We start from the raw sequence: 268365 nt of genomic DNA on the forward strand, positions 1-268365 counted from the left end.
GGCTGTACCAGTTGCCACCTTACTACTAGTAGTTTGTCATTTATCTATATTTTGTCCTTTTCTGGGTAATACAGAAAAGTTGGAGACACTTCAGGGTATCCTGTTGTTAAGAATAAATGAGTTAAATACGTAAATAATGATTAAAAAATCATGCTTAGAAATTAAAGCATTAGAAATTAAAAATAATTTTCATTCAATATGGAATAAAATTATGGAAATGAACATTTAGATGAATTCCAGTTACAGAAACTCAGCTCCTGACGAGACTAAGTGAATCAAAATTCAATTATATCTCAAAGGCCTTCTCATGCTGAACAAGTACATGACAACTGGTTGTGAATTGTGCCTGACTTCTGTCATTTAAAGCTGTGATTTTGCTTTAACTTCAGATGAGCGTAAGGGCTGAAGTTCTGTTGGTTATCAGCCCCGGCAGCAGAGAGGTCAGGGTATGTGTGTCACTGGTGTGAACTGGTGCTTTACGTGCCATAAAATGGTGACAACGGTACAGAAGGTAAGCATCAAACCATTGTGTTTAACAGGATGAGAATGGCAGTTGTGTTTAGCCACTGCTTTTTGCAATGGACAGCCGACTTCCAGCAGCAACACCTTGTGCCTTCTTTTCTTTCTGGCAGGTGACTTTTATTTTCCTTCTCCTATGCAAAACAAACACATAACTTTTTGAGAATGAGAAAAATCAGTTTGTACTACAAACATCAGCATACTTTGAACAGTAATCTTCTGAAGTTCTTGAGGATACACAGCTTTTGAAGACTTAAAACAGCCAAACATGTGTGAAAGAAATCTTAATGACAGACTTGCTGTGAGACATTTGGATTCACCAGAGCTCCCAATGTCTATTTTACAGATCAGTCATTTTTTTTAGATTGGTTTTATTTAAAGCCTTCTTGAAGGATGTTGCAGTTAAACTATCTTTGAACTTCACAATTAGAAAATGGCTCCTTTAGAAGTCTCCAGACTACAACTATTAAGTAGAATATATGAATGCTTGAGGTTTTTGCCAATGCCGGTAACCCTGCAGCACAGTGTATGTTCACTGCTACACAGAGCCCACAAATGAAGTTGCCATCATTTAAAAATGTCTGTTTGGGAGAAGAAGCAGCTGATTTCTTTCTCTGTGCATCATGTGCTCAGTAGCTTACTGGCACATTACATTAATACATGCAATGTATATTATTCTTTCCAAACACTAACTTCTGTCGAAAAAATCCACCTTAATTTAGAACACTTTTGCTCCCTTTTCCACAAAATACATGTTTTTAACAGATTTAATTAAGAAATAGAAAATGTAGTAATTTATTTGTCTTTTCCCCTGATGTGTGTTTCTAAAATTCCTTTTCCTATGCAGTCCCAAGTGCTGTATTTAATCCGATAGCCATATGTAAGGTATCTCTAGCAGTCACAGTAGGACCCGTGAGTGACTGTGTTCTGGCTGAGACAGGAAGAAAAGCTCTGGGTGAGAGTTACCTTCCTCCCATATTGGTTACAGTTCTGCAGCTTGAGCCTAAGAGTTACCACAGGGAAGGGAAAGGGAAAGGGAAAGGGAAAGGGAAAGGGAAAGGGAAAGGGAAAGGGAAAGGGAAAAGGAAAGGGAAAGGGAGGAGAGGGAAAGGGAGAGGGAGGAGAGGGAAAGGGAGAGGGAGGAGAGGGAAAGGGAGAGGGAGGAGAGGGAAGGGAAAGGGAAAGGGAAAGGGAAAGGGAAAAGGAAAGGGAAAGGGAGGAGAGGGAAAGGGAAAGGGAGGAGAGGGAAAGGGAAAGGGAGGAGAGGGAAAGGGAAAGGGAAAGGGAAAGGGAAAGGGAAAGGGAAAGGGAAAGGGAAAGGGAGGAGAGGGAAAGGGAAAGGGAGGAGAGGGAAAGGGAAAGGGAGGAGAGGGAAAGGGAAAGGGAGGAGAGGGAAAGGGAGGAGAGGGAAAGGGAAAGGGAAAGGGAAAGGGAAAGGGAAAGGGAAAGGGAAAGGGAAAGGGAAAGGGAAAGGGAGGAGAGGGAAAGGGAAGGAAAAAGGGAAGGGGAGGGGAGGGGAGGGGAGGGGAGGGGAGGGGAGGGGAGGGGAGGGGAGGGGAGGGGAGGGGAGGGGAGGGGAGGGGAGGGGAGGGGAGGGGAGGGGAGGGGAGGGGAGGGGAGGGGAGGGGAGGGGAGGGGAGGGGATCTCCCCCTTCTCCTGCGGGTCAGCAGGGTAACTGTTGAGAACTGCAGCAGAATGCTGGGCTCTGTGACACAGGTTTCCATCTGATGTCACACTGCAGCAGCTGACCAAGAGCTGACCACATCAAAGCACCAACTCAAATATGCCTTAATCCCTCAGATGACAATTTGCTGTAATACGGCACGGTCTGCATTCCAGCTGTCTAATTTAAACAACATGGGTAACTGTAAAGTAGTAAAACATAAACAGGACAACAAATATTTCATCCTAGAACAAATCACGTGTGTGTTCTACAGCCTGCCAAGGTCATGGGAGGCCAAGTAGTTGGCTCAGTCCTTGACAACACACAAGCATTCTGGCAGCCGGGCGTCACTGCCTCATCACCTCCTTGGTACAGGCAGGAGATTAGAAGAAAGATTAAGAGAAAGTAAAGCTAAACAGCACTAATAGTCAGAAGAAAAAGTACACGTATGAAGTAATTAATCCAGCTTGGTGAGTAGTCTAAGCATAAAGAAATGTAAAATCATTAAACAAACCAAACGTTAAGCTAAGCAAACCTAATCCCTGCCTGGGAGTGCAGACATGAATCCTTTCTGCAAGAGGAGGGAGGAGAGGATCTGTATGTAGTCTGCCTAACCCTATCGGACCATAAGATAGTTATTTCAAACACAGAGTGAACAAATATTGGAAGAAAACAATAAAAACATTTTTTAATAAACACATTTTTAAAAGTTCTGCACTTTCAAGGTGCTTTCTGGAAAACTCTTAGAATATATTGTCTTTTAGAAACTGATGACAAGTAAAGCTGTGTGACAGTGACATACTTCAGCCACCAGGAGTAGACCATCTGTCTAGAGAACCTTTTGACATTTAAGAAAAAAGGAAGAAGAGAAAAGAAAGAAGAGAAAAGAAACAAGGAAAAAGAAAGAAGGAAAAAGAAAGAAGAAGAAGAAAAAAAAAAAAAAGAAGAAGAAACAAAACCTATCGTACTGTTGCAAGTTTTCAGCTTCAGGTTGCAGAGAGAGAAGTGTTTCAAGAAAGGTTTGGAACCAGAGAAGTGAAAGGACAAGGCACTATTCATGGTGTAACAGTTACAGATGAGCAGGTCACAAAGAAGAATCATACAAGATTCATTAATATAATAGAGAAAAACAAACAAACAAACAAACCTAGAGAGGAAGAAGTGGTAGAAACAATATGATAGAGCACAACTTCCACATCTTTAACTGCCATTACCTCCACTTATTCCTCTATTTTGTTTTTTATGTAAACAGGAAACAGATCATTCATACATATTTCTGATACTCTATTTACTAAACAGTGACCAATCCCTCAGCTATAGTATCTGTGGGGGAAAAAAACAGACTTTAAACAGAATCCACTTAACAGTTCAATTAATTAATTACTTAATTAAATCCATTTAACGTTCAATTGCCTGTATGTTCCATGCTGTGCCACACACAAAAGTTGCGAAGGACACAATCCAAACCTTAGCAAGGAGAAGTTCAGGGGTTCAAAATGCCTCATGTACTGACAACCTCCAGTTCTTTACCAAGTCAACAGATCAAATTATTTATCTGCATCAAAGCCAAGAGATCTCCTACCTCTGGAAGTCAATAGGAGCTTTATGATGAGGTTCAACAGTCTGAAATTCAACACTCAATCAACAGACTGGAGGTCTCACCAGATGCTAAGTTCCTTGTGCATGTTCTCCCAGAACATCTCATGTTATTAGATTAGGTGTTTTGGAAGGCTGGTTCTGGCACAATCTCTGCAGGCCTCAAGACTAGCTGAAGGAGAAGTTATTTCCAAGAATTACGGGAATGTTACAGAAATGCTTTTTAAAATTTCTTTCTTTTTTAAAGTACATATGGGGACATTTAATTTGTTTTGTCTCCAACCTTTTCAACAGCTGATGACAGCTTGTAGAGAATTATTTTCTCCAGGTGCTACAGGGGCAAACGGAAAGCAGTTAAAGACAAATTCAGCAGAACCACACACCATGAGAGTGTTTCTTATTCCAGTCAATGCAGTCATCAAGAGAGCAGGTTTTAAGTGGTACCACAATGACAACAGGCACGTGACTGTACTGAGCTGACTTAGCCTGTGTTTTCTTCACTATTGCCAAGGTCTACGCACCTCCAGAAATGACCTCACTGCACTGCATTGCTGATAAGCCTTTGGGAAGTAACACTGTTGTAACAGATGGATAAATCAGATAGATACACAAACACAGCCACAGCCGCAGATTTTAGATTAACGTCCTTTTTTGATGAATACTATAGGCTGCCCATGTTAGCTGTGCAGGAGTCTTTCCTTTCAGTACCACCATCTGGTTGTTGCTCATGCCGTGACCTCTTGGGACTTTCTGGAGGGTTCAGCGGATAGGATTCCTTTGTCTTGGTCCTCAGACACCCTAAACAAGTTAAACAAGAGTCTCGCATCTTGGCAAAGTTCTGGTAAGTGCTTTCACTGGAAAAACAGTACAATACTGGATCAGCAACACAGTTAAAAGTAGTCAGCAGGAGAGAAACATGGTAAATATTAAATATTTTCTCAGCAAATGAGCAGTTGTTCTCCAACAAGCTGCGGATCACAAGTAGGATGTGGTATGGTCCAAAGCAAACCAAAAAAATTAAAACAGTGCTTGAAACCAGTCGTTTAATTTGGATTTTCTTCTTCTTTTGAGTTCCATGACTCTTGTGGACAACTCGTAAAATCCCACAGTAAGAAAAGGCCAGCAGAAAGAAGGGGAAAAGGAAGCCAGCAGAGAAGCGGTAGTAATTGACATTGTGCTCCCATTTTTTGATGGGGTAATGCTCAAAACACACCACATGGCTGTCAGCATCCATACTGACCTCCGCGTGTCTAAAAACAAAGCAGCATGTAATTATTTCTTTGGTCCAGATAACGATGCTTACAATCACAGCAGCCTTCATAGTCCGAAAGCACTGGAACCGAAAAGGGTGCACTACTGCGAGATAGCGGTCAATGGAGATGCAGCAGAGGAAGCCCACACTGATATAGATGTTCTCATACAAGAGGATGCCACAAATTTTGCACAGCAGCTCATCGTAGGTCCAATTGTCATGCTGTAAAACATACTGAAGCCAAAAAGGCAAAGAAAATATGTAGAGCAGGTCTGCTACAGTCAAATTGCAAAGGTAGATACCCAATTCATTTTTAGCTTTGATCTGTAAATACCCATAGTACAGTGACAGGCAGTTAGCTGGCAAGCCTAATATAAATACAAATATGTATATCACGGGGGATAATGTCTGGTGGATATCATGATTAATATTGCACTTCTCAGTTGCATTCTCTGTGAAATTGACCATCTTCTACCTCCCCCTGTGTATCACTCATCAGGGTCCCGAATGAATAGCTGTAGAATTTAATTTCATCCAGTTTCATGCATTGCTTATTTCTTCCACAGTCCTTCAGGCTGAAGTGATGATTTGCTGCAGGATGTTAATAACCTGAAGGTAAAACACAGGTAAATCTTCAGAGTGGATATGATTGTCAAATATATAGTACAGTTTTCAGTAAGCTACCTTTTCCTAGCCCTAAATTTTCTTATAGTCTTTCATAGAAGATAAAACCTGTCTGGGAAATCATGATTCATGTGAATAACTCCTAGTACTTACCAGAAAAGTACCAGAAAATTGTGTGTTCAAAAACCTCAAAACAAATTACAAACAGTCATTACTTAACTTTGCAAGTATCTAGAAGGTGAAGAAATATCAGTTCTGTTTTGCAGATCAGGCACAAAAGCAGTAATCTGATTTATGCACAATGGAAAAAAAAGTCTCTGGCTAATCAGCAACCCTCTCAGACTTCCTTAGAAGATGAAGGGGACACACAATCCATTGGTATTTAATCTCCATTTCTTAAATTCCCCTTTAGATACAAGATACCATGGAATACACAGTTCAACTCATCAGGATGAAGAAAATGGAATTTTTAGCAGTATCTCTCAGAGTTACTTGTAAATACCACCCTGAAGGCCAGCTGCCTTTCTCTGTCAGAAGGAGACTATAAAAATCAGGTACAGCGTATCCACGTGGTCTCAGTTCTGCAGATCATGCTATCACAGGTTCCTTATTTGCCATCGACTCTCAAAACCACTCATTTACTGGTACTATATATATATTTTTATCTTTCCTTTCCATCTTCATTGAATATGAATATAAGGAGACAGCACCATCCAGGGACAAAGATGAGGCCTTGTTGATTTTTCCTGTTTACTATCTAGTTTGTATTTTTGTCATAATCTTCTGTCCTGTCTAGGAACATATAAATTTTTCCAAGGCAATCCTGATAAAAGCATGATGACACCACAGTAAAATTACTGTCAGCTGCACGACTTTAGGATGTTACGGTCACTTTTTTTTTTTTAAACTGTGGTGGGCTCTACTCCTATAGAAATTGAAAAGAAAACCAACCTCCTTTGGGCCAGAAAAGAATTGCCTGGCTGAAATAAGTGACCAAAGCTGCAAAGACTTTTAGTTCAAACTGAAGGACACATGTGAATGTTTTAAAATTAGAACATGATTTTCATTCCTTTGATTTTCCTCTTTCGCATCAACAGACACAACAAACATCATCCTCAGTTTCAGGGAAAGTGTTGTTGGAAATCTCAGAGACAGTCAGTCGTGAAACAACAGGTGAACGTAAATTCATCTCTGGCAAATCCTCTAACTTCATTGTCCAACGCAACTTGTGTGGAGGAGTGGTCAGGTCTAGGACAGCGCTAGCTCTGCTCTCCTCCTCTTGCTCTCTCAGAGCTCCTTTGGGGACTGAGAGACTCACCCCTTCCACTGTGGGTGGCACAATAGTTACTACAGGTAAATCAAGCACAGCAGGAGAAACGCTGCACAGGGACCTGGTCAGAGATACCAATGGTTCAGTTTTGCACCAAGAGACTGTAGTAACCTTCCCACAGAGTAATGATGATAACGTCAACAGTGCAGACATGTACAAAAGAAATTATTTGCTAAAGTTATGTACTGACTTCCTAAAGGACTATTACTTAGGGGTTGTTAGCTCCCTTGTAACAGCACCCAGTGCACTCTGCATTTCTCAGTGGCTTCAGAACCATCACACAGCTTTTCTGTCTACAGGACACCTGTCTCCACACCCACAAGGACTGTGCACAGAATCTTTGCTGAGGCAGGGTTGATAACCTGCTTACCCCACCTCACTTTTTCCAATCCAGAGATACAGGCCAAGTACAATTGTATTTGAGCTTGTGTTTGGTACCATTTCAGTTTTGTATAATAATTTGGTGACTTTTACATGTAAGAGTTCGCCTGCTCAGGATGATTGGTACACCTACTTATAGCCTCAAATGACTAAAACTCTAGGATCCGCCATCCAATCTACCAACTAAAAGTGTCCAGTCAATGTCCAGCTCCTGTTGATGAGGTCAAATAGTAATGTGAAAGCTGAAGACAATTTTGAGAAGTCAGAATTGTCTTTATATGTCTAGCATAGCTCAACAGCACTTTGTTCAGTGTTAGCTGCTGAGTCAATATGCATCACAGTATGAGAAAAAGAAGATGTACCCTACAGTTGCCCTGATTTTGAAAATGCTTCTTTTCCTATAAGAACTAAAATGGTTGTATTAAATTACGTTTATGTCATGGAGAACATTATTGTAAAAATAGTTTCTCTTTAGCATAGAAGTCTTGTCAAGAACAGCAAAAGTCTTATTGATATGACATTATGCTAATACAATATACACTTACGGTTACAGCAACATTTCCTGCTCCTGGAGGAAGGTCTGGAGTGGGCTGTTTCAGACAGCAGAAAGAGAAGGCTGGCTGCTAGGGGTCTGTTTGCCCTGTGCTGACAAACATTCCCCAGTTTCAAAGATGGGGATGAAAAACAAAGATCCAGAGTTCTGCTTGTGCAATAGTTTTCTTACACTGCTCTTCTGGGCAGCAGCAGCTGTGAGCCAGGAACTCCTTCCCTCATTCCGGCCTCCTCAGCACATGGGCTCTGGGACAAGTTTGTGCCTTTGAGCCCTTGTGCCCAACTAGTGACAGGCTCAGGAGCCAAAGTTCACCTTTCCCCCAGCACCAAGTAGTACTAAACCTAGTTCTGCACCAGCCAGGAAGGGAAACTCTGCTTTTTCAACAGAACTGACATCAAAGTACTGCAATGGCAGTGTTAAACAGATGGGTGCAGAAGAGCCCACCCTGTTATTAAGAACATAATACATGACAACTTACAAGCTGTCTGGAAAAGTGGAAGCTGAAGGAAAGGTGATGCAAGGTACAAGAGAGAAAAGACAAATAGCTCCCCCATTGCTTACTGACCTTGTCTGCATAGGAAGGAGAGAAAAATGGAAAAAATTGCTGTATTAAAAACATCTGGGGTGCAGATAATCATAAAGCTGAAAGCAGTTATGAATGGGAACACACAGGCATTCCTTTTAGGCAGCTCTAATATGGAAATAGTGCAGCTGTGTAATTTTTTAGAACATAGTTTATCTAACACCTTCAGTATCACAAGTCAGCAGATATTTCCAGGCAATATTTCTTTCTCATATGTGCCCACATCTTTCAGATTATACCCTTCTAAGCCCAAGTCTTGGAAACAAACTAGAAGACTCTTGCCATCTACACAAGGTCTAAACAATTCTCTTGTCCCTGGATGAAAAATGAAGCCAAGAATCACAGAGGTTCAGAGTGCTTCATTTTTTCTTGGTTTAAATGAGCCAATTTTCATTATTCACTGGACAGTTCAACAACAGGTTCTTTCTTTCCAAACTTCTTTGTGCCTTAAACATTGACAAAAACGTGATGTCCCCCTCACACCATGAACCATGGAGCAGCTCAGGTGCAAAGCGCTGTCTGCTGGTGTCAGCATGGGAAATATCTCAGAGCCACTTACAGTCTCTTCAGCTCCAATCAAGTACTGGCACAGACCATGGGTGGTTTTTTAGCTTCAGTGAACATTGTTACAATTTTCCTCATAAGAAATCTGTCTGCAATTAGACCTATGTATTTTTAGCAGAGACAAATGGGACTACGCCAAAAGACTCCCTTGTAGGCCTTTGCAAAAGTTGTACACAGCTTGTCTCATCTGCAAAGCACTCGTTTCCATGAACAGGGAGAATAACCTGGTCATGCACCATTATGTGACAGTAGTTCTCTTGCTGTTTAATCTGTCCCTGCACTGGTCACACAATGCAGACAGGCCTGAGCCATTTGGCTGTCATAGCAGGACTTGGACTGGGCTGCATATCTTGGAATCAGAAACCTGGGGTTGTTTCAGTTTAGGATTTGGTTCAGATCATTACCTACACAAACACCAGCCCTTAAATTTACACACTAAATTTCCCCAGATAGTCAAGGGTTCGTCAGCTTGGTTTGATCTTGATTCACAAAGCCTGGAAAAATAAGTCAGGTAAAGAGGCTGGGAAGCAATGACCAGCAGCATAGACTCGGGACCAGTCAGACAATATAAAATAGGTAGAAACTGGCTAATATCCTTAGAGCAAGTTTTTGGGGGTTTTGTTGGTTGTGGGTTTTGGCTTTTGTTTTTGTTTGTGGTGTATGTTTAGTTCGGTTTGGTTGGTTTAAGTAGAAGAAAGTGGAAGTTGGGCTGTGTGACTGAGTACAAGGAAATGGCACAATCATGTTTGGATTCAATTGGAAGAAGTATGATTTAAAAGCAGGAATTGTTGAAGCAGGTCCAGAGAAGGGCCATAAAAATGATCAGAGGAATGGAACACCTCTCCTATGAGAGCAGGCTGAGAGAGTTGGGGTTGCTGAGCCTGGAGAAGAGAAGACTTCATGGAGACCTTATTGTGGCCTTTCAGTGCTTAAATGGGCCTTATAAGAAAGATGAGGATGGACTTCTTGGTAGGGCCTGTTGCAACAAGATAAGGGGTAACAGTCTCAGACTAAAAGAGACTAGATGTAAGGAAGACATTCTTTACAATGAGGATGGTGAAACACTGGCACAGGTTGACCAGGGAGGTGGTAGATGCCCCATCTCTGGAGTCATTCAGGGCCAGGCTGGATGGGGCTCTGAGGAACCTGATCTAGTTGAAGATGTCCCTGCTCATTGCAGGGGGGTTGGACTACATGATCTTTGAAGGCCACTTTCAACCCAAAATATTATATGGTTCTATGAATTCTAAAAGGGTTACAAGTAGAAGGCAATGAAGGATGATTCTATTAACACACACACATGAAAAGGAAGGGTAAAGAAAGACAAGTACATATGAGGCACAAGCACATATTTTAGATCAAAACATAGCTGAAATATTTGCTGTTATTTTTTATTTGAGTCTTTAGAACTAAACCTGTGAACCAGAATCTAACAAAATTGTTTTTAACAGTAGGATGGGGGCATAGGAAAAATAGATAAGCAGAGGCTAACAGATATTTTGAAAGTCTATGTGTACTCTGGGGGAATTAGCTAAAGCAGTTTGTGAGCTACTGCTGATGATGTTTCAGAAATTGGTGTAAAACAGGCATAACACTTGTCTTGTGAAAAGAGTAGTTGGATAATTATCTACCAGTCAGCCTAGCTTCAACCAGAACCAGCCATCAGACAATCAATACACATATTACGCATCTACAGAAGTGACTCACAGCTGCAGAGACTGACCCTGAGTGAGCACTGCTGTACCTCAGGAGAAGATGAAGTTCAGCTGGGGTTGGCAGTTGCACTTCACGCCATGTCTCAGAAAGATGGTGTCCTAGTTTTCTTAAAAACAAAACCAGTTTTCTCTTTTAGTGATTTTTCCTCTCAGCTAAGTGCCTGTATATTTTTCTTGGATGCTGTACTTGGTGATGATAACAGGACCAATGGTAACCAAGGTTAACTGATAACGGGACATATTTGGAAGGAAGGGTGGGTAGAACAGGTGACTAAAACTGACCAACTGAGTATTCCATCCCATAATCGGCATACCCCCTATATAAAAGGGTGATCACGAGGGTCAAGTCCTCTCTGACCACGGCCAGAATCTAGATAGGACCCTTTCTGCATTCCTCTGATACTAGGCCTGAGGCCCTGCAATCCCTGCAACCAGTTTCCCGTTTGCTGCGAAGTCCCACCCATGGCATCTGGGTACCTGTCCTACAGCTGCTGGAGCCACGCCAGCTCCGCCCACCCAGCTCTGCCACCACTGGAATGACGACAGTTCCATGTCGAGCATTCAAGATTAGTTTTGTATATTTTGTATATAGTCGCTATTTAGTAGTAGCATTAGTAAAACCCTTTAAAACCTTCCAACTTGAAGTCTAAGTCTCCCTTCCTCCTTATCTTCCTTATCATCTTTCTGATCTAAAGGAGAGGGTGGAGGGAGGGTAAAAGGGATAACAGAGCGTCTGCCATAGTTTATTGCCACCTTGCCTTAAACCCTGACAGATGGCAGAAGCTCTGGCCTCAGTCCTACCTGCTTGCTGTTGGAGGTCCAGTGCAAGCATGGATGGGCCCTCTTTTCCCTGCAACATGTAGCCTTACCAGGCTGCAGATCCTGTAGATGCTCCAGTGAGCAGAAAGCAAAGGAGAGTTGGAAGGGATAAAGGACTCCAGTGGAAGCTGCTCTCGTCTTCCCTGATTACTTCATGAACCTGTTGCCTCCCCTCCCTGCCAGTGGTCAGTCCCACCCCACACAGCATCACACCTGAATATCATCCCAGTCATATCAGTGCCCCAGGTCCCAGAAGCTACCTGCCACAGCTCAGAGCCACCCCTGTCCTCATAACCTCTTCAGCCTGATTTCAGACATGACAGCCTCCTTCTCAACAGCTTTCACTCCCATGATACCCAAACAATTCCTTTCTCATGCAGCCTTCACACACCAGGGCTGTTGATGCACAGGGGGAAGGCAGAACTTGAGTGGGAAAGGGAGTCAGCAGCTGCATCTCAGGGCTTGTGAAAGTCAGGGAGGGAACAGGGAAGAGAAGACAGAGGCAGCAAGGGCAACCAGCACTGCAGCCAAACAGCTTGGAAGGCTGCTTTAGAGATGCTCCTGCAATAAGAGACACATAATTCAACAAAAACCAAGAGGGTCAGACCAATCTCATCCCCATCTTTGACAACCTATGTGGCTGAAGAGCTAGACAAGCAGCAACAAGTGTAATACATCTTAGTTTTATGAAGACTTTTGACACATCCTGTTGTACATTCTCATTAACACCTGGGAAATTGTAAAGGCATTATGTACTGCCAGATGTGTTGCACAATCATGCTCAAAAGCAGCCACATGCAGTCCACTTGATCTAGAATTATGAACTCAGTTGATTGTGCAATAACCTGCCCTTTCCAGGATGTTAGTCAGTATTTTCATCTATTCATAATTTCATAATTTCCATCCCATTCAGAGAGGCATAGAAAATGTACTTACTAAACCAGCAAATGATACTGACTTGGGAAGGAGTATATAAAATCAGTGGGATTTACGATGATCTTGGTCTGAAAACAAAACAAAATCTGTTGAGGGCAAATGCAGAACTACTGTGCTTGGAAAAAAAATCAGATTGTCAGTATGTAACAGGGAATATCTGGGTATGCAGCAGGATGGATAACAATGCACTTACATTAATGCTTTTTCTGATGAGAAGAATTACCATGGGATGTAGTCCTTAAAGGGCACAAACTCAGCTATCGTCTCTACTCACTGCTGGTAAAACCTCTCTGGAACATTTTGCAATCTAAGAGATACACAGGTAAATTAGAAAAAGTACAAATATTTTTGGCAACCAAACTATATGATCCTTATTTCTCTGTCTTCAGAAATTCAAAATTATATTCCCGTACAGAGAGGAGTTTCCTGGAGGTAAGTTGATAGTGTTCCTGAAGCACTCAAATGTCCTACACCAGTGACTGCTGCAGATAACACAAATGGACAACAGGCACATTTATTAGAGGTGGAAACAATTCTAGTCAATAAGATACTTTATCCTTGTTCATCACTTGGGATAAGGCAACATATTACAAGGCTACTCTTAGGGGCACAATACAAAGCCGTGGAGATATACTCAAGCTGGCACTGATCATGATTTCAAGGACCAGAAAGAGCAAAGCTGCAGCAGTGTGATACTTGGCCTGGTAGATCAAAGAAAAGGGGTGCAGCAAGAAAACCAAGGTAGTTCTAGTCTCATGCATTATGTTTCTACAAGAAAGGTGCCCAGATTTGGCTTAAGCATCTCAGTAGGGCCTAGGTTTTGTTAAGCTCAGAGTTGGCATGGCTCATATTGAGACGAAAGTCCAGCAGAAATAATGATTCTATTCATTAAAGATCATAGCCTGGTTTAAATCTGCAAGTGGGTTAAAAATTACGTTGCACTGGAGACCTTGAGATTTCTAATTCCTGACCCCAGTGTACTTCACATAGATGCTCACCTCTCCTTAGTGCAGCTCACTTTATGTGCACCATCAATGTTTCTTTACAGGGCGTGGGATTAATTCCTCTACTGACCATACCATGTATTTTTTAATTGGATCAGTTTCTAAGCCATTATCAGTAAATCTAACCACTTTAAAAAACAGATACATGGCCCCTAAGAGTATAAACACTACAACAGCAAGTGTGCAGAAATACTGATTTTGTCAAACCCCTCTGTGAATAGCAGTTGGCTGCAAGGAGTTTTGTTTCTGTCTTCTGCTGGTTCTGTTTGTAAATCAGAAAGGCTGCTTCTCCACTACACTTTCCTTTTTCTCTCTGTGTTTTTTTATTAGAAGAACAAACTCTGTATGTCCTACTCTTTGCAAGAGCGTTGCACTGGAGGCATGCAGCAGAAAAGGGCTGTGTCTTTTTAAACCTCTGAAATCATCTTACATGAATGGGGAAAAAAAAAAGGCAAAAACTGCATCCTTCCTTAAATTGAATTCCCTTCTAAAGTTAATTTAGGTCTGTACACAATCCATTCAGTGTTTGTTAACTTGCAAGTGGCCTTCTCTAACACAAACCTTTATGGCAAATAGTTATTACTCTGTGTATCTGTTTCAGTTGGAGGAAACCATAAAAGTATTCTGTGAATTACAAATCACTTTTGTCATTATTGTATGACTCCATTTATAAACCTATTGTCAAAGAAGGAAACCAGCAACATTTTTTCAGAACCCACATAAACAAAAGACTAATTAGTCACCAACATCCAATTTTCCCTAACACAGACATGTAATTGTTCACAGCATTGGGTAAATCACTCCGTTTGCTCCAACTTTGATATCCTGGGAATTTGTTCCAATTTCTTAATTTCTGCTTGCCACATTTCTCTGAAGTAAGCTAGTTACATTAAATATTTAATCACTAAAACTTCAGATGCCATCTGGCCCCACAGTGGTGGGGTAGTTGAGGGTTTCATGCCTTCAGCTTGTAAATTTGTCATTAGGAATTCATTGTGTGGATTTGAGTAGCAGGTTCACACTAAAATATTTGAATCATGAATCTTTTTTTTTCCTCATAGTGAATTCAATGCCTGTTGAAAGCACTGGTTTGCACATCACCATAAGCTGAGAAATTTGACCTGTGCAGCCTGCTATAAACAGTGTTGGCTGATGATTGCAGTGCAGCTAGAAGCCAATGAAGATAGCCCACGTATATTACACACGTAATTAATTCAAATAATTTAAAGACCTCTAAATGGAGTTCAAATCCTCAGCAAGTACATGGTAATGTAGTTTAATCTTACAAGTGCCCTGACCCGCAGATCATGAAGCTCTGTAAGGAACAGTTGAATCAGTATCGATCTCAAACCTGTATGTTCTACATTCAACTCACTTTGTAAGTCAAACAAACTCACTCTCAATGAGGCAGGAAGCCACCTAGAAAGCAAGCAGCTGGGAACATCTGAATGGTCTTAAGACAGCTAAGGTACCACACACCAGTAGGCTATGCTGAGAGAGGTCAGAGGGAGGACTTGTTGAAACACAAAAGTTACATTCCTGGTAAATGTCAATATATATATAAAAAAATCCTGAATAACCCAGGAGATTATTATCCTGGGCTCACATTTGTCAGTTTAATTAGAGCACCAAGTATCCAGCTTCTTTGTTACCTGATGTGCAAACTGCTGTATACAACATATTATGCATTCCATATGATACAAGAAGTCAGTAATAAACCGTATCCTATTTTACAGTAGAATGACCGAAGGATGTGAAGGTTCCAGGGGTCACATACTGAAGTCAACAACACCCTTTGTTGTGAACACAAGGACTCCCCCCGTATCACACTGGGATGTCTCAGCTGGCTGTAGGTACTACCCCTCCATCCTGTGCATCTCTGTAAGGCTTTCCAGAAGTGAGCAGATCCTCTGGGATCCACTGACTGGTCAGGAGAAGCACAGGGGAAAGGTCAGAGATCTAGCAAAGCTGCAGACCGCAGGAGTTGGGCTTGTTTAGTCTAAAGAAGCCCAAATGGAGGGCAAACACAGCAACAACCATCAAACATATTAAAGATTGCTGCAAAGGTGAGAGAAACCGCGTTAAACACCACCAAAGGCTTTCCACTAACAAAGGCAAGTGGAGCACTGGGACAGATGCTGCATGGGATGTTGGACTGAAATCACGGAAGGTCCTGAAGTTTGGCAAACATCTTGAGAACAGTCCAGTTGACGCCCCTTGAAGGCAAAGAAATGTTTGGAGAGCTCTCAGGACCTTCCCATTCCATTCTCGACTGTTGTTTGCCAGGTGACATGACGTAACACATCCCTTTTAGTGACATGCAATAGCATGGAAACAAATTGTATAAATCTAACATGAAATAAAACAGCTTCCATAAAGGATTCTTGTTTTTAAACAAATCATTTTCCAATTATTTTTTTTAATGATGTTTTTCAGTTTGAAAGTTGTTGTTTTGTTTTTCCTAGAAATGAAATCTGTGACTTCACATGAACAAAAACTAATACAAAAAACCCCATGTTCTGCTTCTGCACCATTTAATGTTTTTTACGTCTTTGGTCTTCTTAGGTGAAGCTTGCACATGTGTGAAGGACAACTTGAGATAAAGGATAAGGAAGGCAGATAGGATAATAAGCACAGTTAGCCCAATATCTCAGACTTCTTCTTATTCTTTATCTAGGATTGAGGTGTTTTTTCTTTTTTTATCAAGTGCAAGGTCTGAACAACTGGCTGAGCACAGGAAAGTGCTGAAAAGAAACTACACTCTGGAAAATCCCTATTTATGGTAATAAGAAGTTCATACAATGTGTAATTTCAGGCAAGCAATCCAAGTGGTATCAGGGAGGTGAATCACATAACAGGAATTAGTCACATCATTGTTGCCTCAAAGCTTTTTAAAATGAGTCTCATCTGCCCCCTCCTTTCTGCTGTTAAAGATCAGCCAGGTAGACAACATGACCCTCCAAGTATTTCAGTGCTGAGCTGTTGTGACCAGCTCCTACTCACAGGGGACACCTCCCAGAGGCTTCGTAGATTATTTCCTTGAGTACAGGACAGTGGGTGGAGGAAAACATATCACAACACTTTCTGCAGAAAACTTAAATTTCTGTGTTCCTCAGAGAACAACTCCAAATTTACCTTTTTCCTCAACTAGAAAGAACCTCAGCCAACTCAACTTCCCTCTCCCTCCCAACCCTCCTTGGCACAGAAACCAAGGCACTGTCTTGTCTCTATTGCACAAGAAGCAGGTGAGTAACAATCAATCATAGGCAACAAAACTGCTTGTAATGCCCAATCTCCTGATCCTCATTTAAAATGACAATACAAGAAAAGCCAAGATTACGCAGGTGTTACTGATTAGAAGCCACATAAGCCATGATCAACATACAATATTACCAGTAAGGAACAAGGACTGGAACAACTGTGTTGTAGCCTAGGACTGAGAAACAGGAACTTCGACCTCTGAACTAGAGGAGTTCTGACTCATTTTATCATCTACAGCTCTGGGGAAAATCACTCTTCTGATCCATTTTTCCAAACTCTGTATTACTGCCTGTTCTGATGTTGCAGCCTGCTCTGACACCAGCACGGTGCTCCATCAGGCAACACCAGATGTCTTGCATAGAAATCAGTGACTTAAGGTTTAGGTCACATCTAAACTATGTCTCAATGATTTTTGCCTTCCTTGGTTTGTCAGCGTGCTCCTCTACCTCCAGGACAGCCATACAGCCCCTGCTCCACAGAGTGACTGCCCAGAGGGAGCTGTGGCCCCATGGGAGCCACCGCACTGACATCTCAGCACCCTGAGCATGGGCTACTCAGTTGCAGCAGGTGGGGCTCAGACACTGCTGGCATCCCATACCACTCAGCACACACCAAGGCCGGGCTGAGCCAGCCAGGTGTTAGTCTGGATCTTTGCCCAGTACTTATGGCACTATACAGACATAGCAGTTGTGAATATTGAGAATAACTTGCCCTGTACCCATTTGCGCTCACAGAAATGGGATGCCCACAACATGCAAGGTAGTCTCTTCTGTTGAGCCTCCCCAGCGTCACTTACTGGTTAAAAGCGAAAACTTTTGTTTGAAAACATAACAAGTTGGACACCAAATCAAGGATCAAATCTTCTTTCTGCTTGCATCTTTTATAATGCCACTGCCTCCAATCACAACAAGGTATAATTAAACCCAAGTTACAGCACATCATGCCCTCTAAACAGAACTATCTCATTAACCAAAACTAGTTTGGAAAGCAACCAAACATCCATCTGTACAATTTTTTCTTCCTCCTTTACTGATAGTTCAGTGAATATAACCAATTTTGCAGTGCTGGTGACAAGCAGTAGCTTGGGACATCAGTAATCAGTGTTTGACTAATAACGTCTGACAAATAGCAAAGGCTGTGTGAGAGAAAAATTTTGCTTGCTAGGTCTAACTGAAATGTGGTTGAAATTCTGCCATGTCTAAAAAGATTGAGCACATCTCCTGTTCAAGAAAAATGTTGAGATTTTCATTAGTCCATGCATCAGCAAATAATGATACACTCAATAAAGTCATCCCTCTTTTAAATGCTATTTTCTGTACATATGATTCAGTACATGATTCATTTTATACAGCAAAAATTTGAAGACACGGTAAAGTGAAAAGCTGTTTACAACATTTGGAGAGTTTTCCCTTCTTTGTCTCATTTTTCTTTGACTTCATTCTTTTTTTTTTCTGTTTGGATTTATTTTAATCAAAGAGACAAAATTTGTCATAGGATAAGAGCCTGTTCAACTGCAGCACCAAACATGGCGTGCACTGTCACCATTTAACACAGGAATAATTCTTCTGTGCCTTCGTACCACGTTTGTGTTTCCAGCTCACACTGATCCCTATTGTGTGTTTCAAACGTGTTTCTATTCTAGATCCAACTCTGTCTAGTCTAGCACACTGGCTGCCCTTCCACATGCTGCTGTTTAGCTGTGTTAATTTCCTTTCAGACTTGGTTGAGTCTTTTTTTGTTCCGTATTCTGTGATTCTGTATTTCTTCCTTGGATACAGCACTGGAGGAGGAGATGTGTCCAGGCATTTGTGCGTCTTCAAATTTCCAGTTTCCCTTTTGGAGATGAACCAAGTTTCCTGTAGATCTAAGTCAATATTCACATGTAAGGTGTGTTCTCTGATGTTGTCTCTCAGACTTCTCACGAATGTGTAGAAGTAGCACGCCTTGAAGGAGGTTTTCCTCTGTGCTCTTTCCCTTGTTGTTGCTCTCAGTCACTAGATGACTATTGAAAACTTTGGTCCTCTCTTTCTCTTTTCTCTTGAGGATCCAGGACTCCAACAACCAAGTTGCCAATGGATATAACATTCCAAACAAAGTGTTAGCATATCTCTCTGAAGGCTTGCTTGCATTTTCATCTCCTGAATTTTCATTTCCTCAATTCCCTCAATTTTAATTTTAAAATTCTCTTAGCACTCATGATTTTTAGTACTAGTGTCTTGCTTTCATTAAGATTTAAACAAAGTCTGGGTTTCCATTACGCCCAAGTTCCTTCATTTCCCAATGTATACGAGCTTGTCATCCCCCCACCCTTTTCTTTGTCATACCTTGAAACAGCCTCTCTCTCTCTACCTCTGTCTGGCCTTGCATATGCTATGAGAAGCTTTCCTTAGCACCGTGCTGCTGAATTCCTGCACTTCAGTGTCCTGTCTAAGGGCCTAAATGTTCTTTCCAGCTCCTGTCCGGTCCACTCTTGGATGACACTGGAATCCACACCAGTGACTGACCACTTCTCCTGTGTCAGTGCTCTTTCAGGTTTGCCACCTCTCTTCTGGAAGACAAATCCCAGTATCCTGTCTGGAGGCACAAACTCATCCATCCATGTGCTTGAAAACTGACTGGTCCTTCTCTAGATTTCTTTTAAAGAAAATTGGAAGGAACAACCAGCCCACCATAAAGGTATTAATCAAGATAAAAGAGGTTCAACACAAAAATTGCAAACATAGTTGGAGAACCACAACCTTACAGAAATGAAAAAGCCTTTTATAGTATCAGAGAAGCAACTCACAGCAAAAGCAACAACCTTTCTGTAAACCAGTCACGCTTCCCACCATGCATCTGGCTAGAGAAAAGGGAGAGAATCAAATACACATTACAGGGGAGTTCTGACAAGCTCTTGGGTGGAAGATGGAAAAGTCAGCACAGGAGATGTGGGATTCCAAACTTGGGAGCTGTTCAGAATTCCTGGTCCTGCTCTGAGGTGGAGGTGTAAGATTATCTCTGAAATTTGGACACAAGTTCAAATTCCAAATAATAACATCCTGACATGGTAAGTTAAGGGATCTCAGTCTAATACTCTTCTTACTTTTAAAGACAATTCTTATTTCAAAAGCTATGTCTGATCACTTCTTGAATATGGAGCATAAAACAGATACATCCTCTAATTAGATATGTGCATAGATGCTGAATCATTATCCATCACCGAGTAAAAATTCTCCTTCTTCCATCGGCAGATGGAAGACACAGTGTTTCCAGATCGAATTCTAATTGTTACTAAAATATTGAGTTACAAAAAAGTCAAACCAAGAGATCTCTGTAATAACATTTCCATCCTTCCCTACTGGTTGCCCATTTAATAATTTTATTCAGGTGTTATTAATGTAACTTAAGTTTGATAGTTTGCTTGCATTTGTTTTTGTAATGCATTCATTTTTGATCTCCCCTTCCTCTGTCAGCTATCTAATCTATCTTCAAAGCTCTGCGTCTTTGCTGTCAACTCATAGCAAAGAATGTGAGAGAAAGGAAGACTGAAAGCTTGTGGAAGAAAGCAACAATGTTGAGAAATGAGAGACTCAGCTCATCCTAGCAGCAATCACTGTCCCTAGCAATTTTTGAGTGGAGAATGTCAGGAGAACATCTCTCATGGAGCAAATGTAACAGCAACAGCAGCAGTGTGTCCTCTCCGTTATCTGTAGACCACATCAGTTTTGCATTTCTGTTTGCTTCTGGCATGGTGACAGATCTGAGCCTAAGCAACCCCAGATCAAATACCAAGACAACCCAGCTGAAAACAAATTCGTCACCACAGAAACAATTTCTGGCAAGGGGACTCCATGGAGAGGAACAGAGCATACCTTCAGGTGAGTCTGTTTCTCAAATTCCCTCTAACAGTGTTTGAAACCTATTCTTTAGTCTTTTTTTTTCTTTTTTGGACAGATTAGCTACAGCTTCTGGATGAAGTTCTCCCCTTGCTACACGCTAGGTTAACAGTTCAGAGTGTGGTTTCTAGTGGAGAAAAAGGAAGTACAGGAGATGCACCCCTCAGAGAATAAACTGCAATCTTGTTTTTAGCTGCTGCTAATTACTAATACCTTTACTTGAAATGACTGGCCAGTTTCTTCTAAACATTAAAGCTGTTCTTTGCTTTTTTGAAACCAACTGCTATCAGCTGTCAGGGACAGCAGCTCTGCAAATGCTTCAGCTGGCATAGTAATTCATAACAAGCATTAAAAGCCACTCAGAATAAGCTTTACAGGAAAAACAAACCTCTTAGAGGAGATACTCAGCTAATTATAAGGTAATGAGCCTCACAAGGCCACCACATCTGGAGTTCACTCTCCAGAATTCTTCTTACAGTTCACTTAAAAATAATTAGCAAGTTGTGTAAATGTCCTCCCAAGTTTGAAATAACTTTTTCTCTGGTTATCACCACACTGGCACAAGAATAGTCAAGTGGGAGTGAAGCCCCAAGGCAACACAAATGCACTCTCAGGTCAGGTCTAGAAAAACTGGCAGAGAAAAAATGTTCTACTCCGTGCACTGTTCAATGGGATGCCAAGTTACAGGATCAGCTGGTTAGGGGAGGAAAACTTACATTGATGCCCACATCCTTATACGCTTGTCCCTGTGCAACTGTGCTCAGCCACAAATAAGAAGTTTCCAGTCTGTCTAACCTCAGGAACCAGCCATCCCCCAGGGTCATCCTATTTGATGACATCTAGTATGATGGCACCTATGTACACCTGGTTCGGCTGGGATTAACTTTCCTCCCTTCTCTCCCCTTTGCTACATCTCCCTTCTCTCTTTTCCCACTGTCTAGGATTGCTTACACTCCTCAGGTCCTAGAACAAAAAAAATCAGATTTTGTCCACCAGCCACAAAATGAGATAAAAACATCTCACTGCAGATGTCAAGTGAGATGAGATTTTTTTTAATGAGATATAGGAACTGTCACATCCTTCTTCATTTAAAACTGTGATATTCAAATCACAATGCTGTGAAGTAGGCATTGTCAACCTCCTGAGCTGTGCCTTGCTATCACAGAATGACATTTTCTCATGGTGTACTCACCAGACCCTGGAAAGACTCCTAAAAGTTTGCATGTGTACAGTGTATGTTATCACCTAAATTACTGCTGTATAGCACCAAGCATAAAATGAGCTGAAGCAGCTACTTTCTGCCTCATGTAGCAGAAAGACCTTATAACTACCATGTGAAGAAGCAGCATGATATGGGGGAACAACAACGTACTGGCAATATGATGAGGAGGCAGGAAGGATAAAGGTGAGGACAGTAAAAGATTTATGTTCTAAGAAAAGGAATGAAGGCACTTTTACTGGCTTCTTGACTGAAGCAAACTTGAAAGAAGAAGTGGTCAGACATCATACTCCTCTGCAGCCAGTGTGAGCATAGGGTGCTAATGTGGAAAAAGTCACAGAGGGAGCTGATTAACAGATTGCTCAGAAAGTCCCTTAACGTTCACAATGACAGTGACATGTCTTATGAGCCTACATGTAGCCATTTTTCCCTGCCTCAGTGTTAAGTTTCCTTAAATATTTATTAATAAATGTCTGCATGTGTTCTGAACAGAAAAGAACATAACAAGGTTGTTTCATTCTTCTAAACTCTATTTCTCTGCTCCCCCTGCACACATGGAGCTGATCACTCACTGTTTTACTTTTCTTGTTGCTTTACAAAGACTCCCAAGAACCAGAAAAATGTACTTGTAACACAGGCAACCTACAATAATAAACAAAGGTTTTTAATCCTATTAAAAAGAAAGAGAAAAAATAATAGATACATTTCTAACAAAATGAATTTCACTAAACAAACCTTCACATTTCAAGTTTCCCAAGTCAGGTTCTGAAGAGCAGCAAGAAAAGTGGCTTACTGTTTGGAAAATATAGTAATGGCATACTTTTGAGATACAAAGACAAATCTACATATGTGTACACAGAGTACACATGTAGGTGTAACTTTTGGCTTGTGTTCTCAGGGGAATTAAGTATTTAAATCACTTATTAGTCATTTAAAGTAGCCTATATCTAGTTAACTTAGACAGTCCTACTAAGTTTTCTGAAAATGACTACTGGAATTCACCTACTGGCTATTGCTCTGGTGCCCTGCTGCAAACATGAAACAGTTTCCCAGTTTATCCTAACAATTCCCTTTCATCAACACAGCTTCAACATTCAGATCTCTTTGCACCTAAGTGGAGCCCAGAAAGTTTTTTCAGAAGAACTTTCATTCAAAGTTCTGACTAATCACAGAATCACAGAATGTTAGGGATTGGAAGGGACCTCAAAAGATCATCTAGTCCAATCCCAAACTCCCCAATGGGAACTTGTCAAAGAAATTAATTTTGAAGTTGTGAATTTTTTGTGACATGTTGCTCTGGTTGAGTGCTTGGACTGCCTGGTTGTTTTGCTTTGACAACCTAGCCAAAATCCTGTCCTCCCACCTTTCCAGGGGTCATAACCTTGTATAACCTGGCTCAATGACAGAAAATTAACTTGCTTTTAAGAATGAATTGATAAAAAATTAGACTCACCTGTGAGCAGAGTTTATGCAAAGAGGTTTTCCTTGCAGTGTGAACAGCACAAAACTTCCCTTTTCCCAGCTCCTGCTCGGGCTGCTGGCGAGGCTGTCCTCCTCCCAGCTGTGAGAGAGCTGTCGCTGAAACAGCGCGGGGAAGGAGGAGGAGATTGCGTTTCAGCTCCTGTGCTCTTTATGGTTTAACAGCAAAGGAGCCAGCCCAGCCCAGCCCTCTCCTCCCTCACCCACTCATTCATAAATGAAACAGACGAGAGTGCCAAAAGCAGACACTGGATACAGAGATGGCAATGCACACAGAGCGGTGTTCACGCCTGTACCTACCGTCACAGACACAAACCGGCAGACAACTGCACTATGATCACAGCAGCTGGTGCAAAGCACAAATACAGATTATCTAAGCACACACAGATGTTGCCTCGTGCAAAGTATACAGAGTGTTGTTATTAGTAGTATTTACAGTAAGTTGCTCCTCGGGCTTGCTGAGATAAGATCTTCATTATGTCTAAACACAGCAGAAGCTGATTTCTGCACACAGGAACATCTCTGAGGGCTGTGAGGCGAGGTTCCTTCCTCTCTCACACCAAGACAGACTGAGGCATAAACAGATCAAAAGGCTTGTTCAAGGTCATTCAGGAAGACTGTAGTAGATGTAAAATCTGACCTCCTGCTAACTCACATCACTACTCCTGTTTCCACAGGAGAGAAAATTGCACCATGGGGCATGTATTAAAGTGTCTGTCATTCAAACTGAAATGCACTACACTTAAAAATAACAGAAAGGTACGAATTACATCACTGAAGCTGGAAATGAAAGCTGTTACCAGTTCAGAGTCTGAACTGGGATGTAACCCACCTGAAGTAGCGCTCTGCCGTGCTGCTGTAGGGACAGCGGTGACTCTGTGTGCCCAATATATCAACCTAATGAGAGTTCCCCTCTGCTCACTGCAATGGGCCAACAGTGCTCCAAGGGTGGCCAGAGATGGTAAGTCTGAAAATAGGAGTCTTGTGCAAGGTACTCCGAGACATGTTCTCCATTTCCAACCTGGTGAAGAGCAACACAACATAAACACAAAATCAAAATAGAAAAACAAAAAACAAACAACAAAAACAACAACAATAAGAGACAGGGAGAGGCTACAATGACATTTACAAAACCTGGAAATACTCCAGGAGCACCCATGGCTAACGTCAGAATCAGCATCAAAAATAACTCCTCATTCCAGACGCAGGCAAAGGGCTCTTCAGGTATGACAGGCTACCAGATGGCAGAGCCCTTCCTCTGCCAGGGCCTCTGACAGATCAGAGATCTAAAATTATCTACAAGGGTAATGATCCTCTCTGAGTTTCTGAGAAGGGATGCAGCAGGAGAAATAGGAAATTATTGAATATGGACAGTAAAGGGCTGCAAAAAGCACAGAACGGCCCTTTGCAGGCTCACCATGCTGCTCTGGGGATGGCAGAGATGCAGCCAGGGGAACAGCCAGGGTTGTACACCTCATGCAGAAGAATAAAGAATATGAAGGGTTAGTATCCAATTTATCAGAGCTACTTGGAATGCTCCCCGTCTCTGTGTTTTCTCTGTTTTTTTGTTTGTGTGTTTTTTCAGTACTCATTTAGTATTTATATGTATTTTTATATACATATATAAGAACACATATATCAAGAAAAATCTCACAGACTGGGATCTTTCAGGAAGCAAAGTAGAACATTTGTTCCAGTGCCTTTTAATTCACAATTATGTACCCTTAGATAATGAAGCTCTTTTGTTAGATTTAAAGAATTTATAAAAGATTATATTAAGAAAAGGAAGTGCAGTTGCTTCCTTAGTAATATGTGCACTACTCTTCAGTGAGGAGTACTATTATATTGGGCTGCTTGCCTTCACCAAGACCCTGCCACAGGCACATGTCACTCTGGTATCCCGGTCTCATTGGTGGCTGTAGGCAAAGCATTTCCACCTCTCACAGGGCCCAGGCTGCAGTCCTGAGAAGACCCACAGACAGTGATTGCCCCCATGGGTGCCAGGGAAAGCAGAGACACCGGTGGAAGTAATGTCATGGGCAGCATCTCTTCCCTACTTCCCAACTTGGCTGCAATTCTCTGCCACACTGAACTGTGAACATGGTCAAAGGTGTGTTAACCAGATGTTAGATACAGGTGATCAGAATACCCAGAAAGCAGAGCCGGGGTCATAAAACAGTATATGTCTATCAGAGTACACTAAAAAGGCAGAACTTGATGAGTACAACTGGTAAATCAGGCCTGGCAGGTGAGGCAGAAACAGTCACTTTCGCAAACCTCCCTTTCCAAATATTAACAGAGCAAAATAAACTCCAGAAAAATCTTTTCTTGCTTTTCTTTCATCCAGCCATTATATTTTGCTTGTCTCAGCATGCGAATGCTGTAAAGCCGGTAACTGAAGGGTTTTGGTGGCTTGGGTCAGCCCTGCTTCACCACTTCGAAAGGCGCAGAACAGTGTCTATTGCAGACCAGACTCCGTCATACACACAGCAACTGCATGTTGGGACATATTTAAAACTCTAAAAATGAAAAGAAATGACAGCTTTTATAGCCTTTTATCTCCATGAATTATACAGCAGCTATTAAAGCTGACAAACATCTATCATTCAGTGCAAGTGGCAATTCTTGCTTTTCACTCGCTCTGGTCAAATCATTTTGAAGTGTGTGATGATTAAGTAACTCCACTGAATTGAATAGCTCCTGGGTTGCATGTGTCACAACGAGAAAGAACAAGCTTCAAAAAGAATGGAGCTAAACTGGTACTATAAATGTCACAGCTGCCACAGAAATGCAGCAGGAAGGAGGTCACCTGGACCACCTCCTTACCCTGAGGCCTAGTAAGGAAAACTAGACTACCTCCCCCAGAGCTTTAGCTTGTTCTCCTAAATTGCTGTTGAGGAAGATTCTGCCTCTCCTCTGGCAATGTCTCCGTCCTTTGGCTAGGTTTTTTCTTAAAAATCTTCTAGTAACATAAAAATCTTATCCTCCATGTTCCTAATTAATTTTATTTTTTCTTTTCCCTTTATGAATGGATATAAAAACCAGTCCATTGCTGCATTTCTTAATATCAGTCATTTAAATGTCTGAGGATTAATCACCCTGTGCCTCTCAGATGTTTCTACTGTAGACCAAACTACCCAATTTTTTCAGTCATCTTCACAGACCATGCTTTCCAGGGCTCTGCTCACTCATTGCCAGCCATCAGCATTCCTAGCTAAGTGTATTCCAGCAGAGGTCCTTTCTGGCAGTGTTGGCTCCATCTAAGTCCAATTACCTGATCTATGCTTTGCCTATAACGGTCAAATTTCCTATAGAAGTTTGATTTAAATCCTTTCAAGCACCCACTTTTGTGAGGACAGGAAGAAAATAAATAACTTCTCTGACTCTTTTGCAGTTATAGTCCGCACAAACATTCCCCTTCTCTGTAGCTGAGAAACAAAGACTTACTACTGCTCTTCCTTCTGTCCTGATACCATCTCTGTAGCCTTTGCAGGTCCAGCTCCTCCATGACACTGAGGGGTGGCTGTGCAACGCAAGGCTTCACTTGATTCAGCTGCCAGTGCTAGAGGGAACACTGCTGCAGATTTCACTGCAGCCCAGGCATTTTGCTTTATTTATCTCTTCTCCTCCTATTTTCTCTTGTTTCTGTTCTTGTCCCAGTCTGCACTGTATCGTGTTATTTTTAATCTTTTCCACAGGTCTCAGTTTTCACTCTGCAGGGCACGTGCAGCCCTCACATCTGCACTCCTGGTGCTTTGGGGAGATGCATGGACCAATGTCTTAGAATTTATGCCCAGAACATGCCTCAAGTGGTAAGCTTGGACTCAAGAGTTTCCAGTGGAAAATGTTACTGCCTAACACACATCTCACAAATTACTCTATCACCCAGGCCACGCTTCTGCCTCCAGAAGAAACAGGCCTCTGCCCTCGCCACTGTGCTGGCAGCTCCCAGGTAAGACCCACTCTCATCTCAGTGGCTGACCACAAGGGTTTTCCCAGCTTCCCTTCAGAGCCTGCAGAGTTTCCACTCCCCCAGACTCAGCACAAGACCCCCAGCTCTGTCTTACAAGCCAACAGAAAAGCACTGTGCTTGTATTCCCAAGAAACAAAAGAAAGGAGAAGAGACAAAGTGCTCACTGAGCAGAGCATCATGTGTATCGTAAGAGGCCTCTGACAAAGCCAGTACCGATGGAAAGCACTGGCCTGGAGAAGTGCTGCTGATACCATGACAATATGAGAGACCTGTGGCTGGGGTCACCCTCAAACTGCACATTGATTATCCTCCTGAGTTCTGTCATGTGTGATGTTGGTTATTTGGGAGCTTCCATCCTTCAAATGGTGAATCTCCAAAGATGGACTAAATCCTTAACTACTTTAAAGATTTTCACTTCTGTTAGTAATGTCTGTTGACCAGACTTTTATCCCATTCACCATCACACTCCACAAAGGAAGAGACACGGTCAGGAAATGCAGACTCCACTGCCAGTGAGCAGCACCTTTCGGCTGACTCAGTGGGTTACTGCCTCAGCTCTCTCCCACATTGGCCAGGACAACACTGGCTGGGTATCAGTCAGGGCTAGAAATGCAGCCTGGGGCCAGGTAATTTAGCTTGGTGTAGTGATGCTTTCATAATTCAATTCATCCCTTTCCAGGGTTTGTCCTTTTGAAAGTATCTTTCAGCAGGTATAAACTCTCTCCTTGCTCAGACCTTACCAAACTGGCTCTCAGTTGGCACCTTCAGCAGTTACTTCCTGGAAGGTGGAAAAAAGACTGGCAACACCTTTGGGAACTCAGAAAAACTGAGGATCTTCTGCCACAAATTAAAGCTCAGCATGGTGACACAGACTTGAGACCATTTCAGCTGGTCACAGGAATGTGTCCATATCTTGTAACCAGCAGGGAATTCTCTCTGTTCAGGCTAGAATATCTCTGTTCTTGCTCTCTGCAGAACCGCAGACTGAATTCATCCTTGCCCCAGCTACTAAGTCACTAAAGAGACCTTGGCTTTGATGTGTGGCCTTGCAGTTATTGGTTGTGTGAAGGACCTGTGGATGATTGTGGATGTGTTGAGAGTATCCAGCTGGACCCACTAGGAATGCATCCAGGAACTTCCATCCGGATATGGAAAACAAGGTTGCTCACAGGTAAGTGGAGTTCTCCAAGATGGATAGCCATGTGGACTTGAACTTCTGTGATGCTGCTCTTCCCCTTATTTGCGTGGACCTGGGAATTTAGGAACTGTGGTCATAAGGTGATCCATGTGCCAGTGCCCCCACACAACAGGGAAGATGGGGCCTAAATGTCCTTGAACCAATACCTCAAGGGCAAAAACATCTTTGGTCTTCAGAAGCTACAGAAGGCAGCCAGTCAAGTATGAATGCGTTATCCAGATACTGGCATTTCCTACAAAACCTCACTACAAAGACATTGTGCTGAAAATAGACTGGAGTTACTAAGTTAGTTTACTTTTTGCTTTTCTTCTCACTTTCAGTTTTAGATTTGCTTGTAAGTATATTCTCATTTCCCAATAAACATTGTCTGTTAAACAGACATAACTTGTTAGAGTTTAAAACATGGAGGGAACTTGGATCCAATACAGTCTTGTTAGTATGTGTTTTCATTCATTTACCTGATTACATAAGACGAAAACAAGCACGTGTTCACATAGGACAGGGTGGGAGACTTAAGGGAATTCAGGATCTGCCAAGTGTGATGCTGTTACCATTGATATGGATGGTTAAATAAACAAGGAAAAGGATCTGTGTACACAGGGGGGGTAATAGGACTGGGCTTCAGGGACTGAAGTTTTTTTCAATTAAAGAAGCCAAAATAAGCAAGGAAGGAAATTCTAAAACAATGAAAATTATGTGGAAACTCATATTGTTAAAAATACTTGAGACTAAATAGAAACAATATTGCCTCAACATGCAAAAAGTGATATAGCCCTTCTTAAAAGCATCTATAACCTTCTTAGTGTTTTTAAGGGCTAATAAATTCTCACAGAACTTTAACCATCAAAGGTATCTGCTGGGCCTAAAATTTATAACAAGCAAGCTTAGAAATTGTTATAAGATCTTGCATTGAAAGGCTACTACAGATAGAAGAATTCTGTATTTATTGTGATGAATAAATGTTTGAAAGACATCTCAATAACTAGTAAGTAGATTTTGAAACTTGAAAACAAGACTGGCTCTAGACTTTATGCGAATGTGCATCTTCTGCACCACAGACAGCCATGGTGGTTTATAGTACATGGTGTATTTCCTTCCTCAAGCCTTGGTCATCACTTATCACAAATGCAGAGCAAAATGGAGCAATACAACTGAGCTAAAGGAGGATGTGGGGAAGAGACACGATGAGAAGATAGTGACTGCAGTGCACGCTATGGAGGAGTGTCAGGGAGCAAAGGCCCCTTGAACTCATGGCACTGGTGTATTTGGGCAAAATGCTCAAGCAGGATAGCAAGGATGAGGCAAGGGAGTGTGGGGAATGTTTGAGACAACAGCGGATGAAAAAGCAAGGAAGCATCAGGAAGCACTGAGAACAGTTACTGAGACCAGGACTACACGCTGGCCTCAAGACTTGAGAATGTGACTGCATAACAGTCTGGCAAGGTACAAACAGATGGCAACAGCAAGAAAAAATGGCAAAAAGTTCAGAGCTGGTTGATAAATAACCAAAACTTTTAGCAATGGGAGCAGGAATGGAAAGAGTGGACAAAGCTGGAACTAGATCTGGACAGAGACAGGGTAGAAAAAATGAACTCAGGGATAGGAAATAGTTAAAGGTAACACTCTGGGTTCAAGAACAGAAAGGTCTCTATTGCTGGAGAAGTCACGAAAGGAGGAAAGTTGCTGGAGATAAGGGGTGGGCTTGGCCAGACCGCAGTATCTGCTTGCACTATCTGAGCTGTAAGACAGGATTAGCAAAAAAGCTCCTTTGTTTGCCTATTTCATGCAAGGAATTTTCTGCTAACACAGCACGTGGTTGTTTTTGGAAGGAGTCACTTGAAGGACATATACAAACATTACAAATATATTGTTCCCCATCCAACATACATTACCCACCTCCTTTAAGCCTCAGCTCTTCAGGAACAAGATATTACTACATGGAAACACAAGTAAGAGGAAGTAGCGACAGCAAAAGAGATCTTTGCGTCAATGAAGGTACCAAAGCTGCATTCTCAAGTGTACATACTGGTGCCCTCATTGGATGGTGGTTAAAACCTTCTGTGCCCTAACTGATCAAAACTAGTCTAGATGGACAAACAACCTTACCAAGTATCTGGGAGGTCTAACAGAAACGGAGTACACAAGCTGTACAGTCGTCCTGCTCACAAAAGGCTGCTAATACAGCTCTCTAAAGCATTCTAGCCCTTTGTCTCCTTTGCTCATGGACCAAAAAAGCTGTAAGCTCAAAAGACTGAGGAAATGGAAGGTTACCCATCTTAGCTTGATTTTAGTTAAATCCCAACTAAATTGATACTAAGTCTATTCCACACAGCTTACGCCTGCCTGTTTTCTCCATTTGCCTTTTCTTAGAATATCTTGAGTTGGAAAGGACCCATTAGGATCATCAAATCCAACTCATGCTCCTTGCAGAACTAACAAACACTAAACCGTATGATGAAGAGCGTTGTCCAGATGGTCCTTGAACTCTGACAGGCTCTTGCACTGGTAGGAGCGAGCAATCCTTGTTCAGAGGATTGCAGTTCTAAAAAAAGTTCCCAAGATTTTGCCTTCAGAGACATTTCCCTGATTCTCAGTATTTCTTCTGCTTTCACTCACAAATAGCCAAAAGAGTCCTCTAGGAGCAGTCTCAAACTGATCGGGAGTTTTCCATTTCTGTAGATGGCTGAAATGCTGCAGCTGAACATCCCCCCGTGAGCAGCAGCTGTGAAATACATGCATCTGTGGATTAGGTATATTATGTGTTCACAGTGCACATACATGCATATTCCAAGATTTGGAAAATTAGAGAAAAAAAATCCTCTTGCAAATGTGCAGGGAAGCATTTTCCATGGGTTTAACAAGAATGGGATCATTTTGGTCAGGGAAATTTAAAGCAGCAAGGGAATGTACACTTCTGTATCCCATAACCTTCAAAATACCCTACCAAATGGTAAAACAATCAGACTAGAAGCACTACAAACTGCTCTCTTAGGTCCTTCACAGGCATACTTTCCTAGTTACTTCTTGCAGAAACCTCCCTCTTCCCTGCAGTGCAAGTCCCTAGAGATGTCTCACTCAGCTGTCCACTGGGGAGTTGTGCTTCTCCAGCTGGAATATCATTCTCAAACTCTCGTGTTCTTCCTCAGCAGTGTGTTTCCAAACACGAGCTGTGCCTTACTTGCCATTAATGTGTCTCCGACTTGCAGAGCATGCCAACCACTGAAGAAGTGAGATGCTCTTTGACTTGCAAATTTCAGTGATTTGCACATGGGGGTGCTACTGTTCCTGGTGTGGTAGCCCAGCTCCATCCAGAATGAGAAGGCAGCCAGCACCTGATGTTGGAGAGGAGGGGGAGCCTCTCATGTCTTACCTGATGATGTTTTCTTAAAGCAGAGGCTGTTTAGCTCTCCCATGAACTCATGATCTCAGACTAGAAATCAAAAGCATTAAAACGCTATGTTATATTAAGCTGATTCCAGAAGAGCCTGGTTCAATGAGTCTCACCAATAGCTTCCTTTTTTCCTTTCCAAGCACACTCTCCTTTAGCATCACTTTCGGATCACACCACAGGCTGTCACTCAAAGAGGGAGCTGGGCTCCTCCTGTTTTCCCTTGGTGCAATACATGCTTTTCAAAGGCTAACACCAATGCTTAGATCTAGTGCTCTTCCTCATTCTGGTATGCAACACACACATCGCATACTTTGGCACAGCCTCACCATTAGAGCTACAAAAACTCAGTTATAATTTTTGGTAAAATACTTTCAAGTATTTTAACTAAAGCTGATCAGAACAGCATCTGGGGATGACAGAGTTGACATTAGTTTCCATAGCATTCTAGGTTTTGTTTTGGACATGTTTTAGGTTCCTGGTTTCTGTGAAATGACCACATTTTCATTGTCCTGTTCATGTTCACAGTAAAATCCAATTTTGCTCCCCCAACACTACCCCCCCCCCCAAAAAAAAAAAAACCCACCAAACCAACCACAGTCAGTAAGTTGTCCCTTCGATGGCTTCAGCAGAGGTAGGCACAGGTACTCTGCCACTGGGCTCCCCATTCATCCATGTTACTCTTTAATGGGATTCTTCACAATCCTCCAAATCTGATCTAACCTCAACTTCATGTTACACTTCATCAACTCACACGTTGGGTCTTTAGGACCTTTCAAGGGTCTTTAGCCTTTCAAGGACTTTTCCAATTTAAGGAGCTCTCTGTTGTCTCCTGTTCTCTTCACACTTTTAAAGACATCCTTGTGACTGGAAAAACACCATTTAGTTTTGCAGAACTTACCATAGTTTCTCCCAGTCACCTTAAACTCCTGCCAGTACTCTCGAAATCATAACTTTATTTCACCACTTCCCAGCTGATGCCATTCTGTCTCAGTTCTTATGGCAGCCTCTAGTACTATAATAGCTTTAAAGATAGACCTTCACAGCACAGTTATTTCTCCAGTCTGTAACCCTTCATAATGACGACTTCATTCCTCATTTTTAGTAACTGAACTATTTCACTCTGCACTGTTAGGTCAGGTTAATTCTGTCTGGTACTAGGGATTTGTAAAAACATTCCTGTTTTCCACCTTGCCTTCAACATCTCCAGTACTACCAGGATCTGATATTCCATGACTGATGGGTAGAGAATCAACAGTTAGGATAATTTTTTTTGGTGAAGGTTACCACGAATGATTTGTTTTTTCCCCCCTCTTTCATCTAAAAAGGCAAAAGCACAATTCAAATGCTCTCAGCACAGCTGGGTTCATGTTTATCAAACAAACAAGCAAAAAGTATTAATACTTCTACATCCATTTAACATCCAGGCTGTAGTCATTTCACATGAATTCAAGATTTCTGGAGCATTTCTTCCATGTTCCGTCTTAAAGCCATTTACCTTTGGCTGAACTTCTAATATGCTCCCAAACATCTGGACAGTCAAAATAATTTCCAACCACATGGCATTCCTTGATGTGTCATTATTCTAATCTAAGTGCTGGTCATTTCTACAATGCATTTACACCTGAAACTTCCCTCACTACAGAAAGAAAAAATAGTAAATTCTGTTTTTAATTCTTCTTTGGAGATTTTATGTTCTGAACTCAATTAACTGAAATGAGAAAAGGTCTGTTCACTACACAATCAGCTCCCAAGTTTGAGGAACAGCTGAATCATATCTAATAGGAAAAAGTTTCCACGATACAGTGTCTCTGTAAAGGACCCAGGCTTCAGATTTCTTGGTAAGGAGATGCTCTGTCAATGTAGAGCACGCAACTCCCTAGTACCAATTTCCACAGTAGCGTTCTCTTTTACCTCAAGTAAATATCATCACGCAGTGCATGCAATTTTAAGCAAAATTTGTTTCCTCAGGTTAAACAGCTCTAATGACTTCAGACTTGGAGCACACTGCAAGGAGCGGGAGTTGCCAAAGGCACAGCCCCTGGGCTTTCTCAGAAGCCTACTGGCTACTCAGCTGTCTCTTGGGACGGGATTCCCTTCAAAAATTGGTTCTTTAACAGAAAGCATGATCTAGGGAACTGTAGAGGCACATACACCGAGACACTTCATTATTGAACATTACTTGAAGCGTTATGTCCAGAACCCTTCACGGCATTGTTTGGCACACATAATCAGCAACCTTCAGAGAGCACGTGCTTCCCTCATGTCAGGAAACACCAGCATCCCACAGCCATTCACCACGCAGAGCCGGGAAAAGCCCATGTGCTGAAGACCAGGGTTCCTTCAGGGCGGGGTCCCTAGTCCCTGGTGCTCCTCACGCACTGGGGCACGGACACAGCCGGCGGCTCCCTGGCTCGCTGCAGCACTCCCAGCTGCCAGCCTACACACCATGGGTCTCAGTAGCCTCCAAAGCTGTGCAAATTGAAACAGTCGCTATTTCATCACAGTTCCCCTTTTCTTCTTGGAAGGAATCGAGAAGCCTGAAATGGTCTGGCAGCTCTGTCTCCTCTACCTTTCCCCTCACAAAAACCTCTCCTGGCAGCTCCTGTCGCCTCACGAGAGCTGGCAGCTCTACCTGCTCAGCTCCACTGGCACAAAGGCGAGAGGACTTGATTACTTTCTCTAAACACAATTGACTTCTCTCCTGTGTTACGTCTGACACACACAAACACCTGTTTATCCCACTAACAACCGCTCTGGGCACCCCAGAAAGGTGAAGAGCAGCAGCACCTCAAGCTGCATGCAGGCCTTGTTCTTACCTGATGGCGTGCACCGACCTGGGAGCTTCCATGTCTGTCAAAGAATAGTTGAAAACGATTAATCGAGCAGGCTGCAAAACAACTGTACCTGTTGTGGCAGAACAGGTACCTATACCAAAATTCTCCTTAATGTTCTCAGGAGGGCCCAAGCACCATGGCACTGTGCGCTTCAATAGCTCTTGTAACATCTGTATTTAAAACTATCCCATAGCTGAAAGGTACTATACAAGTATTAAGTACATTTTTATTCTAACTCATGACAACTAAGTAATAAGTAGTAAATAACTCAGAAAATTACACTAAGGTGTAAGTTACTGGGAAGGTAGTTCTAGCAAAAGCAGATCTACAGTAACCAAAAAACTCACAGACGAGCTCCTCAACAGTCCAGCCCGCATTGCAGCCGAGCACATCCCTCCAAAAATGAGCTGAAACAAGGGAGAAACACCCAACTTTAGTGATCTGGCCAAGAATCAATGTAGAGATGGAACTTCTGGAAGAGGAATTTCCGTTTACCAAAACGACTCAGTATGTTCTAAAACTACTGTTTAGCACATGATTCTTAAATTGTTGAAAAACTATGATTTGCAAGTAAAACAGCACAGAATGCAGAAAGCTCCTTTTGTCATTCTCATTCAAAAACTAATAATTTCTCACTTTTGTAGGGCATCCTAAGAATTAAGCATGAAACATCGTACAAAATGCAACCTTGGTCAAAACTAAACAGCACGCTTGGCACTGTCTGAAATGGTCAGAGAAGCATAAAAATCCAATCGTCTGATTCTACAGTGACCTGGAAGTCACTTAATTTGTATGAACAATCCTCCTGAAGTCTCCAGTGAGAAGGTTATAATCAAATGGAAAGATGTCTGATACGCCTTTTGTGGCAACATCATAAAAACAAATGCTAGTCTGACACACAGAGATGCAAATCAATACTGAGGCTTACAAGCTATTGCAGATCCATCTCCAGCCAGCACCATGAATCATGTTTTCTTTTTCCCCGAGGAAAAAAAAAGTACAACATCCATCTATTTTATTTAAATCTTTATTATAAACAATTCTGTCATTTCCAGAATGGGATTACTACATACTAGATAACAAAAACATCCTCATCTGAATCAGTTTTAGCTTTTACTAGATTAAATCAGAACCAGCAAAACAAGTTTTTGTGTGTTTTTTTAAAGGATTTCGTCTATTGCAAGAAAAACAGCTTTACAAACATGAAATAGAATGAAAGATACGCATTTGATCATATATACATAAGCAGCTGATGACACTGGACAGAAACATACAAGGAACTTCTTTGCACATAAATAGATTTTTAAAAGTACATTTCTTTCACATGTATACAAAATTATTTTGCTTTCTATACTGAGCAAAGTTCTTGGAGACATAAACAAGGATTTCTAAGAGACAAAATCCCACAGATTGCTTAGGATGTGGGTTGTCATGCACACAAGGATGTAATAATACAATTTACACAGCATTCCTATACAACACTTGAGTTTCTTATATACATACAAGACACTTTTGTACATGAGATGCCATCTTTGCAATTAAAATGGCCTCTCCCCTGAAAGGCTGCATTAGTTCCAGTGTTTGTATAAAAGATAAAACAAGTTTCAAAATGCAGCACCACTTGGCTTGCAGAGTCAAGGATCCACTGAGCTGCAGCTGTAGTGAAGGCAGTGGGTAATCACACTGGCCTATGTGTTTACACAGTCCCCAGAGGGGAAGGCTGAGATGTGACCCTTGAAGTCTGTGTGTTACCTCTATAAAATGTGGCTGTGGTAATTGATTTTAGAAGATTCGTGGCTAAAAACCACACACTTTTGCTCTTTAGCTTTCCCTTTAAGCTACTTAAGGCAAATGGTTGGTTCTGGTTTTGGGGGAAAAGTTTGGCTTTCATGCGACCTTTTCAGCGTGGTTAAGTGACATGTCAACGGTGGGGCTGGGTTCAGCACACATGTGACCTGTGAAACTCTTCTTTAATGCAGGTAGGAGGGGTGCACAGTGCAGTATTGACAGGGGACCCTGCTAAGCCTCTCCTGGAGTGAAGAATTCTCAGCACCTGTGAGGATCAGGTGCCAAGACTGCTGTGGGATCAGGTCAGGCTTCCACTTCATTTTAGGCACAACAGTGTCAAAAAAAGGGTTGGGGTTTTGCTCCTTGTTTCTGTTGATCATACTTTGTCCAACTACAAAAGAGTACGCAGGGGACACTCAGATCAGCAGGCAGGTGATGTCTTTTAGGACCTGGCACAGTGTCTAGACAAATGCTACCCAGATGTCAGCAATGCCAAACACACATACTACCAGCTGCATCTGTGGGTTACACACACCCATACTCATACCAAACTGTCTGCTGATCCCCCTGGGGATCCGGAGACCCAGGAATGCTGTTGGAGCTGCTTCCTCTCATGGGTTCCTCCGCAGTCCCAGCGCTGCCTTCTGGCAGCTTACCCTGGCACTTGGTCAGTAGGGCATCACCCTGGCCTTGTCCCAGGGAAACACTTCCCTCAGTGCTGCTGGCAACAGCTCTGGTGGGGGCCACTGTGGCCACCTCCCCAGTACGAGGGGCTGGCTTGGGTTTGACTTTGGAGGAAGCGTGGGATGCAGGCGAGTAGTGCTGCCCAGGGCTTACACGCTCCTGTTGCTGCACGTTCAGATTGCTGCTGGATGCAGTGGGTGAGGCAGAGAACTGACGGCAGGAGAGGGGCCTCTCATCTTTTGGTGAGGCCAGGGAAAGGCGCCTTGCATCGAAATGCCGACAGCGGGAATCAACGCCTTGCAAGGAATCTGCTGCCTTTGCGGACTGTGGCCTCTCTCTCAAGGTTCCCTGGGCGCTCATTGGTGAAGAAACCTTAGCCGTCTGACTGACGGCATCCTTGCCCCCACGCAGGTCTGCTGCTGACTTCTGAGGGCTCTCCTGCCTGTAGTTCTCCGGGCCCGCGGCTCTGAGGAGATCTGCAGAGGCCAAGCTAAAGGCCCTGCTCAGCGACGTGCTCCTCCTGCTCGCAGTGCCAGGCTGCTGAGGCTGCGCCAGCTGCCGCGTCCCGCTGGCCGGCTGGTGCTGTGGCGTGTGAGAAGGCTTAAGGGACCCCTGGGAGCTTGACAGAGGCTCAGGTTCAACTTGTCGGAGGTTTGGCTTCATGTAATTTCCAGGCTTAGCCATTCTTCCTTCTTCATTGGCGATGGTCATGTTTACAGTTGAAGCAAGAAGACTAGTGGGCATCTTAGCAGTTTCCTTTCTGGACGGCTGAACCAGTATGTTCCCAGTATTTGAAGGCTCATTTGCTCTCCTAAAATAATCGCTGAGCAAATCATCTCTGTTACTGGAGGTGTCCTGGTGTGAGAAAATATGCACATACCACATTAATGACAGTACTTTTTGTTAAAGGAATCATGCAGAGCTTCATGTTCTTTCCCACTTATATTCAACCCAAATACAACTATACATTTTAAATTTAAAATGGGGAACAGAAGATAAAAATGTTTACTATGGGTATAAATCAAAATCAAGGAGTAACATGCTAATCATAATTAGATTATGACAGTCTTCTTTGCCAGATTAATTGCTTTAAATTAAAAAAAAAAATCATCTCGCTTCTGGGCAGCAGCTCTTTTACTTCCTTTCACATCAGCCACTGTCACAGTAACATCAGTATCATATTAATGACAGCCACTGATATCAGCAGATATCAACGATGGTCTGTCAGCTTACAGAGTACAGTTCATCTGGATAACACTGCTGTAAATTCAGGGATGTAACAGGAGAGAATACCCTGCGGAGAGGTGCTAGCAGTACAAAGTTTCATTGCTTCTCCACAGATTTCCCTCAGCTCTCCCAGTCAATATACTATATATGTTAAAAGCTGTATATACAATATAGTGAAATGTACAAAAAAATTGAGGAATTATTGCTTGCTCACAACCAACTAGCAAATTTCAAGTCAGACAATTAACCTGGCAGTAAAAGAAAATATGCAGTGAATATTTCTTTGGTATGGTCCACACAACCAAAAAATGGTGGTGTTTGATCAGCTGCCATCGGACTATTAGTACAAGGCACGCTCAGAATAGTTAAAGGACATGCTGTCTTCACAAAAAACATGCTGAAACAAGCTCATGAAATTTATTTATTTTCTCTAGGGAGTATGTTAAAGCTTAATATACTCATTTCACTAGTGTTCCAAACATTTCTTCCAGTCACAAAACTCATTTGTTGGAAGTGAACACCATCAGGGGTAAGAGGGTAGCTGGAAAACTTCTATGCTCAACTAAATCTTAAAGTGTTAGAGTTATTTTTAACTTCACTTTAAATTGCTGTTGCGCACATTACCATTACAGAATGGCTAGTCCTCAAAAACATGCACATTTATGAATAAGCACTGGAAATACTTTATAAGCAATTAATGCACGTGATCTGTCAGCCTTCAAAATAACAGCGAAGAGTTACAGTACAGTTCTATTGGTATTAATATGCTAAGCAAAAGCTTTGGTAAGTTGGGAGCTGTTGCCTTCATAGCAAGAACAATGGATACCCTGGGGACATAGAGTGAAGTGGATCTCATATTTCCCCTGCCTGTTCTGTGCCTCACGCTGTCGTGACATGAATGGCTGAGGACCAATTCGAGTGACTGTGAAGGTTCCTGATAGGGGGAAGGACATAGGGAGTAGCAAGAGGGACACGGTACATCAGCTTCTAACAGAAATTGGTGCAATGAAATGATTTCACTCTCATTTAAACTGCGCCGACGCTGAAAAGGAACAAGGATGACAGAAAGAATGAAAATGGAGACATGGTCAGGTAGTTACAGAGAAAAAAAAAATCCATCTAAATGATAAGAACTGTATTGAGGATAATGTGGGAATAGGAGGTATACTTAAATATTGCTCTGAAAAGTCAAGGAACAGAATTTACTGATGCCATAAAATAGTACAGCTCTGTTCATTTCAATACTGTTACCAAAGCATTCACGAAACAGAAACATCTGTTCCCTTCCACTATCAGTGAATTGCTCTTAAAATATTAACATGCTCAATAATGCACTGCCTCACTACTGTCTGAGCAGAAATGCCATCTAGAAAATAAACATCTGTTTTCTGACAAAGCACTTCAGCGTGCAGCAAATTCTTGCAGTCATTGAACCAACACCACTGTGCCAGTCAGCACCCAAGCACACAGCATGGTGAAAGCATCGAGAATTTCCTTCAGCAAGAAAAATATTTTCTCTCAAATGTACTGATGGTATTTTCAGATCAGCAGATTGTTCTAACAACTGCAGATTTTGTATTTCAACTGAAAAGTACTGTTAGGTTTCATTTCTAATAACAGATTTAGCAGCTCAAATTTATAAAGCAAACTTTTCAGTTCACAAATAAAAATACCTGGACCTAAGAACTGATTATATAGTAAGAAACTTTGACGTTAAATAAGAAACTTCGATATTAGAAAGTCCCAGCAGCCCAATACATCGTACTTGCAGTGAATTATCTGCCTGACTTGCCTTAGCTGATATGCCAAAATAAATTAGCAGAGTGCTGTGTGAAAGTTCATCTTGCCTTAGTTGTTGGAACTGTTTCATTCATCACACATAAGAAAAAGGACCTTTTTGTCTTTCCTTGTTTCCCTGTGCCCTCATCCCCCTGAATCAGCTTTGAATAGTTTTTTGACATCTGAGATGGGCTCTCTAGCTCTGTTTACTTACACTTGGTGGGGACAGCTGGTTGCTCTCTTCCAAGAACTCCTCCAAAGTTACCATCTCACTGCCAGGTGAGGCAGAGCGTTGCCTGCCTGTGTAGGACTGGGACGGAACACTCTTCAGAGGCGTGTCATAAGAGATCAAACCATTCCTGTGGGAGGACTCGTGCCTGCTGCTAGGGCTTAAGACGGCAGAAGCAGAGTGAATGGGGTAGGTGTCTCGGAGCAAGGCTGGTGCCTCTCTGATTGGCATCATATCTTCGCTGCTGAGGCTCTCAGTTCTACCATGGATGTGATCTAAGGAACCTGAGGAGAAGCATAAATATCATTAAAGAAAGACTTCTTCCCTCATTACAATAGATTTCTCACTGAGGCAGAAACTTTATTATCCAGGGCCACTCCCACACAGACTAGGTGGCATTTTTGACCTTACTTTCTTCCGCAGAACTCAAGGCAGTCACAATTTGGAAAATCAGTACTACTAAATGTCTTACAGTACACACTTTGGGCCCTTGTGTTAAACAAGCACAACTACGTGTCCCAAGAATGGGTATAACAGATAGCAAGGGGGCCTCTTTACCACTAGGAGATTTGCCAGTCTTGGCTGTGTGTGATCTGAGAGCCAGAACCTGCCAGTGGGAAAGCAGAGAGTGAATTTTTCCACAGTGCCAGGTCTCTCGCTGTCCTTCAAGGACACTCAGCTTCAGAAAAAGCAAATCTCCAGAGCACACTGATTCCATACACAAGCTGTGTACATATTACGAACAGCAGAGACCTGTTGTAAAAGGAGTCTAAGAGTGCCCTGATACTTCCCACAATTTGATGCCAGTCAGACTGAAGCAAAACCAGACTGCCTGCCTTAACAGCCACCCCTTGCCAGAAAATGTGGAAAGGCACCCTTGCCAGCAGTTTTGATTCCCAAGACAGCAATGTCCAGATTGCATAATCATTACTATTTCAGAACAACAGTCTTAAATTTAATTGAAAGGAAAACAGCATTTTAGACACAGTTTCATGGAATTTCACTTCCTTTTTCTCAGAACTCAGCCATAAAAGCTTTACCTTTCAAATTGAGAGGTGAACTACTGCTGGAAGCGTTTCTACTGCTCTCTAGACTGTTTGGCCTGGACACTGAAAAACACAAAACAAGCATTGAACAAACAGATCTTAAGTTCCTCTGATTCTCTAAAAGACTTGGCTACAGTCTGCCTTCTGAAAATAGGTCCTGTGCAACTAAGTCACTTTGAAAACATTAACAACATAATATACAGAGGATGCCAAAGTCTGCACAGAGCAGCAACCATTTACATTTTTCCAGTCAAGTTGTTCGGGATCAATCTTGTTTTTCTCGCTTATTTTTTGCACACAGAAATATGTTCTAAGTTTTGCTTCTACAGCAACTACAAACAAAGTAAATACTGAAGAAGTTCAACAATAAGTTGCCGTCTCTTTTTTAGTTTGTTTCTTTGGAAGGAGCTGGTAACTAGTCTGCAAATTAAGTCTTCCACAAAGCTCTAAACAAGCAGTGCTGCTGCTGCACCAGTCTTGTCACCGTGAACCCACATCCCCCACTCTGAATTTTTTTTTATTGCTGATCCACTCCCTTAAGGAAAGAATTGAACATTGTCTAGAAAAATTAACAACACATCTATAGGACTTGCATTAAAGGGTCTGTTGCTGGGGCAAGGCAACTCATCACAACGTCAACACTGTTTCTGAAAATTCATTTTAGGAAAATGTCCATTAAATCTTCTCAATAGAAAAATAGAAGTACTTAGACCCACATTTCCAAAATGGTGTTCTGTTAATACATCTAATTTTATCATTTAAGTAAAATGCACCACAACAGTTCACCTAGATGCAATGCAACCAGTCTTTATGTGGAGGTTTAGGAGCATTGATATATGCTACAAGCTTACCATGCTGCCTGGTGCTCACAAACTCCACCTCAGGTGACTGTTCACACAGATTATCTTCCGAATTATAGCCTGAAAAGAACAGAAAACTTAAAAGACAATGATAGACCCAGGAAGGTTAATCTTTCAGGTCAGTCTCCAACATGTTCTAGCAGTGCAGAAGACTGAGGTGATCAAAAGGGTTTTACAGAGCCAACACTAGAAGAGCAGCCATCTTCTAACTGCTGCTGTGAACCACTGGGCAGGGAACCACAGGAGAATCGACATTCAAATGTGGTCTGCCGAGCTGATGACGTTACAAGAATAAGGAAACCATGTATCTGATCAATTAAACCATTAAGCAGATAAAATAGGAGTGAAAAAAACAGTGCTCTGTTGTTGCACTTGGATGCCACTAGAAGCCATGTTTCACCCAAGCAAGAACTGTGGAGTCCCCTGACTGGTACTGACAGCTGGCATTTCAAACGCACCACGCACCTTTCGGTCTGCTCTGGAGCCTGGAGATGGGGGTGGAAGTGTGCAGGTGAATAGCTGAGCTGGAGCAAGTCCTGGCACCCAGCTCCACACAGCAGTGTTTTGTTGCAGAGTCTGCTGTGATTTCAACATTATCATTGCTGCCTCCGTGGTGGGAATTCCTCTTGTGCTTTAAGTCTGTTAGCACTGAGGGGGAGAGAAGTAAATAAATACAAGTCAAGGAAAAATAGCATTAGGAGATTTGTATTTATCTGCCCATACAAACATGACAAGCAGGCACAAAGAAACCGCACAACAGAGGCTCTAGTTTTGCAAGCTTTTCCATAAACAGTTCAGTATTGGATAGGAAATATCTGCCACCAGTTTTTCAATCGTGTGCTCTCTGTAAAGTGTGGGAGTGACAAGGGCTGCTTAGTGCCAGTGGGAGGGTTGATATTATACATGCAACAATTACCATGAAGGAAGGAAGAAAAGGAGCAAAGACATGAATGCAGAAAAGGTAAGTGAGGTGTGAAATTCCCATAACATTATTCCTTGCAGGTACATTTTTATGAGCACTTACTTCAGTAATAAAATAGCATATGGAAAGCGCGACAGAACTCGCACTCTTATTCGAAGAGAAATAAAGGTTGATTTGGAAATTATCTAGCATGATCTGCATACTAAGCTAATTGCTTTGAAGTTTAGATCTTTGCTGTGGTAAGAGCTCAGTCCCTACAAGGTTAAAACTCTGCTATTCTTATGATGCTCTGGTGTAATCATTCCTAAATGCAATTCCTGGAATCTTAGCATGAGAAAAACAAAAACTACCTGCTAAAATATTATTTAGATTCCGAAGGCTGGCGACATCTTTCCTAGTGATGATGTAGGTTAATTCATTTCTCGTAATGTGAATGTAACACTTTAAGGCACACATAAAATAGAAGAAAATTTAAAGTATTTACTGTAGGAAACACCTTTAATGAGATGCAAGATTCTAGTTTTCTATTTCTATGGATTACTTGCTTAACTAATAGTAAGTAAATAATGAAAACACAGCAGAGTGCAGTGGTCAAAATAAACAACTTGCAGACACAATGGACAGACAGTTAGTTCAAAGCGCACAGCAACAGCAAAGCTGTATTAGAGAAACTGGCCAAGCTACTGTTGTCTGAGATGACTCCTGGAAGCTGAATTCAGAAACAACGTTCTCTCCCACAGTCTGCGTGGGCTGTGCAGCGCAGGGCTGGCACTTTCTCTCAGAACTGAAGTTTATGGCATGCCTGCAGAGGCAACTACTGGTTAAAGCCTGCCATGCAAATCTGTATTTCTAATTGACTTTGTAGATGCACTTCACAGCTTCCACAAATGTCAGAATTATTAACTGCCCCAGAGACATACTTTCTCTACGGATCCCAAAAATGGGCAGCTGCTGTGCCTGTGTCCTTGGCTGTGCCAACGCGGGTCCCCTGCTCAGAGCGAGAAGAGGGATAAAAGCTTTTGGTCCCTCTGCTGAGCTCCCGCAGCATATTGCCCGTGCTGCACACATTTCCCTAATACAGAGAGGGAAGTGGAACCACGCGTTCATTTCAGAAGTGGCTATCAGGCAATAAGAATTCTGGGGAATGGATCCACGATGAAGGTTATTCCCAATCTTAAGAAAACAAACCTACTCTCTTATTCCAAAAAAAAAAAAAAAAAAAAAAGGAAGAAAAAGAATCTGTCAAAACAGAAGCTACAGAAACTGAAACTAGCTCAATTCAAAATGAATTTTCATAGCTGGAAGTGTGAAACCTTGCTAAACAGCAGGTTTGAATGCAAACGTCAAACCACTTTGCAGAGAATAATTTTCCCAGTAGCTTCCACTCTATATTCAAACCTAGACTACTTAAAAGCAGACAAAGATGTTAAAAAACCAGCCATTTTTAGCACTTAGTGGCACAGACTATTGCAAAAATCTCCAGGATTTGAGACTGGTTATATATTAGTATTTTAGCAGAGCTACAACATTGTAGAAAGCATAGCAACAGCAAATCAATTCAACACTTTAACTGGACACGATGCAAGTAGGTGATTGCAAGAAAATATCAAAGCGTATAGCAACTTCACTTACTTACAACATGCACCACAGCCAATATACATACGCAAACTGTATGCCATGAGGTCCCCTAAAATGTGCTGCATTGAAGAAATGATCCACAGTGTGCAATAGTGATTCATCTTCTACAGGAAAACTTAAGTCCACGTTCACTAATCTGTGCTTTTATTTAGAATATTGTAAAGACATGCTGAGTGTTTTTATTAAGGTCTGTGGTTTTTAAGGCACATAGGATTTTTTTGTTTGTTTAAAATATTTTCAGAAACAAATGGAAGGTAAATGCTAAAAAGAAGGTGTTAGAAATATCCCAATTCCGGGAAAGAAAGAGGTTCATTAGGAGAGGATGGGATGTCGGAAGAAGACCAGAACCGCAGCCGACTAGAGATAGACTGATGATTCGATGGAGACTTAGGAGACTTTTCTTTATCCTTGATTTTGCTTCTCAAAAAGGCAATCTTTTTGCGCTGCGCAGCTAAATTGTTATCACCCAGGTATACCAAAAAGAAGAAGAAAAAAAAAAAGTAAAAAACCCCTCGTAAATAAAATGTGTCTTAAACAGATTCAACTCTACACAACCAGTTAAAACAAAACAGGCTAAACAAACACTAACACATATTTGGAGGATTGATTAACAGGCAGTCAATCATAGTTAATCTGATTCAGATTAACACACAGATTAGATTAATGCATATACATAAAATATAAGCAAGTCCATCAGGAAATCACTGTTAGGTCTCCCAAAATTATTTCACTTAAGAAAAGGAATCAATTAAGAGTGCATGTTGCTTGGCAATAATATCGTGAAGTTTCCTACATGCCTTCTAGGCTTTAATACTGATACTCATCATCTCAACATAAGCATTTTTAACACAACATCACAAAGAATGAAGCCTCAGAGACTTTCTTTTATCACTGGCACTCCATGAGGGCCTTGTTCTGTGCACACCCAAGCCCAAACTCCCAGGTTGAGCGCTAGATGCAGGTTAAACACTTAACATCTCCTAGACTCACATGTTGAGACATGCACTTTTATTTTAAGAGAACCAACGACCTCAGAGAATTAGAATGGAAAAAGGGAAACGTAAAACCCAATCAAGACAAGAACTTCAGACAGACAGACACTTGCCATCGTTTATAACAATTCTACCGTCCTCAGCTGCTCCCCCTTCTGTTTCACACACTCCCCAGTGGGAAGACAGGAATGGTTATTTAAAGATTAATTTCAAAACTGCTTCTTGAAAAGTATTCCTGGAGGACAATGATCTATATGTAGACGCTGACAGAAGTGATCTCAATAGAATAAGTAAAGCTTGGGATATATATTACCTTTATTAAAGGTCACAGAATATTTATTTTGAGGAGCTTTCTTTTAAATTCCCCTTAATTAGGAACACTTGATCTATTGCCTGACCAACTAAATAGAAAAAGAAATAATTCTATCTTGCTTACATTCCCCTAGAGTGTTCACAAAAATCGTTTTGACATTTTACATTAAGAAATTCTTAGTTTGATTCAAAGTCAAAACATGGTGGTGTCCGCCAAATCGTTAGACCACAATAAATTAGCATTTTTCAAGTGATTTCTTTTGCATGTGCGCCATCTCCTGGCAATGGCTGCAAGACCAGCTGTTACCCAGTTGAATAGTTGTTAATGAACCATAATGTTATAAGGTCCAGCTTTAAACTGCTTCCTTGCAAAACTCCAGTAAATGAAGCATTTCCACCAGTTTATTCAGTAACATGCAATACATTCATGCAAACTAAAAAACTATATACAAAAGATGAAGGGAGAAGAAGTAGACAAAATGAAAAAAAAAAACAACCAAAACCAAAAACCAACAAACTAAACCTGGAACAACCACCCTCACACACCTATTAGTTTAGCTGAGCTTCTTAGCTTGGGTTTTGGTTTTTTTTTGCTTAGTAGAAATTTTACTTTACCAAAAAACTGATATAAAACACAATGTGATAGAGTTATTAATATATTCTGTAGATTAAATACTTGAAAAATATTTTCAAAAAATACTGTTCAGCTCCTGAATTTAGGCTGGGCATTCCTTACCTTTGTTTGAAGAACCCCCCGGGTTCTCTCTCTCTTCCATAGAGTTTGACCCTTGAGAGGTACTGTCCTGAGTCTCTTGTTGAAGTTTCAGTTTTTGGGATGCAGATGGAGAGTTTACAGCCTCTGGGGATTCAGAATGCCATGGAGGGCTTTCTGCTGCCGGTTTCAACCGCTCCCTTGTAGTTTCCTTCTTTGGCTTGATTAGTTTAACTAAGGCTCTGGCTCCAATCCAGTGGTTTTTCCTGATAAAGCAGGTTTTGTGAATGGGATTCATAAAACACTACAAGAAATACTCCAGAAAGAAGGTTACAGCTGTGCTAAAGCTATCACACCATCTTACCTTGTTATTCATTTACTGTCATGAATTGGTTGGAAAGAGGCAGCTTGAATTTCACAGAGCTTGAGATTCAATTGTGTCCCAAATTAAAAATTATTTTACAGAAATATTTATCCAGCATGTGAAAAGTGAGAAAGACTACCGTTCCCTCTGCTAGAAACCTAACCACACAGATGGACCCATATAAGACATTTTAACAGTGTGAAAAGTTATACTACAGGAACAGACTGAGAAGGAAAGCCCTCTCTTTGTTAAGTCCATCAGTCAGAACTAGTTGCGGTGGAATTAGCTTCGCTCTTTTTTGATGTTCTTAACGTAATTTTTTCAAGTCCTTTCTCCTTGATGGACTGCTTTTCCCTTTGAAAGAGCGGCTCCGGAAGCACCTACTACTGACTGCTTAGTCACCATAATGGGAGTCCCTCTCCCATACTACGGACAAGATGATATTCATCAGGGCAAAGCGGCTCTTTTTCAATTAATACTGTTTCAGATTTCAACATTAAAATAGAGGGTCCCACATGAGGTACTGTGCTCTATATTAACACAACCTCACTGCTTGCAGAGTGAGAGTGAAAAGTGGAGAAGACACTGTCCTTATTCCAGATGAAATTTATGTTATTTCCAGTTACGGAGAGCCCTTTCTCATTCTCACAAATCTATACAACAATAGCAGAACTAAACCCATATGGGACTTACTTTTTTGGAGTAGGATCATAAAACTTGTACTGATCCATTATCTTCTCTTCAAGTTTTTCTTTATGTCTCCTTAAGGCATTCAATTTGTCACTGTAAGAGGGGAAAAGCACATTCTGAACCATCTGTGTGAAATTAAAAAATTGAAGACTAAAAGCCATCAAGAGAGGAAGGAGACTGAAACATCTTCCTGTCACATAACCTTCAGAATCCTACTGAGCTCATTCACTGTTTAGGGAGGCAAATGCAAAAGCTTACCAGACTTGCTGATGGGTCATTTTTGTGCAGTAAGCATGAAATGTGAAAGAACAACAGTAGATTGGTGCTAGATTACTCACTAATAACTCAGGCAGAGTTTTTTTGGTGGGTGTTAAGATTAATCTTATTTTGTTATTTGAAAATTTGTTTGCTGATTCTTCAGTCTTTTTCACAGATCACTGACAATTAGTCAAGGGTTAAGATCCTTGCATAGTTTGAACTTCTTGTCTACATGATAACTGGGTATTTGTTTTCTGTTCTGGTTACTCTGTTGTAACTAGAGAAATAAATAATGTTTGATATTTTAAAGACTGCTTGGATCTCCTGTGAGCAGTGCCAAAGCACCGTCAGCAGTGCCACGTAATCTTACTGTTTCTCTACTCATTCTTTTATTAACCTGCGCAGTGGATGTTAGCAAATCTTTTTTAATTCAAGTAGTAGGTCTAACGTAATTCCACCACAGAACTGCCAGACACTTGGACAAATATGCTTAGAGGACATTTTAGCTATAATTCAGCCAATTTCAGAAAACAATTTCTAACACTTCAACCATATAATCCAGTACTGAAATAAAATACTGCCAGTAACTTCCACATCATCTCAAGGTACTCAGACTAAAATTCTTGGGATTAAGAATACTTTTTTTCCCTATTTCATACCAATAAATTTACTGCAGTAAGAATTAGGTATTTTGTAAATGTACCGTAAGTTTAAACAAGGTACCTTACTTAAGCGTGTCACCCTGGGCATGGGTGATTTATGCTGGCACTTGCATCCTCAAAAACAACATGAAAGTAGTATTTCTCCTAATGCAAATGACAAAAGCTAGAGGACTATGAGTATTTGCTATTCTTCAGGAATCTAAATATAAAATGGCTCTCACAAGACTTTCTGTTGCAACTCAGCTGTTTTCCAAGCTCTTCAGAAACCTTTGAGAAGTACCACTGGATTTAGCATTCCATCCTTTATAACCAAGGTTTCCACATGCGTTCATCAACATAATTTGAAAACAGCTGTGCTTGTCCAGGTGTCTCCTGAACCTCCCTTTGTGGTAAGACAACGTGAAGAGATTTTATAGCTCTTTACATGTATGTCCTCCTAAACACCCAATTTCCTAGCAAGATATCAAGTAGATCTATCATTCCCCTGTCTGCTCTCCTACTTCTGATGATTTGTGTTCTCTGTTTGTCTAGATGAGGTTTTTTTAGGTTTCACAATTCAAATCTCTAGTTTCTTACATGTATTGTTTCTGTTCTTCATGATACTGCTCCTTGTTCTCTATGTTCTGCTCCAGTAACATCTGATTCTGCTGGCTCAGGATCTGAATCTGACTCAGGAGATGATGATTTTCTTCTTCCAGATTTCCCTTTAGACGTGACAGCAGCTATTAAACAAGAAAGATTAATCTCTCTTCTGCACCCGGTTCCCTGGAAGCGCATCATAATCAAGCTAATACAACAGCATACCAACCTAGGATATGAATTGATAAAACCTGAAAGTATATGGCGGTATTATTATGACCACACCTTTTCTATATAGCGTGCCAAAATCTTCACATCAAATGTTGGCACATCAAAAGGAACACAGCTACTCACCTCACAGTGGTTATCCAGCTTGGTCAGAGAAATATCCATGGACTGGTGCTGTTCTTTCAGCTCATCATAGCGAGCCTGCCAGCGATTCAGCTCCAGCTGAGAGTTGTTCAAGGAAGTTTTCAGCTCTTTAGTGTGTGAATGCAGCCCTTCATACTCTGCCTTCAGCTGGCTGTGCAAGAAATTCACCCTAAACACGAAGAAGCCAGCAGGCTTATGAAGGACACTTCATAGAAAGTACCTCACATTCAAAGACCACAACAGCAGCATGCAGCTGTCACTAAATCAAACATTAAGTTCCAAAGACTGACTCCTAAAGACATTTTTATTCTATGCACATAATGAAAGTAGTAATAGCACTATAAATTGCTTCAAATCTACAGAAAAACTGAAAGGAAAATAGATGGAACATAAAACTGCTATTTCCTCAATGTGCAAGAACCACACCACAAATTTCTGAGGCACAATATATTTAAGAGCATTTGGATATAAAGGCAGCTCTATTTGGCACAAATAAAGAACAATCAAAGAATTTTCTTCCTGATGCATGAAATAGGAGCATCAAAGCGTCCTGAACTGTGAGACGTTGAAATGTTGCAAGATGATATCATGGCATTCTTTTATAGCTTTTGGTAAATCTAAAAATGTCTACAAATCATGAAGGCATAAAATTAAATAAATAGGTAAATAAAAAGATAAAGTTCTGCATCTGCTGACAGATCAAGCCTTGCTCTCTGCCAGCTTTTGCTATGAACATTTTGCAACATCTTCCTTTGTCCCCAGAGAAGCAGAGTAGAAAAGGGAAAGCTTGAGGAAACCTGCTTTGCAGAGCTCAGCAGTGTTCTCAAGTACATGACAAGTGGGACAGCAGATGAAACTTTCATGACTGAACTTAATGTGATTTTTCAATATGATTCAATCTGATATTGCTTTAACTTGATATGACCTTGGCCCCTTATTTGTACCAAACTATTTCTGAAAATGCCTTTTTAAGTATGAACAGTAGCACTGAACTGGTTTTAACAGAGAGAGCCCCAGTAGGGATGCAGGTTGTGGGGGATGGTATGATTTAGTGCTGCAGTACGTGAAGTTCAGATGCTAGCTCACACAAGAAGCTTTGACACGAGCTAACAGCTACCCAGCGATCATACGAATCAGTAGGTCCAGTCTTAATAACAAGAATCAAGTCTCTCTTGGGTATTAACACATGGCAGCTTTCTCCGAGCAGCAGAAAAGAAACAGCAATGGTAACTCCTAGAACTAAAACATATTGTGTAAACAAAACGGTAACGCGGTTCTCCTTGAAGGTAAAAACACCTGGGTAGGAACCATTTCATGGAACTCTAAATATTATTGGGGGTTTGGGGAATTTGTAGTTCTACTTAAAGATGAACACTTGGAAACAACTCAGTACAGAAACACTTGTGAACTGAACCACACATGGAAGCTTGTTTTGAATGAGCTAAAGTCCCAGGACCAGACCATGTTTGAAGCATCGAATAACAGTATTTGCTGACAGTGCCCATGAAGCTGATAATCTTAAATTAAACAAAATTACCAAATTAACAAGATAAAAATTGAGAAAAACTAACAGACGTTAATTAAGGTATTCTAGAGCTACAGTTAACACAGCACAGCAAAACAACTGTTTATGTTGCTGCATTGACTTTTTAATTATATATACAATAATTTATCAAGGTAACCATACCTGTCCAGTTCTTCCCTCAGCTTCTGATTTTCCCCCGTAGTTACCGCATTTGATCTCCTCTCTTGTTGCAGAGCCGCTCTCTCAGTTTTTAAAACTATTTCCAACTCTTCCAATTCTGCTTTGTGTTTCATTAAACTGTTGTATCTGCAAAAACAAGAGGAGCATATTCTCACAGCCTTCATTTGAACATTTTTCTTCCCCTAGTTTAAGATTTTCAAAAGGTAATACCACAATGACCAGGAAGGCGTGTTGTTTTTTTGTTTGTTTTTGTTTGTTGGTTGGTTGGTTTTTGTTGTTGTTGCCATTCTGGGGTTTTTTTGTTTGGTTTGGTTTTTTTTTTGCGGGGTGGGAGTAATTTTTTTCGTTTTGTGGATATTTTTCCCCTGTCTGCTTACTTTCATACACATTTGTGTGGCTGAACATCTAGCAAGGCTGAAGAATTCTGCACTATACAAAGAACTTCAGCTTAGTCTGTAAGTCTAACAAGGGAGGCTTTTAGGAAAAAAAAAGAACTGTATTTTTTAAGCAAACTGGAAAGCAATTGCCAGAACCTTATTTCAATTCCAGATTCTGATCATGTGAGTCTCCATGGTGAGTTGGAAACTGCACCATTAAACTGGAATCCCATTCACAAATAATTGCCAGTGGCAAGTTTGAAAAATCTGACTAAAGAGCAGAAAGCAGTATCCAAAAACCAACAAGAAATTGGTGGAATGAGCAACTGTTTATTAGGTAATAACATAATGCATATTAGGCAATATGCATAGGTAATAGCATCTTGCATAGGTAATTATCTCCTGCATATTGCAGGCAGATGATGAGGCCAGTATCAGATGATGGCAAAGCACCTGGGGCCGACTCACCTGCTTGGGTAGCTGAACTTGTTTTCTAGTGAGGAACCCAAGAGCCATAGCAATGTTCACATCCAGGTTCCCTCTGTTCCCTGGTGCACATTATTTGTGCACACATCATTCAGGGCAAGGAGACGGGTCTTTAATTTCACCCTCTGGAATGCTGAAATAACAGAGGTGTGGAACAACTGCCCTGACACTTGGCACAGGCATCGATCTAGCAGGCTCAGCCTCCCTGAGCTGCTGCACCACCTGCATTCAGAAAACACTGCAAAGAACGAGGTGGCTTGAGACCACAAGACAGCAAGCAGTTCTCAGAAGGTTTGCTCTCCTCTGGTGGCCTCTGTCAGGGTCTGTGCCCATACACACACACCAGCAGAAGCCACTGAGGACAACGGTACAGTGAAAAATCAAAAGTCATCGGTACATTTTTCTGTGGCTTTGATAAAATGATATTGCCCTGAAATATCCCTGGGCAGATACACCTGTACCAGCCATGGAGAAATACCCTTCTAAACAATTTTCAAAGAGTAACTAGGTGGAAGATGCAGGATCGCTTGAAAAAGCTGGAGAGAACAAACATCATCTATCTGCAACTCTTGTCCCAGCAGAGATGACTGCAGAACACAGCTATTCTGCAGTCATGAAAACTTCAAAACACAAACAAAAGCAGCAGACAGCACCAAATATACTGACTCCTGCCAACTTGATTTTCTTTCAGGCTACCATTTCCTTCATCCCAGGGTCAAATTACAGCCTGTCCCAAATTCCAGTCCATTGAAGGGCCACACAGAAGAGCACCTGTCTCCTAGACAAAAGCTGCTTTTTGTTATTCATTCCCAGTAACAGCAGTGGAGTTTAATTAACCTTATTTTTTTTTTTCTTCCATTAAGCACCAGGACATTTCAAATTCAATGTCTGTACAACAATTGGAAGAACCTGAAAGCAGAGGAAGGTTTCACATCCAGCTCCAAGCAGGACTTAAGACAGACAGTGTGCCAATCCAGAGTCTGAAGAGACAAACTCCACAGTCAGTCTCTTGGCAGAGATCACCATGGCTGCCTCTGCAGAAACTGCGTTGTGAATTCTTTTGCTGTTTCTGTATGATAGGGTTAGTCTGCTCATTTTTATCCAAACTCTTTATTTTTTAAAGAGGGCTGCTCAGAGAGAAGCAGTATACTGGTCCAGTTTTATCAGCCTGGCCCAGCTCTAAGTGCTGCCTTTGAGCACGGGAACCCCTGAGGTTGACCACAGCTGCTCCCCTAGGCATTAGGTGGAAGGTAAGCAAGAAGAGACTGTTGGCAAAACTGCAAGTGATTCTGCATGGAGTTTACCACTCGAGCAGGATTTGTGCAACTCAACAAGCTCTACCACCAGGGGCAAGGTTACCCATCCTGTAGGCTATTCAACACATTAATGTTTGCTCCACTTCTTCAAGCATCAGGCACTCGAACAGAGGGGTTTTATAAAGATTTTCTTCTACATAAATAAAAATCCATTTTAGCTCTGACGGAATCAATTCCTAGTATTGAACAATTATATTATTATTTACTCCTTTTGGCTTTCACTCTTTCTGGTGCTTTGTTAGGAGAAATGCTGTGGGTAGGTATTTGTGACTTGGAGAACTTTAAAAATGCTCAGCTATGACAAAAAGCATGTAGCACAAAAAAAAAAAACCCTGGAAAATAATTACCAGCCAGAATTGGTAACACAATAATACAAGTCACTGCAATATGTAAACCCTCCCCAGCAGGGATTCTGATTTTCCAGTGATATGAGCTTTTCCAATCTCTGCAGGATTAGACTTCTCCAGAATAAGCCACATAGAAACGCTCAAGGATCTTCTAGCCAACTATAGTTAATAAGTTATGTCCCCATAGTAATGCGAAATATGTAAAGCAATTTAAAAAATGCAGTAAGAGTTCAGCCAATGTTCATTGAGATGAACACTGCAAAGACAAGAAACCGCTATTAATGGTAAATGATCCTAACATACTAACTCTCCTTTTCTTGCTACGTCAAACCCACACGTCTGTGATTTGCTGGGCTATGACAGGCCATTTCACCACAGTTACACACAACCCATTATTAAATCCCCACTGCAGTGCTAATACTCTGCAGATAAAGCTGAGGGAGGTTTAATGAAGTTTGATCAGGTGCAGAAAACATTCTGTGGTTAGAATGCATCAGAACAAACTACACAAACCTTGGGGACCTTGGACTCCACAAGCTAAAGTTGCTGTGGAATTTTCTAGACGAGCTGCAGACATAGGTTTGCACAGGAGTGCAATCCCACTTTAAATAACAAAACTATGATTACAATGCTGTCAGCAACTGAGAAAAAAAAATTACAATTGGGACAAGCAAAATCTGTCTCTTAGACACTGCACAAGCAAACTTCTTGGCTGCGCTGAGCTGCTCTGGGAAGGTTTAGCAGGTGGTACATTCTCATTGAAGTTGAAAGTGAGATATTTCATCTTCACAGTTAAATGCCTCAGAGCGGCAAAAGAAAACAGTTTTCTTACAGCTGTTTTTCTAACTTTCACCCCTCTGCTCCCTCAGCCACAGCACATGGAGGGAAAAACAAACCACACACACAAGAAGTGGTTGGTCTCTTTCCTCTGACAGGCAAACGGAGACACATGCTGTTCTTGGACAAATCACCCTTGATACGCCTTTTGAGACTGATCTGCTGAGGAGGATGCTGCACTCTTGAAACTACCAAAATCAACCTGCTTTGAGAGTATAGAAAAGGCCACCATCTGCTCCCCTGCAACATCTCTCGCTGGCAGCTTCCAGTTTAAAATGGTGATTTGAGCACTTGTCACTAGAGATAACCTGATTTTGAAAAATCATGTTTTCCTTGGGCTACAACTGTTTAATAATTGGTACTCATCAAGACAAAAAAAGAACACAGCAAACCACCTCAACACACTGCAATGTGATAATCTCACGCAATGCCACAATCAATGAGAACCATTAATCAGTCTGAGAGAGGCTTGGTAAGCAGGAGCAGTGCCTGAATAATCACTTACAGCTCATTTAGTTGACAGCCAAGCAGCTGTCCTGTCCCACAGCCTTGGTGGATACTTTAATCACAAAAGGTTTATTTCTGCACTTTATCAAAATCTACTGCACATTGTATTGCCAGCTCCTTAGTCTTTGGGAAAGACAAGTTTAACACCAGTTTTTAGTCCACCTGCAAAGATTACTACTAAGTTGCTCTGAACGCTCACGGTCTTGCACAGAAACTGAACCTAAATACAGATATTCTGAGGAAAATCTCTGAACTGTACAAGAGAATTTGAGGGGTAGGCAGAGCAACATTTGTGTAGCAGTACATTATCTGTGTTGTTCAATCCATGCACAATTGTCAGAAAATGACAGTGACTAGAGACTAAACAATAGACAGATTACTCTGATTTCACAATTCAATTGAAGGGCTCGAAGCAAAAGCCTTAGACTGCGAGAACTAGAAGAAAATAAATAATACATCACTATCTCATAGTTAGCTCAATATGGCTTCCTTCAGAGAGGCTCTTTTGTCATGAAGTTGATGCCACACACAGTCTTCGATGATGTAAATTTCTCAAGGTACATTTTACTCACACACAGGTAATTACCTAGGTGACTTGCAGACCTTACTGTATGACTAGAAAACATATCCCACATAGTGGAACTGCAAGAATCTGTTTTAAGGTTGCATGTTATTATACCACAGATCCTTAAATGTATTAAAGCCATTTAATCTACTTCTGACAAAGCATCCCCAAGACCCGGGCCCATGTTCAGTAAATATTACCAGTCATCTGTGGTCTGTCAGCTTTAAAGGTCTAAAATCTACAGCGCTGCAAATATTTTGATGTAATTTCCTAATGACAACAAGAATGACAAGACGCTTTTTCAGGGGAAAAAACTTAAGTAGTTCCCGTTTGTAAGTGGAGACCAACATTTAAGACTAAAATTGTAACATGGGCACGTTCCAGCTACTCTACACCCCTGAGCAGTGAGCGTACCTCTCACCCAGACCTTTGTGCTCCATATCCAGGGTTTTGTGTAGTGTTTTCAGGCAGCTGTGCTGGTTTATTAGCATTTCATATTCTGCAGACTGCCGTTCATGCAGTGAAGCAAGGTGTTCATGGTCCTGAAGCAATGACTCATACTCGGCTTTCAGCTGCTCCTTCTGTTTCAGTAGATTTTCATTCTCATTCTCCTTGGCTGTCTGCTGATTTTGGAGTAGAGAATTCTGGGCCATCAGTGAAGCACTCTGGGAGCTCAGGGTTGAATTTTCTACCTAAAGTTGCTCAAATAAAAAGCAGGCATTACTTATTTACACCTACTGGTACATACAACAAACACAGTAAAAGCCTGTAACTGTATGGAGTTAATCAAGAATGCATCCATTGCTTTGTAGACTTAAGACATCTATGGACAATTTGGCACTATTTCGATATTACTGCTGGTAGTATGCACCATAAAAAGCCATGCTATCAGTGTTCTGAAAAGTATCAGGATAATCTCCAAATTGAAAAAAACCCACTGTTTTACTAGTAGAAGCTTTTGAGCCTGAAGACCAAGACGAGCCGGAATATTTGCAACTCAACTGCATCTCTGACAATCACATACAAAGCCAAATTTGTATACAAGTAATGAAAACTTAAGTTCACCCAAACTCAACAAAATTAACTGCCCCACTGTGTATGGGGGCAACACTCCTAACAAGTCTGATTTCAGTAGAAAGGTAGTGCATTGATTTTATATGTTGCTTATATACTTCAATTACAGGAGAAATAAATAAAAAACCAAAGAAAAACATGTGAACATGAGAGGGGAAAAGCTTGAGAAGGGAAATTCACATTAAAGAAATCAGAGCTGATCCAATGTTGTCCTTCAAAACTGTTCTCTTTCTCAAGCTAAGTTTATTTTTTCAAAAATTAATGTTTAAGAGTATTTGTTTTCCACTGGCAACTTTGACATCCTGTCTGACAGTATGAAAATGCTGACTAGAACCCACTGCTACAATGCCTCTTGGGAGCTGACTTGTGTCCTCTTCCTTTTTGTTCCAAGGTCTTTCACAGACATGGCATTCACAGGAGAAATAAAAAAAGCAAAGATCTTTTATTCCAGAAGTGCAGCTTCTAGAGCAACACATCTGGATTTCACTGTGCTGACTTAAAAATTCTCTCTAAATAACTACCTTCTTAATGAAGGTAGCTACATAACCAATTTTCCTCCTAGCTCGGAGAAATTCAGACCTCAAATTAAGCTCCACCTTACAGGCCTCATCTTTACATCACAAGGCTGGCCTACCAATACAAATATTTTCTTATTAGCTGTCATCTTCTCCACACTACTATAATCAACAGTCACTGGCACAGGGGTGCAGTGTTGTCCTGACCTGGAGTTTGGCCGTCTGTGTCTGCAGGGCAGTGTTGTGCTCCTGAAGGAAGACGTTTTGCTTCTGTAGTGTCAGGATCTGATTGTTGAAGGAGACATTCTGTGTTTCCAAATGCTTCAGCTGTTCTTTAAGCAACTGCTTCTCAGTATGCAGGGCTGCATTCTGAAAGAGACATGGCATTGACAGAAGAAATGAAACAGCTGTCCTGGTCATTTGGAGTTCTCTCAAAGAGGAGAGCCAATTAGTGATGATCATTTGGCAACAAATGTGCAAAAGCTAACTCTTTCCAGCATTAAATGAAGGTAGGACAGATGTTATACATAGGATTAATCCCTGCAATTATGTTATAAAATACATATATAGCATTCAAGTCTCATGCAGTCTTAAGAGATACCTGAGGAATTTGGTAGACTTATGTGCTCCAGAAACCCCACCAGATTCCTCTAAGCAAAATAATCCAGTTCCCAGCAACCCACTCTTGATCACAAGACAAGGGGAGTCTGAGATAACATGAAATCAGAGAAGGCTTACATTCCTTTCCAGTTCAATTGCCCTGTCCTTCAGTTTCAGCAGCTCCACAGTAGTTTCTCGGTGTCCTGTTTCCAATTTCTCATTCATTTGGTGGTTGGGAATGTGCTTCTCTGCAGAACACCTCAGTGACTTCTGAGCATACTGCCCATCCTGCTGAGTCTGTTTAAGTGCATCCAAGTCCTTCTTTACCTGTATAGCCAACAAGCAACAACCTTCAACACTGATTTGACAGTGGGATTCTATTATTAATGATAGTATGCAGTTCCTCTCTCAGAATGTAGGGACTTTAGGGATTCAAGAATCATCACCCTGGCTTCACAGATGGAGAAGCTGAGACACAGATAGGTGGAATCCATGTCTCTTGGCCTCCAGTCAGGTGCTCTTTGACTCAAGCTCACTGTCACCTAACAGTCTGTTCTTAGGTGTGATGTTTCAACAGTAGTCTTCCTCAGCCTATGCTCTCATTGAACAAAGCAGAAAACCACAACAGCAATGAAAAAAAACATGGGAAAACAGAGATCTGCAAATAGTGGTCATGTAAAAAAAAAAAAAACAAACCCTCCTGCCATGCTCCTGGCCCAACAATTTTGCCAAAATTGGTGCCATTATACAGGGTGTTTCAAAAAGATGGACCCAATTTGAAATCACCATGTCTCTGCAACCACAAATTCAACTATCATCTTGATGTTTTCCATACTGCAGGCAGAGGGAACGTAGAGCATTTATCAAAAGGTTACTAAAACCTGATTACACAAAAATTTACAAATGCTGTAATAAGTCATGTAATTGTAACACGTTTCCATGATGAAATATACTGCTTTGAAATTGGATTCATCTTTTTGAAATGAAAGGGAAAAGAGAAAACAGTTCAGTCAAAAAGCTTTTCAGGAGTGCATGTATGTGGGGTGGGGGACATAGAAATAACTTGTTCTTGCCAAGTTAAAAAAAAACCAAAAAAAAACCAAAAAAAAAAACCAAAAAAAACCCAAAAAAACGTGAATCTGCAAAACCACATAAAGAACAATTAAAATCGGGTTAACCTCTTACCATATTTAGATCATTCTGTAACTGCTGGTTCAAGTTCAGAGTGTCTTTCACTTGAGCTTCCAACATCACAATCTTTTCCTCTTTCACAGCTAGTGCTGTTTTTAGTGCTGATTCAGTTTTGCTCTCCAGAATCTTGTATTTTCTGAAAGACATGAGAATAGCTTTCTAGTGTCTGCCACTAGGATATGAGCCATCTATGTAGGAGACTTCACCTTCACCCATTCCGAATGTCACCACGTTATATGATACACATTTGCTTCTTCAGGAATATGATTTACTCTACTGCCGCAGATCCCTACTGATATATTATAGCTGGGAAACCTGCTTTTGGAAAATCAAATCAGTTTTAACAGAGGTAATGCTAGCATGACTCTACAGAAATATCTAAGAGCTATATAACTTAAAAGTAATTAATTTTTTTCTCTTTTTCCTCTAATGGCACTACGGAAATTTCTTCTAAAAACTCTCCTATAAACTCTTGAGGAGAAAATACCACAGTAGACTCTAAAGACTCCTACAAGATGGGTATGTTTCTCTAATCAGGTGTTACCACAAGAGACCTATATAGGTTTACAAGGATTGTTGGGGTTTCTTTATTCATCACTATAGGACTTGCAAAGGAATTCCTTGCAATCAGGAATTTCTTGGGCAATATTTATTGTTTATATTAACTGGTGACTGGATTTCCACTTACATGGAGTAATGACATACACTGTTTGATAGACACTATTCTTACTTGTAAAGAGAAAATAAGGAAGAATACACACTGAAATAGTTACCCAGCTACTCTACAGGGGAGTGAGACTAGTAACACTGGCTAGCATGGAGAGAAAAAAATGGCATTTCTTCCATCCAAGAAAAAGTTTTGCAAAACCTGCAGTATACTGATAAGCTTGCTACAGAAAACACGTGTTATATCCAAAATTGGCAAGGGTAATTGGAGTGAGTCAGATGAGAACCAAAAAGGAAGGGAAAGGGCTTGAGTTAGGCTGAGGAAAAGCCTGCAGTCAAAAGAATGACCAAGAGAGCTCAGTTTCCTTACGTGTCGTCATTGCCATTGTCATCCTGTAGCAGGAGCTCTTTGTTCAGTCCTATCTTCTCCAGTTCCTGGCTCAGTTTGTCCAGTTCACTAGACAACTGTTGATTCTTCAGCTTCTCATGGACCAAATCCTGTAACAGCACTAACATGATTAGTTGCTGTGCAAATCGTGATGTTAATTATCCAGCATTACAGTTTTGTTGTTTTGGTTTTTTAAACGTACTGAAAAAGTCATTGGATAAAATGCTACTTCCAAGAAGGTCCACTAAAATTCTTCAGTGACAGCTGAGTGCAGAATTAAACTGATTGCTTTTATTTATAGTTTACTAGGAATAAATCTGGAGAATGCTTCTCTTGGCCTTTGTCTTGCTTACTGAACTGAATTACTTCTGCCAACACTGGCATCCTGCCCGCCTGCCAAAAGAGGGAATGTGTGCAGGCCAGGAGACACCCTGCCCTTGTGCTGCTGCCGGGATGCGACCAGGTCAGGGGACATGAACAGAGGGAGTTCCCACCTCTCAGCCAGGATGACAAGCCCTGCTGCAAGGCCCAGCCAACAATGACACACGCAGAGGAGTGACAGGACTTCAGTGGGAAAGTTCCCTGAGATCCTACCGTTAAGATATTATTACCAAGGGACTTGGTAATAATGCATTTTCACTACTGACTCTAAGTTTCTGACGTATGGTAAGTTACTGCCAAATTTTTTAAAAAGCATAATTACATCATTGTGTAGGAGACAGGAGGGTTCTGGAGACTACAGAGCCTGGTATCTACTGGCCCGTTCTGGTTTCCTTTAGGTTTCTTTGGAAGGAACTTGAGCAGAACAAGACAAGGAAGTAATACAAGGAGATCTGATGGAGTTGTACCAGAAGGTATTTTGGGACACTGCTTTGCAGTTATGTCAGTAAAACACTCTGTATGGAAGTGGCCAGAGAAGACACAATACCATCCTGCATATTTTAAAAAGGCAAATAATTTTTGGTGCAGTCAAGTTCAGAGATTCCTACCATTCAAAATTCTCTGAAATGCAAATCTAATATAGAAAACTACATTGCTGCTGTTTCTGCTCAAAAATTTTCTTAAACAAGCATGAGGAAAGAAAAACAAATTTACTGAAGCACGTCAAGAAAGAAAAAAAATCATTCAGTATGTCAAACAGTGGCAAGAATAAAATAAAAAAATACTTTGTTAAACATAAACCATAGGTATTCAAATAGTCCTCTGATATCACAAATTTAGCAACATATTCATTCACATGGCAACAAGGGAAAATACATAAAGTTAAGGTCAGTACCAGTCCATGTACTGTAAACAGGCCCCTTCGACATCCCTGAACATCTTGTAGAATATATACAAAGTAACTAAGGAAAATAAGATAACGTGTCTGTACAGGTCTGTATCACTGGAAATCTGCAGAAGTCTGAAAAGGGGAAGATTAAAAAGGAGCCTTCTCTAAAATGCTATTATTTAATTTTTTAGGGAAATTTGACAGAAACACAACTTGGGACTGTTTCATACGTTTCTGATAAAACTTTTTTCCTCCTCAAAATTACACTAGTGCTTCAAAAACTTAATTAAAACAAAATCTTCAAGTAATTGCTTACAGCACTAGCCTTGCTAAACTTATTTATTTCACAGAGCTACTGCAGCACTGACCATTTTCCTTTGAATGCTCTTTCCCAGGAAATCCTGTTTCCTGCGGGGCATCAGCAGCTGAGGCAAGCAACAAGGGCAAGTTGCAGCAACCTGAACCTGCTCATAGGCCACTTGTAAGAGTGTCAGGTTCTGGCACACACACCGTTAGTTTGCTGATGTCCTAATCGTGTATTTTTAAAAGAGGACTACTAGGAAAAGTGCAATTACTGCATTCTGCAGTGGAGAGGGGTGCGAGAAGAGATTGCTGCTGCTTAACACGAGAGCTGCTCAGTGTGATCTCACTCTGCATGGAAGATTTCAGGAAACAATGCTGTAGGTAGCTATGAAGCAAAAACTTGGTGCGGCTGTTTTTGAAAGGGTTCAGCTGGGATGATTCTTGTCTTGGTTAAGTCTTTGAGAACAGGGATGTTAATGTGTTCTCAATGGGTACTCTAATTTCTAGGATCAAGAGTCAATCTCATCTGCAGGAGTTCTCATGTATCAAACAATTTTGTGGTCACAGAGTTAAAGAAAAGTATCAAAACCTTTGGTTTACAGCTTCCACGTGGAAGCTGTATTAAAACCCTATTCTGCATGAAAAGAAGATGTCACTTGGAGACACTGTGTTTGTAGACATAGAGTGACACATTGCAGTTTTTGGCAGGTTCCACTTTCCAAGACAACACTATCCAGTGACGGCTGGTAACGCTGTGAAGATATAGTTCGTGTATTAAATAGTCATGGGACAGATGTCTCCCTTTGGTACTTCACAGAGCTGAAATCAAAAATAGCATCATATTGAAAACAGTAGTACTATTTTGCTTACCTCTCTCAATGTAGCTAGTGTTCTTTTATCAATTGTAACTTGCTTTATGAGATCTTTATTGTCTTTTTCAAATTCTTTCAGTTTATTAGATGAATCTCTGAATCGAGCAATTTCCTTTTCTAGCGTCTTGTTTTCTTTCTCAGCAGCTGCCAGCTTCATTGTACTATCATCCAAAATAGCATCTTTCAGCTCCACTTGCTGCCAAAGCCGTTTCGTTTCTTTCTCTAGTATTTTTTTATCTTTCTCAAGCTGAGACATTTCTTGTTCTAGGGCCTTGTTCTCCTTTTCTAACCTCTCTAGCCGTTTGGCAGAAATCTTTAGCTCGTCAAGGTTTCTCTGGAGGACCTGATTTTCACTCTCCATTCCCTGTACTTCTTTTTCTAACTCCTGGATCTTTTTGCTGCTGGTCGCCACGATTTGCTGAAGTCTCTGGTTTTCAGAGTTGACACTCTGATAGCTTAGCTCCAATCTCTCTGATTTCTTGCTCATTGCTTTTAACATTTCCACATTCTTTCTCAAGTCCTCTTTCTCCCTTTCCAAATCTTTATTTTCTGCTTCTATTTGTGCCATTTTTGTGCTGGTAAATCTCATTGTCTCCACCACTCTCCTAAGCTCCAGATTTTCTTCATCCAATTGCTTGTTGTCCCTTTCCAGGTCCCCAAGCCGGATGGAAAGATTCTGCAAGGTGTCCAGGGATTTTCTTAGTTTCCTATTTTCCACTTCCAGATCTCCATTCTCTTGTTCAAGAACTTCCACTTTCTCTGTCACTATTTTCATCGCTGCCGCTTTCTTTGTGAGCTGTTCATTCTCCCTTTCCAACCGATGCAGCTCTTTTTCCATTTCTTCCACTCTTTCTACCTTTTCTTTAACCTGGTCAAAATCCTTTTGCAATTGCTTCTTCTCAAATTCCAGCTTGCTCAGTTTGCTACTAGTCTCTGTAACTGTTTCATGCAGGATCTTGTTCTCTTTTTCAATATCTTTTACTCTTGCCTCGCTGCTCACTTGAGATCTTTGTCTCAGGGATAAGACCACTTGATTAAGGTGGTCGTTTTCTTGTTTAAGGTCCTTTATCTACGTGAATGATAAAACAGTCATGCAAATGTTACTCATTTATTGTACAAAATGCAGTATAAATTAGTCCTGAAGCAGACAAATGGTTAACAAAACCACATCCATTTAATCCAAGACAAATTTCTCAACAGCTTTCCCTGACTAAAAACAAGAACCCAAACTAATGAAAAAAAGGTTACCTCTGGTAAGCCACGATTCTAACAAATTAAAATAATGATATATTCCTGCTACCAGCTAAGAAGGTGGAGGCAGAGGAGAAAGTGGACAGGTGACCTCCAGAGAACATCTTGGAGAAGATGCTTTGCTAGGAATCATTCCTAATAAAGGGTATTTTTATGTCCAGGTTTACATCCATCTTGGGGATCTAAAGACACAAATTATCTCTGATAAGGTGCCAGAAGCCCCAAAACATCTGAATATTTATAGCAGGCAGATCTCATTAAGGACACACTTTCTGTAAGAACAGTACACTTACACCACTGGTCAAATTTCAGCTGAAGCAAATACGGCTTAGACTGCAATTTGCACTTGATTCTTATCTAGACAATATCTACAGAAATCAAAATCAACTTATACCTGAAAAAAATCAGAATCTGCCCTTTTCTGATAGTTGAGCATACTTCTGGTTTTACTTCCTGCCCTTCCTGTGAAGTATTCTTTAATTCTTACCACAAAAAGTCTGCATGTGTTCTAACTGAAATGTAGGACTTTGGTGGTTTCCCAGGTAGAAGTCTGGGAAAGAATCCTTCAAGATGATAAGCACTACACAAATAAGACATCTTGTTATTTAAACTTCACCTCACAAAACTTGGAGTAAATTTAATAGAGCTTGAAAATATACAAGCCAGTCTCCAATGATTTGTGCCTGTATTTTCTTCGAATTAATACAGATGATACCTTGTATGAACTTCACATAGTTTCAAGGCATTGCACATGAACTGCAGTACAGTAGTAAAAGCTGAAGGGTATTTAAAATATCAATCCAGAAGACATAAATGCTTTATCAGTAACTTTTTGAAATAGACCAAAAAAGGCTGGGTGGCTAAAAAAGCCCAACCAAACCAATCAGGACATATAGCTGGCAGAAGACCAACCTTCTGCAATAAAATAGGGTTTTATTTGTACATCCTACAACCAGTTGGTATCCTACTTAGTACGATCCGAGGCTTTTTTTTCCCCCAAAGAGGGAAGGTCTGTCCTTGCCTGAAGAGGCCTTTTACCTACATTTGAACAAGTTCGGCTTGCACTTAATAGCTCTCAAATTGCCTCATCTCCCCAAGAGAACCAAATGCTCTAAATGGCATCAGTAAATTACCACTACTGAGCATATGCTTTTATATTATATCTGTGAAGTTTTCACCTGTCTGTCTTTGTCAGCTTTTAGAGTCTCCATGACAACTTGTAGCTGTTCTTTATCTTTTATCAGCTCCTCGCTCAAGGTCTCCAGATCTTGATTACTTTGCTTCTCTTTTTCAATTTGATTTTGCAACTTCTCAATCTGTGTGAAGAGAACACAGTAAAACACATCAGCCACAGCTTGACACAATGACTGTTCACGCTAAGTTACTTTGAAGACCAGAGAGGAACGAGATGGGGACTATGAAAGATGTCATCCTTCCATTCTGCAGCTTGCTAGTCTCAGAGAAGGAAATGGACTGTTTCCTTTTTCTTACAGTGCCAAGAATCTCCTTCATGTCTATGAAGATCAGAGCATATAAGGTACAGCAGTAGGAAATGCTTCACCTGCCTGCCTCAATGCCCAGTGAGTAAGTTTCTGGTGCCCATCTAGGCCCTCCATCACTGATGGCCTTAAACTACCAGTGAATGCAGAGAAAGTTACTGTGACAATTCAGTGACCAACAGAAAAAGAAAGAAGAAAAAAAAAAATCAGTAACAGAGGAAAAGTACTCCAGTTTCCAAGTTCACCTTCCCCCTCCCTGTGCTGTGTTGGCCCTATGTTTTTCCCCAGCAGGTGACAATACTGGATTTGAAAGATTTGTGAGTAAGGTTCCATTTCTACAATGAATGATGTCTTCTTACTCCCTCCCTTTTGAAAGCTTTGAAAGCATAATGCACAAAGCACTGAAAAGCAGCAGCTCTTCAGTATTTAGAAGCAAGGGGTTCAGAGACCAGGCTTCAGGAATTATGCCTTTTTATGCTTGTGAAGTCCTGTGAGCACCTATTGCACAAGTATCGGCTCATTGTTTTGTGTTGGTATTATAAACTTTGCCAACAGGGAAAATGTCAATGAAAAAGGTATTCAAAATAATTCTTACAAGTGGGAAATAGCTGGAGGCTGAGCTCTGCCTATGTCAACATGTGCCTCATTACAGGAAGTGTTTAAACAAGCAAGGGCTGCCCAGATTGGAGATAAGAAGAGCTTAACAGTTAGAAATGTTACCATGTTAAGGTTCATTGGTCTCAAAGGAGCTGTTCAGGGAACGCTGGAACATAAACTCAGTAACTCAGCAATAGCTGATCTTCATTAGCACCTCCTAGAAAACCGGAGGCAAGTAAGAAACTACAGTTTACTGCTTGTTTTAGTCCAAGAAGTTAGGAATGCAGAGAAAACAGATAGGTACTTGGACTGCTGCTACTTGACTGTGCCTGAAAGGTGGGTTTTCTATTATTAGCTTCTCTGAAAACCTTGCAAGAAAGGGAAAAAATAAGTACGTGACTTTTCCTTCATATTGTTTCCTCTTGTATTACCTGAATAATCCTGCTCCAGCTACATGATCCTTCCAAGCTCTAAATCAATAGACAGCCAGGCATACTTGGGCAACTTTCCAAAGTCTCAGACAGTGGATGAAATCTGAGTCCAGTTAACTGACTTCAGGGAGGCAAGATTTTACTACGGGTATCTCAGGAAAGTTACAAAAAACCCATGGGCCTACAGCATTTGAAAAAACACTTGTTTATCTCTTGTGTCTTCATATATGCTTGTCTTTAACAGTCCTTAAGAACTGCAGCCCTCTCCTCTGCCAGCTGTAGAAACCATTCTGCAGTGAATCAGAGAGACCTTCCCTATTATCCCCTTTTCCTATGCCTGCCAACTCAGGGACTTGCATCTCCTCTAATTAAGGGGATACATGTGTGAGAGAAACACAAAAGCAGTTTAGAGGAACAGAAGATTTTAAAAGAAAATTTCAAAAATCTCAGAGCTAACGGCCTTCTCTGATGGAATTATTATATCAGTGGAAAGGTAAGAGCTATGGATGTCATCTATCTGGACTTCTGTAAGGCCTTGGACACAGTCCACCACAATAACCTTCTCTCTAAATTGGAGAGGTCTGTTGAGACCCCACCTGGAGTCCTGCATCCAGCTCTGGAGCCCTCAGTACAGGAAAGACATGGACCTGTTGGAGAGGGGCCAGAGGAAGCCACAAAAATCATCAGAGGGCTGGAACAGCTCTGCTGTGAGGACAGGCTGAGAGAGTTGGGGTTGTTCAGCCTGGAGGAGAGAAGGCTCCAGGGAGACCTTATTGTGGCCTTTCAATACTTACAAAGGGGCTTATTAAGAAGAGAGGGACAGGCATTTTAGTAGGGCCTGTAGTGACAGGACAAGGGGTAATGGTTTTAAACTAAAACAAGGGAAATTCAGACTAGATGTAAGGAAGATGTTCTTTACAATGTGGGTGGCAAAACACTGGAACAGGTTGCCCAGAGAGGTGGTAGATGACCCATCTGTGGAAACATTCAAGGCCAGGCTGGATGGGGCTCTGAGGAACCTGATCTAGTTGAAGATGTTCCTGCTCATTGCAGGGGGTTTGACTTGATGACCTCTGAAGGTCCCTTCCAACCCAAACTATTCTAGGTTTCTATGAAATCAAGAGTATTTTATGTACCATGTGTCAGATCTCTGTATACTGAGACAAATGCTATGTCTCAGACTATAAAATACTGTCTACTACCTTTTTTTTTCTCCCATATCTCCCTGAACGGGAGGTGAAGTCCATCAAGAACTTGACTGGCCTATGGTATACAGTCAACAGGTCCCATCATATTCTGTGTTTCTCTGGTGAAGAGGTCACACGTTTCAACTGCTCTTAACAGTAGTGCTTTTAATTGCCATTTTTTTCATTGGTCTGATGCATACAGTGCCTCCCTTTCACCACACAGGCATTCCCCACTAGTGGTTTTTGTCGTATTTAACTACCAGACCTGTAGGTGACCCCACCATGTCACCACATTCATCATCATCAAAAATATCAGACTAATTCTGGAATCACAACTGTTGCCACTAACACGGTGCCACAACATGAGGTGCCCACAAGAATGTGCCTGGGACAAAGCCAAAAGCTGACCTCAGTTGTTCAAGTGACTTAAATTGCAGATACACCACAGGTATTGCTGAGTGCTTTATATGCCTTGATCTCAAATTTTAAGGATGTAAATTAGAGCTGGAGTCAATTACTCATACACAACAGGCCATAAACGGGAGTGTGAAAGGAGGAGTACAGTGAAGTGCATTTTTGCAGCTTTCCTTGTTCACAGAACAAAGTCAAGAAGCAGAACTGGTCTCTCAACTTGGCCAAAAGAATCTCACCAGAAGATGGATATCTGTTCTCCTTGGCAGAGAGACTGGCACTCTGCTAGTTAAAATCTGGTAATCCATGACCAGCATTTCATATCCAGATTCTTTCTCCCCTTGTGCTTTAAAGCATTCAGTTAGCCCATAAGCAGGCATGAGAGGACCAAAGTCTGTATCAATGTCTCACACAGACAGGTTACAGCAATATGGAAAAAGGAGAAACAAGCCTTATATTCTGGATAATTTAGCAGAGGTAGGAATGTGGAAAAAATCTGGCATGGAAATTTTTTATACTCAGACTAGCATTAAGCCTCTTTCCCCACTGGCACTTGGCTCGACTAATGAGAGTTTAGGATGCAAGTTACTAGCCAGAGAAAAGTAAAGCTAGTGGTTGGAGGAGAACTGAGCACTGTGTTTCGCAAGGACAAGCATTGAGCTGCCATTTGAGCTAAATGTAATCACAGATAATAACAGAGTGTAACAGACCTGCATATATAAAACTGCATTTGAAAAGTGATGACCTGTATTTTTGCTACAAAGATTAAAAGAACCCAGATCTTTGAAGAGAGGGAGGCACTGGAGAACTTCTAATAGCCAAAAAGACAAGAGTTGATCCAAGACCATGGAAAGCAAAAGTGTTATTTAAAAATATAGTGTAACCTGATTTTACCTGTGTGATCTGACTTAAATGGAAACAATATTAAAGCTTTCAAACAAGTAAAGTAGTTCAATGTGGTCATGGCTTCCTTACCTAGGAATGACTGCCATAAGACGACAAAAAGGGACACTCTAACAGTACAATCTGACAGGGACAAATGAGCAGTGAAATACAGCTTTTTATGAAACAGAAATAGTCACTTTGCTTACAATGATGCACCCGATTAGGCAGTGAAGAAGGCAAGACAATGCACCCATGTTAGAATGCAATTAAACAGACAGGACTCAAAACATTTAGAGTCTTCTGGGGAACGCAGGTGAATTCCCTGCAATCCCTCATCGTTCCGGAATGCTGTGCAGCCCCACACGCACCGTGTTTAAAAACCAGAGCTCTGTTTGCTCCTGTGAGCAAATTACCTTTTTGCTAAGCTGTTGATTTTCCTTTTCCAGTTCCACAAACTTTAGGCTGCTCTCTCTGGAGGTCAAGGAGGCGTCCCTCAGCTCTTGGATTGTGTTCTGCAAGCTCTGATTATCCTTCTCTAGCTTCAGTATGCGACTCGAAGCACATTCATTCAACTCAAACACAAAGGACTTTCTGGCTGTTGAAACATGAGAATCAGAAGGTGGCACTAACCAATTCAGAAATATCTCCCTTCCCAGGTCCTTAAGATTCACTTGTATGAAGATAATTGCAGTCAGATCCTTATCATTTCAGCTTGATGGTTAAGTAAACACTTTGTTAAAAACAGAACCCATTTTCACAGATAACAATTAAGATCTTCAATAAATAGAGTATCTGAACAGATAACCATCTTTAAAGTTACCTTTCTAACTCTCCTTAAAGTTGCTTTAGCTATGTTAGTAGCATGTTTAATGTTAGCAGCAAATTATACTTTGATACCCTCTCACTTCTACCAGAGGACATAAACTGAGGCAGAAAGTAAACCACTATGAAATATTTGCTAAAACAGCAAGATGGTGCACTTCCAAAAGCTAGTGAAAACTTCGGTATTCAACCATATTTAGTCACAGAAAAAAATCTTACAAATGCGAGTTCCAGTGCTTATCTTCACAGCTACTTTATTAAGAATATGCTGATCCAGGGATGATATTTTACTACCAGGTACTCAGGCACAGAACATCCATCAGAATGTTGATCATAGAGAAGTGTCTGAAGTTGAAATCTCAGAACTAACAAAATTTATGCATTACAACAGAGATGTTATTTTACTCTAAGCATTCGCACATCAAAAGTCTCACTACCTCTCAGCACCAAAGTCTCATTGTTCTATTCATTTCTCTGCTCAGCACCTGAATAATTCTAAGATCAACCCTCTGTTTCGCACAGAAAAATTGCCACTCTTCACCTCAAAATCACCTTTCAAATGAAACTGACTTTAACATTTTCTTTAACTCTCAGAAAATTATTCATTCCTGCTAAATAAACAGCACTATTCCATACAGTGCACTGAGTGCTTTAGAACCAGCAAGTTTCTGAGAACGGTAAAATCCTATTTGTCTTTCATGGAGCATCACTTGGAGAGTTTTGGTCAAATGAAGACTTGGATAAACATGAACTAAATGCTCCAGTTGAGTTCTGTCCTGAAGCAAAGACCATCTGAATTACTTTTTCCCATGCTTATTTTTAAAATTATTTTGAATAAAATATTCCAAACTAGCAGGTTAAATATTCTGCTACCTGCCACCCTTGCAGACTCAACTTGAAATCCAGGAACAGAAGGGTTTTTCAAAAGAGCTTTGCTGACTGACTCTATTTGTATAATACAAACAAGTTGCATTCAGAACAGCAACATGCATTGAAATGGAATTTCTTAAAGAAAATTATTGTAAAAGCAGGACAAGACTTGTGCGAAATAATTTAAAGTTTTGAAGTTTAATGTTATCAGTGTGGTGTTTTTTGGTTTTGTTTTTTCTGTTTTGTTTTTTTCCCTACTGAATACAAAGGATTATTGATGTTCTCGGTTCCTCTTACTCTCTTTTTCTTTGGTTAATCGGAGGTTCTGTAGCTCCAGTGCTGAAACACTGAGCATCAGCGCAGTGAAGGAATCGCATAATTTTTCATTTTTTTAAACCACTCTGTTGAGCAAATTTTTAAAGTTACATTTGACAGAAATGAATAAATAAGAGATAAAATAAATCTTATGTTCTTCCTTCTATTCATGGTTAGTGAAACCGAGGGGTTTGCTATTTGAAAGAAGCCAGAAAATTAGAAAAATATACATTTTCCTAAAATACTCTTCATCAAAATCTGTAAGTTTTGAGAGAATTGTGGTTTTTTTTTTTTCCAGACTAATAATAAGCAATATCCTTGATTACAGATAAGGAGGAATAGAGTACCATTCACTTCTCAAGCTAATGTAAACCTGCTTTGCAAGCTTACTAATTAAATGTAACGATTAATTAGCCATTAGTCTTCAGTAAAGACAACTCAGGTCCTAGACAGCAAGTAGATTTGAGAACTGGTGTCAGACACACATTCAGCTATTTTACAAAACAAAACCATTCTTCTAGACATTCTTCTTTTCTGAAAACCGAACATCTGCTTACTCTAACTCATTCCTTTGTCTTCAAGTTAAACTGTTCCTGGTATACAAAGCCAAACATGCAAGTCTTAGCAGAATCGAGTGAGTAATTAATAAAATTTGCACAGTGAACTGCATGAAATAGCTTATATTTCCCAAGTTCCATTTAGCATTGTTATTACAGACAGAATGAACATTAGTCACAGAAACTCATGCTAAAATCCGACTAGCGAAAGAAGCATTAGTTATGTTTGTGATAGTTACGGAAATCTAATCAACCATTCGAAAAAAAAAAATCAGCCAGTTATTTTAACTGTACATACTTTTGAGTATCTAGTAAAAATAAATGACTTCAACATTCATTACTTCCTCAGACTTAAAGACCAGTTAATTGTCTGTACTGATTGTACTGAAGATCACAGGCTCCTCTCCCAGCCATCCAGTGTTCGGTGTGACATTCCTGCTGTGTCATTTACAAAGCTTTCCTTTTTTGAATTTTTATCATTTTAATTAAAAGTCACTCTCCCAGTGACAAACAAAATAAAAGGAAAACATTTTAATGCTTTTGCAAGAAAGTGAAATAAACTAGAAGGAATACATTTTGGAAGTTTCAAAAATCTAAGTTCAAAGCCAAGTGGCTGACTGAGGGAAGTTCTCAAAGCTTGCACTCAATCTCTGTTCTCATCTCAGTCAACCAACCTGTCTACTCTGGAATAGACCACAACACAACCGCTACCCCAACTGGTACTCACTGTCTGCAAGATCTGTGCTTTTAGCCAGCTGTTCTAGTTCCCAGCCCAGGTGTGCAGATTCATTCATGCTCTGTTTCTGTGCAATCTCCAAGACCATGTTCTCCTCCAGCAGCTCTTCAATTCTCTTCTTGTCCGTGTCCCGGTCCTGTGCAAGATATGCACGAACGAATACTCATATTCAGCTTACCTGGAAGATTGCCCTATCAGCTGAACTGCTACAACCACAACACATCAAGGGTAGAAGGATCTCAAAGACTGTGTGTTTTTATATTGAAATACAGGTACAGCATTACATGTTTGCTGTGGGCTACCATACCTGCCACAGAAAGCACTGCAGAAAACATTCAACTGGCCCCATTTAGAGGCAGCTCAGGTCCATGATACACTTGGAGGGAGGGTGACTGGAGTGAGAACACCCTCGGTGATGACAGGGCCAGTACAAGCCTGGGCTAGTAAGGCAGGCTGGATTCAAGCTGCCTCCAGAGCTAAGCTCTTAAAAAACAGGTAGTATCACGTACTGGCACACTGGAGACTCTGCAGATACAAACTGCAAATTCTACTGAGCTTTCTCAACTCATCGCATCAAATTTGGATACATTCATACAGATCAGCAAGTAATATCATAATTTGGGTTTTAAACTATCCAGAAAATATATCTGGAGAATGAGTCTATCATTGCTTTTTGCGTTTGTTTTGGTCATTTGCATTTGCAAGAGCCAAATCGGTGCTCCAGAAGGTTCCAAATTATTTTAAAGCATTACCCAAAAATTTATCAACTCACCCAGAAAAGCATCATCCAAAATTACCAGCCACTTTGGAAAAGCTGGAGCATGACATGACCATTATAATGCCCTGAATTGGTCATTAAACGTAATTCCACACAGCAGCCTCAGAATCTGTTTCCAACACACCCAGTTGGAAGCCCTACACAGTTAAACCCACAAGAATTCAAAACGCAGTGGGATAAGAGGAGGACCATTAAGTAAAACAGAGGAGATGAAAGAGTATTTATTATTTCTAGTGGGATTATAAAACCCAATGTTGCTTTTTGTTAGTAGACAATCTGCAATTTATGTTTCCTTTTCTATGAAGCAATAAGCACACTATAATAAATTTTAGAATTTTGTGTCTTTTAAGGCAGTAATGGATTCTTCAAGTCACTGTAGAGGCTTGGGGCTTTGTTTTCAACAAGAAAGATAATTTACTACAGAAGTTTTCATTTTCTATATCTACGAGACTTCTACTTAACTGCCAGATTTTAATATCTCTGTTATCAATATGTACGAAAGAAATCTGTATTTTAAAATTGTGATATAACTTCTTGCGTAAGTTTAAATTCAATCTCACACAAAATAGCATTGGCAATATTTACATCATTAACATTATCATATTTCAAAAGTTCATGTGCACAAAGACCTCTTGAAAAGCACTGTTGATTTATTTGCCTGTCTCCACTCGTTTCTGTGACGTGAATCTGTGACTTGGCATAAAAACACAAGATCAAAAACTTATCATAGTGAAAAAGAAAGGGCATACCAGCTCTACGTCATGAAGTTTGGATTTCAACTGCAAATTTTCCTTCTCTAATTCATGCAGTTTATCACCACGAGCTCTTGCCATTGTTAGCTGTTCTTCTAGCATGGCCTTTGTTTCAATTAAAATGATGTTGTCCTCTCTCAACTCCTAGGGATAAAAAGTAACAATGTTAACCTCTTTACATAAACTGACTTTTTGAAGGCCAGGTGACTTTCATAAACTAACACTGCAAAATAAAAAAAGAAATTTGACATGTTTCTCTGTTTCATAAAAAACTTTTTACCTGATATTTTAATAGGAGATGATACTATATCTTTGAGTCATTAATGCAAGTAAATCTAATATTTCTTATTGCTTTTTCCTGAATTTTAAAAGTTTCATGGAGTACCTTTTGCTTTATATGAGGATAGATCAAGAGGTGCAATGAGACTAAAGACACAGAAGAACAACTGTTTGATTCCAATTTCACTATTATAGCACCATTTCCTTAGCCAGCTCTAGTCCCCAGAAGTAAGTTAATTATACTGGACTCTGAATGTTCCTTTGAAAGCAACAAATGAAGCTCTGCGCATTCAAATATTTTATCTCCAGAAACATGAAATGTCCAAAGCATAAAATCTGGCCATGTATTCTTGCTCATGTTTCAAACACAATTATTAAATTATGTCTTATTTCAAGCTATAATACCTCGCTGCTAGCTTTTACTCTTGTTGATTCTCAGATAAGTCTTGAGTCAGAAACAGAATTTTCTACGGCAGGAACATATCAGTATTTTAAAAATTAAACGGATACAGGAAGGATTTTTGCCCAGAAGAGTTACAGCGTAGCAAGCAGCAGACTATGTGACTCTCTAAAGAAATCTTCTTTCGTCTTTCTTAGTTTTCCTCCCTCCTCTCCCCATTTTCTCCCCCACTCCAATGAAATATGCAAAACCAGAAATGCACACACAGGCAGGATGAAATACTTATTGCTAGACAAAAGTACTTCTGGACAACTGTCTTCAAATTGTGAAGTCTCTGCTGACATCAGTGTTCAAGTCTGCTCTCTCAGACCACAAACATCCAAACCAAGTAGATTCCTGAAAGATCACCAGGCATGCGAATCACTTTCACTAATTAATCAGCAACTGCCTTCTCATTTTTGGGGGGTAGAATCAGCCTTAAGAAGCCTTATGTGGCCCAGTTATTTAAAACACAAAAAAAACAAAAAAGAAGATAGCTGCAGAGCACAAGTTAAGAGTGTCTGATGACAGCCACTCCCCCTTGCCTTTTGATACTGCAGGGGGCCAGGATTTAGTAGCCTTATATAGCCAGTAATCTCAGTTGTTTGCGGCATCTTGACTGTAGATGGCATAATATGGAAAGTCTAACTTATGCAGTACCATATTGCCCATGACGCCTCAGTGGGTCAGCTACCAACTTGCAAAGTACGAGAGCAAAAAATTCCCTACTACATTAGGACAAGTATGTTAGTGCTTGTGAAGTGGTTCAACTACTGCAATTAAAATGTCTGAATTTGCAAGTAACTAAAATAATAACAATACTGAAACACTAGTTTTACAGAGCCAGCATTTTGGACCGAGTCTGATCCAAAAGGGTCACTTCAGGATGAGCAAACTAAAATGGCTGACGCTAAACAGATGACAGATCAAGAGAAGCACATGACACAGAAGGTGCTGGGTGTCATGTAAACTGCCACAACACCTGTAACAAAACAGTAACATGACATCAGTTTACTTTACTAGATCACCACACTCCATCTGGACCACTGCCCTAAGAAGTAAGGTGGTGTCTGACCTCAAAAACATGGCCTCAGAACTATGCCCAGAACTGCTTACCAAGCAGGAACTAATTATTTTAGTGTCTCATGAAGAGCCAAGCTACGTGCCACGTACATACACATATCCAGGCTCTGGTACAAACCACACATCACTGGGAGCTGCAATATACGGAAGACCGAAGTACTTTCCATTGAGCACCCAGGCGGGGCAGACATGTCAGTTCAAAGCAGTTCTAATGAAATCTTAAATTAATAACCTGGTGGAAATGCCTACTATGGCGAGGTCAACATCGCTCACTGAGGTTGACCTGAGGTTGTCTTAAGGTTCATATAATTTAAATAATTACTGCATGGGAACATTGTAGAGTTTCATCTCAAGGTCTAGAAGGTAAAACTGTTCTAACTAAAACATGTCAGCACTAACATCTCCCAGAAGTCACCAGCATAACAGAGTTCACCTAAAAATGTGTCTGTCTACAAATCATACTTGTTCAGCAATCAGTAGGTAGTGGTCATGGGATGGTGTTGCTTCCACTGGAATTGAGGTTTATTTTTTCTTTAATTAACAAACCCACCTGCATTATTTTATAAGTTTATTTTTAAATTGACAACAAAAATAGTTAGCTGGGGACTTTTTTTTAAATACACTAATTTACTAGGCAATGGATTAAAAAACCCTGAGTTTTGTATCACTTAAATTGTGATGATTTGATATCTAACATATATAATTCTGCTTTTGTAATTTCTAAAATAAATTACATATTGTGGTTTGATCCTGTATCGCTGTGCCCTGAAATAACCTTAAGAATGTCCATTGTGTACTCACATGGTTACAATTAACTCTAGGGGTAAGTGGTTGCACAATCAGGGTGTGTTGCTACTGGAAAACGTTTTCAGAAACTAAATTATCAATCAGATTGTTTAAATCTGAAACTAGAGAATTTGCACACACATCCAGACCTAGTTATTAAACAGAGCTCAATCCCCCCGCTTCTGGCAGTTTAGAAGCTACCCCTATTGAGCCATGACACAGTTATCATCTCGTGACAATCAAACATTGCCTTGGACAGCTATATGAAAACATACAAGAGATGTTTTTCCTCCCATCATCCTGCATGGAAACATGATTGCAGTGGGAAGGGGGAAGAATGGGCAAGGTAGACTCCCTGGCCTCGGAAAACAACCCGCTCTCCTGGAGCAGCACAAGGTTCAATGGAGAGGAATGCTGGAGGGAAGCCTTCCTCAGAGGAAGCCCGGCACTAGGCCTGCTCCTCCACATTCACAGTTACAACCTCATTAAGCCATCCCAGCAGGAAGGTCTTCAGAGTATATTAATCGCCATGGTCCTTGAATGATGGTCAAATTAAAACGTCATTTCTCAACAACTTTGTCAAGACATACAGAGAAGGAAAACAACACACATGCCTAAACGTGTCACATTCACTTAAAGACTTGCTCCTTTTGCACTCTTTCCAGAATAGCTCCTTAAACCTCTTCCTGTTGCCACGGTTGATCTGTATAATGTACTTTCAGAAACTACTTGTAAGCTTGCTCACAATTCCTAAAGGTTGTCATGGTATCATACACAGAGCACATTATATATTTTTTGCTCAGAGTACAAAATCTCTATTAACTACAAAAAGAAAAATATTTTTAATGCCCACTTAATAGCTTTCTGCGTTAATGCACAAAGGTAAACCCACCTTTTCTTCTCACTTACAGATTTGGCACTGCTTATTAGCAACCCTGTCAAAACCTTATGAGCCTTAAGGTATCACATTACCACAGTAAAGTGGCTTACACTGTACTTTACACACCTACATTTTCATTGCTGTGCCTCTGTAAGATTTGTTCAAGTCTTAAGACTTAGAGCTTAAGAAGCCAGTCACAGTAAATGCCATGACATGAATCAGCAATGTACTGTCCAGTGGTCGTAATCTCTACCATGTTACATCCCTGAGCAAATCTTACAACTTGGAATTGTAAGCCACAGTTTTTGAGGGAGTGGGAGGAATCTGAGCAGACACTGAACTGACCCCAGCCACTAGTACTTCTTTTGAGGGGGCACAGGACCTGAGACAGAGAAGAATGAAAACTGGGGGACCATAGAAAGTTGGATTCTGGCTACTATGCACAGTCTTTGTGCTACTCCACGACTATAAAAAAAGACAGAATAGTGCCCTGTGTCATCCTCTGAATGTATCAGCAGGAAACCAGTGGAGTCTGCCTGACGCTACCACTGGTCAACACTGGCAGTCCATGGTTGTGCCAAGACTCGATCCATGATGGAAGAGGGAGTGGTGAGAATGTGAAACTCTCTGGTTATTCTAGACCACAGACCAGCCTGCAGACAGCTGTGCAATCCTGCTGCATATCAGAACAGCTCAGCCCCTAAAGCAGCAACAACTTTTGCTACTGTCCATACTGTGGCCTGGAATTAGAAAAGTGCCAAATCGATCAGAAATATCCTTGTCCCACTGCTGTATTTCAGGGAGGTATCCTTGGAAAGCCAACATTCATCTCTGACATTCAATACTCTCCCCAAAAACTGGCAGGGTGAAAGAGGGAGTGAGGAACATTGGAACAAATTTGAAACTGAAGCGGAGGTCTCTTTACTGAATGATACGTTCAGCAACATCAACATGCAGACAGCAAAGAAGGAAACTGCTGGCTCTAGGACAAGCAAGGAGGCTGAGAACTGAAGAACAGAGAGTGTTACTTCCTTGATCTCAGATGAAGACTAAAAAACTCCTCTCCTAGGTCTGGTTAAACTATCTGAGCAGCAGGTAGAAGCCAGGTGGCTCCAGCATCCAGTCAAAGGGGAATGCCAGGATGCCACGCTGATAGCTCATGTGCCGGGTTAGAGCACAACTGACTTGCCAGCTTGAGGCAAGAAAACAGAGAGCCAGAGTTTCATTCTTTCTGAAGTAACTGGGAATTACTGAGAGGGAAGAGACGCTTTTGTAGTTTATTACTACATTTAATAACCATCCATTTTAGCGAACCTATTCGTAAGAAGCTGGCTCCTTAGGTTAGAGAGGGGGAAAAAAATCAGCTATAAAGTAAGGTTTGTAGAGCAGAAATAAGGTCTGTGTTCTCAGCCAGAGGCCTAGCAAATATGAGTTTCAATATCACCCTTTACCTCAGACCTGGGATTTTATCTAATTATAGTGAAGTCAATTACTGAACCTCCATGTGTTCAGCAAGTACGGATATTTATTTGATGTCAGCTGAAGTGTCACATGTGGGGCTTATGAGGGACAGAAAGGGACTGAAAGGACAGAAAATAAGAGCGGTCTGACTTAACGTAAGCTGTGCTGTGAGAACTGTGTTTGTCTAGATGATCTCAAGATCCCTTCCAGACTAAGTTAATTAATAGTTCCAGGATGGGCATAGCTGCAGATGACTATGCTGACTAACTGGCATCACTACCGGAACAAAGCTATACATTTCTCATTGACCTACCCTACTCAGGGCACTAGGGAAGATCCAGATTCACTCTCCTTTCTGCTACAAGCAATAAGTTGCAAAACGGCTGGCTAGAATTCATCATCTGAGGTCATGCTTAGAAATGCCCAGCCATGTTAACAAATTACATCTGCTACAAACCCTAAGGAAAAACACCCAGACATTCATTTAGCTAACTTATACATGACATTTAAAATGTTATGTCAAAGCAACTCTGAAATGCAAGCATTTTACCTAAGAGTAAATTTTCGAGGCTAGACTAAGGGTCTGGATTCTCTGTAAGTGTCCAGAAAAGGCCTGTCCTGTTTAGCCCCAAAAGGGTGAACTATGCAGAGATTATTAACAGTAACGGGTATTTATTTGGTGTGCACCAAGTCCTTCCTGCCACTGAAAGAAGTTCTAAAGTTAATAACTGTGACATAGGTCAAGTAATTTCCACTTGCTCTCATGTTTTGTTACAGTTAGGTCATTGACAAATGACGCATCAACTGGTAACACAACAAAAACCAAACATTAAAGATTACTCAGCAAATCTTTCAATCTTAACTTGCCTCCATGCGAGCTTTGTAAAAATCCACATCATGAAGTTTCTCTTTGCACCGAACAAGTTCCATCTCAAGTCTCTCCACACGGTTTGCCCTCTCTCTCAGAGAGTCGAGCTCATCTCTGTATGCTCGTGCAGAGCGAGCGTCTGAGGCCAGGTGGATGTTCTGTGAGAAGTGAGGAATAAGCAGGGAGAAAAATTTTAGTTAATACTTGAAAACATGTTCTTTATGCTTTATTTACTTACTTGTTTTAAGCATAGGCAAACAGCATTTCCCTGGTTCAGGAGTAAGAGAATGCTCCTAACTGACAGTAGAGCCTGACAGTGTTCAAGAAGAGAATGGATGACGCCCTCAGATACATGGTGTGAACTGTGGGGTTGTCATGTGCAGGGACAGGAGTTGGACTCAATGATCCTTGTGGGTCCATTCCAACTCAGGACATTCTATGACCTATGACTCTAACTAGCCAGTAAATTCTCTACAAGACAGAGAGGTTATCCAGTCTGTTGGGACCCTGACATTTCTAGTGCCTGGTGCTGCATAAGCTTCAGGCATTACTAGGCTATTTGCAAGCAGATGAGACTGCTCTCACCAGTTAAGTAGGAAGTGTAGCATTGCTATGCTATAGCCATAACCATTAAGCAGCTTGCTGGAGTAACTTGATTTCTTCATGAAAAAGAAGCACAGTAGTATTTTTAGCCTCACACTGAAAGAAGTTTTTGAAATATAGAAGACTGTCAACAGTAAAACAAGCCCATCTTACCTCTTGTTTTATTTTTTGCAGTTCCAGGGTGAGCTGCTCAACTTCATGTTTAGAATCTACAAGCTGTTCAGACTTCTCTTCTCTGAAAATTATTAGAAAAATTTTAGTAAGAAATTACATTTTCCTTTTCATTAAGCAATATCAACTGTATGGGTCACTGCTGGGTATCTGGAAACGAAGACAAATCTCCTAGCATATTCTGAACATAGAGCCTCTTTGTCATGACAGCGTCATAAAAACAAAAGCTTTTTTCTCATGACACCATACACATATCATGGATCTGAGTTTGTAACTCTACTTTTTTTTACTAAGTACCTCTGTTTAAATCTCATTGGTGCTACTGCTGTCACTGGCATCTGTATTTCCCACTAATAATTAAAAAGTGCAGCTAGCAGTTGGCAATTTGAAGAGAGGGAGAGATGAGACACAAAAAGAGAAATGGAAGTACCCATACTCTGTGTTTAAAGACCAGTTGAGAAAGAAGATGGAATATCCATACTGCTATGAATAAAAAAATCTGAAAGCTGTGATTCTGAGAGCTCCCATGGAGGCCAGTGTGCTGAAGCCAACAGGCAACCACAGTTTCAGGATGCACAAGACTTAATATACAAGTCTGTCTAGACACACAAGTCACTGGTGACTCACAGCTCCTGCCGGATCCTTCTCAATTTAGCCTTCGTGTCTGCCAGCTCCACAGCAAGGTGCTGCTTGTCTTCATTAGAAAGTGGGTTGGTTGGGTTTGGTGAAGAATCTGGACTTGGAGCTTTCAGAGGACTTGGTGGTTGCTGAGACTGGAGATAATCTCTCTCTTGAGTGAGATCTACAATGACCTGGAAATACAAAGAAGTACAGAGTGTCAAGAATAAATAGTATAATTATATGTTGGTTTTTGAGTATCTAAAAATTATTTAGAAATGTAGAAAGTTGCTAGCCTGGCATTATATAGAATTCAAATGATAGCCAGGAGGGAGGGTTACACAGAGGAGGAAAGGAATTTCCACTATGCTCAGACTACTAAAATATTCCCCTTTCAATGCCCAAAATAAGTAGTCTGTTTTGCTTGGAGAATTCATAAAACCTGTAATAACAAACAGTCTTAACTAACACAATCATGGTCAAAAGCATTACAAAAAATTAACAGGTTAAAGAAGGGGAGAAGACTCCTCCAGATATCTGAAGGGAAAGGAATTACTGAGTTAGCAACAGACAGGTGAAAAATATAGAGAAGACACTGGAACCCATTATGGTAGATACCAGTGGAGAGACAGGCAAGCAATCACTCAGATGAATGACTGAGCAAACACACAGAGACAAAAATCTCAAGACAAAGTCACAATATCAAATATTTTGGTCTCTCCACTTCATGGAGATACCACTCCACTCCGCTTTACCAATAATTTCATCAAACCTCAGTGGTTACATGAGAATCAATGGAATAGTCAAAATCTCTCTAGAAATTTTCAGAGGTACAGCAGAAAAGGCACGGAAGAAACAGAAACCCAGTGCGCAAACAAGACACGAGAGAAGGAATGGAGCCTGCGTCTGCTGCTTCACATGAGCTCTATATGGCAGAGATAAGTCATCATACTTCTGTGCATTCATCTCTCTCATCAATGAGCCTCTTGAGGTGGAAAACCATATTCCTGGAAAGAGATTCTAGTTCTTCTGGGGCCATATCTGGGAGCTCCAGCCACTGCAAGTCAAAGACATTCTCCTGGTTGTGAGTCACCTAGGAACAGCAACAACAACAAAAACAATAAATTCTTTCCACTGGTTGATTTGTGAATTTGTTTGCTCCATCCCTCACGATGTTCTACTGATGAGCTAAAAAACTATCACATCTCGCCAAAAACAGGTTGTAAATAACAAACACGACTATCTCTAACTTTAATGTTACCCGACAACTTCTGGCATTTATATTTTTTTATAATTATTAAGGCTGATTTTAAAAAAATTATTAGATACGTACTATGATCCATAGCACTTGTGCTTGCCTATTAGAAGTATGCAACTATCTTACTGCAAGCACTGAGGTCACCCCAGGGATTTGAAGAGACTGACTCCACACTGAGCAGTTAGGTTGGTGTCTCACTGAGAGGAAGTCCTGCTTCCAATGAACTTGCAATTTGCAGCTGACACAGCTGGGAAGAGCTGCCTTTAGCAGAAGGGTCTCTGGTCACTGCTTGCAGTGTGCCTTTCAACTCCTACCTTACCCAAACTGAACTCCTCTGAATCATTTAACAGAAATGTCAGGCAAGTCTCTCAAGCTCAGTTACTGTTCCTGCCTTTCTCAAAACCATATGCTTAGTTAATCACAATTTTTTTTTTAAGCAGAACTTTTTTTTTTAATGTTAAGGAAAAAAGTTCCTGTCTTAGACTTCCATTATTTGTTCCTGAAATCTGAGTGTCCCAGTCTTGCTGCACCTGTACCCACCAACACCCAGTCAAAGCCAGTGCCTGTTGCTGGTGAGGGTCACCCAGCAGTGGCCGTTTCCACGTGGCTCTCCTTTGGGTCCCCAAAACAATCTGGCTCCTAACACCTATTACACGTACTTCTTCCTTTTACAGAAATCTTACAAGTCCAAGATTTCTCGTCTTTGGGTCAAACTCATCTTTAAAAATGTTGTATGTCCCATTTCATCTGCAGAGTACACTTTTCAAGATTGTCTGAGCTCAAAGGCCACTGTCCAAGCAAGCCTGTGGGGACCTTGTGCCTCACCTATGGCAGGACCCCAGGACTAAGTGCCTACAGCACTGCTGCAAGGGCACTGCAGCTCCTAAGCCATATACACTTTCTGGAAACATTACACATGTATCCTTACTACAATTCCTTCTACATAGCCTGTAACTGGCAAGCAAGGCATTCACTACTGCATCTCTTCAAACCATCACCAAGCCAAGTAATGTTCCAAGTACTGACCTTTTTCATGTCATAATGTCACTGCAATAATATATTCGAGCTTTTTTTTGTGGTTTATTAGGAAATTTCAAGCATAAACATTTTATAGCAAAAAAAATGCTGTCAATTCAAGGAAGGAAGAGATAAGAAGTAAAAACAGACAATACTGAGAGTCCCACCTCCTGAATGTGTGACACAATGGCAGCCTGGGTTTCAATATCCAGTTGTTTTATTCTTTCAATAAACTCTTCTTTTCTTTCACACTGTTAAAAGAAAACACACCCTGAAACAGGGCTACATATCCTAAAACCTACTGCACCATTTTTTATTTAAATAATGAAAAAACCCCACATTGCTAATGACAAAATGTTCAAGATCTACACTTTGTCACACTAGAAGGTATAACACTTCATTGCTCCATAGAGAACATGAATTAAATTATGCATTAAATTAAATTATTTAAACTTTTTACAGTCAGGAGAATTAAGGCTAAGCTAAATGGCTGGTTTTGCTCTTTAAAAACAACTCCAACACACAGTGAGATCAAGAGGTAGAGCAACAGCCAGAGGAAATCATCACAGCTTCATTAATGGAGCTGCACAGATGTAAACATATATTTAGATTGCATCATTTAACCTGTCTGTTTTGCTGTTTGCATTTTGCTTGGCTTTGGCAATGAAGAGAAATACATCGCTTTAGTTGTTATTCACACCACTGCATAATGTTGCTTGTTGGACTAAATCAACATGTGCTTTAGATAAAAAATGGGGTTATAAAACATTCTAGATAAAAATGAGTGACACTTCAGGCAAACTAATTTTAGTAAATCTTTTACTTAAGGCTTTAAAAGAGGCAGACATCTGCTATCTGTATACCCGTGTTTGTACACTAACTTTATTGCCTTCTTGTAACAACTGTGCCTTGTAGAGAAGTTAAGCATTACTTAAAAGCTTTTTAAAAACTCATTTACAGTGTTCTTTTGGGGCCTGGTTCCAAATCTCAACTATTTATTTCACTGGGAAGAACCTCAAACCCATAAATGGGGACCGAGGATGAAGAGCAGCTTGCCAAGTCAGACCCTTATTCTTTGTGCTGCAATGCAACGCTGAGACAGTTCAGAGCAGCCATATGAAGACAGCTTTACCCTGACATAATCGACTTGACATAGCTGAGCAGGGTAAGTGTCCTAAGGCATGACAAAAACACCAGCCAGACCTACAAACAAGGTCAATTATAAGCAAAGGCTGGCCTGCAACCCGCCTATTGTTTACCACCACAGAGGGCTGGTGGGCAGAACACTGATTTCTTTATCCAGTAACTGTTGTGCATTTCTGGGGAGTTTATCATATATGTTGCCTGTCTATTTATTTTAACAAGTGCCACATAAAAATCCGCACATGAATATACAAATTATCTGTTCATTTTGGATTTTCTACACATAATATTCAACCAAATGAATATGCAAATAAAATCAGGATTCATCAAATGATGTTTAGCCTGTTAGCTTATCTATTTGTTGGGCATTAATATTTACTGTTAAAACTCTTGTGTATTTTAAAACAGTAAGAAAATAAACCAACTTAATCTTGATATCAAGAACAATGTCCAAAGCCTCTCTCTTCCCACTTTGTTATCAAAGTGGACTACTTCTTTGTTAGAGTACATATCCTATGGCTCATTAAGCGTTGGCAACAAATTGAGGCTACTGCTACCACAAAGTGTGCTTCCTTTCCTTGAGCTGCTTTTCCCTCTGCATTTCTTTAATTCACCTATTGCCTCTCTTCTCACAATTTTAACTCACAAGCTGTCTTGAGCCGGAAATTTGTTCCTTTAGCACTGATCTTTGGGTGGATTTTCTCAGTCCAGAAAAACCAAACAACTAACAACTGAAACACCCCAAAAAAACCCCACAACACAGATTAAAACATATTATTTTTCAAGCTTTTAAAGAATGTTCACCTGCACAGCACATCCCAGAACCAACAACAGCAGCTTCTTAATTTCATCCATACTTTTACCTAGAGAGGAAAGAAGGGAATCAGTACATATGTACAACATAAATTAAGTACTTGCAAGTCATCCTCTCCAAAATATTCTCCTGAAAAGATAAATAAGACCATTGAACAAATGCCTAGAAAATATATATGCACCCATTACTATGTTACCATACTTTCCACATAATAATACAGCTCTTATGGATTAAACACCCAAATCCATCAAGACTAACTCGATGTGCTATCCTCACTGATATTTTCTGAGGCTTTTCTGGTCAATGCAGAAGAACAACAAAACCCTGTAAATGGTGCAGCACATATGCCCAATGCTTGTCGCTTGTGTTGTGATTAACGAAGGTGGGAAAGACACATGAAACCACCACCCAAGCCAACAACAAAAAAACAAATCAAACCAAGCCAAAAACCAGCAACCAAAACCAGACAAACAGAAACCAAAGCAAAGGAAGGTTACTCTCAAAGAGAGAACTTGTCCTAAATTCTCTGTCTGTAAAATAGTTGCCACTCAGACTTCCCAAAGCTGAATGTCATTCTGCACAGGTAAATTCTCTCCAAGAGATGTTTCAGCAACTAAGTTGTGCCCCTGTTCTGCATCAAAGCCTGTTCACACTTTGAAGTGCAAACCCCATGTGCTAAGAGTGGCATAAAACAAAGATGCAGGCAACCATATGCTCGGGGAGGAGGCACAGGCAGGTTGTTACTACAGGGGATCCTGCTGCGACCAACAGCCCTGCCCACCACCTCCCAAGGTCAGGAGAGAGAAATATGCAGGGGGGAACTGGTGTGGCCTTCAGCCAACTCCACATCTTGTTCCAACAAAATTAATGTGGGTATTGCTGGGTGGTAAAGACAATTACATCTATCAAAGACAGACAAAGGGGGATGGAAGGCAAGGAGCTTCAAAGAGGAAATGAAAAGTCACTATGGAGTTAGGTTCAGGAAAAGCTTCCCCACGCTGGGGAAAGAGAAGGAGAGACAGGCCACGTATAGTTTTCTCTCACCCCTATACACCTGCATGCTTCCCAACACAGCGTGTAACTGTGGGATAAACGCTTTAATTCCCTACCCTGCCTTACTCAGGTGTTCAATTGCTCCTATCACTAACTAGACAGATAATTTCTGAGTGCAACTGTGTTCCTCCACCAACACCATGCCCTCGTGAGGCGGTGCTGGCAGAAAGCGAGACGCACGTGCAGGACCCGAGGCCGGGAATCCGGAGTTAAACTGACTCATCGGTTCAGCCGCTGCAGCCCCGCAGATGCACGAAGACACACCGGCCTAAATTACCACGAGGTCACCTCCACCCTGAGAACCCTGCAAGTCAGTGCGGTCACATGCAGGCTGCTTAGGAAAGAATTTGTTTTCTGATCTCCTGATTTTAGGGCACACAAATTCTGTAAACTGGTTTTTAAATGTATCTTTCTTGTTAAACAACTTTTCAACAACTTTTAAGAACGTTGATCTTTGAAGTGTTTCAAGAATGCCCTACAGAAATTACCAGTCTACTGTACTAGAATTCTCAATATTCAAGTCTCACATTATTAATCAAGACATATCTAAAACATGCTAGTTCACACTTCACCCTGTAAATACAATATTGATCTTTTCCCTGCAGAATATGAAAAACTGTTTTTGAACGACTTATAATCTATCTTACTCTTCTTCCCCATCCAGGAGTACACATGGCTTGCCCTTTTCTGGAAACTTACTATTTAATATACAAACCGCATTCAAGTCTGTGAAAGTCTGATTGTTCTGTATGATTCTGAACAACACAACGCTAAATGTAGACAGTGTCTCAAAAAAACCACAAGCAACCCTGAGCAACAACAAGAAGAAAAGATCTAGTACTTCATGAACCGTTCCTTTGAAGGTACTATTTATACTAGCCTAAGGAGATACATGGTTTAGCCAGAAGACATTTTTTCATGAAACTTGAGTTCTCATTAGAATTGCAGCATTGTGTTTCATTTTGCATCAGCTTCAGAGAAGATATAGGTCAGACATTAAATGCAGAGCATGTCTGTGGGACATGAGGACAAGTTGCTAAGTTCTGGGAAGCAAGTGACTCGAGTGTATGTCACTCATTCTCCCAGAATTAGTCAGGGCAGAACATCATCTCCATGGGAGGCTGAAGGTGTAGCCACCAGGCTACTTGCTCCAATCACACCAGCCAAGTGCTCTAACTCTTGTATGCTCCGGACATCTGCATCTGTTGATCATAAATTCCAATCTGTGCACTATGGCATCACAGCTGATGGTGAACCTAGTGGCTTGAGATCACTAAAATTAGAAAACTTCATGGCTACTTTCCAACAGAGAGAGCACCTATGCCATTCTAAACACAGGAGAGCTACTTAACCCACTCAAACCACACTCGACCTCCCTGCACCAAAGGCAGAATGCTTTGCTGTTCTCTCCAATAGATAGCAGATGGGCATCAGTGATGCTGCATGAACTTGTGAGGTGAAACACCTTCAGCTATTACTGCAGAGTAACTTCGCAAGGTCAACCCTGTTCTCCCACAAAGGGCTGATCTTGTCTGGAATTACTAGTGCGAGACCTTACCCTCACTTAGGAAGACAAGCTGAGAAAGACACAGCAATCCCCTTCCACAGGGAAGGCCAGTTCATAGAATAGAGTGCAAAATTAAAATACTTGAGGTAATGATGAGATTATAAGTTTGCTACTGTTTTAAAGATAACATTTGGCAGCCCATTCTTCCCACTGGCAACTTTCACAGAAAACTCAGCCGTCAGGATTTTTCCAAGATTTCCTTTTTAATAAATTATGTTACACTTGCAGACATGCTATGCACATGTCATGAAAATAAGACTGTACCACCCACCAGAAGCACTTTTAAGGTTGAAAGGTCTACTTAGCAGATCTACCAGCTACACAAGTGTTTCAGAAAACCATGAGTGCCCGTTTCGGAGAGTTAACACTTCTCTCAATTCCTTGGGCTTTCATTTGGAAGTTGTCTCCTGTGGGCTGGAGACAGTTTGTTGGCATTAAAGCACTCCAAGGTCACTCAAGCAGCATTTTAAAGCCTCATAGAATAACATTATTCACACAAGATACTTAGATGAAATAGGGTATGAGTATGTAAAAACCTCTCTGCCAATCTAAAGTGCTTTAGAGACAGTTTTCAGTTAAACCTCGGAATGAGCCAGGAAGAGATTTAATTACCCCTCTCCCCTTTCATCTCACCCACAGAAGAGCTGAGATAGCACACACTTAAGTGGAGTGCCCAAGGTTACTACGTGAATCAGAAGCACATCTAAGATTATTACACAGCACAGCAGCCAAGTTCTATGCCCAGGACAGTTCCTTTATTCTGTAATGCATGTTTAACAAAAGCAAGTGATATTTATCCCCAATTCAATCACGCCTCCTGAACAGTGAATGACTCTGCGATGTTTTTCAAAAGGTTTGATTTGTGCTAATTTAATAAGGTGGTAAAGTTCCTTCTGCACTGCATAAGCAGGAATGTGCAGGCTTCCCTTGCTGGCTCATTGGAATGCAAGAGTCCTTCCTAGACAGCCAGGAAGAAACTCTGCTGGGTCCACTCAGGCTTATTAGCTGACCTCACTAAGACAGTGTCCTCCTACGACTAGGGTGCCAATTCTTAGGTCTGGGGCATCTCCTGGCAGACAGGTCCCCACAAGCTGAAATGAAGGGACACGATTCAAACTAGCACTTAACCGGAAAGGTGACAATTAAGAAAAATCACCCCTCTTTTCTTTTACATCTTTTTGAAAATTCCAGGGCAGCTGCTCTCAGGCCACATGTTTGTGCTTGCAAGGGAAGCAGCCACCTGGGGGGTTTGCAGAAAGACCATCTGCTCCCAACCATGGGAGAAGGCCAGCGGCTTTTCTGGAAAATAAAGGGAGGGAAAGCCCGAACACCACCTGTGCATTCTGGGAGCCTCCCTATACCAGAGCCCAGAGACCCCTCTGTGCTCCCAGGGGATGGAGGGTGGGAAACAGATGGCAGGACTCGGGGAGAAGGCGGGCAGAGGGATTAGGCGACATAACAACAACAACAAAAAGGGAGGATCAGAGTACAGAGAGAATACAGACAATGAAAAAAAATGAGAGGGAGTAGGAAAGATGTAGAAAACAGAAACGAGGTATGCTAAGCACATGAACTCTTGTACTTGCACTGCTTCTTTCTGCACATTTTTACCTCGACGCTCCTCCAGCATAGGGGAAGGAGCACTTGGAGTGCTACACGCGGCAGCCGGTGGATGTGCCAAGAAGGTGGAAAGGGTGAAACACGAAGTGCCATTTTCCCCAACTGTAGCAACATCCTGAGTGAGAAAAGCTTCAATACTAAATTTACAGTTCTGAGGCAGTGCTTTGTTATTAACTTTATGTTTTATGAAGCTTTGTTTATCTGGAGGATCGTGAAACAAAATGAGGAAGGAAACAAGACATGAAAAACTACCCCAGTGAGAGTAGACATCTTCTATGATTTTAATGAAAAACATTTTCTACAGACACTTATTAGCAGGGACTTTGGGCTCTCATTCACAAACTGAACATGTAATTTCAAAAGGGGATCTAAATAGTAAAGTGTTTTTTTTAAGAGATCTTAATAAGCCTACATCAGGCAAATAAATTCTCATTTCCATTCTTGGTCTGAATAAAGTTAAAATCTCACCTCCCCAAATTAGCTACGATTATTTTAAAGGATTAATTGCTGTCAGTTCCCAAGTACACTCACCAGCTGTGTTAAATTAAGTATGTAGAGAAACTAAGAAACTAAACTTCTCTAAATAGAGATTCAGGACTAGTACTGTATACTGACATTCTCTGTGTGGGCACTTGAGTGAGTGGTCATTTATAAGGCAAGCTAAAACCAGAGGTAATTATAAAAGGTGATTACAGGGATGTGTATAGATGATAAATATGCTGGTGATTCTCATATTGAGCACAGGGGGATTTGTGGTGCAGTAATGAATTTAAAAAGCTGTTCTGCAAGAATAAAAATGAAGGAAGACAAAAACAGACTGGAAAATGAATGGTAGTAGATGTCTACTGTACAGCGCAGTCAAGAGAACAAATCCTGTAATGTCAGCTGCATCTTTCTGCAAGTAGGACTCCTGAGAAAACTTTTAAATCCTTTAAACTTTCAAGTTTTGGCTCCCTACATTCTAGAAAACAGTCAAAGCCTTCGTCTTCCTACAAATATTTTTGCAACTTTTATGCCCGTGGCCAAATGAACTGAAGTAGGTGAAACTGTCATGGTCTGGAACAAAAAAATTTAGAAGACATGAAAGCAAGGAAAGCCCCTAAACCCAGCAGACGTGCCATCTCCTATGCAAAAGCCCAAGAGCTACACGTTTTTAGTAGTGGCAGCTCTGTTTTTCCAATTGTCTCACGTTCAAAGCAGAGCTGCAGAAGCCCTCAATAGTCCCTGATACTGAGTGCTAAATGTTCTTGTTATATATCAAGAACTGCATTTTTAGCTTCAGAGCTGTTCAGTTTATGATTTAATACATGTAACACCACTTTTGGCTAAGCGTTAGAGAAGAAAGTAAAATTTGTAGATATCACTGGAGGACAGACAGCTCTAAAAACATGCATAGGAAAACATCATATGGGCTTGTTACAAGAAATAAATCAATAAAATTGTTACACGGTGAATCATTTTGGCTGATCTAACAGCTCTCTGGTCTTGGACATGTAGAGTCAATACAATCACCAGGAGGTTTCCCAGCTCAAACACTGCATGTGTTCCAGGAATGTGACTGGGGGATCAATTTTTCTTCCTCATTCACATGACTTATCTACAGGACAGGGAAGGCAAAACTGGGATTTTATCACTGCCTCTTAGATCCAGCCCAGCCCTGCAGACTGGTCTCCGGCTCCTGCTGCTCCCCACATTGCCCAGCACCGTCTCTGCAGATGTCCTCTCCAGGACTCTCCTCCTTCCCTTTCAGTATCTGTCCTGGATCACTGACACAGAGAAAGTGGTTTCTCCTCTACCATTTCTGTCACTTTTAAACGAATAACCATCTCCAGTAACTCTGTTCCCCATACTGCTGTCGCTCCCAGCCTCCTCGCTTCTCTGTCAGCTTTCCCTGAGGTTCTCTGTACTCATGCCAGAAGCTCATCTTCCCATGCTGATGACCACTCTGTCCTCACATCTCTATTCAATCTGCAGCCTTCCTTTAGCTCTCTCACTGGCAGAGAGAATCTCTCATTTCACTTGGTTTTCCCCTCCCATGTACCCCTGTCTTCCTCTCGCTCGTCTCTGCAAGACATGCAGTAACAGAGACATCCACCTGACAGTCACCTGGTCATCATTCACCCATGTTGCTCACCGCAGCCTAGTCCTTCATCCAGCTTTTTGTACTGGTTTTAGTAACTTCTCAGCCTTCTCCTTCCTGTTCCTTCACAGAATCTCAGAATGTTACAGATTGGAAGGGACCTCAAAAGATCATCCAGTCCAATCCCCGGGCCAGAGCAAGAACACCCAGATGAGGCTATACAGGAATGTGTCCAGGCGGGTTTTGAATGTCTCCAGAGCAGGAGACTCCACAACCTCCCTGGGCAGCCTGTTCCAGTGCTCTGTCACCCTCACTGAGAAGTTTCTTCTCAAATTTAAATGGAACCTCCTGTGTCCCAGTTTATACCCATTGCCCCTTGTCCTATCACTGGCTGTCATCAAGAAGAGCCTGGCTCCATCCTCCTGACACTCACCCTTTATATATTTGTAAACATTAATGAGGTCACCCCTCAGTCTCCTCTTCTCCAAGCTGAAGAGCCCCAGCTCCCTCAGCCTTTCCTCACACGTGAGATGCTCCACTCTCTTCATCATCTTTGTTGCCCTGCACTGGACTCTCTCCAGCAGTTCCCTGTCCTTCTTGAACTGAGGGGCCCAGAACTGGACACAATATTCCAGATGCGGTCTCACCCAGCCCTCAGCCAGGTTCCTCTTCCTGAAGGAAGTTCTAGTTCGCCACTTCTCTAACCATTTCTTCAGCACATCTTACCAGTGGCTGTCTACCTAAGGATAAGATTAAGATGAGTTTCTCTTTAAATCCTGTCCCTCAGACACTCTCTTCCTTGAATACATTCTTTGGAGCAAGTACACCTCAAGTCTGTCTTTGTTCACCACCTTCCTCTGTAGTGTCTGGGCTGGGACTGATTCTCAAAACCATTACACAACATGGCTAAGCAAGAATGTCATTTTTATACACACATACCCCACAAATTTTAGACATCCAGAAGCTACATTTTTGCATTCTTCATTCTTTCTTTCCATGTTCTGAACAATGCTGATGACGAGTCAGCAATAGATACATTTTAAAACATCACATCAAAAAAAAAAAAACAAACAAAACCAAAGCACCCCATTTTAAAAGATGTCAGAAAGTGAAGCAAAATTTCTGATTGCAATTAAAGGAGCTGGAACACAGGAAACACATGGTTGACCAGTACCTTTCCTACAAGAGACACAACAGGTACTTTCTTCAAAGAAAGAAAGATCTAAGGTGCTGACAAAAAAAACAGGTCAGTGATGGGAAATTATAGCTAAATACACAACAGCTTTCAAGTGTGCAGCTTCCCCAGGAACCAGCTCTATGGTTACTGCATTATGAGCCTCCTGCCAGCTGTCGCTCAGAAACGGCCACGACAAGAAGCCAGCCAGCCTTTTCCACTGACACCTAGCCAGCAGAGACACTTGTCTGGGCCAACCAGGCATCTCTATTCACTTACTAGCATTCTCAACACCAGCAGCTCAGGCTCTGCCCACTGCCCCATGACTGAGAAAGGCAACAGCTCCTGTATTTCTATTTTCTCCTCTACCCCCAACAATAGCCTGTACAGGAGAATTAGGACAGGCACTGCAGACTTTAATCTGTTTGCTGAAGAAGTAGATGGCATACCCTCAGTTTGATTCTAATGCAAAAGTGCCAAGACTATGAGTTTCAGTGATCCAACATCTGTAAGTTAATATTCTTTTCTGGTATAAGCCCTTTCTCGTACATACACACACTACTGCTACTAAGAGCAGCAAAATAAAAGCTTCTACCAAGTTTTCTGCCATTTGTTCTGGAGATGCGCATTACCATGTCGTTCCCCATCACTGCTGAAAGGATTCATCTACTTTACCTTCTTTAATAAAAATAAATATATTGTCCTTGGCACTGACATGGGACTAAGGCAGAGATAGTATGGCCTTAAAAAAAAAGAAAACCACAGGAACAAAACTTCTCATTTCAGAAATGTTGTTAGAAGAAGTCAACTTTGGTTTTATGCTGAACAGCTTCATTTTGTCTCAAAGACACTGGACTCTGGACAGAAGCTCATTGGCTTCTAGGTCACTTTTGATGTAATACCTCATGTGACAGGTGTCCTTGCTTAGACAACATGGCCAGACAGATGTTTTTTCTCCTTGTCCATTCTCTTTCTCACTTCTTCCAACTTGTCATATATGTATTTTTCTCTCCATCCTCACATTTTTTTTTCGCCCAACTTCATTTGCAACAGTTCCTTCACACTTTTGGGCAACTCTGAAAGACTTTTCTGGCGTGTATATATTGCCACAAATGAACTGAATATTGTACAGGCACACAGGACAGAAAATGGGGAGGAGAAACAATTCTCCTATGGCAGAGTGTTTCCTGAGTCACTTGCATCAAGGAGTGAAGAGACATGACTTTCAAGCAAACAGTTGCTGCTCTGGCTTTGGCAAGAATTTACTATCACACATGTATGTGTATGATGTGCAAACACGCATATCAGATATTATATTTGTATGTAATGGTATGCAAATATAAGTATTACAAACTAGATACATTAAGCTGTGAGACTCAGAGGTACTCAAATATTTGTAGTTTGGCTACAAGTATGAATAGTTTGTTTAAAAGCGTGTTTGTTATTTAAGAAAATTTTTAAAATTATAAATTTTATTTTGCATTTCAGAGGGGTGGGGGTGGAGGGGAAGAACCCAACGAACTACTCACCAGAAAGAGGATCTTTGCCGATCATCAAAACATTTGGTAAATTCATTACAATCAGCTGCTGGAGGACCTCCTAAACAAAAGAGAACAACAGGCAAAGTTCAGTGTGAAGGAATTCCAATCAATCACAACACAAAGAATACAGAGGTCCATTGATTACAAAGCTTTTAAGGTACTGGTAGGTCAGAGGTCACAAAAGGAAGCCCCATTTGAGAGAGAAATCACTATTTGAAGATGGCATCAGGTTGCACAGCTAACATACACTAATTGCCTCTTTTAACAACGGCTAATATAGAACTTAAAGGGTCCCATGGCACTAATCGGGATAAATGCGTGGCCATGCCAGGCACACCCATCAGTCATGCCTTTACCCCAGGCATGACCTGTATTCATTTGATGTTCAAACAGCTGCTGTCATGTTCCAGGGCGTACAAATGCAGTGGGTTCATCAAAGGTACCTCAGCCATTCTCTGAAGTTTGAGTAATTCAAATAATTGGTCAAATTGTTTTGTGGGTCTGAGATTTTAATGATGGGCTGAGAAAGTGGCTGTGGGGGGAAAGCTACTGAACAGACATTTTGCACTGTTCAGAGAAAGAGGAGTTAAAGTTCTGGATTTGTTTGCATTGTTTTTAATGGGGAGCAAAACAGATTTAAGTATATCATGAACCTCATTTAAAGGTCATTTTATTTTGGGGGACATAAGGGAAAGGAGGTTGCTTGACCATTGCCTGGTCAGCTTCAGTATTTAAATGTCAGCTGCCTGAAGCTACACTGAAACGACAACATGGGCTTAAGGGACAGGAAAGGCTACAAGCCCTGGGGCAGGCAAAACACTCAAAGGTGGACAAATAAATACACTGGAAAGGGGACTCTGAATGGTAATATGTTCAGCCATGCACGCCAGTAACACACAGAGCACAGGAGTACAGTCGTTAGCTTCAACCTGCAGTTACCAGCACTCGATTTTGATGATCCGAGAAAAAGAAACATTTTGCAGGCATGTATTTAGTTCACATAAAAAGCCTAGGTAAAAAATGGTCGTGTGATTAAAGCACTGTGCTGGTATTCAGGAAACAAAGGTTCACGCATACAACCCCACCAAATGTTTGGCAGGTGCCTTTTCCCCCCACCCGGCTTGTCTCCATTTCCCAGCCTACCTCTAGGCCACTGGCATTGATACCCACAGAGCATTCCAAGCCAGGGGAAAAAGTCCTGTCCCAGCACAGAAACATTTCCTGAAACAATCACCCATTCACCCAAACACTTCCCCTCCAAGCTACCCCATTGTTATTTCTCTGCTTTCAAAGTCACCATAGGAGAAAAAATAAGCCTGATCAAAAGCGGAAATATTTCAGTGAGCCTGCAGCGTTTGATAAGTAATTAGAGTGGATATTTAAAAAATATTTTCGGCATAACACATTTCACTTCTTTCTCTCATCCATACCCAAAACATACTCCTCAGCAGTCTCTCTTTTGAATAAAGTAGAAATCTCTCAGTGTCACAGTTTTTAGGGTTTTTTATATTGTTAAGGCAGCTCTACAGGCCTTTATGCAACGTGAAGTCTGGCTAATGTGAACCAAGCATTCACTGAGTCATTAGCCAAATGAGTTTTATAGTTTGTGCATTTAAGACATTTTTTAAAAAGTTTGTTTGCACCTGTTACCAAAACAGGTGTAAACTCTATTGGCCTTAACAGCAAGTGTTTGGACTACAATATCTGCTATGACAACACAGAGTGGCACTGAGGCTTTAAACAAAAAAATCAGAATTTGCATATGCCAAAGTATTGAGCTTTAACCAGCAATTTCCATGGCAAAAAAGACAAAGAATTTTGTTTTCAATCATCCAGCATGTGGAGCGCCACTGAGGCAGGAATGCATAAGGAATTTGCGTTGTCTTTGTGTAATCATCAGATTGCTAGCTATTTAACTGGCAGACACAAAAGACATTACAGCTAAACTTATGCTGTTAACATTCCCATGACCTCCTTCTGAAAAATTATTCGAGTACACCATCCAACATAACCACCACTGAACACCCTCGCAGCTGTTTGAACTTAGTATTTTCTGGCAAGAACCTAACAGTCACTGAATACAAGTAGAGACAGTGCTGAGTCTGTGAAGAGTGATTTCTTAATTCAGAGTGAAAGATTCAAATTGTTGCAGGAGGTGATACTCTGACCTGTTTATTTTTAAAATAAATTATTTAAACAGATAGCTATTGTTCTAAATGCCTTCACCTTCAGATTAGTGCTGATGATAATACCTAGCCCTCACACACTGTAGCTTGCCAGCAGATCTCAACACTTTATAAAGGAAGGTCAATGTCATTGCCCTCCTCTTTTAAGATAAGGAAAGTGAGTCACAGAAACAAAGTTACTTCAGTTTAACAAACTACCCTCTGTTAACAGCTGTACCAATGAACCATCCATTTGCACAGCTACAAGTGTGAGATAAAATGTGTTAACTGAAAGCTCTTACACTGACACTGATGAATTTAGCTCAGATTTTGTCTGGGCTAAAACCACAGAAAGTTAGTAAGACTCAGCTGACACCCAGTGCCTGACTGGGATAATGTGACTCTGGCTCAGATTCATTGCTTAAAATTCCACATCTGGAAATACAACCCAAGTCCTCTCCCCTAACAGCAAACCAGGAATTCCTCCATTTCTATTCATTTATCAATATTTTCTTGTTTTCCTTATCTGAAGTAGCAATAGCACAGGTTGCCAAGCAAAATCATAGAATCACTGTTGGAAGAGACCCTCAGGATCATCGAGTCCAATCATAACTTAACCTCATCTAACTCTAGCACTAAACCATGTCCCTAAGAATCTCATCTGAACACCTTTTAAACACCTCCAGGGATGGTGACTCCACCACTTCCCTGAGCAGCCTGTTCCAATGCCTGACAACCCTTTCTGTGAAGAATTTTTTCCTAATATCAAATCTAAACCTCCCCTGGCACAACGTGAGGCCATTTCCTCTTGTCCTATCACTTGCTACTCCCTCCATGCTACAAACCTCCTTTCAGGTGGTTGTAGACAGCAATGTCTGTCCTCAGACTCCTTTTCTCCAGGCTAAACAGCCCCAGTTCCCTCAGCCACTTCTCAAGAGACTTGTGTTACAGATCCTTCACCAGCTTCGTCACCCTCCTCTGCACTCCCTCTAGTATTTCAATGTCCTTCTTATGATGAGCGGCCCAAAATTGAACACAGCATTCAAGGTGGGGCCTCACCAGTGCTGAGTACTGTCTGGTCTCTCTGCTCCCCTCACCATCCCACCCCAAAGACCCCAGGCAGTCCAACGTGGGCTTCAGGCAGGGAGCTGTGCTGTCAGAACCTGGGAACCAGCACTTAGGGCCCAAAGGGCTCCACAGACCCAACCATCTCCCAGGGCACAGCTACATGGGACACTGGGTTCACATGGACACACTATCGAAGCCCAGCCAACAAAACAATCAGTAGACAAAATGCAACATGTCTCCAGAAGGGCAGCAAGTTATTGCATTGTAATATATAAAAGGATGTCTGAAATCAAACACAGCTGAAGGACAGTGCAGCGAAGGCTGAGATGGCCTCTATATGTCCTCCTGCCTCAGGGGACTGGTGTGGCCAGGGCAGCACGCCAGGCAGGAGCAGCTGGATAGCAGAGCAGGGTTGCCAACACTTTAAATAACCTGCAAAAACCCACAGTACTCTGGAGAGCACCTGTACAAGCAAAAAAATCTAATTTTTCCTGTGAGAAACCTTTTAATCATTTTTACAGCACAACTAAAACTTGGTTAAAATAGTAAAGGTTACAGCAACAACAGATGGTAACAATTTCCTTGATTATTACAACAATTGGGGTTTGAGCTGCCAGCTTTACACCTAGACCATTAACTAATTTGGAGGCCAACCACTGTAAGTCAAGAATCGCCTCCCTTTAGACTATTGTTGGCACATTTTTGTTTTAAATGTTGCTAATGAATTCTCCTTAAAAATAAAATAATGATGGTATCGGAAGTGTTATTTAAAAAATCCAGTTCAAAACAAATCCCTATCAGGCCAGAGTGCAGCATATGCAGGTGCCCGAAATTCTCCTCTGCCAAAAATGAGGATATTTTAAGCTTGCAGAGATCTATCTAACAGCAATGCTTGCAAGAATGGATGTTTTTAGTTAGCAGGTCAACACTACTATCTCAAAAAATAAACATCAACAGCCAAGTCTTACTGCAAGTAAGATTACTTGGTCAGTGCTGCAAACTCAGTGGATAAAGCTCACAAAGTTTTCTGTGTGCAGAGTTCTGTGACCCTGTACTGAGGAAGGGTTTTCTAAGCGAAGGTCAAACCAGGTGTTCAGTCCTTGATCTCACTCCCCCTGCTGTGCTTGCCCACAGAGGTGCAGGGCATGAAGAGGCTGAGACAACCAGCAGATCAGAGCAACAAGAACGATATTGCCTAAGCCAGAGGTAAGTTTTGCTGAAAGCAGCTAGGCACTCCAGGACTAGTCCCTGGGGATTCAAAACCATTATTAAGTTACCTAGAAATCATGAGGTTAAACATAAATAAATAAATACTGTGTTCTCACCAGCAGCCTTTGTTGCACACTTGCTTCACATTTGCAAGCTCTTGGCAATCACTCTGCTAAGAAAGCAACTTTAAAAAAAAAATATCTCCCCACATCAATTCTAGCAGTCAAGGGCGTTAGGAAAAAAAATCAAGATGTATGAGATCCAGGATAAAATTCTGAGCACCAAGTTAAGCACTTAGGCTTATTAAAAGCATGACAAACATATTCATTCCTACCACCTAAAAGTTCCTAATTCAGTTCTGGAGTGCTGAGGCACATTTTACCTACTCTTCTTCTCCTTTCAACATGAAACACACCGGATGTTTGTTCTCTGCCTCGGATCATCACAAAAGATGCAGTGGCAGCTCACACTCTCAAGTCAACATGGTCACATATTAACGTTTTATTTACTTGTAACAGGGTAAGTGGGCCCCTTCTAATTTTGTAGGAACAAAGTCTCCTTGGCCCATACTACACTTCAATATGTATTTTCTTCTTAAAAATACATGTGCAACAGCACGGAATAAAATGGTCTTAAAGTATTATTCTCAGCTGCATTTTTAAGTACCAATGTAAGAGTGCCTACAGCTCTTGCAAAGAATGCATTGCTAGGAAAGGAGTAGGTAACATTGTCTCCTTTCCATGGCTGAGAGACCAGAAAAACACAAGCTTTACACAAAAAAACTTTCCCCTGCACTGCAGTACAGCACAGCATTAAGGTAGAGTAACAACTAACTTCTCATGCAGAATTAAATTAACCTCTGCCTGAGTCCTAAACAAGAAGTGAGTACTAAATTAATTACGTAAGAAGAGCGGCAGTCTACTGGCCATTGTAATTCAATGCTCAAGCTAAGCAATTCCATTTAAGTATATTGCTTGGCTATAATATGCTAATTGTCCAGCTGACTGGAAGCCAAATGGTGCTCTCCTACTTATAATGCCCACGAGGAAAAACCATCACCAGCTTTATTTATACCAGCAAGAGCCAACACTGCCTAGCCAGGGAATCTGGCTTACATTTCAGCTGCAATCCAGGTCAATGCAGCAGGAAAGTTCAGCAGAGTCCTCTCTGTGCAGCACGGCCAACGTCTTTCTCCAGTAACCTCAGTATGGATCTGATCTCACAAACATCCCTGGAGCAGGAAACACTCCATGCTCAGATAAGGTCTCAGCAGGGGCCATCTGCATCAGCCCAGAGCCTCCAGCAGCAGAATGGGGTGGAAGCTTTGACCCTACGTGTCTTAAGGTCCCTTTGGATGCCACCACAAAAACCAGGCTGGGGGCTGCGTTTCCCAGGCAAGGAGCACTGTAAGTCAAAGGGACAACCGAACTGAAGCTTTTCTAGAATCAGAACTATAAGGAAGAGTGAACACTCAGGCTAATGAACAAGTTTTAACATGAAAACACTTTAAACAGCAAATTGAGACAGAAGGGTTGATTTTAAATATGATTTTTCTAGGTTTCCAGTTTTGTTTTAGTATAATAATGAAAACAAGTTATTCTGCAGCCTACAACAAGGAGGTTATGTTTTAAAAGAAAAACATCCTCCTATGTATACATAAAGTATTTTTAAGATTGCTTTTTATTTCGCTATAATTATCTGAGGAGTTAATGGTGTCAGAGAAATAATTTATAGCAAGATTCTGTAAACCGTGTAACAGGGTCCCACAAAAGATTAGACAAGATGAAACAAGTTGTTGCAAGGGAATGTCAAGGAAGTGAAACGCAAACACATCTTTTGAGATGTTTTCCACGTTCATCTCACCATGCGAGCACACCTGATGACACTATGCATGTGACTCAGTACTCACTGTTTCTCTGTCAACACATTATATATATGACAAAATATGATTAAGAACTTTGCTCATCTCTGCAACGATTGTATTTGTTATGTGACGGACTAGAGGACTAGTTGTCTTTAAAGGGATTTTTTCTTTCTGAAAACCAGCACATTACAAAGCATGCTTTTAAAGACCCTTCAAGTGGAAACCCAAAAGTCACTAAAATAACTGTTGCCTCATCTGCTGAAAATAATCAGTTCTGACAATCATAGACTGGAATCTCAGTGGGATGGCATGTGAAGGAATCATACCCAGTCTTAGCCGTGCTCAGCCTCTGTGGGGTACAGATAACCAACCAAATGACAGAAATACACTCAGTGTAGCAGTGTATCATATAAGATCAGGTTAAAAAAGCCCCAAGCCATACATATGCAATTTGGATGTCATATAACAGAGTATCATATAAAAAACCCTAGAAAGGACTCAGACACAGTCATCCACCCAATTCATTGTTATGGGTCAGGTTTTGTTATTTGTATTACAACAGTGCAGAGGTCCCAGCCAGAAGCAAAACCTCATCCGCTGCAAGTTGTACAAATCTCTAGTGAGACATCCCTGGCACAAAGAGCTTGTCGTATACATGGTGAAGCATCAGTAGGCTGATGGAAAAAAAATAGTAGCAGGCAATGGAGGAAGGAAATGAAAATAAGATTCTGTGGTTATAATGTGATCCATTGTGTCCACTCTCACTGCTTTACGAACTGGTTAAATCAACTGCTCCAGGCTGGTACAGAACTAAATCACTCTGGACATCAGAGAGCAAGATGAGTGAGGCATGTCCTGATAAGAACATTTGCTTTAAGATCAATTCCAATTGTCTACAGCGCACATTGTTTACATCACATAACAAAAAGTCTATGTATATTTAAATAAGGGTACTTTTTAAGTATGTAAAAAGTATTTCAAGACACAATCAGTTTTACTTCTAGCTCAGTGGAGCAAGTAATGGAAAAGCTGCCACCCTCACACACATCAGTTGCAGAGGAACTAATTTTTTAAACCAAACTAAATACAAAACTGTGTATTTGCTTCTAAAACATGAAATGCTCAATGGCTATGTAGCAGCAGATTTCCTACCCTAGTTTCACTGCAAGATGAATAACATATGTTAATACAACATACGGCACTGTGGTTGTGCCTGGTGACAATATTGATTTGACCCAAAGAGGAGAAAATCCAATTGCGGAGCACTGTGTTCTCCTGCTTTTATTGCCAGCAGCACCATTGACTAATTTACCTACTTCACTGAAAAGAAAAAGCCTATTGATTTATCCTCAACTTCTCTCTTCAAATCTCATGCAAGTACTTCACATGTTTATAACAGTATCCAGACAAATTACTCTTGACTTCTATTTTATTTCACCTTAGACTTGTCCTGGGGTGGTTCATGCAGTAACAGGGAATAAATAGTGTGCTGTGCTAAAGGCCTGTCACTTGACATTACAAATATAACCAGCTAAAATGCAATCCATCTGTTCAACACACTTCCAGCTAATCTGTGGTGGTCTCTAAGGTCTGTAACATTTTAGCCTAACACACAGTAAAAAGAACACCACAGGTCATCAGAACAGACTCGAAGCACTTTTGAATTCTCCGAAACTCAGCACCAAGCACACTCATTTTAAGAGTCAGTTTTCCCATATACAGTTCAGGCATATTTTGCTGGGATAATAAAGCCAAAATTTTTCACGGCAAACTCTAAAACTGAGCAAGTATATTTCAGCTTTTAACATCAAAGCCTATACCAAAGTACATCAGCTATGCAGGGCTCCTAGGTACAAACTCTGCTCTGCTGCCCCTGTTCACTGGAGTGAAAAAATTTACAATATTAAAATACAGCTTGGCATCAAGAAATGAACACCAACCCAATAAAAGCATTCCTAGGACCTTTATGTATAAAATGTCTTTTCTAACATTTCTAGTAATATATTTCTAAAAGTTGGTTTTCATATGTTTATATAGAACAGACGCAGTAAACACCTAACTGGGTACATACTATTTCACATAAAACACACTGAATTTGTTAATACAATTTATATGCAGACATGAAGTGCAAAAATAATTAACCCAAGGCAATCACATGGTGAGTTGTGGGGTTTATTTTGGGGTCCAGAGCTAGAGATCCACACTGCAGCTTTAACAGTGCAATATGAGTCCCAGGCTCTGAAAAAGCTTCAAGAAACCCAAAGAAACAGCCGACTGCTGGAGTGACAGTCATAATGCAATGCCTCAAAAGGCAGCAGCCAAAAGTACAGGAATATGAAGGAGTTAGAGACAGGACAATGTAGTAATAACAACTACACATCGTAGCAATATTGCTTTCCTAAAGATGAATAATGAGCAGAAGCCAGATAGTATAAATGTACACACATTTGGCACTTTCACCAATACCATCAAGTAATTTATTACTATAAATGTTGCTTGAAAGAGAATGATGCATCTTGGGGAAAACTCTGTAAAACAAACTGTTAATGACAGAAGGGCACAGAGGCATGTGTGACGAACCACTCTGAGGTTCAAATAGTGAAAAGGCAAAGACATCAAGGTTTAAATAAGAAAATCTGTGAAACTAGAAAAAGAATTAATAAAGGAAGGAGGTGACACAAAATAATGGGATACTTTCAGGATTTCTAATGGATTTCTTGTTTCAAACAATAATTTAGTAGAAAACAAGAGGCCTAGCAGATGCGATCGAGATTAACATGAATGTATGACCGAATTTTCAGTGACTAAAGGTAACAGAAAGAAAGCAAACACCCAGGTTGGCTGTTACTAATCCGATACTCTTGCGTCCTGTTCAAAGCAGGAGCTCTCAAGTAATTTAAATCTACCTCTCAGTCCCTAAAAGAAAGTAGGTGTTTTACCCTGCCACTCTTGTTAATACTGAGACATAATCCTACTTCTCAATAGCCCTTTTGATTGTATGGGGTCAACTCACAGAGAAAAGTATTTCTCCTTGTTAGCAGAAGGTGCCATGCCTCACCTTCACTACATCCAAACACCCTCACTGTTGCTCAAATATAAGGTAGTTAAATGCTTAGAAACAAGCATAGACGTGCTCAGTCTTTTCAGGATAACACCCCCTGAATAAACAAGATTTAATTCACGTTACACTGGCAAACCATTTTGAGAAACTTGAATAGATAGTACTGGAGAAAGAAACCACCTAGAAACTGAGGAAGAGTAAATACACAGACAACATTCAGGCAGTCATGACCAACAGGTTTTTTACGGGATAAAACACAGAATCATAGAATAGTTTGGGTTGGAAGGGACCCTCAAAGATTATCTAGTCCAAGCCCCTGCCATGAGCAGAGACATCTTCAACTACAGCAGGTTGCTCAGAGCCTCATCCCACCTCGCCTTGAACATTTCCAGGGACGGGGCATCTACCACCTCTCTGGACAACCAGTTCCAGTGTTTCACCATCATCATCTTAACATGTAGGTTATTGGTTAACATTGCTCACTTTGAAATGCATGAAAATCTTTCAGTCTGTAACTTCGGAAAAACAGTGATCTCAAAACAACTTTTCCTCCCGGTGAAGAAAAGGGCTGCAACAGGGCTTGAGGAACACCAGACAGAGAACTGAGCAACTGGTGCGTTAGCACTCATCCCACTGTCCATCTGTCCCCCTGCCCTCCTAACAGGTATATAAACATGAAGGGAAAAAAAAAATCCATTAAGCTTAAATTAGAATAAATTGATTCCTTTCCAAAAGCTTGTTTAAAGATTTTTTGATCATGAGTTTCCAACAAACTTAAACCTTCCCGTGCTTAGAAAGCTTATAGCATTTTGAACAAAAAAATAATGTTTCAAAAAGTATGCAAATAGTCACTATGCCATCAGTTTATTATCTAACTCCAACAGAGGACAGCAACACCAGCAAGAGAGAGGTTCTTGTTGCATTTGTAGACAACCACACAAAAATCCACGTTGGATTCAGAGAAGAGGGAAGCTTTCAGCTGGTCTGAACGGAAGACCACAGGGACAAGCTATCCCACCCTGCATGACAGTAAGATACTATGGGACAAATGAGGTGCTTGGGAAGTACAGGGAAGGAAAGTATTTACTGATAATGTTTGTAGGTTAAAACAAAAGAGCTCATACATGCATCTCATCTATCTTCTCCTTCACCTCCTGCAACAACCTGACCTTCTCATCATTGCGAGCTCCCTCTTGCAGGCAAATGCCTGTTACCAACCAGTTGCCAGGGGCGCTAAAATCTCAAATACCAGTAATGCAGAGAGTCCTCACAGTTCACCCTGTCAAATACTCCAAGAAAACTTTAAGGGCTATTCTTGCAGGTTAATGTTATGAGCTTTCCAGCTATTCTGAAGCAGAATTTATATACAACATCATTACCTCAATGTATCGCTGCATTATCAGTATCAACTAATTTACCCAGTATCAGCAAGTTCAACAGATGGTCTCTAGACAGATTTCCCAACATAGCAAGTCTGTGATATTTTTTCTTAAGGTGGGCAAAAGGAGAAGCTTCAAGTCAGATCAGATGCTTTTTCCACACGTAAATGTACAATGCTGTTTCTCTCTATAGCCAGCAGATTGCTCTATGCAGGTAACACACAAGGGATTTCAAAGGCTGTCAATGCTGCTTGCACTGTACAGGTGGAGAATCACAGAATGTTAGGGATTGGAAGAGACCTCAAAAGATCATCTAGTCCAATCCCCCTGCAGTAAATTTCATGTGGCTTTCCCAAAGTAACACAAGCACTCTTGTGAAAGAAAGCATTCCCAGCATTTACTGTGTCAGTCACCAGTTTTACCATGAGCACTGTGCTGCAGCTAAAATACGAGGAAAAAAAAAAAAATGAAAAAAAAAAAAGAGACTACAGAAACTAGTAGCAGTAAAAACTAATACTGAACAAAATGGGAGAGGGCAAGAAGAGGAAATGGGGGCCATGTCCTCAAAACAGCCTCTGGGTCTCCCATCATTCCCTTTCTGGATTTTCTATGCTAATTTGTTTTCAATAGCAAACAACCTTTCTATCTGCAGAGTTACTGTGTCCCTCTTGGAGGAGGGAACAGTTACCTACAGGGAGGAGACACAGTCCTTTGCAGTCACACTTGGCTATTCACAGTGTTTACTGCTAACAATTTGCACCTCAGCAGAGCACACAGGCAACTGCCAGGTCAGGCTGCCAGGAGCAGCCTCTCCGGTTTTCCCAACTTGTTGCCACCGAGGAGTGTAAACCTGAGACAAGCAAAATTCTTCTGGAAACACCATTAGATGTCTACACATAACACTGTCCCATGTTCATAGTCCCAAGGCTCAGCAGTGAGAGCATTAGGAGTTTTAACCCACACCACATAGCAATAAGCTCTTAAACGCAACCACTGAAAAGTCTGCAAAAGTGATAAAGTGCAATGACTTGATAAACTTTAAAGTTAGTCCTTTAGGGTCAGGAAAATTCAGTTATTCAAACTGAGTCTGAGAAATTACGCAAAAAATCAGTTGCTCCAATACTTCCTCTAAAAAAAAAAAAAAAAAAAAAGAGAAAGCGAGGACTCAAACATTTTGAACAAGTGTGAAAACCACAATACAAGGTTCTGTGGTACATTAAGACTTTAAACCTGCAATCATTAAATCCTGCCTTATGACAGATTCATCCTCTACACACTTACAAAACCCAGTCACCTTCCACATTCTATTTCACACATGTGCAAGAGAGAAAACCATTAAAAATTAACAGTGAAAACCCACCAAGCCGCAATGAGTCCCAATTCCAAGGAGCAGTTAATATTACAGGATAGCAAAGATCTCCTTACCGTTGCAACTGCACAGCAGGGGAAATATTTCACATTCAAGAAAAAAGCTACAGTGGAAAAATAAAATAGAATACAGTAAAATAAAATAGTCACTTCTGACAACTGCTACAATTTCACCAATACACACAACAGGAAATAGCCCATGTGGCAGCTGTCATACAAAATTTACTTATCAATGGTAATCCAGGCTATGCATTCACACACATGTGCATACTTGCACATGCAAACACTCTCTTCAGAAGAATTTTCAGTCTTGCCAGTCCTTAACAGTGCTCCTTTAAGTATCTGAAATGACTGATTAACCCTGCTTAATACAATCTGTGTAATCTACTGTAAATCTTGCAGATAACTCATAACTGTTAACAGTAATTAACTCGGCAGAGCTTTACCCTTCTTGCTCCCCCACCAGCCTCATACCACAGACCTCAATTTAGGAGTTCTCTTCCATGACAGCCCCAGCAGACAGCTTAGGCAGGGTTAAGCAGCACTGGCAAGCTTCTGTTGTAGAAAACCTGGTTAAACAATTGATGTGCATTTTCAAAGACTACTTTCTCTCCCCATTTTATACTTTTCTTCATCAGTACTTGTTGGTAGTCAAGGCATGCTTAATGTATACAGCATCCTGGGAATAGCCGTAATGTCATAAGAGAAAATGTGAAGGGTGCAGTTGCATCCTAGAAGATCCTTTCTTAATGCCATCTGTCACCAAAACAGAGGTAAACTGTGTCACTATGTTATTATTAACATTCAGGAGAGATTAACTTCTAATACTCCTGCTATGCCAGTTTTAAGGCTTCTGACCACTGGATTTTCCATGTCAACAAAAAACAATTTCCTCTTAAGCTGCGATGTTTAGTGTTTTCCTGAAAGTGAATCTCATCTATCATGTGATCATACAAAAGCCTCACCTATAAGTGAAAGAAAAAGCAACTTTCAAGACCTTATATTTACTGAATAAAAGCTTAAAAAAGGTCGCAAAATTTTCATAACCAGCAAGAGCCCTCAAACACAAGGGGCCATTCTGGCTACAAGCAGAAAAAGCAGAACTACACACACTACCAAACTTCTTTTGAATGACTAATGTCATTTTTCAATTATACTTCTTAATCTTCGGTGTCCTTTAATGGCACATGAAGGTGGCAGGCATATATGTTTCCAGGCAATTTCCAAGCTGCCTCACATGTGGATCCTATCCCTTACCTACATCAGCAGAGCTCAGGTTTACTATTTAAGCAACAAAACTGAGGGAAATTTAATACGATGTATTGAGTGACTTACACTCCCTATCAACCAGATCACAAAACAACAGCAGCACAGCCGTGAGGGCCGGCTTCTCAGCTAGCTCAGGGCAGAGGAGCAGACAGTAAATCCCCCAAAAGATTCCTCCAAGCAAGAGCTATTCAAGCCTCAAGCTGCAGAAAGCAACACTACCTCCTCCGGTCTAGCACATTCGTACTGCATTGCTCCATAAAGATAATTAGAACTTAAAAACATACAGGCTACATAAAAGTTAATACTGCTTTTGCAACCACTGAGCAGCAGATCTGAGCCCAGCAGCGTTCAAAGGACGATGAAACCCCTCGGTGCTCTAGAAATCTGACTCCTAGAAGCAGTCTCAGATAAAAATTGTAAGGGGCACTACAGTCACATAAAGGTAGCACAAGCAACATGTGATCAGCAGAGACTAAAGCACAAAACCTTGGCAAAGAGATCCAGCAGTACAACACAGAAAGGAGCAATGCTGGGTCCACTGCAAACTCCAAAATGTTGACGACATTCAGTGCTGGAATAAGGACTCTTTTGTTCTGGTTTACACACAGCTTTACACATAACTTATTAAAATGTCTCTGCATCATTGTTTAAACATACTTTGGTGCAGGCATTGGGTTACTTTGACAAACCTGTTTTTTGCTGAGAGGATCACGAACTGGTTGAGTGATGAACGGCTGATCAGAAACTGGAGCTCTATGGGAATTAGCGCAGTCACTCACCAAAAGAAATACCACAGTAAAATAATCTGTGCTCTTCAAACCTACAGTAATAATTCACATTTTAAGCTGGGCACCTGAACTAATGGTCTTACTTCCCACTGCTCGGAAAACATGCAGCTCTCATTCATTTCAAAGGGAGAAACAGACGCCCGACATCTAGAGAAAATAATCAGAGAAAATCCAGCAGTTATAACACAGTACCTGAATGTAAGTCTAGATGCTCTGGCACTTCAGTAGCATTACCCAAATTCACCATTCTTTTAAATCTCCTCACGAGCCAATGTTTGTATCTCCACAACACCAAGACACGTGGTAAATACAGGGTGCTAAAATCAGGCATTTAAGTTTGAATCTCCAAGCTAAGCAATTTCTGCTGACAGTGTCAATATTTGGAAGATCTGCTAGGTCTCTGAAATTTACTACTAAACATTAACATCCAGTAATAAAACACAGAAATTCCCCCAAGCTAATCTGCAGTCACTGACATTGCTTTCTAAGCAACAATACTGAAACAGACACAACCAAAACAGAAAATAAAAAGAGCATTTGCTGTGTTTCAGATTAGCAGATACATGATTCCTTGTGAATTTTGACTGAAAGTCATTCTCACGAGGTAGCAGCAACAGTCCCTTTGAAATGAGCTCAGCATAATGCAGGCAGGAACTAAGCAAACTTCTTCAAACAGCTCTGCCAACACCATTCAGCTCCAAGCTGCAAATCTCCTGCTGTTTCAAACTCAGGGCCTCCTGTGAGCAGACTGCTGATTACACCAGGTTGTATGGCAGGTTTTTGATAGATGCACAGGGCAGAAGAACTAGAATGAAACCTGCCTATTGGTCACATTGAATAAAATATTTCACATCACACTGAAGAAAAAGGACACTCTGCCATCTATTCATTCCTTTGCCCCTCAGTAAAGAGACAATATATTGTATATACTACATATATACACACACACTCCACTCAGTGGATACAACTCACACAAGTGTTACTAGAGATGCTCCTGTCATGAAAGAGAAATGGGAGACAACACAAAGCAAACATCATGTCTCCAAAGCAGAGTAGATATGCTGTCAAAAAAGCCAGAGTGCTGAAACGCAGTGTGGTGGCACATTTAATTGTGCTCCTTACTCCCAGTTACACTAGAGAAGACTTGGAGCAGTCAAAGGATAGGAATGAAGACAACTCAATAGGCATCCTTCATCTTGATTTTTATGACGGGGGGCAGAGGAATCACACTTTTACAAGTTTCTGTGAAATTCCCAGAGGGGAGACCCTTGGGTGTCACAGGCAGCAAAGCAAAAACAAGAGCCACGGTTTTAGGCAGAGGCCAGGTGAGCACACATCTCACCCCCCATGCACCCCAGCCTGTACCTACTATCAGGTGCAAACCATGGGAAAAAGCAGGGTTTGTGTGGGACACAGGCTCTGCAGAAAGCTCTCCCCTGCTCCTAAAACAGTTGCTTTTATTTATTGTTTTGAGCAAGGAGGCCTTTTGCTGCCTAATCAAGTGTAGCCCCTTGTTGTCTCCTTGTAGCATCACAGCTGTGAATCTCCTAATTGCATCTTTGCTATGCAGAAGGTATGAAATCTTCATGAAAAGATGACATGAAAGGCTCCACTGGTTGGTCATAAACATGGACATTAGAGTCTTTCCTCAGGGAACGGCCAGTACAGAAATCAGATGTTCAGAATGTATTTCTGCCCATATGGTTCAAAGTGATGAATAATGCACTTTGGAAAAGAAGGATGACAAAAATAATACAACACGGCAGTAAAGCACCCATCATATTAAACAAATAACAGGTGGTGACTAAAGATGCATTTTTCATGAGTGTCTCTTCATAAACGCACACAATGCAAAGTGCTTTCGAACATAGTGCTCCTCTTTATGGACTAAAAATATTTGTTATATAGACCTAGATGTGTAAGCTCTTTACTTTCTCTTTGGACCTCTCATGGCTTGCCTTTTTTTTTTTTTTTTTTAAATATTTAGCTGCCAAACGAACTTTAAATTCTGAACTCTTAATACTCAGAGATTCTTTAATTAACATCAACTGTTTTCACTAAGTAAATTAGTAATTAAATGTTAAAACATGTACTTTGATGTGTGTTTTCAATGCATCTTCCTCATCAAATATGCTGTTCTTCACATGTATACAATTATTGAGGAAGAGGGCAGTCCAGTGGTTAATACAGAAGACAGGGTTTGAATTCCTGGGTCCAGACAGGCATGAAACAAATCCACGGCAGTTATTCAAAGTGAATTTCTGCATTCCCAAGCTCTTCTCAAACCAGTCTACATGAAATCCAGCAGCCAAGAATGAGACGTTACTCCATAGCAGGAAGTGCTCCTATACCACAGGGTATTAAATCATTGTAACCATTTCACCAGGGTTACATAGATAGAAAGGCAGAGAAGTTGTTATACAAAACAGTTATCTAAGATATCCAGAAAAAAAAAAAACTGGCTTAAATGGACTGTTTCTGCAATGGAAGAAGTCTCAGAAAATCTCAGGAATACAGTTAATACAGTCAGGAAGTGAGACTTTGCATCATTATTGCTACAGCATAATAAAGTATGTTCAGCTAAACCTGTTCCCTGCTCTGTCTCTGCACAAGCCTTACTATCTCAATGATTGCAGCAACAGTTTAAGCAGTTACTCAAGTCCGAGTCTTCTTGCATGAAGGTCAGTGTACAGAACATGAAAATAAGTGTATTCCTCCTCTCTCAAGTGCAGCTGTCTCGTTAATCCCAAAGACGACATATTCCTCATAGATCAGTCACCACTTTAAAGCCCCAATTCATACAGAGAGACTTAGGAATACATAGCAGGTTATTACTTCAGCAGGTTGCTTATTTCTATTAAGCATAATACTCCTTGTAATTCTTAACTGCTTTCCCCCTTGAGGGCATACAGCATACGTCTTGGAAACTGGAACAGACTTGCTCTGAATATCAAAGGAAAATTAATGACTTGCCATTAAAAAAAGGTGAGAGGCGGTAGTTAAACTCTACCCTCCTCTCCTCGTTGGCTCCTTAAAAGGACAATAATTTTTTAAAAATGTTATTTTTCTCTGTTTAATAATTTAGACAATAAAATTGAAAACAAAAAAGGTTCATCCCTGCAAGCAGAAGTTACTTTAGGCTGCTGCATATTTAATATTGTATTATATTAGTCTGCCTGGTGGTTCTGTTAAACACCAACTTAGATGGCTTCCCAAGTGCCAGGAAGTCAGTTCACTCCATTCAAAATTTCTCTTTGACACAGCAGTAGAACATCCCAAAGATGTGGACCTCAAAATGGTTTGTATCACATGGAGAAGACGATGATTAAACAAACTGCAAGTGCTTAAACTGACACAAAAACCTTCCTCTCTCCCCATCCTCACAATCGTAAGTGCAGTGAGTGGACCTCAGTTAACATTAAGCACCAAATTCTGCCTTTTCATGAACATACAACTTCCCCGAGGCCCTGAGATTCCAATCACAGAATAAAAAGAAAAAACCTTTCACATCCTTTCCCAGTTTAAGACTGGCAGGAGGAGCTGAGATCACCCTTCTAGCAGACTTTCCAGAGCACCCAGCAAAAAGCACTGCACTGTAGTTTCAGCATGGCATTTGAACACTTCTTTGCATATACAGAGTAATTAAATGACATGCCTTATGCTAGCCAGCTAGATACCAAAGGTACATATTAGGATACACTAGTGTAATAAGCCCCAGAGTTCATGTGGGGAGGAGTTGCCTTGTTGAAGCAGCTGACCAGGACCGCAGCTCCCAACCACCATACCTGGGGAAAAGAAAAAAGTGCTTCTGTGGCTCTGGATGGCCCTATTAACTGCAGAAATTCAAGCCATTAAATGCAAGAGGAAAGTCTGTGCAATGGGAACTTCCTTTTGTATTGCTAAACAGCAAAACTCCAGAACAGAGTAACGCTCCTCCCAAAGCTGTGTGGCTGGGGGAAGCACAGGTGTGAGCAGTCACAGCCAAACACTTTCAAACCCACTTTACTGTCTCTGATGATGGAGCTGCTGCTTCTGTCATGGACTCCATGTGGCCTTCCGCAGCCTGAACTGACCTGGAAAGGCTTTGTGCTCACCACAGTGGCAGCACATGGGATAGATGGAGAGAGCCCGTTCCTAGAACCTGGCACTCACCCCACAGAAGGCTTGTGCTGCAAGTTTTGGAAGTTTGAGAAGTGTATGTTTCAGTTCACAAGCATTCACGCTTTAGGTAAGTTACAGTCATCATCAGTATCAACAAATCTACCGAGCAATAAAGCAGAAATTTCAAAGCCGTTAGTCCAATACCTGCCATGAACCCAACAAAAAAGATCATATCTCAGATTTTCCTCTTCTCCCAAGTAAATCTATTAATGTCTAGAGCGCAGGTATTCTGTGGTCCAGGAATTCACAGTCTTTTCCTCTGACAACTGTTCCATTTATTTCATATTCTCAACCTATTTCATTAAGACACACAGAACTGCTTTGACATCACTTTTTTTCTTGTTTTGTAAAACTAGCTCTTTTCTTACAAGTGCCCCAAACAAAACATTTCAGGCCAAGTTAAACATTTCATCTGGTGGCTGGGAAAGTAGGATGGGGGAAGAAGGATCTTTGAAAATAACAAAATCATCATCCTAGTTGAAAGTTGAATAACAACAGTTAAAACTAAATTATCACAGTGAATGAAAAAGAGTTTTAACAAAAATCTGTATTATATAGGGTGTTTCAAAAAGATGGACCAAATTTGAAAACATTACATATACACATTGGGTCCATCTTTTTGAAACACCCTGTATATTCATATATATTTTTTTGTTACTGTGGAATCAAACTGATGCTTGAAATATTTAAAAAGTGTTGCATTAAACACCTTAGAAACATGTTGCATCTGAACAGAGAGGTATGAAATATTTACCAGTATTACATTGCAGTTTCAGCCCTCTTCCTTTATACTGAACTACGCTTCATTATAACCCTCAGACTAACTTGACAGCACAACAGGTGAGAAAGGAGCTCCAGGTATCTCCAGACTTGTACGCTTGTCCCTTTTGCAATTTTTTGGAATCTTATTAGGCAGGAACCATTCCTTATCATCCCAGCAAAGAAAAAGCAATGGTTGTGTCCACCTCAGCAAAAGAATACTGTGGTAGTTAACCACTCCCCGTCACTGGCACCAGAACACAGAGAAGATAAACAGAAAAGCAACTGTAAGGTCACAGCATATACCCACACAGTGTATTTACTCTTACTTAAGGAAAAAAAAACCAAACAAAACCAGACACACAATTAAATACACAGTCCAAAAAAAGTAGTCTTTGATGCAAACTTTTGATACAGGAAGTTTGGGTGTTTTTGTTTGCTTGTTTTGGGTTTTATTGAACAGAGAAGTGCAACACTATATACTTAAACAAACAAACAACCCCCCCACACACACATACACAAAAAACCCAATCAAACCCCACACACTGTAATGATAAATCTAGGGCTAATCTGATAGCCTCCTTTGGCACGCCAGTAAAATAGCTGCTTTAGAATCTCGGATTGACCCCCACAAATATATCAACACACACAACCAGTAAGCTGTAGCCTCTAGTTCTGTGATGTTGCAGAGGTACATTAAGAACTGCCATATAAAAATCTTATTTAAATGTGCTAAATGCATCCATTCGTCACCTCCTTTGCATATTAAGTATGTTTGATGGAAGCATCAAGACTGCAGCATAAACTGAAGTTTTAAGTTGGGAATTGTATGGTACCCATTATAGAAAGCACAACAGATCAGGAACTTGCTCGTGTTTTAAGCACTCCTTAGTGTTCACCAATTAAAAAAATTACTCTTCGCATTAAGTTTTCTGATTTACAAAAGACCTTGAGGAACTAAGATGAATGCAGCCTGAGGGAGAGACTTGCATGAGTATCAGTAAGATAAAGGTGGTCTGGTTTGGGTAAATTTTTTTTGTTAGTTTTTGTGGTTTATTGTTGGTGCTGGGGCTTTTGACTTTGTAGTGGTTTTTTGTTTGTTTTAATTTATTTAATACTTAATATTTTCCCTTTAGAGTCTCAAGAGGTTAAGTCACTGGTTACAAACGTACTTTTACTTGTTTATAAGCAAACTGAAAAGCAATTTCAAATTATTTATCCCTTATAAATGTGTGACAGTACAGGCCCAACTGCAAGGTCTGCATGCTGGAAGAGTAGAGTTGAGATTGTTGTATAAACAACTGCTTTTTACTCTGTCACATCAACTCAGCTGTCTCATCTGAGTGCATCTCTCTTATTAACCAGTTGGGCAGAGCATTCATAGCCTCCCAAACTAGGTGTCCTGCTAAGCTAAAGACTGTGAAATTAAGTCAGGATGAGTCCTTCTGCAGAGATTCAAACAGTTGCCATAAACACTTCAAAATCTCTAAGTACTGATAAAGCGTGGCAAGTACCTTGACATGGTAAAGGCTGCAATATGCTGTCAAGAAGAAGAGCCAAAACAAACCATGACCTGGCAGACAGCTCTGGTTTCACAATATCCAAGGGTATCAAAGCAAAACTGCTTAAAGACCCTGCCACACAAGGTGCTCAGCATCTCAAACTGCATCAAGTCAGTGCCACTTGAAATCAGGTCCTATGCCATACAAAGAAAATGCAATTTCAAGTTAACCGAGCTGCTTTAGCTTCAGTTTGGCCTCAGTTGTTATGTCTTATAGAAATAAGTCTTCAAGCAACAACAAATTATTTTAAGTTTGAATCCCTCAATTGCATAGAAGTTGGACCCAGCAACTTATAAAGAGAAAGGAAGATCAAGATCACCTTTCCAATCAAGATTTGGCTCAGGCTACAAAGCAAATGCACATTGGAAGAAACACGGGACAGCTCAACCAAGCCTGAGAATTTAAACAGAGCACTCTGGTTTAGTTTCTTCTGCATGACTGAAGCCGGGAGCTACATTAAGTGCCAGAGCACTGAAGCGTAAGAAAGGCTTCTAATAATGGCAGCTTTTGTGGTCCTCTACTACAGACTCATTCCTGCTGCATGTAAAACTGTAAAGACAGAGCCACGTGCTGTTCAGATAAGCAAAGGCAAGGGCTTCCATACTGACACAGGTTTGTGGTACTCAAGAAAACACGGAACACACAGGGTGGGGGGTTTTGTTTGGTTATGTTTCTTCCCCCACCCCTCCTCCTCATTGAAAGATCAAAATTGAAGAAGTGACCTCAAAGACACTTATTGCATTAAAAGGCAACTCCTTGTAGCTAAATGTTGTTTTGCTTTGAAGTAACTAAACAGTCTTAAGAGACTCTGAGTAATTCAAACAGGTAACAAGTTAAATTAAAATGTGTTTGTTTGGTGTGCATGTGTTTTTTTCTTTTTGTTTGTTTTTGTGGTTTTGTTTGGTTATTTTTGTGATTTTATTTTTTGTTGGTTTTTATGTGGGCGGGGTTTTTTGTGTTTTTTTTTTTTTTTTGCCTTTTTTTGTGGTTTTTTGTTTGTTTGTTTTTTTGTAAGTGGAACATGCTAAATAACTACTTCTCGGGACTGATTCTGTTTCTTTTGGAACCTGCATCTTAACAAATCCTTTTAACATGCATAGCAATTCTGCATTTAATATAAAAACTTAGAAAGAAATTCACCTCCTTTCAGTTACTGGCAGTAAATGCTTATGCCTCCTGTGGGACTCCAGCCACTTCACTTTACTGTTACACAGCTGCTCCAAAATAAAACAGCCATTAAGCTCTGTAACACCCTCCCCTTTTCTTCTAACACACCCTGTGCACCAAACGGGTCTTTCTGCAATACAAATTTGATGCTGCACTTATTAATATCTTTCCAGTGGCTATATTACAGATGGGATCACCATTAAAAAACAAAAACACACACACAGAAAGAACAACCAACACACAACCAAACACCAAAACAACCACCAAATAATTCTTTAAAGTGCCACAGGGAATTTATCTTCTTAACCCCACAGCAAAGAACTCAGATGTTTTTGAACGCAGTTTTTTAACATCAGGTAAATAAAGGTGACTTTTTCTAGAGGAAGAGCAACACCTACAGTAGTTTAAAAGTTTTTAAAATGTTAATAACCCAGTAAATAATAGTTTTCACAGAACAATAAGATATTTAAGTGGAATTCATACAGTATTTTTCCTTTGTGCAAAGTCCACAGTCTCTTACCTACAACTCCCCAAAGGAGCAGCTGTCTATCACTGTTATCTTGATTACCTACTGGGCACACACCATGTCATTCTATTTAATTTGGTTTCTAGACTTAAACATCTAGAGACTTTTAATAGTGCTAATTATGAAAGAGAACAGACAGTGACAGCTCTACAGGGGCCATTTCAGTCTGCTGAGCAGTTTTTTTTATGTAGGTACTTTTACTGGTCTGGCCATATGAGGACCCAGCGGAATTTTAACACTTAACTACCCTTCAGCTCCACCTCTTAATCACAACAGGAAGCAGGAGAGGCACCAGCTCACACACAGCTTATATTCAAACAGTGCATGTATACAGCTATTAAAAAAACAGTCATTCTGCTTAAAGAACAGTGCACACACATTAATTTGCTGCTTTAATTGCTCTTCAGAGTTCAATTTTTTTTTTTAAACTTTCCTTTTAAAAACCAATATATTTCCAAATGGGATATGCAAGCATGCAACAGTGAGTGACAGTATTTCAATTTCTGTTCATTCATGAGCAGGTGCCTTCCCCAATTTCTGCTGGCATAAAGTCCAGACACCATGTAAAGTAAGAAATACACTCTTTCCTGTGGTTTGCCCTCACTGAAGAAGCCAGCACACTAAAACTTCCTCCTGTCTCCAGGTCTTTTGCTTCCTTAGGTCCAGAGACCCACTCAGAAGGGTAAATCCCATCATTCTTAAGCAGGGTAGGTGACTCCACAACTTCCACACCTATTTCTTAGCCCAAGAGCTTTTGCCTTTACCAAAAGTACTAGAGGTCAACATAAACTCAAGCAGACCTCTACAATGCAAATCGCATTTTGTTTTCAGAAGTAAATATAACTCTGCAGTTGGATATGATGCTCTATCCAAGATCACCCATGCATTTCTGAAACTGATAATCACCCATTCAAAACAACATATAAACATCACTTTAAGAGACATCTCAAATATCCATATTGGATGAAAACACACCATGAAGAATTTCTTACCAGTCTAATAAGTCATTAGGAAAAAAAAATCAGTGTACAAAAGGTGAGAGTTGGTTACAGACCTTGGTAACAAAAGCTAATTACAAGGCTGTTGGAGCAGAAAGTCTGGGCCAGCTGAGTTAGAGGCACAGAGACACCTTCACTCAGTTTGCACCACAGGGTCACAGATGTCACTGGAACTGATGGGAACAAGCCTTGACACCAAATCTTAAACCAGAGTCAGAGTTGGGCAAGGGCAAGACTGTGGACTGAATCCAGGGTGCCACAATGCAGCATGTGACAGTATCCTCAGTAAAAGCCACAACAGATTAAACAGCATTGCCATAGACAGAACACACACACACACAAAAATGAAGATAAATCACTTGTGTTTTTTACCTGCCATTAAAAGCAAAAAATGACTTGCTTTGGGAACTGGTATGCAGTTGGGGATTTGTTTTGTAATCATCCTTTACACACTTGTGGAATTCACCTCCTTGTGTCTTTAAAGACTTTTTAATGAAAAGGGCTAAATGACATGGAATTCATTACAGAAACACAAGCAATAAAAGCAGTCTTTAACATTCATTTGTCTTTTAGAAAAAATAAATCTCAAAGCTATTTTTAGCAACAAGAAGCATGCAAGCTATTTTCTAACTTACCCAAAATTGGTAAACTCTATGAAACTCCTTCATAAAATTGCAGCTGACAAAAATAGGACATTCACCCAAAATCTAGGCAGCAGGACTGAACGTGGCTGTCTGGTGAGACTGTCTGAACAGCGACTTATGTCTTAAACCTAATAGCTAAAAATATATATGTAGTAGAGGACTGAAATACCCTGTGGCTTTAGCATTGGTAATCACAGCAACAGTCTAGGAGATTAACGGTAGGCCTTGGCTTTCATTAAGAAAAGCCACACACACTCTCACGTTACCCTTTTTTAAGCCGTATAAAAGACACAGTAGATACATTCTGTAATGCCCACATCCCAAAAATTGTTTTCAATTAACATGTCAGAGGTTAAGTCAATATTGCTGTGTGGGAACCAAACAACTCTTCCATATTGTAAAATTTGTATACATCGCCTCCATATTTTAGGACACTGCTGCTCTTCTCTTGGTTCAATTTCTTTATTTGTCTGCACAAATTCACACCCCTCCAGCTTATTAAGCAAAACGAAGACAGGACAGACACATCGCAGCCTATTCTGCCCCTTCCCATATTCTAGCTCCAGGAAATTACAGGCAACAAAGCAGTTTAAGAGCCAACCTATTCTCTTCCATCTGTTTGAGGTCACTATTTCATTCTGTATTAAAATGCATGCGGAGTCTTAGGAGGGGAAAAATATGTCTCTTTAAGCTCAGTCCTCCATTAACCTTCCAGATATAACTCAATGTATCAGCTGAAACACACCCTAGAATGACAGCCGGTCATCTCAATGTGGTGTCCAGCAGCATTGCTACCGGCCACCTGACATTGTGGCTCTCACCAACCTGGGAAGACTTTTCAAACTGACCTCTGCAGAAACTTATTTCAACTCTGGGGCAGAAATGTTTGTTTTGCCTCATTCTTCCAGAAACAGGCAAGACAATTCTCACTATAAAAGCTGGCTGGTAGTGATGAATCACATATCTTGGCTGCTTTCTCATTCATATGCTTGATAACAGGACCTAAACAAAATGACTGTCCATGATATTTGTGATTGTTCTTATGTTCATTCCACCTGCAGAATAGAAGTATCACTGTTTTCAAGTGAAGGACTAAATCACAGACAACATCATCAGTTCAGCATTTCCCAGAATGTCTCTGCCAAGGTCAGTCATTTCTTTGCCTTGTAGCCACCATCGCAATAACCGAACATCTTCACAATACCAGTCTTGCATGCACCTTCATGTCTTACGATCATGCTACTGCAGGACCAAAAACTTCAAACATTTTTGCCACTGCAGAACCAAGAAGGCCTCATTAAGCAAAGTAATGCTTAAATACATACAGACAGTCTGTGCCTGTAGCAAGATTAAACTAGAGAACTCAAATGAGGAACAGGAGTGGAAACATACAGAGCTAGTAAGGTCCTATTCTAGGTCATGCCTGTGGCAGAGTGGCAGTACACTCCAAGCCCTAGCCCCCTGACTTATTGAACACAGAGCATCTCTGCAACAGTACCTTAGTATCAACTTGTCATACTGCCTTATTTTTTGTATACTTGTGAAAAAGACTAAGATGCAGAGAGCTTCAGAGGCTGCTCATCATCATTTCTACATGCAGCTGCAACATAAAGCCACAAGAACCTGTAAGATACCTTTGGTAGGTGCAACAACACAATTCCCAATGCAGAAACAATCCAGGAGACGGTATGCATATAACCTGCTCAAGTGTACACAGATGTGAGAGAACATACTTTTTAGAGTGCATGAAATTAGCAAAGATTTTGAATTAGAAAGAACTTATCTGTTGAAGCTTTTGGTATCTTGCTTCAGAAAGCTGATATTCTTGGTTAATAATGTTGGAATGTAAAGCTCAAGATGAGGAAAGGTCCCCCTTAAGCCAAGTTGCTAAATTAAGGTTTCTAGGGAACAGGAATCAAAGGAAAGCAGCCATCCAGGCATATCATAGTTTAACAGGCAAAGCACAAGGCTAGCAAAAAAAAAAAAAAATCTTAATTTTATCACTTAATTCAGTAGGTCATTGTGGGCAGGAGTTCCCTCCCTCAGAACAGATAAATGCTTTTTGACTTCAGGGCATGCACATTTATGTACATTTCTAGCATGTTGGTGTTTACTTTGCTAAGGACTGGAGGACTAGCCTACTAGGGGAAGATTTCAACCCACAGAAGAAGACATAGCTAGTTTCAGAACTTTATTTATAGCTTGAGTTCAGTTGCCAGTTCATAATTTGTGCACAAATCTGGAACTTAACAGTTTGAATCGCTTTTTGCAGACCAGTCAAGAGCTCTGAAACTGACTCAGTCTTCAGCTACAGAAGCAGGAGTCGTTTATTGATCTGGAAAGTACTGGTGTTGCATGACATTTACTGACCCACTGGGAGAACCAGCTTTTGCCCCAGTTTGAAGACAAAATGGTCTCTCTCTCTCTTCTGAAGATCAGAAACAGCACTACTGCAGCCCCAGCACCAAAACAGCCCAACTCATGGGCTGCAAACTCCCTTTAACCTGCCTGATAAAAACCTTACTGCTTGCTCTTCTTTTACACAATATAGAGCAGCCAAGTAAAAGAAGGACAGAGGTCTGAGAAGACAAGCCTTAAAAGTGAGCCAAGCTAAGTGAGTTTAGGCAGGGAGGGTAGTGTGGTGACAAAGTCTCTAAAACTTCAGTGAATAGTTTCATCTTTACTCTTCCACACCCCCACTTTAATGTAAATGCTAAGGGTTACGAGTTCCTTTTTGAAGCTGCACAAGTCACAGTCACAACTGGTTTCAGAACTGTCTCTCAGTATGATTTTTTAATGAAAAAATATTTCCAACCTATTTAGAAACATGAAGCAATCTGTTAGGTATTTAGTGGCCACTGATGCAGGAAACACAGGCAACAAAAATACAGTGATGACCACACTGCAGCATTTCTTCCAACAGCGTCTCTCAACCACATACTCCAGATGTGGCCATAATAACCATGCAAGAACCAGCTGTGGGACGATCACAATCTTTTTTTCTTCTATCAGCCTCAACTTCTCCATTTAAGTGGTAGAGATTTTTGCTTCAGAGTGCAATATGTACTGTTGGAGTGATTACTGGCATTTTTGAAGGTTAGGAAACTAGCTGACATTAAAACAGGTCCTTTCATTAATTTAGTTCTTTATAAACTGCTACCAAAGTGTGGTTTGGTGCCTTAGAAAAACCCTAAACCCAAGGATTGACGTATGAACAGATGAAGAACAGGAAAGCCACTTCAAGCTTCCCCTGCCAGACTGCCTTAGGCCCCTTCCAAAACTCCATAGGTCTGAGTATGTTCTCCAAGTGTTGCAGACATTAGGACGGCTGCTCTTACATGGACATGGGCAAGTACCAGCACCTACAAGGTTTAAATATTTCCTACAGCACAGCAAAGGGATAGGCCAATGCCCCTCAGATTTTCTAGTCTACTTCTCCCACCATCAGAAGTGACAGAACCAGCAAAATAATTGCTCTTGCACAGGTTGTTACAGTTTAAGGGTTATTTTTGGTTTTTGTTATTCTTTTCCTTCCCACACACTGCCATCAGACTCTGACAGCAACAGGGACAGTGCCACAGCACTCTGAAGAGAATTGCCACAGCTGGGATTAATCACCATTCAGAAAAGTACAAGACCCCAGGGAATTAAGGCCATAACAACTCACAGTCAACAAGGGTCAAGAGTGCTTATTGCATTGAAGCCAAACATCACTCAGCCATGCAGTGTTCCACCTGAGCTGTATTCAGAACAATTTATTTGGACCAGTAGATGAACCTTAGTGGAACTCATAGTAGGAGCTTTTTAAAGTGAAGGCATAGGTCAAGAATAGCAAGATAATTTCATCTCCCTTGCACTGGACTCGCCAGAATCAGCCTAAGGACCAACATTCCCAACTATGTTATCAACACAAGGCAGCAGCCAACAGCTGGAGGTCCATCTGCCCATGCACACTGGTTAGCTGTAGGATGAGGTGAAGGCTTCACCCTTTGACCAGGATGCACAGCACCTGCACCAGTGAGAAGTGCATGAGCATCTCTTCTCCAATACACTCAGCTCTCTATTGACCCCTTTAATCAACATCCTCACTGCAGCTGCAGGCAGTGGGCTGTAATTTTCTGTACTAAACTATTTCCTACAAAACCATTTTGAACTCCAGCTTAAAGACAGCCAAGTGTCTGAATTCAATCAGAGCAAGAAGAGACACATAAGACTCACACTATGAGCAATGAACACATTCTGCCATGCTCAGCCCTTTCCCAAGATATGGCACCAATTCCAGAAGTTTTACGACCAGCTGTTTCTCCAGTGAACCAGTCCCATAACAGTTATTAAATGCAAATAATGACGGATTCTCTTGAATGCTCATGAAAATGAGTCATTTGCCTGGTTTCAAAAGAGGGGCCTCCCAAGCCAATAACAGACCTGCAAAGCTGCAACTGCTCAGAGTGGCAAATGCAGACACGTTGCCTGCTATCACCAGTAACAAATATTACATACCGAATTAAAGACAAAAAACACACAACACACCAGAACTTCCATTTTAAACGTCTTGAGACAATTTTTTTCCTAGTAGCCACCAGCAATCCCATTTCATGCAGCTGAAAGTTAAGAGAAGGTAACTCCTCAGAAAATTGTTAATGAACAAAGTCAGTTAACAAACTTCTAAAAATGAGATGATATTTGAACTGGAAAAGTGCTTCTCCCTTGCACTTATCCCTCCCAAGCTATGCCTGCTGAAGCACATATAGGAACTGATCTTTATGGTTCAAATCAATGCCAAATTCCAACAATAATCTGGTTTGCTCATAGTCATTCCCAGCACAGACCCTCAGCCTGAAGTATCAGGAAAGCCCCAATGCTGTGGAGAACACCTGGGTTCACGCTTGTGGATTAGACCTGTCCTTGTTTTCTGAAATAATATAATCTGTATTAATGTGAATTTTGTTTTACCAAAGAGCTATACAAATACACGAGAAATCTGATATCAGAAAAAGATATACTAGACAATTTGATAATCTGAAGTGTCAACTACTTTCTGAATATCAGAGTTAATTTTAGTAGCCACTTACATCACCTTCCTCAGATACAGTTTACAGTACCATGAATTCATGTCATATTCTTGATCGCTTCCTGCCCAGTGCAGAGAGGGGCAAATATCTCTCATATCTTCCAATGTCCTTCAAGAAACCATGAGGTGACTTTCTTTTTTTTTTTTTTCATTCAAAGAGACTCTGTCTACCAAATTCAGTAACAGCCATAAACTTGACTTGGGTCCATTAAGCAAAAGGGAATGTAATATGTCAAGGCTAAACTGTATTTTTAGAGCTTTTGTTTCTCTTGAGGAAGCAGCAAACTCATGTTCCTATTGTTTGTCAGGAACTTCCCCCTCCACTTCCAGTCTGCGATCAAATTCGATTGCATATTTTCAGTCAGTAAGACACTACCTCCATTTTAAATTAAGCTTGTATGTGTTAATCCTACTTCACCAAACAATGCCTGCAACTTTAACCTATTTAAAAAAAAATTGCTAACATTCAGGAAAGAAGAGGTCTAACAATATTAAATATATTCTAAAGCATCTGTTTGGTTGCATGTTGAAAAAACTAGTAAAAGCTACTTACGTCAGATTCTAAAACAAAAGAAATCCTCCAAATATGCAGCAGAAACATTAGCATACATGTGTCATTATACTTGGCACCACTCACACAGTGCTCAGTTACAGCATAGATGGCCTTAACTCCTCCCAGATGACAGAGAACTGAAGGCTGCACACGACCATGTGAAAGGGAACCTCTGATTAGCACTGAGACCTTGAGTCTGCCCTGAAGACGTGACTGTGACGAGGACAAATAAGTTCATATAATGTTATCACAAAAAATATTTTATTTTAAGCTTTGTTGTAATTACACATTTTCAGGACCAAATGCGAAGAATAATTGGCTCTCATGACTGCCTTGTTTACATACAGTATATACAGTCTTCAGGCAGGAAGATTCACAGTGCTTAACTTCTGGACTACAGCAGGAACATCGCTGTCACACCTGTTACTGCAAGCCTCAACTACTGTTTCCCATTGAAAACTCTGCATCTTAATCTATTTTGGTTGTTGGTAGCTTTATTGGATTACGATTACATAGCTCAAGACCTAGGTCAACAACAAACCAAGCAAGATATCACATGATTCTGAATCACTTTTCTTTCTTCCTGACTCTGATCCCTCTTCAGGTACTCTTAAAAGAGGTCAGATTATCAGCTCCAAGACAAAGAACTCGCATGAATAAAAAGCTTTAGAGTTTCAACACCTGAAGGACCAGACTCTTAGACTGTAAGTCTTGTGAGGGTGAGAAGAGCAGGAAACAGACTAGTCCTGTCCCTAAACATAGTCCTTTTTGCTTGTAGACTTCATACACATTTACACTGTCCAGTGGGTAACAGAGAAACCAGAAAAACCTTCAACCTCTAGTTATGACCAAATGGAATTTGCCCTTAGAAATCACAAGTCTCAGTAATGACATCACATTGCATCAGAATCTCCAATTCTTAGCAATGGAGACACAGGTCAGCTGTCTTCAGAAACACACGATACTCTCCCACATCACTCAAACCTGAGTTACACACTTAATCTTTCTAGAGGCGACTAGAACTTGCACAGATGAGTCATCCAGCCCATCTGACTTTTTCACAAGTCCCTCTCTCTTCTAGGCTTCCCTAAGCCAGTCCAGAAGCAGCGTACTGGCAGTAACATGGAATAGCAGTAGGCAAGCTCCAGAAGAGAATGGCATCAAAAGGCCTACTGTAATTAAGCATTAAGTCTCTTCTGTATTTTGAAGACAAAGTCAACGCACAGTCTCTTCCACATGTACAAAAAAAATTATATGTACAGGATGAACACACTGACATCAGCTCCTACACTTAGTTGTTATATGATTGAGACACATATGCACAGGAGCATTTTAACAGTCCTCAGTGTTTTCAGCCTGGTTTATACTGTACAGCATTCAAATCTGGCAAAAGATATGTAAAAGGAAACAGTAGAATACTTACTTGTCTCACTAGGGAGTCTAAACATATACAACAGTATGTACACAGAAATTCTATTTATACTAACTGAATTCACCCCTGTGGTTTTTCAGCAGCATCCAACATGTATCTACGCCTGCAAAAGCGCTCAGCTGTCACCAGCCTGGTTTTAGGGGAGTGCCTTAACAGCAGAGGGGCACTGGCCAGTTCAAGAATGTCACCTAAGAATTGTCCTGTTTGTGAGAACTTGCAGTGATTCCTGCACTTAAGTCTCTTAGAGGAGTTCAGAACAAACTGCTTTGACACCTGAAAACAGGTACACAACATGTCTACCTTCAAGATAAGCACAAGTTTATTTTTCCTAGTTAATAGTATATTAATTTGAGGTTTATATTCTAGCATTAAAGACACTTCTTCATTATGATTTATTTGCTGGCAGCCACTTTAAGGGAATGTTACTTGTTTTAAACAAGTTTTACACCCAAAAACGTTATACCTTTCAGCATCTCTTCACATGCACACCCCACAACCCCACCACAAAAGAGCCTTTTAACTAAATGTATCTCCAAGTGCTATCACAGCCTTCAAATGCACTTCTTTAAAAGCAGGAAAGCAGCCTCTGGCCATGAGGGATAGAGAGAGTAGCCATATTGCCATTTCATAAGGAAAGCACAGCTGAAAGTACTTTTACACAAATACAATTTCCTCCCCATTTCTTCTAGCAAGCTTCTTTTTGAGCCACCAGCCCCTGCACTAGCTGAAACATTATACCAGTCACCACAGATCAAGGAACAAAGAACAGAAATCTCACCTGATAATAAGTCTTAATGTTTCTCACTAAGATGGTCAGGTTTTGAACCCGAAGATAGGTGTCGTTATTTACATGCTTATTGACACGTTGGTTGGTTGGTCGAGGATCTCTGTTAAAAGAGGAAGAAAATAAAGTATTATCAGTTTACTCAGTACTAAGCTTTAGCATCTCGATAATGCACCGTCATGAAAACCCTTAAAAACTTACCCATTATATGCACTGACATAATTATACACGATACATATACAGTAATTCATTATAGAATAAGCTCATTACCTTTGCACCTATGTACAACTTGGAAATCTTCCTGCGCACCGAAGTAACCTACTTTAGGGTAACCCACAAAGCAATTCCGGCCAGCTTCCCTCCTTATTAGTACTTCCATGAAGCAAAGAGCATATTTGGTTTGTGCACACTAGATCAAAGCAGTCTCTGATAATAAGGGGTTTATCTTATTCAAATATAGGAAAGCCTAGGAAAAACTACCATGCCATCCTTAGCTTTGGAGTTCTATGACAAGAGGAGGGTGTTAACGCTTGATCAATGATCACTGTGCAAACTTCAAAACCCAGAAGAATTATACACTGAAGGGAAAAAGGAACACTGCACTTTTATTATAGCAGTGGCCTCTAACTAGATCTTCCTTATATATCCACTGCATCACAAACAAAAACCCACATACACAAAAAAAAAAAAAAACACCCCACCACACAAAAACCAAACACAAAACAGCTCTATCAGGCTTCACAATATGAATAAAATGTAAGCAAGACAGGAAAAAAACAGTGGAAAGGTTTTAGGGAAGGAAGTCTAAAGTTTTTGCTTCATTTTAAAGGAAGTAAATCAAAATTGTACCTGAAGCAACTTTGTTTCTAAAACAAAAAATAAAATGGGAAAAAAGCTGCAAGTGATTTAATAATAACGTACACCTTCCCATACTCTGTGTGCACCCTAACATGTTGCAAAAAAGGAACATGAAAAACCTTTATCTGTCAATAGCACAGCTCAAAGCCTTGCGTTTCCCCTCTAATAAAGACTCTTATCAGCAAACTCCTACACAATCCAAACACCTGCCTCCCAGAGGTCTGCTTTGGCTGTTGATTAAGCCATTCACACCTCTTCCAGGGCCAAATATTGAACTCAGGCATTGACAAGGAAATAAAAGACAAACCGATCGAATATTTATTTTTTCAAGATATCTGCCAAAGCTTACATAAGTATGTCAAAGAGTTTTTTCTTTCTGATGATTTTTTTAAATGCACAACCATCCCAAAGCACCTCTCTAGTGAAAGCAGTGCTATGTGCATAAATATGACAGAGTACACAGATATTCCAGTGATAAGAAAAAACTGCCTTGGCAGCAGATAACATCAGACACAGAATTTATGTACCAGGGTTCAAACAAACTGAAGTACAGATGACCAAAACTACCACTGACATGACCTAGCAAGACTCTACACAGCCTTTACAGCAGCAAAGGATTTTTGTATGCTGATTGGCACTGTAATAAATCATGGGGAAAAAAAAAATGAACATAAAGATGCAACTGTAACAAGCTTTTTAAAGTAAAATCAGTAATAAGTATTTCATTTTACTAATGCTGAGATACAGGAGTGCAGAAGCCATATCCATACACAGTTTGACAATATGAGTCTTCAACGCAGCAAGTTGGAGAAGTGTTAAGTGGCATCTGGGCTTGAACTTGGAGAGTCCCTTGCCTTCAGTGCTCTGAGCAGATGCTGACAGAGAGTTGGATCCTGAAGGAAGCTGGACACTTGGCCTTTTTAGGCAAGGTCACAACAACACACCAAGAAGCTAAAAGGGAAGAAATGCACCGCAAAGAGAGGCTTGCAAAACAGAAGGGTGAGCCTACAGTTCTCAGTTCCACATGAAAACTGCCGTGCACGCTGCTGTGCCACAGGCTGGCAGTGACTCATGTCTATGGCCTGGAAGAAAAGGCATTGGACTGTAGAGCAAAGCTCTGCAACCCTTCCCAAAAAAACTCACACAAAATGAGGCAAAAATCCACAAGATGCACCCACCAGCCACAGCAATGGAGAGGCAATTTCTTCAAAAGCTGTAGGCAATGTAACGGCAGGACTTCAGTGAGGTTTTCAGAAGCACCTAAGACACAGAACAACTCCTTCCAACATAAGACCTGCTTGTCTTTTGGCACAGCGGAGCAAGTCATCTGTTACAAGAACGTAACATTCACAGTACCGGGCCCTCAGAAGCAATTCTGGAGCTTTTATCCTATCATCTTCATTAAGAGTAATTGGTTGACCTAAGAGCCCTTAATGCCACTGACCTTGCGGTCCTCTTAACCTGGAGCCAAGCCACAGCACACAGTGCCACTCATACAGTCCTGCCTCCTCCTCCTCCTCACTGACAAGGAAGTTAAAAGCTTTTCTGAAAACAGAAGGTAGTTGGAAAAAAAATGGTGGTTTGGATTTCTGAATATGTTGTGTAGTCAACTTCATCCAGCATCTCAGCTCAAATCAGAGAGGATGCTTCACACAAGATGTGCAAGGCCAGCACAGCTTACACTTCAAACTATCACAGGGCTTATTGTCTCCACAGGGAAAACTAAACAATTCCTCAACATGCAACATCCCATTTCTTTTTTGTTTGTTACTATATTTTTTTTCTTAATCCTGGGTCAGATAAGCCTGAGTACTGACTACAGCTCTCCCAGCTCCACAGCCATCAACTTGGGAGGAGACACAGAAAGTTGCTCTTGGAGGTAGTGGGAGGTTCCCAAAAAGTAACACGTGTTCTTTTCCTTTACCAGGTGAAGTTCAATTTTAACTAATTGAACTGGCAAAACACCTTTTGACCTCACAAGCATGGAGACAAACACTTATAAGAATCAAGGGTTTGAGGCATGTGTTTAATTATAAATAACACATACGTTGCAATTTTCAAGCATGTTCTGCCTCAGACCTCTGGCATATGATAACCACATCAGCTTATGGAAGGAGGTCAGCTGGACCTCTCCTCCTGCTTCTGCCTCCTCCACATCACTCACTCGGCTCCTGAGACATCTCAGGGGACACGGAAGGGGAGAGCCAGAGGAGGAATAGCCCCAGACCCACGTGCTGCCACCCCAAAGGGGAGCAGAGTGGGGCCTGGAGGTGGCCCAGGGGCAGGCAGGCATCACCCTGGGGAGCAGGGCAGCACCCAGGACCAGGCAGGCCCGAGGTCGCCAGCGCTCAGGGACAGAGCCTGCTACCAAAAAAAACACAGCCACATGCGCTTACTGACCTCAAGACAAGGGAAAGAAAAAGGCTAAACACCTAGAGAGATACAGGTACTCAAATGGTCTGATCTACAGTCAGGAAAAGTGGGAAGAGGAAGCAGAGTCCTCAAGGGGAAAAAAAAAAAGCACCTGAGTAAAATGACACCGTAAGAGCCAAATTCTGTGTTTAAAGGCTTTTCTACTCTAAAGAAGACAGAGTTGTTGGTACTGCACTCTGAACATTATAGTACCTGTTCGGTTGGTGAAACCTGTTTAGGAAGAATTTTACTGAAAGAAACTCTTTCCAAGGATCATATTGAAAACTGAAGATAGTTTTTGCAACACTAACCAGGTAACCCAAAAAAAATCCTTGCCTGAATGTATTAAAAAAAATTATCCCTGGATACAACCTCAATTAGATGTTTTCTCAAGTCCTCTGATGTTTGATCTTTCCTTTACACACAAGTGTAATTAAAATTACAATTCAATTTTTTTGAAAAACCACATACTCCTTAAGCTCAAAAAAGTTATTTAGATAAGACAGGTGGTGTGACTGAGGTGTGACTAAGGGAGGTACTTTGCAAACCAGTAAAAAACCACAAAACCAAATAAACAGAAGGAAAGACTCAAACCTCACTATATATCCAAGCCTTTTAAAAAAGGTCTCTGGTTCATACACCTTCATGACTTATAGAGGAATACAGAGGAAAGGAAGGGCCAGGACACAGGTCAAGTACTGAGTTCAGTGAGCACAGGGCTGGCAGCACGAGTGCTTGACAATACAACCCCTTCAGCCACCAATTAATTAAAAAAATAAATACAATTTCATTTTAAAAATTTTAATTTACAATCTCATTCAAGCAATTTCTGACAAGTACCTCTGATGAGTAAGCGGGAAGCCCAGAAGCCAGGCCCAAGGGTTATGAGATGCCAGAAGGAACAAGCCATGCCCAGTGTGCCCAGCATCCCATGGCACTTTGCTCTGCAAGCAACTCACTAACTGAAAGTACACCACTCTTGAACCAGTCTAATTCCCCCTTTTTCTAACATGAAGTGGGATAAAGCCAGTGAAGGCTGGAGGTGTTTCTAAACTGACTGGAAAATGGTAGGAAAATGCACATTTAAATACAATTTTAAATTAAATAGATGCATATCTTCAAACTTCCTGTATCTGTGCCATTTGCTAAAACCACAAGAAGCGGGCACTCAAAATGTGGCTGTTCCTGTCACATGGTCTAAATTAAAGGCAGCAGACTGTCAGTTCCACAAACCATGATAGCTGCAATTGAAATGGAAAAAAAAAACTATTATTGTGCATTTTTATTATGTGGGATTTATAAAAGCAGTTTTATCAGATGTATTCCAAACAAAACATTCAGCAAACAGGAATGTTTAACAGAACAGAGTCTACCATCATCAATTAGAAAAATTAGAAAAAGTCAATATGAAAACACTTATGCGCTTGTGTATCTGCATGTGTAAACCCCCACATCATTTCCCAAATAAAACTTCCTATAAGAAGTTAAACAGGGTGAATATTTGCTTAGGTATTATGCCACAGCTGCAGCTGTGACACTGAAGGGAGTCTATGCAGTGTCACCACGTGCTGTTTCATACCAGGAAGTGACACACAACCCTCTCAACAAAGTTCTTCAAAATCTGTCTACAGAGAAGCTCATTAACCTGATACACATAAATCCACTAGAAACACAGAAGCTCAGGACACAGCAGTTCCACTCTGAAGATTAACAAACATTTTCATATGCAGAGTATTCAGCCAGTACTGCAAATCTGCAAAAATCAGCGTGTCCTCCACACGTGATCAGGTCGGGGTACACACTTGGACAGAACACAGGAAGAGGAAACCACTCATTTACAGCAAAACGACTCAAAAAAAAAAAAATAGTCTTATTTTAAAATATTAGAGGGAAACCAAATGCTGCTCTCTGCCTCTTCCTATCAGATTTAACTGGTTAAGCAGCTAAGCATCACCAATGAGAACTAAGCAATCTCTAGTTCTCTTTTTAAAATGGCATTGCTTCGTCAGGGATCACCAGCAAAGCTCACAGCTGGGTACTTACTGACCATCTTGTGGCCAGAACCTGCCTGAGCCCAGGCCGAGTTCCCTTCCTCCACCCTGGTGTCACAGCTACATTTGGTGTGCCTGAGCACGTTTTATTCAGGGTTAGCATTCCTGGGGGCAGTTAATTTCTGCAGAGGATGGAGCAAAGGCACAGCCCTATTTTCACCTCCTGTCATGCAGCCAGCAGGGACCTGGCAGGCAGGAAAAGCAATAGATGTCATGCATCTCTCTGGCGACACAGCTGCCTTGCCGATATGAACCCGTGGTTTAAAAGACGTTGATACCACAAGATCAAGCAGTTGGGATCTTCTCCACCCACTGTTGCCAGACAGCATTTGGGCAACATCCAACCTTCTACAACAGAAACTGGAGGCTGAACTCGTACAGCCCACTCACACCTTACACAGCTAAAGCCTTAGTTTCACTCAGCAATCTCCACTCAACTGGTACATCTGGATTTCTTCATGTGACTTTTTGGCCATGGATTAAACTTAAAACCTGCTTAGATGCCAGACAAAAATGTTTTATTTTTAATAATGAAATTTGCAAGAATTTGGCTTTTGACATCTTCACTGAAAGAAACCTGTTGTACTGCATCACACTGTTTAGATGCAAGCTCACATGCCTGTGTTATTCATGTTCCAGTACGCAGGATATTCAACCCTAAAAAACTAAAAGCACAATAACACACGAGTGAGGAGAGCTACCCACACCGGGAGCCCAGTTCTTTCACTCTGCTACCCCTGCTCTCTGCACGCGTGCATCTCTGCCTCCAGGCAATCAACACTATCACGGCATGACATATCAAATTATATCAGATTTATCAAAGGCCCTCATTAACACAATTTCAGCAGGAAGAAATCTCAAGCCAAGCACTGAAAGTGATCTTTGGGGACCAGGACTTGAAAAAAACCAATGAGTAAGCATTTTAAAAAACACATCAGCTTTTCTATTCCAAAAGCTTTGTGAGGCAGAAACACATATTGCAAGGCTTTCCTGATTTACAGGCAAGAAGTACTTGCATTGTAATGTCTAAAGGTTAAGTTAGGAAAACTGAAGGTCATAGACAGCACCTCTCCTGAGTGCCTCGCTGGGTTGTGATAAATAAATACAGCCATGATCCTTTCTAAGTTAAACAATTTAGGGTTCTCAGAAGAAAACTCTGAGTTACAAGCTCCTTAGACACCATTAGTAGCACTGTCAAAGCTGCCTAAAAAGAGGGGGAAAAACAGCACCGTAATGGATAGTTTCCTATTCCACACTGCTTGTGCTTCCCCCACTTAATGCTTTCGGTGACACTGCTGGCAGAGATGTCATTTGGAAGAAACAGACTTATTCTCCTGACTGCACAAGGTAAGCAAACATGCCAGCGCACTTCTCACAAACACATGATATTCAGCAAAATGCCAACTAGCGTCACTGCTCTCAGCCTATATGCTTATCTTCCTTATTTCAATGAGATCTTATTCTTCACTCCTTGTCCCCAGCACATTCAGTTGCTCCATAAACTTTAACAACCTTACATCTCCTTTGACATATTTCAATGGCCAGCTACAAAATACTGGTCAGCATACACCACCAATAAAGCACTTCTAAAATACATGACTCGCAAGTATAACACAGCCATTCCAAAACCACATAACTTAAACCTATTTCATAACGAAAATCAAGAGCAACTAAGTATTAAGTTATTTTTTCTTGCTTTAAAATAATAAGATTCTTTTACATATTAGATAACTGCGATAGTTTGGTTAGTTACACCTACAACAGGCTCAACTGTTGCTGTTCCTTGATAGTTCGGCTACTCATCTCCGTGCCAAACACAATGGTCATAAATCAAAATCCAATTTCCCACATCTTGGTGAAGTACAAGTCTGGATGTTAATGCTCATACTCAAGTCCTCCAATTTGAAGAAAGTGCAATTTGTCCTTGAGAAATGCTGGAAATTATGCTCTCTCATCAGGTTTCCATCCCAGCTAACATTTTACGCCACTAGTTTGTTATCCACAAGTAGGGTGATCAATGTGGATACAGTTCTGAACTACGAATCTTCACCACCTAAGTTCCAGTTCACAATTTCCACAATTAATAACACCAAACCGGAAGAAAATGTGATTGCCTTTTCAGCTGGAACAGCCAGGTACCAGAACATAACAAAACTTTCATTGGTGGAGTATGAGTTCTTTTTTTTTTTTTACTTCTCAAAAATCGCACTTGAAGATTGCCATATGAATTCTTCATTGAAACATCTGGACTTGGCCTAACATAGCAAATGACTGGTCAAGCTTCAACTGATTTCATTCAGTAAAAAAACTGTGATGCCAAAACTGAATGATTTCCAAAGTTTCTTCCCCTGCAAGTCAAACAGTTCCCTATGAACTCTTTAAAGAAAGAAGCATTTCAGAATATTTAAAAGTAAACACAGAGATGATACAAACCAGCCAGGATCTGCATGCAGCACAATGGCAACAGGAAAGGATGTGGTTAAAAACAAAAAGAAAGTAAAGTTCTACCAGCAATTCACTTCAATGTTAAGGAATTTTCAGTGTTTGCTTTTTTAACCTAATATAAGTTTCCTCAAGACATACTCTTACAGTGCTGCCTGAAAGAGATGTGACCTGGTATATTACATATTTAATATAAAAGTTTACATTAGAACACAGACACACTTCAGACAAAATCTTCCTAGTAAAGTTTCACACGGTTAAAGTGCTATCATCTTTTTATTTGTACTGTCACACACCTACCCCTAAAACACACATGAACAACTAAAAAAAGTAACTGGGGAAGAAGAAAAAAGTAAAAAGGGGGCAAAAAACACATACCCTCAAAAAACACCAGAAAAACGTTAAAGCAGATTTCATAGAACTGGAAGATTTTTTTTTTCCCTTGTCTTCGTTAATTTTAATTAGCAACCAAAAGGAAATAAATAAACGCAAAGTCGACGCTTCCGCCCCACACGCCGCCCGCCCGCTGCCAGAGCGTCCCCATCGGAGCCGCGGAGACGCTGCCCGACCACGGCGCGACGGGCAGCGGGTGTGCGGCCGAGAGGCGCTCGGCGCTGCCGCCCCCCCGGCGCTGCTCAGCGCGGGGCTACCAGGCCTCCTCCCTCCCCCGGGAGCCCACTCACATCTGCAGCATGATTTTGTTCAGGACGACGCCATCCACCAGGTCCATGTACACGCCGAGGTTGTCGTCGTCCCCGCTCTCCAGCTCCCCGAAGGTTTTCACCTGCCGGGAAGAATGAAGGAGAGAGGGGTCGGCGGGATGGCCCAGCCGCCCCCACCGCTGGGCCAGGGCCGCCCCGCCGGCAGCCTCCCCGCTGCACTCACCCAGGTCACCAAGGGGCTCTGCAGGAAGAGCTCCAGGAGCTCGGAGACGGTCACGTCCATGTCGCCGGGGCCCGGCTGGCGGCGGCGGGAGCGGGGCCGGCTCACTTGGGAGACAAAGGCGCAGAGCCCATGGCCCACCGGCCCGCTGCCCGCCGGGCGCTGCCTACAGGGGAAACAATGCGCGGCTCATCCCTCCCCCGCCCCCGCGCCGGGGGGAGACGAGGGGCTGCTCGCTGCCGCCGCGGTGCCGCCTCTCAGCAGCAACAGGCCGGTCTTCCCCCGCCGAGTTCGCCCCTCCGCCGCCCGGCCCCCGCCGGTAGGAGAGGCTGCCCCGGAGAACAGCAAGCCGCACTAGGAGAGGACAGCGAGGGGGCAGCAGCCTGCAGCGAACTCCCCCGAAACCGAGACCAGAGGCGCAAAGCTCCCACGAGGCGGCTCCGAGCAGCGGCGCGACGAAACCCTCAGCACCGCTCCGACCGCCACACCGCTACCTGCTGCGGGGCGCGCCCTTGTCCCGGCAATTAGACCCGGGCCGCGGCAGCGCCGTGACGGGCACGTCCCACCGCGAATGAGAGGCGCGGAAAGGGTCGGCGCCGGCCAATGGGTGACGCCCCTGGGCGGCTGCGGGAGGAGGGGGCGGGCCGCGGGGCGCAGCCGGGGCGAGCTGCCGGCGGTTGCCCTGGCGCGCGCTGCCCGTTGTGGCCGCCGACGGCGAGATCCCCCGGCCGAAAGTTTGCGAGAGGAGCCCCGGCGGGGCGCGGAGGCAGGAGCGGCCCCGCTTCCTCTGCGGCTGCGCCTCGTTCGTCCGTTTGAGCCAAGGTGATGCGGGTCCCGCGGCGAGGTCAGCCCGCCCCTGGGCGGCCTCGGCACCGTGCCGTGGGCGGTTGTACCTCCGCACCCACCGGGGCCCGCTGCTGGGACCGGCAAGGCAGTGTGCCATCCTCTGCTGGGGAGCAGCGCCGGTGCAGCACGCTAACGCGCAGTTACAAGATTTAAAACCATGGAGGTGCCCGTAAGGTACCTCGTCAGGCAAGAACGGCTTTTTCAGGGATGCTTCAAAACGTGCAGCATAAACCTCTTATTGCAGCACAAAAACCTAAAAAGGAAAAACTTGGAGAAAAACGAGAGGCACAACCTGTTGCGTGCCCTTTTGAAATAAAGTACAACAAGGTGCAAATGGCGTTCCTCATCGCTGCTTTCCCCGTGCGCAGTGGCATCGCAGGTTTGCTGCGGGTTGGGCGCTGTGAGCTCTGAGCAGGGGACGCCGTGCGCTCCGCGCTGGGGCAGCTCTGAGCACAGCGGATGCGCGGTGAGTCCATCACCCGCGGTGCTGCACCTGGACAGCCTTGCACCAAGGATGCGAATTATTTTCCTGCGGGACCAGGATTTATCCTATCTTTAGTTAAAAAAAAAAAAAAAAAAAAGCAGCAAAAACCAAAACCCGAAAAAAATAGAAACAACAACAACAGGTTGTCTGGATGATTACCGTTTATCCATCACAGCCTCAGATTTTGAAAAAATGTAATTTAGTCCTGAAGTTGCACCATGCTTGGTGTTACATGGTGAGGTTTGGTCCTGCTGAGATTCGCGTTTGATAGTTTGCTCTATTTTTCACAGCTGAAGTCTTTTATCTCTGGTATTTATCAGTCCTTGCATCAGCTGCTTCCTAATACATTTTGCCTAAACTCGCAAAATATAGTTTGGACTTTACATAGTCAAACCGAATCTGAAATACTGTTTATTATTAACCACTTAATCTGCCAAACATATTTTTTGGGAAGGGAGGTGGGTGCACGTCTGTTTGTAGTTACCATATTGCCTGAGGGAGGAACATCAGTTGTTTTGCCTGAGCAGTTTGTAAGCAACCTGTTACTAAATGGGAGACACCGGTGTTCACTGCAGAGGCCTGTCAGTTCCAATAAAGATCGGTCTTAATGATTTGCTTCATTAAGATCCTTACTTTAGGCAGCCCTGCAGCCATCGAGGAGCCTGCGCTTTTTGGTAGCGTCGGTCACCGATACATTAACGAGGACACAGTTCGTGTTGCTTCTGATAAGACTTTACCAGAGCAGGGAGAGAAACCTGCCCCCAGGCGAGAGCGCTGCGCGGCCCCCGCTCCCCGGGCTCCCCCGGCCCCGCTGCCGGCCCGGCGGGGCTCGGCACCGCCTCCTGCGCGCCCACGGTCGCTGCGCCCCCGGCAGAGCAGCCCCGCCGGGAAAGGGGCTGAGCGCTCGGTAACGAAATCGAGAGTAGCCCAAGCCTCGGGCTTCGGATTTGCATTTGGATGGATCCCATTATTACACGGGAACGGCCAGAAATTAGCCGGTGAACGCGCTATTTAAGGCATGCGATTTATTTTTGATCTTCAAACCTGTAGAGCAAGGAAGGAAAACTCCTGGCTGCCAGCCGGCCCGGGCCCGGGTGAACTGCCACTTGTTTACAAGCCAGTACAGCTGTTTCGCTTTTAAATTCCTTGAGACGATGTGCCAGGAGGGTACAAATAGTTAAATTAACCCTTTATTGTGAGTCATCCAGTCCAAACGTTTCCGAACCTGGAAAGAAGGAAGGTTTGCAAGGAAACCATCTGTTGTAGTCGGAAAGAGAAAGCGTAACAGGTTATGCTCAGGTGTAGAGAGAAAAAGAAGATGGTTAATAATTTCTCAACATTCCTGAGAGATAGGCTGCTATTCTTTAACTTCTTGAAGCCTTATGATCTCCCGTTTTGCGAAAAGATTTCAATAAATACATTTTTAAAGCTGTTACTCCCAGTACTTACAACAGCGGATGGGTGTGTTCATCAAAAGAGTCAAAAGAAAAGTAACTTCATATTTGAAAAATATAGAATCCACTTCAGAGAAGACAGAATACAAATGCAAGCATGCTTTCCTACTTTTCACAACTTGAATGTAACTCGTATGCCTCTACAAACTCCTGAAGTGAAGCAACAGTTGCGTGGTCCAATCTAGGTGTTGCCAGTAGTGAGACAGTCAAAAGGGAGGGTGCATCATGGAGCACGGTTATAAAATTTAAACATCTTATCCAGGAAATCTCCCTGGGGATGCTGTTAAGTGTCGAGTGCTCACACGTTGTGCAAGGGTATTGTGTGTATTACAGAAAACATTTGGCCTCTAGCAGTAGCAGAGGGGGTGCTGAAGACGCAGCCGCAGTAGCAAGACAGGAGTGGGGTTGGGCATAGGGTCGGGAATGAGGATGGGATGGGGATAGTGATGGGTTGCGGGTGAGAATGGGATGGGATGGGATGAGGACAGTGATGGGTTGGGGAGGGGTCGGGGATGGCGTCCGGGACGCGGCCGCCTCGGCCGTGGCTCGAGCGCCCTCTGGCGGCCGCAGCTGGTGCCGCGTCCCGCCGGTGCCGGGCCGGGCCGTGGGAGCGGGGGTGCCGGGGCACGGCTGCGTTCTCTCTGGTGCCGAAAGCAAAGCAACGGTAGAAAATCACATTTTTCTTCTTTTGAAAAGCGCTAAGACTGATGTAGTGTGTGTAACCCTGTTAAACTCCTTCAGCACCCTGACAAGAGAAAATCGAAGTGCTGCAAGGTTCTACAGCCCTCAGGATGAGGGGAGACGTGCTGAGAAACGCTAAGCCGTGAGTCTTCGGAAGTTCAGTCTTAACTGTTCTCTTGAGCTGCAAACTTCAAGCTGGCCACAGGAGAATGCAGCACGTTGGTGAAACCCTGCTGACCTCAAGAGGAACAAGACCAGGCTTGCCCTGGACTTCTGTGAAGTTCAGCCTCGAGTACACAGTGCAGGACTGGAGGAGGTCAGACTGCCTCCTTAGGCAAAAATATATACCCTGTTAGACACCCAAACTGCATATGTCTGGGTTCTTTTCCTTGGTAATTCCCTGTCACACCTGTCAGGCCCAGCTTGGTGCGTATCACTTCCCTTGTGTTCGCTCTGAACTGGGACTTGGTAGGTATAGTATCGGCACTTCTGTTTACTCACCTTGTGTTTCACCTCATCTACCTGCTATGGGTCAAGTTCTCATTTCTGGTGGTACCTGAAGCTGCTGCCTTTTCATGGCAGACAAAATAAAATAAATGCCTGTGAATGTACCCGAGAAAGTTCAGATCCAGACATATACATGCAATTGCTTTTGGAAATCATGTTTCCTACCATAAAGAAATGATTAAAATTAAATACTACCAATTTTTATGTGATTTGAAACAACTTTCTTTTTGCAGACTGTCAGCTTTTAAATAAAAACCGTAATTATCAAGGCAGTAAGAAGCACCAGAACAATGTTTTAAAATACATATGAAGGTACAAGCAACTAAAGACACCAGAAGGTTTAATGCTTCTGTTATCATCATGTGTATTCCCAAAGCACTTCTTCACAGCCACAAAGCACTCGACTCTCAGCAACACAGACCACAGAAAGACATTTCTAAGCTCAAGCATTTCCAAATGTTTCTTTAGGCTGACTGTAAATGGCATGATTCACCTCCCTCAGACTGTCCCCTAGCAACGATTACAACCATCAACAAAGCTCCACCATTCATCTGCTGTCTGAAAGTGTAAGTTGCTGAGGGATGGGAATAACAGAATTTACAAGGTTACAATACAAGAGTTAAACTCATGGTAATCAGGAAAGGGCTTTTTCTCCTCCTTTGCTTGGGACTGTCGTTAAGAAGCTTTCTTGTAAATATGACTCTACTGTTCATCAACCAGCTTCTCAGCTATGAAGCAAGTTTACTTTAAATAGACTCTGGAGCTGTAAACAATGAGTGCCAGGAAAAAAAAAAAAAAGGTGGCCAGAAAATTGCTCTGCTCCTCACAGTATCCAATTCTGAAACTGTTTTCAATATTGTTCGTTTTGTCTGGACAAAGGTTTTAAAGAAACTGTTAGCAAAATTAGAATGAAAATAAAAAGAAACAAAATTATATGTACCACCAGAACACAACAAAACCCCATAAATGTTTGCCTTAGCTCAATCTGAATGCAGGAGGGGAATGCTGGTGATTTACAGAGTCTCTATAGCTGGTATCTGAAAGAAAACATTCAGAGAGAAACTCCCAGAAAACCCAGCATTAACCTTTGCTACTGGGAGGGATGTTCATTCAGTGCTGAAACTTAAGCCAGATGCATAGGGTCCTGACAGGATTAACGTAATTCAGAACCTGAAATACAAGGAGAGAGTTTGGGTAGAACATCTCATAAATGCCTGAGTCCTCGGAAGATAAGTACAGAGTCAAATACACAATGCAAACAAAGCTAATACTGAGTAAAAAAAGGGGGACAAGATGAAGGAGCAGTGGTGGTTTCTCTCTCTTTGCATGAACCCGAAAGCAAGAGTGGAATACTGGCATCCCAGGCAAACACAGGAACGATGGCATAACCTCCTTGACTTGAACCCTTCAGAGAAGCAACAAGTGCCACAGCAGCAGTGGAGTGCTCAGGAGCCTGAAAGAAAACACAACAAATTAAGTTAGATTCATAAGTTAAAGAGGTGCTAGGAGCAAAGGCTGGGTATGGTGATCTGAAGTGGTGAGTTCAGGTACAGGAGTTTGGGAACTGCATCTCCAGTGAATTGGAAAAGATGTCATTTGAAGCAGCAGCAGAGAGGGGCATGTGTTTCGCAGCTTTTAAAGGCATAATATGGCCTGGTGTGTTGAGAAGGTAATTACTGAAGAGGTAGGGACCAAAATAATTGTGTAGAGGCTCAGGGACACTATGCAAAAGTTTGGATTCTGATCAAGGCACAGAACATAATCAAGGCAGATGATTGCCATGTATGTTCCTCAGTTTCCCTCTCTTTGACAAAGGGTAGAAGAAGAACTAGACCAGCAGTCTTAACTGGGAATCACAAGATGAGTAGAAGGACCAAGAGGGCCATGCTAGGGACTGTTACTGATCACTCTAAAGAAAGAAAGGTAAGTATAGAAAGAAATATATCAAATGAAACATCTTTTGATTGTGTTAAAGATTTAGCACTGATGATTTGAAAATGCTTTCAAATCATCAGTATCAAGTCCTATCTTCATCACTATAAAATGTCCTTATAAAAAACAGAACATGATTTTGAAGATCCAGCCCTTTAGGGAATGGTTCATTCCTCATTCTTCTGTTTTGGTGTTTTAGTAATACAAGAGTGTATAAATATCTATATTGATACACTAGGTAAAAATAACAGACAAGCACAATCAAAGATTTTATAAGCGGCCTTGGAAAGTACTCTGGCTGGCTAGAGCTGAAGAAAGTGTAAAATCACATGCAAGGAAAACACTTCAAGGAGAAGTTAACGAAGCCTCAGCAGGGAGGTAGGTGAGAGTAGGGTTGGGACCATCAAGTCACATATCTACCAAGAGGAGAGCTAATTCTTAGAAGAGTGAACAACATGGGGAATGTATAAGTTTGTGTCTGTGCTACCTGATCAAAACAGCACCCCGAGTTCACTTCTGTGTGTGAGTCAGACAGACGCGTGGAGAATTTTAAGAATTTAAGAAATTAATGAAATTAAAGACTCCAGTTTCAAGGTGGTGTGACAGAAGGCACAAAACTGAAGTTATCCAGTGATAAGCCCAAAGAATGGGTTAGGTAGCTGTTTTACAAGATGCCACTTTACTGAAGATCTTAAAAATTGGTGATAACTTGCTTATATATCATGCACTGACCTAACATGCTGAAACACAGAAGGTGGTTTTGATTCTATACGAATTATATAAAATCTTAATCTTAAAGGTCAATGCAAACAGAAATAGATGTTAAATCACATGGGCTTATCTCACTCTCTTAGAAGTGAGATTATTTTTCAATTACAGATGTTTGAGAGAATTGTAATTCGCATTGTAACACCTGTGTTTCACACAACATGCAAGGGCTATACTCTGGTGATGCTACTATTCAGAAGCCATTCTTTTCCTTGGCTATACACATCTTCTGCCCATCCTCATACTCTGATGTAAGACTTGTAGGCAGATTATCGGTCAGCATAACTCAGTTCTCTCAGTGTTTGATGTTGTAGTATCTGGGGTGTCCAAAAAGCAGAGATTAGACACACATTGTAGTGATTGTATATATTACACTGTCCTACCTGATCTACACCAGCCATCTAGCCATACTTTGCTAGTATTTTATAAAGGCCTGTAGGTTACTGCAAGCTGCCAGACACATTTTGATATTTGCAGGACCCTAAAACAGCTGTAGTGTATTGTTGCTGCAGTGGAGGAAGCCTTGATGCTCAGGGGGAAAGGTCTATCAACTATTCCATTTTCAAGAGGTGGGCTATGTGGTAATATGGTGGACTACCTTTCAAGTGTCTGGGAAGTGGCTAGATATAGCTGAGGTGGTGATGTGAAGGTAAGTTGCAAGATAAACGGGATTCGTAAAAATCCATTGAGCCTTGTGTCACAGTGAAAACAGCTGTAATTCTAGGAATCAAATCAGGGATAAAATAAAGAGACACAAATCTCTGCAGAATTTCTGCTGCTGTACTGATGTTTATGGTAAGAATCAAGAGATGTTGCAGCCTGTTACTGCATGGGGGCTAGCATAATTACCCGGTGATACAAAGGTGATTTGTCTTTTGATGGAGATGCTGTAACTAGGCTGCTGTTCTAAGGTCTAGCATGAAGACTCAATGGACTCCAAAAGAGGAGGCAGTAGGAGCAGGTAGAAAACACACACACAGAAAACTTACCTTAAAAAACTTCAGTTGTTGGTAACTTCGAGTGCTTGCCCAGTTTTACACTTAAGCTGTGGGAGAGCCCAAGCAGTGACCCATCTGGTCTCTGTCTTTCACAATTTACCTGGCACAGGTCTTGATATCCTCAAGGCAGGGGAACTGCAGTACTGGCACAGACAGCTCTGCAGCTGTGAAACGGTTCATAAAGGTAGGGCTGAACTTCTGTGCCCACTCTCCAGATGCTAGGAAACAAAATTCAGCAAGGTCACCAAGGTAACTTGTAGTGGGTTGAACTCTCTAATGCAGCCACAGCAGCAATGTGTGAAGAGACTCTTATCAGTTATCCAATTAAACAGTTTCTGAAATTTGCAGAGATGTAAAAACACAGCCAAAAGCAATAGAAACAGTTTCATCCTTCATATGTTAAAAGGATTGGGCCTACTTGACGCTTAGTTCCCTAAGAACGTCCTACCCGGGTGGGCCCTGAGAGATGGATGAGCAGTATGATCTTGTTTACCACGTAGGTAAATTATGGACAGGTACCTTTTAGAGGCAACTTGCTGTTCTGTACACCAGCTTTCAGATCCTTCCACCCTCATGACAGAGGAGATCTGTTTTTCGGTGATGTACATGCTCACTTGGATGCAGCCACCCTCTGTGTAAAGCGGAAGAAAATCTGGATATATTCCACATTAGCTGGAACTCCTGTCATTAGGGTGTGCTTCCCTGCGGGAGCAGGTGCTCTCTGTGCTTTTGGCTGGCGTCCCCAGCGAGCCGAGGCTCAATGCTGGGCAGCGTATGTAACCGCATGGAGTCTGTCAGCCACTGAGGGAACTCAGGGGCTTGTTGTGATGATTCACCCACATCGCCTCTTGCCTGTACGATACTTCAGGGCTTACCCTGTAAACCATACTTAAGGATACAGTTAAACTGCAATTAAGACAACAAAGCCACACAGCTGTCTTCGGATGAGGACAAATGGTATCAGAAGACTAAAAAACCCCCATAATCCCAGAGAAAGATCTAGAATATAACAGTTTTGTAACAGCATATTTTCCTTCTCCTAAGTCACACCCACTTTTTTTTTTTTTTTAATATCCATCAATTCTCCCAACCCCACTATTTCCTTTTTCTCCTGAAATAAGATTTAAAGATTTCCATGAATACAAAAGTTAAAGACACTGGGCTAGAGCATACCTGTCACTGTCCCCAGGTCACCTACTTCCAGACTACTTCCAACTTCCACCATCTGGGTGTAAACATGTCCTGTCAGGCCACGAACAGGAGATCAGGAGATGTCTGGGAAGACAACTAACCATCTAACCACAAGTTAGACAGCAATTAAAGATGTGAAGCTTAATATTTTACCAGTCCTTCATAAAAGTAAAAAAAAGTTCAAAAATATTCTGACTCCCATTATTATTCTCACTGAACCCAACAATTTCAGTATTTCTTCTGTTAAATGTAATGCTTCAAGTACTGAAAGTCCAAAATCCCAGATTCCTGTAAGTATCCTGAAAGTATCTGAAAATTTAGAATACTGCAGCATCAAACATCAAAAGATCAAGCACTCAACAGCTGAAAGACATGCACAGACACACACCAACCAACAACGTTTCTTCCACCAAGTCAGAAGAATGACTTGCTGAGATATAGCCTGGAGGACACGAAGACTATATGGATAAATTTGAGAGCTTCACATTCAAGGAAAATTGGACTGATGGGAAGGGTTTAAATTCAGGCTAATTAAGAAAACCCGCAAAATCACAGACTTCCTTGTCACCACGTCTGCTCTTACACCGAAGTTGCAAAGATCAGGTTTGAGACAGGTTGTTGAGACAGGACGGGCATTCTCGTACTGCAACAGCAGATCATAGTTAGACTTGTAGTGACCAACTGCTCCACTCTTCCACTCCATAAAATTCATTGCTGAGAACTACCCTGTCACAGAGATTGCAAGGACATCATAAAAACTCAACTTTGGAAGGTGATTTCAAATGAAATTTTTGAGGAAAAGAGCTGAGTAAATATTTTTTTCCCTAATGCATGCTCTTATTTAAATCTGAAATTACTAATATGTATTAACAAAGCCCAAGAGTTGACATTTGTTGTTAGCATATAATCTGCCATGCAGCCCAGAATTTTTGGAAACAAAGGGCTAATCTACACTCGGATATGATCACATATGATCCAGCCTCAGGTTTTCACTTCTCTTATTTCTGTTTGTATGTGATACATTAATGTGTAACATCATGATTTTTGAACCATCAGTGCTGTGAATGTCCAAAAGAAAATCAGCTCTTGAAAATGTAAGTAAGAAGGGGTCCCTTGTTTGCAAAGGAACCAAATAAGCTCTCCTTCAAAGGAAGCACTGTTGTACAAAGCCATCTTCTGCAAAAGCAATAAAGAAGCAAAATATAAGGTCTAGTTTAAAATTAATAACTAATATTATTTATACTTTTGGAAAAGGGGAAAGAACGTACTTACTGAGTTAGACCCACGGTTTAATTGCTGTTTTTCAACTGAATACTAGAATGAATTTCAAAAGATGGTATTCTTGTAAAAAGTTTATTCTACAACCATCTTTAAGTCACTAAAACTGGTATTCCAAAGGGAATCAGAAGTTTTTAAAAAATACCACTAATGCCATTTTCCTTCATCTTTAATTATTTCTTTTTTATTTTTGTAAGTCAAATCAGTCAATATATTGGTATTCCTAAATCATCCGTCTTGCATTTTGATGAGTTAGCCTGCCATCATTGTTCTCAGTTATGAAATGTCGAAGTCTCTTTGGAATACTAATTTCATATGTATAGGTTTCAGTTTTTTGATTCCATCCTATTTCCCTGAATTTTTTTCTCTAGACAGTTGCTGATGTAAAATTTAATATAAAATATTTAGTCACAAAATAGTATTGCTTTTATGCACATTGTGGTAAGATTTTTTCTTTCCAATAAAACTATACCATCTTCCATAAAATCCTAAACATATTAAGAACTGTGATGCAGAACAAAATTACACAGGGTGAAACAGGTACCAGCACAACAGTGAGATTATATTACATCAAAAAATTTTAATGGTCCCAAATATATACTCAACAACTAAGCATACACTCAGGGGGGCAAAAAAAATTATGACACAAAAGTGACCACATCTAGAATTCCACTCAATCTTTAATCAAGAAGGGACAAACAAATCCCCCACCTCCAAAAAAAAAAAACCTGCAGTTTAAAGGGCAAAGGGAACAGATTAAAAAAAAAAAAAAAAAGAAAAAAAAAAGAGGAAACTTTATATTTGTCCCTCCCCGTAGAGGATTTTAAAACCTGTTGTAGCTTGACTAAAACGTTCAGAATGTATGATTTCAAAGGCAGGTCTCTTTTATACAAAGAAACTGCTGGCATCCTTGACTAAGTGAAGAATTATGGCAAAACCCGCCTTTTCTTCAGAAGTTTCATACATGGTCCAAGAAAGCATATTCTGATTGTAGCAACTGACCAGCCAATCCAGAGTTCCACTAACAAAACTCCTGCCCTGTTGGCTTTGTGTATGTGTGGTTTTGTTTGTTTTTTGTTTTCCATTTCCTTCCCTGAGAAAAGGGCAATGTGTGGTCCAAGCTGGAGAGCTCAAAGGCGCAAGTCTTTCCCCTAAACGAAATATTTCCACTTCTTCTGCTCCTTTGAATTGGCACTTAATTGGCAGAAATCTGTTTGTATAGGTTGATCTGTGTCACACACAGTAATTCACAAAAGATTGCTGCTTTGCTGTGGGTTTGTTTTGTTTTTGGAAAAACTATCCTTCTCCAAACTGGTAACGTTCTTCACCAGTTGCCATTATGATGAGTCAAGCTTTGCTTTCTTTGACAAAGGTAAAGTTTCCTCTTTATCTTCATCTTCATCATCCTCTTCGTCATCATCAGGATAATCTACAAGACCAACAAGGCCTCCCTACAAAGACAAACACAATTACTACAATTAAGAAAATGTTTGCACATTGATACTTCCCATTTGTATTGGAAAATGATGTTTGCACAGAATGTTGCCATAAGCATACTGATCCATCAAGTTTTGAATATAATGAAACAGAACAAAAATCAATCCTTCAGTATGACTGAAAAAGACATTGTCTGAAAAATGCTTACATGAATAAATCCCAAATGGGGTTTTACCTATCCAACTGGACAGAACTATTTCCAGTTGAAATTTAAGAAAATCCAAAAATCTACTTAGGTTTGCTAAGTCGTTGCAGCTTTATCTGTAAAGGTGTAATTTTTTTTTTAGTGAGCATAGCTGACTGCAGCAACGAGCAATCTGGAAGCATTTCAGAAACCTTCAGAATACCCTTCAATTTGAATTTTTGAATTACGATACTTTTAGAACACAGTCTGTCTTCACAGAAGGTAGTTTAAATGTGTAGTAACTTAAAGATTTTTTTTTTGTGTAATATAACTGAATGAGGTCTACAGGTTACAAAATTTAAACAACTCAGCAGCTGAAAATGAAAGTATATCTAGCAATATTAAAAACTCGCTTGTACTGCAAATAACCACAAATTTTAAGATTAGGCAGCTCTGGACCTGTGAAGAAGTAGCATAAACTTCTAAATCTTCCTCTAACTACAGTACATTGCAGTTTCTAAAACTTAACCAGCATTTGACTGTAATGGCAGCTACTGGTACTTAAAGATCATATCACTCATTCAGGTGTCTCATGACACACATCCAAATCAGAAAGTTTCAGTCACCTGTATACCAAAATACAACTCGAGAAACAATTACGCATTCTGTTCAGTCACATACAACTTACACCAAGTATACTACACATAAAATAGCAGGATCGGATAATGAAAAACCCCATTTCAACACTGTTTCTATTATAGTTTGTGACTATGGCACACTTAAACACAATGCACATTTTACTGAAAGAAGGTGGCTTATGTCTGAATCCGTGAACAGTTTTTCATTGCATATTCAGTGTAACCTGAACATTTTCTTTTGCCACAATAACTTGGAATTTTGGAGCCAGTACTGTATGCAGTGTGATCCATGGGGAAAGACTCCATTTCAGATTCAAGGAATTACACTGTCTGGAAGAGAACAAGCCTTCGGCAGAAACACAGAATAGACTGAAATAAATTCCAAGCCAACTCTATCCCTTTAAAAAAGCACTTAACTAACTACTGTATTTTTTTTCATTAATGAAACACACCTTCTCCCCTTCCTCCACAGAAGGATCCAGAAGAATTATCACCTAGTTCTACCATCAGTCAAACTCTTCTCATTCAGGTTTTTTCAAAAAAAGGTAACCCAAACACAAACTCTTAAGCCACATTTGACTATAAGAAAGAAAAAAACTAACAACTTTTGCATTTATTAGAAATTACGTGAACAAGCGGTGTGGTGGCATTAAAAAATGAGGATTAGTCAGAGTTATTCTGAGGTTACCTGAGAACAGAGATATATACCTGACCTTTCAGAAATGAAAACGTTATGAAAGTAAATGCTCATAATCCAAACAACACTGTACCTATAGTACCTCATCTGTTCCCCAATACTAAGAAAACACCAGTCACTTGATTTCTCTGACTTGCTTTAAAGTGAGTTTTAGCCAAAAATCTGATAAAATCCAACAGCATCCTAAAATGTACTTAAAAATGCTGGCTTTGGATATTCACTGCAAGTTATACTGACTCTTTTAAACAGGATTTCTTCTTCTGTTTCAGTATGTTCCCACCCAAAAATATGTGTTATATCAAACAGTAAAAAAGTCACGCTAGGATATTAAAAATTGTTTGGTTTGGCTTAGAGCAACCACCCCTCCATTATACAATTTGTTTCTTTCACATGTGCCAGTTACATCATTCCAAACAATACTAAAAATGGTAGCAGTAGGGGGTGGTGGGACATCATGGAATCCAGCAAAGCTCAGCAATGTTTCCAAAGTATTTCTACATTTCTACTCACCAAACATCCCTGTGCAATTTAACAAAAGTAAAGCATTGTCTGTATTTCACATTAAAGATCACTGCAAGCAGTAGCTAGTTGTATGTTTTGTACTTTAAGAGTCTAGGCATTAAAAGATCTTTTATTTCTTCTTTTTATATACATGTCAGATCTCCTTAAATTGCTAAAAGCCAGACAAAACATACAAGCAAACCTGACAGTCCAGTACTACTTAATATGTAAGAATTCACAGAAACTTGAAAGACACGCTAAAGCAAATTCCTCGTCTGTAACAATGAAGTCAACTTATGTACACTCAAAATTACCTTAGTTGTAATTGCTGCCATCTGAGATGTGCTTTTAGAAACTGATCCTGGAGACCCAGGGGACCCTGGGGATCCAGGAGACCCTGGGGATCCAGGCAGGTTACTTGCAGACGACTGGCTGGTAAGGTTAGATTTTGTACCACTGGAAAATGAAAGCTTGAAACTTGGGCTCTGACGACCTGAAAGGTTGGTTTTCAGAAGCACTTCCTTCTCTTCACTCTCTTTCACTGGAGAGAAAAAAATAAAACAATCAAACCAACCCCCACACAAAACAAAACACAAAACCAAAACCAACCAAACAAGGCAGTATTATTGAGCAAAACATTTAATTACAAATCATTTTACTTTGCGCAAAGAAGGCTTAATACTTTACGTACAACCTGGTAAAGCAAGTCATCATAGACTTTTTTTGTACTACTATACCACCTAGCAGGTGCTGTCATTGGCGAGGAATGAACACCAATTCATGGCATAGAATACCAATTCATTGGTATTCTACCAATGATATCACCTGAACATTACCTCAAAAAATTTGAATTAGAAACCTGAATAAATCACAGGAAAACTTGATTACCAGCTAAGATTGCCATTCAAATGCTTTAAGAAGTCAACAACAATATTTGTATCATTCTGCTTTTACAGATAACAAAACTTGTTTTGAAGGGGTGGTCGACCAACTTGGTGGCACTATTTCAGAATCTAAGACTTCAGAATAAATATATGCAAATCCTTCACAGCAGTAGGACTAAAAGATACAAATTAAGGCTTCTGCATAAGCCAGATAGCATTCTTCTTCTTGTCACTTACATTTTTTCCTTTCCATGAATTTACTGATTGGGTCCATAATATCTTCATCATTTTTAGTTTTGTCAGAAGGGGGCACCACTGCCTCTCCATCTTCCATATCATCTTCATCAGTATTAAACCACATTTCCTCCTCATCCTCCAGGGTTCTTGCATCCCTTCTGTATCTATGGTTTCTCAAAATGGAGCGCATGCTGCAGAACAGTAAGTTTTAAAACTTCTGATTCAAAAAACAACTCACATCAGTAATATAACATCTACTCTCATTTTAATTCTAGAAGTCTCAAATTTAAATACTGATTAAGAGATCTTGTGGCAGGAAATAAAATAACTTAAAAGTTCTGAAATTTCAAGATGTCCTAGTATGACTAATCAGGATTAAGTTTAAATATGTTTTCAAACTAACTCAAGACTACAGAACAAGAACAGATCTTGCTAACAATTCTTAAGAGTGACTCACCTATTCACACAAGCAATCCACTTTGAATGAAACTACACGTACAAGCAACACTGCTTGCCAAAAATAAACGCAGTAAAAAGCCCTAAACTTCCTACTTTTATACACCGCAACCTTTTAACCTTAGGTAACTGTGTACTGAGGAAGGGAACTTTTAATCTGGAAATAGGAAGAGTGACTTGATTATTGTATCAGATTGTTAGATTTGCTGATAGAGTAAAAAAAGTGTGACAAAAAAGTATCCTCTGAAAATTCCCTTGTATATTCCATTTCTAAGTCATTTTGGTAGAGCTTACCTAAATATCTACTCCTACAACTAACTAACATAAAAGGAAACCTGACATGGAAAAATCCACAGAGCTTACAACTGAACCATCTTTCACATCCAACAGTGGGAATCTTGTTATTTAAAAGCAAATGCAGTTCAGACACCTGATAGGCTTCCAGCCTCATTACAGTGGTGTTACATAAGTTTAGGATACAACAAGTTTACATTACTACTGGAGGTCCAGCAACTAATATATTAGTTGAAAGCTGGTCAAGTGTTTGGAGCAACACATCTGGAAATCACACTATTAATCAAGTACATTTTACAATGACTGAGATGCAAGCAGGAGACTAAATTATTTACATCACACAACAAACCCCCAATATTCCCAGAACAGAATTTAAAAATCGACATACTAAAAAACATTTAGTGTATTCTACCTGTCAAGTTTTGGATTATCTTGTCTTTCCCTTTGTTGCTCAAATCGTAGTTTCAGTCCTTTGAATGTCTGCACATAATCTACATCTTCCAGTGCCTTCCAGTAATTTTCAATTACATGAGCTGTTAAAGATTTTATATCTTCCTATAGAGCAAATATAAAGTGACTTATTTTCATTTGAACAAATTTTTTTAATACAATATAAAGAGTAAGTGAAATCAGATTTTTTTAAACATTCCATATGAACCATCATATTTATTATCGTATGTAAAAACAAGTATTAATGCATGCAAGCGGAATTAAAAATCTAGAGCTTCTAATTTTTTATTAGTGAAACGTGCATAATAGTAGCAATTTTCTAGCAGTATCTCCTTCAAAACACTTAAATATAACCTAAAACCCTGATAATGAATTATAAAGCCTAAAAGATCTTTCCCACTCTAAATTACAAATATTTTTATATTGTTAGATTAAATGATACCTGCTGTAATCAGTCAATTAAAAACATGTTTATGAGATATAGACTTAGTATTCATATTCTTTCCTTGCTACAAATAAATTCCGTGAAAGTAATTACTTGTGCATTTGTTTATGATGCGAACAAGGAAACAAGCATCAAGTTTTTTCCTTTGTGGGCATACAGTGCTGGTCAACGTTCTTTCCAAAATGCTCCCAACTGTTCTGCTATTCCTGTTCAGCGTTGTGGCTCCCAGAGCCACCCCTGGCAGCTGGGACTGGCCCAGGTCTGCACCCGGCAGCATGAGAACTGCTCCTGTGCACTGTTTGTCTTTCTTAGTGCTTCACAGCCCTGGAACACACTGCAGATGAAACACCTGAATTACCAGCTACCAAGGGCAAAGCAACGTAAATCTTAATACACTGGTTATTTTCTCTTTTGTTTATAGGCTCAAAGGTCACCTCTTGCGAATGGTAATACATCAGTAGTAACAAATGCACACTTTTTAATTTGATCTGTTTAAGAATAAACCTGAATTAAATAAAACTGACAAAAATTACTTCCATATACCAAGAAGCATTCTGGAAATGCAACCCAGGTATCTATGTGGAAAGGAGGATAAGAAAATAAAAAGATTCTTTATTTTCTCATAGCATGAATTGTAGAATCAGCACACACTACTGAAAGACCACAGCACAATAGTCAAGGTCACATATATGGATTAACTTTTTTTCACAGCTTCAAAACCATTTCAAAATTAACTCTTCCATGATGACCAAGTCATCTCAGTCTTGAAGTATCTTGAGTCCCAACTCAAAAATATGCAGGTGGTCATCAGCACAGAACATTTCCAGAGGTGACAAAACCTCCTTGTTTCCTTACCCACTTACTCCTCCAAGGCTGCCTGCACCCCAGTTTGTCCCCACTCCCCACGTTTACAGTCTGTACAGTATCTTGTCAGAGTCTGCACACGGACAACAGCGAGGAGCCAGCACAGCACACACAGCCAAACTGGCATGAATATTTCAAGAGGCTCCCCACAGACCGGACTTCGTAGCATTCCATTAATATAATCAAAGACAACTGTTACCTCTTCTGTATGTTTCTATGTTCTGTTGAATGACATTACAGAGCACAACTGAATTTGGTGGTGTTGTAGCAATAGTTTCAAATGATGTTCTTGTTGTAACAGGCCCACCCACTCTGCACAATGAACTTGATTAGGGCTGCCTTCGCAAATCTAGGTATTGGGACTACACTGAGTATCAACTGAATTTAACTTTCAAGTCATGGAACTGTCTGAACATAAGAACAAACATATGAATATGTAACTGATACAAAAAGTTCATTCAAATACAGTATCATGGTCACATCGCTATGAAAGCATAATACAAGGTAGAAGCAAAAATAACGAACTCTAAGACTAAACAATAGAGTAATTATCTTCAGCATATAACAGCACTCACCACTCTGATAAATTCGAACATCTCTATTATGGCAGAGTTCATCAGATTATAACGGGAACCATTATTTAGAAATGCTTTAACCACAGGTTCAAACAAAAAACTTTTCATTATGTAACGGTTGTAGAATTCATCCTTTAGTCCAATAATTTTTCTCTTGAAACGAAGGGCACCTGAAACAGAAGTGTTGGCAACAGAATTTTAAATTTAAAAGAAAAAAAAATTCAGAAATTACTTTCAGCATGCATGAGGGCAATTTGCAATCTCAGTTCTTACACAGAATTACATTATTAGGACCAGGTAATACATTCAGTTATTCGCTGCTTCTCAACAGTCTTGACTACACTGCTGAAGATTATTTATCTATTTTATCATAAAGAAATCCTCTCTCATAATGCACAAGTGAAACCACCTCTGTTTACTGAAGAATACACTACTGTTTAACTATATTACTACTAAAATAAAGGTGTATTTTTTATTTTTAAAATTACTAACAACAAAGGTAAATAAAATATTTTCTCAGTAGAACTGGGAAATTTGCTTATAATTCCTATTATTCAAACATAAGTTTTACTACATTTAACTAAGTCCTATTTGATTAGGATGCAAAAGACTTCATTTTAAAATTGGAAAATGACATTTTCTTTACAAACATAGTAAAGCAAAAACCTAATTTACATCCAGTTTAAAGCTCTTTCTGAAACTCCAGAAGTATATGAATGTCCAAACATACACAGGAAGCAAGAGCATCATCTCACTATAAGGCAGCACAATTTGGTTAGCAACTGGAGGTGTGCATGATAAAACATTATTCAAGAGTTCTAAAACCAAACTCGGGTGACACAGTTACAAAAGTAAAAGGTACTTCTTATTGTATGGTACTGCTCAGTCAAATCTAGGCTTTGTTTTACTCTGTGTACACCAGAATAGTGGAAAAAAAAATCTTGTAAATTGCCTCCAGAATTAAGTCCCCCTGCTTTGCCATTACTGTGCTGAGCACAGCCAAGAAACTACCAGAGTTTGAAGAGCAGCTCACTGAACTTCTGTGCTCTTTAACACAGACAGATAACTGTATCTCTAATTAAATACCTCTGAGAATTTCTACTACAAAAATAATCTTACAATTAAGAAAAACTTACAATGGCTCCCTTAGGATATTCAATATTGAGCTACTATCTTTTCAATCCAGCTCTACATTAAGAAAAATCCTTCTGCTTTTTAGAAAATATAGATCTATAAATGCAAAAATTTTTAGTAATACTAGCTGACACATAAATCAGTAAGAGAAACAAAGTATATTAGTAGAATTTCTGTGTTCAGTCACAAATTGTCATGACCTGTGAACAGTTTTCTTCCAGCAGAATGGGGATATGTAACACTTCACAGTCACAAAATACCACTTTATTCTTTAGCTTTCAGACTTACACAATGCCAAGAAAGCGTGCTTTGAGGCCATGAGAACGAGTACCCTTCGCAGGATATCTTTGTTAATGATGTAGTTCTTTATGTGATAAGTATGATGTTCTACACAGAAAGTTAGCAATTCCAGTATTAATGCCAAGAGTTGGGCTGTCTGAAAATCATCTATAATAAAAACAAAGCCAAAATAATTACACATATCTCAGATATTGACTTCAGAAGCTAACTTCAAATATTTAACTGCAGTCTGGTAAACATTTCTGAGTTTTTGTACATTCCCACCAATAGTTTAGGGAACATGCTGGAGGGTATGTCTAGTCCTTAAAATAGAAACTGAACAAGCTTGTTATGGACTGAGTATTTTATATTTATAGAGATACGGCAGGAAACCCTCCTTAACTATAGAAACAATTACATTTTGTCTGTCTTAAATCAGTGTTTGAAGGTTCACAGAGTACAGACCTTAACACTAACACAAGCAGTCAGGCTTATTTAACCAAATCTTATTATGTTGTCCTCATGTCTATATCATCAAATAGTCCCCCACATGCAGCACCTTGACTAAGTTTGTACCAAAACTGTGATCTCTTATGCGTTTTAACAAAAGTACTGTGTAAGAAATATCTCAGGCTCTTTAAACGCTTCCAGGACAAATTCTTACCAGCACATACAAAACACACCTCAAATCCTGCTTTTAAGTAGACCAATAATAAATTAAATACACATTAAATAAATTAAATACACAATAATAAATTAAATACATCTTTTTAAAATATCACCAGATTGTTGACCTTTAAAGAACACAGGTATTTTAAATGGTAAAACTCTCACTTTAAGCTGAGATATAACTAATCTCTTGGAAATTATAAAAAATAAACAGTTTACAAAACATTCAGGTATCATTTTGACATCCATTTTGGATGTGTTATACTATTAATGAACAAACAGTACTTCTTCTAGTACCCAGCAAGAACAGTTACTTCATTACCAATCTGTACTTTCTTAGCCAGATACAGCATCAATAACCTGAAATCCAGCACAGTATTGTGACACACACCTTCTCAGGGCAATTTTGCATCCTCTCTAGTAATCCCTGACCTTAAAAAACTTTTATATATGTTTACAAGTCGATGTTACTGAACAACCCTCTGAGTTAAAAAAAATTATATAAATATTTTAATTTTTGCTGAAGCAAAAGCTGCAGCAAATGCTGCTCACTTCTTAAATCATTTTTTTTCACTGAATTTTAGACTTACAAGTTTTTAAAATAACTAAACAATGAATCAACACTTTTCTTTGAACTATATATCATAGCCTCAGACTCTCTTGAAGACAGAAAACATCCTTTGAGAGTTATTCTGTTCCAAACATTGACATTCAATAGCCTTGATGTGCCCAATATTCAGAGTGGCATTACCTTTGCTAGGTTTGTCCTCGGTAGTATTGGCCAATAAAGGGGCTGTCAGAACATGCATACAATGTTTGTAGAAGAAACCCAAGAACTCTGTCTTTTCTGTTTTCTAGAGAATGGACAAAAAAAATCATATATATAACACATAGCACCAAATACACCAAAAAAACCCAAATGTAATTTCATTTGAAGGTATTTACTTACATTGGCTGTGGCAAGCATATTTTCTGGATCAACTAAAGTACGAAGCAAACCCATGAGTAGCACTGCCCCTCCAAGCTCTGGATCTGTGTCACAGATCATGTGTTCTATAATGAGGTTAATGAGTAATATATCCTAATAAGAGGGGAAAAAAGGCAAAAAATCAATTCTAATGTTACTCCTTTGCCCCAAATCTGAAATTATCTTCTAAAAGGGTTACCACCCAGTTAAAAACGGAGCTTTATCAAAATCCGTAAAATATAAACAACAACCAAACCAAAAAACCCACACTTAACAGAAATGATTAACTTTACATGCCAGTGGCACACTCTGGTCAGCAGCTCAAGCAGTGAAGAAGAATCTTTCAAAGCAACTGAAAATGTTTCTGAAATTAACAGTCTAATTTAGAATTTAGTCTGAACTGAAACGCCAAAAGATAAAAAGTACAGAGGCATATATATAACAGACTCAAAACTGATTTCTGAAAGTGTTTTCTGAGTGCAGAAGTTTTAATTTGTACCCCCCTTTAGCAAATATACCAAGAGTTTTATTTCCACAATCATACAACAGTAAATTTTATCATGCTATTGAACTTGATGAGATATTTTCACCTAAAAATAACCCCAACGTGTGTTTGCAAAAACCAAGAACAGCACATATAAGTAGAAAACAATATTTACATTTAGGAATCCCTACACTAAAGGTGCTTGGTTACCACTGTCCCACATTAAAATAGGACAGTCATCCAATGCAAGTGGCTGGAACCACCAGCAATATTCCCTGTCCCAGCAGCCCCTTCCAGCACAGAAGTAGGAGCACCAGTGGCCTCCAGTTCTCTGGCACGTTTTAGCAGACAAAAAACATTAACTATCTCCTCTAAGGAAAAGACAGCGTGATGTTTTTTCTCCACTGAATATCATTTTTAAATACCTTTCTTACTACTAGTTGTGTGCTAGCATTCTCTATTAACCAGCTACAGAGGATCTCTGGGAAATGTAAACCTCTGTCAAAAAGCGTTCTTAAACACTTAGGACCATAATTCCACTTTCAACATGTCTGACAGTAAACTGAACATGGGTTTCTTAAAAAGTAAATTTAAAACACATATACATGCTAAGATCAAGATTGAAATTTATATTTTGCATTTTAAAGAGCTCATCATTCAAAACTACTTTGTTTTGCTTGTATGACAGCTAATATTAACCACAATGGTGGTTTATGGTAACCTGTTGTACTTTCACGCAATGGAACAAGAGCATATAAACAGGCAAACATTCATCTCTACCTAACACAATCTTTAAAAGCATTATAGTTCAGTATGCTGTAACTATCATGACCATATTCCATACTTCTTCAGAACTAGAGCTCACATCACTAATAGAGTTGTAAATACAAACCAGTAATTTCAAAAAAACAATACGCACATTTCTGGGGACCCTCTACTTACATCATCATTCTGCTGCGCTTCCTGCATGACAAACTCTCGTACCATGGATGGGTTGTATTCAACCAAATACGAAAATATATCAGTGGCTGCACTTCGTACTTGTGCATCATCCATACCCTTGAAAAGTCAAATAAAATCATTCATGTTTCCTTAAAAGAAACGGCTTAAATGGAATGAAAAACAGAAAGCATATGGCTTTTAATTCCTGCTTACAAGGTATAACTATCTATTACTAAAACTGAACTGACTCTAACCTCTTCTTTGTACATTTGACAACTGTTGGGCAGAATAGATTTTATGGTTTCCCTGCCCTTTGGTCTATTTCCCTCTTTACTTAATTTTACACCAAGAAGCACATAAAGGTAGGAAAGCAAATGAAAAAGCTAAGAATGCCAAGGCACTTACCAATGTCATATTGTAACTGCTTTTAAAGTTTGACAAAAATACTGTAAATGTTCTGAACCTCAAGCTACAACAAGACAAATGAAGCAAACACTTCAGAAAACCATGTGACTGAAGTTTGGCTTACTTTTTAAAAAAAAACTCCCTGGAAAAAAACCAAAATTGTTACCACAAATAAAACTGAACTGACTTACCAGTATGACTTCTAGTGCTGGCAGTATGCCCATATTTGATAAGGTTTTGAAAAATGCATCTCTGTTTTGAGGCTGCAGTGTTTGAGAGAATGCACAAAACTCTTTCAGAAAATTTACCTGAATAAAAGGGATAATATACTAATTAGTAATTAAAAAGAGATGCACGTATCACTTTGTACTTACTGCCCCTTTCATGTGTATTTTACATATTTCTTACCAACTCCTGTCTTTTCTCCTCATCTGTGGCTTCATCTGTTAGTTGTGCAAACAAGTCTGTCAGGAATTTTTCATCTTCCTACAAAGGCAAAACAATACAATTTGTTTATCTGTCGATATCAAAAGGCGTTCAAGTCTAACAGAAAATTCTTCTAAACCACTCCTCCTGCAATTAAGAATACATACACTTCTGTGCTGTAGTTAATCATACCAGCATCAACTTTCCAATTAAATTTACAAATTACTATGTGTCTTGTTTTTGAGCTTCTATGATGTTCAACACCACCCCACCCCCCAACAGTTCATTCTCAGTTATGATGCATCTTGTACATCCTTGGCTCTCCTTTTTCTATTTTAAACTGCCATTCTCATAATTTTGTTTATGCTTTCGTTTTAACTCCTTCCCTCGTCACATGCCTGTGACATGCCCTATACCACACTACAATACTCCTGCTTCAAATGTTTACATATTTTGATAAACACCATCTCCCAGTCAGCCCTGCACGCACATATATCTCTGGAATGTTATGAGATCTTTGCAGCAGGAGTAAAGCAAGGACACTACCAAGGGAGAGCTGCCTAATAGCAGGAACGACGTGAGATTCTTCCCACCCCCCGCAACATTATAAAAACGGTGAATTCCAGAAACCAAATAACTTTTTACTACATACAGCATTTATTGGGCATTCTAGCTGGCAGCAATCAAAACCCATCTCATTATTTTTCATGCTGCTGTGCCATAGCATAATTACAAATGGTGAACACATTATAAACATGTATTTAGTCTTATAGAAGCAGCAATATTTAGCTTCCCATAACCTTTACAGTCCTAACAACTAGAAGATTAAACCAGAAATAAACCTTCCCCTACATTATACAGTAGTAAGACAGCACTCGCTTTAAAAAGATACCTGTACATCTGTGGCAGATGCACACCCCCCTCTTTCCCCTTCCCTTCCTTCAATATGAAAGGTACAGACACATCTCCCCCCTACCTCCTGCAATGGGGTTAACACCTTCTTTTGTTTGACCCCAGAGCCTGCCGGCCAGGGTCGTTAAGAGAGAGGAGTGGGGGCACAGAGGCGCCAAGGAGCCGCTGGGTGCCCACAGCCAGAGTGGAGGCGCAGAGAAGCTTCTGAAATGCCCACAGTCAGATCTGACAAGGCTTTAAAAACGGGACCCCCACCGAGGTTGTGCCCGCTGTGTGGACCCCTCGGTGCACGGCCAAATGCTACCACCGAGAGCCCTCCCGGGACAGGGTGCCATTTGTCTCACCTCCATGTCTAGGTGAGCGAAATAATTCCTCACCAATTGGACAGGTGCTTATTCCGCGCTTAAATATAAGCACGTGTATTTTCTTTGATAATTCCTTGCCAGATTCAGGGAAGCGCGTACTTCTCCCGGAGTCAGGGACGGCTCTGGCATTGTTTTTGGTGAGCCACGTGTACACACACTGTGGATCTCCAGTGTTATTATTTGCTGCACCTCAATAATTACCCCAAATGATACTAGAACCTGTATTTATGTCACTATTGGAGAGCTAAACCCTGTTTTCCACTGGTTAATCTGCTGCACCTTCTTTACCAAATAAAAGTTTGGGACTCTGTTGTCTGCCTAAACTAACTTCGGGGTGCCTCTGTGACAACATCAGATGTGAATAGATTTTTTTCAAAAAGCTGCTGGAGTGTTCAGTTGTTTCTTGTGAAGTCAGTAACACCACATGCAATAAACCTCCATCCCAGAACCACAGTGCTAGAAACCCAAGCTGCCTTGCTTATGTTTGCACAGTATAAAGCAAAACCATGAACGTACTTCAGACACATTCACATAAAAGACTCTTCTGTTTGCAATTATGTAGGTACCTCATCCAGTCTCACCTTGCAGCCCTGCTGAGAAAACGAGTACCTTGGTTCCAACAGCATACCATGCTAACACAGCTACAGCACTGTCACAAGCCAGTCCAGGGTTTCTACATGGCACTGGACAGCACAGATAAACCCAAAATAGGTTGGCATGAGCTACTATCCCACAAGGCATTTCCCCACACTATAAGGTAAACTCTATATTTAGGCTATGCCACATGTTTCTCCTCTTGTTTGATGCTGTGCTTCTAGCCTGATCCAACAGTCTAATGATAATGAAAAAGAATGAGTTCTGGACATAATTTCAGGTACTATTTCTGTGATTGCTTCAAAATCAAAACGAGATAGCGGAGGTCTCATTTGAAGTTTACTGAAATGCACTCTGGAGGATCAAGGACTGGAAACAAAGTTTGGCTTCCAGAAATGAGAAGGAACAGTCAAACATGTTCAAAAGAACTATTAAGGTCTTTGATTTCAAGAAACACCAATCAAGCTGCGATGAAAGAATAGAAGGATGTTTTACTACCTGCTATCCAGCTGTTAATATGGCTTGGTAAGTTTTCTGTTCTAATCTTTAACTCATTAGACAATACAGGTAATATAAGTAAACCACAGTAGAAATACTGACACACTAGCATACTGAAAAAATAAAAAAAAAACCAAAATACAAAGCCCAACAACAATGACGAAAACCACAAACAACCCCCCCAAAACAAAGACAATAATGAAAAACCTCTTCTTTTGAAGAACACGCAAATTATTCTCCATGATTAGCAGCGCATTTAGGAAAAGGTTAAATAGATTGCTTTCATTCCTTTTGCTATTTCGATCAAGATGTAAAACTAATCTCATCTATCAGAACTATTGAGAAGATGCATGCTTATCCCCAACTGGTTAGTGTAACCCCTATTTCCATTCTCCCTGTGCAATGAACTTTTCACGTCCTTCATAATACCCAACAGCGAATGCAAGTCAATACCACAGAAATATCTCAGAATGACCATTAGGAAAAAATAATGGAAATTTCCGCATTTAAATATGTCTGAGCCATGATTAGTGTGCTTCTGCATAAAAAAGGTAGACGATATTATCCAAAGCATTAAACAATTTTTTAAGTCAAAATGTGGAAGGGGAGGAGGAGAGCCTGTACTGCCGGTGATGTATGTCTCATTTATGACCCACTGCAGAGTCACAGAGGCACAGGCGGTTGGGGAAGCTGCCCCCAGCAGGGCAGGCAGTGCTGGGCAAGCAGGTGCGGGCCCAGCTCAGCCCTGCCTGGTTTCAAGACGTGGTCAATGCTCTCACCCTGTTACTGGGCTTGCAAACATTGGGGACTCACTGTGGGAACATCCGAACATCGGGAAGCGATGAAGACTTCAATGCTGACACACAATGTTTCAGAGAGAAATTGCAGAAGTTTGGTATGTAACCATTTTTCAATCCTCCACATATCTACCGTAATACAGTATTTTACAATTCTATATTAAATATAATATTGGAGCATTCCACACATGATCTCCTCTCCCAAACTCCATACACTGTATTTTTAAATTCATGGGATTATCCGAAATCTCTAGGCCTAAGAACAAAATCAGATGAATTAAGATGGGTCCAAGTGACTCAAAACATCCCACCCTTACATGGATAATACGCAGTAAATGGCAGTTATTCCAAGAGCATAAACACAAGTTATTACTAACTTCGCAGTTATGTCTTGGTCCTGAAATGTGTTTAAGGAGCTGTCTCATTCCAGATGCTTAATGCAAGGTAGACAGGTTGTTATTGATGGGGAGAAAAAACCTAACCCCTCCACATTTAAAGAAAAACTGTGATTGCAACAAACATTCTAAATGCAAGATTCTCTCAAGCTGTAAAATTACTGACAAGGGCAGCATATCTGAAGATACATTCCTCAACAGCATGATCAGAATCTATGGAAACGCACAGTCTGAGAGCAGAGTTCACATATTTTAGAAGTCACAAAGCACCATCACCAAATGCTAGACTTACACAAGCCTAAAGGTTTTCAATTTTTTTTCTAACTGGGAAATATCTTCCCAAAATATGTCTGAAGCGAACACAGTGCAGCTGCATAATTCTTTGTAGTATCTGGCCTCTTCATGCAGACAAGTACCAAAATCCATATGTATCTTAGAAGCTGTGAAGGTCACAACTGTTTTCCAAGAAAACAAAACTACAAACAATAGTTACAGAGCAATTGTAGAATCTAGCTATTTTGCCCATGCACAGAAATTATTAAATGTGCAACACTTAAACTATGCACATACCAAACACTTAAGTATATTCATTTATGCTTTTGCAAGATCTGGGTAGATGCTCCTAGGATTTAATACCTTTCAAAGTTCATGAAGATAAAATAAAGCCAGGCCATCTGCTCAGTCATTTATGACTTTAAAAACAAAAAAACCCAGACCAAGTAGGATCACAAAAAGAGACACTATTTAAGTTTGTGATTCAACTGTCAGAGCAGTCCTTCTCCTCCCAAGAGGCACTTAAAAAAATATTATTTAAAAGCAGGACTCAGACTTTCAGTTATCATTAACTTCATGTCCGTGATTACAGATGAATGACAAAAAAACCCCCGCATCCCTTTCTCAAAACACCGGAGAAACTCAATGACACCTAAGCTGGAAGAAGAATATATTTTCTGTCCTATTTAGCACTTCCATATTCATTTTAGGCAAAAATAATATTCCAGGCCAGAAAGTTTCATAAAATGTTACCAGTAAACAGAGAATGACAGCTTCAAACACAGATTCCTTCCTGCTACCCCACAAGAAGATTTCATAGTTTAAAATATTTCAGTCTTCTTTATCTCAGTCTGCCTTCCCACAAATGCCTTCCACTTCAGACAACATGCTAAACCAGCAGTGGGACCCACCTAATAATATTTCAAGTTTCTGAACACATTGAAAACTATTTTCTACAATGAAGAAGTTAATCTCAGGAATCATTAGCATGCACCACTTGCAAACTTCTTTCACAAAGTCATTTCCCCCAGAATGTGGCACCCTTTTACACTTCATTGCAAGGTAAATTTTGCTGATAGCAAATCTTCAGATTTATTCCTGAGGCAACCACTGCAAAACAGCAGACTGGCAGGAGAGATTCCAGTCCTAATGTATTTGGGCAGAATACCAGCATGCACTCACAAAATTCTTCCTCTAAAACAACTACAGATAATTACATTCACATCCACAGGGTTCTGTTAAAAATAAGTAACTATCTGTAAAGCCACTTTCAAAATTAAAATCAGCCCATTGTTATACATAAATCTAGTAAAATACACGAATGTACCTAAATGCCTACTGCTTTTTGGTTATTGAAAAGGGAGATAGGGACTATTGGTAATCTAATTTCTGTATTTAAAAAGCTGATTTACCAGGACAGTAATGCCATTGTGATCACTGCTCTACTATGCACACAAATTATTCTAACTTATGTCCAATCTCTCCTTTCCACTCTGCTGAAAATAAGAGACCCTGAAGTCTAAAGGCGCATACTCAGAAGTAATCCTAACAATATTGTCTATTCCAGAATATACAAACACTGCGGGATCTTGCTGGCAAAAAGAACACGCCAATGAGAAAGGGGGGAGAGAACAGAAGGAAACAGTGTTTACTCACTCTATGGCGCAGTTTTGCAAGTTTGTTTGTTTGTTTTGATATTTTTTTTTTTTTTAAGAACTAGTTAATAATACAAAGGGAAAGAACTGGTGGCCTCCAGTGTGAACATTAGTATATATTTTTTAAATTGCAAAAGAGCGTCATATAAAGCAAGAAACACCACTTACCTGTCCCACCCCCTCTCTCAAAACTTGGTGAACTCCATGTTTCAGCAAGGTTTCTTGGTGGCTATGACATCTCAAGACTAGAACAGGCTGGACCCCAAGCAGTAAGAGCATATTAGGAGGGGCTGAAATTGGAAAAAAATGTTATATACCTCTTTCGTATCTTATGTACAGCCAATCATAAAACCTGTAATCAATTAGGTTTCCACAGCAGCTAATTCTGTAGACTGGAAATAGTGGTATCACAGGTTTACTGTCCATCATGACCAATGGTATCTAGTTTGGTGAGACCTTGATATAGTTACTTAAAAAGACAGAACTTAGACAATTAAATCACGAATAAGCTAACCTCCGTTTCTCAGAAAAGCCCATCAGTGTAAGCATTTTTATACGATTACAGGAATGCTAATGTTTATCAAGAAGGAGGGAGGAATACAGTTCATAACCCTACATGTCAAAGGTTTTTTGGTTTTACTACAGAACGGGCAAAAGTTATTCATCTACCAAAGAAAGCAAAATCATGGAAGCAGATCTCTTCCATGACTACAGTATTTATATATATATTTTTATATATATATATACACACATACATACATATACATTTATATATTTTAAAGGGATATCAAAAGTCTCTCCTAATACAGCCAGAATTCCTAAGAATCAGCATATTCTTATTTAGAGAATTCACTAGTTATAATTGAAAAACTGACCTCAATGACAGTGACCTTTAATAACCTTAAATGTCCTATACTGACACCAAATACACAGAATCACAGAATCAACTGGGTTGGAAAAGACCTCAGAGATCATCAAGTCCAACCCTTGGTCCAACTTCAGTCCATTTACTAGATCATGACACTAAGTGCCATGTCCAATCTCAGTTTAAAAACCTTAAATATGACACAGTGGTAATTTTGAGTGAAGTAATTTGGTCTGTCAAAAAGCCTAAGGCAAAATCTGCAGTCTTGCACAAATTTCTGGTCACTTTTCTGTAACTAAGGTATGGCTGAGTTAATTTCAGGCGAGGGTATTGAAAAGCGCCAGTTTAGTTAATACATAGCCTGACTTGAAAAGGGCTCTTTAGAGTTCATCTTTTTTTCATGGTGGAGGTAACACCTTTCCTTCACAGTCAGTGAGAGAGAAAAAAACAGACTATGAAACAATTCAGTTGTACACAAAATAATTGCAGTATCTCACAGGATATCAGCTGTGCATGGAGTTTACTTTTAATCTGAGAAGTAAAATTTCCTAAGAAGATAACTTGTTTGTCACACCCTCAGCAGTCCAGGAGAGAGAACCTAAAATCAACAGTGGCAGCACTAACAACCTGTATTACGCACTAATGAACAAAGAACTTGAGACTCATCCGTGGCTCCCAGTAAACTACCATGAAGCATCCCAGAACTCTTCAATTAATAATGACTTCTACAAGAAACAGTTTCTTAAGTACAGACACCAGATTAGTAAGCACCAGGATCTTGCAAGATCTAAAATAATAAGTGTCAGGAACTCCAGTTACAGGCAACTTCCAGTTTTACACAAAATAACACACACATCCCCACCAAAGTATTGTGATACAACCAGCTACAGAAATGCATGTTAAACCATACACTAATGGAACAAAGACCTTATTTGTAGAACTGAAATTGACAAACACAGTCTTTTAATTTTGCTCTCAGAACATTATTCTGCTTAAAGAAATGAGAAGGAACAGTATCATATGCTTTACATATGGACTGTGGGAGTGTGACGGTGGAGAAAAGAAAGGGGAGAATGAAACTTTATGGGGCAGAGATAACAGAAAGTGCAACCTGACATTTGCTCTATAAATAAACGAATAAAAAAAATGCCAGGTAAGTAGGTTTAAGGTTTGGTTTAGAGCTACACTGTGAGAACTTGAAAAATCAATCAATCAAGCCTTTTAAGCTCTTAGAAATGCAATGGGTGTGTAATTTGGGATAGTCTCTTTTAATTCCCTCAAACCCAAGAACTGATCATTAATGTCAAATAATTTCCCACAGACTCTTATTTATAATGCAGGGAGTTCCCCCTCAAGGCTACAGAGCATTATTGTGAAAGAACTAGGAAATGCAATATAGCACAAGATATATTTTCTTCCTTCTGCACGACCACTCCTGTCTCCTCAAAGCTGTAGAAAGCACTTGAACAATTTGAAATATTTATCTAACTTTGAAAGCTATGCAGTGCTAATTCTTCTGGCTCCACTACACAGGGTCTATACATTCTTCTCAATCACAGGCAACTATAGTAAGAGAAGTGAAGATAAGGTTCAGAAACCTGTAGTCACACAACAAATTAAAATCAGATCTGAGCCTCTACTTCAACTGTAAACTGCAACTACCAAGTTTTTCAACCACACTAAACCTTGATATTCTAACCCAGGCTTAGTCTACATCTATTCACCTAACAAAGGTTGTACAAGACACAAAAAAGGAAACTAATCAGTCACTAGTCCTTGGTCAAACTGCCTCGGGATTTCTGGCAAACACACCCTTAATGATTTTGCAGGATCAGGTCTCATTTTTCATTGCAGAGTTTCCTTTTCTAAGTTCAAGAATCCTCTCAAAATCAGCCACTGACACTAACACACCTGAATAATTCTTACCCTCCTCTTCAAGCCAAAAGGTATTATCCTCAGGACTTGCTTTTAGTAACCCTTGCAAAAAGGTCAAGATGTTTTAGACACACTATGCGTACTGGATACACAACTTGAGACCCCTAAATTGAACCGTTTCCATCACTCCCTCTAAGTGAGGCTTGTAAGTGTTCTCAAACCGGTCACTCCAAAACGATTACACCGTTCTGTTTCAGATACGCATTTGTGACTTAGTTTATCAAGGACACACATACAAACATGAAGAGTTTGGTTCACTCAGGCATAATCTGGGGTCTAGTACTACTGAAGAGGCCCCAGGCATTCCACCAGGCCTCCAGTGGCTGCTCCAGTGACGGCCTGTCCACAAGGCACATGTTTCAGCTGCAAGGTCTGGGTGACGTCTTGCACATCTGTCTGGTTATCAAATACTCCATGTGTGGACACAACAGATCAAAGCTCCAAGAAAGTGGATTAAGTAAAATGGGTATTCTGATCAACTGAGTGTGGTGAGGAAAAACAGGAGGCACGGTTTTCACAACAGTTTGCCATGTGAGCTTGCAAAAGGTATTTTCATTCTCCTTGCTGTATTTTCCATGAAATTAAACAGGGTGCATTTTGAGATTCAACTGAAGATAAATATGATTAAGGTTATCAGTAGCATCCAGCACTTTGTCCATTTCTCCAGATCAGACAACCCCTACAAAGACAGTAGCTATTCATTTATTAAACACTGGAATTAAGATAATAACAATTAACTTTTACAAACCAAAACACATATGCTATAACACTTCGCTGAGTCAGTTGATAAAATGGTAAGATATCTAAAGCATCATATTATCTCTTTACATTTGCAGTAAGAAAGACATACATCATGAAAACTGGTAATTCCAAGCAGTATTATTTAGGGAGTTATAAGACAAACGAAGAAAACATTCAAGCATCTAAAACAATGCTGTGTTCTGAACCTGTACCTTCCAAACAACCAATTTAATTTACTTCAAAATTAAACACAGTTATATCCTGGTATGAGACTATATTTGTGAAACTAGGTGAAGTAATTAGATATTTTTGTCATGGTAACATGACAAAAAAATACCCTTAACTGTAGTGCCTAAAAAGTCCCAAAATGCAAAAAGAAAACCCTAACAAAATCAACCCTTCAAAATGAAAACGGGGCTATTCATTTCAAACAACCTTATTCAGGATTCTACATGTTTGCTCCATTTAAATCAGTTAGAGAGAATCTAGTCCAAAATCTGAAATTTAAGAACATACGCTTTTTACATCATACTTCAAAATGACTTGCAGATTCACAGAAGTGAATGTTCCACCAAAGCACCTCAATCTTTCCAAGAAAAATTATCCAACTTTCTCTGCCCAAGTACAAATAAAGAGACGGTGAAATTCTGCAACTTACCTGTAACATACCAACTATTTCCACTTTATTAAAAAAGATGAAAGAATGAAGTGTTGATAGCATATTTTCCTCAAAAACTGAGGGAGTGGGTAGGACCATATCTTGAATATACTGTACTCTGTATGTCTGGTGTATTTTTTGCTTCAGCTCCGGATCAGATATAGGAATCACCTCTTTAAATTTTGCTGTTTTAGTCAGAAATTCCCTGTGTTTCCGTGACTGTGATAAAGATGGGTCATATTCTAGGCATCCAATTACGTCCATTATACATTCCTCAGAAAACATGACTTCAAAAAGTGCAGTTCTGTTCAAAAGGAAAATTCCCTTGATAATTTCATACAAGTGGTGTAGTCCTTCAATGTTCTCCAAGTCTTCGCACACATGAAAAATTTCTAAGAGCTTCTTAATATAGCCCTCATTTTCCAGTGCTAGTGCGAGTTTTTCTCGACGTAATGGTGAAGGCAGTGAAGATGCCACAAGTTCTGCAATTTCTTCTAGTCGACTTAATTCACAAGATGGCAATTCTAGACCTGGTGATGACATATCATCAAAACGTTCTTCCTCAGATTCATCGACAAGGTCCTGAGTAATATCGACAGAAGGGTCTTTGCCTTGAACCTGCAAAATAAGATGTGTTTAAAAAAGTGGAGTTGAATGTTTACTGCTACTTGAATGCTTTTTAAAAATAACATTTCAAATGTCACACGCTTTTGCTTTGCATGGCCAAAACAGAAGTGCAAATATAAGTTTGACATTGAGTACAGCTGATTTGGATAATAAGATATGAAAAGATTTCTTCAAACAGAAGGCTTTAAAAATTATTTCTACATTAAATATTTAATTCTATTTATTTTCTACAAATAGGAGAAAGAACAAAGAAAAAAGTTACATTTTCTGAGCACTTCAAATAAAAAAGGAAATTCATAACTACTAGTATGGACTATAACTTTTTAATAGACTACTGAAATAAGCTATTTGTTTCCAGTCTGTTTTCTCTGCAGACAGATTTTCAAATGCAAACCAGTATTATACGACTGCAGCGATAGCTTTAAACATTCAGCTATAGACTACGTAACTGCCCTCGAAGCTTTTCAAAGTTCCTGCTGCTTCAGAGGACAAAGGCCAGTCTTGTTAATTTGATGGTTGTTTTCAGTTCTGGAGAGCTGCAAGTCAAAATCTGCTCTCATGCACTTTCTAAATACTCAACAGAAGCACAGAATCCTCTCTTAAGAACAGAAAACTCCAAATCAACATTAATGAAAGAGTAGTGGAAATCTGGAGCTGTCAGTAAAACAAGGCACAGGACCTGCAAAGATCTCTCTAGAGATACAAAGAGGAAACTATGGAAAAATACAAATTGGGAAGAGAATACAGAGAGATGCTTGGGCACCAGAGTGTTTCAGCTTTCATGACATCTTAATTGTTGTCTCTGCTGGGAGTGTGATGTGTCAAATCCAGAAGGCACTGCTGTGTAGAACAGAAGAAGATACTGTTCTTTCTAATCCTGAGAATCAGAAAAACAAAAACAAAAACAAAAACAAACAAACAAACAAAAAAACCCTCAGATAAATCATTCTTCATGGCTAACTGCAAGTCTACACTTAGATTAAACTCCAGAACGCTTTTAAAACCTATATACTGTTCTGCTTATACATCAGCAACCGCTTCCAGTGTAAGGGGTATAAAGTTGTTCTTGCAGAAAAAGCTTTTAATGACTGAGGAAGCTTCAGATCTTTGAAGTACACTAGACACAAAGACAATAGCATGGCCTCAAAACAGGATGTAAAGACACTGGCTTCTTACAAAAATATTAGAACTTCACACGAGGCTGAGGAAGCTCAGCTTCTTTGGGTGTTTCCCAAGAAGAAAATTTCCCCTTTCTCTCATTGTGTTTCTGGCCCCAACTTTTGGTACTTCAACTGCTATGGTTCCTGGAAATGTTTCTGTACTTATTTACATAAGTTTCTGTACTTATTTATGTAAGTGCTAAACTGTTGAAAAAACTCAATCCTAAAAAAAGGAATGATCTATACACACGCGATTATGAAAACAGATTTCTTTTGCTTTATTTGTGAAATCAGTGAGAGGCACATGTTTATTAAGAACAGAAAGAGCACGCATCAGAAGAGAAACAGACAAATCACACCTAATGTAGCATAGAAATTAAGACAAGTTGTAATGTTTGGAATGGAAGAAAAAACCCAAACAAGAACTGACAAATTGAACTAGTATCAGTCAATATATAGACTAAAGTCTTTTGAGCATTGGTCAATAGTTAATACCTCACCAAATTTTACCCAGAAACAATACTGATTCAGTGACTATTTAGTCATCCAGTCATAGTGGTAAAACATGAGCTAATTATACATAGTACATATTAATTGTTTGTTTAAATGGTAAGAATAAAAGCTTTGAGGTGATAATACAGGGACAGAATGATCTCATATTTCAACTATCAGATCAATCTTTCACACTCTCAACAGAAGCATACTGGCACATTTACATGGAAAAAAGTTCTCTTGAGAAATTTTATATTCCCCTCACCTGAAACAGAAGAATGAAATAAGAGAAAGAGAAGAATTAGAAATGTAGGAAGAGAAATGTAAATAATAAATGGTTAAATCCATGAGAAATACATTATTAAAACTACTAAGAGCTCACATTCTTCCCTCTACAATAGAACTTTGAACAGGTAACATTCTCCCTTTTGGCAAACCTGGAAAATTATGAAATTAATTGTTATGAAACTTTTCAAGCATTCATTTTGAGCTAAACTTCCTCAGGCAATAATAAAGCTAATAAGTTACCTTAACCAAAAGACCTGAAAATGCTCTTAAAAACCCTTCAAACAAAGTTTTAAGAGGATATCAAATTCCTGAATGAAGAACAATGTTTCCAAACTTAAACACATAAAATTTGGGGGAGGTGGCTAAGATAACAGTTTTTACTTTATATCTACAGAGTTCAGATTCAACTCTCAGAACAGTATAAAAATTTTGAACATAATCATTAAGATGATTTAGGTGTCTCAATGTTACATTTATTAAACTTACCTGACATATTTTTTCCCATATTTCATCACATCCTGCTTTTTCTTGAAAGCTAAGCGCCAAATCATAATTTTCAGCTTCAGACCACACAATCAAGGTATCCTTTAAAGAGAGGAAGAGTATTTTCAGGCAATATATTTCAGATTTTACAAACTGTTTAAAGAGTAAAACTTAAAAATAAAAACAGCTTGACACCTAATTATGGCAGGACAGTATTACAATACCAATGTAATCATCATCACGATTTTTATATGTTCTGAGATTCTTGGGTTTAAAAACATTTCTATATAAATCAGAATAAGGAAGTTCCAGAAAGACACTTAGTTTCAGTTCTCAATTCACGTGACCATAATATTGTAAATCTCAAAACATCTGATCTAGATTATATACTTCTACTTCACTGTACCCTCTGATAAAATATGGTAACAAAAGCAACAGATTTGGGTTTTGTTTTGGTTTTTGTTGGGTTTGTTTATAATCTGTTTCAATTGGACCACATAAACTGCATATTTTTTGTAGGACCAAAGTTACAATATTTTTTTTTTTCTTTTTTACAGGCCCCAGAAGACACTGTGCTTAAAAAGCAGCCCTAAGATGCCTACAAACTTTAAACAGGAACTTGACCAAGCACACAGTTCACTGCCTATGAGTACACACTTCTACTGCACTAAACCATCCACACCATACTTACTCATTCCAAACTACAACTCTGAAAGAAGATTTGCCCTAGATTTCTGGTAGTCAAAACCATGCTTAACTATGTTTACTATCCAGACACTTAAGCTTCCACCTACTTACTAGAATAGTTCAAGAGTTTATCAGAGCCCTCATACTGTGTGCAAAAAACAATATATGGAAGTGGAAGCTGACTCTGCAAAGGAACAATATTGCACACTAATTTAGGTATTTGATGCAGTAACTTACAGGTAGTCTACTAAAGAACTGTTAAATTAAAAAACGGGGGCGGGGGGGGAAGAAAATATAATCTGCATTATTTACATATTGAACAAGTTTGATTTTAAAAAATCTTTCTACTTCTATTTCAATAAGACCGATAAAATAGAGTATTTTTCCTTCATTAAGTATAGATTTTTCTTATAGTGATTATTCCTAAATGAATTAATTTTAAATATTTGCAAAAGCATTATAAGTTACCAGACTTTTATAAAGTTTAAGATAGTTCAATAATTAGCCTTAATTTATTTCAAATATTAAAATGAACATTGAGCATAAAGAGGAATCCTACATTTAGATTGATATGCACTTACTAGAAAAGTCCTTAAACTAAACTATAATCTAAATGGCAGGATCAGCTAGCTCCGTTAGTAGTCAAGCAATACAACGTAATCAATTTGCCATTACCAGAGCAGCTATACTGCTTCAGAGACATTAACAGCTTTACCTTACAAATGGCAAATAGTTTACCTTTTCCTTTTCCAAAGGGTTGAGGTGGTACACAGAAGAAAGGGATTTAGGAAGACCACCTCCAAAATATAAAAGGAAGAAGAAAGTCACAATTAATAGTTTATTCACTACAAGACAGGTCATGGTGCAAATACTCTGGTAATAACAGATTGACAGCACCTAGTACTGCTGACTCCTCTAGAGTAATAAAACCAACAGTTTACAAAAATTTAAAAAGGGAAGGTCCAAAGTGGGGAAGAAAAAAATTAACCACCTTTTAAAAGCAGTATTAGCTATATATATCAGGTTCAAAATCTAACTGCAGAGGTCAATGTATTAGTATTTATACTGCAGTAATTTTTGAGGCCACTGTCCCATCAGCTTCCTACTGAGTAGTGCTTATTTCATACAAAAACCCCACAAACCTAACACTAAATGTTAAGCAGACCCTAGCACAACTTTCAACATTCCTATCTAATTACATTTCCATTTAGGTGAAAGTGGTTAGATTTCTAGGCAAGCCATTTTGAAAAGAAGATCAAAACATCTTTTCTTCTTTGTGAAGAACATAGCTAGCAAATAAGGAAATGACTAAAAGAACACAAATAAGGACAGTTTATTTACATTAACTGTGATTAAGCTGAATACACAAAAGCTCTAAGTCTCCAAACACAATCCAGCACTGGACTAAGACAGGTCTGCCTGTCTTTTGCCCCTGGGGAGAGGAGGGATGGAGGGAGGATGGCAGGCACAGGAAAAATGAAAGGGAAGACACAAAGGTAAAGCTGTTTCGGAAAACAGATGTACGGAAGTGTATTTGGCCATAGTAGAGCAGTTGTTCTTGTTAAACAAGATCATCTACTATGATATATGGAAGTTGAGACAGTATCTTTTCACTGCTACACACTTTAATTTTTTAAAATTGTTTCTTCTTTGGAAAGCAAAACAAAAAACTGCTGAAATAAATTATTTGAGCAGTAGAACAAGAATCTTCAAGTTCAGTTTATTAACATTAGAAAAGTATTTTTCAATTGCCAACATTAACATCTTCAAATTATTAGTTATCTGTTGTCTTATCACACAATGTTTTAACATTATAGATTAATATCACTACCTCAACAGAAATCTACCAACTGCTACTCTCCAGATCCTTTGTAGGAGAATAAATTGTTTGTACATCCTTCTTCCTCAAGGGCTTTCAAAAATAGAAAATGAAACTAAGTGAGAGAAGAACTTCACTCTGTTGCATAATAACACAGTTCAGTCAAAGTTTAAATTCACTGTGAAATACAGTTATCAATGTAATTTCATTTTCTTAATCCTACAAAGCTTAAAATCATCAAAAAGAAGAGCAGTACAAGGCTTGTACATGGACAATTAGATGACTGAAGGAAATTCTAGATGCGGCAAAAGATAAAAAAATGAATAAAAGTCTAGTTTCTGCTTGTTTTATTTAAAGGAATCTTTCTGTGTGTTTGATCTGAAATCTCCTCAGTGTAATTTGAATTCACTAACTATTCTGGATCTCTCAGCTATGGAATAAGACTATTTGTTGCTTCCAAATGCCAAACATCATTCCCAAAAGCAATTGCAATTTCTTGCAACTGCCTTCTCCATTCCAACAGAAAACAGGAGTGTGAATAAATATGCTTAGCAATAGTAGCTATCGGTTAGAGGTAAGGAGAAGAGTCTTCTATGTTACCCTTCTACGAGCATAAGATCTTCAGTATTAACATGACTCATAAGAGCAGTTCTGGCTCAGTTTGATCAAGAGCATATCCTTTTTTTTCATTACATCCAAAATGGTAGCCTCTAGGCAAGGAACTGGATGGGATTACTACAACATCTAAAATTTGTTCTGATTTAGCTTTCCGCTAAACACAATTAAAACGTGAAACTGCAGTATTAAATCACAGCTGCACTGTGTGAACTGAGTCATAGACACGGACAAATGTTTCATCACTGAGCGCTTCTCTACTGAGTGCTCTGCAAGAATCAGAGTATTCCAGCTCCTCATAGTTCACAAGATATATATTAGAGTTCTTGGCAAGATCTTTTTTACATAGCATGATAATCAGGAAACTACTTTATGTAGAGTTCACAATCTTATTCTGAGATTGAAAATCATTTGCTGCTTTGCAAAAAAAATATTTTGACAATGGTGCTAGTTGGATGTGCCCTCACTACCTTAGCCCATACAAAACTTGCTGTCTCCCTAAGACTGTTTACATGCATTTGTCTTCTTTCATTTTATTGTTCATTATGACTGCTCAGATATAATCAGGAATTCTTAATTTTTGGCAAAAATTCTGAGTATGGCCTCTTTTTAGAAGACCTATGTATTGAATATTCCCATAAAGAGGTATTTATCATTTCTAGCAATGGAGGTTGACTTCTTGCACTCTTTTCCTTATAATGATGTAGCCTGAGGCAAAACTTTCCCAGAATACAACCAAGTATTTCGCTGCTGCTTGTCTCGCTGTTGGCTGCATCAAGTCCACATGGAGCAGGTTCAGGTTAGGTAGAGGTTTTCAAGGAAGCACTACTGTGTGCTACAGCTTTATTTGAGACTTCATTCCTAAGAAACCAACCTTCAAAAATACTACTGCAATAGTTTAAGCCAGGAAGCAGTAGCGACTATACTTAAGTGGACAGGGCTTAGTATCTATCATACAATTTCTGCTCACTTTTTGCACTGATTCCCAAGAGGCTTACTTTCCTTAATAGTAAGGTTGTTGAATAGACACTCTCAGTCTCAAGTTCTCACCGTAACACTCACCAGACGTCACACTTTTATTAGACATTAAATTGGTTTTATTTAACTACTGGCAAGCAGATTAGCAGGTGTGTTGTGCAGCATTCATATGATCACCAAAGCAAGCCCTGGGATTTCATAATGAAGAATTTCAGAGCAACTAGTACTTGGGATTTGATTCTCCTGCAAAACTGATTTAAGTTCTCCTTCCTAATGGGATAAAATTAAGAAAACTCTTATTGTTTGACAATGCTCTCTCACTGGTGTTCACATCCAGAGAGAATACTAGTCTTCTCTGCAGCTCCAAAATACTATTTTGGCAACCCTACGAGATTTAGGCTACTCTCAAGAAGTAGCAGTATCCCAAATTAGATACGTCTTCCATAAATTCTGGCTTTCTGTTTTAAAAAGCAAATTATTTTCTTCCTACTAGCCTTCAAATCATTTAGGTGTATTACACTTTCCTGGCCCCCACTGGAAGTTCAGCCAAGGAAGGTTGTTTTTCCCCCTCCTGGGCTGCCCTATTCCTCATCTAAGCCCTTGCATCATTTACAGTTACAGATACTTCCCTGGACATGTCAAGACATCTTTCAGCATCTTGCTAGATAATTATTTACAAAGAACAGTAGTTTCATAAGCAGTTGTTTATGAAATAAACTACTGGCACTATACAGGGTTGTTTTTTTTTTTTTTTTTAAGTTAAATATATACAGTTACAATGGCAAGTTACAGCAGAATCTTCAGGCTAAAAAACCTGTCCCAGTAAAGCAATACAAAGTTTCAATTCTTCATCTGGTTTTATGCATTTGCTCATTTAGAATTTGGATATCTGGATGTTTTAACAAGTTATCGCAAAAACTGGAATAATATATCAACAGCACATTCAGTCTTTTGGCAGAAGGTACTCTATTAGCTTCTAAGAAAGCTCAACAATCATACATGAGTTTTCAGCTAGCCATTTCATAGCTGCATTCCCATGAATCACGTGGAATTTTAGTTGAGCTTATTAGTTCTATAACAGAAACTCGACTCGCTGGCCTAGTGACCATACCTAGAAAGAGCAGAAAAATTAGATTTCACAGGAAGACATGTGAAGATAAAGGAACATGTGATCACTAAAATGGATAAACAAACCTACCCTCAAACCAACAGCAATCACTCCTTGTGTTTCTCCCTCCTCCCCACAAAACCACACACTTTTCTTTACTATCTTAACTACAATAGGCACAAATTTTATTGAAACAGTTTCACTGTTGGCTCACTTGTCCTGACAGCAACGGTAGGAAATGCGTCTTCTCCGAGCATTCTACCAGTGCATTTTTGGATCTTTTCAAAATTTAGCCTTGTTATTAGTAATAAGTCTGCTCTCCATTGTTCAAGGATACCTTCAAACTACATAGCCAGTAGATTGATGCTCCAGACAAATTTAAGCTTTGTATTCTTCTAAGGAACTGAAAATAGACTGCAAAAGCAGAGGACACAAAATACTCAAGTTTTTTAGAGCAGAGGCAAGACTTTACAGCTGGAAGCAACTCAAGTCGTCCTTGTTTCAGGCACAAAAAGGGATGCAATACACACTTCACCATTGCTTTACAGGATGTACATAGGTGTACCTAAAATAAAGTTGAGGATGTAAGTCTTTACTGTTTCATTGCTAAAGTATTGCCAAAGTATACTGACAGTATATTGAAAAGTATATACCCCAGTCCACACCCACATCTGTTTTCTCCCTAGACAAATGCTATCTCTATAGTGTTTATTTCTCCTTTAAGGTCGCACAGGAAGAGCTGTGTTGTCCTAAAACTCATTTTCTGAATAAGGATAACTTGTTTAAGAGCGGTACCTCTGTCACTAGCATTCTGGAATTGTGTCATTTTAATGCCTTAAAAAAAACCAAAACAAAACATAAAAAATAGAGAATGGATTGAACTGACTTCACCAGGATATTACAATTAAAGTATCTTCTACTTCACCAGGATATTAAGAAAACATTAACAAAAGAGGAAAACTAAGTATTCTATGTATGGTCTAGCAACCCATAGTATAATTAAATTCTACTTACTAAACAAAATTTGCTTGTAGGCTGTGTGCTACTTACCCATAATTAAAACCAGTATATTCCATACCAAAGTTATAGAACTGTTACTGTAACATTTTAAAATAGGAGTACCAATAAAATTTAACATACAGCCCTAAACAAGAATAGAAGTCAGGAGGCCAAATGGCTGTACTGATGCACTTTTTGCTTTTTCAGAAGAAATCTTCTGCCTACAAATTGTACCTTAAGAAATACTAGTTCTTTTTCTGAGCCACAGGACACTAGTTTCTCAAGTTGTTTTCTTTTTAGCTTATTTTCCTCATATGGATTCCTTTCTTATAGTGTAACCAAGGATGAGTTTACGAGGAAGGACATGCTTCAGAGCATCCAAAAACTTCCACTGGTAGCAATTCTATGTTACAGAATCGGATACACAGATATATCTTTCTTTCTGAATGCACAGCAGAAAATGACCCTTCATTGTGACAGAAAGGCTAATCTAATTCATCTGACTGGTGAAATGGTAGTTAATTTCCTGCTTTAAGGAATTATTTCAAACCTCTAAATGGCAGGTAAGCCTGGGAAGACTAGGGACTAGAACATGCAACCCAAAGTATCTCAGGATCCTGCTGATATATGAAAAAAAGTGTCCCCGAGCAGGTCTCAAGATCTGCAAAGTACTCTTCCTCTCCAAAGAGAAAAAGCAGACAGTAGTATCCACTGTCAACCAGATCAACATTTACATGCATATAGAGACCTGACTAACCCACAATAAAAGGGTAGTCATTGCCTTCAATCCTAAACCACAAGAAATCTAAAGCAGACAATCTGATGGGTACACAGGCTATAGTTTTTTTTTTTTGTAGTTTCCATGGATGTTTTACACATCAAGTGAACAGAGGCAGCAAGGTAAACCTGTATTTAAGTCCTCACACTATTATTTTGACAAATAATGATCTAAGCTGTGACAGTTACTATTACAATATATATATGCATAGCCAAAGATCACATCATTTGTGGTATCAACAATTAATAGGTCAATCTGTTTCACACTGGCGCTAATAGTGCAGCATAGGTAAAAGGTTCTTTCATCAGTGGAAGAACTTCATTGTTTGTCACAAAGGTATCTATAGGCTTGTTGTAGAATCCAAAGCAACCGGCACAGCAAGTTTTGCCAAGAGCTTATCTATCACATATCTCTCCTTCCTTCCAGTCACAAACTATATTAGTTGGTCCATTAAAAGACTGTTTTTTCTTACAAGCCTCATGTCAGTCTTCTTACAAGCTTTAAGTCAGAACTCATCCAGCTCTTTCATTAAATATCCAAAGTGCACACAAGCCACATGCTAAGTATATCACAGTAAAAACAGATGTACTGCTATGTATCCTTTTAAAATGTAATGAAGCTTTACCCTCACAACAAAAATTGAGATAAAAGTCTGGAAAAAATTACTTTTAAGTCTCAGATTTCTAGGAGATTTTTCTTGAAATTTTATGAGTGCAACTGACAACTGCAGGCCAACTCAAAAGGAAGTCTCCTATCTCAGGTTGCGATTTCACTAGTAGCTGAGGTGACCTAAGTGGCATTCTGCAGGCAAAAAGGAAAGATCTGACTCTTCCATTCCACAAGTGATCTGCTGTAAGTTGGCTTGAAACTGCTGCTGACATAGTTATTCATTTTTGATGAGGGTTCTGGAGTACCAAGCTGATTTTCTTGTGGGTTAGTAAGTTTAGGCAGTTCAGAGTTCTACGAGCAGAACTGCAAATCAGCAGCTCTTTCAGCTGCAAAGCTCCAAGCTTAGCTCATCGGGAATCAGGTTTAAACTCTGAACTTGCCTGTTACTAACGGAAAGGATAAGCAGGCCTCACCTGAAAGATAGCATGCTATAAAGTAAGATCAATACACACAGATTTGGTATTTCTAAGGCTCAGAGTGGAGTCCTACACTCAATATTAGAGACTGCTTTGCTTAAATAACATGAACAATCTGTCTGCAAATACCAATTTCCATCTACACAGCATTTGAAACCTTTAAGAACAGCTCTTTCCTTTCTCCAGCACAGAAAACATACAATGCTGTTCTAACAGGACAGAGTCATGTTTAATATTTTTATTTGTCTAACCATGTTTTCACAGTCACCAGTACTGGATTTGTGCAGTGATAGATTACAATACCTGTCGGACACAGAGTAGCAGTGAGCACAGACAGGAAATGTTGTACTACTGACAGGCATGTGTGGTGGTTTGCACTGATCTTACAATTTTATGCCCACTTTAAGTAAGCTTCATGTTTGATCTGGCATAAAGCCTATTGATACAAAGCTTACTCCTCAAAGCTCTTTGAACAGATTTGAACCAGCAGAGCAAGTTTACACTAGATCAGCACTTTATGCCATAGAGCTGTGAAATATTCAATGTCATTTCACGAGTCCTAAAGCTTCAGTTATTGTATCATAGAACCATGACCTCAAGCTAGTCAGGATTACAACTAAGAGTTAGCTTGCTTAGCATTTTTGCTGGTCTTATCCTTTCCTATTCCCTGCAATTGATTCTCCACCCCACATTTAGTTGTTCAGTATGGACTGTTTATATGGTGCATGATAAATTATATCAATGGGCAGATACAGGTTAAATTCTCCAAAGAAGGATACTTTTAACCCAGAATGGTTCTCCTCATTTAGTTCAACATAAAATCCTACAAACAGCTGCAGCTGCACAACCACTGGGACTGCCTGTAAGCAAAACCACAGTGTATCTATGCTTATAATAAACTACTAAAGCTGAAGCCTGAAGATATTTTTAATATACTGACTGTACCAGCCAGGATCTTTCCAAGTCGTAGCTGATCAGACAGGCAACAAAACGCCGTCTGGCTCCGCATTTCTAAACCTCTAAAGGTAATTTTCAGCATCCATGAGATAAGAACAGCAGACAAAGTGCAAGACCTACAGTTCACTTCTCACCCATGTCAGTAGCATTCTTTAGGGGTTCACAATGCCTGGCTTAAATAATAGAAGCAAGGTGCAAACCAGAGGTGAGAAGCTGCTTTTATGTATACAGAATCTTTCGAAGCAGTAGTAATCTATATCCATCTACCAAGTAAAAGTCAAAGGTAAACATGTGAACAGGTTTAAGGCCTTCTAGTCGTCTCTTAAACAAAATACACTGAAAGTTGTAGTATTCGAAACATAAAGAAGATTAAGTTTCAGATACTATAATCCTTAGGAACCTCAGCTTCTTTGTGATCTTCCAACTATGCTTTGCATGCCTCTCGGAAAGCATTTTTTGATGTAAAGCAGAGCACAACTCATACATATATAGTTCCACAAAAAACGCAGAGAAATATCACACGTATCATGAAGTGCACAAAAATGCTGAGAACTACTCTGTCTCCTATTTTTGGTACAAGAACATGAAACATAATTTGCAACAGAGGCAAAAAAAAGGACTGTATTGCTGAAGTTAAAGAACCTGCCTTTAAACGTGAGGCAAAAAAAAAAAGTATGTTTACCTGTTGCTTCTGGTACGCGGTGTTCGGGTTAATTTTGGACTCCAAAAGAAGAGAGCCTAGAAAAAAGAAGTTCCACTTATTTACATGTACACTAAAATTTCCATCTCAACATGAATTTTCTGATCACTCTTTCAAGTAGGTATTAACATCCTTTCTCCCAACAACAAGCCTGTTGAACTAATATTCTACAGCTTTACATTTAATTTTTCGCTCAAAGATATTGTTCACATGGCAAAGAACATTCAAGAATGTTTTGAGGACTGGAATTTTAACCTCTTTCTTATTCTGAGTAATAACTTTTTCACAGAAAATTCTTTAGAGATGACAGTCTGCAAAAAACTCAGCACACAGAAAGCATCACAACTGCATTCCATAGATCACGTATGGTTGTTTTGTACAAAATTTGCTAACCATGTGGTATTTGTTCTTAAAGTTTATCTAAAACACTTGCATTATTTTGCTGGAAAGAATATCCATAAACTAATACTTAGAGTGGCAACCATTGTCACTGCTAATCCCCAAAAGCTTCAGACACGGTAACTTTGGAATAATGGTTCCACAGCAGCTTATACTGATTTAAGACACAGAATAGCAACTGCGTTCTCATGTCTGTGTTTTCTTGCCGTTTCTGTTGCATAGGTGTTAGTGTTCAGCCATGTCACATTTAAATGATTAGGAGGGTTATCTAGATAAAAACAACCTTTAAAACTACCTTTATTTTTGGTATAATGACTTCCCCCATCCACCCTGATGCTGAACTGCACAAATGCCAGTGCATGAAACACGCTTTACAGCCATGACTTTAATGTACGTATCTGCAGAGCTTCACCCAAAATACATTAGGAAGCATTAATAAATTAACCTGCACAGCCAGTCTTGTAATTAAAACATAAGGCTGCGAGCATCCCTTTACAGAGGAACTTCTCCATTCACTTACCTGCTTAAATATATTATTTTCCAAGAAAAGTCCAACTTTCTTTAAGAAAAGTCTCAACTTCTCAGTTGCATAGCTGTAGTTATAGGGCAGTCTTATATTATTAGAATATTTGTCAAATATCCTCACAAAATCTACACTATAGAAAAATAGAAATGTTTCAACCACCTCAAATATGGAAGTCTGAGGATTTGAAGACAGGACAAAAACCACAAATTACTTGGATTTGAAAAACATACTTGGGACTGAAAGTTGTACTTCCAAATCTCACAGCAGAATCAACAATGACTAGCTCATCTTCATTATCTAAAGAGTATACCAGTTACAAAATCCACAGCAAAAAATAATCCAAACCAGTGTTCATTTACCAAGTATGACCATCCTCAATCTCACAGGTTACAATTATAAAAGAAACTCACACTCTTTTCGTAAAGAATTGTTACTGACTAACAGAAGATCATGGAATCATAGAACAGTTTGGGTTACAAGGGACCTCCAAGGATCACCTAGTCCAACCTCCCTGCAATAAGCAGGGACGTCTTCAACTAGATCAGGTTGCTCAGAGCCCCGTTCAGCCTGGCCCTGAACGACTCCTGAGATGGGGCATCTACCACCTCTCTGGTTAACCTGTGCCAGTGTTTCATCAACAGTGCTCATCAACAAAATTTCTTCCTTATATCCAGTCTAAATCTCCTCTCTTTTAGTTTAAAACCATTACACCTTGTCCTGTCATAACAGGCACTAGTAAAATGTCTGTCCTCCTCTTTCTTATAAGCTCCATTTAAATACTGAAAGGCTACAATAAGGTCTCCCTGGAGCCTTCTCTTCTCTGGGCTGAACAACCCCAGCCCTCTCAAGCGTGCCCTCACGCAAGAGGCATTCCAGTCTTTTGATCATTTTTGCGACCTCCTCTGGACTTGCTCCAACAGGTCCATGTCTTTCCCGTGCTGACTACTCCAGAGCTGGAGGCAGGACTTCAAGTGGGGTCTCACCAGAGGAGAGCACAGTGGCAGAATGACCTCCCTTGACCTGCTGGCCACCCTTCTTTTCAAGCAGCCCAAGATACGTTCGGCTTTTTGGGCTGCAAGTGCACATTGCCAGCTCACATCCAATCTTTCATTCACCAGTACTCCCAAGTCTTTCTCGGCAGGGCTGCTCTGAACCCCTTCATCCCCAGCCTGTATTGATACTGGGGGTTGCCCTGACCCAGGTGCAGGCCGTTGCACTTGGCCTTGTGGAAGCTCATGAGGTTCACATGGGCCCACTTCTGGAGCTTGTCCAGGTCCCTCTGGATGGCCTCTCATCTCTCAGGCCATATCACCTGGACCACTCAGCTTGGTGTCATCCACAAACTTGCTGAGGGTGCACTCAATCACACTGTCTATGTCACTGATGAAGATGTTAGGCTGGGGGAAGTGAGGGAAGAGAGAGACTGAAGAACAAGAACTTCAATTGCTGAAAGAGTGGTGCATCATTAAAGAATTCCATAAATATCAGAACAGTTTGCTGTCTGATAAGAAAGTTTATTGCTTCATGAATTTAGAAGATTTATCAAGGATTTTGATATTAATTAGCTTACTATGTACGTGATAATCAGATCTAATGAATATATTTTTTAAAACTAACAAAGTTACTTACATGTGATGGCTGCATCTTCCTGATTTTTAAGTCTGTTCTACAAGAAGCAGCTTTCACTAATGAAGCTAGCTTGAGAAGCTACCACCCTGTCTCAACTGCCCTTGCAATAAAAGCTGTTTACAAACTCAGATACAATTCAACAACAAAATTGAGCTAAATAGTCCTCAGGGGAAAACAAGACAACAAAAAAAAGCAATCTCCTCTCAAAACCATATATACTACCCTTGCTTTTTCTAAGACTTTTTCCAGTTTTCTAACCCGCATCAGCTCTTTTAACAAGAAGCTTATTTGCTTAAGTGTGACAGTATAACTAAAGAACAAAGTGAAAATCACAAACTAGAGAGAAGGAAGACATCCAAGATGAGCATTAATGATTAATCCAATACACTGTGGTATTTAGGCCACAGTCTCAAGCTTTGAATTTTGGGTTTGCCTAGTCAATACCTAAAAATAACATTCCCTTTTCCATTACGATAGTTATAGGCAGCATTTGACTTCAATCTTACTTTCGGTTTCAAAGCCTCAGCTTCAACTACATGAAGTTTTTTAATATTGTTCTGTGATATTATCTTAATTGACTAACTTCCAGAAAATCTTTACAGTCTAGAAATATTTAATAGCAGCAAACATGAACTAGAATAGTATAAGAATTAATAACAATTGATAATTTCAAGATTATATTTTAACTGCTGAACACAGATCTACAGACACGGAAATTCTGAAACTAGCAGAATATCATATATAACTTGATGCCACGTTTGACTAAATACTATTAAAAAAAAAGATCTTGGAGACAAGTGAATGCAGACATTTCATCTTCCAGGCTAGAAACAGACACTAGAGAATGAGTTACCACAGAAAAACATTTTTTCTTCTCTACTAAACCTGACACTTGCAAGAAAGACAACTCAAACCTTATAAGGCTTGACTTGTTTCTCATTACCACGATTCAACTTATTCCTCACCATTTTGGACAATAACTAGAAAAATATGAATTTGGAGACAGAAACATACCAAAGCATAAACTGTGTGCCATAACCGATAACTGCCCTAAATCAATTGTTCTGGAGAATCTCATGCTCCATTTGTGCAATTTTCTCCCCCAAAAGGTCTCAACAACACAAAAACAGAGACTATTCTGCCAGTTAGTTCACTGACTTTACTTTCATGCAGCACATCTGACAGCATCAGGCCCCCTCGTGATATGAGGCAGTCTTAGATCTCTGTTATTTGCTTCTGGGAACCAGGCAACAGTAACAGATGTCTGTAATGCAAACATATTCTTCAGAAAAAGGTTAGAGAAATTTAAAATTCAGCAAATGAAGTTTTTCTCCATTCAAAGTCAATATCAGTATTGATTCCTAAATACAGTTCAAGATCCTTACTCTTGCATTTGTCATAAACAATTACTTTCTATGAAGGTATTTTTCTCTTGGTACTATCCTACAATATGCTGAGACTATCCAGTCTGCTTTATAAAAACATACCAACAAAATTTCATCTTCATTGACCCAATGACACTATTCAAAGTCAGGTAAGACCTGAAAACTCACCTTAATGCGAGCTACGGTTTTAATAACGTCCCCTTTCCCCAAAATTATGCAGATCTATTTTTTCTAAATTATAGCCTTGAATAAACTTGTAAAAGTAACTGCAAAACATTGGTAACATCTGAAATCACCTATAAAGAAGAAAACATTGATCTGCAGAATTCTCTTATTTGCCACTGTAATGTAATATAGCACAGTTGGGTTTTTCTGTTAGTATAGTAACAAGGATCTCTGCTGTGAAAGAAATGTGTGTGTGGGAAAAGACTTGCTCAAAGGAGATCAAATACCGACATACAATACTATTTTCAGAGATACCTGGAGAACATGAAATATAACAATTCTATAGTCTCAAACAATAAATCTGCAGACTTGTTTACATATGTGCATATGGAAGAGACCTGCTGATATGGAATACCACTCCTCTCCCATCAAACTGTTAGGTGGATCCTTTCTTAAAAGGAGAAAAGGAGAAAAGGTACAGTGTCGCTCATTACTCCTCACCTGTATACACGTGCTCATGTTTAAATGAAAATTTCAATTCAATAAGTGTTTTTTTGCAAGATGCACACAGAGGTTTAAGTTCTGCAATCAGTTCTGCTGCTACTGAATCACAGAAACCAATCCACAGAAGCTTAGGAACAGCTTCAACTGAGGTCCAACAAACCATTCTGCATTCACAGGAAACTTAATTCCTTAGTCTGACACATTTCTGAAGAGTCAAACCAAACACTAAAGGGAGAACCAGGAGAAAAGAAATAAGCAAAAAAAAAAAAAAAATCCCATCTCTCCTCCTAATTTTTTTCATTTTAATTTAACATAAGTACATAACCACAAAATTTTCTGTGTTGCTTTCCTAAAAATAAACAAATAAAATTCATCCCTTGAGTTTGAGCAAGGTAAAGAAAATCTAAGCCAATTTTTGGCCAAGGCTTCTGCCACTATTACTGGGTTGCTGATACCTAGCCTAAAGCAACAGCAAGCACGTGGATGCCTACTGTGTTGCAAAAGTCATTAACATATAGAATTCAGGAATGGCAAACTACAACTTTTGAATAAAAGCAGATGGTTCCTGAAAAAAAGCTGGCAAACGTCCTCCAACAGGGAAGTTCACTTTGGCTCATCAAAAAGTTTAGTTACAAGACTGGTAGGCTTTAATTAAAAGTCTAAGCTTTCAAATTAACCCATGCTAGCTGAACACAAAAGTTCATTTTAGAGGTCACTTCAGTCATCTGGGCTCAGAACAAAAAAGTGATCTGAAACCATGCAGTGAAAAATCTAGAAGCACAAAGACATTTTAAGAATGAAGCAGGTCACAGCAGCCTAAAATACCATCTGAGAAACAGGTAAGAAATCGAAGGCTTCTGAGTATACACAAACTCACATGGAAGGTGATGATTTGTAAGAAGAGAGTTTGCCACTGCTCTACTGCAATTCAAACAGAACACACTACAACTAGGAATCACACTGAGAAACTTTTCGGGGTTTTAAGTAAAATAAGTTAACAGTTGTTTAAGTGGAAAAAAAAAATACTATTACCTGTCTCAAAGCATAATATATCTGATCTGAAAACAGTTTCTGATATTTCTGTACTATAACAGATTACTTCAAATTGCTTGCAATGACTCTTAAAGATTAGTTCCTGGGAGCATTAAACAGCTCAGATAGCAACACAAATCATTCATCTGCTCTAAATTCTTTTAAGATGGTGTTAAAAAAAAACACCTACCCATGACAAAAAAAGACTCCTCCAGATAAGAAAAATCGCACTATTATTCAATTCTTATTGCTCCAACTCCAGATGACAGCTTACTTTGGACTTGGCATATCAACTGTAGCTCTCTTATCTGAAAATCCTGACCTTGCCATAAAATCTCAACCACTTGTAAAGCAGCTACAGAGATACACCAAGTAACAGCTGCACAATCAAAAGACTGAACCATGTGCTAGCCCAGATGGTCAGCCAAATGAATCCCTGGTAATTCTGCTGTTGCTCTGTGCACAGCCGAACTGGCCCTTTAAGGAGAGTGGGAATTTCCCCCACAGCAGGAACTGCTACAAACATCCCCCACGGCTTCCCCCCGCCCAGGAAACTGAGCCTTCAACTTCAGACAGATCCGAGGTTTTCAGTCAGCTTCCTGGAGTAAGTCAGTAAGAAAATGCCATCGTGCACAGGATGAATCTCAGCTCAAACGTGAGGAAAAGCTGGTTTAGAAAAGGAGGAAGGAAGAAGTTTCATTGTGGAAAGAGGAGGAGCTGACAAAGACAATACAAGAACGGAACGGAAACATGGAGGCAAATGGTGTGCAGGTCAGGTTCCTAGTACTTGTATGTTTTTGGTAACTATTAAAAAAAAAATATCACATTCAACAACTTCATGTAGTTAAAAAAACATGCAAGGGAATGCATGAATTGCATAAATACCTAAACCACAAGTCTGGTATTACCTTTATCCAAACCATTTGCTCACATGTAAAAATGACTGCATTACCCTTCAAAATCAGGCCACAAACAACTGACACTGAGAATAAAGAAACTAGAAATCAAATCTTACGAGGTGTTTACACAAGCAAGTTAGAAAAACAAGCCTATTCATAGAGCACACATTTACACCCAGAACTGATACTACCGACTAAATTAAGAACTTAAGCTGTGTATATTATTCAGTATTAAGTATATGCATGCCGTTTGAGAGAAGTCTAATGTGTGTATCCTACTGAACATAGTTCTGTGTATTAGGTGCAACTAGTGACTTTGAGCCCATTCTGCTTTGATTAGACTATCTGGCTATGTAACACAAAGTAATGACTTCATCATTGTTTTGGGATCTTCTGTACCAATTCATATGTTGTAAATTAATGTCTGTAAGAAGTAAAAGCTGGCAACAACAGCCCAGTTGAGGTTCTAATCAGTCTTAAGCATAAATATCCCACTGAAAGTCAATAAAGGGATTTTCGTTTGAACAGGCTATTTCTTCACAAGCAGGTTATGAACTGCAGTTCCTTTGCTTTTTCTAAAAAGAATTAGTAAAAAAAAAAAAATTTAAGAAATTGTTTAGTGTACAGAAGACATGACGACAGTCTTAAAACAAACACAACAGCCATGTAGACAGAAAGGACTGTATCTACAATGAAATATCCTGTAAAGATTAGCCCAAAAATTTAGTGCTAACCTTCTTTTTGCCTCCCTCATGTTGAAATTAAACGAAATCTATTTCCATTTTGAATGCTTTCTCTTACACTATGAAGTTGGCTAAACTATAAATGCATCTTCTTTGGTGTAAAATAAATAAAATCAATTATCAATTTAACTTTTTGAAGTACAATCAAGGAACTACAAAATCCTGAGATTCATGCTTATCAAAAGCTCAATTATCAAAATCCTGCTTAGATGAAAGTTTGATTCCTCCGTATCAGTTTATAATCTTTGCTGTAGAGATTATTGTACAGTCTGTCAGAACTTTCTCAAACTGTAAGAATGAATGTTTCCCAAGCTGCTCTTCATCCTAGTTCTGACAATGAAAAAGCCAAATTAAAAAATTACAAGGCCTGTTGACAGTCACAAGCTACAACTGTATCTAGAAGTCACTAGATACAGTAGCTATGTACCTAATGAACTAATAAATCACACTCAGACTTTACTAGCAAAATGGTATATGCTAGATATTGCAAAGCATACATTTTAAAATGTACTCTGATCAGAGCAGCCATGAACTCAACCAATAACGAAGAGTAGCCAAAACATGAAGCTACAGGGGCATATACTAGTACTCAACCTATACTACTGACATATGTTGTCATAAAACGTTGGTAATGCACCATTTTAAATTTATTTACAGGAAGATTCAGAACTGCTTATGGACCGAGAACTACTATTCCATTAAAAAAGCATCACTGAAAATGCTGTTCTGTCCACTGTATTGTCTTTACTACTATAACAACTGTACTTCAATAACTGTTGATAGCTTTTAGAATATTTTGCATAATTCTTGCTACCAAAGAAAAGGATAGGAGGAAAAAAAAGGCTGTTAGCCATCCAATGACCTTTAAAAAATTCAGACTCAAAAATATGATCCAAGTTTTGAATAACTCCTTTCCTGAGGGTATCATTTCCAGAAATATCCAAAGAAAGATATATCACAATGATCAGTTTTGAAACTGAAGTACATTGGGCACCTAGTAATAGATCACCCAATATCCAAACCCGTACAAGATTCACAAGACCTTAAGATATTTTGTATACAACACCGTGTATTCGCTATGAACCGTCTACTACACTTGCACTTGATGGCAATCTTCCATTTCTTTCACTTGGCCTAACACGAATGAACTACAGTTAGTGCCCAGTACTTGCTTTTAGGAATCACACCTGAATTACACAGTAAAACATTAAGGCAACAGACACAAAGCTGAGCCCAGTTCTTTTTCTGGGTAGGACGAGGAAAGATTGTGCCTTCAGACATGCACACTTACCATCACTCTCTGCCCTGACTAGCAGGGACATGCCCTTCAGCCTCTCCACGTAGCAAGAGGACACATGCCCTGTGCCTCGATCATCCCACTGGCGGTCCTCGTTTAGCGTGTAGACCTTCACCCTCCGCCGGGTGTCAGTCATCCTGCCGCCTGCCACAGCACAGCCACCGCTCTGGCTGGCAACTGCTGGAGGAGCAGGAGGCTGGTTGGGGGCTAGGGCCCCCTCAGGGGAGGGGACCGGGAAAGATGGGAGCAGCCCCACACGGGCACGCCAAGCGAGCTCTTCTTACTCCTCTTCAGTGCTCCGATGGGATCCTCATTGTCGAGGGTAACAGAGGATTAGGGGACGCGGGGGAAACGGGGGAACAAGAAGAGAGGTGAAGATGTGAAAGGGGAGCTCGTCCAGCCACAGTCAGGCGCTGCACAAAAGCCAAGCAAGCCTACGCAGGGGAGAGCCGCAGAGAGAAGAGAGGCTCTTTACAGGGTGAAGGGCAGGCAGGAGAGGCAGTGAAGAAGGGAACCCGGAGAAGAAGTGGATCCACAGCAGTGGAAGCAGCGGTGGGAGGAGAGGGCACGGGCGGCCACGGCCAGCCGACCCGGGGTGACAGGAGCAGCCGAGCCTGGAGGCCGGGGCCCTAACGAAGGAAGCAGGCAGGGGCTTGTGAGGCCGGGCTGAAGCTGGCGGGGGCAGGCAAGCGGGAGAGGAGCCGCTCGCCCCGGCCCGGAGCTCGGCTCTATTGTGCAGCAGCTGCCCAGGCCCGAAGTCCCTCGCTCGCCGTCCGTCAGCGCGGGGCTCCGCGGAGCCGCCTTCCTTCCCGCCGGGCCGGCCGGGCCTTGGGGCACTGCCTGTCCTGGGGGCAGGATGAAGCGGGCGGGCTCGCTCAGCGTCCCGTCTCCCCCATGGGCTCCCGTCGCAGGCGGCGGCTTCACTCCCAGCCCGACTCGGCCGCCATATTCTTCTTCTTCCTCCTCCTCCTCCTCCCAGTGCTGCCGCGACTCAGTCCCGACTCCTCAGCGCGCCCAGCGACGTGGCTGCACTCCAGGCACTCAGCAGCCCGGGCGGCAGAGAGGCGCTCTGCCCTACCAAGGGGACGAGCAGCGACGGCGCGGCCCGTCCAGCCCAGCTCCCACCAGCTCCGTCTCCGCCTCAGTCAGTGCGCGGCCGCCATCTTGGTTTCACCTCTCACTGGAGGCGCGGGGTCTCCCAGCCAGCGGCAGCATGGGCTGCCCGCCAGCATTTAAAGGGCCAGCTGCCCCGAGCGGGCAGCGGGTCGGGGGTGCGCTCTGCACCCACGGGTGGGCCCGCGCTGCCGGGCCCCACACAATCCTAGCCGCCCCACGCAGCACCAGCACTGCCGCACAGTACCGCGCCCTGCACCGCGCCCAGCGCCGCCCCCACGCGGCGCCCTGCTGGGATCGCTCTCGGAGAGCGCGGGCGGGACACGCGTGGGGCCTTGGTCCGGCCGTTACCGCGGGCCCGGGGAGCGGGGGCGCAGCGCGCCCAGAGCGCAGGGCATAGAGTCAGCACCGGCTGCCCTGCTGCTGCCCGCGCCCGGCGGTGGCTCTACCCGCTCTCTGCGGGGCGGCCCGGGCCTCGCCGGGCGCTGCCGGGAACGGGCTGCCGGTGGGCAGCCCCACGTGTGCGCCAGGCTGGGAAACGCGCGGCCCCGCGTCCCGCCGCGCACGGGAGTTCGGGATGTTGCTCCCGCCCCTCGCCTGCCTCGGTTAGACCCGAGACCGTGTTCTGACTGAGCACAACTGGACCCGTCCTCTCGCAAGATGCTGGGGTTTTTCTTTGTATTTTCCTTCACCCCTCCCCCCTTTTTTTCCTTTTTTTTTTTCTTTTTTTTTTCTGTGGCACGCTGCTGAGTGATCCGAAAGTTCAACAGCTTCTGGTAGAGCGGCTGTTGGATCTCCATAGAGAGAGATGGGATCTAACAATTGCAATAACAAACAGAAGCTGTCGAGTCTCCGCTTTTGCCACTGCTGCCAATATCTGAACATATGTTCAGCAGACTTCCCTAAAATGTGCAAAAACACTGGTGCATTTGGGACCCCACAGACACATCACCGCACAAGAGTCCATTTCAGAGTGTATTCTGGATATGCTACATACGTGGGAACTCATTGCAATTTATATACTCGATTAGATTGATTTATTTTATACGTTGAAAGAAATATTGATATTTGTTCATCCAAGTTATACTGGGGCTGGTTTGAGTCCAATTACGTGAGATTATGTGCTTTCACCTCAGAATTAATTATGTCACAAGGAAGCCTCAGGTTGAGTACCGTGTTCCTTTCTGTCTTCCATTTTGCTCACCCCATGAAAAAGACACTGTCCGGCTCCACAACTGGTGCCCGGTTTCCCGATGTGCTCAGACGAAGCCGTTTGGCCTTTGCTTTCAGGCCTGCTGCTGATGCCTAAGGATGAGCTGAGGATACAAATGTCTTCAAGAGTATTGTTCAGGCATCCATAATGTGGCTAAATGTACACTGTGCTCAATTTGTAGAATCACAGAATGTCCTGAGTTGGAAGGGACCTGAAAGGATCATGGAGTCCAACTCCTGTCCCTGCATAAGACAACCGCACAGTTCACCCCATGTGTCTGAGGGTGTTGTCCAGTCTCTTCTTGAACACTGTCAGGCTTGGGGCCGTGACACCTCCCTGGGGAGCCTGTTCCAGGGCTCCACCACCCTCTGGGTGAAGAACCTTTTCCTAATGTCCAACCTGAACCTGGCACATCTTCCTGACATTGCCTCAGTTTCTATCACTGGTCACTAAAGAGAAAAGATCAGTGCCTTCCCTTGTGAGGAAGCTGTAGGCTGTTGTTCTAAACGTGATGGTTTTGGCCAGTGAAACAAAAGGTTTGGAAAAGATTCAGTCACCTGAGAACTGCAGATTATGGCCCCGATGAAGGGAAACCATCACATGGCAAATGCTCGTCGTGGTGCTTTGAGGAGCCCCACAGTCCCCAAGGGCACAGGCCTGGGGATGTGCTGTGCCAGAATTTCTCTTAGGCAGTTCTGGAGATGGATTTTTGTGACTTCAAAAAAGATTGATGTCACTTAGGGAAATCTCTGTGGGACCATTATACTAATATACAACTTACAAATGGTATCCTCCTGTGGCCATTAGATTAAGCATTGACCACTGTTCACTGCAGTGATTCTTTCAGGTTTGATTGTTTTTTGTTTTTGTTTTTTTTTTTTTGTGATTTGAAAACACAAAGTTCAATCAGATTTCAGTTTGCATAGTTTGCTTTATGAAAATTTTGGATTCACCTTCTTTTCATTAGCCTTGTGTTATTTTGATATCAGACTGAACAGTGCTCAGCCTGAACAATGCTCAGCCCAGCAACAGTGCTCAATTGCCAGGTTTTATCCCAATTCTTATTATGTTTGCCAGGAGCGTTATTTTTCTTTTAAATGTTTCCACCTCAGTGATTCCAGAAAAAAGGTGGGCATTGAGGGAAACTTACCATGTTGGAAAGCAGATGTGAAAGAAAAAAACACCCACTTTATTTTTCTTAGGGTCATGATTTAGAAGGCAAAAGTGTGTCTGGTCACATCTCAATTCCTTCTCTCTGTTTTCAGAGGTTTGAAGGACCATGTCCAGAAGCAAATATCTTCAGGGATCATAAGAGGGCATTCTTAACTGAGTTAAAAGGTTAGGCTTCCTTAGTTCCTGTAAATAATCAAGGACCTTGCCCTGACAGAGGTTTTGACTCACCAGGAATTGAATAATAAGTGGGGAAATGGAGTATTGAATATGATTTTAAACTTCTCATATTCATAAGAAAGTAACTGTATATGGACCAGTGTAATAGGAACAAGCCTAAAATGGGTTTACCAGTGAAGACCTCTCGCACAGGAGTCAAGACTATAGAACAAGAAAGCTTTTTATTTCATAACTTTGGAAAAGAAAATTACATTATTATAAGGAACTACAGATCAGACATATAACTCAGAGTTGTGCACTAAAGCATTATTAGTTTCTAAAAACCCTAGCTAATGATTAAAAAAAAAAAATGGAAATTAATAACTTCTGACTATTATGGTAAAGATAATTACTAGAATGAAAGTGCTTGCCTAAGTATTTAGATACAGCTACATTCAGTATGTGCAAACAAGGTTACGATTCACGCTATATACACACACATGGACACTGGCTATGTCTTCTTGTTCCCAGATATACATTTGGACTTGTTCTTAAAAAGGTGTGGAAAATGAATGAATGAAAATAAAAATTAAATAGAAAAACTGTATCAAAGTAGGAGGAGTCTATGAAGAAGAAATTGACTGACATAAGTCAGGGTATTGAGATCAAGAAAGAGGGGAGATTCGGAAAAATACGATTCTATTTTAGTGGGGAAGTGAGCGCACCAGTTTGAAATAAATATACACAAGAACTATAAAAAGGCAAATCTAGCAAGCATTACAAGTTATAAAGCATAGAAAAATGGATGAGAACATCAATGAATATGCACGGTTGCTAGTTTTAGGAAAAGATCAAGTTATCTAAATCTTAACATTATTACAGGCCTGTTATATCTAGATTTTTTTAAAGTATTGATACAAAAAATAGAACTGTTTAATTTTTTTCTGTGCTTGAAAATATCTGTGATGTATTTGTAGCATATTAATTTTTAACAAAGCTTAAATTATTGCACAAATTCTGCAAGACGTGAAGACTGACTAAAAATATTCAAATCGCACAAGTGAAAACATGGATAATTATAGACTGATTTATCTGACATCAATCACACACAATGTATGCCGATACAGGATACACTAAGGAATTACAAGAAAGGAATATAGGAGCAGCAGTTTATGTGGCTTTATGGAAAAAAAAATGTTTAATTTCTCGTTAAATTACAAAGTTACTTGTAAGGGTAATGGTGCAAATATGATATACTTGGATAGTTCTTAGGTATTTTTCCTGAAAGTAAATATTGTATTCTATGAAGAAAGATCACTCTGCATGGGTCAGAAATGGGGTGGCTGATGTGGGTCAGAAATGGGGTGGCTGGTGTGGGTCAGAATGAATCACCAGTCAGTGGAGACAATTCTAGACGATTGTGCAGAAATCAAGAGTATGACTGATGCCATTTAGGATTTGTAGTAATGATTAGAAAGTCAATGTAAAATCTCTGTGAACAGAAACTGTGTATGTCTCAAAGAGCCTGGAAGAGTTATACATGCAGCTGAGGACAGAGTGCTCAGAAAAGGACAAGTTCACCTGTGGAAGGCTCTGGTGGAGGAGAAGGAATGGCTTAGCCTGGGACAGCTGGGAGCTGACTGGCAGCCGCTTCTGTCTTACCCCAGCTCTGCCAGTGTTTGCGAGCTGGTAAGCACCTCTCAGTCATCACTGCATTTCCAAGGCAAACAATGATACTTAAAATTCTGAGCTGTGAACAATGTTGATTCAAGAGCTGGTGGATGAGGAGCTCAGGCAGACAGGGTGGGGGACACCACGGTCAGCCAGGGATGGCTTGGTTGTGCCCTGACTTACTCCTCCTACATGGGATTGTTCAGATACAGCTGAATACAAGGATACGGCTGAATACAAGGTCACAGCTGTGGGAAAAGATAGTAAGGCAGCTCAGAAAGAAGCTGGGCTGCACAGTGGACAAGCAATCCAACACAAACTTCTTATATCCTGCTGTATCTGTAGGATACAATATACCCCTTGGGTGTATTGTAAGCTAGCGAGCTATGAAAGAACGGAACATCAGGACCAGAAGTAACCATAATGCCACATTCTGTAATTGTGGTGTCTTCATTGTTAAAAGATTTTAAGAAATTGAAAAGGGCCAGAAAATGACCACTCTGAAGAACTTTTATTTTTTCCAGATCCATTTGTTGCACTTCGACATCTCAAATTCCCACAGCATGCAGTTTTGCAGCATACCCTGTGAATCATGTCTCAGCTCCCACTGCTCAGTGTTCACATCCTGATGGGGGTCCCCTAGAAGCAGGAGCCCTATTCTTGTACCTGAACCACAAACGTGAACCTGTGTAGGTCAGCAGTTAAAATTCTGGCTCTTCCTTCTACATAATATACATATGGATCCCCTCAACAGAAATGTCACCTCTTCCAACCCATATTATCATCTTAAATTTCACAGTGCTGAAAAGACCCTAGGCTTCCAAGCAGAGCTTCCTTTTAAGAATTCTGTGCAACTGCGTAGTCATGCAAAGGCTGTATTTGTTCTGAATTCCTGCCTCTCTGGAAATACTGCACTTTCTCTCAATATGCAGGCCTCGTCATCAAAGACTGAAGAATTTCAGAGCACTGCGGAAGGTATTGGATGCAGAGAACGTCTGGGTCGTCTGTGCATCTGATAGTGAAAATTCCCCCTTTTCTGAGAGGGGAACTCCGAGATATCTGTATTACACTAGCTGTCCTATCCCTATGCAATGAGTATTTCTAGTTTTCACATTTATTATTGTGCCTGTTGACTGTATTTGTAAGTCTTTTTAGTAAGATGTTACTGAGTGCTTTTTTTCCTATTGCTAACTTTTGCTCCCATGTAACCCCCCACCTTTATTTTTTTTTTTTTTTTTTTTTTTTTTTTTTTTTTTTTTTTTACAAGATTTCAAGTACCTTATCTGTAACTCAGACTGCAATACGCTTCTCTTAGACCCATATAGTTGGTGATATTTTGAGAAAATGATGGATAGAGAGGCAGGAAGTGTGAGATCCATGTCACAACCTTGTTTCCAAGAAGCTTTGAAAGTCCACCAAAAATTCAGAAGAGGGGGAAAAAATAGCCCCATTTTCCTATTATGTATCTACCTAACCACCTACAAAATTACTAACTGATGCGATACTCTCATTAAAATCAATACCTTATTACCTTAGATGCATCCTGGGGTGAGTGTGGGAACTGTCAAAGCTGTTTCCAGTTTGTGGAAAGAAGAACTACATAGGTGGATTTGGAACAAAAAGGGTGAGAGGCCAAAAGTGGAAGAGACAATGTCAGAGCCAGAACAAGACAGCAGCCCATGGACACAGGCAGAGAAACACTCATCCAACACTTATACACAGAGTCTTGTTAGGTTGATATTTAAATTAGAGCAGTCACCTGGGATAACTGGACTGGACCTCTGTAAATTTAGAATCAGGTTCCTGGGTGAAAGCTGGTGAAGTTAACAATACCTCTGTATATAATAAATATTTTTTAAATGACAGAAACCTGAAAAAATGTCCTGGAAAAAAAGGAGGAAGATGGGTTTCTTGAAAGAAATGGTTTAGAATCAGCCATTGTACTGGCAGGAACTCAAATATAGGCTTACTTTTTCAGTTTTAGAAGTTATGAACCACTTCAGTGTTTGTGGCAATGGTGGCCCTAAAAATGCAAATAATTTGAGACTTTCACAGAGATGAAACAATTGTGGTACAAGTTGCAACTAGGTAATATGAAAAACAGGCAGAGTGGGAGCACATCCAGCTACTAGAGAGATCACTAATTATCTAAGTCAGCTCTAGTATCTCCCATTTTGCATATGAAGCTAACGAAGCAGAGGTGAGAACCTGCCCCCCAGCCTCTGTAGCCTGTGGAGGAGCTCTGCAGTAGCAGAGATTGGGCATTTAGGGAGGAAAATGTGCACTGTCCTCACATCTCATCCCTTCCACAGCCAAAAGCGAAGCTTAATAGACCAAATGCAAAATTGGAGGTTTTTCTCTTATTGTCACCTAGAAATAAAAACCTAAATTGTTTTGGAATGGGTGTGCCTCAAGAGTCACATTGAAGTTCTCCTGATTCGGCCTTCCCAGCTGAGCCCTGTGGTTTTCTGTATGTTGGCTCCTTCCTGGCTTGTGCCAGAGATAGGATGTGGCAGATGTCTGTAACATCTTGAAAGGCATGAAGAAAGTCAACAAGGATCAGTTGTTTAGTGTCTTCTCCAATAGGAGAACTGAGGAGCAAGATGTCCAGCTAGCAGGTGGGATGCTCAAAACAAGAAAAGGAGGTCCTTTGTCACACTTCATTGCTGAAAGTGATGGAATGCTCTGCTGCAAGGTGAGGTGGATGCTGAAGTCCAATGTAAAACTCCAAAGTACTGATCTATTTCCCATCTCTCTTGCAGAGAGGACAGGTAGCCCCAAAGCAGAGCTCTTAAGTCAGAGACGTGCTGTGACTGCTGGGCAAAGGCATTAGCAGCATGTGGGGATTATCGGCGGATGCGCAGAAGGAAGACGGTTGGGAATGGTGTGCGTGGTAGGAAGGTCCTTAGCAGTGATATGCAAAGGGGGCACGGCAGGTGTCACACTCCAGGGGCTTCAGGTGTGGTGTGGATGCAGTTACATGTGCTGCAGGGGCATGGCGCCGCTGCCGTGCCTGCCAATAGGACTAGGAACAGTCCTAAATACACAGGACTAACAAATAGTCCTGAAAACATACGACTAAGAGCCTACTTGGACATTGCTACCAAAGATGGTGTAAGTACACACCATTTCATTAATTGCCACTGCAGCTTGATACTATATAGGAATTACTTGTTATTCAATCTTAACTCACAATTATCTAAACAAAATGCAGGATTAATTTACGAGGTTTGCAGTTCTCATTGGTGATGGAAGCTGAAAAAATAAGAAGATAATCTATAAGAATATATCTCAGTTCTACCTGTTAATTTATGTTTAATACTGAATAAAACAGTACCGTGAGAAGAGATTTCTTTACATTTTCTGAAATCCTCTGCATAAAAATCTTTTAAACATATACTTTTTGCATATTTGAAAACCAACTTGGAAATGATAACTCAAATTCTAATGGAGAAGTTACATATGTTACATAAACATTTCAGAAGATTAATAATGCCATCAAATCAGGAGCTACCTTTAACATAAGCATCTGTAAGAGGGTCAATAAACATGCAGGGAAAGAAATAATTTATCTTTTGAGTATCTTCTTGCACATAATTTTTAAACACTGCTCCTCCATCTGGGAAGAAGTAGCAGTTGCAGTATTTGAAGTTTGTAATGGTGACTCTTTGTTGTTCCCCCTGAATTCATGTTTCTTTATTCTTTATGATTCCATCATAATTTTGTCTTGGAAATGCTGCAAAGATAATGCCCACTAATATTACAATTGCCAATATCTAAATAAAATGTTTTTTGAGAAAATATCATAGCATCATCAACATAAATCTGAAACAGAAAACATTTAAAATATCTGTTATTCAGTTATTACTAAATTTCTATATTTAACATGTAATGCCTTGAATTTATAATTTCTATTAAAAAACGTGAATTGTTCTTAGCACAGAAGCAGAAGTATACAGTATGGTCTCTTTTTCTCAGATGCAAACAATCTGACAACTCAGCAGAAATTTTGTCCAGCTTCAGTATTTCAGAACAAAATAGCTACATTGCAAGGTGGAAAGTGGATGATCACCATAGGAAAGCAATTTCAGTGATGGAATGTCAAAAAATATGTTTTTACATATCAGTTGTGTTGTGGCAACATGGTAGTTTGTAAATTAAAAGCTGAATATAGAATTACATACATTTCATTAGTTCCTTATTTACCTTTTTCTGTGTTTTCTTTGACTACAAGTGTTTTGGGCTACGGGCTGTATGTGGAGAGTCTCTGGCTGTGTGCTGTGAACAAGCCAGGGCTTGATGCGGCTGTGCTACACGGAAGGATTTCCCTGAGACACCAGAGACAAAAGGACAGTAAACAGAAGCCGGTCTGCTCTCGACCCAGGCTGCAGGAGGGGCGTTGCCGCTGCGCATGAACAGTCTGTGAACAGTGCCCTGCAGCCAATCACCATAGTGGGGGGGCATGAGTGACTGTGAGTGTAACCAATTGTAGCCTGCACTTGCCGCATGGCCTTTTGGTATAGAGTATATAAGGCTTGGAAAAACGTGGTCTCGGGGACATTGATATTCAGTGTTGTTTAAGAGTTCATTAAAGAGTACGGATGGTAAATTCACATTGAATTAGACTCCTTACTCTCGCCCGGCCCGCCCGTTCGATCAAAGAGCTTATGCCGGCGTCTGGATTCGTCGAATTTGCTACCGCCACATTTGGTAGCAGAGGATGGTTCGTTAGCAGAGCATCACGCTTCGGATCTACATATGGTAGCAGATGGATGGATCGTTAGCAAAGCATAATCGCTCCGGATCGAAATTACTGCGGTGAGCAGCGTTCATAAAAACGGAGCCAAGCCGGGGTGTGGGATAGTGTGCTTAGTCCGGTATCAAAAGACGGGCACCAGTCGAGCTGGCCACTCGCATCCTACGTTAAGACCGCGCTGATAAGATAATGGATATTGAAACAGCCGCGGCACTGCTGACGACTATTCTCTCTAAGAGAGGTATTGAATCGTCACAGGAAAAGCTAATCACATTGATTTTTTTAGCTCAGAAGTGGGGACACTTTGGGGAAGTTCCACTTTTGTTTTCCCCAACGGAATGGAGATCAGTGGGGGACACTATGTGGGACAAAACTATCAGAGGGGAAGAAGAGAAAGAAATTAAAGCTGTGAGAGAATTGTGGAAAACCGTATTAGAATCATTAGAAGTTTTGAAATCGGAACAACGTGCCGCCCTAAGAGCCGCGGAGGCGCTTGTCCCAGAACAAACCTGGACTGATAAAACTTGTCGTCCAAAAGAAAAGAGGGGCCTGTGGGCTACTCTGTGGGGTCTGCCTGCCGTTCGGGGTGGTCGCGGGGTCCCGGCTCAGCCAATACTTTCACAATCCGATCTGCAACGCGGATTAGAAACTGCGCGGCTCGTAAACAAAGAACCGGAAGTTTCCCCCTCCGAGTCTCTGGGGCAATGTCCCAAGAAGGCGGAAGTGCAACTAGTCGACTGTCCGGATGTGGGAGGCCCTGAGTGCCGCCCTCCTCCTACCGCTCCGCCTCTGCCCTGCCCCGAGCCGGACGCCCCCCCTGCCTCCGAGAAAAGCGTGGAGGCCGGGCCGGCGCCGCCGCGAGGGCCGGGGCCGCCTCAGACTTTGCCTCCGCAAGCACCCGCGGAAGTTTTTTGTGAGCCTCCTCCTACATCATTGGGCTCACCCCAAGCAGTAGAGCAGTTACTGCAAGTCATTACCAACAAGCTTGAACAACTTAACTTAAGAGTGTCAAATGTAGAGAAAAATAAGGAACAAATTGAGTTTCAAAAACCAGCTTGCCCTTCACAAACAATGCAATCAAAGGTGCCTATAGACTCTACTGACCAGCCGCAGCCCCGACGTAGCAGATGGTCAGGGGTCATCAAAGATGCCATCCTAGAAGGTGATTGGTCTCCAGCAAAATTAGCCCTACCGGTAATTCAAAATATGAACACTCAGACAGCGGTATGGGAACCACACGATTGGAAAATTTTGCAGCAAGCAAAACAAACAATCACCAACTATGGTATACGTTCAGAAGCGACCAGACAAATACTGCATTGGATTTTTACCGCTGACTTATTGTGTCCCATGGACTGTCAAAATTTAATGCGCCTATTATTAACTCCAGCGCAATTCCTCCTGTGGGAATCAGCTTGGTATCAACGAGCGCAGCAAGAAACAGCAAAACACACCAGTCCAAATGACCCATTAACCAATGTGGTACCTGATGCCTATACAGGTCGTGGACAGTATGCTACCATAGAAGTTCAACTGCGATTTACAGCTGAAATTCACCGAAAAGCTGCACAACTTGCCCTAGATGCCTTCTTAACCTTACCGGGACCATTAGCTCCCTCATTCAGCGGAATACGCCAAGGCACCACAGAAGATTTCTCACATTTTATTGACCGGCTACATGAGGGAGTAATGCAAAATCCGGACTTATCAGAAGAAATGAAAAATCAAATGTTTCGGCTGTTAGCTTTTGATAATGCAAATTCAAAGACTAAACAAATATTAGCAACTCTGCCACCAGGATCATCAGTAGAACAAATGCTGACACGAGTAGCCAGATCAGAAGAACACCGAAGTGCAGAGGTGATGGCTGCCGCTTTCGAAGGGGTCATGCAGAGATCTCTCCGACAAGTTAGCCAGCAAGTCTCATCTACAATGCAACCAGTTGTAGCAGCAGTTCAGCGATCAACAAATAAATTCTGTAAATCATCATACAATTCCTGTCATCGCTGTGGAAGTAAAGAACACGTCCGAACGAACTGTACTGCAGCAGTTTGGTGTGACAGATGCCAGTCTAACACTCATGCTACAAAAATTTGCCGGAGATCGGGAAACGGTCAAGTGAGCGCGAACGGAGTGCGCGCGAGGACACAAAGAACATCTCCGAACCTGTATCCCAATCAGCGACCAACTGTGAACCAGGCTTCTTTCACCTCAACAAGCCAAGCACCGCAGGAAGCCTCGGAGTTGATGTGGAGACAGCAGTAGATATAACATTGAGCAATACTGCAATTCATAGAATACCAACGAATGCTAAAGGACCTTTATTTCGACAAGATAGTCTCATTGGAGGCCTATTGATTGGCCGTTCTTCTGCTAGTATCAAAGGTCTTATAGTAATACCAGGTATAATTGATGCAGATTTCACAGGAACTGTTCAAATCCTGGCCTACACTCTGCATCCGCCAATTTTTATTCCTTCTGGGAGTAGAATAGCTCAGGTAGTAGCACTGGAAAACTGCCTACCAATGCTTCCAGGAGTTCCTCCAGCATCCTCAACACAAAGGCGTGATAAAGGATTTGGATCGACAGGTCCTGCAGTTTGCTTCACCTCATCAATGACTCAGCGTCCCATGTTACGTGTGCAACTATTTCAGTCTGATTCTACTGTTGTTGTAGAGGTAAATGCAATGCTTGATACTGGAGCTGATGTCTCCATCATTAGTCAATTCAAATGGCCACGAAATTGGAAACTTCAAAAATCAATCTCTTCCACTGTAGCTGGAGTAGGGGGTCAAACTACTCCAAATATAAGTGTTGATCCCATTTCGATTAGTTTCCCTGAAGGTCAATGTGTTACCCTTAGGGTGTATGTAATGGAATTGCCAAGCAGCCTTGAGGCGCTTATTGGCCGTGACGTCTTGGGGCAACTTGGTGCTGTGTTAACTACTTCACCTTTTCCTTAGTGGTCACTGGAAAGCAGTTGCCCAACCCTCCATTGACCTGGCTAACAGATAGCCCAGTTTGGGTTGACCAGTGGCCATTAACAGAAGAGCGACTGCAAAAGGCACGTGAATTAGTAGAAGAGCAATTAGTTGCAGGCCATATCAAGCCTTCTACTAGTCCATGGAATACCCCAATTTTTGTAATACCAAAAAAGAGTGGAAAGTGGCGATTATTACATGACTTGCGAAAGGTAAATGATCAAATGCAAGCCATGGGTGCTTTACAGCCTGGATTACCATCACCTGTAATGTTACCAGAAAATTGGCATATTCTAATTATAGATTTAAAGGATTGTTTCTTTACCATTCCTTTACATGAGCAAGATACACAGCGTTTTGCATTTACACTGCCTTCAGTAAACAAAGCGGAACCAGCTAAAAGGTATGAGTGGGTAGTGCTACCGCAAGGTATGAAAAATTCTCCTACACTGTGCCAAATGTATGTTGCATGGGCACTTCAACCTATTCGTGCATCATGGAAACAAACAATTATTTATCATTATATGGATGATATTCTGTTCTGTCAACAAGCTGAGTTCACAGAAAGTTCCATAGTCCAAATTACAATCAAACTCAAAGAAAAGGGGTTGGTTATAGCTCCAGAGAAAGTTCAAAAGTCTGCACCTTGGAAATACCTTGGTTGGTCCATTTGTGATGCACAGATTCGTCCACAAAAAATTGAATTACATACTGATTTACAAACATTAAATGATGTCCAAAAATTGTTAGGGGACATACAATGGATTAGAAATTGCGTAGGCATTACTAACAATGATATAGCACCTCTTACTTCACTTCTAAAAGGAGGTGATCCAGCTAAGAAAATAAGCTTAGAGTCCGTGCATCTCAAATGTCTTTCTGATATTACACAAAAAGTACAGACAAATTGGTCTAGCCGAAGACTTTCTGATCGACCAATTTCCCTCCTTATTAGCAATCTAGAGCATCCGTGTGCAATCATCTGCCAGTGGCAAAACAAAAACGGGGAATTCCCCATAGATGTTGCTACAGATTCTTCCTTTTGTGCCACTGTCAGATTGAAAACAGAAAATGATTTGCGATTATTAGAGTGGATTTTTCTCAGTGTCCAACCAAAATTCAGTATTCAAACGAGACCAGAAGCAATTGGAGAATTAATTCGAAAAGGAAGATCTCGAATATTAGAAATTAGCGGTCAGGAACCAGATGACATCAGTATTCCGATAAATGGAGCCGATTTAGAATGGTGGCTGAGACATTCGATGCCTATACAGAATGCATTATTAGGATTTATAGGCAAGGTACATTCACGACAACCAAAAGGTAAACTATGGCAATTCCTTAGAACAAATCAGTGGTTAGAGAGGAGCAAAGTAAAAGCAAAACCTGTTGAAGGCCTTACAGTATATACAGATGCAGGAAAACGAAGACACCAGGCAGCATGTGTCTGGCAAGAGAATAGTCAATGGAAACAGCATTTAATTGAAGGTTCAAAAGAGGATTCATTGCAGACTTTAGAGCTCACAGCAGTAATATGGGCCTTAAATAATTGGCTGAAATCTGCTTTAAATGTTGTCACAGATTCTTTGTATGTAGCAGGTGTAATACCCAGAATGGAAAATGCCCTCTTAAGACAATCGAATAATCCTCGATTAGGAAAATTGTTTGTACAATTGAGAGCTATTTTAAATCAAAGAAAAGAACCCTGTTGTGTGATTCACATCCGCAGTCATCAATGGAATCTTGGTCTAGGTGAAGGAAATCAAATTGCAGATAGTTTAGTAAGTTCAGTACAGCACATGCCTCCAACAGATAAATTCCAACAAGCGAGACAAAGTCATGAGAGCTTTCATCAAAATGCCAGAGGTCTCCAAAGACAATTTGATTTAACTTTAAATGAAGCAAGAAGTATTGTACAGGCATGTCCTCAGTGTGGAAGCCAGATGTTAGGTATAGGAATCGGTGTCAATCCTCGAGGTTTAAAAGCCTTAGAAGTATGGCAAATGGATGTGACACATGTGCCAGAATTTGGAAGACTTAAATATGTGCATGTCACAATTGATACTTTTTCAAAAATGATATGGGCTACTGCTTTACCAGGGGAAAAAGCACTACATGTATGTAAACATCTTACAGCTTGTTTTGCTGTAATGGGTGTCCCAGAAAAGATTAAGACAGACAATGGCCCTGCCTATGTTAGCCAGAAAGTTAGAACTTTTCTAATGAAATGGGGAGTGAAACACGTTACAGGTATACCTCATTCCCCAACAGGCCAAGGAATCATCGAGAGAGCACATCAAATGATTAAAGGGTATTTGAGCAAACAGAAGCAGGAAGAGTTAGATTGTCAACAGCGTTTAGCAAAGGTGTTGTTTACCTTGAATTATTTATGTCTAACTGGAGATCATGAGGAGCCTCCTGTGATCATTCATCATTATCAGATCAGATTAGGAAGGAAAAACACTTTACCGGAATTCATGGTGAGATATCGTGATCCCACCACTGGATTGTGGAAGGGACCAGTACCTGTTATTTTTAATGGTAGAGGGTATATGTGTCTCTCCACAGATCAAGGTCCATTGTGGGTTCCAAGCCGAGCAGTAAAGCCGGAGTTGAAACAAACTCAACCAAGTCAACTCCCTGCAGCAGAACCTTCGGAGGTCACAGAGTGAGGTGTAACCTTTGCATTGATTTAGTTGTGACATGTATGCGTACTATAGTTATATAAGTAGATCTTTAAACACCACTACCTCTTGAGTAAGTTTATCAACACCCAGCACATCGTTTGTTATAAGTTGAGTATCTTTAAACCAAAGTTCTTGGAATTTGTTTAATCAATCCATTGCGATATTTAAACGGCAATGGAATACCTCAGGTTTATTGCAAAGTGCACTGTTTACGTTGATTGTTGTTGTTATTTATATGTTATGTATAAGTTGTTTTTTATCACATATCAAAAAAGGATTAGAACACACAGCTAATCAATCCTGGCTTGTCCAAAAAGAAAAAAAAAAAAGGAGGAATTGTGGAGAGTCTCTGGCTGTGTGCTGTGAACAAGCCAGGGCTTGATGCGGCTGTGCTACACGGAAGGATTTCCCTGAGACACCAGAGACAAAAGGACAGTAAACAGAAGCCGGTCTGCTCTCGACCCAGGCTGCAGGAGGGGCGTTGCCGCTGCGCATGAACAGTCTGTGAACAGTGCCCTGCAGCCAATCACCATAGTGGGGGGGCATGAGTGACTGTGAGTGTAACCAATTGTAGCCTGCACTTGCCGCATGGCCTTTTGGTATAGAGTATATAAGGCTTGGAAAAACGTGGTCTCGGGGACATTGATATTCAGTGTTGTTTAAGAGTTCATTAAAGAGTACGGATGGTAAATTCACATTGAATTAGACTCCTTACTCTCGCCCGGCCCGCCCGTTCGATCAAAGAGCTTATGCCGGCGTCTGGATTCGTCGAATTTGCTACCGCCACAGCTGTATCTACGCCTGTTTTTCTTTTGTAAAACATTGAATTGTGAAGCCCCAAGCCCCAGTATGGATCTCTGTGTGTTATCATTTTCCAACTGAAAAATAAAGATAATGATAACAACCTTTTAAAAGCACTTTCTGGTTGTGTTCTTTTTATAAACATCGTCTTCACAAATCATATTTACTGATGAAAGTCTTCTGTGTTCCGGCCTCTGTGGGGTCCCAAGAGTGCCAGGCCAGCAGTATCTTTTAGTGGGAAGCTCTCTGGAGGTGCAGAGGGCTGGAGGCTGCGTAGGAGTCACTGTGCACCCCTTGTGCTGCTTGTCCCCATTGGAGATGCACACTAAGATCAGGTAGGTCAAGAGCCATGACAGGCCCCAGGGATGCGACCAGAGCTGCAGGGGTTCCAGGTCTCTGTGTAACTGGCAGGCATGGGCTAGATGGAGTTTGAATTCCACCAAAATGGATTCAGCTTATCATGTTTAGAAAGCTACAAAGCAATATTTGAGGGAAACGCGTTCTTCACATGGCCAAATATGGGATCAGGATGCTGTTTGACATGAGATCTGAGATTGGACTTGCACAAGTGAAGATTTTGATTTAACTCATTTATTTTTCATATGAACTGGCGTGATTGTTATTTTTAAATAACAGTCAATTATAGTGACACAATGACATATAGTGACTATAAATGACATGAGTTACAGTCTATTTATGACACCTGAAATTCAATGGACAGGTGACCACGGGAAAGTCCAGAAATAGTTGATACTTTAACATGGGAAAGACCAGATCCCTTTTAAAAGAAGTCATCATCATCATCATTGATGAATTCTTTGGTTTTTTGCAGGAAAAAAAAATGAACAAAATGTAGGCTTTCCTGAGCAGAAACATTTGACACCATTTTCAGTCAGTTCCATAAGAATTGCTGAATTTTTAACATAAAGTTGAGCAAAAGTAAATCTAGGAAGGAACATATCTATGCTGCTTTTAAAAGCAATCAAGCAAAATTTCAATAAGGACCTTCAGCTTACTAACAATTTTGTTTAGTGGTGGGTATTTTTTGTATTCTGATGCTCAAAAAAAGTTCTGCTATCAAGCAGACCGAAATCTGGGTCACTGTTTTCTTTAGATATATTGTTTCTTCTTGATTAGTAAGAAAGGTTTCCTTACGAGGCAGATAAACAAAAATGCAGTTTCCTAGTTTGGGCAGCAAACTAGTCTCATATTTTCAACATTCCTGGTGCTTCATCAATACCTGTAAAACTAAAGCAACAACTAACAAACCGACAAAACAATTAAAAAATATTTTCAATTTTAAAAATTTTCCCCAGATATATTAAATTCATCTAATGTAGTTTTTAGTTTCATAGACAGGTAGGGAAAGAGTATTAGTTAATTTCTTGAGTTTTGTTCTAATTTTCCCCCTAATTGATTCCTGTGAGGCACCAACCCCTGTCTCCCATTAGGTGACAGATTACATTCACCACTGACAGCAGCATTTGGGACTGTTTGGAGTCCTGTCTCTAAGACAATGCTCAAGGATCAGTAGAGCAAGCTGCTGACTGTGAGAGATTGTCCAAATATATGAAATGAAGCTTCATGAGACAGAGACTAAAATCCCAGCGTGTGGTATAGAGTCCATACCTGAGTCATCATTCATGGACTCCAGCTCAACCTGATCGAGCACCATCAGTGCTGGACAGTCTTGTGACCCATTACAAAACACGCCCAAATTCTTTATAGGCCCATGTAGGTGCTGTTCACACTGACTGAGACATTTCGGTAGCCACGGACTTGTATCTTTGGGTCAGCAGCTGTCTTAGGATGCTATGAAAGCTGTGTGGGGTCATGGGCTGGGGAGCCCAGGACTGGAGGGTAAGCTGGATAAACGGTCCAACCCCCCCTTGTTTGGAGAACACAGTAAATAAACAGCAGCAGGAAGTGTCAGATGTATTCTTCGCATTCTTGCAGCAGTGCCTGTGAAATTTGTGGGTCTGATTTCTTCCATACTTCCCTTTGTCGCCTATTAGACTTTTGGGGTTTTCCGATTTTTATTAGCCTCCTTAAGTGTTCCAGGGTCCTCAATTTTAAGAGGTTCTCTACTATTTCAAATACGTGGCACCATAGCAATTCAGTTTAATACATATGTATAGGGACAACAGAACTGCCAGCTGCCGATAGGTGCTCTGACACTACCACCCTGGAGCCCTGGTCACCTAAAGATCTCACAGTGCCCTGCAGGCACAAGGGAATTCTAGGGCAACTAGAGATAAAGGAAAACAAGACTAATTCCAGTCAGTAAAGCTGCAGCCTTGATCCCTTCCTGCTTTCCTCTGTGCTTCCCATTTCTCATAATCCCACATAATTTGGATTATGGTTTATGCTTTCCTGTTACCTTTTCTATATCACACAGATCAGCACTAAGCCCCGTTCCTGACCTTCTCACCTAGGAAATCATGGATCCAATCGTGCTCATCTCCCTCCTTCACTCATGCAGCTGCCCTCTTTCTATCTTTGCTGCGTTTCTCCTGATTCCTTTCAGCACACCCATATAATCTGTGTTTAGGTTATGTTCTCACCTGCCATTCTGCTCACACCCATCTCTAGTGTAGAATCTTTGCTTTACTGTGTCCCCTGCTATAGGACTAATCTCTACACTTGCAAGGTCCTACACAACTTGGTTACCTCTTCAAGCCAAATACATTTTCAGTATTTACTATCTTTTTTGTCTTACACTGCCTTGAGAACCTTCCCCTCTCAAACAGCATGTATCAGCCTCTGGTTTATCCCATGTATAGTCCCTTTTCTTCTTCACATTGCAAACACCGTTCTCAGTTTTCCCAGGATGTGATTTTTTGGGAATTCCCACACACCGCCTTGACATTCAGTTCCGTCTAGCCTCTTTGTAGGCATGAGGAGTGGCAAGGGGAAAAAGATACCTGATAATATTGCAAAATAACTGTACAAATTATCCACTGTAACTACAAACTATGGTGAAGGTAAAGACATGAGAAAAGCAACAGTATGGGAAGAAAGGGATACTTGTCTTGCAGTAATTCTCAGAAAGCTTTCTGATTTCTGTTATTTTGCAATGACTTTCAAAGACCATGGTTCCTGGTTTCACTGAAATTACTGGATTTTGCCGTGGACTCACTGGGGTCAAAATCATTCTATAATTTCAAATTATCCCTACCTTTGACTTCCCAGCCTGTCACTTGGTTGACTTCAGTAACTGTGTCAAAATAAGGAAATGACAGATTTCTAATGGGCCTGAAATACTTGAGTAAAAAACATTGTAAGCATTGTAACTGGATACTTCATTCTTAGAACTTGAAGTTTAAGTTGTACATTGTTACATGACTACATTTAAAGGAAATACTGTTCCGATTATTTCAGGCATTCTTTAAGCCTTTCAAGCCTTTGTGTTAGTTTGGACTGTCTCCTTTACAGTCCGATTTGAGCACAATTTGAGCACACATGGATCAGTTCTTACTCTAATAGTGGTTAGGTGTCTGACCAAGTACCAGAATTTAGCTTAGAGACAATAATTTTGATAGTTCTGCTTTATTTCTTACCTTGTCTGTATAGTGTGAGAAAGGTGAAAATGAAGACATTGTCTCAGCCAAGATACAGTTGCATTCAGCTCGAGATGACTGTTAACATATTTTTTATACAACTCAGAAATCTGTGGAAAGGCCATGAAAAGTGATTCTAGCTCAGTTTCTTGACTAAATCCTGAATACAAAACTTCATAGAAGAAGTGATGGGTAAACCAGTGCAATTATCTCTATATGGTATGCTACTTGGGAGAAGAGACTGACACTTGTCTTGCTACAACCTCCTTTCAGGTAGTTGTAGACAGTGATAAGGTCTCCCCTCAGCCTTCTTTTCTCCAGGCTAAACAGCCCCAGTTCCCTCAGCTGCTCCTTATCAGACTTGAGCTCCATGCCCATCACCAGCGTTGTTGCCTCCTATGTGCTCTCTCCAGCACCTCAATGTCTTTCTTATAGTGAGGGGCCCAAAAATGAACACAGTATTGAAGTATTCAAGGTGGCACAATCACTTCTCTAGTCCTGCTGGCCACACTATTCCTGATACAGGCCAGAATGCTCTTGGCCTTCTTGGCCACCTGGGCACACTGCTGGCTCATGTTTAACCGGCTGTTGACCAACACTGCCAGATCCCTCTCTGCCAGGTAGCTTTCCAGCCGCTCTTCTCCAAGCCTGTAGCACTGCCAGGGGTTGTTGTGACAGGACCCAGCATTTGGCCTTGTTGAACCTTGTAAAATTGTCCTCAGCCCATTGATCCAGCCGGTCCAGTTCCCTCTGTCCAGCCTTCCTACCTTCAAGCAGATCAACACTCACTATTTTAACTCATGACATCTTATCAGTACCTCTGCCAATAATGTTGAGAATAGATTCAAAGTGGAAACTCTGGTACAGGTGCTTTCCTCATTAATGACTATGTTTAAACATTTACATTGAAGTTACCAGATTTTATATTCCAATAACTGTTCTATACCACTGTCTATACTCTTTGTTAATGTAATATTAAAAAATTTACGCCATCACATCCTTTAGAATCCGATATGAAAATATGTATCCTGCAATACCATGCAACCAAAAGTTCTTAGTTGGAAGAAAATAGGTTGCAGTGGGCAAACCACTGCACTGTCCTGCCTGTACGGTCTGCTTTTTGAAATACTGATTCTTAAAGTATGTTGTAGAAAAACAAAGAACACAAAGTATGAAATAAATGATGGTAAAATAATTTATCTTAAGATATACTCAGTAACCACAAAGTGCTTAGAAAAGACTTACTTTTGAATGCTTATAATGGTTTTACGTTCTTAGCTGCTGGGAACTGCATTACAAATGTTTTCACCAAGTGAAATACTTGTTCTCTGTTCAGATACAGGTCTATAGATTACCTGCATATAAATGCACCATAAGACAGAGGAATGTAGAATAAGTATATATTTAATGGGCAGAAAGGATGATAAAAATTTATTCTCAGTGTCAGCATAATACAACAGAAGAAATGGTATTGTTGCTTTTTCCATGCGAGACACGGAACCTGACACACCAATGTGATGTTCACAGAGTTGGCTTTATTGTTGGACCGGGCTAACTTTATAGCAAAGCTGCCCTGTCCACCCGCCTTACAACAATGTGATTGGTTGTAACTTGTGCTATACAATAACGTGATAGGCTGCATGTACTGTCCACGCGCTCTGCACGCCTGTGTCCAGTGATTGCTCACTCATTATTACCTTCTAATGGTGCTCCTTGAGTTTCTTTTGTCTCTGGCTTCACCTCTCAGCCAGGCTGGCGACAACCCCATCCCCCCAGGGTGGGGAGGGCTCTGCCGCTAGATGGTATTAAACTCTAAAGCATACAAAACAAAGTAAGTCATTCATCTATATCAAATATTTCAGTTCCCAGGAAGTCTTTCACACAAAAAGAGCTATCATTTTTGTTTGATTGGTTGTTCTGTTTGGTTTTTTTTTCATACTTAGCCCTTACCTCAGCAGTAACAACTGATCCAACAGGTGCTTGCTACTTGTATGGATTATGTCATTTAATATGTGGATATAATTTTTTGACTGGATCTGTCAGACTCAGGATGACACTGCTCAGAAACCATGTTCAAAACACATCAGATGCTTTCAGTCCATTGTGACTGAACCCTAGAGATCTTTAGCATGTATGTTACTTCTACAGGCTTAAGTTTAAATCAAAGAATTGAGCAGAGCATATGTCTTATTTAGGCAAAAATATCAGAAGTATTAGTTTAGTATGAGATACAAGTTCTGTTAATCAGTTGCATTTTAAACATATGACATATTATGCAATTTTATAATATCTTAAACTCAGGATGACACATTTCACAAAATGAAAGAAAAACTTGTTAGCAAAATAAATCTTCAACCATTTAAATGGGAGATGTTTATGGAATGACAATGAAATGGTTCTTTTCTAATAGTAGTAGAGTGAATGGTATCATAATTGGGAACTGTGCTGTTTCTTGCCTCCAGCCATCTCAGTTCAGCTCTTTCATAGCAGAAGAACTTTGGGATCCCGAGGGAATTTTTTTTTCAAAACACTGTACTGAAAATAAAAGCCCTGGAAGGTCATGGAGTTACATGGAAAGCATCAGTTTAATTTATTCAACCTCAATAGCAAAAGGGATATTTTAGCATACATTAAAAATAGACTAATTTTATGCACTTTTTCAATCTAGTGTCTGATCTTGTGTGTTCATTTATTTATGTACAATGTATTCTAGCTATAGAAACTCGTAGGTTGTTGTTGACAACTTCTTCAGATAAACATGTATGTAAGTATACACATGCTTCTGGTTCTTTGGCAAAAATGAATGCACATGGTAGGAAGTTGCTCCCTCTCTATATCAATTCCTAGGCATCGCCTAATAGCTCTCTTACCAGCAGTTCTGTTAGGAGAGGAAAGCTGTTTGCATCTTTTGTATCTTTCTGTATCCACAGATCAGCAGTCATTGGAACTGGAGAAATGTAATTAATTGATTTCCCACATACACTGCTACTCTTCAGTGTTATAATATATGCTATCGTATCACAAATACAGGATGTTTCTGAGGTAATCAGAGCTATAGTAGATTTACACCATTGGTAGTTATGCTGTGGAAATAAACTAGTACTCCCAAACCAAAGATACATCTGCCATGTTTGCACTGGCAGCTGTATCTGCATGTATGTATCTGCTCCTCCTGCCTACTAACCTAGTGCAAGGGTATCAAGGGACTGGTTTTAATTTGTTTATCTTAGGACAACTCATTTCAAAACTGTCTTTCTCCTTTTGTAATGCTTCTATGGTAATGATCAGGAGACAATTTAATTGATCCCTCTTTTTGTTAGGAATGGCCTCATAGCAGAATGTGCTTAGTGAGGTGTCTTTGAAGAATTCATAGTTCTATATCTAGTGTAACAAAGCCTGATTTTATTAGTTTCCGGTGTATATGGCAATGCTGTACTTTTACCAGGGTATTTGAGGGAAGCAATTATCAATTATGGATTTTTAAAACTGATAACAGAAATTATGTGGACAATTATAGTACAAGCAGATCACTGCCATGCATGATTGGTGCTGGTGTTATTTATGGGCTTGCGTATTTTTAGCTACTGGCAATGCCTTCCACAGTAGAGAGGAGTGGTAGATACAAATGGAAAGAATACTTTGAAAAGGGTGTTATTTTTATACTGAACTTCTCATATTGCTCAACTGATGTTGCCTCAGCATGACACCGAACACAGTCAAAGAAGAAGTGTCTGTCACAAGACTGTAAGAACTGCCACACTGGTCACACCAAAGGTCCATCTATTTTAGCATTCTGTACAGTGACCAGTTGTGACTGTTCAGAGAAAAAGTATAAGAACAGGATAATACAAAGTGGTCCTTTTTTTCTGACCGTCCATTGTCAAAGCATTTTGGCCCTCTGAATTCAATAGCAAACAGTGGACATATCATCCATATATTTGTCTAATCCCTTTTTAAATCTACCTATACTTTTGATTTCCAAAGCAACAAGTTCAGCAATCCAGGTAAGAAACATATAAAAAAGAGTGTTTGCTTTTGTTTGTTTCAAATTACTATCTAGCTTTTGCACTTCTGAGAAACAAGAAACCACCATCTTTATACCACTGATTTTATGCCCTGTCCACCTGTAATCATCTCTTTTTCACGAAGGAATGTGCTATTTCGTTTTCCTTGTATAGAACCTATTAATTTTTTCTGATCACTACTGTTTACCTTCTCTGTGTCTTATCTAGTCCTACTACATTGGTCTTTGAGATGAATGACCAGGAGCACATACATGTGTTTAAGATGTAAGACTGGTACAACAGCATCGTGACGTTTTTCTGTTTTGTTCTCTATTCACTTCATAAGGATATAATTGTATTATAACATTGACTTTGTCTTTTCTTGCTGTAGAGCATGGAGCTGCCTACCCAAATAACTCCCAAATCCCTTAACAGCTAAGAGCTCTCTATTTGGCATTTTTCTTTCAGATGGAATTGTTTCAATCTGTTAAGCACGCATTATACCAGAGTCTTTACTGTCTGGCTGCTCAGCATTGGTTAAAACTTTCTTCAGCTCCTCACTGTCCGCTGTAGTTGTGACTTTGCTGCACAACTTTTTATCTTCCGCAAAATTTCCTGCTTCAGTATACACCTTTTTGTTGCCGTTTGTGAATGGCTTGTACAGCAGGATTGGGACCTCTGTAGATCCAGTGGTTCCCCATGGGCTATTTTCTTTATTATTTGTGAAAAATTATCATTTATGTGCATCTCCCATCCAGCTGCTCCTCCATGGGTGATCTTTGCTTGAGTTCCACTGCAGCTAAGCCTCTTCTAGAGCGCTCGGTAAAGTCCCTTGCTCAAAGGAGCATTTTATAAATCCAAATATGTGAAAATTGCTAGCTCAGCCTCATGATTGGTACATTTGTTATACCATTTATTTTCTCAAAATCCATGTTGATTCTTCCCTCATATTTTAATTTATTCAAATTTCTACTAGTTCTATTTTACAATAGATTTGATCAGTTTGCCACCCATGAAAGTCAGACTTTGGGCATCGTACTTCTTCAGATCACCCCGATGCAGTTTTTAAAAACTGGTGGCATGTCTGTCATCATCTGCTCTCCTGACTGATTGAAGCGATAGGTTACACACCACAATTCTCAAGTGAGGAATTTCATGTTTAAAACTCCTGAATGACCATTCTATACCCTGGGAGTTACTTATTATTTCTTTAACTGATTTGTTCTACAAATTTACTCATGATATGTCAGTGTGAGAGTTCTCAGATTATTTTCCAGTTCTTGAAATCTCCCATTGCCCATCTAAGATTTCCTTGCTATATCAAGGTAGCTCCATTCCGCTCCATTCCATTCCATTCCATTCCATTCCATTCCATTCCATTCCATTCCATTCCATTCCATCAGAAGGCATTCTTACAAAGATCAATCTCACCCAATGCCTATAGTTTAATCTCCTTCAATCTTTCTGAACTACATCTCATGTGATATTTATAATTAAATGCATACGTCTTTGTGATCAAATAGGAAAAGGACTCCAAATTGAAAAAATTCAGAAAGGAACTGGCTATTTAGAGGATTATATGAAAGAACTGCAAGAAGTAACCTTAAAGAAACAAGAGTGAACCACATACTCCAACCTGAAGTTTCAAACATAATATATTTTTTTAACAATGTGCGTTATGTAGAGGAATGCTTTGTTGACATATATATATATATATATATATATATATATATATATAAATGTTCTATCCAAAGACTGAGAAAAGATGATTAGGAAATTTCAGCAGGATTTTACATAACTATTTTTTACACTACAAAATAAACTATTACTTTTTAGACTCAGTCTAAAGATAACTCCACCATTTACTCAAACTACTCGGAATAAAATAATGCTGTATTTGCACAATAAAATAATGGTGGAAGCATGGCTATTGCTCAGAATGAACTGTGTTCCCTTCCTGGCTTGTAATGTTTGCAAACAGAAAATTCCAGTGTGTAACGGTCCATTTCATCCCAGTCTTCTTTTGCGTTCACTTTCACTGGTGATGGATTGCCGATGACAAGGTGTATTAATTGCATTTGAAACACTGGATCAGCTGTGAAATTGAGCAAGAAAGTGAAGATATGTATTAAGTACTCTGTTCTCTGTAGTTGAAGAAAATATCGAGGAATGGAAAAAAAATCAATTCAAGCTCTAGAATTTACTTGCATTCAAAGCTCTGTGAACGAAATAGGGAATGTTTCTTTATCCCAACTCCACGTACTCCCTCCATAATACCTGTAATTGCTTCTTTGCCAGTTTGGCTGACTGGCTAACTAGTCCTTTACTGTGCCATAGCCACAGAAAATGAAAGCAACTGTGGAAGCATATTTAATTTATTTTTCTGTAGCCTTGCCATCTTCACTTGTTACACACTTTAAAATTTTTAAAAGTGTTGATTTAAAAATTTTCTTTCTGACTCCCACTGCTTTGAGCTCTCCAGCCTTTGGGCTTAATTCTCTCTTACAAGGCAGCTCCCTCCCTCTTTTTGTTGTTTCCTTTTTAACACACACCAACACACACACATACACAGAGAGCTTTTAAAGCTTATCCATGTTAGTGCATGAAAGAAAATACATGCAAGTGTAAAAGAAGTTCGCTTCACAGCTGGCTTTCTTTGCAGTGATCTCTGTGAGGACTTGGGTGCTTATAATAGAATTTATCTGAGTTTCAAGCACCAAAAGCTGAGTCTGAAGCCAGAGTTTACTTTTCTGTTTGGCCTTCAAATTCTCAGTGTTCACAGAATCACAGAATAGTTGAGGTTGGAAGGGACTTCTGGAGACTGCCTGGTCTAAATCCCCTGCACAAACCAGAATCCACTGGAAAGGGCTGCTCTGGATCTAGTCCAGTCAGGTTTTGAATATCTCCATGGATGGAGAGTCCAGAGCTGGTGTTTTACCACCCTCACAGTACTGCAGTTTTTTATTATGGTTAAATGGAATTTCCTGTGTTTCCTTCTGTGACCATTGCCTTTGTTGTTGTGTTCTTTCAACGCTGCTTCTGAGTGTTACCAGGCTGCTCTGGCCTGTGCAAGTAACCACCCAGCCCTCATAGAAGTTAATAGGGACCTAAATGTATAATAAGTGAAGTGGCACATCAGTTTCCTAAGGTGACCTGTTAGGTTGACACATTGAGGTTAAAAGGGATGTTAAGTGCCCCTCTTCAGTTTTAAAATATATGTGTAGATCAACTGTAAATCCTGGTATCACTCTCTGCTATCAGCAGACCGCTTGCTCACGTGGGATAAAGTACCGTGGTGTGAAGATCACCTTGAATTCCTTCCTGCCTCCCCATCTGGGGTTAGGTGTAGCTCACATCATACCAGATGCACAGGACAGGACTTGGTCTCCTCTCCACAGGTGAGAGTTGGCATTTTCAAATGTGCCTTAGGAATCCAAGGGCATAGCTGTCTAATTTCTCAAAGGGATATGCATTCAGAAATGCTGTAAGCTTTAGGAAACACATCTTTGGAGTGTTTTGTCCTCATGACTTAGGATGTGAAATTATCTATACACTGTTTTCCTTAGTGATCTGACCACCACTAATGACACTACCATATGCTTTTATTTTCAACAAATGGCCAGTCTGGGTAAACTCCAACTAGTCAACAACAATTATTGCAGAATTATCCTTCTCAAAACTGGGTGAGAGATGCTTATCTTAGTGATTATATTAATCGCCTCCTAAACAACTTCACCATGCAAACTTTTACCAATAGAAATAATTTGCTATAAAGGACAAAGCTCACCAAAATCCACAATAATTTTCACACAAAATAATCTCATATACATTAATTTAATTTAGAAGTGGGTATATCATCAAGAACCATAGTAAATCAGTAAAAAAAGTTTAAATGTTCTAAAATCTCCCTACTGTTAATGTTTTCCTTTGCTCTTCTTGAGTTTTACATACATGCAAATCAAAACACACATATTGTTTTGCTAGACTGAGATTCTATTTAAGCTCTGATCTGTGTTACTTACTCTTTGCTTCCATTCTATTAATTTGGCTTCAATGATCTGCTAAGGACCAACTATTTAAGAAGTTGTGTATGAGTCAGGAGCAGTAACTATGTCCACATGCGATAGAAAATTAATAAATACTTTAAAAATATATGGACATTCCCGAACTGAAAGAGACTTGAAAGATTTCTTAACAGCCAAAGTAAAGTGCTTTTATTTCTCAGTAGAAAAGACGAGACAGAACCTGTTAAGATTCACTTGTGACTGAATATAAGCATTTAGAATATATCTCCCAGCTAACAGTGTTTGAAAATAAGGAAGAAAGATATTAGTAGACTTACCTAAAGTTTACATTATTGTGCTGCTCAAAGTCACATGAACTAGCTTCATGTATTGCACACAAACTATATGCTTAATAAAGTACTAAATGTCAAGCCTCTTACCTGTATATTGAAGGACTGCTCTGTATCTGGAAGTGTAGGTTGTGTTCCGTTCCAAGTATTTAACACTGTTCTTTGCTTTACTATTACAGTCTTGCATCACATATCTGCATCATTGTAACTTCATGTCTTTTTTTTTTTTTTTTTTTTTTTTTTCCCATTTTTAGTACCAAAGTCATGCAAGAACCACTGTTTGGATGCAAAGCTCTTGATGGAAGACACCTTATCAGGCATCATGGGCTCTGCTATAGCAGTTTTACAGTCCAGAATTCTTGTGAGGAGGAAGCTATTTCTCCCTTGAATCACTGCTGCCTTTCCACATCAATGCTTCTAAATCCGTTTTTACCTCAGTAAAGCAAAGCTTTAAAGTTTGTTTGTTAATTTTTAGCATTATGGTTCTGTGGCCAAAACATGACCTTCATTTTGAATAATTTCTTATCCCTGCTATTTGAAAGACCATGAAGCAGCACAAGCTTCCCTATAGCTTCATTTTAAAATGTTCATGAACAAGCTTTCTGAGCAAAATTCCTCATTGATTAACAAATTCATGCTAGCTAGAGCAATCCCAGCATTAGAGGTAAAATCCATGGCATACTCAGCACTTCCATGTTAATAGAATGTATGAAGTTATGTGATTACAGCATTTCACAGAATCACAGAGTGTCAGGGATTGGAAGGGACCTCGAAAGATCACCCAGTCCAATCCCCCTGCCGGAGCAGGAACACCCAGATGAGGTTGCACAGGAATGTGTCCAGGCGGGTTTTGAATGCTTCCAGAGAAGGAGACTCCACAACCCCCCTGGGCAGCTGGTTCCAGTGCTCTGTCACCCTCACCAAGAAGAAGTTTCTTTTCATATTTAAGCGGAACCTCCTGTGTTCCAGTCTGCACCCATTGCCCCTGGTGCTGCCATTGGTTGTCACTGCAAAGAGCCTGGCTCCATCCTCCTGACACTCATCCTTTACGTATTTATAAACATTAATGAGGTCACCCCTCAGTCTCCTCCAAGCTAAAGAGCCCCAGCTCCCTCAGCATTTCCTCGTAAGGGAGATGCTCCACTCCATCATCTTTGTTGCCCTGCGCTGGACTGTATCCAGCAGTTCCCTGTCCTCCTTGGACTGAGGGGCCCAGAACTGGAGACAATATTTCAGATGTGGTCTCAGTCTCACCAGGGCAGAGTAGAGGGGAACAAGAACCTCTCTGGACCTACTAACCACCCCTCTTCTAATACACCCCAGGATGCCATGGGCCTTCCTGGCCACAAGGGCACAGTGCTGGCTCATGGTCATCCTGCTGTCCACCAGGACCCCCAGATCCCTTTCCCCTATGCTGCTCTCTAATAGGTCATTCCTCAGCTTATACTGGAACCTGGGGTTGTTCCTGCCCAGATGCAATACTCTACACTTTCCCTTGTTGTATTTCATTAAATTTTTCCCCGCTCAACTCTCCAGCCTGTCCAGGTCTCTCTGGATGGCAGCACAGCCTTCTGGTGTGTCAGCCACTCCTCCCAGCTTGGTGTCATCAGCATAGTTCCCTCATCCAAGTCATTGATGAATATATTGAATAATACCGGCCCCAGTACTGACCCTTGAGGCACTCCACTAGATCCAGGCCTCCAACTGGACTCTGCCCCATTGACCACAACTCTCTGGCTTCTGTCCTTTAGCTATTTCACAGACCACCTCACTACCTGATTGTCCAGACCACACTTATTCAGTTTAGCAAGCGAGGATGCTGTGGGAGACTGTGTCAAATGTTTTACCGAAATCAAGATACACCACATCCACTGCTCTGCCATCATCTGTCCACCTCATTTTGTCCTCATAAAAGCCAACGAGGTTGGTCAAACACGACTTCCCCTTGGTGAAGCCATGTTCACTGCCCCTAATGACCCTCTTATCCTTGATAGGCCTTGAGATGACACTAAGGATGAGTCGTTCCATCACCTTCCCAGGGATGGAGGTGAGGCTGACCGGTCTATAGTTACCCAGTTCCTCCTTCTTGCCCTTTTTGAAGACTGGAGTGACATTTGCTTTCCTCCAGTCCTCAGGCACCTCTCCCATTTCCCAAGACTTTGCAAAGATGATGGAGAGTGGTCCAGCAATGACCTCAGCCAGCTCCCTCAGCACCCACGGGTGCATCCCATCTGGACCCACGCATTTATGGATGTCCAGATTGCTTAATTGCTCCCTAACCAAGTCTTCATTAACCAAGGCAAACTCCTCCATTGTGCTGACCTCCTCTGGGGTCTCAGCAGTACGGGACTCCTCAGGACAGCTTCCGGCAGAGTAGACAGAGACAAAGAAGACATTCAGTAACTCTGCCTTCTCTGTATCTTCTGTCATATCCCATATTATCCCATAATTTCTTTGATAATATTTATGAATGATGCCATCCCTCAAAGCACCAGTCCAAAGCCATTATTACTGCTGGAGATGGGATAGAAGAAAAGCCCTTTAGCTAAGGCCTCTCCCTTTTGGGGAGATATCAATAATTCCTGAGGGGCTCACTCCAAGAAGCTGCTCTCTGGCAGCAGAACAAAACCCAAAAGGAAAGAGAAATCTCCATGAAGATTTCAATCCAAATATATTGTTTTAATCTGGTGATGTGAGTATAACTCAAAAGAAAAAAGTGGAAATAAACAAAATATTATATTGTCAATACTGCAGAGAATGTTCTGTTAGATGTTTGTTGTTTTGCTGGAAGGAGTTGTTTACAATGATGTTCTTTTAAACTTCATTAAGACCATTAATTGAAAGAAGATAAAGATGTTACACATTTACTAGACTTGTGGTTTTGGTAGGTACAGAAACTAGCTTTCACCAGGAGCAATGGAAAAAGAGTCTGAGCTTCTTTATGAGAGAGCAGAAATCTGAACGGTCTCTGCTTCAAACAAAGTCATGGGGAAAAGTGGGGTTCAGGTGATGTCCCAAGAGTAGAGACTGGCTGAGAGGGAGCATTGTCTCAGTGAAGGTGAAGAAGGAGGAGTAAGGAAGAACAAAGGAACTGACAGAAAAAGGAGCAGAAATCAAAGAAATATCAAAATAAGAACTAAATAAAATAAGACTAAGCTTCTTGGCATGAGCACTGGCTGAAAGTGGATCAGACAGATAGAAAAAGCCCTCACTGTGCTTAATGCCTCTTGTGTCCAAAGAACATACATTCGTTATGCACATTATAATGAAATACCTGGCTCGGTCACTGATTTATTCTCTTAGTTGAAGCAATATGCCAATTAAATTTAGCACACTTCAGAAAGACAGACAATGCAGTTTTGACTTTTGGTTTGTTTTTATCTGAAGTCTACACATTTTCATCCTCAACTATTATAACTTGCAGCCCACCGAGTGATCTGTACTGCAGACAACTCAGACACATGAAGCAAATGGATGCAGCAATGATCCTTCCACTCTCCCCTCTTGCCCTGTTAACATGTAAAGCACTATAACATTGTGGAAGATGATAAAAATGCAGGCAGCTGACTTTGAGCTGTACTGGATTTTGCTTTCATATGGTCTTGCAGTGACTTATGAGCTCATCAAAAATTTTGGAGTGCTATCAATCACCCAGTAATTGATAACATCTTAATACAGTGATTTCTAAAATGATTAAATGACTTTGTTCAATGCATATCACTACTAAAAAGAAAATATTTAAGGGCCTATTTATTTGTGGACAGCTATAATCACATCTATATACATCTTGAAATAAGTGGAAAGTGTTTATGAATTTCAATCCAAATTGTTATGAGTTTAAAAGCTTCCATTGTGAGCTCAGCAGAAATGTGAGGCAGGAGCTGCTGCTCATAGAGGAACAGCTTTTGGCATCCCTTGCTAGTCCTAAGATGACCAGGCTGCTTGTAGTACGCTGGGCTTTATGGTGAGAGAATTCAGCAAAGATTTCTGTAAGCCAGCTATTGCTGTTGCTCCAGAAAGGCAAAGCCCTAAGTGCTATGGCCACAAACATCCACTGATTCCTGGACTCAGCCGAGGGTTTGGCAGTTCAGCTGTGTGACCAGCACACCCTGCAGTGGAGAGAGCTCAAAGAAGGGCAAAAACCAGTGAGCTCAGGGAAGAATAAAGCAAGAATAAAGCAAGAATTAAGCAGGTAAAATAAAGCAAGCTGAACTTATCTCAATACCAGGCAGACTGGGGGATGACCTTCGTTTTAGGTAAGACAGCTGCACCAGCGAATCATCAGGGTCCCTGAGACTATCAACAAATAATATCTGTGTGAGCCAGCCAGAGCAGCACTGGGGGATGGGTGGGGGGCAGTGGCACAGGTAGCTCAGCCCCACATAAAGCATAAAAATTGGACAAATAATAAAATTTGAAGGGAGCAATGGGCTTTAACTGGCTTCAATCCATGTATTCCTTCCAGGTGATGCCCAGTGTCATGGGAGTGAGCATATAGACACCAGTAATGGTAACTTACCAGGACAGAGAGCTGGAGTGTAACACTATTGTTCTTTAAGCCCTTCATAACAGTTAATGTATGTTTTACACAGGGACTGCTTCCTTCAGGTTCACTGGGAGACTTCTCCAGAACATTTACAATCAGGATAAACAATGTGAAGAATGTCCCAGTGGGAAGTCACTGACTACCAGAGCTGCCCCAACTGGCCTGTGATGGCAAGAAGTATAATTTTCTTATTGTGTTGGATAATTCCCTAGGTAAAAAGCATGTATCTTTCATACTATTTTTACAGATTCTAAAGAAAAACTCCCCAAAATCAAAGCAAACTGGCAAGTACCAGATGTGGATGCCAGGTGACCTGCACAGATGAAACAATGTTTGAAAGCAGGTCCTCACAATGCTGCCAACTGGTGGGATCGGCTTTCATTATTTGACTGTACAGTCTTTTGCCTGCCTGCTGAAAAAGACAAAGAGCAATTACTTACCTTTTTTCTAGTAAATAGAGTTCATGTAGCCTTGTCCATATGTATTCTGCAGCAAATGGCACAGGTATTGGCAGAAGGTGCTGAGTTGTTCAGTGAGTGAGTCACAGCTTTACCAAATTCAAACTGAGAAACCACACTAGAGCTACTTATAGCCTTACAGTCTCTCTGCCTGTATGCATATACATTGATATGATACATGCATGCACATACACACAGAATATAGTTTCCATACTCTCTTTCTCCTATGAGAGTACACATAAGAAGCAGCAGAATTTGCTTTTTCTATGCTAAAATGCACAGTGTTCTCCCTTATGGCCTCCTTGTGGCTGTCCTGGAGAATACAGTCATACCAGGTGGCATACACTTGAGCTGAAATTGCCTGGTCCTTAAATAGGTCAGTAAAGGCAGTGAAAAATGTAAGAGATTTCTATATGGGAATTTTTTATTTAAATATGTCAGATTTATTTTTATTTTTATTTTTTTTAAAGACACAAAACCTTTAGAACGTGAAAAAGAAGGTTAGGTTGTGGTGCACATACAAACTTTATGAAAGACAGAATACGATGGAGAAGTGTTGAGAGACCACGAAGTTTTTACTCTGTTGATTTACACATGAATCAATGTTTACTCTAAATGCAGTAAGGGAGTGAATGCCCTGTCTTCCCTCCATGCTTCTTGCCACCTCCACCTGCCAACTGATACAGCTAGAGAGAAAGACAAAATAAGTCAGCTTAACAGTGGACACACTTGAAAAATCACTTCACACAGGCCCATGTTTGTAAATCCAACGAACTCTTGTGGGACAGAAATATGTATTCAGTAAACAAGGATGAGAAAAAGTAGATACACAAGGTAGGTTGAAACTGTAGGTTGTCCATGTATTGGAAAGTATGCTATTACACAGCCTCTGAGAATAGTTAAAATGATTTCCTAGAAAGGTGTAGCTAAGGATAAAAATCTCTCAGGATTGACTGACACGTCTTATGATATCTGTCAAACTGATTTTTTCAGTGGGTAAGAGATTATTAGAAGTGGTGGTAACCTAAGAGATGTTCTCAGGTACTGTTGCCACTAATAATCTACCATACTCACTGATGATGTGTAACTTCTGTTTCTCCTTGAGCGTTTCTGGGAACTTCTAATACGGTAATAATGAGATAACTTTAGGACTGCTAACTGAATGTTTTCTTGAACTGAGTTGCATAAATATTAAAAAATTAAGACACTGTCTCTAAGGTACGTGGCATCCACTAGTTGTTGAGCTCATGCAGGAAAGTAGCTCCTGACTTTTCCAGATTTCTGTATGAATTGTGTAGGTGACTAAGAAATCTATGAATCTTCGGCACTAGAAATTGTAATATTGTGGCATCAATACTGAGTTAAAGGCAGATCAAATAATTTGTGCTAAATAGGCTGCACCCCTGCTTTCAGAACTTGTTTCCATCGAAGCAGAGATGCAAATTATGAGAGCAGACAGCCCATTTTGTACTGTTAACCGTAAATGCAAATACAAATAAATAATTTGTACTGGTGGTCTGAGGGAGGATACTTTAGAGACATCAGAATAATGAACCATAGACTTCAGCTTCCTTTAACAAGAAATATATGCTTGTGGTCCTTTGAAAATTAACACAAGGATCTGTCCTCTCAGACTGAGTGGTAAAAAGACAATTTGGGGCTGAATAAAATGCCCCATAATCCATGTAATAAGAACTGCCAAGTACTTTCAACAGAGGGCTATGCAGAACTCGATTGATTTCATTAGTGGTATTTGAGATACGCTCCATAGGTTACCAGTACCAATCATTAAGATTATTAGGATGAAGTATGAACTAGAATTTATTGATTAAATAATCTGGAAAACAATTTTTAAACAGCAGTTTTAAATTTCTCGTCCTGGGATACAATATATCAGTATTGATGGACTACCAATATTCAAGCTTAAAATACTTAGGCATAGAAATGGTAACAAAATAGGCATCTTAACATTACTAACATATCAGGCAAATGTACTATGGAGCATACTGTTGAAGTCATTGTAAACCTTCTGTTTTATCACCTAGCTCCATGTCTTGTCTTTGTTGAATATGACACTAACACTGTCCTCTAGAATAAAAGAAAATTTAATTAATCTATCATCTCTTAAAAAAAATTGCCAATTATCTGCTAAGTAATTTTAAAACAAGATCCATATCGTCTTGTATAACTGAGTGGTTTGTTACATAAACAAATATTAATGATACAGTCTGTGCTCTGCATACAAAAGAGAATGTCCCTACTGGTATATTTTTGGGCAGTTTAGAAGGAAGACAAGCGTCTCCATGGTGTGTTCTTCAATGTACCGAAACAATAAGAACTATTTTAAAGGAATTTCTGTATATAAGAAAATCACGGCCATTTAAAGGGAGAAAAGATCCACCTAGTCCAGTATTTGCGCATGAGGAAAGAAAACAGAAACTCAGATATGTACTTTGAGAAATTCCACAGACTTTTTTCTGCACTGGTCATGATCAAAGTCCTTTCCTAGTCATCTCTTTAATGAGACAAGGAGTAACAGTGTATTTATGAAGGCTAATTTTGGCATAAGGATAGTTCTGTTCAACTTGCTCTACACTGCATGGACATACACATGCCAGCCTCTACATATGGGATCTCTCAGTGGACTTCATAGATGCTTTTGAGAACCTGTGATCTGGAGTTCTCAAACATCGTTTCAATCTGCATTGCAAGATTGTCTGTTTTGGCTTCAAATAACTATGCAAAACAATATCAAAAAACAGAAGATAAGCCCTGGTATTTGAATTTTTCACCCTGCTTGTGCAAACTACGTGTAAAGGACGGGTGACACAAATGTATCTTCACTTACCTATGTATATTGACTTGTGCACAACTTGTTTTTTCTCCTATTACCCAGGTAATTTTTATTCACACAAATGTTACATGAACCAGCCGAGAAAGAACCCTCAGCTCAGCAATACACAGTTCCTGAGCTGTGGTTGAGCAGCGCTGACCGCACAGCTGGTGCATCTCCTTCCCTGTGCACACGGGGGGCTCTGGGCAGGGGGCGGCCACAGGCAGGTGCAGGAGGGCTCTGAGTGGGCGGCTTCACCCGGTGCAGCAGGATTTGTTCCATCCAGCTTGTCCGTTGCCTGTATTGACATGTCGAAATCATGGGTTTCTGTTCCTTTCACCAGATACAAGAAGGTGTGGAAGAACATTAGAAGCAGGACCAAATTTAAGAGATTAAATAGCTCTAAAATTGAAGAAATACTTGGCAATTAAGAATTGAGATGTTCGCATGAACTAGGAAGTTTAATCAGAGAATCACAGAATGTAAGGGATCTGCTCTGGTGAACCTGCTTTAGCATGTGGATTGGACTAGATGATCTCCAGAGGTCCCTTCTAACCCCAAACATGCGGCGATTCTGTGAAGCACTGTTCATATGAACACTGGTACATACAGACCTTGCAGGTATGTTTAGAGTGAATGCACAAGCTACAACAACGACAACAATAAAAAAAACAACCAACAAAACAACCAACAAACAAAACTCGGAAAAAAATATCAGTTTGGTGCTCTTTAAAAATTCCCATGTCACTTTGTATAAAATTACATTTTTGAAATTATGATCAATTAGTTTTCATAATCCAATCTACTAACAGTATAATACTGTCAGAAATAGCCAGTGTGGGAGCAGATGTAGCCAAGCTGGGACCAAAGGGCAAAAAAGCACCCAGGGCTGAGTTGTTTATTTTGGTATGAGACTCAAGTGGAGCATCTCTTGGGGCTGAAGACAAGACACCACCAAGGCCTTGGTGACTGGCATGACCGCCTATGAGGATGTCACCATGTGGTGGAGGGTAACATCACCTGGCAGTGGATGGTGACATCAGCGAGCGATGGACTGTGACCTCACGTCCCTTGCTCATTATCTTGGGGCGTCAGCAGAGCCTGGCCCAGCCTGGCTCGTGCCTGGACTCCTGCTGAGCAGCTTGCGAGGTCTGGAGGTCTGAGCAAGGCTTCTTGTGGTGTTGGGTGGTGCTTTGGGGGCTGCTGTCAGCAGCTCTCAGTGCCTATTCCAGAGCCATCCCTTGTGTTTCCCCGGCCCTGCCTGGTTCAGGCAGCCGGGCACTGCAGACACGCTTGCAGCAGCAGAGGTGAGCTGTGTGGTGAAACGTCCACCTGGGGTGGCCGTGGGTGGGCGATGAGGCTCCAGGAGCGGGGAGGGTGTCCTTCTCGAGGGGCCTGGGCATTTCTTCCTCTCCTCCCTGTGACAGCAAGTGACCGTGGTCTCTCTCACTTCCGCAGCGTGCAAAGCCCTTTGGCAGCACTGGTACCAGCTAGTGGGAGCAGCTCCTCAACCTCAGCTCTCATCAACTCACTGCAGAACAAAACCACGGTCATGGAGCCAGATTGGAGCTGCCCCATCTGCCACGACTCTCGAAATGACATTGCTTCTGCGATGCCCTGCCGCCACCAATTCTGCCTGGGCTGCATCCTGCGTTGGACAGAGATGAAACCAGAGTGCCCACTCTGCAGAAGACCAATAACCAATGTCAGGTTTTCTGAGCAGGAAGAAGGCGACTATCTACAGTTTGTCATCATGCTCTCGGAAGAGTCGCCAGATGCCAACAGCCAGGCAGGAACCACTACCGACAGCCCAGCCGAAAACAGCCCCCATCACCCTGTGGCATCCCCTCCCTCTTCTCCATCAGGGATGCTGTCCCCAGCTGAACAGCGGGCTGCAGGGCCACAGGCTGTGGGTGGCCTCCTGCCCGAGGTCTGGGCAGAACTGTTCCAGAGGCAAGAATATCTCCTTGACCCCGTGCTGCCTTGGCTGCGCCAGCAGCTGGAGGCAATCTATGGGTCTCGGTGGTGGCTTGCAAGGAGTGCAGAGAGCACCATCCTGCATGCCCTATGTGTCTACGGTTTGGACGTGGAGGCCATGGTCCAGATGATGCAGGACTACCTGGAGGAGCACACAGGAGAGCTGGTCCATGGTGTCATTTCCATCATTGTGAGCCAGTGCAGAGAAGAGGCCCAGAGGCTGCTGCAATCCCAGGCTGCCAGGGAGGAGGACAACAGCATCGCAGCCGGCTCCATCTCCAGCAGCTCCACCTTGAGCAGCTCCAGCTATACCAGCTGCACAGACTCCCAGGAAGGGACTCCCAACTCCAGCCTGGCCTCCTCAAGAAGCTCTGCAGGCTCTGACGTGGAGGAGCAGCCCAGCACATTGGAGGCTGCTCTGCATGGGGGTCCCGGCTGCCCCCCATCTGTGCCCGTCCCTGCAGAGCAGGAGCAGCCCCAGGAGGAGCCGGGGCAGGTGGTGGCAGCAGGTCCCTCTGCCCACGGCTGCAGCCGCAGCCCCTCCGCTCCCGGCCAGGGCAGGGACCGCTCATCCAGGGGGCCTCGGAGCCCCCCAAAGAGGAGGAACCCCAGCCCCCAGGATTCTCCGCAGCCCTGCAAGAGGCCGCCCCACCGGCAGCACTAGCAGGGCTCCATTAACTCTTTAGTCATGAAAAATGAAATAAACAACTTTTTGTCTGACACAGCCTCTGGGTTCTGCTTTCTCTCCCTTCTCCTCCTGTCTTTCACTGTCCACTGCTCCTGCCACCAGAAGGCCAAGAAGGACAATGGTTTCCTGGGGTGCATTAAGAAGACTGACCAGCAGGTCGAGGGAGGTTATCCTCTCCCTCTACTCTACCCTGCTGAGGCCACATCTGGAGTACTGTGTCCAGTTTTCAGCTCCCCAATTTAAGGAGAATAAGGAATTACTGGAGGCAGTCCAGCAGTGGGCTATGAAGATTATTAGGGGCCTTGAGCACTTTCCTTATGAAGAGAGACTGAAGGAGCTGTGTCTGTTCAGCCTGAAGAAGAGAAGCTGAGAGGGGTTCTCATCGATGTTTATAAATATCTCAAGAGTGGATGCCAAGAGGATGGGACCAGACTCCTTTCAGTGGTGCCCAATGATAGTATGAGGGGCAATGGACACAGACTGAAGCACAGGAGGTTCCATCTGAATATGAGGAGAAACTTCTTTACTTCGAGGGTGCCAGAGCCCTGGATCAGGCTGCCCAGAGAAGTTTTGGAGTCTCACAGAATTGCAGGATGTCAGGGATTGGAAGGGACGTCGGAAGCTCATCCAGTCCGATGACCCCACTGGAGCAGGAACACCTAGATGAGGTTGCACAGGAAAGCGTCCAGGCGGGTTTTGAATGTCTCCAGAGAAGGAGACTCCACAACCCCCGTGGGCAGCCAGCTCCAGTGTTCTGTTTTATTCTCACTGAGAAGAAGGTTCTTCTCATGTTTAAGTGGAACCTCTTGTGTTCCTGTTTGAACCCATTACCCGTTGTCCTATCACTGGTTGTCACCGCAAAGAGCCTGGCTCCATCCTCCTGACACTCACCTTTTATATATTTATAAACATTAATGAGGTCACCTCTCAGTCTCCTCCAAGCTAAAGAGCCCCAACTCCCTCAGCCTTTCCTCATAATGGAGATGCTCCACTCCCTTCATCATATTTGTTGCCCTGCACTGGACTCTCTCCAGCAGTTCCCTGTCCTTCTGGAACTGAGGGGCCCAGAGCCGAACACAATATTCCAGATGTGGTCTCATCAGGGCAGAGTAGAGGGGAAGGAGAACCTCTCTGGACCTACTAACCACCTCTCTTCTAATACACCCCAGGATGCCATTGGCCTTCCTGGCCACACGGGCACAGTGCTGGCTCATGGTCATCCTGCTGTCCACCAGGACCCCCAGATCCCTTTCCCCTATGCTGCTCTCTAATAGGTCATTCCCCAGTTTATACTGGAACCTGGGGTTGTTCCTGCCCAGATGTAAGATTCTATACTTTCCCTTGTTATATTTCATTAAATTTTTCCCTGTCCAACTCTCCAGCCTGTTCAGGTCTCACTGGATGGCAGCACAACCTTCTGGTGTGTCAGCCACTCCTCCCAGCTTCGTGTCATCAGCAAACTTGCTGATAGTACATTCTATTGCCTCATCCAAGTTACTGATGAATATATTGAATAATACCGGCCCCAGTACTGACCCTTGAGGCACTCCACTAGATCCAGGCCTCCAACTGGACTCTGCCACATTGACCATGACTCTCTGGCTTCTTTCCTTCAGCCAGTTCGCAGTCCACCTCACTACCCGATCATCCAAATCACACTTCTTAACCCCCAAATTCTATGTTGTTTTAGTGGGATATGAATTCCTGCACAATTCTGAGACTGAGAATCTGAAAAAAAATTAACTTCTGAATGTCCAACATTATAATTATGATTATTTTTTCTCTTTCTCTTGAATTTAAGATCTGATATTTTACCTTGATAGATTTCTCTGTTAGCTAGACACTGGCGATTATACCATATACTTGCACTAAAATAGTCATTGTATGAGAAATGAAAGGACAGAAATTAGTAAACTGATGTTTCTCATTTGATGTAAAAATAAATCTACACATAACACGACTTTACTTTCAATTATAGGCAGGCAAAAAGAATGATGCATTGTATTTGGATACAGCTGGATCATTTATAGCTTAACTGGTCTCAAACTAAGGAAGACTGAATCTGGTCAGTACTCGGAGAGACCTCCGAGGAAACAGCACATGGGTTGTTCTCCTAGTCAGGGAAGTGAAAAGTCTGAACATAAACAGTGGTAATACCCGCGACTGGAGACCTAATTATTCTGATTGTACAGGAAAATCAAAGTTTTTTTTCTTTCAAACTGTTTAAAAACATCCCTTTCCATTCTTAAAAAAATATCCACTGGTAGCATTTCAGTCAAACTCAAGTAGCTGCAACTAAATTCCAGAGTTACAATCCAAAGTTGCATTTTTCTAATATCTCGGTTTACCCTAAAATGTCTCTGCGTTGAGATGTTAAGCAGTTGAGCTGTTTTGACTCAAAGAGTTCAAATACTTTCAAACAAATATTCACTGTTGTGAAGAGATTTGCTTATCTGAAGACTGAAAATAGATTACATTTCCAGGTTTCTTACCATTTCAAAACCATGGACCCTCACTTCGGAGAACTAGGGAAAGAAAGGAATGAACAAAGATAAAAATAGCACACAATAAATACTGAACGAATAATAATCATAGTAAAAGGGATTTGCTGGTGCCTCTTCAGTTTTTCTTGTTCTTTTTTCTATTTTTCAGGTTTTTGTTTATTTTATCATCAGGTCACAAAGTAATTTTGGCAACAACAATGGAATGCTATCCTTTAATGAGGTGTTATAATATATGGTGGATCTGGTCTTGCTCCACCAATGCATAAATTTATTATTGAAAATATCTAATTGATTTTAATTCTGTGAGTAAACATCTGATGGCTGTCCATCATAAAACCATGATTTGGGTTGCTAAACTTACACATATCCAGTTTAGAGAACTGGAATCAGTCAGACACTTTGTGTGGAATCTTTTAATCCCAGAAGGATGCCACCACCAAGGAAGATGCATTAAAAACAGGCTTAGTAGCACTGTTCATTTTTAAGATAGTTGAATACAGGATCTTCTAATAAGAATCACAGAACAGTTTGTAAATTTGCCAGACGAGCTACTTGGAGTAAAATTTTCCTTGCAAGCTTTCTATTTCAGGCTGACATTTCCAAAAATTTGGAAAATAATGGCTAAAAATTAATCTCTAGGGAAAGGGTCAGGAAAAAATACGTTGTTTTGTCCTAGTTCTGGAAAATAAATAAATAAATAAGTTTAATGACTTATGGAAACTCTGTACGTATTCTTTAAAGACCTGAAATTTGGCAGAAAGACTACCTTTGCATGAAGGATGGGCTTTTTGCAGTCCTATGAGAAGCCGAAAAACTTCAGCCTTTCTGAAAATATACTACAACTTTTCATATATTCAGGAAAGACTTCTTCAATTTCAACAGCTAAAAAAAATGTAAACAATTTTTAAAAATCACCAAATAATCTGTAATCACTGACAGTCTTGGCTCAGAAATGAAATGCACTTTGTTGCATGGATAATGTTTTTCTAGCCTGGCCTATGTCCTCCATGGCCTTTGCTGGCACAGGCACCATGGAAGGCGGAACTACGGTTGGTTGTGAAAAAGGCACTAAAGCACAGTGGAGAGCAGCACCGTGTTTAATTCTGCTGTTGCAGCTCTGTTACTGTGTCTGTAATAGTTTACAAATACAGGCTAGTTTTATGGAAAGCATATATTTTATTAGCTCAATTAATTCAGCTGAAGAAAACAGGCTTTGGGGACCACAAGCCCATCCCGAGGTGGCTTTATTATTTCTGGTTCCAAATTCTGCCTCGGTTAACACCACCAGTACTCATGAATACCCACTATGAAGATTTGCAACATCCCAAGTTATAAATGTAATTGCCCGTTCTGTACATAGAATTATCGATTCTATACGTAGAATGGTATGCAAGATGGCTGATGTGAAATAAAATGCCCGTAATTTCAAAGGAAACATATTAACATTAAAAACAAAACAAAACAAAACAAAACAAAACAAAACAAACCACCACCAAACCAAAAATACAAGGAAGAATGTTACTTAAAAATCATATTAGATACAGGAATCATGCATTTACAACAGTGCCAAATCCTTTGCATTGCTTCTAATGGATTATATATATCCTAAAATGCTGATTAAAAGATGCTAATTATATATCAACCAGAAAAAAGTATATCTTCAAAATGAGGAACAAATCAACCTTGCTAACTAGATTTCAAATCACTCACATCAATAAAATCCATTGAAAACCTGGCTGTTTGGGCAGCTTGAAATTAATAAACAGGTACCTAATTTCCTGTGCAAGATTTAATTTTTCCTTCTGCAAGAGGTATAAAATAATAATAAATGTATGCTGGAAGTATCCAACTTATTTCAAAACATTTTGATGATGTAGTTAACTCATGTATAATACTTATTCTTTAGACAACACTATGTACTTTTAAAAAAGATGAACTCTGAGTTTCTTGTCTTTATTCACTGCCCTTAATTTTATGATCTTTTACAAAGAGATTCAAAAAGTAATCTTTCACAAAATGAAAACAGAAAACTGAAAATGTACAGTGTCATATTTTCAGAACACCTCTCTGAAAATAGTTACAATTGTTTACTTTCTGTTCAGCTGAAATTTTGAAAAACTGAATTAAAAAGCTCCTTCATGTGACTTACTTTTAAGATTTTTCTAGTAGGACGGCATAGATCTTCAATGCCAAATAAACCATTTGTTGTGAGGATTATGAAATAGTGGTTTGTTAAGATGATTTTCACAAGTAACAGGTCATCACAGACTTGGGGTGGATAAAAAAAATTAACATTGTGAAGACTTGTTGTTTTGTTCCCTTCATGCATCAATTGACATTTCTAATGTCTACCCTAGAGCATTCACATAAACACCATGAGGTGCCCTCCAAACCAGAGGTGAAGCTCATGTAGAGAACCAACCTGCAGAGTAACTCGCACGTGAAGCTGCTCTGCTGAGCACACTCCTGGGTCATCCCGCGTTCACACACTGTCTTGCCTGGAACAGAGACACATCTCCACACAGTCAGATAGGCAGGTTTGGGATCATTCTGTCCCTATAACCAGCTGCTCTATAGTGCTTTGTAAATGATTGACACAAAAATGGTGAGATCCATATCTAAAAATACAGTTTACTCCAGGTTTTAAACATGCAAACTAAATTGCTTCCCCTATCCAACATCAAGGAAGTTCCTTTCATATGCACACCAACACTGTTCTTAAATAACATCATAGCAGCTAATCAGAAGCAAATTTCCTTTAAATAGATACTCCCTAAACAGAACAAGACTATGCTGAGTAATAAATGTAAAATTTCTTCACAAGCACAAATGAGTCATCAAAATCTCTGTCATTCTGGGTATGTATAGAGCCAGATGCCATCATGCAAATAACATCCATAAAAATCAAACAACCTCTACTGACCAAATAAACTAAGACAGACAATAAAAATATACAACCATTTAGTACCTTTGGGTACGGTCATTTAATTGCTGATCTTTGGTCCTGATTCTTAGAGGAGACTTACAAAATAATTTTAGAAGCAGCATCTAGGAGCTCATATTCATAATACTACTTGATACAGCAAATTACAGACATTGTTTTGATAATGCATAATGTTTTCTTCTGCAACTTACTTCTGCTCTTCTGCTGACGATTTTTTTCCAGTGGTACAATCCTCCTCTTCACCCTTCCCCCCGCCTTTGTTTTTAATTCTCATAATCATTAAACAAATACAGTAAACATTAGAACAGTTGTTCTCAGGTTGTATTTCACTTAAAATAGCATTGCTTTCGATTCACCTTCAGAGAGGGTCTAAACACCCTAAAATAAAGAAAAAACCAACTAAATTTAATCACATTGAATTTATTTTTCCTCCCCGATCCTATTAGCTTGGTGTAATTTCCCTGCCAGACTTGCCTGGCTAAATCATTGTGAAAGCAAAACTTCCCACCATCCAGTCTGGTACACAGGTTTTTTGTCATATTAAATCACTTTGTTTCCTCATATGCAAATCTGGTATAGCTAGCACTTACATAGACAACTAAAAAGTAACAAACAAAAAGACAACACCAAACCCAAACTAACAAACAATAATAACTAAATGCGAACAAACAAAACGCACAAACTCAATACACCATATTTTCTTGCACAGAGAGATCCAGCACTTTGCTATTTAAGTAAACTCGCTATTGGCATGAAAACAATAAATCAGAATGATGTCTGGAAAATTCTGAGTCTTCCAGTGCTTCAGTAGAGTAACTTACATAAAGCTGTTGCTTATCTGAGATCCAAGTAAAGGCTGGTGGAGAACACTGGAATAAAAACAAAGCTCAGTTCAAACTTGCATGTCTTGGTTGTTCCTGTTACTGTGCTTAACCTCTACAAACAAATATGCAGGCTTATTTCTTTGACCTAGATGTATCAACACAATTCATTTTGATATAAACCCATCAATTGTCTTCAGATCTACTTTGCAACTGGAATAACAACATGATTTTAAGCCTGATTCCTTTGCTAGGAACCTGGTAGATCTATTATTATAATCTGGTGCAAACTGTCTGTGCATAACACTGCAAGAAAAAAAGAAAAGACGGTCCTCGTTTCAAATACAATTCACAGTAGCATCCTGAGCAATATACAGTTTCAGGCGCTGTGAGCATCTTGCCCTGGTGCTTGTTTTGAAAGATTTTTACTCAGCACATGTGCTTTTTCAGAAAGGGTGGGAATGGAACTTTAAAGCAAAGACATTTAAAAAGAATTTAAACACAAGAAGAAGAGACAAAGGGCATGTACACACACACACACACACACACATATATAAAACAAAGTCTGAAGGTGTAAACAGAAAGACTCCTAGTTGGCTGTTTCTTGAGTTTAATGATCAAATGTTTGCCTGTTAAATGTGAATTCTGTCTTTGTCTCTTGAGATGCTATTTGTTCCCTGTCAATTTGTCAGGTTTTGTAATGAAAAGCTGAAAAATTCAACGAGAAATCCTAGCAACTGCTTTTGCCTCAATTTCTACCCCAATGTTTTATAGTGCTCTGTTTCAATCCAATTAATAAGTAAGCAACTGCAAAACCATTCTGAAAAATTGATGTAAATTTCAACAGAACATACTTATGGTAGTTCAGATAAATCATCTGTGTCTGTTAAATTCAATGTTAAATAACATGTTAAAAATATTCTTAAATTATTTGATAATTTTACGTTATTCTTCCACTTGCTACTCTAGGTCTTATTTTGAACTTTCTGGTTATGCAAAAATATCCTTTTACATGTTTACAGTTATTAGCGTGAGGTAGAATTATATTCACATTTATTTTTAAGTTGTTTTTACATTTCCTGTTAGATGAGTGCGGTGATGAGGAATGACGCATACGGACGCAGAGATGCAAAGACACAGAGTTCTTGTTAGCAGTGAGACCAGAGCCAGGCAGAGCTGAGCTGACTTTTATTAATTGTTCTCAATTTCTAGGTTTACAGATAAGAGCCTGGACCAAGAGGTTAGACAGGATGCTTTTTTCAACAAATGTTATCCCAAACACACCATGCTCATGTGACTGTTTTCAGTCACGTTTCCATGCATATCTTGTGGACGGCATTCCAACCCGCTCATTCACACACCCAGGCCCAACATTCACACATCACACATACAGGGGCGGTTTTCCGACCCAAGATATCATTCTCACTGGTCTGGGCTCTCACTCCTTACACCTGTCCAAGGCTATTCAGTTGGAACCGCACATCCTGCCGTTCCCACAATGAGAGGAGTCACTTTTATTGGCATTGCAGACACTGTGAGTCTGTATATCACCTCAGCAGATTATAGAATGGTATAGAAAATTGGTTTGCTAAATATTGAACTTGTTTATGCTAATTTAAAAAAAAAAAGCAAAACACAACAAAACAGATATACCTCTAAATAACACACTGTTACAAGACAATTCATTTAATGAGATAGAAGACTCATGTAGATCTGCTGTATGATGTCTGTTAAAGGATATGTGCAGGTTATTACTTCCCACTCACTGGAACATGAATAGGCTGTTTTTTTAATCATTCATTTATTTTCTAAAACTTGTAGGAAAATGGTGTCTCTTAGGCTTCACTGGTCTGTAAGAACTCACCATGCCGGGAAAAGATAGTGGTTGAAGAGAGATGGAGCCAACATGGCCAACACCTTCTCTAGAATTAAACCTGGAAAACTCTACAGGCTGTGTCACAGTGAAGGTGAGACACAAAGATCACCCTGGGTTCTCCTAAAATTATAACTTACAATTCATTCAACCATTCTGCTTTTCAAGTGAATACCTAACAAATCCTTCATCTCCAGTAATAGATCATCACATCCACTTGCCTAGGATATTCCAAAGCCTTTTAGTACAGACAATTGCATGACCCCTTTGTATTGTGTTACTTTTTCCCTGGACCTGGATAATGGTCAACAAAAATTCTGAGGCAGGGGATCACTTGCTAGAGATCAGAATAAAATCAGCCAACAAACTGAATAAGTGGAGCCAGGTACACCACTGCTCAGTGCCTCAGGTGTCTATCTAGAAAACAATAAAAATAGCACATACTTGCTTCTGGAAAGTGCTACAAAAATGTTTAAAGTATTACTTTAATATTAATAATTCAAAATTTAACATTAATAATTCAAATTCAACAAATATTAGTAATTCAAACTGGAACACAAGAGTTTCCACTTAAATATGAGAAAAAACTTCTTCTCAGTAAGGGTAACAGCACACTGTGACAACCAATGATAGGACAAGAGGCAATGGGTATAAACTGGAACACAGGAGGTTCCATTTAAATTTGAGAAGAAACTTCTTCTCAGTGAGGGTGACAGCACACTGGAACAGGCTGCCCAGGGAGGTTGTGGAGTCTCCTACTCTGGAGACATTCAAAACCTGCCTGGACACATTCCCGTGTAACCTCATCTGGGTGTTCACGTTCTGGCAGGGGGATTGGACTAGATGATCTTTTGAGGTCCCTTCCAATCCCTGACATTCTGTGATTCTGTGAAGTATTGCTGTAATGGATTTTTTTATTACCACAGTGTCTAGGAATCCTAATAAAGGACCAAGATGTTCCCCTTTGGTTTGTGCTGTACAAAACCAGAATAAATATACAAAATGATCCCTATTTTAAATATCTAAGCAAGACACACAATGGATACCTGAAAACTAGAAACAATGAGATATTGTTCAGCATGAGAGGCAATGGTTTCTGCATAGCACCACTATAAATATACTGCTAATAGCAGAGCTGTTGGTGCAGGGGCTGCTTTGAGGAGGGATTTGAGAAATAATAAGAAGACAGATCTGTAAGTGTCTGCATATTTTTCCAAGAGTGAGGAGTAACATTGGAGAAAAAGCTTAGTGGAAAATTCAACAAATATATGGACAAGGTCATCATAGGTATATTGTAAATACTGGAAGAGACAAGTTGGAGTAAGGAAAGGCAACAAAGTGTTTTCAGACTAAGGAAAAAAACAGCTTATGTTTGGACTAAAAGTAAAGGAAGAGAGCAGAGAGCTACAAGGAAATGCCTTTTTTTTTTTTTTTTTTTTTTTTTCTTTTTCTCTCGCCATTAGCACTGAGTGTATATGAAACTGTAAGGTTTATCCAAGTTTGCCTAATACAGAAGATAATTCAATAATTATAAGAGAGAGGGTAAGTCATGAGACTTTCAACTTCTGGAGGAATAGGAAAAGCTGAAACTTGATATAATAGTGGAAAGAATTTAGACAAAGCCTGCAGACCACAGTCAAACACAACCAGGTGAGAGTGGCAAGTGTTGTCTAGACAACAAAGGGAGTTGCAAGGACATCCGGGGAGAAGTAGGTGAGGAGTTTAGAAGATTTTTAAAAAATTATTTTAGACTTGAGACAAATATCACAGACACAAAGTAACACTTTATCCAGACTGTCTGGATAAAGACATCTGTACAGACAGACATCTGAAGTTAGATGAGAAGGACTTTGTACTCTAAAAATGCTTATTTCTCTCCTTTGACTACAAAGAGTTTAGACAGAGAGACCAGAGTAACACTCACAGCGTACATAAACAAATGCAGAGGTGAATCCCGCTTCAGAGAACAACAGAGATCAGGTTTGTTGTCTGTATAAAAAGCCATAGCCCTTTGGAAAAATCAAACCACTCTTTGTCCCAACACGTAATGAGATACTGATGCCAACAAATTATTTATAACTAGCCTTAAGACCAAGAGGAAGGTCTTCACTGAGAGCCCTTGTTCTGGGAGCAAAGGTTCAAAAGACCTTTCCTGTGCAGTTTGCTATGTTACAGAACTATCTATTTTTTTCCTCCTCTGTTTGTTTCCCACATTAAATATCCATAGACTTCTGAATGTCCTTTCCTATCTCAGATAATTTAATCTGGGTTTTTTTTTTTGACGTGTTGGGTTTTGTTTTGGTTTTTTCCATTAGGCTTTTTTTTTTTTTTTTTTTTTTTTAACAAAGGAATAACACTTGATGGGAAGAGCAAGAATATATAAATGAGATACAAAACACATACAGATACAGAGAATATACTTCTACTTCATTATCTATGTCTGAATTTTAATTAAAGCATTACACCAGACTGTTTCGTTTGCTTGACTGATTTTGCAAAAAGGACACAGCAGACTGCAGAAGGTAATTTGGTAAATTATAGCTAATTTGGAACGTATCAGTTCTTTCACATATTCATTGCTTTCCACTTGTTACATTTGTTGTGCATTTGCGCAAGCCCGGAGATCTACACTTACCATGAACTGTAGCACTACAGATGAGTGCAACGTCCACCACATCGTTAGCACAAGGAGATCTTGACAATGTGATATGATCATGTGGAAGAGAAATGTCCAGCTGCTTAACATATAAAGCATGGAATAAGCTGTATGCATATGAACCAGTCTTGAAAAATGATGGATTTGGGGACCAAGATGGCAAATATAACAAACAGGAGGTTAAGTATAGTGAGTATGTAAGAAAATAAATGTATTAAATAGCTTTATCTCCAGCATGAAAGGAATAATACACTTACTAATAAATACATGTCAAAAAAAGAAACCTCACTGAAATGTAAGACCATGCTTTTAACATAGGTAATTCAAATTCATTAAACATGTTTGTGTTGCAGTATTAGTATACATAGACTGTATTCTATGGTTCTATGATACTGTGGCAAATAGCAACTGTGTAAAATATAAGAGCTTTTTTGTTTCTTAGATTAGATTTTATAAACATCTGAACACCATGAAGATTGCGAAGTTAACCTTAAGAGCTGAAACCTCGTATCTGCTGTGGTTGGGATTGGATTTCAATGGAAAGAGGTTTGGGACAGTACACTGAACTTAGTCTCTGGTTTCAATATATAATAGGTCTAGGCCTCATCATATTCTCACCACTGAGAGTATCCAGTGGCTTTTCTTCAATGGTAAATATATTTAATCCATGAAGCATTCTGAGTTTTACAAGTCAATCCTCTATTGGAACAATGTCTGCTTGAACATGAAGTAAATACTAATGAAATGTTTCACTTTAAAAATACCATAGAAGCATGATAACTCACAGAAGTGATACTTTTCCTTGTGCCATCAAATCTCTTTTTTAGTAGCAATTAATTATGAGCAAGGCTATCAGCACCTAGCTAGAAGAAAAATACATGGATAAACAATTAATATTAAAAGTTAGCTGAATATGAGGAATAGAAGTCGTCAATATACCTGGATATTTCATAAGTAAAAGATGATAACTGTTTTCTTATCCTAAACATTCACTACAAATCTCTTGGCTGCATCAAGTGAAAGCAAGATAGAATACAAAGTAAATAAAGTGAAAAACGACCACGTTTGGAAAGCCAATTGTTTCAACATACGAACACTAAGTTTTATCCAAAGTGACTCCTGTCACAGAACTAAGCTCTAGACCAGGCAGAAGACTGCTATCAAGTACTTCAAATCAGTTGTACACTCGTGCAATTGCATAACAGCAAAGATTGTAGAAATTACTTCTAAGCCCACTGGCGGCAGACCACCACTAGCCCTGCAATGGAGACACTGGGAAAACCACTTCCCTGGAGCAAGTTGTCACCAGCCTGGGCTGGGAGGGCATTTAATGCAACATCACAGTGACTGGTGCCAGGCATATTTCTTTTAAAATCTGCAATATTGGCCAGAAATTGTAGTGTTAACATGTTGAAACACTAAATTGGGAGAGTTTGCAGGCATAAATGAGCACTGAGAAATCATCTAAAGGCCTTGGAATTTTATTTATAAAAAGACCCAAAAACTCAAGGATCCAATCTAGGAAAGCTCAAGCCAATCTGCAAGAAGACATTTAATATGAAAACCAGATATTTTATGAAATACAAATATAAGCAGCAGCAATGCTGGAAGAAACAGGCTGTTACTGGACAAAATACAGGACTTTGAAACCAGATAGGCCAGCATGATTCTGCACATGAAGTCTCAAGTAGGGAGAGCTGTTATTAAAAAATAGTTTATTAAGACAGAACTCAATTTCTGCTATAGTGAGCAATGAAAGTTTGCTCATCATTCAGTAACTGCATTTCTACCAGCAAAGTCTTTGGAAAATAAAGAAAATTCAAGGAAAAACACTGAAAAATTTACATTTAAGGAAAGTTTAGCGAAACAAACCACCCCTAGAATGGTTATGATACCATTGTAAGTGGATTTAAAAAAAGAATCTACAAATATTCGGGTGACAACAAAATTAAAAGAGTATTGAACACAGACTGGAAAGTTGTCAATTGTACCCAAAGAAAAACATATCAATATGTAGTATGTTTGTAAAATTCTTACTTGTATTATATGTAATATTTACCCTGGGCATAATAATGTCCCAAGTACTTGCATTGTCTACAGTTTACTTTAGAAATGAAAGCCAGTATTTAAAAGAGAATTTGAAACTTTATTGTAAAGGCTACATTAAAAAATACCCCTTTCCTTGAGTACATGTCTAATGCCCATGACTGACTGCACCATTTTTGAACATAAGTCTCAGGATCAGACCATGTTCCTTAAGTTCATCTCTGTCTTAAATCAGTGGGGATACACTAAGACTCCACTGGTTCGCAAAACTTTGGGAGTCATTTATGATTTTGTATCTGTTCCATTAAGCCCTGACTGCATATCAAAACTTTCTTCACCAGTCATTAAATATACACAGGAATTTTGGCCTAAACACCAAGGTATAATTACATCTGTGGTTATACATATATGTATATATATAGACAAGCACAGTGTGGGGGGATGTGTATGTATGTTGCTAGTGTAACTGTATCTGTAAGGAAACATAATCAGACCAATTGATGTGGATGCAGTTGTGCCAATCAAGATGATCCACATCAGTATAATTTCTCTCTGTAGGAGAACAGCTATACTGTATCAGTATCATGTGCCCTTGGAGAATAAACTTTGTCACCTGAGAGTGTTTGTATTGCTTCTGAACTAAGACTACATTTTACTGGTTTTCATGTATTTTTGCAATATAGTGGGAGAAATTCCATTATATTTAAACATTACATTCTGGATAGAATTTCTCCATTTTGAGAGCTGTTCAAAGTATACAGAAATTATAGGGAACCCCTTGGACAACCCAGACTTGAATTTCTTGTTTGTTCTGCATTTAATTCCTCCAAGCAACTACAATAGCATATGCAGAAGATCATGAAATCTTCAGCACTTACAGCACTCACGCTTTCCTGGGCAACAGAGATTCAGTACCCCCACCTGGAAATTCCAGTTTCTGACTTCCCACTCCCTTCTTGTTTGTATTAGAGAGATGAGTTGCAGAATACAACAGTCAACACCTGGTGCTCTTCACCTTACCCTCCATTTGCTATCACTGATTTTCTTAGTTTAGCACTGAGCTTCAACATACGGTGTCAGGAATAAAGGCCTGTGAGTGGAGGAAGCCTTCTTTAAACATGCTTCTCTTGTACTAGTCTAATTCTGAGAGAATTGCAAAGCTAATGCAGCTGCCTAGCAGACAAGAAAAAGCATAAATGACAGGTGGGGTATCTACATAGTCCTAAATCATGACTACAGGTTTGACAAGTTCTGTGGCAACACGGTGAATTAGTAAAACAATTGTGTTTCTAGTGTCATTGAAACTAATTTATAACTCACACTAATCAAACACATACTGGGAAAAACTAAATATCATCTGTTTCATTTTGAAGTGGAAGATGCAAGAATGAGCCTTGTTTATGATCTCAATGGTGGGAACAAGCCCTGCAGAGTTATACATCAGTAGAATCTTCTTTCTCAATTCCAAATCATTCTCCTCATTTATGCTATATAAATAACAGCTGATTTTCTTTGAAAAGAAAGGAAAAATACATGCTTGAACTTGAGAAATCTTCTATTATCCCTCTATTGCAATTAAACTGATCAAACACATAACGGACTTCATAGATGAAGATTTTTTTTAATTGAATTAATTTCTTTGTACACACTATTTGTCTTTGAAAGCAGATACACTGCAACGAGTCCAGGATCATAGAGGCCATAATCTTAATGAAAATAACTTCATCTACATTATAACTTGCACATGTTAACTTTAGACCGAAGGCAATGTTTTCTATGCATTAAGTCAAATTTATGAGTGGAGAACATTTAGGATAAAATTTGAAGTCATAGGTTGCAATTAGTTGAAGGATACAAACATGCATACGCAAGGTAAAGATTTAAGTTCTAAAACCAAAGCCTGGGTGTAAGACTGATATCTGCTGAGATTGCTACTGGGATAGAAAAGAAACTGGAACCCAACCTGTGTCATGTGCAGGTTCAAAATATGCCCAAAGCCTTCTGACTGTAGAATAATAAAATGGTTCGTGTTGGAAGGGACCTCTGCAGGTCATCTGGTCCAACATCCCTGTTCAAGCAGGTCCACCTAGAGTTCGTTGCCCAGGACCATGTCTGGATGCCAAGTACAACACCAAGTGCATGTTTCCAGATACATTTTTTCAAAAGAAAACTTCGTGTGAAGTACATTACTGAACATGATTTTTGAAGTCACTTACTAACAGTCACATGCAGTTGTTTCTGTTCAGTTCAGTGAATTGCACACTTCAGTTCAAGGATTGTGTAAATCATACAATACAAACTGGTTTTTTGAGGTAACTTCTCTCATCAGACTAAAGAAATATTTAATAATACTATTACCCAAATAAAGAATGGACATATAAAAGAAAATCCAAATTATCATCATTTACACGCGAATTTAATCCATTATTCCATATATGAGAAAATGTATTTTTTAAATGATATGGTCATCACCAAAATCAAAACAGTAGGCTGCCTCTCAGCTGTGCATTAAGTTACACTAAGGTTATTAGGACAGCAAAAGAATATAATAAAATTTAAACTTGCTACTGTTAATCCCCCCTCAATTGAATACAATTTTCATTTTAATGGGTACTTCATTACTACCTTATATTTGTATTAGGAAGATTGTAAACTACAATATGTATTTTTATCTACATTAAGTGAACAAATCACAAATATCAGATACAAATCCATAACTTGAAATTTACTAGATGATGTGAATCTAGGAACAACTTGATTGCTTTAGACCTTGTTTTCTCATGATGCATTTTGTTGCTAAAGAGTGAGAATCTTGTATCATGTCCTTCTGAGAGAAGCACCAAATGCATTTTCGCAACTTAAATACCTTTTGCAAAAATAGATGTAAGTCAAATACCAATTTTACAAAAGGAACTTGTAATACATTAATATACATGAAACTGCACCTTATAAAAGTCACACCTATGAATCGAGAAATTTTCCTATGATCATTAAAGCAGCTTCTAAAGATGTAATTCCTTAACATGAATGCAGACTTCCTGCTGACTCTCTAGTTCATGCTAAAATGCATTTTACTGCTCCTCTTATAATCCATCCATACATCCATCCAAACAACTGAGTGATACATGTTTAATTAGATGCAATTATCTTTCTAGCAGACACTCAGATTAGGTTCTACTTTTTATCTCCCTGTAAAGTCTATCTGTTTTGGGTGAGAGGGCATGCATATATACCCCAATGGTGCAGAATTCCGAACAAGTCCCAAACAATAGTGAAGAAGCCAAAGTTCAAACCTCATAACTCAGAAGCTTTAAAACAAAAACCACAAACAAAACACATCAAAAAAGCTCAGAATATAATTTTGGAAATATCTTTCAACTATAGCTGTATAACCTGCACTAGCAAGATATATTGTAATCTGTCTAGTTTCTGTTCATCTGCCTTCTCACAAGAACACAGACATTTCCACATATTCTAATGAAGTTGGGTTAACATGGTAGAATAGGACAAAGCCTGGAAAGCTTCACCAAGAGCACAGAACATAAAGAAAACTGTTCTCTAATCTGCATAATTTGGGTTTGTTGTGGTTTTTTGTTTGGTTGGTTTTGTGATTTTTTTGTTTGTTTGCTTGGTTGTTCTTTTGGTTTTGGTTTTGGTTTTTTGTTTTTGTTTTTTTTTTTTTTTTGAGGAATAGGCAGGAACATCCATGCTATGTCAGACTACAGAGAGAGACTAAAAAATTAGCTTGGATGTCACAGAACCATGTTCTGCTGTGGCCAGCTCCTTGTCAGGACAAAGTGTCTTTTAGGCAAGCTGTAAGCATCTAAAAAGCACATGGGAGTTCAGGATTAGTAAAGAATACAAGAAAAAAGAAAACCCAGATCTAGAAAGAACACCCAAATCATACATACTACAGTATGAGAGAATGGTTAAGGTTGGAAGGGGCCTCTGGAGGTCATCTAGTCCGACTCCCCTGGCCAAACACAGTCATGGAGAACAAGGTCATGTCCAGACAACTTTTGAATATCTGCAAGGATAGAGATGCCACTACAATCTCTCTGGGTAACCTGTGCCAGTGCTCAGTTATCGTCACAGCAGAAGTGCTTCCTGATGTTCATTAAGAATCTCCTGTGTTTCAGTTTGTGCCCATTGCCTCTGGTCCTGTCACTGGGCACCACCAAAAAGAGCCTGGCTACATCCTCTTTGCACCCTCCCTTCAGGTATTTGTACACATTGATGAGATCCTCTTAACCTTCTCTTCTCCAGGCTCAACAGTCCCAGATCTCTCTGCCTTTCCTCATAGGAGAGATGCTCCAGTCCCTTAATCATCTTAGTGGCCCTTCCTTGGAGTCTCTCCAGTATGTCCATATACTGGAGTGCCCAGAACTGGACACCATGCTGCAGGTATGGCCTCACAGGCACTTAATAGAGGGGAAGGGTCACCCTCCTCCAGCTGCTGACAATACCTTGCCTAATTCAGCCCAGGATACCACTAACCTTAATTCCAGCAAGGGCATACTGTTGGCTCCTGTTCAACTAGGTGTCCACCAGGACCTTCCAGGTCCTTTTCTGCAAAGCTGCTTTCCATCCTGTAAGCCTCCAGCATGTACTAAGTGGTGCCTGGGGTTGCTCCTCCCCAGGTGCAGAACTTTGCACTTCCCTTTGTTGAACAGCATGAAGTTCATGGCAGCCTATTTCACCAGCCTGTTGAGGTCCCTCTGAATGGCAGCACAGTCCTGTTGTGCTCTAGGCATGACTGAGCACGTTGCTAAAGACCCTATCATCACATTATTATAGGACTGGAAATGACTCTTATAGCAGAATGGCAGGCACTTGCATTTGGATTACACAATGAAGCACCTTTGGTGCCTGCCACGTGATAAGGAAGAGGCATGAGCCTCAGGAAACACCAAGGAATTAGGGATCAGCAGGATAAAGACAAACTAAACTGGAACACGCAAAAGACTGTCCTTGTTTATATGGAAATCATAAGTTACCCACCATTCTATTATGAAGTGGTACATCACCTTGAACCTAGGGTGTTCCAAAATGTTTGTAAATTTAAATGCTGAATGAGGAAAGTTTATTTAACTATTATGTCTCAAATAATAAGTGATTTTGTAACTGTCACTTGTGCTGCTCAGTCTTTAGTGAGTCCTTTACACACCTGTGCTTCCTCTCTGCTTACTTTTCTCACCCCTCACTTCAGCTTTATCCCTATTATTCCCTGCATTTAAGGTACTAGCCCTTCTTTCTAGCACAGCCGCAATGCAGGCAGCAGGGGAGACCATTTCTTTGCCCCCACTGTGTCTTGGTGGACCTCTCTACCACCTCACCCATGCTCTGCTGGGTTGACAATGAACCACTGCAGCTCCTTGGCTGGAACACACCAGCATGCCCATCGGCAGTTCCAACCATCCCCTGCAGCTGACCCAGACCCTTCGGGGAAGTAGAGCCACAGAGCCCCCTGACAGCAAACCCGAGGGCTGACAGCTCTGTCACCTTTCATCCTTTGGACAGCAGTCTTGCCTCAATGGCTGCAATCACTGTGGAGCTGGAGCTCACCTGTACTTCACTCTGACCCTGTGAAGGCCAGCAGCAGCAGCTTGTGTTTTCCCTTTTGCAGTGTAAAAAGGTTGACGATCAAAGCTGTCTGCCACAGGTCACTCCTCCAGGGAGATTAACATGTCTCACTTCATCCTGCAAACAATTAGATGTGTACTTGCAGCCAGCTGAGTAGAGGGGTTAGAAACGTCTGAAGCAGTCCTCACACATCTGCTTGCAATCATCCGATCATATGTTTAATTGGTATGAGCTACATTATTTCCTCTGACAGGCTTATGACAGATTTCTTATACTGCAGACCAGGTGTGACAAAGAGCAAAATCTAAAGACAATAGCTAATGCCCACAGGACTATGAAAGTGACAACAGCAGTAAGTCTTCTACAGTCTAACTTGTCACAATATATGCATTAGAACTTAACATCTACATATTGCAATGCTCAGCTCATAGAATTAATAGTAATTGTAAGTAACAGTTGCAAAGATGTTAAAGCATTTTACAAATGGCAGCAAGCTGAGTTCTGATGTGCCTGAGATGCAAAGAGGCACAGTCACACAGCAGATGGTGAAAAGAAGATACCATGGTGAAAACCCTTGTCCCTAACATGCCAGGAAAAGACTTCTCATCACAGAATTTCAATTTCTGGTATCCAGCACTGATACAAAACACACTGTAATCTGTACAAAGATTTTTATGTACTACAGAAGCTGTTGGGTCAGTCTCTTAAAAATAAGACCATGTTGTCATTATGATATCAGTATATTATCGGTGTAGGACAGCAATAGTTGCCAAATGTTGTGTTGCAAAAGCAACAATAAGCCAGTGAAACATTACAATTAAAATAAGCAGTGGAAAGTTGTACTTAGCAAGGAAAATTTCCATTTAAAACAACAGAAAAGTGTATTTGAAGATTAAAAAAAAAAAAAAATCAGAAACAAAGGAAGCTTTTATATTAACTCAAATGAAAGAAATCACTAGGTATAATAATATTCTGCTAAGTTCAGTTTGCACCAGAAAGTCAATCATGAAAAAAAAAGCAACAATCGCTGGGAAGGATAAAGAAGGTCATAGCACAGTCCATACTGCCAAACTCATTTCTCTTAGTCTCAAGGAAGCTGTGAGAGCTTTCCAAATACTTACTGTAAATAGCACACTCCCTTCCCATCACATAATATCTAAAGGTCAGTGGTGTCCCCAAGTCTAATCTCCATAAGTTTCCATAAACTAGTTTTGGCTGACTTTCTATATTTTAAATTTCTTGCTACTACTGAGTGCTCTCTTTACATTCTGGAGGCCTGAACTCTTTAGCAGAAGAGGAGATGCTTCTCCCCCAATCCTAATCTAAAGGATCTGCTGCTGAAAGAAAAAAGGCTTTGTACTAGTTGGTATCTGTGATAAAGCAATGAGTTCTTATGTTGCTGTAGGTTTTTAAGAAATGCACATTTGTTCACTGTGAAATGGATAATGGCCAGCAACCATATTTCATATAATCAGATACAAACATGTAATTGGGAATTCTGACCGTTCTGTGCTTGTTGAGGATTTGCGTCTAACGGTGAAAGGTTGATCACTCATCATCAATCTCATCAGCTATCCAGCCCCCCACCCTATTTGCTAAACATGGATGACATCTGTAATATTTAAGACATCTGTGTTTAAAGAAGACTTTGGCTTTCTCTCAAACTACTTTTTCATTGTACTTGACCCTGCAATAAATCTGTAGCAGCAAATCTCATTTTGCAAACATAGAACACAGGATCACTGTAGACTCAGCCAAATGAGAAAACAAAGGTTAAGAAGATAGATTTCTATTCAAATACACTTAGCTCCAGAATTAGCAGAGGCAACACAGAAAGTGCTTGGCTGAGTGCATCCATTTAGAAAGAAAAATTTTCCCAAAGTTCATCCTAGTGCTAATATGTGTCTCTCAACCAACACTGGAATGTCAGTCATTAGATGGGGGAGAGAAAGTTTCAGGATGTCCCAGATGAACTACATTGGCACAGTTATGTTAAAACTGAAGAATTTTATTGAAGTGAAATCCTCGAAATTTATGAACGCTCAAAACTGTTCATTAGGAACAGCAGGAAATAGCAGACTACTATTATCTTTTATCTTAGATTTTATGTTCTCTGGGAGAGGTATTGCCTTTTTTGGTGTGTCTTTGGCTGGAACTTGGAAGAACAGGGGCCTGCTCCCTGCCCGGCTCTCACCTGTGACCACTAGGTCACTGAAGGGAGAATTTGCCATTGGCTTCAATGAACAACGAATCAGACTCCTCAGTAATATACAATAAGAATAATAATGCTCAGGGAGCAATATCTGAAGAGAGGGTCTCATAGGTTCTACATGATTATTGCAAGGATAAAAATGATTGAAAATGTCTCTCTTGTCAGCCTGGATTCTAGAAGGATGGAGAGGTCAGTCAGCCAACCCAGAAGCCAGCTGTTTTGCACATGTGTATGTGAATTCTTGGAAGTGCATCAACATCATTTTTCCTTTTCTAGTAACATGGAAACTCAACTTTTTCAGCAAATGAAATGGCATAATGGCCATATTTTTAAACTGAACTTTTATTGGACAGTATAAATGAAAAGTAATACCATCCTGACTGTGTATTTTATAACCTGACATGGAGAGAGCTTCTCTTCAAGGAAGATCAGGAATTCATTCTGCCAAGTAGTATCAGCAATGGGGTGGAAGGCAAGATAGTGGTTTCAAAACCTTATTGGCTAATGCTATAAATCTGACCTAGCCTAATGTAATCTCTGCATGTAACTCTTTTATGAAGATAAGCTGGGCTGGTAAAGAGAAACACTTCACAATTGTGTCCGTTCTGAGGTGAGTCAGAGTTGTGGTGAAATCCATGTGTTTCCAGCTCATCAGACAAATGCATCAGATGGCTCCTTACTCCAGTGCACTCCTTACCAGAGGCTCTGCAGACACCATAAATCCATTTCTGTGAAGTATCAATCAGAAGAGGCTCCCTACTAGCAGCTTATTCAAACCCTCCACAATGAAGAAAGCAGCAGGTTCCCTCACCTGAGTGCAGATAGCAACGTGTGCTGAAATTGCCAAATCAATTTGAGAAGACATACTTCCCTTCAAATAAACTGTAAGAGGATACAGGGCTACTTCCTTACCTACTGGAATTGTTTTCATTGGTCTGCAACTCACGAATAGTGGTTGTCTCCAGTTTCAACTTTGGCAGAATCTAACGTGGTGCCTGTGTGATTCGGCAGAGATCACCATATACGAGGCTGAAGCTAATGAACAATTTGGTGTGTCTGCACAATCCAGTGCTGCTCAGCAACGGTCTGGGACATTAGCTCAGGTCCCAGGGGACACATAACCCCCATGAGTGTGGAGGTGGGTTAAACAGTCCTGTTGCACCTTGTGTTTTGGTGGCAATGACTGGCCCTGCCACCTCAGAACGGCATCAGCATGGGGAGCACCGCAGATTCCAGTACGGCTCTTACCCTATTTTCAAATGATCAGTTTACAAGATAATAACAGTGTTAGAATAAATCAAACTCGCTACTGGTTTTGTTCATTTTTCCCCGCTAAAAAGGAAAGAACATTTGAGGATCTCGGAAAGAGCCTGGGGAAAGTATTGGGGTGTGTAGATGTGCGAGCACAGGGATGGAGCCAGGACTCGGGAAGGGGGCAGCTCGAACTGACCGAAACGGGGCTGGAGGAGGGAATTAAACCTCCCCTCAAATCTCACTATTTGATTATCAGAGTTTACCACATGGTTTTCGGGCAGTTCTCCGCAGTAGCCACTGCGTGGCAGAAGAGATCAAGACTACGATCTTCTGAAGGGAGGCAGCGGGGGAAGAGCGCAGCCCGCGGCCGCCGCTGTGGGACGGGCGCCATCTTGTCTGCCTTTTTGTGGAGGCCCATGGGGCCGGGGACAAGCAACGGCTGCAGAAATAAGAACTGGTACGCGAGCTGGCGGTTGATTGCTTGTGAGGGTGCGAAAGAATGCCGGTGAAGGCAGTTCGTTCAGTTAACGGGCAGAGCCAGCGGTTGGGAGGAGCTGCCGGCGCGGAGAGTTTGTGGCGCGGCCCCGGTGAAGCTGGTTCTGAGCAGAAGCAGCAGCCTGGACGTGCGTGTGTGGGAAGCCAGGCAATAGAGTCAAAACTGAGTTTAAAAGTAATCCCCTCAGCAGAAGGCAGGAAAGTGGAACTACAGGGATTTCTGTTGGTGTGATGAGAAAAATTAAATGGCTTTTCCCCTCTTACAATCCAACTTTCCTTAAAAGAAACAGAAAATATGCCGACCCATATTCTCAGCGGAGTAGGGAGCCCTATACTTAGCAAATACTAGATTTTCTGAAAAACATGCTTTCAAAACATAATTATTAACAAGGTCAGATGCCACTAGTTTTCTCCAGACCTGAAAATGAAAGGTTGAAGTGTTTTGTTGCTGCAAACTCAGGACAAGCCTATAGTTTTAAAATTGCATTTAAATTTTCAATTTGATTTTCCAGACAATGCATAGCAAGGAATAATAATTAAAAAAAAAAACTTTTGTTTTGGGTTGACTAAAATGTTTTCAGTTCTACGCAAACCCAAATTGTTTTTCATTTGTTTAGTTTGGCCACCAAACTGAAAAGCCAATGTGCCTTCATCCACACATAACAGCAAAAGAAGCTTTTCTGAGGACAAGCAGGGTTTTAATTAGCTCTACTTCAGTATTTAAGATAGATGCTGAATGGAATTACTGTCAGAATATATGTCCTGATCAGGAGTTTAAATGAAAAATGCAATTTTTTTTTGTTAAATATTTTTTATTAGATACTTAAATGCTTCAGAAGTGAGTCAGGGCCTCTGTGAAGTAATGCTGACATACATAGGGAGAAACGATGTTGCCAGCTCGGAGTGCTTGTAGAAAACAGAAATAAACAGAGCTGGGTAATACAAAAGAAAAGGCAAATATGATTGTTTGTTATGTTGTGTCTGTAATAAGCTACAGTCTCAGCGCATTTGCTTAGTTATTGACAAACTAAAAGACAAAACCAAACAACCCAAACCTACATCTCTTAATTAAAGCCATTGTGTCAAAACACACTTCAGGCAATACCAGACTGTTTAGAGAACGGTGTTGAACATAACCATGGGAAAAATTGATGTTGAAATCTGAGACTACAAAAAAAGCAAAAGCACAAAACCACTCATATGGATTTGCAAAAGTTTCAGGAAACGTTATCCAATTTTAAGCAAATGTTTTTGATAGAAACCCATGAAAATTAAAAAATTAAGGTATGCAAATATAACTCTTCACTTCTTATTTGCTCACTGTGCAAATGTTTAGGAATTCTGTAGCTAATGTGTGCCTTTTAACTTGTTTGGAGAAGACTTCTGTCTCACAAACCTGTGCTACATTTCAATGTCTAAAATGTTTGTCTTCCATTTCTCATGGTACAGTCATGCAGATATTAGTCCTGAAAGGCACCATGCATATAGCCTGGCTTTTGTAAAACATGTAGAATGTATTTCCAGCATATGAATGTGGGCATTTGTCTCAATGGGTGCTAAATAATTTGATTAAGCTGGCCTGGTAGGATGACTAAGTCTCTAAGTCTGTCCCTTCTATAAGCAGCAACTTTGGACTGATTACAGGTTAAACAGGTTTGCAACTGAACAGGAAAGAACTGTGAGAAAGCTTAAATGTTGGTCCACTGAAGACACTATTGCTGCAGGAAATGAATGTGACAGCACTGATCCTACTTCTTGAACATCTGATCCTCTGTCTAAACTTCAACAGAGAATGTTGGGTGTATGTGGAAGGAGGAACCAAAATCCATCTGTCAATGGCCAAAGAAGTCATAAACAGCCAAATGGAACAAACAAAAGATCCTGGAGTGAGAAAAAACCCCGAAGTTATTCGAGTTTACTTAGTTCACAAAGACCTATTCATTCGTATGATCCTTTTACATGGTCCTATTAAATTGCTAGTCCTTTGAGACTGGTTTTCATTGTGCATTGCAAAGTGAAAAACAGAGAAGCACTTTAGCAGTCCTTGGTCTGTACCAAACTTCTGCTCATTTATTCAGCTGTATCTCAGTTTTCATGATGTAGAATTTTACATGAGCTGCTGTAAAATCTACTAGGAAAAAAAGAAAAAAGAAAAATAAATACTATTTTTATGATTGCAAAGACAATCATGGAAATATGAGCCAAGTGTGTCCGCTTCCTCAGTCCATAGCTGGCCAAAACCAGTAACACTAGGAGGGTGAACTTGACCTCTGCATCTCAGTGGGTTGTTTACATTTTTCCCTGCAGGTTTCAAAGTCAGTATTCATTGCTGATCTCACTCAAAGAGATGTGTCTTTCAGGAGTTTGTGACCCAGGACAACCTGCTTCCTTTGGTGAGCTACTTCCTTCGATTAACTGCTCAAGTTGCTCTTCAAAAGGCAGAATTGACCAAGCTTGATTTTATTTATGTTCTTGATGATTAGGTTGTTTCTGGGATTGTATCTCTCAGTAGCACCAGCTGAAATGTTGCTTCAAGTTAGCGCTTCGGGCTCCAGGATCAGGTCTACATACTGAGCAGTTTTTCCTGCAAACTCGTATAAACATATTACCCAGTAGATATGCTTCAGTCCATTGTCATGCTAGGCCTTCCCACTGTTTTCTCATAGAAATATCTTCCAACTGAAGTATAATACAGGCTGTATATGTTGCTGCCTTGTCAGCAGCAACATCTGTCTGTTTCCTCTTGCATATCTGAGACACTGAGCTTATGGCTTATTAGAGCTGTATTTAACTGAGTTGGTTGTAAAATCTATACTTTGTTGTGAATTGTAGAAAAGTCATCAGCAGCTGCAAGTGACATTCTCAATCTTGATAATGGATGACACACTAATTAGGCAGGAAGCAATATAACGGCTCATACAGATAAGAAATGAGCTGTTTTCTCCTGAGAAATAGCTGCACCTCTATCGAGGCTGAATGGAAGTAAAATCAAAGGGTGTTATTAAAGCACCTTTCATATCGGTCAGTCACAAAAGGAACATGCCAGTGTCACTCGGGAAATTGGGGTATTTCCAGATGCCTTCCCTTCCCCCCCTATTCCAGAACTTCATCACGCTAAAGCCTGACACCAGAATGGGTTATAGCGTTCACTTGTTGGGAGTTGAGGCAGAAACTGTTCATGCTGTCATATCTGGAATTCCAAATCTCTCCACTGTTAGTTATTCAAGTCTTGATTTGGGGACATGAAAGAAAAAGCCTCTCAGTGCCCTTATGGACCCATGGCCAAAACCAGCAACAATGGCAATTACATGGGGAATTGTTTGTTTCCCAAGTCTGGAACAGCCCCAAATGCAGCATTTCTTTAGCATATACCTTCAGGATCAGCATTTGCCTTGTGACCTTATCTGCCTGACGGTGTTGGAAAATGTATCTATTTTTAATAATGCGATAAAGTTGATGAAAAACTTGGTCAGTTTGGTTCTTTCTTTTGCCAAATGATCCAGAACTTGCTACCCTGAAGCACAGGTCGTTGCATCCAACACCAGGGGTAGGCTGATGATTTTTGCTAGATTTAGCATTTAGTACTACTCAGGGAAGGGGTACCTGGATTTTCTATTCTCATTTTCTCCTGCCTTACATCTGTTACATCTACGGAATCTGTCTTTGCCAACTGCCAAGTCTGTGAGAGCAGAACCTGGAAATCTCTGGCTCCAGGCACTGCTAGTGGCCCCTTTTCATGCTTTTCTGATGGGTGCAAGTTTGCATTTCAAACACGGGGATCAACTTAGCCATAAACCTTCTGTGTCAGCATGTTGATATGACGTCATTAATCCTTTCCCATGTTTCCAGGTCATGGCAGTACTTCACCTGGCTGTCTCCAACCCCTACAATGTCATTAGTCTTCGTCCCACTCTATGTGTGTCTTACCTGAGCATGCTCTTCTGGGAGCATTTGTTTGCAGACTGGAGTCTACGAGAACAAAACACTGAGCATCGACCTGCCCTAGCCTTGTTTTTTCAAGGGAGCATGTGGTTTGCCTCCATTTGGGTCTGTGTAGATGCAGCCACAACTACCACATGCAAATAAATAGTCTGACTGCAGTGATCTGTTTCACTGCTGGGCAAAAGACACTAATGGTTCAACTGGGAACTGGCTTCCTCACCTGTTAATGATGTACATGTTCTGGTGATGTCCAACTCTGCTGCTTCAAGAAAGAGAGAAAGAAAAAGAACAAGGAAGAGAGAAAGAAAGGGAGAAAGGGAGAAGAAAGGAAGAAAAGAAGAAAGGAAGAAAGAAAAAGAAAGGAGGAAGGAAGGGAGGAAGGGAGGAGGGAAGGGAGGGAGGAAGGGAAGAAGGAAGGAAGGAAAGGAGGGAGGAAGGAAGGGAGGAAGGGAGGAAGGAAGGGAGGAGGGAAGGAAGGGAGGAAGGGAAGAAGGAAGGAAGGAAAGGAGGGAGGAAGGAAGGGAGGAAGGGAGGAAGGGAGGAAGGAAGGAAGGAAGGAAGGAAGGAAGGAAGGAAGGAAGGAAGGAAGGAAGGAAGGAAGGAAGGTTAATTGCAAAGAACCTGAAATACTGCAAGAACCTCTGTCACTTCTGCTTCTCAGGTGACCTTCAAGCAAAATGTTTCATTCATACAGGCAGGCCCAATTCTTCATCTGGGACAACAGGTTTTCAGAACCCTTCCAGCACCCAGCATGGGACCTGGTGATCCCACCACCTTGCATTACAAAATGTAAATTACACTAGCCAGAACTTGTAATGTGCTACGTCATAAGAGCAACAATCCCAGGGGCATTGAGGTAGAATTAAGATCCCATTTGCCTCTTAAGTACGAAGGATCTTGAGGTTCGCATCTCTGTAAACACCAGCATGTACTTGTGCAAAAAATGGAAAGCTAAAAGTCTTGGAGGGGTGGACAATAACCATCATTTTTTTTCCTATGTACAGTACTCAGTGTTGAAATATATAAAGTTCATATTTTAGAAAGTCCATAAGCATGTACTAGACATGGGAAATCTTCCTCAAACTGACCTACTGTTATGAATTACAGCATTTATCAGCCTACTAATGCTGCAGTTTACTGTAAGTCTCCTCTTGCAAAGTGAAACCATATGTTGAATGACAAAGACTGGAAGCTTAATGTAAATGGAGATAAGGCTGTTTATTAAGCTATGTGATTGGGTATTTTGTGGGTGAACTTTCTTTTACAATATTGTTAAGGATTATATAAAGTCTAAAATGGGTATATACAAACACATTTAAAGACACTGGGTATAACATGATTTAAGTTAACTGTCAGATGACGGGAAGATAGTGGGACCGGCACTACCAGGTGCCAAACACCCACCACATCAAAACCTTTTAGAATTCTCACGTTTAGATAGATGAATAATGCTGGTTTCTGAGCAGCAAGGAGGAAGACAAGCTGACAGTAGTTTTTTTCCACTGCTTTTGGAAATCTTATATAGCAGAAAGGATGTTGAGACTTGGAACACAAGAGGAAGTCACATTTCCAGCCGTTCTCTATGAGTTCCAAAAGCCTTAGTCTAGAAAATGTCATCCTGCTGGGTCCTGGGAGCTGTAACTGGGGGTGCAAGTTTGGCTTGTGACTCTGTCTGTCAGTCTCCAGTCTTGTGGATGGCTGCAGTGCTTCCTTGGAGTTGCAGCCTCCTCAGAGAGAGCCAGTCCTTATAGACGACAACTAGACATTTGAGCTGCAACTCCCATGGGAAGAGATGGGAGTGTTTCCAAAGTGAGGCTTTTCAGCTTTTGGCTAAAATACTAGTTCTGAGTATTTAATTAGTTAATTTAAAAGAAAACAAGGTTTTACACAGAAAGCAGGCTTTTTGTTTAAAAATGTGCATTTAATAAAGATCTAATTTTCCACCAAAACTGTTTCAGCCAATGCTGGGAGTTATATTCCTGAAAAACTACTTGAAAATGGATTTCATAATGTAGAGCAAAATCCAGACAATTTTTTCCAGATGACTTTAGAGTGATATTGTTATTATTCTTAAACTAAACATGATAAACCTAGGAAACTCAGAATTAAGGCTAATTAAAATCTAGCACATTAAAGATAGGGAAAATATATCATTCGAGCATGAAAATTACTTTAGTCTCTGCCATCTCATACTGCAACTTGATATTTCTGAAAAAAAGTCATATTTGGTTTGATTTACTCTAGAGCATCTTAAAGCAGCCAGAGTGCACTGAATAATCAAATAGTTTTCAGAAATATTTGGTGTTGTGGTTTAACCCCAGCTGGCAACTAAGCACCACACAGCACTTGCTTGCCCACCCCCCAGTGGGATGGAGGAGAGAACTGGAGAGTAGAAGTGAGAAAACTTGTGGCTTGAGGTAAGAATGGTTTAATAATGAAATCAAAAGCCGCACACACAAGCAAAGCAAAATGAGGAATTCATTCACCACTCCCCATGGGCAGGCAGGTGTTCAGCCATCTCCAGGATAGCAGGGCTCCACCATGTGTGACAGTTACTTGGGAAGACAAATGCCATAACCCCGAATGTCCCCCACTTCCTTCATCTTCCCCAAAATATATACCAAGCATGACATCATATGGTCTGGAATATCCCTTGGCCCTTTGGGATCAGCTGTCCTGGCTGTGCCCTCCCCAGCTTCTTGTGCACCTGTCATCGCATGAGAAGCTGAGAAGTCCTTGACTGCTTAGCAACAACTAAAACATCAGTGTATTATCAACATAATTCTCATTCTAAATCCAAAATACAGCACTATACCAGCTACTAGGAAACAAATTAACTCTATCCCAGGCAGAAACAGGACACTTGGCATTCCCAGAGCAGCATAATGTCTAACCAAGCTCCACTGCTGATATGTCAGCTGCCTGCTACCTTTTGGGCTTCTCTGTTTTTCCCTGAGCCTTCCTCTGTACACAACTATGTTGTGGTCCTTCAACCAGTTTCTTCTACAGTTACCTCTATATAGATGTAAATACACATAAACCAAATGTGTAAACTCGTACAGACAGCACACGTCAGCTTTCTACTATCCTGTATTCACTTGGGCATGGCTTATTCTTAAGTCTTTTGCTTCTTTCTTATTCAGTCCTTGTGGAATGTACCTGATGCAATCAATAGTTTGTCAAGAAAATGCATAAAATTAATGATGGTTCCGTAATGTCATAATAAAAAATATATTTTCCTTAGGAACACCATAACATTAGAAGTTCCTTTTCAAAAGGAACTCCATTGGTTTCAAAGGGCCACTGTCCACATAGAAAAGCTGCTGTCTTAAACTGGCTCGTAGGCAGCATTTCAAGGGCCTATAAGGACCACCTTCCTCTGTCTCACTGACAGAGTAAGACAAACACAGCAGTTACTCAGCTGAAGGTAAGTTCAGCCACTGAAGCTGTGGAAGCTGTAATTCAAAGAGGGCTGTTCTACTACAGGAGTTTTCATTTACTATGAAATGCCAAAATCCCCATTCAGTTACACTGTGGTTTTGATCTGTCTTTTGATCTCCCCAGCTCTGTCTACAGTGACTGAATTTGGTGAGATGTAGTTAGTCCTTTCTATTGCACTCCTCAGAGTATATTTTCAGCTCCATCGGTACCATCATTAAAGTTTATCTGAATGGGATATAACTTTTTAAAACCAAAGACTTGCAGGTTCGGGTGCAATTCTCTTTCTTCCCCTCACCCATACACAAAGAAGCACTTAGAGGAAATCTGTGCAATAATGACTGGATGGAAAGGCAGAGGTTTTCACATTGAGACATTACCTGAAGACCAAAGCATTTTACAAAAAAATAGCAGTGGAGCAGAATGATAGTATTTTGTTTATTGTGCAAGGCAACAGCTTCTGAAGAGAACATGGCAATAAGTACTCCACTAAGTCACTTAATTCTGTTGCCTTTTTCATGCAGTGCTTCACATGCAAACCTTGGATTCACTTGACGTATTTATTTAAATAAATAATAATTTCAAGGCAGAAGGTCTAAGTAATTAGAAAATAAAGAAGATCTTCTGCATATTCATTTTCATCAGTAAAAATCACCATTCATGATTTCTATTGTGATCCTTTTATTGCTGTAACACAACCTGCGCATTTTAAAAGCTTTCTGTGCCCAGAGGAAAACTCATAATATGGGCCGAGCAGAAGTAAATCAGAGGTGTTGTAAGAGCACCTGGCAACGCTGCACGGCACCTGGAGATGGGAAATAGATAACCACATTAGGCAGCTTACAAATTTAGTTAGAAGCTTACCAAGGCGAAGAATGGTTATCATAGTTGGCTTTTATCCAGAGCATACAGTGTATAGTAATTAGGTATTCAGTATCAGCTAAAAATTCTTCGCTCATCAAACAAGAGCAAAACTTTTTTAAAGTTATAAACTAAAGACAGAAAGGCCAAATGGAATTTTATGGCAGAATTCTTGCTGACTTTGATTTATGTGTTTCTATTCTATTCTGCTCTGCATCTGTGAGAGTATCCGGGGTTATTCATGAGGCAGGTGCTCAAACGATGTCACAGTTAATGTTTAGCATCATTTTCTCATAGGTCAAATCCTTTCACACCCTTTTTAAACAAAAAGTTGGCATTAGACCAGTCGATAGTGCAAAAGGAGTCAAGATTATATGCCATTCACACAATGTCATGGTGCCAACAGGAAGCTCTGTAAAAGAAAGAAATGGAATGGTTTCAGTGTGTAAATTAAGTGTAATAAAATACCATAATCAGAAAATCAACATAAGACATGGTAGGCCTGGTCCTGTTGTACCTGGACTCATTCAGGAATCAGTAAAGAGCTGTTTGTGCGTCAAACTCTTAACAAATATGAGTGAACGCAGAAGAAATGTGCTTCATCAGTTTCATCTGGAAATACAGACTGTGCTATAAACGCGGATACGTTGGGGCTGAAATGTAGACAAATTAATTTTAAAGGTCTTCAGCGGTGCAAATTGAGTTTCCAACTATCTGTTACAGTGACGTTAGAGAAGATCAAGCCAAAGCTACCTTCTTAAACTTTATCTCATGCATGTGTCCTATTCCTATAGTATGTGGGGTTTTTTAATGATTACCTCTTTCATGTTAATAAGTCAAAACACATTCAAGTTCCTGCAGCCACCAGTTCGTCATGTTAAGGCAAATCCAGGTTTAAACCAAGAACAGAATATATTTTCTTGCTGCCAGTGTTTTGCTCCACATTATTAACATAGCTCCTCACTGTAACCAAATCATTGCCATCCCCATAGACAGAATATCAGATTCCAGCTGCTAAGTCAAAAAGAAACTGGTGGTACCATGTGACTTAAAAAGAAAATAAACAAATTAAAAGCATTTTCTCTATTTCAGTATGGTCCTTCTTGTTTCCAGGAGAGAGAAGTGGAACAAATTCCACCCCCGTTGTCTACCACCATGATTTTATTGCAGGCATCTTTATCCTGTTTGATTAAATGTCACTGTTAGCATCTCAACTGATGAAGGTGGGCTTGGAGAGTGAAAATCACTAAGGGGGCTTCCAAAATAAGATCAAACCAGCATTTGCTAAGCCTTTTCAATGGCACTTTTAAACACTGATTTGTGGCGGGTGGCCTGACTGGGAAGCCCGTGTGCACTTGACGCGCCCCTTGCAATGACGGTGCCCCAGGAACGGGTGATGAGGCCCCTCGCTGAGGAAGTCAATGAACCTTTGTTTTAGCTCTTTGCTCATACCTGATGTAATGGAAAGCTTTTACAAAACAATGCATAGGGTTAGAGCAGACAAGAAGAAATTAATGGATTAAACAAAAGAGAGAGATGCTGTGTTTGCTGAAAGTTATGCTTTATGGTACTACTAACATTATAGTGTACCATTACTGTGTCAGAAATACATATCTACCCAATGAGTGAATTATGTAAGGTTATTTCCTCATCATAAATGAGGTAAGTGCTTCACATTCCCTTTGCAAAATTAACTTCTTGTCAGTTTTAATTCTGAGAACTGCCAAACTTTCATGAAAGCCAGATGAAAAGAGAAATTATTTTAATGTCACTAAAAACTTTCCATATGTCATTTCTGGACTGCTGGTAAGAACTGTTTTTTAAAGACTCCCCTGCCAGCGGCAAACTAAAGAAGAAAACCACCTTAGCATTCATCTTCTGCAATAATCAAATGTTTAAGATACACAGGTCTCATCTAAGCACATTCTTCTTGCTTCAGTATTTCACAGAGACATTAACAGGTTGCTAAACAATTGAAGCAGGTATTTTCTAGTCAAAACTTCCCTGTCACCTGTGATGACGTGAGTATTCAGTTCATCCCTAGCAGACATAAAGAACAATCATTCTCTGTCCTCTTTTTCAACAAACTTCTGCATGTCAGAATATTTGAATTTTAGCTCCATGCTCTCTCTTTTCCATTTTAAACAACCCAGTACCTTTAGTCCTTAATCACAGGTCAGATTTTTTTCTTGGTGGTGTCATTTCCTCAATGCTCTCCCATTTTGTCTGTGTCTGCCTTGAAAGATGACGACTACAGCTTGAAACTGTCCTGCAGCTGGGGCTTTCCCAGCACCAAGTGAAGCAATGCATAGCTCTGTGTCATCTGTGCAAAACTCTTGGTCGCAGGATTGTATTTCCCTTCTGTGCAACAGTAATACATTGCCAGTTCAAATATCTTTTTCTGAAGCACAATGTACCAGTTTCACCCTCTGAAAATGTGCACTGTGTCCATTTCTGCTTTCAGTATGAACTTCCAGAAATTACCGTGCTATACTTTTGCCTTTACCACCCCCTTCCTGTAAGTTCCAACAGCAGGCTAATTTATTGCAGACATCAGGAAATGTTTCAATGTTTTTAAAGTAAATGTAATTTGGGAGGCCTGCAATCAGCCTGGCTAAACAGTGATTAAGCAATTAACCTCAGCACCTTGGAATATTATCCCTGACATGACTGCACGCTGAAAATTGTATGAAATACCAAGAATCAGTGCCATGGTATCATACCCTGGTGGCTGGGATGGTGGTACCAAGATGTGTCTTCCTTTTGGTGTGGTAGTTGGCCAAGTCTATAGTGTCTCCATACATGACATTACAAACAGGATACAGAGCTGTGCCCCCTTTGCAGTTCACATTATTTTGCACCTTCTTTCTACATTTACAACTGATATCATAAAAGGATCTGCTGCCGAAGCGCTGGACAGCCATTTCTATGGAAGTCCTCAGCACAGGCATGCAGGAACTCTGAGTCTTGAGCTGAATGGCTGCCAGCTTGATATTTATAGAGAAAGATGCCAGCTTAACTGAGGGACATGATATGAATTCTGACTCTCCGGGCAAAATGTGCTGTGTGGGATTTGAAGAAAGTGTCACCTTTTTTGGCTGGCTTATTTCTACTCACAGTTAATAAGCTCACTCAACAACATGATCACTTCTTACGATGCTGCTGCCAAGACCATTTGTCTCCCAGTCTGTGTGTCTGGATATATGTTTGCGTGTATGCAAATCTATGTATGATACCAAGTAAGCGGCAGGTCCCAGAACTCCAGAATATTAGGGTTTTTCCTCTCTGCCATCTCTGGCTCTCACTGACATCCAGGCAGCTGTATGTGTTTCCAACACAAACACAGTGCCATTAGTTTCTCAGCTTTCCATCTGTGACTCTGTTCAATAGCAGCCAGTAACCAGTGTGCTGTCAGGAGGACCATGTGCTTTCCCTGTTGCAACATGGCCCCCTGATCCTTTCCCCATAAGGATTTCTTCATGGTAGCAATGACAGTGTCTTCATCTGTGCACACGGTACTGACACGAGGAGACTCCTGTGCGGTTGTCCAAGCTACTGTAAGTTTTGAATCTTCATTGAAATGCAGAGCATTAACTTTGCTTGTGCCATTTGCTCCAGCATGGGGAATCACCATGTTGGGTTTTTTTTCCTATGACCTCTTCATTAGGGGTGCGTGCCTTTATTCTTTAGCCTTCTTTTCTCCTTGTATCATGGATTGCCTATTACATACATTCTATAATAGCTTTAGTAATTCTGCAGGAGCTACTGTGAGCTGGACAACTACCACTGCTTTGCAAAGTCCAGTGGTCTCATCATAAATTAATTGTAGCATTTGTAGTGTCAGAGTTTCTTATCTTAGTTTCCAGGTATGGTTTTATCTCTTCTTAGGGCTTCAATGAACTCCTCCAAATTAAAGGATTGTAATGTACTTCACTTTCTCTTACTAAAATTATGACTTTTGCAATTTTCATTTTCACATGTTGTGCAGTCCTTACTTTTTTGTAAGACAGTTTCATAGACAGCCTAAGTTAATCTCCATTAATTAGCAAACAAATCTCCATAAAGAAGTCATAAAAGCCTCAAGCACCACGTTGTCAGATGTGCTCCCAGGAGGCTGGAGCACCCAAATGCCAGGCTTCCCGGGTTTCTAGACTCCTCCTTCCCTGGGCATGCTTTGAAATTACTACAAACTTTATGTGTTGCAGATTCTTAACATTTCAGATTCTTGTTAGTGAATATTTTTTAATGTTCCAAATTATCAAAATTTTATCCTTGGAATGATGATTTGCTGTGTAGCTCATTGTGACTGTGTACTTGTAGTACCTATAAGGCTGGGCCCTGCGAAACTCGTTAAACCCCAGAGAGGGCTACCGGGCTAATTGCTTAAGTGGATGCATTTCCAAGCATGTGTTGTTGGCTCTTCTTGAAAAGACTGAGGATCACAGAAACCAGAAGTCACTGTACTGCACAAATGCAGTTCATTGAAACATTTGCAAGCTTATTATTAGAGATTATGTATTAATATTTAAGTTCCATGACTGGCAGCAGAGCTGGAGAACAAAGTCCTTTGATTTGGCACAAAATGCCAACAGCATGAGTAGCAGCCACTCGCCATTCGATGTGTCTCTGCTGTGTCTCAAGCCTGACCCAAAAGCTCACAGTCAAGGAATAATCCCAATTTCATTCTTGTCTTTCCCATTGTTTCTTTCAACAGAAGTGGACACCTTCTGAGCGAAGGAGACACCCTTGGACTGAAAACATTGCATTGTTTTGCAAAGACTGTCGAACAACCTCAAACATGTAACTGCTTCTAGGGATAATCAGCTAGAGTTGTATTTGAACTTGTTAGAACTACAACTCAGTAATCAGTTCCACATCCTTCAAGACCTACCCTTCTTGTAAACGTTTTGCCACCTTTGCTTCTGACAACCTATATGATTTTTATTTGGCATAATGCAGGTAAACAGGCAATGCAATATTAAAATGAACTATACATTCAGATTTTTATATCAAAATCAGTCAACAAAAGAAGTTATTAAACATCTTCTACAGAAAATTAATTATTGAATGAATACTGCATGCAGGAAATTGAGTCTCAGTCCAAGTAGATATGGCCGATCTATTTGCATTGCCCAAGATCAGAAACAAGGGAGCTCAAACAAAAAACCAAATGTCTGAAAAATTCATTGCTGTTTTAGCTCTTTGAGATATTTAATAACACAGGTAAAACATAAGAACATTAGTAACACCCGTAAGAGTTTTGTTGGAAGAGGCTTTTTAGAACATGTATTGAAACATCAAATATAAGCAATTTTAATGTATTTTATTGATTTAAGTCTCTTCTGTAAGGTAAGAAAGAAGTATCTCTGTTGCATCCTGTGAAGAAACAGACTTGGTATCAGTGCCAAAGACTTGAATGACTCCATTTTCTTTCCAAGTCCAGTATCTTAACCTTTTCTGTTAAGGTAAAAGTAGCTTGCAGCTCACAGACAACTAGTTCAGAGAAACACTAAAGCAGCTTATTGGAGTGTTGACAAATATCAAATATTCTTCCCCTCTACTTCCCCCTTGCCTGCCATATCAGAAAATACTATTTAGCATGTAGGTGCAAATGGCTAAGGGTTACTAACCGATCACCAAGCTGTATTTTAATCAGGAAACACTAAAACTGAGAATGCAACCATGGCTCGCCAGGAATAGAAAAGAATACGAGAGAATAACTCTGCATCAGTCCGAACTACAGGTGGACGTTCTTCTTTCCCATTTTCATGTGAGCTGCTGAAAGTGTATTTGCAGCCCTGAATGCTTTTCCAAGACCCTGGTGCAGCCTACTGAAGCTCTCCAAGGGATGAACAGCAGCAGTCACAACCTTCTTACTCTTTAGCAGAAGATTACAGTTTCTGTGGTTTGCGTGTCCAGACCCCCAACTAAGATGAACTGGCACAGATCAACCAACACACAGTCCAGTTTACATTGCACCAGCTGAGAACCTGCACCTGAATAATGGACTCATATTGTTCTGCCAAAAGTGCAGCTGAAGCATTGATGCTGTTGGCGTGGCTGATCCACTCCTTGCTTTGGTTGACCAGGCTACTGCTTTGATCTGTTCATACAGAGGATACAGAGGGATATTTGCAAACAGGTTTGACATACATTTCTAAAGCACGAGAGAAACTTGTCATTCTGATGACCTTCCAGGGGCTGATTAAAAGAAGTAAACCAGCTGGATGTGTTTGACTGTGCTTTGTCTCTTAGGCAACTAAGAGAGGTGTGGGCAGGGAAAGGGAGCGAAGTGCTGAGGAAATAAAGTAGCTGAGAACAAGTAGATGCCATAAATACCGCTCAGTTTGACTAGAATATCAGCAGCTGCTGTATTTTTTGAAAAGGGTATTTGTAGGATTTTTACTCCCCAGCAAGGAACAGTGTTGCTAGACAGAGAATACTGAATCCACACAGATGATACATTTTTTTCTCTATGAATTTTGGCATTACATGCAGAGTTAATACCAGAAATCCCATTGTTGTATACTTTTTAATACCTAATACTTTAATACTTAAGGGTTTAATTTATACATGCAATGCAATTTGTATACACTAAAGAATGGTAATCAGCAGGATTGCATTTGGTCTCCAAAGTGTGTAATGTGGAGAGACAGGTAAGTCTAACAAATCACAGCAAAGGAGCAGAGCCTCAGAGATCCACTTCTACTCCCAGGATCTACTTCACCTTAGCACAAGAGCTTGGTTAAAGCACCTCTAACATCACCAAGACTCTGCTTCCTTGTCTTTGAGATTAGGGGAGTGTATCAATCCTGATTTTTGTTGCCCTTTCTCTCTATATTTATCCAATTTTCCCTACTTTCATGGGCAATCTGACCCACTTTGTTCTCCACACAGGCTTATCAGCTTGATCCAGTCATGTTCATCACTAATGCAGATTTGATTGTCACAATTTTATCTGGAATTTCTTGGGCTTATCTGTCGTGCTCTTAATACAAAACAAAACTAAACTAAACTGAAACTATAGGTTTGAATCATCATCCAGTCATCCAGTTTTGGGGGATATTTGTGCAGTAAATCTAGGTCCCCAGACTCATGACTCTCAGTGAGCTTTGTGCTCCGAAAGCAAGTCAGACTACCTGAAACTAAGCTGATTCCATTGCTGAATTTTTTGGATGTTCTGCACAAGTCACAGGGTAGATCTGAAAACAATGGTTAGAAATCTCAGATCATGCGCCCAAGGTTCAGGACAGTTTGTAGCTGCTGAAGTCAACACTTTGCCAGTGGAACACTGGAGCCAAGACGCAGAAAGACGGAGCTTCTCAGTCTCAGCACTGAGTTAAACATAGCAAGGCTCGTGGTTTAAGAAATGCATTATTATTGCGTGTGAGCTTTAATGGAGTCCTAATTAGATGTACACAGTAGAGATTAAAAGGGGACTTGTTGTCTGCTGCTACTGGCTATTTTATTATTTATAAATGAAGCTTTTAAAACATTTCTTCATACTAACCTTAATTAAACCTCTGCTTCTCCTTTTTGTCAATGGTAATTTCAAAGTACATCAAAACTCTCTTCACCCAGGTCTTTAAGACTGCATTACTCTGATACCCCAGCAAGCAGCCAGCTCCATAGCATGCTGCTCCAAAATATCCATGCTTTAAAAAATATGTCTTCAGAGAAACTCCTTGAGCTGCCTTGAGAACTAGTATTGCTGGAGCCGTGATCAGCAATGATCTGAAAAGCCACTGTGGCCAGTGGCTGAGCAGAGGAGAACGCAGCAGAGCCCCAGGGGCCTGAAGCAGCATAACTTGTTTTCTCTCATTCTCACCAGCACTCGCCATAATTTTTAAGCCCATTAGTCATTGCAGCTGAATTTGACTGACAGTAGATATGTCACAGATAATTCTGTTTCTGAAGGTTTCAACCACCACCCAACGATGTTCAGGTAGACAAGGGAGAGCCAGCTCCCCGTTTCCCGGCTGAGGGAATACCTGTCCTGAGCTCACCTCTTACTAGAAATCAGAGAATCCCTCTGGGAGGGAAGCTCTGTAAGTACCTGATGTGCAGCAAAAAGATTCAGGAAGGTCTGCGCTGCTTTGCACACTGAAGTCAATCAGCCACAAGGGACAAATCCATAGGAAATCAGGTGTAATTAGGACTAGAGCTCAAAGGTCAAGGAACACAGCAGAATGAAGCATTATTTAAATACGAAGAGGATGAATTCAGTTTCATGCCAGGGAAGTATTGAAAGAACCTAAGTAAATATCTAAATGCGTAATCATCTATCTTAACTCATGTCAAACAAAAGCTTTGTCAATAGTTACAGTCACGATACATTGCTTTGAAAAACAATGGTTTTCAAATCGAAAGCGCTCCTTTTATTTTACCTCCTTCACTACCTCCCCATAACAATCCCCCACACAACCTGTCCGTAGTGCAGGAAAAGGGGCAGATAAAAGTGAATAGCTCCACCTCAGCATTTGAAGGACTAGCAAATACCAATGCAGAGGAGACCCAGCCCTGTTCTGTGTGTATGTGCCATTTTCTTCTGCTGCTATGTACCACAAACTAAGAATTCACTCCTCTCCTATGACAAGTGACAAAGCTTGGCTATATTTAAAACTAACAAGTACATTCCTAGGACTGTTATTTTTTCAAAGTGTCCCAACATCTTTCAGTCAGTGCTCTGCTTCATAGAAATCTGTGAACCATACTGTTCCTCCTATGGAACATTTCCCTGTTCAGCTGCTCCAGAGCTCCAGAGAATTTTACAGGATAAGGATAAAAAGTACAGTATGATAACCCCTCCCTTTGGGCGTCTGGTAAGGGATTCCAGTTCCCAGGCTGATATGTGTTTCCCAGATCATAAATACAGGAGCCAGAAGCCTCCCTCCAACAGGAGGTGCAGCTTTTCATGACTCTTCCTCTTTGTCTCACAGCACAGACAATGCCAGTTAAGCAACCAGACTGTCCTTGAAGGTCAAAAACACAAATGGCTTGCTCCTTCTCATCACCCCAAATGATTTCTGATGGTAATTTCTGGAGTAGGAGAAAGGCAAGCGAAGATACCCAGGTACACATGAGAAGTCATAGCTGATTTGTTCCATTGTTGTGTTCAATGGTATTAGACAGCACAAAAATTCAGGGAGCTCCAAAGGAACTATATCATCAAAGCTGCAAGCAAAGGAGGCTCAGAAGTGGGGAGCACCAGACATGAGATCCAAGCCCTAGGAATGAAAGCCTTCTGCTTGTAGCTGGTTCTTTAAAGAGCAAAAGTAAGATGTATAATGCTGGTCCCAACAGTATATAAAGAAGAAGGGAAATATCACTTGAGAAGCAGGAAGTTAATGGCAAAAAGCAGACATCATTTAAAGACTTCTTTATGCTGAGGGAGCACAGGGCAGTCCATAGGCAAATAAAAGGAAAGAAAAAGTTGTGGTGTCATAAACATGGGGGGGGGCAGGGAGGGAAATCAGCATACAGGATTTGTTTCAAAGCCACTGAAATCTATGGGAAGAATTGCATTATGTTTAAGAGATGCAGATCCAGTTTCACTGAAAATCATTTTCTACAGACACATCACATCACCGAATAGATGTTTGTCTGTTTTAAAAGTGTAAGAAAATTAAGCTGCATGTAACCTTTTGCTAGGTAACTCATCACAATGCTGAAATAAAGAGGTCTGAAGATCAG

At 40.5% G+C, this 268365-nt stretch overlaps 3 protein-coding genes and 1 long non-coding RNA gene across 6 annotated transcripts; 1 reads left to right on the forward strand and 3 right to left on the reverse strand.

Annotated features, from left to right (window-relative positions):
- Window positions 1–3079: 3079 nt before the first annotated feature.
- GPR68 (G protein-coupled receptor 68) lies at window positions 3080–23464 on the reverse strand. The gene is made up of 2 exons (XM_065839814.2): window positions 23349–23464; window positions 3080–5640 (listed from the first exon to the last, which is right to left on the reverse strand). Exon 2 carries the CDS (start codon window positions 5497–5499, stop codon window positions 4441–4443), a length of 1059 nt encoding a protein of 352 aa, XP_065695886.1. The 5' UTR covers window positions 5500–5640; window positions 23349–23464; the 3' UTR covers window positions 3080–4440.
- Window positions 23465–27113: 3649 nt separating this feature from the next.
- On the forward strand, window positions 27114–28707 carry LOC139828022 (uncharacterized). Its single transcript, XR_011739188.1, has 3 exons — window positions 27114–27186; window positions 27264–27326; window positions 28323–28707. It is a non-coding gene; the product is annotated as an uncharacterized lncRNA (long non-coding RNA).
- Window positions 28708–35779: 7072 nt separating this feature from the next.
- Window positions 35780–135455, reverse strand: CCDC88C (coiled-coil domain containing 88C). 2 transcript variants are annotated; one of them, XM_065838177.2, is made up of 31 exons: window positions 134926–135455; window positions 134724–134824; window positions 126272–126380; window positions 94438–94507; window positions 85405–85463; window positions 83625–83708; window positions 82135–82275; window positions 81192–81376; window positions 80547–80628; window positions 79790–79948; window positions 73992–74138; window positions 72456–72600; window positions 69578–69759; window positions 65333–65470; window positions 62902–63972; window positions 60441–60568; window positions 59399–59540; window positions 58352–58540; window positions 57821–57982; window positions 56439–56716; window positions 51572–51715; window positions 49867–50053; window positions 49510–49655; window positions 48017–48106; window positions 46984–47225; window positions 42849–43031; window positions 42375–42443; window positions 41518–41586; window positions 40463–40761; window positions 39296–39511; window positions 35780–38097 (listed from the first exon to the last, which is right to left on the reverse strand). In XM_065838177.2, the coding sequence occupies exons 1-31, from the start codon at window positions 134983–134985 to the stop codon at window positions 37084–37086; spliced, it is 6291 nt and encodes a 2096-aa protein (XP_065694249.1). In that variant the 5' UTR covers window positions 134986–135455; the 3' UTR covers window positions 35780–37083. The 2 variants fall into 2 exon arrangements, with proteins under 2 accessions (XP_065694249.1, XP_065694250.1); XM_065838178.2 differs by lacking the exon at window positions 39296–39511.
- A 10166-nt stretch (window positions 135456–145621) lies between these two features.
- On the reverse strand, window positions 145622–189208 carry PPP4R3A (protein phosphatase 4 regulatory subunit 3A). Of its 2 annotated transcripts, XM_065838828.2 has the most exons (15): window positions 189067–189208; window positions 180476–180531; window positions 170771–170869; window positions 167718–168335; window positions 158012–158089; window positions 157795–157911; window positions 157199–157315; window positions 155755–155886; window positions 155557–155659; window positions 154146–154304; window positions 152724–152893; window positions 150802–150944; window positions 149640–149830; window positions 148833–149059; window positions 145622–146512 (listed from the first exon to the last, which is right to left on the reverse strand). In XM_065838828.2, the coding sequence occupies exons 1-15, from the start codon at window positions 189206–189208 to the stop codon at window positions 146399–146401; spliced, it is 2466 nt and encodes an 821-aa protein (XP_065694900.1). In that variant the 3' UTR covers window positions 145622–146398. The 2 variants fall into 2 exon arrangements, with proteins under 2 accessions (XP_065694900.1, XP_071665656.1); XM_071809555.1 differs by lacking the exon at window positions 180476–180531 and having other exon boundaries at window positions 189067–189187.
- Between the last annotated feature and the right edge of the window lie 79157 nt (window positions 189209–268365).

The sequence above is a fragment of the Patagioenas fasciata genome, chromosome 5 (genome assembly GCF_037038585.1).
Source record: "Patagioenas fasciata isolate bPatFas1 chromosome 5, bPatFas1.hap1, whole genome shotgun sequence".
Classification (NCBI taxonomy): domain Eukaryota; kingdom Metazoa; phylum Chordata; class Aves; order Columbiformes; family Columbidae; genus Patagioenas; species Patagioenas fasciata.

Bases quoted from the DNA above. Each gene is read 5' to 3' on its own strand.
- CCDC88C (XM_065838177.2), bottom strand. From the start codon at position 134,985: ATGGACGTGACCGTCTCCGAGCTCCTGGAGCTCTTCCTGCAGAGCCCC. The intron at 82,276-83,624 runs GTGGGACTCTCA...TGCTGTTCCTAG, and splicing joins TTGTGTCACACATTCAGGAG to GTGACTCACAACCAGGAGAA. The intron at 50,054-51,571 runs GTATGGTTACCT...CTTCGTGTTTAG, and splicing joins CTGAGGGAAGAACTGGACAG to GGTGAATTTCTTGCACAGCC.
- GPR68 (XM_065839814.2), bottom strand. From the start codon at position 5,499: ATGGTCAATTTCACAGAGAATGCAACTGAGAAGTGCAATATTAATCAT.
- PPP4R3A (XM_065838828.2), bottom strand. From the start codon at position 189,208: ATGACTGACACCCGGCGGAGGGTGAAGGTCTACACGCTAAACGAGGAC. The intron at 168,336-170,770 runs GTAAGTTTAATA...CTTATTTTGCAG, and splicing joins TATGGGAAAAAATATGTCAG to GTTCAAGGCAAAGACCCTTC. The intron at 157,316-157,794 runs GTAAGTCAGTTC...TGACTTTTCAAG, and splicing joins CAGCACTAGAAGTCATACTG to GGTATGGATGATGCACAAGT.